The following is a 288,358-nucleotide window of genomic DNA, read 5'->3' as shown; positions in this document are numbered from 1 at the left end:
TTTCATTCTTCAGTAAATGTGAACTTAGATTTATCAAGTTCACAAAACTTTACCAGTGTTGGTAAATAGTACTAGAATTATAAATTCTTAATATTCTTCCAAATAATACCTGTGTAATACAACTTCTATCCCCCTCCACCCCCAAAATAACATGAACTATTAGTTAATAAGAGAGTAACATAAATATTTAACTGAGACACTTGTATTTCAAGGTCTGTGCATATAAAGGCTTTGGAATTAAATAATTTGGGAAGTAATAGGTGAAATTTGACTTCAAAGATTTTTTTTTCCAAATAAAAGGGAGTTAAAACTTCTTTAACAAAAATGAAAAGCAAGCTTCCTTTCAATATTTTCCAGTGAAAAGTATTCTTAGTAAACAAGGGAGACCATACATGAATCAGCTCTGTCTCAGTTGGAATTTTCTTTTAACAATAACCTATATTTAATAAGCTGGTACCCAGAGTGCGTGCCATGCTGCTTCAAAGTGATAGCAAGACCATGAGGAAGATCAAAGACAAATGGTCCTGGGATCTGAACTGCCAGACTAAGAAACAGAATTGTATCTGCATGCACACAGTTACTTTTTGTTGTGCCTGTGTAGGAAAAGGATTCGCTTTATTCTGTGTAACTGCTTAAAGATTTTAATCCAAATTCCCTTTCAGTAGTAGAGATCAAAAACTCCAGATATTGCTGGGTTATGGAAGAGACAGACAATATAACTACTAGAAGAGGAATAGAATCCTAGGGATTGTTCCAGGAAGGCTTTAGCACGAAAGATTTGAAAATACTGTGCATTCTCTAAAGCAGCCATTATGATGGATAGGTGGGGAATGACTGTGAATCCAATAATTTTACCACTGACTGTTTAATATTGATAATTTCATGTTGTCTAATAGTCCTAATGAACAGAGACTTCAAAGACATTAACAGAATACCTGTACACCTGTATAAAAATGTGTGCCAAAAAGGAGTGTAGTTAATGCATTTCTTATCACTGTTTGATCAATGTGGTTCAGCTTTGTACAGACCCAGAATAGAAAACTTCACCCTCTTTGTGGTTGTGTTGCTTTGCCCCTATCATCACTGCTATTACTGCTGCTGTTTTTGTTACTGGAATATGGTTAGGAAAAGTTGCTTGCCCTTACATGTCTTAATACTATGTGTCTTGCTCTGTGGTTTTAAAGTTAGCATAACTTTACCATAAACCATTGGGTTCACAAAATGATTGGAGTAGATACATTTAAGAATTTGAATGATACAAACTTGAAACACTTACTAGTTACACACATTTAGATAACAAACTTACCATGTTGTTACCTAATTGCTGAAAATGTTGCTGAGGAATGGAAACCATGGCTTGTGGGAAAGGTATACCAATGAGAATGAGAAATAAATGACATTCAGGTGGTTCTTTGTAAGGAAGAATCTTCATGTTTGCCCTGGGTGAAAAAGGGCTCCTTGCCTCTGTTAAGAGCAAGAGGCAAGCATACACTCAAAAAAGGCATACAATAGGCATAACATTCATCCAGCCAAAAAGTCCACTATTGGGTTAAAAAGTAACTAGTCACACCTGCCTTGATTCTGTATTTTCGGATACGGGTTTCCTGAAGTTGTGATTACAATATTCACCAGTTTTCTAATCACCGTTTCTGTGAGTGATCGTCTTCATTATGTCATTACAGGGAATACATGATAGTGCCCATAACAATTTCCTCAGATTTGCTGTCCCCTCTCTGCTGTTTTAAAATATTTAAGAAGATCTTTGACTTCACACATCAATATTATTCTAAAAAAAATTAGCCTACCTTGAATGAGAAAACACACTATGTTAATAATAACATGTTTATGCTAAAACATTCCATTAAGAGAACAAAATAAAGCAGTAATAATCAGTGCCAGAACTAGTGGGGGAATGTGTATAGAGAGAATACTAAGGACACAGAAGATAAATGTCACTGACTTTTCAACCATGCTTCAGGCAAACTCTGCTGTAAGTAGTTCGTAGTGCTCCTGAGTCGTAATAATGGTTATGAAATTTGGAGCAATTCTCTAACAGTATAATTTGGCTTAAAAATCTGAAAAATGGTCTTTATGTGAAGGGAGAGCTCTTTGCATTCTGATCTTAATAAGTACTCCCTCTGTCTTAAGAAAACCAGTGCAATGTAGCATCATGAATAATCTCCTCTCACATTTTTTGTCCTTTTGAGCCTTCTGCGAGTACATTGTTCGTTGTCTACTTGTAGTCTAACTGGATGCGTTGTGTATGAGAAAGGGCCATTTTCTTGCCCTCCCTTATTTAGGCAAGAGCCTCACAGTATGCTAAGTTTGATTGTGTGATATTGAGTTTCCCATGGGGTGTCTATCGTGGACATAGCTTTGAGATTTTCTTTATTCCCCTGCAAACTGATGATCATTCAATCTGTCAACCAATCAGTAAAGTGAGAGATTCTGGAAACCTACCTGGTATTTAAATTCTCTGATTTGGTTGCTATTGGCACATTTTTAGTATTTTACCAATGAACACTGTTTAAAGCACCTTATCCATTGCACATCAATCATGGCTGGATAACTTTATATATTTTTCAAGCAATGCACTCTCCTACTGGAGTTAGTTTCAAACAAACACTTAATAGATTGAGTACTTGGCTCTGTACTTACTACTTGAGTAAACTCCAGGAAGATCCATTACTTTTCTGAGGCTTTATTTTCTTATATCCTAATATGAAGTTAGTGAGTCGAGTTCAGAGATTATAACCTATAGATGGAGGATGTTACAGTTAAAATACTGTGGTTCATGATATCCAAATAGGCATTGGTGTGTTTACCCAGTTGGTAACTAGCCAGTGTGCCTTCCTGACATTGACTCTTGTCATGGATCAATGTTGTTGATCTTATTGACTTGGAAACTTTGCTTTAATGTACTAGTTGGGTACTTGTGGAAAGAATGAAATTGTTAGTACAAATCCATGTACCTTTATAGCCATAACTGCACAGATCCACAATACATTGTATTAAGTTACAGTAGGAGAAACAGCTATCAAACATACCATGTGGTAGTATCAACGTAACAAGCATATTATCTATTACAAAGAAAATGGCGCATGAAAACAGTGCATTCATTATGTTTACTCAATAAAGATATAAGAAAAAGATGTTGTTTATGCATTAAATTTTTGCCTTTAGAGTATGGTAACTTGCTGAATGCACCTCTCTAACAGGAAAATCGTTAAGTGGACAGTAACTCAGGTGGGCTTCCTTCAGATGGCACCTGTTTAGGAACCACCATGCTTTGCATGTTTGCTTAAACTGTAGGTAACTTAAACCCAGTCTCTTCAATGTTGATTCTTAACTCTTCTCAGAATAGGATGTAATAAACATGAGTTGATTTCTGTGTACAATTAATTGAACCAACTTCCCCATTTGCATAAAGAGGCTCTTCCTCTTTATTCTTGAATGTTCCATTCATAGTATTGTAAAAAAAAAATCGATCATATCCATTTTATGTGAGTTTTCCTAGTTTAAATCTCAAAAGATACTCTTTTCTCCAGAGATACTGCTATGTTCTCCTCATGGTCTCCATACAACAGTTTTTTTCAAGATGATTAAGACAAATGCTGTAGACTAATAGGAGCTTTATAACACAGGACATGGGTTGTAGTAGGGGCTCTACAATAATTATTATTAAAAATGTTATTTTTGCATGGGGAGTGATGGGGTAGGATTTTTTTTTTTACCCCTTTTACCATCTTGTTCTTCATTAAGATTTATTTTTAATTATCTTTATGTATAGAAGATCAACTCTATACTAAGTAAAGATTTCAACAGTTTGCACCCACACAGACATGCAAAGTATAAAGTACTGTTTGAAGACAAGTTTTACCATTAATTCTCATAGTACAACTCATTAAGGACAGTGGTCCTACATGGGGAGCAAGTCCACAGTGACTCCTGTTGTTGATGTAACAACTGACACTCTTAGTTATGATGTCAGTGATCCCCCGAGACTCTTGTCATGAGCTGCCAAGGCTATGGAAGCCTTTTGAGTCCACAAACTCTGTCAGTTTTAGAGCCATAAGCAAAGTTCTCTCCTCCCTTCAGAGAAAGGTACCTCCTTTTTTGTTGTTTTTAAAGATGTATTCATTTATTTGAAAGTCAGAGTTACACGGAGAGAAAAGAGAGAGAGAGGTCTTCCATTTGATGGTTCACTCCCCAGTTGGCTGCAACGGCTGGAGCTGTGCTAATCTGAAGCCAGGAGCCAGGAGCTTCTTCCGGGTCTCTCATGAGGATGCAGGGGCCTAAGGACTTTGGCCATCTTCTGCTTTCCCAGGCCACAGCGGAGAGCTGGATGGGAAGTGGAGCAGCCGGATCTTGAACCAGCACCCACATGGGATGCTGGTGCTTCATGCCAGGGCATTAACCTGCTGTGCCACAGCGCCTACCCAGTACCTCTTTCTTTGATGGCCCCTTCTTTTCACTTGGATCTCACTCACAGAGATTTTTGACATGGCCATTTTTTGCCACAGTGTCTTGGCTTTCCATGTCTGAGATGCTCTCAAGGACTTTTTAGTCAGATTCAAATGCATTAAGGGCTGATTCTGAGGCCAGAGTGCTGTTTAGGGCATTTGTCATTCTGAGTCTGCTATGTGGCCTGCTTCCCATGTGGGATCATTCTCTCCTTTTTAATTCTATCTATTGTTTTTAGTAGACACTTGCCCTTATTTATGTGATCCCTTTGACACTTATTCCTATCTTTATGATGTTATGTGCTTAAAATTCTCATTTAACTAGTAAGATGGCACTAGTACCACCCAGCTTAATGGCATTGGAGCAGTATCTTAATTTACTAGACTAAAATAATTCACTACACTAACATAATTTATGGCCTATCTTCCTGGACTCCCTGCAATACCAAACATTGCTCCCTTTAAAATGTTGCCAACACATTCTATGAAAGACTTCTTACAAATGGTAATATGTTAATCTGTGAGTGTGTTAGTTTGTTTACATTGGCATCTGATTTAGCACAACGGAATGTGTTGTGATAAAGTTGAGTGTAAGCCATCTGGGCTTAGGTGCCTTACTGTACTGCTCCCTGAAAGTTGCTTAACCTCTCTATGCCTCAGTTCTCTCATCTTTAAAATGGGGAAAGCAGTAGTAACTACTTAACAAGATTTTGTACTAATAAAAGAAATAGAGAATGCTTAGCAAATGCCATTTCTGAAACATGCTGAGTAACCCAAAATGTTATTTTATTGTATTTAAAAAAATGATTATTAGTAGTAATGGTGGTACTCAGGTTATTACCCTGAGAAAGCAGGGGATAAAGTATGTGAACTAGAAGAATGGAAAGAGGCAATAACAATGCTTACTGGGTTATTTCATACACTGCTCCAGAATCTGAAGATGGATCCCATAAGCATCAGATGTTTTCTCAAGGAGAGAGGCGCCTTTCTCCAAATGGAGGAAGGAACCTCCACTGTGATATGGCCTTGACTAAACAAGTTCAAAGTTGGTGAACTCAAGGGGCTTCCATAGCCTAGACAGCTCATGGCAAGAGCCTCGGGTGATTGCTGACGCCATAAATAAGAGTGCCAATCGTTAAATCAACAACGGGAGTCACTGGGTACAGGCCCCCACGTAGGATCTCTGTCCTCAATGTGTTTTACTATGAAACTTAAAAACAACACTACTAGTCAAACAATACCCTATACCTTGTGTGGTTGTGTGAGGGCAGCCTGTTGAAATCCTTGCTTAGTATATACTAAGTTGATCTTCTGTATATGAAGGTAATTGAAAATGAAACTCGATGAAGGGCGGGATAGGAGAGGGAGTGGGAGAGGGGAGGGCCGCGTGAGGGAGGGAGGTTGTGTGTATGTGTGGGGGGGCACAACAATACAAAAGTTGCACTTTGTAAATTCACATTTATTAAATAATAAAAAAATAAAAAAACATCAGATGTTTTCAATAGAAAGGGCAGCTCATTGAGAGTTAATCTGTTACTAGTAAGATGATTTAATGGAGGTTATTAGAAATAAACAGCATTAAGCAAAGCACAAGAATAACTCAGAGGCCATGTGATAATGAAGTCAACACTTTTCAAGATCTAGCCACTATGTTGCATTCAAGTAGATTTAGACTGAGCCATGCTTACCAAATGGCAAACCACAGCAAATACTCTGGGCCTGATAACTGCAGACCAAAATTGTGTGTCCGTTATTAACATTATTAACAATGTGTCAATGTGATCAAACTATGTCAGAATTGAAGTTGGAGGGAAATCACTGTATTAAACCTCCAGGCTAAAATGCTGAAGCAAGGACCAGAAAAAGGAAGTCTGTTAGACCATTGCATTCTCCCTGATGTCCATGATTTAATGCATGGAAAATGGGTTAAATGCCACCTTAGTACTTTAACCAAATACATGTACTAACTTTTGGCTGTCTGAATGCAGAGAGCAGTTATAGAAAGATGAAACCCCATGCTCAGGTACCAAATAAAATGGTGGAAAAGTGGCAGAGGTTTAAATAACAAGGAGACTGACACAAGAGTAAAATACCATAAGAAAAATGAATCTTTCTGTGACCACCTGATAGAAAGAGGCCATCTTGCCATCGTGTCTGAAAGCTTCCAAGGCAATGGAGTACTAATATCTAAAGCGTGAAGGAAATGTGTATTCTCAAATGTACCTGATTTACTGAGACTTGATCTAATGATGCTGACTTGAAAACCTTCATCAGATAAACATGAGCAACAGTTAATTGGAGATGGAGGATGGGAGGAACAGCACTGATAGGAGGATTGTGACCCACTCTCATTTTCCACAGTTTTATGTCCCCGATATTTTTTCTCCCTAATGTAAGCAGTGCTTTGGAAAACAGAGCATACAAAGTATGTTAACTACTGGCAGCTGCTCATACCCTGTATACTTCTGATTGTCCATTGTTAGTTACCACCACTGTTTACTACTAATCACAACTTTGAGATGGAAAACAATTTTTTTTCAGAAACAACCCATTTTGAGTAGTAAAGTGCATGCAGCTCTTGACTATCATTTCAGATGGTTGACTTGAAAAGTAGTGGGCTCATTTGTGAAGCAGATGTGCAAGTTGTGCCTTGAAGTAGGCATGTTCTGCTCAAGAGGAATCCACATCATAGTCAACAGCCTAGCCACAGGGCTTGCCCTTGATGGATCAGCTGGAAGATAGGTCAACAGGTGGCACATTTTAGGAAATTTCTATATTTCATTACAAAGCAATTTTCTTTGTCACACTTTTTTCTTGTAAATTATATAATAGAACACAGCTGGTGGTAAACCATATATGCTGATACAGTGTTGTATATAAATTGCTGCATAAAAACATGCCAAATGGGCAAAAAGTACAACACGAGCAAAATTATCAGATTAGATTGGCAGATGCTTATATTAAACATGTCTGTTTACATTGTGCATAAAAGGTTTTCATGGGCTTTGATTTTAGATTCAGTAGAGCATCTCTCTTTCCTTTATGAGATCTAAATTACACTAGTTATTACCGGTTTTAGAAAATGTAAGTTAAATTACAGAAATAATCATATGCTTTAGCTATTTATTTTTCTCATTACAAATCATATCACAAATGTAGTAATAATAGACTCCAACAGCCCATCCCCACTCACTCCTACCTAGAGGTAGGATGACTGTTAATTTAAACACCTGCCTTTGAAAATCTGCAAGAAAAATAAATAAAATAATAATTTATGTCCCAGTGTCACTATATGTTCTTTATCGACAAAAATTAAAACAAAAACATATTTTCAGTGAGCCCACCAAATAAGTATTTCCTATTTCAGAATAACCATTTTGTAGCCTTAAAATCAGTATGTTATAAAACTTTTAGTCACATGACATACTAAACTTATAAGCTAAGTCATTTTAAGTTGAGAACTATGCATTCATGTGTGTGTGTGGAGTCCCCTTATATCAATTTAAAGGTGTAATAATGGAAACTCTAATTAAAGCAACAACAAATCATGTATTTCTTAGGGAATGAAAATGCATTTCTTGTTTCCTGTTATGAGAAACCTCTTCTCCCCAGGTCAGAGGGAGCAGCAAAGCTGCTGATGTCCTTCTAGAATCAGGTACTTAGTAACATCTGTTCAAACACCATATCTAGCATTCTATTGATTGAGCATATTTTCAGATGCTTAGACTTCGTTTTACATTTGAATGGCTGAGTGCTCTACAGGAAAACGTAGATCCCTATTTGGTACATAAACATGTCAAGGCAAGAAAAATATGGGAAATTACCAGTGTGTTCTAAAATCATTACCTGGATTGACGATTTAATCTGTACAAACTTAAAGGAAAGTTTGCATGTAGACTTATGGGCATTCAGACTATGTGTCTTAAGAGAAAGTTGAAATAGTTTAGTGAATAGGAAATAGGAGGTTTTATTCTAAAGGTTCTGTTGTCTGCTGTAGTTCATGCTGTTCTTTAATGGACATTTTCAAATTAAAGTATACATTTTCAAAAGTAGTACACTTCATATTTACTCAGCTCAGTGGCTTTTTAGAAATGGGAACACAACTATGTGACTGCAACGATGGACATATGAAGTATGTTCAAAGGATAGGAAAGTATCTGTGCCCCTTGTCAGTCCTTACTAACACACTGGTAAGAACCAGTTCCCAGTCTTTGAATATGAATTTGTTCTAAATGTTTTTGAGCATTAAACAAATCATATTGTAAATACTATTTTGTGTTCAACTTAATTTAGTGTGTTTGATAGTCATCCAGGGAGTCATTTCCATTTGTTTTTGCAATTCAGTTGCATAAATATGGCATTTTTTGTTCTGTTGTTAATGAATAGGTTAATTCCATTTTAAGTCTTAGGAATTATACTGCTATTGACATCTGTGTACATGGCTTTTCATGTTCAAATATATACTTTTCAATTCCTTGGACACAGAATATATATAACAATTTGTATATTAAGTACATGAAGTAACAAATTTATAAATAAAATAATGAGAAATTGAAGATTAACATAATTAATTTATTAAGTTTAAAATTTATAAATATTCATTATTAATAAGTACCTCAGCTAACAAAATACAGGGGTTCCTGTTAAAATGTATTTTGTATCAACAACACTTATTATCTTCAAATGTATATTTTAGCCTTATGTTCAGTTTTAGACTTCTAATCTGCTTTTTTTTAATAACGATATTGTGAATCTTAGTGTTTGTTGCTTACTATATATCCTTTTAAATGGATATTGTTTCAATTTTTGTAAATTTCAAATTTTATAAATTTGTTCTCAATTTATAAAAGAACTTTAGATATTTGGACATTTGGTTGTTTTACAAGGGCTTTTCATTCTGCTAATGACGTTTTTGCTTTTTTTTTTTTTTTTAAGGGGTCCAATCATGATGAATATCTAGTTACTATTACGATTATAATCTTCTATGTTGTTTTCTGGAACTCTAACTTTACAGTTTCACATGTAGGTTTAAAATTTGTCTGTAGTTTATTTTGTGTCATTTAAAATCAGGAGATTGATGTTTTAATATAAGTTTCCAGATGATACAGCATCAGATACTGAAAAGACCTCCTTTTTCTCTCTCTACTACAACAGCAACTTTATAACACATCTACTGACTAGATTGGTTCAGTTCTGTTTATGGAATTGATTGTTTTTTTTACTATTCTTTGGGAAAAAGAATATTAATTATTATATTAATTATTGTGACTCTGTAATAAGGCACGGCTTGGTATCTGAGGAAGTAAGTTGTCCAATTACATCATCTGTTTTCAGACTTAGAAAAACTGAACTCTTTAGTAGGCAAGCATTTAAAATATGTCCCTAAGAGCTCTCAAGTAAAAGCCTGGGAGGCTGTAATTTGGAAGGTCTCCCCCTTTATTCCCTTGTATTTCAGTTTTTGTGATGATATGAAAGTGGGACTATTAAAAGTACTGCTAATTTTGTATACCTCTTGGGCCCAATTTAGTGATTGATTTTCTCCCCCAAGAATTCATGCTTTCTGTTATTTATTTCATTGTGTCTTTTTGTGTTTTTAATCTTCCTTCCTTCTTTCTTTCTTCCCTTTGCCCTGTTCCTTTCCTTCTTAAAATGCAGATAGAGCTCTTCTGTTGGTTCCCTGTCCCCACCCCACCCCCCAGCCTCCTAGTGTCCCAAACAGCCCTGGCTGATCATGGTCAAAGCCAGGAACTAAGAATTTAATCTGGGGTGTTAATGCGAGTGGCAGGGCCAAACACAAAGTCCAGGATCTGCTGTTCCCTAGTTTGTGTATTAGCAGCAAACTGAATCAGAAGCAGAGGAGCCAGTTATCCAACCAGGCACCATGATTGCTTAGAAGTGGTGTTCCACATGGTCATGTCACTACTAGGCTAAGTCCTTGCTGCTCTGATTGGATGCCTAATATTTTCCCACAGATGGAAAAAAGTCTAAAAATCTTGATTTCTCTGAAATGCTGGATTCTCAAGATAAAACATCCTTGGTAGCCCTGGAAGGCAGTTTTTAATCCTTGGGTCCCCGTAAATTGTAGAGAACTCTAAGCTGCTGCTTGTGTTTTGGTCCCTCATTCTGAACAGTTTAAGGATTGGCAGATAGCCTGGAAGGAAAACTACTAAATTTAAAACAGTCATTTGGCAGAGCCATTGGAGATGTTGCTCAAGATGTTCACATCCATGTTTGGCTCCCATATTAGAATCCATGGATTGGAGTCCTAGCTCCACTGCCTTGAATCTGCCTTTCAAGTGACTGACACTTTGGGAGACATCAGAAGATGGCTTAAGTGCTTGGGTACCTACTGCCCACCTGGGAGATCTAGACTGAGTAACTGGTTTATGGTTTCTGCCTGGCCCAGCCAGCCCCTGATGTTGGTGACACTTAGGTAGTGAACCAACAGATGGTAGATGGATCTCTCTCTCTCTTTATCTTTGCTCCTTTCAAATAAAAAAATCAAAAATATAAAATTGAAACTGACCGAATTATATTCATCTCATTACTTGATTCTTTTTTCTGAGAGTTTGGCTTCTGAGGTCATGGCTGCCTTGGATAGTCACCAAGAATAAACTAAGTTTTGCTAATGTAAGCTACTTTATTCTGTAACATGTACATAGACACACACACTTGTCTGTGTAATCATATGTAGAATTACATAATTCTGTGGTTGTTTTACTATTGATTTTCCCAGGTATGTATATTTTTATGTAAAATATTTCAGGTATACACCAAAGTTGAAGAAAAATCTACAGTGACTCGGTATATTCACTTCTAAAGTTTTAATAATAACTTTGATCAAGTCATATCTGCCAATCTATATTTTTTTATTAAAGGATGTCACTTTTTGGTACATTTCAACCAGAATTTAGATATCAGTATATTGGCTTCTAAATGGCAGATAGTTAACTGGAATCCATGATTTATGGATAGTTTTTAACATAGGAGCTAAAGCTAACATACAAGGAAATGAAAAGTGATTGTGAATCTTAAATTTAGATTTACTGTTTTGATAAGTTCTTATCAATGGTATAATAAAACACCTTTAATGCTATGGAAACTTAGCATCATTCTGTGCAGTTTTCCATCTCCTTCTCCCATGTGGTCCCTTCCCATAGCCTACTCAGAAAAGAGTTCTTGCAGTTTATTTTTTCCTGTGGAGATAGCATACTTTTGTGTTCTAGAATTTCATAGATATTAAAGCATATTATAATACTATTTTTTTACTTGTTCTATTAATTTTTTGGTATCATATAACCAGAAATATAAACATATGAATATATTAATCTAAAGTTTTGGGTTTATCTCTGCTTTTGTTGTCAGACATTTGGGTGGTGACTCTCTGTAGCTAGCCATTGTGATGGATATGAAGTTGCATTTTTTTTTTTACTTCATTTTGCCTTTTTCTGATAGCTAGTAATATTAAGTTTATTTTCATGCTTTATTTTCTCCTTATTATTGTCTCCTTTGATGAGAAGTCTGTTGGAATATTTTGATAATTTTCAAGGATGGGAAGTTTTCTTTCTTTTTGTCTTGTGAATGACCTTTGTAGATAAATGTCCTCTAAATTATTTGTCCTCATCTGTTACTTACTAATCCACTCTTTAAATACAGTATTTTGAGAACAGTAAGTTTTTATTTCTGTAAAGTAGCAGTCACTTTTTTTTTTAACTGTCACTCTGATGCTATTCTATGACCTCTATATAAGCCTTTCACCTACTCCTAGATGACAAAGATATTTTCTTATCACTTTGTTTAAAAAACAATTTATTTATCTACTTGACAAGGCAGAGTGAGAGGGAGAGAAATTTGATCTGCTGGTTTCCTCCCCAAATGACTCAACAATCAGGGCTGGTCAGGCTGAAACTGGGAGTTTCTTTTTTTTTTTTTTTTAACTTTTATTTAATAAATATAAATTTCCAAAAGTACAGTTTATGGATTACAATGGCTTCCCCCCCCCCATAACTTCCCTCCCACCCGCAACCCTTCTGTCTCCCGCTCCCTCTCCCATTCCATTCGCATCAAGATTCATTTTCAATTATCTTTATATACAGAAGATCAATTAAGTATAAATTAAGTAAAGATTTCATCAGTTTGCACCCACACAGAATATAAAGTGTAAAATACTGTTTCAGTACTAGTTATAGTGTTAATTCACATTGTACAACACATTAAGGGCAGAGATCCTACATGGGGAGTAAGTGCACAGTGACTCCTGTTGTTGACTTAGCAAATTGACACTCTTGTTTATGGCGTCAGTAATCTCCCTAGGCTCTAGTCATGAGTTGCCAAGGCTATGGAAGCCTTGTTGAGTTCTCGGACTCCAATCTTATTTAAACGAGGTCATAGTCAAAGTGGAAGATCCCTCCTCCCTTCATATGGGTCTTCCACTTGGGTGGCTGGAACCTGTACTTTGGCTACATTCCATTGACTTCCCAGACACATTAGCAAGGAGCTGGATTGGAAGCAGTGCAGCTGGAGCTCGAACTGGTGGTCTGATATGGGGTTCCAGCTTTGTAAGTGATGGCTTAACCCTCTGCCACAACACCTGTTCCCTTTCTTATGATTTTCTATAAAAGATTTCTGACTTTAGCTTTTGTAATTAGTTTACTGATAAGTTTTTGTGGTTTTTATGCATTTTTTTAATTTTTTTTTTTATTTTTGACAGGCAGATTGGACAGTGAGAGACAGAGACAGAGAGAAAGGTCTTCCTTTTGCCGTTGGTTCACCCTCCAATGGCCACCGCGGTAGCGCGCTGCGGCCGGTGCACCACGCTGATCCGATGGCAGGAGCCAGGTACTTATCCTGGTCTCCCATGGGGTGCAGGACCCAAGGGCTTGGGCCATCCTCCACTGCACTCCCTGGCCACAGCAGAGAGCTGGCCTGGAAGAGGGGCAACCGGGACAGGATCGGTGCCCCGACCAGGACTAGAACCCGGTGTGCCGGCGCCGCTAGGCGGAGGATTAACCCATTGAGCCGCGGCGCCGGCCTTTATGCATTTTTTTAAAAGATTTACTTATTTATTTGAAAGTCGGAGTTACCCAGAGAGAGAAGGAGAGGGGGCAGAGAAAGAGAGGTCTTCAATCCACTGGTTCACTTGTCAGTTGGCTGCAATGGCCATAGCTGCTCCGATCCAGAGCCAGGATCCTCCTCTGGGTCTCCCATACAGGTGCAGGAGCCTAAGGACTTGGGTCATCTTGTACTGTTTTCCCAGGCCATAGCAGAGAGATGGATCAGAAGTGGAGCAGCCAGGACTTGAACCGGTCCCCATTTGGGATGCTGGCGCTTCAGGTGGCAGCTTTACCCACTACACCACAGCGCCAGCACTGTTTATTTTTATGTATTCTGATACAAATTTATATTTTTTTTTCATGTGAATCTTCAGTTATTCCGGTACCATTTATTGGAAAAACATGCTTTTCACAATGAAATGATTAAGCATCATCATTTAGAAAGAAACAAAGCAGCATATTTGTGCAACAAGTTTGTGGCTTTATCTTTCCCTCAAAATATGTCTTCATTCCACACTATCCTGTTCACTTTAGCTTAGTTGTTTGAATACGGGGTAGGAGATTGTTGCCAAGTTATTACTCTACTTCACTATTGTTTTAAATGTTCCATTTCTCCGCAATAACAGAAACTTAAGAATGATGTCAAGTTCTACAATACAGTGTTTGGGCAGTCGTTATTGCAATCGCCTTGAATTTGAATTAGCTGGAGGAGCATTGCATATTAGCAGTATTGATTTTTTTTTTAAGATTTATTTATTTGAAAGTCAGAGTTATGCAGGGGGCGGGGAGAGAGGTGTCTTCCATCTGCTGGTTCACTCTTCAAATGGCTGCAATGGCTAGAGCTGCGCCTATCAGAAGTTGGGAGCCAGGAGCTTCTTCCGGGTCTCCCCCTAGGGTGCAGGGGCCCAAGGACTTGGGCCATCTTCCACTGCTTTCCCAAGCCATAGCAGAGAGCTGGATTGGAAGTGGAGTGGCTGAGATTTGAACCGGTGCCCTCTGGGGAGTGAACCAGCAGATGGAAGACCTCTCTCTCTCTCTCTGCCTCTCCTCTCTCTCTGTGTAACTGTGACTTTCAAGTAAAATAAATAAAGCTTTAAAAAATTCAGCTTAAAATTTCATTCTCAAATTTTAGAAACGGAGACAAATGCATTTGTGCTGCTTTCCATGGGTTCACTCCCCAGACACCTGCGAGGCTGACTTTGGGTAGGGCCCTAACCAAGGCAGGAGCTAGGATGTTATCCAGGTCTCTCATATGAGTAGCAGGAATTAAGTTACCGGGATGTGCATTGTCAGGAAACTGTAGTGATGAACATAGGCTCCCTGTTCGGGGACACAGTATGTTAACTTGTAAGCTAAGTATCTAATTTTTAATTCTTTTTGTTCTGAAAAAAACCTTGTTTAGTCTTTTTTGTACTGTGTCTGATGTTAAATATATTTATTTTTTGGTCGAACCATAGTCTTGCAATGTATTTTCACTAAGCATTTGTCTAAATTCACTAGATTGATTAACTCTTTAAAGTTGTTTCACTGTGTTCTCCTATCTGTACTTTCTCTTGTAAAGTTGTTAGTAATTAATATATTTTCTCCAGGGTATTTTTTTTTCTGGCTGCTTTACCAGTTTATCTTTGGTTTTTAGTAGGTTGGTTATGATAAGGTTAAGTTTTGTGCTTTTCAGATTTCAAGGTACTTCTTATACCTGTAAATATATACCTTTTATCAAAATATTTTCCTACTGTGTTTTCTTCTTCGTTGCTTAGATATTCATTACACACAATTAAGATCCTGTTATTTGGTTTCACAGGTGGTTTTAATTTTTTCAATATATTTTACTTCTGTTCTAGAAATTGGATAATTTCTTTTCAAATACTTTTTTTTTTCTCTTTTGCCCTCATTATGCTGTTAAAGACACCCAGTAATTTATAAACCTTTAGCTTTTTTAGAATTTCCATTTGGTCTTTGTTCAGGTTTTATTTTTTAAGTGTAATGTACTATTGGTTCATTGAAGACATAATATGCTTTATAGATTTTTAAAATTCTTACTGATTGGATTCAAAGGCAGAGAGCCAGAGAGATGCTCACAAAAGAGATATCCTGTGGACTGATTGACTCCCCATATGCTCTTTTCTTTTAAAATAGTTTTGAAGTCCATGCATACTTTTTCATGCCATCAATTTTCTCTAAACTTTTTTTTAATTAATTAATTTATTTGAAAGGGAGAGTTACAGAGAGGCTGAGGCAGAGAGAGAGAAAGGTCCTCCATTCACTAGTTACTCCTCAGTTGGCTGCAATGGCCAGAGCTGTGCCAATCTGGAGCCAGGAGCGTCTTCCAGGTCTCCCATGTGGGTGCAGGGACCCAAGGAGTTGGGCCATCTTCTACTGTTTTCTCAGGCCACAGCAGAGAGCTGGATCGGAAGTGGAACAGTTGGTCTTGAACCAGTGCCCGTATAGGATGCTGGCATCACAGGCAGCAGCTTTACCACTACACCATAGTACTGACCCCTCCTGTATACTCTTAATACTCAAGATTTGTCAGGCTGGAGGCATGAGCCCAAAACTCAGTTCATGTCTCCCACATGTGTTGCAGAAACCAAGTAGTTGATCCATCATATGCTGCCTCCCAGCATGTTCAGTGAGAAGCTGGGATTGTAAGCAGAGGCAGGATTCGAACCCAAGTACTCGAATGTGGCTTGCAGGAATCCTAAGCAGCATCTTTACCCAATATATGAAATGTTTGTTTCCTCCTTTGTTTTTTTGATTACAGTTAGTGATTATGATGTCTGCGTCACATGGGTCTCGGTCATTTTCTTCAGCTTGAGAGTTGGTAGTGGTTTCCTAATACTTCCTATGTCAAGTGTTTTTTGGATTCTACCTTACCTGTCTTGATATTTTGAGAATATTCCAGTCTCTTATGTTTGTCCAGAAAATGCTAATTTTTTGTTGTTGCTGTTGCTGGTTTGGCAAGCAATGAACTTGGATTGGGCATTAAGTATAAATTGTGTCCCTGGGAGGGCAATGCAAACATCATTTCAGCTAGTTTGATGGGCTATAATGAATCTCCTATATTTCACTTCTTCACAGGCCTTGCTTAGGCATCAATGAGAAAGCTACTGCACAAAATTTTGTTTTCTTCTCTGCTTCTCCATCCAAGGATTCCCTTTTCTGTGCTTGCTGCAAGCTCCTTGCTAATCTATGAATCCAGAAAGTCTGTGTTCTCAGTTGGCATTTCTGCCACTCAGTGAGTGTTTAATGTGACCTGCCCTAAGGTGTGCAGTTGAGAAAGTGGATAACTCGGTTCATGTCAGTTGTTTTTTCAAAATACCACTTTTATCCAGAATTTGTTGTTAACTGTAAGACCTTTAGCCCATTGTTATTTTTGTGTTTTTCTTCATAATTTATGGTTATGTGTAGGAGTTTGAGATGTGGTAGGAAATTGTTTGGTTGTTTTAGGATCAGAACCTCTGCCATTGGTGGTTTTAATGTTTAAATTATTTTTGTATAAAGATTGGATTGACTTATTTATGTGAAAGGCATTGTTAGAGAGAGAGAGAATGAGAGACAAAGGAGATCTTCCATTCACTAGTTCACTCCCCAAATGGCCACAACAGCTGGGGCTGGACCAGGCTGAAGCCAGGAACCTGAAACTCCACCTGGTTTTCTCACAAGGGTGCCAGGGCCTCAAACACTTGGGCAATCTTCTGCTGCTTTCTCGGGTACATGAGCAGGGCTCTGGATTGGAAGTGGAGCAGCCGGAACTTGAACCGGCACCCATATGGGATGCTGTGGTCTCGGGCAGTGCCTTAATGTGCTGCATCACAATGCCTGCCCCAATATTTAAATTCTTCAAGCATAATGTGAGCAGTATGTGTGTGTGTTTTTAAGACTTTGCCTTATTAAAATCATGATGAAACTTTCTTTTGACCTAAACCGCCCTTTGTTTAAAATACAAAGATTAATAAGCTTCTGGCTAGATTGCTACCCAGAGTCTGTATCTATAATGACATTAATAAATGTTTTCTATTTGTTTAATAATGGTTTTAACTGGATGATATGAGAAATCACTGTATGGTTCTTTTTTTAACCAACTAAGTGCCATTAAGTTAATCACGTATCCATATAGTCACCTGTAAGGCACAGATATAAGGCTCACTTATACTAACCAGCCTTCTTCGTTGAAATTTAAAATTATTAGAAACAATGGGAAGAGGTGATGAAAGGCACAAACTGATGATTTCCTCCTCTATGTGATGAAGTATTAGAAGAAGTGCAGAAGCGAAGTGTTGGAAAGCCTTGGAGAAGCCAGCATCATAATCCAAATCCTTACATGTTACTTTAATAGAGATGGCCTTGGAAGGGCGTATGTCATTTTTCATAGAAAAAAGTAATGATAAAGTCACTTTTAAAAAGGAGATAAATACCAGCTCACAGCAGGGAAATAGCTGGACTGTCCAGAGAAGAAACAGGAGCATATTCCAGTAGTGCTTTAAGTGTTGTATGAGAAGAGCAATGCTAGAAGTAAAGATTGGGCTGAAATTTAGCTAAGGCTTAAGTAGTAGGACCACTCTGAACCAGGAGCATTTCTAGATCAAGATCTGTGATTCTGGAGTACTGAATTGTCTCCAGAATTGCAAGTGATTAGAGTAAAGAAACTTAGGGAGGCAATTGTCATTGTTGGGGCCAAAGTCAGGGATTCGTGCCAAAGGTGTGAGATGGACCATGAAAGATCGACAGAATGTTCAAAATGCATCAGTGGTCACTGGAGAGCTTACTCACTGGCTACGTTGAAGCCTGGAAAAAATGGGGTATTAACATGAAGCACTTTAGTTGAAAAGGTAAACACATATTTCAATGATGCGGCAGCAATAAGACATAATCAGTAAAGAGCTGGAAGTAAAGGCTGAGTTTGAGTATAAATACCATGGTTGCAGATACATCTTTAGAGTCATCTGACTAATTATAATTAATAATAATTGCAGCTAATATCAGTATGTGGCATACCAGGCACTCTGCCAAGTGCTTTACCCAAATAACCTCATCTAACCATCAAAAATATCCATGTCCTGTTACTTCCATATTATGTATGAGGAAATCTGAATTTTAGGTGTGCTCATTTTTCAAAGATTATGCACAAAATAAGCAACAAATGTAAGATTTAATCCTAGGAAGTCCAACTTCTTTTCTGATCTGATAGAAAATAGATGTTAATAAAAAATAGTTGTGTTAGATTTCTTTTGAAGTAGGTAGGGGCTGTGGAGTAAAGAAGAAAATGAGGGAGAATATTAATGAAACTCTACTTTGAGGAAGTATGTAGAAAAGGACTTGCACATAAAAAAATCAGCAATCAGAGCAGTGGAAAGACACTTAACATGATCCACATCATGATGGCATGAACTTGCTTGAATTTTTTTTTTTATGTGAAGTGGAGGGAAATTACTCTTGGTTCAAGTTTTCCAAAAAGTCATATACACTAACAGTTTTATCTACTTGTTCACTCTGGCCCGTGCCTCTTAGGTCCATTTTTTGGTGAGGATTTAGTGGTGAGAAAGTTAGAATTAGCTATAAATATTTCCTCCAGGTACAGAATACCACAGAAAACCACACACTTATTCAATTAAGAAATATATTTACAGTCCAGAGTTTTTTTTTTTTTTTTTTTTTTTTGTACTCTTTTTCTGCCATGAATTCATAGGGAATAGCTTCCTAAAGCTCAGGCTCCTTTTTATTGGTTGTAAGTGAGATTCTCTTTGTGGAATGGACTGGTGCTACAGTTGAACCCAGGTACATTTGTTTTGACTTGCTTTTTTTTCTGATCATTTTTCTTTACACATTTGAGGAAGCTATTTTAACTCTTAAGAGTGCTTAATATGCTCAATATACACATCAGGTTTTTTTGTTTTGTTTTTAGCAAAAATCTTGCCTTGTTTACAGCAATGCCAATAGTGTGGTGGGTGACGCTGTAGAGTTAAGCCAGCTTTGACATAACATTTATGGGGCATTTCTTTTTGAACAAAACCCATTCCCTTAATGTCTACAGTGTTGCTTTTCTTACAGATTTGCATGTATGTGACCAAAGGAAAAACTGCATGTTTTCATTTTCTGGTTTTTTTAAGATTTTTAATTATTTATTTATTTATTTGAAAGGCAGCGTTAGAGAGGCAGAGGAAGAGAGAGACCGAGAGGTTTTCTGTCTGCTGGTTCATTTCCCAAATGGCTGCAACAGTCTCATGTGAGCCGATAGGAGCCAAGAGCCAGGAGCTTCTTTTGGGTCTGCCACCTATGTGCAGGAGCCTAAGGACTTGGGCCATCCTCCACTGCCTTCCCGGGCACATTAGCCAGGGGCTGGATTAGAAGTGGATCCCCTGGAACACGAACCAGTACCCAGATGGGATGCTGACACTGTAGGCTTGATGTACTATGCCGCAGTGCAGGCTCCACAATGGCATATCTTCTAAAAGGCCTGGGGAAGGTGTGGTTGCCTCTCCTCTTTACCTCTGTGTGGGTAGCTTGGGGAAATTAATGAAAGGTAGCAGTTGGGGCCAAAAGGAGTCCTGTTGTTAATGACCTTCATCAGCTTGCTCCTCCAGCCTACACAGCCCCTGCTGTGGCAGAACTGCTATTCCCCTTTTAGGTCCTTTATTCCCTTCCTACAGTGTAACTGAGGGCAGTTACTTTATATACAACTTTGTAGAAACTGGAAATAAGGGTAGCTTTCATAGTGCATTGAAATGCATTTAGCTGCATTTAAGAGTGAATTTGGAATATTGAGGATAAACATAGGTTTTGACCTCTGGCAGGTTCCTTAATCTGATTCATATGCGTGCTTTGCTCTGAGACTGTTTCTGCCTGGCCACTCACAGCTCATCCGCATCACAAAAATCCTCTTTGTCTATGTCTGGAACGCATTGCTGACTGACAGTACAGGATGGTGCTTTGTTTTCTGGTTAGCTTGTCTTTTGTTTTGCTTTCTGTAGTTGTGCCATTGTCCTCTCAGATCATGCATGTCTTTCCTTACAGAATTCTTATGCACAGCTCCAGGATTAATTTACTAAAAGATTAAAGTTTGAAGATTTTTCTCTTCTTTGTTAATGTGACAGTGAATACCTCCTCAGGAGGGATCAGACAGTAGGTTTAGGAGACAGTGAAATAGAATGGCCTTCTCTTCTATTTACCTTGGAATTTATGTGCCATAGAAGAGAGAGAGAGAGAGAGAGAGAGAGCGAGAGAGCAAGAGAGAGAGAGAGAAGCTTCAACTTGTTTAATAAATTCCATATGAGCCACAGCCATGCATGGGCCCCAAAACTACACCTAGAAAGGGGTCACCCTCAATGTGTATGTTAAAAAACTTAAAATACATGTTCTCATTGTTAACTGTTGTCTGTTATTGTTAATCTCAGTTATCAGTGGTGTTGGCAAAGATGTAAAAAAAAAAAAAAAAAAAAAAGTGGTGGCTTCTATCTTGAATGAAGTGGTTGAGAGATAATTCCTAAGGCTTAGTCTGAGCATGGCCTTGTTTGGTCTTTGCCAAACAAGTTTGCAACTGCCGGCTGTTCAGTACAGGCATGGAACTTCAGGAGCTTTTAAAAGGAAGTGTCAGATAATTAATGCCAAGTCCAGGATATTAACTAGCTGGATCTGAAGAGCAGGGACCTTTACTTCTAATAATAGTCATCAAATACAATAGGTGGCATTTTAAATATTTCATAAAATATGAATAATAAATAAAACTGTAAATAAAAGGTCAGAAGCTGGCCTAACACTAGGGAACTCTCACATGTGAGGGGACAAGCAGCAGTAGATTTATTCTAGGCACCTGCCCTGCGTGGTCTTCAGGGGTTGGTCTGACCTGAAAGGTCTTGCCCTTCTTTGGTTAATTTGGTTTCAGGAAAAATAGACTTCTTAGATGTTTGTACACAGGAGGCTCCAGGTCTTTAAACAATCTAATATTTTTCTTATTTAGTCATCTCCAGGGTCATATTTATGTTTACAAGTGAAACTAAAATGCTCAGGTCTTAAATCCCTGCTGAATTCAGGCCTTTGACTACGGGTCTGTTGATTGGGTGAAATATTGTATCATTTACATCTTTACGCTAGGGTAGACAGTCTTACCCAGTCCTCTAGTATTTATTGTTCTACTAACCAACTGAAAATAAAAATATATGAATTCAGGAAAACGGTGAATAGAATTTATGTAATGCAGTGGCCAAGAAAGCTCATGGAAAAGAAATGGAAATGGCTTTAATTTTGAAGCCGAAAAAATACATATGTACCACATTACTAGCTGATGATTAGCAGATAATCCAAATTTTCAAGTTGATCTTTGCCATTCTGTTTTACCACAATTGTCTGGTTTAGACAAAATTAGATAAGTGAAGAAAAAATTGTACTTAGCACTTTGTTCTCTTTATGTTGAAACTTCTTACTGTGGGCTCACGCCATCCTCAGGATACTCTGATTTATTATGACTATTAAAAAGTCCAAAGATTTCCTTAACAATTGATCCATTTCTTCAATGATGAGCTATATCATGAAGTTATATTTAAGTTAGAAAACAAAAGCAGAAGTGCTACTGCATTGTACAGATGATGTCAAATAGTTCGTCTAAACTGCCTTGGTGACGAAACTTCTGACAAGTTTTAATATTTCCCTCTTTTTTTTTTTTAAGGGGTCAGTGTGGTGGCATAGCAGATAAATTCTTTGCCAGCAACACCAGCAGCCCATGTGTGTGCCAATTTGTGTGCTGCTGCTCTGTTTCTGATCCCGCTCACTGCTAACACAACTGGGAAAAATAGTGGAAATGGCCCAAGTATTTGGGTTACTGACACCCATGTGGGAGACATAGATGAAGCTCCTGGCTTCAGCCTGGCTCATCCCTGGCCTTCATGGCCATTTGGGGAGTGAAGCAGCAGGTGGAAGGTTCTCCCTCTTTCTCCTTCTCCCTCTCTCTCCCTCTGTGTGTGTGTGTGTGGGTGGGTGGGTGTAACTCTGCCTTTCAAATATATAAATCTTTATAAAACATTTTAAAAGTGAGGGTTCCTCTGCTTCACTCCTCAAATGACCTTAAGGGCTAGGGCTCAGCTGGGCCGAATCCAGGAGCTTCATTCAGGTCTCTATTGGGTGGCAGGGGCCTAAAAATATAGACCATCTTCTGTTGCTTTCCCAGGGTCATTAGCAGAGATCTGGATCAGAAGTGGAGCAGCTGGAACTTGAACCAGTGCCCATATGGGATGCCAACCTTGCAAGTTGAGGCTTAACCCACTACACCACAGTGACAGTCCCGTTTCTATCTAATCTTAAATTAAGCTCACTTTCATACCAAATCTATCTCTGAGTATATTTTGCCAACTTTATATATTAAACAGTTTATGTGAAGGTAAGTAGGAATAATAAGAGTTGAATAGTATAGTTTATACAAATAAAATATAAAACAAACGGTATAAAAATCCAAGTATTATACTTTTATTTCACCTTAATCTATTATTCATTGTGAATTGTATTTTATAGCACAATATTTGAGACATCTGAAGCACAAACAACATATGGGGGACTAAATATTTTGTAGGCTTAATGATGTATTAGTATTTTGCTTTGTATGAAATTCTAATCACCAGATATGTTTATCACTGCAGATGGGATACGCAGGCCCCTGATACCTTAGGGGATTAGAGAATCCAAACATCTGTAACAGAGGGTGAAAAAAAAATCCCATTGCAATACATAAAATGTAAAAGAATGAATTAATGAGAAAAATGAATGGAAATAGAAGTTTATTATTAATACCATCTTGTATTTATAATTACCAAAGAGCTCTGTGTGGCTTAGAGATCTTGGATCCATCCTTTAAAAATGTAATGAGATATTAAAACATCATCTAGATGTAAGTTGGGAGATCTGCCCTACTGTTGGTTCCATTTGTAGTTGAATGGTTTGGAGCTTGCCGTAATTAATGCAGTCCACATTTAAGGCTATTTGTACAATTGAAACACCTGGTTTGTAATTGGCTGTTGGACTAAATTCAACCAGATATTTTCTAAACACATTTAAAACCTAGTAATTGGAAAACATTGAAAGGAGGGTTGTTTTGCTTATGCACATTTACTGGTTTAACTGAAATGGATCTGAATGTATATTGACTTTAGAACATTTATCTCCACTTGTTTGAAAATACGTTATTCTTGTTGTGAAGGTTTGTCCCCTCTTGGTAGAGTAGATTGAAAAGGAATATATATCATTATTTGGTCCTGATGACAAATGGGCTGATTTGATTTTTAAAAGTGCTTTTGGATGACCTCTGTTAGGATATTGAAAGGAATCTTACACTCTTGATACAGGCCAGTAGAAAATAGACCCTTCTCTAAACACCGTTTGCTTTGTCATAATTTCTAATATGTAGAGGGTACATCCAAAAGTTTGTTGAAAAGCAGTTAAAAGGTAGGTTTATCATGGTGAAAAAATTTCGGGAATCCATGTGTAGCTTTTCATAAAAGTTTTTATGAACATTTTGATGATCCCTCACATACATGAATTTCAAGATCTTTTATACCTATATAAACATCTTTTATTTTCATTTTTTATAACTTTTTTAAACATTATTTATTTGAAAGGTAGAGTTACAGAGAGGCAGATGCAGAAACAGAGATTCTTCCACCCACTGTTCACTCCCCAAATGGCCACAACAGCTGGACCTGAGCTGATCTGAAGCCAGGAGCCAGGAGCTTCTTCTGGGTCTCCCACACAGGTGCAGGGGCCCAAGCACTTGTGCCATATTCCACTGCTTTCCCAGGCCATATCAGAGAGTTGGATCAGAAGTAGAGCAGCTAGGTCTCGAACCGACGCCCATATTGGATGCCAGCACTACAGGTGGCCCAATTTTCTACACCTTTTTATTTTTATTTTTTTTGACAGGCAGAGTGGACAGTGAGAGAGAGAGAGACAGAGAGAAAGGTCTTCCTTTGCCATTGGTTCACCCTCCAATGGCCGCCGCGGCTGGCGCTGCGGCCGGCGCACCACGCTGATCCGATGGCAGGAGCCAGGTGTTTATCCTGGTCTCCCATGGGGTGCCGGGCCCAAGCACTTGGGCCATCCTCCACTGCACTCCCTGGCCACAGCAGAGAGCTGGCCTGGAAGAGGGGCAACCGAAATAGAATCCAGCGCCCCGACCGGGACTAGAACCTGGTGTGCCAGCGCCGCAAGGCGGAAGATTAGCCTAGTGAGCCGTGGCACCGGCCAATTTTCTACACCTTTTTAAAGTCCCCTTGCATGTATATGAAATTTCAAAAAACTTTTAAAAATTGTACTCCCAGATCTGACAGATTGTGACTATTGCATTTGTAAATAGAATTAGAATATGGGTTAATACCCTTGTGAACAGGAGTAGTCATAGCCTTCTGGTCTTCTTGATTTCTCTGGGATTTGCCACTTCACTGTTTTGTGACTTGGGAAATGTCAAGTACTCATAAACTAGGTTTCCATGTTTGTAGAATGTATATAATACAAAGCTGTAGTGAGGATTAAAATAGTTTGTGTGAGCAAAGTATATGTATTTGCATGAATGTATTTATATGCAGACATAGTTGTAACTATCAGTATTTTCATAGTTACTCCTAGATTTCTCTCTGTCCTTTTTTTTTTTTTTTCTTTACTTACTAATTTCAAATGAAGATTGACTGCTGGGGGCAGGGTAAGGGGAGGAGAATCTTCCATCCACTGACATGTTCCTAGAAATGGTTACCATGGCCACAGCCAAATCTGGCCAAAACCGGGACCCTGGAACTCGAGCTGGGTCTCCCACATGGGAGACAGGGGTCCAAACTCTTGAACCATCTTCTGATGCCCTCCCAGGTATGTTAGCAGGCAGTTGGTTCAGAAGTAGAGCAGCTGGAACTCAAACCAACTCTTCGATGCAGACTGCTGCCTCCTCTAGCAGCAGTTCAACCCACTGTACCTCAACTCCAGCCCCTCATCTGACTCTCTGTTAAAGCACAGCCTGGAACATTACACTTTGTATATCCATATTACCTCTTTTTACCAATAATTTTATTGGAGTAAACTCATGTGTTTGGATAACACTTAATGATAATTTCTGTTTGAACTGTACATTATAATTTTTGGTTAGGTAAGTTAGAGGTTACAGCAAAACATAAGTTTTTGAATGTGAAGTCTCTAAATTGGCAGGGCAACTGTATTCTAGCTATGCTTAAACACCAGCTAATGTCTGGGAAATATATACAGTTTCATATTTTAAATGAAATTGTTCTGTAATTTTAAAGTAATATAAAAGTGGGAAAAAAAGAAGTAAATGCTTCCTAAACCTTTAAATAAACTGCTTTAGTAAATACATACAAACTATACTTACTTTCAAAAACATGTAGAATTTGGGGACATATGTCCATGAAGCCTTTTTCTCCATTTTCTGGGAGAAACATTTTCTCTTGGGGGAATCCTCATTATCTGAGTGTTGATTAAATAGTGGACAGGATCAGAAAACAGTATCATTTATTGCCCGAAGACATATAGATCTCTCTTTTGATTTCTAATTGTGAATTTTGATATTACAGAAATATGAGTAGAGGAATATGGTTGCAAATAATTGTTCAAGTCAGAAAAAGAAATTTTGTGAAGTTGATGTTCAGCGCTTAAGAGGTGTTCTATTAACTTGCAAAGCCATCTTTTATCATGGGATTATATGGTAGCTAGAGCACTTATCAAACTAACAAGTTATCTTCCCAAAGAAAAATTGAAAAGATGAGATACCATACTCCTCAGTGGCATGATTTAAATATCAGAAGAAAGAGATGGCCTTGGGAAAACTTAGAAAGCCATGAAATATTTTTAGGTGAAGATCTTTTTCACATGATACAAGAATTAGCTATAAAGTGAACAAGATTTCATGGTCTCAATTTTTTCTTTTTTTATTTGACAGGTAGAGTTATAGACAGAGAGAGAGAGAGAGAGAGAGAAAGAGAGAGAGAGAAAGGTCTTCCTTCCATTGGTTCACTCCCCAAATGGCTGCTATGGCCTGTGCTCTGCCATTCCAAAGCCAGGAGCTTCTCCCTGGTCTCCTGTGCAGGTGCAGAGGCCCAAGGACTTGGGCCATCCTCCACTGGCCTGCTGGGCCACAGCAGAGAGCTGGACTGGAAGAGGAGCAACCAGGACTAGAACCCAGCACCCATATGGGATGCTGGTGCCGAAGGTAGAGGATTAACCAAGTGAGCCATGTTGCAGGCCCTCATGGTCTCAAATTTTTCAAAAATTATTTTTTGAATTGCAGGGAGGGAGAGAGGGAGAGAGAGAGAGAACTTAAATCTGTTGGTTCATTCTTCAAATATCTAGAATAGTCATGGCTGGGCCAGATCAAAGCCAGGAGCTGGATAGCAGGCACCCAAGTACCTGAGTCATCACCCACTACCTTCCAGTGTGTGCATCACAAGGAAGCCAGATTCGAGCTACAGAGAGTAATTCATACAGGTACACCAATAAGAGATGATGACTCAGGCAGTGAGACAAATGCTTTCCATGTTACCACATATCCTCAGCAGAAAAAAATGTGTAGTAGAAAAAATGATTTGTGTATTGTAAATTCCTAGATTGTGAGCATGGTTAAAATTATATTGCTAAGTAAAAACTATATTTTTGAAGTAAAATTTCTGTTCAATATATATTGCTGGAAGTAGACTTATCAGAAAGTACTCATTACTCTATTAATTTAAAATGATAAAGAATCTGTGTGGAGGTTCAGATAACAACTGTCTGGTAATTAGGGAAAACATACTTATTTATCCATCTTTTTCTTTAAAGTTTTCTTTATTCAACTTAGAGGAAGAGTAAGTGAGAGGTAACTTCTACCCAGTGGTTTACTCCCCAAATGGACTCAACAACTGAAGCTGTGCCAGGCTGATACCAGGAGCCAGGAACTTCTTGTGTGTCTCCTAGGAAGGTGGCACAAGTCCAAATACTTGCACCATCATCTGCTGCTTCCTCAGTGCATTAGCAAAGAACTGAATCAGAAGCAAAGCAGTGAGGCCTGGAATCAGCACTCTGATAAGGGGTATAGACATTCCAAGTGACAGTTTAATCAGCTGCACCAAAATGCCCACCCTGACCTACATAATTTCTTATCTATGTTTGAAACTTCAGAAAGTTATCCTATTGTCACATAATGTTTCCAGTAAATTTTTACAAGAAGTCTGGAATACCCCATATCCTTTGTTTCTCTAAGCATATATTAACTTAATTGAAAATGGCTTGTGTATCTGAATCATAGCCCTTAACATGTCATCTTAGAAATAGAATCAAAGCACAGAGAACACAAATTCATATGAAAGTGAATTTTGGTGTTTAGTATTATCTTTCTAGAAGACAATTTCCACAAGACGTTTTATTGCTGAACTTCTAATATGTCATTTTTGATGGAGTTAAATATGAATCAGAATTTTGTTTTTATTTTCTGTGTGGTGTGTACCAGTGATACTGGGACATGACAATAAGCAGTAATTTTTCTCCAAATTATTTTTTTCTATGTAGCCTCCATTTATTATTTTTGCTCTTATGCTGTATTTGAACTTTAGAAAGACCATTCTTAATGTGCTGATTATCAAGGAAACCCATCAGCTAATGGTGGGGACCAAGATAGTTTGACCAAGGTGAACTGAGGTGGGACAAGAGGTTCATATGATGAAGGTCCCAGCAGGCATTTGTTACCATCCAGAAAATACTGAGGGAACTAGATTTCTGAGGCTCTCTTGGGTCTAAGTTTTATACATGGGCTGAGAAGTTTAAGTTGATATATGTGTCAATTACTATTTAAACATCTCAATCCAGGACTTACTTAAAAAACATCATTGTAAAGAAAACATACCTGACAGATTTTTTTTTTCTGCTTAATGACAGATAATGTCATAGATGTTTTCTTGTATCAAAGCTAACACATCATTTACTCTGCTTTCTAGTGTTATGAGTGACATTTAGTTTAAAGTTTTCAGTCTTTACTAGCATTCCCAAGTGATTTAATTTTCTCATTTTGCAATGAAAGTTGCAATCATGACAGAAAAGGTTATGTCCTTCAGAGACAAATTTCTGTCGAAAGTAAGGTCTTGCCAGGATTTTTATCTGCATTGACTAAAAAATGCAGTTCCATGTCAGAAAAATGTATCCATAATCCCCAAGTTAAGCTAAAAATATAAATTGAAAGGAGAGTTCATTTACAGTACGTATTGGAGCCAATTGTTGTTGATGAGCTGTTGCATTAAAAGCAGTTAACAAGAAAAGATTCATCCTTGATTACAGGTGCACTCTTATATCAACATTCTGTTCATTTTAACTTTTACACAAAACACAAAAACAGTAAGATATATGCAGGCAGATCTCTTATTTAGCTTTGTTGTTGTTGTTTAAATCTCAGTCATGAATTACATTGCGTACTAAAATTTTAACTATCTCAGGTACCCAAAGCTTGATGCTGAATCAAATAGCACGTATATGTCAAGTACTGTTATTTAGCTGGGTTGAGAGAGCATCTTTGCAATGAACCATGAAATGTATTACAGCAAGTACTATACTAAGAACTGATCACAGGAAATTTGTGTGGTAATAAAACTGAACAATTTGGTTCCTTAAGACAGTGCTATTTTTCTAAGCAAGCTAATGTTTCATATATCTTCAAGAAAGAAATCAGAAGTCCTTGCTTTTCCAGTTTTAGCATAATTGAAAACATCATAAGATTTTGACAAATAATAATTGATCATCATTTTTCATGTAAAGGTGAGCTCATTCTAGTAAATGTATCTAAAATTTTGTATCATAAAACTATATCATCTGAATACTCTTAAATGACAAGGCAATTGTAAAGAGGCTGAAAAAAATTTCCAAGTGTGTATCTGATTATACTCAACAGAACTGGAGTCAGTGACATAAATTCCCATGTTTCATTATTGTGCAAAGGCTGAATACAATGTGTTTTTGTTCCCTAGGACATTGTGGGCAGTAATATTATTTACTCCTATGCAGAGTTTGAGATCCTAAATGCTTGCCCAGCCAGTGGGTTTGGCCACAGGAAGATTTCCAAAGCCCCTTGATACCTGAATTGCAAGATTGTATTGCAAGAGTCCTTTAAGAGAGTCATTCCCTCATAACGGTTAAGAGTGTGAACTTAAAATCTTGCTCTGTCACATAAATGCTGTTAAAATGACTTAATTCTGTGCAATAGTGTTCTGTTGTGTTAAGGTTAAAGGTTGTTTCTATATCCTACTGATAAACAATTTAAATGTGAATCTGGGATTTAGTTAGATCAACTACAAAAATTGAGCCGTTTTTCAACTTTTGACTCTATACTTTTAAACTTATACAAAAGGGTCTGCAATATGATCAGCACTAATTGTTGTGTTCTTTTAAGTTAAATTTAACCTCTCAGATTCCATCCTTTTCTCCTGAATTCTGTCTTAGGTTTGCTTGTGTTTTCTAACCTTGTTAAACTGATTTTATTAGATAATCTTAGAATAAAGACAGACATGTAGAAAAAGTTGAATCCTCATTCCTTCTACACCATGAGTCTTAGACTTGACATCCTTCGTGCTGGATATCCAGGGTCAGTCTCGGCAGAGTGCTCCTTCACATTGGCAGTTCTTGCAACAAAAAATCCAGTTCTGTGTATTTTAACTCTAAAAATATTAGTTAACTTCTTCTTCATCTCTTCTACCCATATCGTCAAACTTCAGATTTTCATTTGACGTCTGCTGTGTTTTCAGTACCATATTCAGTCCACAGTTGAATCAACAGGCCATCACCTCACCTCCTAACATGTCTTGCCCCATGAGATATTCACTTAGAAGATCTCAGTCATACTGATTGTCCTTCAGCCTCTGGAATGTGTGGACTACCTTCCACTTAGATGGACCTTGAATTCCTTCTCCTATCTTTGCCTGAGCTCAGTTGTCAGATACCATTCTACTCTTGTGTTTCTGCAAGAAACTTGTCCTGAACCCTAAAACCACATTATCTGCTCCTATTTTTCATCTTCACAGAACGTTGTTATTTTATTATTTGGTAGAACTTAGCATGTTTATAGTAATAGAAATGGTGATTTCATTTTTGATTAAATATATACCCTGAAATCTAAACCAGAAGCTCCTTGAAGGTTGTGATATATCTTTCCTGTACTGTGGTATAAGCGTTAACATTAGCATAGTAAGTAAGTAAGCATATACTTGATTTAATGAAAACTTTGCTTTCTACCAAAAGTTTCCAAATTTTCAGTGATTGACATTTTGCAAATCATTGTCTCAAAACTTTTGTGCCTTTGGTGTGGAGTTAGTTGATGATCCAGGAGGAAGAAGGGGATTTAATTTTTTCTTTATAAAGATTTGTTTATTTGAAAGTCAGAGTTAAAGAAAGGGAGGGAGAGACAGAGCTCTTCCATCCACTGGTTTCACTCCCCAGGTGGTCACAATAGCCAGGGCTGGGCCAGGAAGAAGCTAAGAATGAAGCTTCATCAGGGTCTCTTACATGTGTAGGAGGGGTCTAAACACTCCAGCCATCCTCCGCTGCTTTCCCAGGCCATTAGCAGGGAACTGGATCTAAAATTGAGCAGCCAGGACTCATATGGGATGCTGGCATTGCAGGTGGTAGTTCCCAGTATGGTGCAACACCAACCACAGGATTTAGTTTTTAACCTTCATTTGTGTTGTCATACAAACAAATTTAGTTGTATCAGTGGCACAGTTTGTGGCATGTACTAAGTGAATGTTTTCTTTTAGCACTAAATTTTCATTTTAAGAGTTTTTAACTATGTAATCCTCCAAATCTGACTTGCACCAATGATTCTCATTTACTATCCTTTTAAAAAAGAGAGCATGTCAACATTAAGAATAAATATGTTGTTTAAGTTTTGTTTGAGAAAACGTACCATGACAAAACGTATGATGGAGTCAGTGACATGTTGAAAGGAAAATGTGATTTAATTAACTCAAAAGGTCTTCATTTGAAAAATGGTAACATAAATGCATGAAAGAGGTTGCGCTTAGAGCCAAGGTTTACTTTGGTTAAAAAAAATTCTGTCTCCTTAAGACCATGTTCCTCTTGAGACCCTGCTGGTACTGCTTGCTGATCTTTGTTTATCAGATTCCTTTGTCAGACCTTCATACCCTCATCATTCTTCATTCTCTTTTCAGCCTCTGAATCCTTCATCTTCCTGAATGGATTATGTAGTTCTCTTCTCACAAAATGTGATGGAATAGATACCATTACTATTCTCCAGTTTTATTATACAGGCAGGGCCATCTTGTCTATCAGGCAAAGAGGACACAGTGCTTCAAACCTACAGAATTGAAAATATCTTAAATTTTGTTAATACATCTGTTTATACCAACATGGCAACAAATAACTTGCACAATTAAGTATACTTTTATGTAGGTTTCATGGAAAATGTTTCATACATAGACAATCATAAGGTTGTGTGTGATCACTGTGTTTTAGCCTCAGAAACAAATTGTTCAGTGTCCCAACCTTGGTAAGCTTCACAGTAATTCACATGAGTTCTATGTATTAAGAGAACAGCTGAGAATGAAATAACCATTAATCATCTGTGCTCATTTATTTGTCTTAACAATCCATGTCCCTACATATTGGTAAAGATTTCCATATACTTGCTACCATCTTCCATGATTTCTACCCTTGAAGAGTTGTTTTCTTCCTGTGGGATACTCTTAATTCCTTACTACCTCCTGATACTCTATTAAATTTTCTTGACTAATCACTAGTATAAATTGATGAAGTAGATGATTTTATACTCCAGTTTAGTACTTGAAAACACCTTTCAAATTATACCAAGAAATCATTAGTATTTAACAAGTTTTATGTAGGTGTCTTTCATAATATATTGAATGTTGTGCTTTTGTTCCCAAATAAATCAACTGACATTCAGATTAGTAGAGGGAAATGAGAAGTCTCTGTTCCCAAGCAACACGTACCTGTTGGTATTCACCTTTATGCGATCTGTTTCTGAGAGACCATCACTACTGAGATTGTTAACAAGTTCTTGAATGACATTGTTTCCTGAAATATGATCATAATACTCTAGATGGTGGGTTGATGTAATATGGAATTTAATTAATATGAAACGTTTTTTAAAATCTCCTTTTCTCTTAGGAACTTAGAAAAAATGATGTATTGAAAGGCAGAGCTGCCATGTATAACAATGACTTAATTCCACCTTCTGTTATCACCACTTGAGATGAATTTCCTTCTTTTCCCTTGTCTGTTTCTTATCTGTCTACTAGTATTCCTTTGTAGTGGCAGTCATTATAGAACCAGAGACTATATGAGGTAAAAGGAACCAGGAGAGGTCAGAAAGTGCAAATACTTGACGCAGGCTCTCTCTAAAAAATAACTGTATCTTTAAATTTTTCAAAAGTGAAATGCCTGTTTTTCCTGTTCTTTATTCATGATTCATAAACTAAATTTTCTTTTTTGACCTATTTGGCTAGCTCCTCCCTGATTTGTTCTTTTTTTTTTTTTTTTTTAAGATTTATTTATTTGAATGACAAAACATAGAGACAGAGGAGGGGGGGAGAAAGAGAGAGAGAACTTCATCTGCTGGTCCATTCTCCAGATGGCTGCAACGGCTATAGCTGCACTGATCCAAAGCCAGGAGCTTCTTCTGGGTCTCCCACGTGGGTGCAGGGGCCCAAGGACTTGGGCCATCTTGTACTGCTTTCCCAGGCCATAGCAGAGAGCTGGATCAGAAGTGGAGCAGCCAGGACTCGAACTGGCACCCATGTGGGATGCCGGCACTGCAGGTGGCGGCCTTACCCCCTATGCAACAGCACAAGCCCTCTGTTTCTTCTTATTGAAACAAATGTCAAGTATTGTCCTCTCTGTTACATTCAATCATGTTTTAAGTCTTTGCTTCAATTTCTACAATCCAAAATTATGTGGATAGACAATACCCATGTGGCTATTTTTTAGATGGATGTTAAACAACTTTCTGGTTGTGAGAACTTGGGTAAGATTTGTCAAGAATTTCTTCCTCTTTTTTTTCTTTCCTTAAATCAAGGTTTGTAGCAGTTGGTTAGTTGAACTGATAAACTCCTATAATTTATATAAATGAAAATAAGCGATAGATCATAAAAGTGCTATTTACCCCCTGGGATTATTCTGGGTGGTAATAATGACCATGGTGTAAAGAAAAACAAGTATTTTTATCATAGCTATTTATCACTGGAAAACTATTAACTTAGTTCATGAACCAGAAAATTTAATGAATTGTGAATAGGAGAAAGACTATCTTCTTAACTATGTATCCTATCAACTGGGAGATAAATTGGGTAGATATATATATATATACAAAATACTGAATTTCTTAGGTTGATTTGGCAATTACCTGCCTTTAGTAGTATCTACTTTAAATTTATTTTATTCTTTAGATCATTATGTTAGATTTTGGTTACAATCTGTATTTTTTAGAAACAAAGTCCAGTTCTTTAAGTGTATCCAATGCATGACAGTTTAAAGAATTAAGTTAGTAATACCAGTGAGGTATGTTTGGGCAAACTACATTAGCTTCTATTTGTATTAATGGTAAGCCCAGTTGTGAAAGAAAAAAATGCTAATAATATGTTGCAGTAATTGATTAAAACAACATGTAAATCACAGACATTTCTTTCCTGTGAAATTAAGTCCTCTCTTGCCTCGCTCTCCTATGGGAGTGCAGAGGGTCATGCCCTAGTGTTGCTCACATTCCTAGTTTCACGCTCATGGCAATCCTAGAAAACAGCGGTGATGAGTCATGTACTTGCTTCCCTGGCCTCCCATGCGGTCAGATTGTGTTCTGGGTTTTTGAGCTCTTGACTTTGATCTGGCAGAGTCCTAGCAATTGTGGGCATTTAGACAATGAAGAGGCAGATGGGGGAATTTCTCTTCTCTCTCATCCTCTTTCTTTCTCTCTCTCTCTCACCCACAGTTTCCAAAAAAAAAAAAAAAAAAGAATTAGTATAAATGTAAAGAAAATTAAAACAATCCAATTTGTAGGAGTATCAAAGAAAAATACAAGTAAATGTAATGCAAGAAGTCAAGGATCTGTACAATAGACGGTGAAAAATGTAAAATATAAGTGAAAGGAGTTAATGACAAAAATCAATGAAAGGACACCCTGTGCATATGGATTCACAGAAGTAATACTGTGAAAATGTTAATAAACTGAAGGTGATTTGTAGGTTCAGTGCAATCTTTGTGTTGGAAAGAGAACTTAAATGCTAAGAAAAGGCACTTATACAAAGTGAGAGACTTCAAAGTTAGTGAGTGGTGATAGCTAAACAGGTCATTTGGAAAATTATTCACAAGTTAGAAAGATTCAATTACCTGCACATGCTAAATCAGAAGCAGATGAAATTATCTAATTATCTAGTTTATGATCATTAGGGACATAAAATTGGCAAAACTTGTATTTTCCCATGTTCAAAGAGGCCAGGATTAAAGGTTTCCACATAGAGTATAGTGGGTTTACAGGTAGTTTTTACCATGTCTCCCTAGCTGGCCCAGTTAGAGATGGAGAATATCAAGTGTTGGCAGGAAATGTCTTAGGTCTAGAAGATAATTTGTTCATTATTCCAAACTGATTCAAAAAGTTAAAAACATTCAAAAAATAAAGTGTTAGGCCTCCAACTTTTGCCTGTAAGAGAAAGTAAACCAGTGTTCCTAATTTTGCCTTTTAATATATTTTTCTTTAGATTTTACTGAGTTTGAAATGTAATATATGGGAAACACAGCTAACTAAAAAAGCTTTCTGTGAAAACAACAATGATTTTGGAGTTAAGTTTGCGTCATCTTTGTCTCTGAGAATCTTGGGGCTTTATATTTTTAATTTTCATATAATAGAATAAATGTTTCTGCTAATAAAAGGTCTGTTTACTAAGAAATGTGTAAACTTAAAGCCATAGAAATCTGACTTCATGATTTTTCTTTGTCAAGTGAAGGGTCTCTTTAAAGACATGATTAATAATTAAAGCAAACTGAAAAAATTTACCATAGAAATTATTTTAAAATTTAAAAAGTATTTTCCGTGTTAAATAACTCAGTAATAATAACCTTTAGTATGTTGTTTAGTATGTTACTAAATACTTATTTATAAATACTTCAGTGCTCATTATCCTATTTACTTGTATCAACACATTTGTGTTTGTAGCGGTCAGCATTTGTTAGTTTGAAAGTAATAATGATAAAGATATTTTATGTGTTAACTTCAATTTTTTTCAAGTCCTACAATTTGTATAATGTGGCAAAAAGGAAATTTTTTGTATAGGTAAACATAGGTAACAAGTAAATATTTTTATTTCTGTTAAGAATATTAGTACAGCTGGGAGATTCTTTTTTTTTATTCCCAGAAAATTTTCTTTTTAAAAATTTATTTATTTATTTATTTGAAAGAGTTACACAGAGAGAGGAGAGGCAGAGAGAGAGAGAGAGAGAGAGGTCTTCCATCTGATGGTTCACTCCCCAATTAGCTGCAACAGCCGGAGCTGCACTGATCAGAAGCCAGGAGTCAGGAGCTCTTTTCGGGTCTCCCATGCTGGTGCAGGGGCCCAAAGGCTTGGGTCATCTTCCACTACTTTCCCAGGCCATAGCAGAGAGCTGGATCAGAAGTGCAGCAGCCAGGTCTTGAACCTGTGCCAATATGGGATGCCGGCGCTTCAGGCTAGGGTGTTAACCTGCTGCGCCACAGCACCGACCCCCAAGAAAACTTTGATTTAAAATATGCAAACTTCATGCACTTCACAAATACAAATTTAGGAAAATAGTCATTCTTCCCACCCTACCTGCCCTCCCACTTGAACAACCACCTTTTATCCTTCTCTCTCTACTATTCACATTTTTATTTTTTTATGAAGATCTTCTTTCAGTTAAATTTATATGCACTAAGTACAGAGTTCAGCAAATAGTATGAAAAAAAAAAAACAAAAAAACAAAACAAACTTCCCTCAGCAGTTGAGACAGGGCTGTTCAAAGTCATCACATCTCAGTGTCAGCTTCACTTCTATAGATTGCCTTTCAGGTACTCTATTAGTTACTGACGATTAGGGAGAACCCATGGAATTTGTCTTTGTAGGATTGGCTTATTTCTCTAAGTATAATGGTTTCCAGTTGCATCCATTTTATTACAAAAGATAGGATTTCATTTTTTCTTTGACCTCTGTGTAGTATTCTATCATGTACATATCCTATACTTTCCTTATCTGATCTTCAGTTGATGGGCAACTGGGTTGATTGTATATCTTAGCTATTATGAATTGGGCTGCAGTAAACACAGGGGTATAGATGACTCTTTGATATGTGCTTTCATTCCCTTTGGGTTAATTCCCAAGAGTGGGATGGCTGGGCCATATGACAAATCTATTTTCAGATTTCTGAAGTATTCCCATACTATCTTCCACTATGGCTGGACCAGTGTACATTCCTACCAACAGCGGAATAGGGTACCTTTTTCCCTACATCTTCACCAACGTTTGTTTGTGGATTGCTGCGTGAAAGCCATTCTTATTGGCGTGAGGTTAAACAACACTGTGGTTTTGATTTGCATTTCCCTGATGGCTAGTGATCCTGAACATTCTTTTTGCATCTATTGTCCATTTGTTGTTGTTGTTGTTGACAGGCAGAGTGGATAGTGAGAGAGAGAGAGACAGAGAGAAAGGTCTTCCTTTTTGCCACTGGTTCACCCTCCAGTGGCCACTGCGGCCGGCACATCGTGCTGATCTGAAACCAGGAGCCAGGTGCTTCTCCTGGTCTCCCATGCAGGTGCAGGGCCCAAGCACTTGGGCCATCCTCCACTGTACTCCCGGGCCACAGGAGAGAGCTGGCCTGGAAGAGGGGCAACCAGGACAGAATCTGGCTCCTAGACCAGGACTAGAACCCGGTGTGCCGGCGCTGCAGGCGGAGGATTAGCCTATTGAGCCACGGCGCCAGCCTGATCTTAGTTCCTTGTTAAAGATAGGTTGGTTGCAGATGCTTGGATTGGTTTTTGGAGTTTGTTTTCTGTTCTGTTAGTGTACATATCTGATTTTTGTGCCAGTATCAGGCTGTTTTGATAACTGCCATGTAGTATATCTTGAAATCTGGTATTGTGATGTCTCTGGCTTTTTTTTTTTTTTTTTGACAGGCAGAGTGGACAGTGAGAGAGAGAGATAGAGAGAAAGGTCTTCCTTTGCCGTTGGTTCACCCTACAACGGCCTCCGCGGGCGGCGCACTGCGGCCCGTGCACCGCGCTGATCCGATGGCAGGAGCCAGGTGCTTCTCCTGGTCTCCCATGGGGTGCAGGGCCCAAGCACTTGGGCCATCCTCCACTGCACTCCCTGGCCACAGCAGAGAGCTGGCCTGGAAGAGGGGCAACCGGAATAGAATCCGGTGCCCCGACCGGGACTAGAACCTGGTGTGCCGGCACCGCTAGGCGGAGGATTCGCCTATTGAGCCGTGGCGCCGGCCTTCTGGCTTTGTTTTTGTTGCATAAGATTGTTTTGGCTATTCAGGGTCTCCTGCATTTCCAAATGAATTTCAAAATCACTTTTTCTAGATCTGAGAACAATGTTGTTGGCATTTTGATTGGTATTTGTGAATCTGTAAATTGCTTTTTTTAGCATGGTCAATTTGATAATATTGATTCTTCTAATCTATGAACTTGGAAGATTTTTCCATTTTTGTGTCTTCTATTTCTTTCTTTAATGTTTTGTAATTTTCATTGTATAGACCTTTGATGTCCTTGGTTCAATTTATTCCAAGGTATTTAATTTTTTTGTAGCTATTGTGAATGGGGTTGATCTTAGAAGTTCTTTCTCAGCTGTGGCATTGTATGTGTATACAAAGGCTATTGATTTTTGTGTGTTGATTTTATATCCATCCTGCTACTTTACCGAACTCTTCGATGAGCCCAGTAGTCTCTTAGTGGAGTGTTTTGCATCCCCTATAAATAGCATCATGTCATCCGCAAATAGGGATAGTTTGACTTCTTCCTTCTCATTTTATATCCCTTTGATTTCTTTTTCTTGCCTAATGGCTCTTGCTAAAACTTCAAGAACTATATTGATGACAATTGTGAAGGTGGACATCTTAGGTTCCTTGAAGTGGTAAATATAAAAAATATTCTGATAGGGTTTACATCATTTCTTATTTTCACAAGTCCATTTTTTTAATAGTCTTTACCATGAGGTTGTTCTAAGTATTAGTAAAATTTGTTTATTAGTTTCCAAGTCACTGTCTGTTGCAGAGATTTTTTTTCCTATTTCTGCCATATCATTTTTTTTAAAGATTTATTTATTTATTTGAAAGTCAGAGTTAGAGGAGAGGCAGAGAGAGAGAGAGAGAGAGAGAGAGTGAGCCTTCCATCTAATGGTTCACTCCCCAATTGGCTGCAACAGCCGAAGCTTTGCCAATCCAAAGCCAGGAGCCAGGAACTTCTTTCAGGTCTCCCATGTGCATGCAGGGGCCCAAGGACTTGGGCCATCTTCTACTGCTTTTCCAGGCCATAGCAGAGAGCTGGATTGGAAGTGGAGCAGCCAGATCTCGAGCTAATGCCCATATGAGCTGCTGGCACTTCAGGCCAGGGCGTTAACCCGCTGAGCCACAGCACCAGCCCCAACCATATCATTTTAGATTAGATATTACTTCAGTTTCTTAGGGCTGCTATAACACGTACCATAAGTGGGTTGCCTTAAAATGTAGAAATTGACAGACTCACAGTTGCAGGAGCTCAGTGTCTGATGTCAAGGTATCAGCAGGGTTATTCTCTCTCTGAAGGTGCTAGAGCAGAACCTTTCATTGACACTCTGGGATTTGCTCACAGACCTTGACATTCCTTGTCTTGTTGGGATATCTAGTTACATGGCTGTTTTCCTACTGGGTTTTCATACTGACCTCATTCTGCAATTTTCTCAATTTCCAAATGGTGAGGACACTAATTACACCTTAGTGCCCTGATTCTGACTTGATTGTATCCTTAAAAGTAAGCATATTTGAGGAGACAATGGGGGTTAGGACTTGAACATACTTGTTTGGTAGATATCACGCAGTCTGTAACAAGACTGAGTCATTTTCAAATAGAACGGACTACCATAACATTAGTGTGTCAACCCTTTATGCCTTGAGAAGTTAATTTCTTTTTTCCATGAACCATAAGTTGTTTTTCTTCTGTAATTGTTTTTATTAATTTTTTCTTTACTTATTTGAAAGCTCTTCCATTAGATGTAATGCTCATTCAACAAAGTAATTATTACTGATTCAGCCTGTGTCTATTCCAACCACAACTTCTCAGTCTTCAAATTAGCAAGAATGGAATGAACATTGAGATTCTATTGAACGTATAAATAAAGAACCCCTTTACTCGAGGAGTTCATTTCTAGTACATAAGCAAGAAGGATAGTTCCACAAGACTGAGAAGAAAGAGGAGAGGTGTGTTCTTTCCACACTGATTTGCTTAAAAAAGGAATAATGGCTACAATGCAGTAGTGGTAGTAACCACATGAATACTACTACTAAAGAAAATAGCTGAGAGTTGTGCATATTTATCAAGCCTTGAGTTTCATGGCTTAAATGTTCTGGCATGTCATTGAGTTCTTATGACAATGTTGTGTGGTTAGCTTGTTTAACAGTAAAGAAATGGATATGTAGAGATTCTAAGTGAAATTCCTTATCTCATAGTTACTAAATGGCAAAGATAAAAGTAATGCCCATACCTTTAACCATTTGATTGATAGGTGTGTTAGTGGATGTTTTATTATAAAATGTCAAAATAATTTATGAGGGATTTTTCTTGCTCTCTTTTTAAGATTTATTTACTTGAAAGTCAGAGAGAGAGAGAGAGAGAGAGAGAGAGAGAGCGCTCTTCCATGTGCTGGTTCACTCCCCAAATGGCTGCAACGGCTGGGTCTAGGTTAGGAAGAATCCAGGAGCCAGGAGCTTCTTCCAGGTCTCACATGTGGGTAGTAGGAGCCCAAAGACTTGTACCATCTTCTACTCTTTTCCCAGGCCCTTATCAGGGAGCTTGGTTAGAAGTGCAACATCTGAGACACAATATGGTGCCCATATGGGATGCTGATACTGCAGGTGGCTGCTTTACCTGCTATGCCACAACTCTGGCCCCTAGAAAATTCTCTTTTTGAAACACTATTAAATGATCCATATTAGCTACAAATGAAAGGAAACATGGCTAAAAATACCTTTTGCATCTTTCCAAAGCAACAGATATGAGTATTTAATTTGAAAATATGTTTAGCTGTGAAAGAAAACTATAACAAAAGTGACATCAATTTGCTTACATGTACATATTGGTGTCCAAACCTAGTTTAAATTATTAACCAGGCCACAAACCTCAATTTATAATAAAAATGCCAGTATACCCTTAACAAGGTCAATAATAAAAGCAGTGGAATAACTTTAAGAATCATTTATGGGATATATAATAAAAATGCTATCCAAATCATAAAATTTGGTAGCTTAAGTAGTGTCATTGAAATTAGTGTAAACTATAAGGAGATGTCTATACAAGTTGCAGCGGGGTAGTACGCTAAGATTATAACTGAGGCTCTATAGCTCCATATGTGAGTGTTATATGGTGGTATTTAAGAAGTAATGGAAATATAACATATTCAAACATTTATAAGTCAGTGTATAATACCACTGACATAGCCAGCATGAAATAAGTTAACAGTAATAATTTTGATAGCTGTATTTAAGTGTACATTTTTATTTTGGGGTTCAAATTTTAATCACATTTGATCAAAAACATGGAAGGACAGACATCTTAAGTGATAAATAATAGCATTGAATTTCAGTAGCTACCTAATACAAAACAGCATAAGAACTATAGTTAGAGGTGAATTTTTCCCATTCAGGTCTTAGAAAACAGTATGAATTTAGAAAATGCTTGCAGTCTAATAAACAAGATTTCTTTTTACTGCATAATAGATTTTAAACCTGACAGTGAAAAATAGAAAATAAATTGTAAAATAAGGTAAAAATATAAGTAATGAAGTGTCTAAGTTTTGACAGATTTTGTTATAATCAGCAAAAATAATAGTATGCACAATTTCAAATAACTAGCTTGAAGTGTTGATGAAAATGAGGCAGAGGACATTAAGTCATTCAGTGTTTATTGAGTGCTTAACATTTATCTAAATTAGACTTGCAGTCTAATAGTGGAAAAAAGAGGCACAAGCCTCCAGTTTTCCAGGAAATAATGTTCTGGAGGGGGAATTAAAGAATAATAAAGAAGCCAAATGTATAAGCAATGTGATTATGTATTTTGGTGAATATCACACAGGAAGTCAATAAAGAAGGCAATAAAATAGAATAACTTGACAGTGTGGTTAGGAAAAGCTTCTCTGAGATGGCATTTCTATAGTGGCTGAAAGGAAGAGTGAGCAGTAAAACAGAAGCATATTTTGGGCAAAATGAACAAGTGAAAACTCCAAGCTTGAAAGTAGATAAATACCTTTTCGTAGAAAAAGTTAAGTTGCAAATTCACTTTTCCCCTGGATCCAGTAACACATGTTGTGTGCCCCAAGTGCAGCCATACTTCTTATCCCTTTGCCATTTTGAAATAAGGTAGAATTTGTGGTCAGTGTTGGACAAAGTGGATGTGGGGATTAAGTAGGAGTAGAGAAGAGGGAAGACAAGAAAGGAAGAAATCGAATTCTGACAAAGGCCAATTTAATTAAACAGTAAGGACTGAAAGTAAAATAAAAATGATAAATAAAATGATAAAATAAAAGTGATAGTAAATAAAAATGGTCTGTGTCATACTGACAAAGAGCTATAATGAGCCCGTGTTAAAGGATGCCTGGGATTTACATGGAACACTTTCAAGGACAATTTGAGTGTGTATTTAAAGCAGACAGAGATCTGAAACAAGAAAGGGCAACAGCAAGTTTCATGCAGCGCTATGCAGAAAAAGTACTGAAGGTAAGAGGTGGGTTAAGGAACGCTCTCAATGTTTCATTTGGAAAAAAAGGTGGAAAAAAAAAAAAGATTATCTGCCTCCTACTCACCTACTCAGGTGAAGGCAAAATCACTGACACAAGATAGGATTTAGCAGTAAGGACATCGAGGAGAGGAAATAAACTGGCCTCTCCTCTTGAGCATGCAGAATAATCACTTAAGAGGTGTGTAATGAAAATTACAGTTTCTCACTGTATAGGTAAATTATATATACAAAACATGTATATACTCTTAACATTATATACACATGATTTTGAGTTTTACTTATTATAGTAAGAGTGAATACAATGGGTAATCTCAGTGAACTTACTTGCAGTGGTGTTAAAATACTATGAGCTTTCTGGAAAAAAAAATGAATGGAGATGAATAGTTTGAGGCTACATTTTCAGCAATGGGATCTAATCTTGATAACCTGTATTGAATTATTTAGTCAGTTCTCTCATACAATTGTGTGGTTACATAGAGCCTCCAAGCAAGGAATAAAAGTGACTCCTTGGATTCAAACTGCAAGGAGGAAACACCAGAAAAATCCTCCCATATCCATAGGGTATTCTGACTCTTTTTAGAGCTTCCAAAGATCTTGAGACACATGATTACCATATACATGGGTATAACTTACACACTTCTGAGACACTTAAAATGAACTGTTCTGGTAGTACTTGTTAGAGAATTACACTTGGGTGTCTAAAACTCAGTGATTGATGAAACTAGCATTCATGTACTCCCCATGTGCTGATCACCTTGCTAGTCACCTTGTCACTGAGAAACCACTAGTGAAAAAAAGACATGGTACAGATGGAGAGATAAAAGGAAATTAGTAAAATGGTGATGGATCAAATAATGATATCTGTTAAATAATAATGAAGCAATGTCAAAGAAATGGAGATGTAGACCTGGCAGGGTATTTTATATATACTGCTTTATATAAGATGGTGAAAACATGCATCAGTTGTTAGATGGCTTTTACACAGATACAAAAGAAAAGGAAGGAGGGGCCATGCAGTGTGTCTGAAGTAGGCTTATTCAAAAGCAAAGGGACAGTTACTACATAGATCCTGATCTAAGAATGTGTTTGATGTGTTGGGGGAATGGAGGAAAGTCACCTTGTTCAGAGCAGATTAACACAACAGGAAAGTAATAGGCTCAGATAAGTAATGGAAGAGAAATTGTAGACATTATTGTAGACTAAAATCTGAACTTTGCCTTTCCTCTGGGTGAAATACTAAGTCAATGTATGGGTATATGTAAGGAATAGATGTATATTATTTAAAAGCATCTCTATACAAGTTGTACATTAAAATAGTGTGCCAATAAAAAATAACCATTTCTCATTAAACATTCTTGCTTCCATGCCTACCTGAATATAATTTCCTGACATTTTAAAATAACAAATCTTATTTGCTCTTATATCAAATTTTACTTTTCAGCAAATAAAAGGACTTTCAAATGTATTTTAATTTCCACAGCCTCACTGTTTGCACCCATGTTTGCCAATCTTATCTACTACTTTTCTACTTACTCATTTTCACCTGACTCTATTATAAGTGCATATACATCACACTCATGGTATTTTGCACAGTTAAGTACTATTCCATTTGTTGGTGTACCATAGTTATATTTGTCTACTTCAGTTATTTATATTTTTTGCAGTTATAAACAATTATTCAAGGGTGAAACCTACTACATTTAATATATGTGCTGTGATCATACTCCCATAAATAAATACATTTGAGCTTTGAGGTAGTAGTGAAAGGTTATGCATATGTGTTTCTGATAAATACTGCCATATACTTATCATAAGACTTCCATAATCTGTATTTTCAATTGCAACCAATAAAATATAAATTGAAATTATCTTTGTGGGAATCACTTTGTGCATGTTTTCATATACCTGTTGACATTGACATTTTGTTGTCGTTGTTGTTAAATGTCTTTTCTTCTCCTTGTTTTTTTTTTTTGTTTTTTTTTTTTTTTTTACAGGCAGAGTTAGACAAGTTAGACAGTGAGAGAGAGAGACAGAGAGAGAGAGAGACAGAGAGAGAGGTCTTCCTTTCCGTTGGTTCACCGCCCAAATGGCCACCACAGCCAGTCGACGTGCTGCACTCCTGGGCAGCAGCAGAGAGCTGGACTGGAAGAGGAGCAACCGGGATAGAATCTGGCACCCCAACCAGGACTAGAACCTGGGGTGCTCATGCTGTAGGTGCAGGATTAGCCTAGTGAGCCACGACACCGGCCTTCCTTGGGTCATTTTTAACACAAGGTTGTTACTGTTTTTTCAAATTAGTAATCTTATATATTAGAATAATAGATTTTTTTGAACTTAGAAACATTTTAAGGTATGTAAACTTCAAGAATTTAATACATAAAAATTAAGCAACAATGATTCTTTCTACCCTCCCCTCCTTCCTACACATATTCCCACCCTTCTTCTTCCTCCCTCTACCATTCCCATTAAATTTTTCATAAAGATCTATTTCTGGTTAACTTTATACTCATAAGATTAACCCTACAGTAAGTGAAGAGTTCAACAAATAGTATGGAAAAAAACTCCACTGTTCCTTAATAGTCTATGTAAGGGCTGTTCAAAGTCATCACATCTCAAGAGTATCAATTTCACTTGTATAGATTACCTTTTAGGTACTCCATTAGTTACCACAGATAAGGGAGAACATATGGTATTTGTCTTTTTGAACTGGCTTATTTCTCTAAGTATAATGATATCCAGTTGCATCCATTTTGTTGCAAAAGATAGGATTTCATTTTTTCTTTGACCTCTATGTGGTATTTCTTGGTGTACATATCTATAATTTCATTATCTGATCTTCAGTTGATGGACATCTAGGTTGATATTATATTCTAGGTATTGTGAATTGGGCTGTAATAAACACGGGGATATAGATTACTCTTTCATATACTGATTGCATTTCCTTTGGGTAAATTCCCAGGAATGGGATGGCTGGGTCATATGACAGATCTATTTTCAGATGTCTGAGGTATCTTCATACTGTCTTCCACAGTGGCTGGACTAGTGTACATTCCTACCAACAGTGGATTAGGGTACCTTCTCCCGCCTCCATCGTTGCCAGCATTTGTTGTAAGGACAGCCATTCTAATTGGGGAGGGGTGAAACCTTACTGTGGTTTTGATTTGCATTTCCCTGACGGCTAGTGATCCTGAGCATTTTTTCATGTGTCTGTTGTCCATTTAAATTTCTTTTTTGAAAAATGCCTGTTCAAGTCTGCTGCCCATTTCTTGACTGTTTATTTTGTTGTTGAATTTCTTAAGCTCTTTATAGATTCTGGATAGTAATCCTTTATCAGTTGTATAGTTTGCAGATATATTCTCCTGTTCTGTCTGTTGCCTCTTCAATTTGCTGAGTGTTTCTTTTGCAGTGTAGAAGCATCTCAGTTTTATGTAATCTCATTTGTCTATTTTCACTTCATTTGCCTGTGCTTCTGAGTCTTTCCCAAGAAGTCTTTGCCTTTGCCAGTGTCTTGTAGGGTTTACTCAATGTTCTTTAATAATTTGATACTGTCAGGTCACAGATTTAGGTCTTTGATCCATTTTGAGTGAATTTTTGTATACAATGTAAGGTATGGGTATTGCTTTGTACTTGTATACAGAGATCCAGTTTACCCAGCACCATTGTTTGAAGACACTATGCTTCCTCCAGGCATTGATTTGAGCTCTTTTATTGAAGATAGCTTGGATGTAGATGCATGGATTGGTTTCTAGAGGTTGTTTTCTTTTCCATTAGTGTACATGTCTGTTTTTGTGCCAGTACCATGCAGTTTAGATGATAACTGTCCTGTAGATGTCTTGAAATCTGGTATTGTGGTACCTCCTTCTTTGTTTTGTTGTTTTTGTTGTTTTTGATCGCTTTGGCTATTCAGGGTCTCCGGCATTTTTATATGAATTTTAGCATAGTTTTTTATAGATATGAGAACAATGTCATTGATATTTTGATTGGAATTGCATTGAGTCTGGAAATTGCTTTTGGTACTATAGACATTTTGTTGATATTGATTCTTCCAATCCATGAACATGGAAGATTTTTCCATTTTTAGTGCCTTCTTCTGTTTCTTTCTTTAATGTTTTGTATTCTTCATCCTGGAGATCTTTGACCACCTTTGGTTTGTCATAGTGTGCTTTGATTGTGTTGAGAAACATTCCATCCATACCCTAGAGTTGTCCTGATAAAAGGATGTTGTATTTTATCAAATGCTTTCTCAGCAACTATTGAGATGATCATATGGCTTTTTGTCTTCAGTTTGTTAATATGATGTATCGTATTTATTGATCTGTGAATGCTGAACCATCCCTGTATACCAGTGATAAATCCCACTTGGTCCAGGTGAATGATATTTGTGATCTGTTGTTGAATTTGAGTGGCTAGTATTTTGGTGAGGATTTTAACATCTATGTTCATAAGGGATATTGGTCTATATTTCTCTTGCTCTGTTGTCCATTTTTCAGGTTTAGGAATTAAGGTGATACTGGCTTCATAGAAGGAGTTATGGAGGATTCTATCCATTTTAACCATTTTGAACAGCTTATGAAAAACTGGAATTAGTTCTTTAAATATCTGGTAGAATTCAGTAGTGAAACAATCTCATCCTGGGTTTTTCTCTATTCTGAGGCTCTTTATTACTAATTCAATCCCCATCTTGGTTATTGGTCTGTTTAGGTGTTCTGTGTCTTTCTGACTCAATTTTGGTAGATTGTATGTCCAGGAATCTGCCCCTGTCTTGTAGGTTCCATGATTTGTTGGTATACAGCTTTTGTAGTAATTTCTGATAACTATTTTTATTTCTGTGTTACCTGTTGTTACATTTCCTTTTTCATATCTGAGTTTATTGATTTGGGTCTGTTTTCCTACTAATTTGCTATTTTTCTAGGTCCTTGAGATGCATCAAATGCTCATTTATTTGGTGCCTTTCAAGTTGCTTGAAGTAGGCACTAATTGCTGTGATCTTCCCTCTTAACATTGCTTTGCTGTATCCTATAAGTTTTGGTATGTTGCATTGTCACCTTCATTTCCATAAATTTTTTTATGTCTCTTTTGATTTCTGTGACCCACTGTTCATTTTTGAATGTGTTGCTCAGTCTCCCTGTGTTTGCATATGTTCTAGAGATTATTAAATTGTTGATTTCCAGCTTCATTCCACTGTGGTCAGAAGATTCATGGCATGATTTTAATTTTTTTTTAATTTGCTGAGATTTGCTTTATGGCCTAGCATGTTGTCAATCCTAGAGAAAGCTCCATGCACTGGTGAAAAGAATGTGTGTTCTGCAGTGGTAAGGTGAAAGTTCTGTGAATGTGAGTTAGGTCCATTCAGTCCGTGCTGTTGTTTCTTTGTTGATTTTCTGACTGGTTGATCTGTCCATTGCAGGAAGTGGGGTGTTGAAGTCCCCAATTGCTATCATATTGGAGTCTACATCTCCCTTTAGATCTATTAACATTTCTTTTAGATAGCCAGGTATCCTGTAATTGGGTGCATATACATTTATTAAAGTCACATTTCCCTGTTAAATTCATCTTTAATCATTATACAATGCCCTTCTTTGTCTCTTTTATCAGTTTTTGTGTTAAAGTCTATTTTGCCTAATATTAGGATGGCTACAGCTGTTCTTTTTTGGTTTCCATTAGCATGCAATACCTTTTTCCAGCCTTTCACTTTGAATCTGCAAATATATTTGTTGGTGAGATGTGTTTTTTGTAGGTAGCAAATAGATGGGTCTTGTCTTTTAATCTGTTCAGCCAGTCTTTATCTTAACTGTAGATAGAGTTCAAGCCATTTACATTCAAGGTCACTATTGATATGTAACGACTTTGCCATACAATTTTTCCATAAATATTCCTATTGTTTACTTTGGATTTCCTTTCTACTTTTACTGGGAGATTTTCTGCCTTGGCATTCCTTGGTAATGATGACTGTTTCTGTATTTCTATATGTAGCACATCCTTAAGCATATTTTGTAAAGCTTGATTAGTGTTGACAAAGTCTTTCAATTTCTGTTTGTCATGGAAGATCTTTATTTCACCTTCATTCATAAATGAGAACTTTGCAAGATACAATATTCTGGGTTGAGAGTTTTTTCTCTTCAGACTTGGAATATAACTTGCCATTCTCTCCTAGCCTGTAGGGTTTCTGATGAGAAGTCAGCGTGAGTCTACTTGGAGATCCTCTGAAAGTAATTTGGCATTTCTCTTGTGTACATTTTAGAAACTTTTCTTTATGTTTTACTGTGGAAAGTTAGATTACAATGTGTCATGGTGAAGATCATTTCTGGAAATGTCTATTAGGAGTTCTATGTGCTTCCTGTACTTCCTGAATAGGGTTGCTCTGAAGATAGAGACAAATAAATCATATAGATTTAAGGATATAATTTTGATTTTCTCAATCTGCTATGTCATTAGGAAAAAAACAACATATTGCAACACAATTTATACATTGCTTCCATTCTAAAAAAAGATGTCATTTTAAAATCATTGATTTTTAAAAGTCTAAGCCCAAGTACCTGAAGTAAATAAATTTTATACTTTCAACTTTGAGAGCATTACCTATTTTCAAAATAATGGTGTGAGTCTCATGCTGACATTTGGATTTTCTATATGCTGACTACCATTTATTTTAATCAGGTATTGGCTTCCTTTATGTCAGTCTTGGCTGTCATGAAACAGAGAAAGGAACTGCTTGAGCAGACCCTAGGGATGTTCTATAATGAAACTTAATTCAGTAAAGGATGATTAGTAATTATGCAACACATAGGTGGGACAGTGAGTGGAACATGACTATAGTATATATCAATGTGAATATTGAACAGAAACATATTTTCTTGTTCTGACCAAAGTTACCTTCTTATTAACTATCTTACAATGTGTCTTGTCTCTTACACAAAGTGGCAAGAAGGTAGAAAAAAATCTGGGTTGTATTTAGAATGTAAGGTTAACAGAATTTTCAAGTTCTATTTTTTTTTTTTTTGACAGGCAGAGTGGACAGTGAGAGAGATAGAGAGAAAGGTCTTCCTTTTTGCCGTTGGTTCACCCTACAATGGCCACCGCGGTAGGCGCGCTGCGCCGATCCGATGGCAGGAGCCAGGTGCTTCTCCTGGTCTCCCATGGGGTGCAGGGCCCAAGCACTTGGGCCATTGTCCACTGCACTCCCGGGCCACAGCAGAGAGCTGGCCTGGAAGAGGGGCAACCGGGACAAGATCAGTGCCCTGACCGGGACTAGAACCCGGTGTGCCGGCACCGCAAGGCGGAGGATTAGCCTATTGAGTCGCGGCGCCAGCCTTCAAGTTCTAATTTAAGGATCAAACAATCAGAGATTAAAAAAAAAAAGGACATAGTTTAGCAGTAAAAGAGGGAGGTATAGGTTTTGATGTTTGTTCAGAATTCAAAGTACTGGTTGCCGGTTAATTCTGAGTATTGAATGGGTGTAGCTCCTGACCTGTTTAGCAGAATACAAAAATCACCACCAAAATACATACACAGAAACTCTGTACACAGTTAGATGTCAGAGAGTAGATCAGCTTTTTCCACTCTTATCATGTATTTGAGAACTTAATTTCTTCTATTTGTCTTGTTTTTAAGTCAATTATCAGGTCACCAATTACTGTGAGGCTTTATACTACCGCAGAAGTTAGTGAGGAAGCCTGTACCTTGACAGCTCATAACAAGTGTTAAGCACACCTAACAAGATGAACCATTATCTAGTTGAGAAAGGAGGGACTCAGAAATTTTAAGTTATGCCACAAAACTCCAAAATGATCATAACTCTTGGGTATTTTTCAATATAGATAAAAGTATATACAGTGATATTTAGAGGAAACACTACTTGAAAATAGGGTGTGGGCAGCAACAATAAAATCTTGCTCTAAAAATTTCCATTCTTAATGTAAGAGATCTTGAAGAAACAAAGAAATTTTTAACTGTCCCAACTCATGTAGAATATGGTGAAATGTTTATTTTGCTTGTTTTTGTATATTGTCTATGTGGACTTTTAAGGACAAAAAGAAAAAAAAACAATGTGTGTCAATTTACTTTTTCCCCCAGCATCATTCCATTTAAAGACTGTCCTTTTTTTCTTGATTTTTCTTGGCAATCTTATTGCATATCATTTGCCCATTTATGTTAGAGTTTATTTTTGAGCTCTCTATTGTCTTCCAAAGCCCTGTGTATCTGCTTACATTCCAGTAGCACATTTTAATGACTGTAGCTTTGTAATGAGTTTTGAAATGAGTGTCCAACACCCGACTTCAACTTTTTTGGGGAAAATATATCCAAATGCAAAGACACTTAAGTTTGACCTGTACCTTATCCCATGTGGAAAAACCAAATCAAAATGGATCAGAGATCTAAATGGAAGAGCAAGAATTACAAAATTTTTAAAAGATAACATAAGGGAACAGCTTTCTGATGTTGTGTTTCACTATCATTTTGTACCTATGAAATCAGAAGCACAGGCAACAAGAGCAAATACATTAGCATCAGATAGTTTGTCCAGAAACTTGTAAAGTAGGGAGTAGGTGTATCAAATTACTCTCATTGCTGATAATCAACATGAAAATGTGAATTAAACACCACAATGGACATCACATGGCAAATATCAAGATGGCTGTTACCAAAAGGATATGGGATGAGTGTCAGTAATGATGAAGAGGAAAGGGATGGCATATACTTTCATGCACACAGGCTGTTGTCATTACATGCAAGTGTACATATTGGTTGTAAATTTTCCTTTTTTCAGGGAGTACTGCCTTTCAAAGAATAATGCATATTAATAGTTAATGTTTAAAGTGTTGATTACCCTAGAAAATATTAGCATAGATGTGCATAAAGAGCAAGAAACACTTGTGCTATAGCTTTATATTGTAGCAGAGGTTTATTTTTCAAAATACAGTGTTAATCATCTTAACGAATAAATGAGTTGCGGTAAATCTGTTCTATGGATTGCTTATGATGCACTTGAAATAAAGTTGTAACTTGGACAAATAAATATGTGTATAAAAAGGAGTTATTTTCAAGATACAGGTTTCTGAAAACATAGATTACCAATTTGCATATATGTAAAAGCAATACCCAAATCCAAAACATACATTAAAATAACTGTCTCAATGAGTTAGTAAGCTTTTTGTGAAATTATAGGTGAAAAATATCATTATGAGTGCTCCTGAAAATCAAATCTACCATATATTAACAAAAAAACTTTTCTGTTCATACTCTTTGTTCATGTAATATAAAATTATGAATATATAAGTTTATGAAAGATAATATAATTTCTTGAATTTTAATATCTACAAATTATGTGAGTTTATGAATCTTAACTTTTTACCATTTTTGGCATATTTGTTTTTGATAGACTTTAGAATGATAAAATAACACATAAAGCTGCATTATTATTTATCACAGAATGACGACATCTGTTAAACCTGCATTGGAATACTAAGCCACTAACACTGTGGAACAGAAAATCTCTTTTGTGAGGTTCCTACACCTGAGTAGGTGCTTTGTGCAGGCACTGTGAGCTCACCCTACACAGTTTGTTCACCTTGGCTCACAGAAGGGCTGAGGCTTTGGACAAGACAGTCATTGTGACCAACCCCTCTCCCTACTATTCCTCTTACTATGCCCAATTTTGGTGTCACTCTGGATTCTTGCCTCACCCATAATCATTGGCAACAGCTCCCAGACCCCAGCCAGCACATGCTTCTAGGTATTCAGTGTAAACCACAGGCATTCTGCAAAGCAATAGAGACACATTCCCAAGAAGGAGCCTTCAGAAGAAATCCCAGCAAGTGTTTTCCCAGATGTGTAAAAATAACATAGAAATGCAAGAAACATGAACAAGAAAGACAATGTGACTCTCCAAAAGCAACACAGTAATACTTGAATATTAGACTGTGAAGACAAGGAGACTAGTTAAATGCTAGAAAAGAAATTAAAAGAATGATTGTAAGATGAGTCAAAAACACAGAGGAGGTGTTACACAAGTTAAAGAAATCCACATATGGCATGGATGAGAAATTCAGGGACAAAGAGGTATTAAAGGAGAATCTGAAATATAAGAAATGCAGAGTTCAGTTTTTCAATAAAAAATACAATAGAGAGATTTAACAACTGGGTTGGTGAGGCAAAAGACCATCTGAGCCGGAAAACAAATCTTTTGAAATATCTCAGACCCCATCCCGAAAAAAGAAAAAAAAAAAACCCAAACCAGCTTCCAACATTTATGTGACACCATCAAATGGCCAAATATATGTGTCATAGGGCATTCCTAAAGGAGTGGGAAAGCAGAATGACTTAAACATATTTAATGACATAATATCAAGAAATTTCCCTAATTAGGAGAAGGATATGGACATCCAAGTACAAGAAGCACATAGAACCCACAATAGACATGAACTGAGAAAATTGTTACTAAGACAAAATTATATTCAAACTTTCAAAACTAAAACATAAAAATCCAAAAATGTGCAAGAAAGCAACGTCAGATTACCTTTAAAGGATCCCCTGATTGACAGCAATTTTCTTTTTTTTTTTCTTTTTAAGATTCATTTTGTTTACTTATTTGAGAGGCAGAATCACAGCATCTGCTAGTTCACTCCCCCAAAAGGCTGCAATGGCCAGAGTTGAGCTTATCCAAAACCAGGAAGCATGAACGTCTTCGAGGTTTCCCACGTGGGTACAGAGGCCCAAGCTCTTGGGCCTTCTTCCATTGCTTTTCCAGGCCATAGCCGAGAGCTGGATCAGAAATGGAGCAGCTAGAACTTGAACTGGGATGCTGTTGCTGCAGGCAGAGGTTTAGCCTATTACCCCACAATACCGCCCCAACAGCAGATTTTTCATCAGAGACCCTACAAGCTAGAAAAGAAGGGAGAGATATAGGCAAGTTCTTAAAAAAAGTCAACCCAGAATAGTGTACCCAGCAAAGTTAATTATAAATGAAGGTGAGATACAGCCTAACACAAAAAATTGAAAGAATTGGTTACCACCTGGCCAGCCTTACAAATGATACCTAAGGATGTACATACACAGAAGGAGATAATCAGCATCATAATACAATGTAAAGGCACAAAACTTCCTAGTAATAGTACAAAAGAAATCCAAAACAAGCATAAGGAATATTTATGGGAAAATGGCAAGACTGAGTCATTGCTTATTTATAATAACCTTGAATGTATCCTCCGCTTTGCAGCGCCAGCACACCGGGTTCTAGTCCTGGTTGGGGTGCCGGATTCTGTCCTGGTTGCCCCTCTTCCAGGCCAGCTCTCTGCTGTGGCCAGGGAGTGCAGTGGAGGATGGCCCAAGTGCTTGGGCCCTGCACCCCATGGGAGACCAGGAGAAGCACCTGGCTCCTGCCATCGGATCAGTGCATTGTGCAGGCCACAGCGCGCCAGCCGCAGCGGCCATTGTAGGGTGAACCAATGGCAAAGGAAGACCTTACTCTCTGTCTCTCTCTCTCTCTCTCACTGTCCACTCTGCCTGTCAAAAAATAAAAAATAAAAAAAAAATTTAAAAAAATAACCTTGAATGTAAGTAGACTAAATTCTCCAATTAAAATGTAAAGACAGACTGAATAGATTAAAAACAAACCTCATCTAAATGCCTGTGTGAAACATACTTTACCAATAAGAACACACACACAGATAGAAAATCAAAGGATAGAAAAAGATACTCGATGCAACAGAAATAAAAAAATGAGATGGAACAGCTATTTTAATATGACAAAAAACACTTTTTGACAAAGCTGTTAAAAGAGACAAAGAAGGTCATTATATAATGATTAAGGGATCAACTCAATAGGAAGATGTGACTATAGTAAATATGTATGCACCCCAATGTTAGAGCATCCAACTATTTCAAAACAAATGTTAATGGATCTAAAGGGAGACATGCAGTCCAATACAATAATTATGGAGAAGTCAACACCCCATTTTCATCAATGGACAAATCAACTAGACAAGAAAGTCAACAAAGAAACAACAGCTGGGCCGGCACCTTGGCTCACTTGGTTAATCCTCCGCCTGTGGTGCTGGCATGCCATATGGGTGCCTGGTTCTAGTCCCGGTTGCTCCTCTTCCAGTCCAGCTCTCTGCTGTGGCCCAGGAGGGCAGTGGAGGATGGCCCAGGTGCTTGGGCTCCTGCACCTGCATGGGAGACCAGGAGGAAGCATCTGGCTCCTGGCTTCGGATCAGCACAGTGCACTGGCCGTAGCAGCCATTTTGGGGGTGAACCTATGGAAGGTAGACCTTTCTCTCTGTCTCTCTCTCACTGTCTAACTCTGCCTGTCAAAAAAAAAAAATAATCTGCGCTGTAGACCAAATAAATCTAATTGATATCTATAACATTTAATCCCATAGTTGCAGAATACACAGTCATTTCAAAAGGGCAACAACCATTCTCTAGGATAGACAATATGCTAAGCTATAAAACAAGTCTCAACAAATACAAAAGAATTGAAATCTTAGTATTTATCTTTTCTGACCACACTGGAGTGAAATTGGAAGGCAGCAACATCAGAAACTCTAGAAAATATATAGAGATTGGTGCTTTAGCATAGCAGGTAATGCTATCGCCTACAGTTCTGCCATCCCAGGTTACAGAGTCCTGGCTGTTTCTCTTGTGATCCAACTATTTGCTAACGGCCTGGGAAAGCAATAGAAGACTGCCCAAGTGCTTAGTACCCTGAATCCATGTGGGAGACCCAGAAGAAGCTCCTGACTTTGTATCGGCTTAGCTCCAGCTGTTGCGGCCATTTGGGGAGTGAACCAGTGAATGGAAGACCTTTCTCTCTGTTTCCCTCTCTCTGTGTGTAACTCTGCCTCTCAAATAAAATCTTTAAATAAAGAAAATATAAAAACACAGAGTCTGAACAATATGCTCTTCAGGGGACAGTAGGTCATAGAAGAAATCAAAAGGGAAATAAAATTCCATGAAAAAAATGAAGATGACAGCACAAAACCTGCAGGATTCAACAAAAGCAGTGTTAAGAGCAAAGTGTATAGCAATTACTGCCTACGTCACGACATCAGAAAGGTATCAAATAAATGATCTAACAATATATTTCAATGATCTAGAAAAGCAAAATCAAATCAAACCTAAAATTAGTAGTAAGAAAGAAATGATAAAATTAGACAAGAAATAAAGAAAATTGAAATTGAAAAATAAACAACAAAGATACACCATTGATCCAGCTAGCCAAAAAATAACCAACAAATTAATGAAATCAGAGATGCAAAAGGAGATGTTAAAATTCATGCCTTTGGCCAGCGCTGTGGCTCATTTGGTTAATCCTCGGCCTGCAGTGCCGGCATCCCATATGGGCACCGGGTTCTAATCCCAGTTGTCCTCTTCCAGTCCAGGTCTCTGCTGTGGCCCGGGAAGGTAGTGGAGGATGGCCCAGGTGCTTGGGCCCCTGAACCCACATGGGAGATCAGGGGGAAGTACCTGGCTCCTGGCTTCAGATCGGCATAGCTCTGGCCGTAGCAGCCATTTGGGGGGTGAACCAACGGAAGGAAGACCTTTCTCTTTGTCTCTCTCTCACTGTCTGTAACTCTACCTGTCTAAATAAAATAAAATAAAATAAAATTGATGCTTCTGAAATAGAATTATCAGGAGAAAAGAGAACCATAGAACAATATCCCAAATGAAGATAGAAATAATACACCTTACATAAAAATCAACTTTCAGTGGATCAAGGAACTAAATCTAAGATCTGAAATGATCAAATTACTAGAGTAAAGCATGGAGGGGAGAACTTCAAGACATTGTGGGTAAGGACTTAGGAAAGACTGCAGAGCCACAGACAATTATAGCATAATAGATATATGGGATTGCATCAAGCTAAGAAGATTCTGCACAGCAAACACTCAAAAAAGTGAATAGACAACCTACAGAATAGGGGAAAATATTTGCAAACTATGTATCTGATGAAGGATTAATATCCAGGATATATAAAGAGTTCAAGAAGCTCAACACCCAGGATCAGTGCTCCGTCCTAATAGGTTAAGCCTCTGTCTGTTGGGCCAGCATCCCACATGGGAGCCAGTTTGAATTGTGGCTGTTCATTTCCAATCCAGCTCCCTGCTTACAGTCTGGGAAAGCAACAAAGGATGGCCCAAATGCTTGGGCCCCTCCTCCTATGTGGGAGGGCTGGAGAAGCTTCTGGCTCCTCATTTCAGATTGGCCAGCTCCAGCCTTTGTGGACATTTGGGGAGTGAAACATCAGGTGGAACATCTCTTAGTATCTGTCCCTTCTTCTCTTTCTGTAACTCTGCCTTTTGAATAAAATAAATAAATGTTAAAAAAAAAAAAAACTTCAACTGTAACAAAACAAATAACCCTGTTAACAAATGGGCATGGTACATGATCAAGCATTTTTCAACCAATAAAATACAAACGGACAACACATGAAAACATGCTCAGAATCACTAGCCAAAATGGATATACAAATAAAAATGATAGTGAAGTTTCATTTCACCCCACTTAGAATGGCTATCGTCCAAAAATAAAAAAAAAATAACTGCTGGGTGTCAGTGCCATGGTGTAGTACGTTAAGACTCTACCTGCAGTGCCAGAATCCCATATGGGCGACAGTTCAAATCCGGACTGTTCCACTTCTGATCAAACTCCCAGCAATGCCAGGAAAGCAGTGCAAGATGGCCCAAGTGTTTGAGCCCTGTACAAACATGGGAGGCCCCAAAAAACCTCCTTGTCACTGGCTACAATGACACAACTCTGGCCATTGTGGCCATCTGGGGAGTGAACCAACAGAAGGAAGGCCTCTCTATATTTCTTACTCTCTCTGTAACTTTACCTCTGAAATAAATAAAATAAATCTTTAAAAAAAAAACCTGCTGGCAAGGATGTGGAGAAAATGTACCCTAATATTCTACTGCTGGGAATATAAACTAACAAAATTGTTGTGGGCAACAGTATGGAGATTTCTCAAAGTCTGAAGATCTACCTTATCATCCAGCCATCCCACTCCAGGGCATATACCCAAAGGAAATGAAATCAACAAATGAAAGTTATTTGTACTGCCATGTATAAAACAGCTCAATTCATAATAGTTAAGACATGGAATCAACTCCGATGCCCATCAACTGATGACTGGGTAAAGAAAATGTGGCATATATATATGATGGAATACTATTCAGCCATAAAAAAGAATGAAATCCTGTCTTCTGCAACAACATAGGTTCAACTGGAAACCATAATGCTTAGTGAAATAAACCAGACTCCAAAAAACAAATAGAACATTTTCTTTGGTTGTAGCCAATATATACAGTACAAAATAATGTTAATGCATATCAAGTTAACCTGACATCTTGAGATTTGATAGTTATAAATAACCATTGTCTATACCCCTATGGAACAGTTTTCTTTCTGCCCTTTACTTGTAGATCTCTTTGTTTAGAGGTGCATCAAGCCTATGATTATAAAATAAATTGAAAGTACGTTATTGCCAAAAATGTAAAAAAAGAGAAAAGAAGGAAGAGGAAGTGAGGGAGGGAAGAGAAAAGTATCATTGCATTTTTGAATTGTATCTATGAAACTCATGAAACCTTTTCTCTATTAATAAATTAAAAATATAATTAAAATGGAATAGTAAACCAAACCTCCATTATCCCTGTCTATTACTTGCTATTACATAGTTTAAGTTCACATCCATAACTGTATTGGTGTTTGTTCCCTTTCAAATATCTTTTCTCTCAAATTTCAGAAAAGTGTCACACTCTGAAATATCAGATAAATACTCAGTTTCTTTTTCTGCTCAATTTATACTTCTTGATTTGCAAGATAAAGCTATTTGAGGACATAAAACTGTTGGGAATATTGCTAAACTAGTAAAAACTCTACTCAAAATATAATTTCCTAAGTGAATATGCACTTTGAGATACTATACATTAAAATAAGTTCATGAAATATAACATGATAATTGAAAAATATTTTCATTACTCATTTCAAGTAAGAGTTCAAAATCTTTATGTGTTTACCACTTTTTTTTTTATCATTACTGGTACCACATTATCTGAAACCTATTTACTTTTCTGAGCACCTCATTTTCACTGTTGAAGTTCTTTAACATTTATATCCCTTTTAATACACATATTGTGCTGTTGGTAGTTTTATAATGAGGTCTAAATATTCACTTGCAGAATACATAAATTGGTGTTGGTAGTTTCCTTGTTTACTTGAGTTTGTCCTGGAGGGTTGTTTTCATCATGCTTAAGTGGTGAAGAATGGCCAGTCTGTGTGTTACATTGGGATAGATGGAGCCCCCTCCAGAGGGTCAGCAACAACATCCAGTCTTGCAGTTGTGAAGTCTTTGGGAAAAATGGCTTTATCTTTATTAAATATATTTAGCTCTTTGTCTTTAAACAAATTCTATCTAGTAATATGGAGATGTATGATATACTTTGATTTATTAACATCATTTTAGACCAGCATAACATCTGGACACTGGTTGGCTCACATGTTAATGGGGATTATTTAAAATATACGTCATTTTGAAGTACTTGAGTGGATGATAACTTGAATTACTCAAGGGAATAATTTTGGAAGAATATTTGCTTATGTCTTGGGACATTTGTTAACTCATTTATGTGTTAATGTAAAGATAATCAGAGACAAAAAAAATTTGGATCTTTAATATAGAAAAAAACCTGCTGTTAGTATTTTTTAATTATGCTGCCTTCAGAGTAGTTTAACTTTCCTGCAACACGTGGGACAATGTTACTTCTCTGTATGATAGCCTGAAATTACCTGTCAAAAATTCAAAAATACGTAGTTGGACTCCTTGCCCACTTCAGATGTGTTCTTAAACAACCATGCCTCATCTCTTCCTTTAAGAGACAGAAAGTTGAGAGTTCCGAAGGACTGCCTCAGCTTTGTGGTTGTTACCTGCTAGGTCACTAACTCATCTGCGGTCTGGGTTCCACTATCATCATTTCATTCTCTTCATAGTACCTGTTCATTTCCTGTGCCCTACTAATTATAAAGGAAATTTTGAAATTAACCTAATTTTTTTTGGTGTTAGTTATCACTGTAATTCCTCTGGCAAACACATCAGTTCTTCAGTGTCACTTATATGTGATTCTTTTTTACTTTGGAGTTTATTTCTGTGTTTGAATTTTCTGCTAAAGATAGAATTCTGATTTTTATGTAATTTTATAGATATATCATCCTTCATACTAATATTTTACAGCTCACATTATTGGGTGATAAAGTTACTGCCTTTGCACTATTCTTAAACCTAATAATCAGTAATCTTGTCTTGTTATTTTCCAAAGAGAATATTTAATTACAAAGGGCATACATGTTATATTGCTAAAAGATGTTTTTAGAGAATTTTCGTGGAAACACTTTAACTGTGTACATAAATTTGAGGAACATATTTTATTTGCTCTATAATAACTGCTTTGTGGCAGCTTGATTAAACTTGTGTTACTTTTTCTTCCAGTGTTTTTCATCACAAAGAAAAGGTCTCGAAAAAGTTCATGGAAAATGAGTAAGAACTATGCAAAGAACTGTGAATGGTTTTCAAAAATATTTTTATACAAAATAACCTTTACATTCTTCCTTTCCATAAATATTTTGAAGTACCTTGTATTAATGCTGGAAGTATTTTCATTTGAACTTACTCAAAAGACTGTTGATATCTAGTGGGGATAGAAGCAATGCATATATATATATATATGCATATATATATATATATATATATATATCAGACTAGAAGAGAAAGCCAAATATGTGCCCATGATTTATCTATGATTTAAACTTTTTAAAAGCTACTTACAAAGGAAATTACTGTTAAAACACAAATCAACAGCATTCACAAGTGAAATGCATGTTTTTCCTCTCAGAACTACACTATTTCAGATACACCCGGGGGTTGACTTTAAATGAAAATCACAACCAAAACCAAAGAACAAGTTGTATGATGTAGAGTATTTCAGAGGTTGAAAGCACAGCCGAACTTGTTTCTTTTTGAATATGTAGTTTATTAAATATATAATAAATTTAAGATTAAGTGAAACAGGCCGGTGCCATGGCTCACTTGGCTAATCCTCCGCCTGCAGCACCAGCACCCTGGGTTCTAGTCCTGGTTGGGGTGCCGGATTCTGTCCCAGTTGCTCCTCTTCCAGACCAGCTCTCTGCTGTGGCCCGGGAGGGCAGTGGAGGATGGCTCAAGTGCTTGGGCCCTGCACCCGCATGGGAGACCAGGAGGAAGCACCTGGCTCCTGGCTTCAGATCCATGGCAGCCATTTGGGGGATGAACCAACGGAAGGAAGACCTTTCTCTCTGTCTCTCTAACTGTCTAACTCTGCCTATCAAAAAAAAAAAAAAAAAAAAAAAAAAAAAAGATTAAGTGAAACAGTTCAGAATTCAGCATCATTTCAAGTGAAGAAAGCACTAGATGGAGTTTGAGGTGCCTGAGCTCTTTTCTTGGTATGCTCCTTGAGAATTCCAGGTGGTTTCTATTCTTCAGTTTGACCACAAGAAACACAGAGATGGTGATGATAACTGTGATGAATTTGGATTTGAGTCATTACCCAAATTAGCCTGAATTTTAACTCTTATCAGTCAGATTGTTCATCCTCTCTTTGGGTATTTACTGTGCAATATTAACACAGCTTTTGCTTTTTTTTTTTTTTTCCTAGTATCTTCTGAGATCCAACCAGAATGATAGAATATTGGATTGTAGGAAAACCACCCATTTAGCCACAAAGTGAAACCCAGGATTTATGTACAGTTACTCTGACCTGGGAAGAATTTTTTTGAAATTAAAAAAAAAAAAAGACTTTTGAAGACTTACAGGACAGCTGCCAGTAAAGACATTTTTCATGAAGTATCATAAAGTTTTAAAAAAAACAAAAAAAGGATTCTAACCAGAATGTCTTCATTCTTTAATTTCTAAAATGGCTTTCAAGTGTCCTGAATGCACCAACCTAGAAGTTAAGAATGAAGGAGAAAGAGAAAGAGAAGTTAAAATCTAAAGTAGATCATATGTGAGTTAATTGTTTTGGAACATTTTGAAGCATAGATTATTAAATCTTCTTTTTCTGTTCAGTTAGTTTTTCAGCCTGATAAATATCAAAGCCAAGATGTAAAACTGACATCTAGGGAGACTGACATAGAAGCACTTAGTTTAAAAATTCAGCAAAAGAAATAGTAGTATACAGAAAATCTAAGACTCTAGCTAATCTATATGTTGTTGTATTTAAAACAAAAAAACAAGAAAAGAAAAAGACAAACTAGGATGAAATGAAGTTTGAAGTAGTGATATGAGTGGCCTTTTGAGGATTTTTAGGCATCTGCAGAAAAATATTCTTTTTTGTCTGTTGATATCAACTGTGAATTATACACTGATATCTACAGTATTGTTCACTGATTGTCAGGGATCCAACCCTCACATCCTATATTCAAATTATGTGTGATCTTTTTAATTGCCAAATAGAGTTCATAGCCAATGGGGGAGGAAAAGCCCTGCCTTATTTTCAGTGCATTTGTGAATCCAGTAACTCCTGACTGGGTTTTAGGTGAGCCATTGACCTTACACTTGATGGAGCTCTCATAAGTGCTTGACTTAGTAATAGAGAGTAGCTTACCCCCTGGTGAAATCAGGATCGATACTTACTAAATACTTCATGAACTCTATTCATTTCTAAAACAGACGCTTGTCTGCCCTTCCTGTCCTGTTCTGCATTAATTTGATATGTGATGTAGTTCTTATATTTCATATTAAGTTGCTCGAATGTTGACGAAAAAGACATGCTAACAGTGATTTGGGGCTGGCCGTTTGTGTTCATCATCATCTATGTCTCCTCCCTTTTCTAAGATTTATTGTAATACTATTCTAATAAATAATATTATACCTTCCATCTGATTTGCTTTTAAAAAATAGGCTTAAATGCATAAGCAAGGCATTAAGCCTGTGTTACACATTTTGTTCCCACTTCTTAAGAAAACGTAAGGCAATTTCCATAAACAGAAATTAATCATTTTTCTCTAAATATCTATAGATAGTCTAGAATGAAGGCAGCAAAATACAGAATATCATAATAATTACAAACGTATTTGTTAAGATTATTTTTGGGAGGTTTTGTTTCAGCTTTCTTTTTTCCTCACTACAAAAGAATTGACAAAAAATTGAGAAAATAGCATCGTGTATAATCTCATCCTTGAGATAAGTGTTTATAGTTATTTTTCTTATAAAACTTTCTGATTTTAAATTTAGTATGCATAATCTTACTGTACTTTTTAAAAGTTTATCATTTCACTGTAAAATCCATGCTACAAATACTTAAATAATTTTTACCTCTCCATGTGTGAGAAGGATCAAGTGAGTTAATTTTTCCCAGTGGAAAAATGAGTTTTCTGTGAGGTTATGACTTCAATTGGTTTAATTATCCATTTCAGAATTCTATAGGACTAGTAGAGACTTTCTGAAGTTATTTTCTTAAGGTAAATTCAAAAAATGGCATTAAGAATATTGGCAATAATGACAATTATTTCATACTGTGTACCATCTTACCATTTGAAGAGGAAGGCATCATTTTCATATAATTTTTTTTTAATTCAGAAACTTGCATGCATGATGAATAATTGTCCAAAGCTTTAGAGCTAATGAATATGCAGTAATACCCAGGGATTGAGATGGAGACAAAGAGTGTGTGTATGTATATAGGCTAACATGGATATTTGAAATGCTTGAAATGATCATAAATATAAAAGTATAGTCTCTCAAGGGAAAAAGCCCTCATTGTAGAAAAAGAGACATTATGGAATTTGAGCAAGATTAAATCCATGGGGATCTGTGGGAACAGTGGAACAGGAAGTGGCTACATCATTGTTTTGAGCAGGCAGGCAATGTTAAGTGTCAAGTGATCTGAAAACTGCATTGAAAGTTTAGTTTAATCATAGGGTAAATAGGATTGGGTAAAAATACTAGATAAAAAATTGGAGTTTGTCTGGTATATTCATTTGTTCCTCTTCTGTGTCTAGTATTGGGACTCTGCAAATGGACTGATTCCTCTTAAATATATGTCCTATGATCACATCGCTTTGGAGAATACATCTTGGGCTCACAGTTTTGTAAACCTTGTTCAGTGTTTTTCCCCTCTCTCCTCTTCAATAACTAGAATATTTTCACTTTTCTGAATAAAAAAACCTAATGTATTTCTACATAGCTCATGAGTTGATGGCATCCTCAAATAATCCTTCTTACCTCTGGGTCATGATGGAATAGCAACAGTTATTCCCAGAGTGTCTGTTATATATTGGGATCCTTCTTAAGATTTTGCCTACAGTATCTCTGCAGATTCTCAGGAAAACCATTTTTTGGTATAGGTCATCTTAAGGATGAGTGAACTGAGGCAGGAATATAGAAGTAAATTTCTGAAGATCTCATACCTGCTCAGTGGCAGACATCCCATTGATGGCTCCATAACTGCTTTTTGCTGCAATTGCTCCTTTGAGTTGCCATTAGCATTTGATGGATATTTCTTTTTTCCCAAGAAGGTATAAATGTCTTAAGGCCAACAACATTTGCATGCCTTTACGTTAATCATGATTCCTATTAGATCCTGTAGTACATAGTAGGAACTTAGTGAAGCCAGAAAAAAACCAGTAAATTCTCAGTGTGAAGAATTCTGACTTGTTGAGTAATTAAAAATACAAATTAAATGGTGACGGTAACATTTAAATCTGATTTTGATCTTTATATGAAGTAAGAGAAGTGGATTTGACAGCTGTGATCTACACAAAACCTTTATTTAAAAAATTCATTTCCAATATCTCAGATTCTCTATTTACAATCTTTGTTTTCATTTTTTTTAATTCTCAAAGAGCTATTTTCACCCAAGTTAGTATCATTGATAGGGTTTCTGTAATTCCTTTCTGAAATCATAGTCAGGGAATGTTTTTTTTTTTCTTTTTGGAGATTTCAAAAAAGAAAAATACTTAATATCAGTATGAATAACACATGTGCTCATTGCAGCATAATGTTGGTGCAATCTGTGCTTGATACAGTTATAAATAAGTCTTTGAAAGCATTTTTCTGTATTTTAAATAAAGGCTATAGAAAGCCTGCAAGAAGGATCTCGTCTTGTTAATATCACAAGCTGTTTCCCCACCTGCACTCGGAGCAGCTTTAGTCCAGCAGCTGTCTGGGTTCGTGTTGGCACATCACTGTCTGCACAGGAACCCCATGGTTTACACAGAAAATGAATCGGCCACAGTTCCAATGGGGGTCTTTAATAATCCTTCCTCTAATGCTACCATGTGTGAGCATCAGGCTTTGCAGGGGTGTGAGGTGTGGAGATTCGGGAGGATTATTTAAAGCCACTCAATTTCGAAAGGTAGAAAAGAGCATTACAAAAAGCGGACAGAGCTTTGCATTTGTCTTGCATGGAGATCCAGTGCAGTTTATGTTGATATTAGAGTTAGATGTGCAGCGTTACACAGCAGCTGAAGAGTTGAATGTAATTATGTGCTTCATTCCATTTGGCTTCCTTTAACATGGGCATATAGAAACCTAGCATATATACTTAAGTGGGTTATTTACCAAATATTTGCTGTGAACAGAATAAGCTAGTGGGAACGCATGTCTGTCTGTCCAGTAGTATCTATGGAGGTTCAATCCTGGGGAAAAATAAATTGATGTGTTTGACTTACCAATACGTAATTGGGTGGCCACTGGCCTTTCAGGAGTAAATCAGTAGTTTATTTCTTTTCAGTCTCTTTTTCCCCCAAACAAGAACTGCTAGAAGTATTATCCCTGGTAACCAATGAGTAATGTTGTTGTAGGCCATATGTATACGTGAAAAATAACTTGTTGAAACTGAAAACTCTTCTCCAGGAAATCTTAATTCTCTTGCTGTACCTGTAACAACTTTACACTTGGTTTTGTGATCATTTAGAGCGTTTTTGTAGACTAGTATATGATGGGAGGTAAGGTAAAGGTTTCATTTGCTTGGAGAAACACTGTGTACCTTTACAGATTCAAAACACTGGAGCCTCATCAGCCAATTTTTGTGCCACACTTGGATTTAAATTCCAACAATCTGTAATCATTGGGAATGTCCATTATTGTCTAGAAATTTTTATCTCCAATAGTACATACCAACGTTGTGCACTCAATAGAGTAATGCAATTCCTTTAGAGGTAAGATCTTAGGCACCTAAAAACTGAGGATGAATGATACAAGACTTGGACCACAGGATTCTCATTAACGTAGGGATAAGAGACAAACTCACCAAGTAGGAGCAGAAACAGAGGCATACAGTCAGATGAGAGGCTGGATATTTCTCAAGAGGTAAAACAAAAAGGCCTGTGAAAAGAGAACATCTTAGAGAAGGGCTTAGAAGAGAAATTTGAACGTTTCTAGGTGCATTAATGGGCAACCTGAATAATACATGCAAAATATGGTTGTACACCATATGAAGCTTGCTATTGTTGGAGCCAAATAAATAGAGCATAGAATCAGTCAGAAAATGAGTCTGCAAAAGAGATGAAAGTCATATTACAGGGATATTTTATTTTTCCTTAAAGTTCTCAGAATGAAGAATATACCGATATGAAACAAGGCAAAGGTCAACACACTTATATTTGTGTTTTTGGAAGAATCTTCTAGCAGAGGGTAGTGCAGACTCGAGACAGCCATGGGGAAAGGTGACAAGTTATGAGGATGTTGCTAGTTCACAGTCATATAATGAGAGAAATGGCAGGAAACTTGTAATAGGTGAGACATTTAGTAGGTAGATTTGTCATGGCTTATTGAAATGATGAAGTGAGGGTGTTAGGTCTCTGAATCGGTAAATCTGATTTTGGTCATTTTTCATAAGGTTTAAAGAACATCAGCCCTGTTAAGTTAAAACAGGCAATGGTAATTTTCATCTCCACTGCTCTGAATACTTGTAAGCTCTGAACATTGCCGTGGTTTTACACAATACCATGTATGCAATTCACAGCCTGGTAGGTCAGAGCAACCAATGGCTGGTTGCAGTAGAGCTTGACAGATATTTTGTGCCTGTCACTGTCTTACACAGTCTTAAGCCGCAGACTAAAGATGAGTGTAGCTGCCCTCCTTTAAGTTAAAACAGCTCACACAGTACTTTGCCCTAATATTGTCAAGAAGCACAATTCCTTTCCCAGAAAACTGCTCTAATTGGATTCAGTGGACCTTAACTGACTTGTCACAGCTACGCTCAGGGTGAAGGTGAAATCTTTGAGGAGTTTGTTCCAGAAAATAAGAGCTGAGTCTCTCTGATGAAGGCATTTTAAAAGTACATATATTTATGCCATTCTTTTCATACTACCTTCCCATGATCTTCATTATATGTGACAAATGACCAGAAAAAAGAAAAATAGCCTGTAGAGTGTGATTTACATGTAGAATCTTGTATGATGGGTTTATGCTTTTAAATATATGTTGATATATGAATATAAACTTTGGAACTTAAATTGGAATTTTAAAACTGGAATTTTAATTTTCTAACAGGTGGGATATTGCTGTAAAAGGCACACTACTTATGAGGACTCTGGCAGGTGTCCTGGGTAATCGCTTGATCAAGAAAAGGATTGTAACACCTTGGTAAGTAGTTTTGTTAAGCTTCTAAAATCTGAGTGGTGTAAAAATCATCCTTTAAAATAATTGTCTTTTTTTCTTGCTAAACAGAAATAAGTTTGGTTTACATTTATCATCCCAATTTTCTTAGTTCAAATTAAGTAGCATGATTATTAACCTTTTGATATTTTATATAATACAAACGTGCTTATACCACATACATATGAATGCAGCCATGTAGTTATTACTTAACACTGAAACACTCTAGTCAAAGGCTTGATGTGTCTAGGTTAAGAAGTGGAATGTATGACCACTTTTTGAAAAATATGCATATGCTCTTTCACACAAATATTATTTTGTCCCAGATAGTACAAACATGATATTCTAAATTGTGTAAATGATAAATTATTTAAAGCATTTTGGTTCTTCTTGCTGTTAAGGGAGAGGCTATTGTGTACTTGGCCTACTTCCTAGGGAGTCACAATGATGTTTTAATAAGTAATGCAATGCACTTTATCTCTTAATTTACATGTTAGAAGAAGTATGGCAGGTAGAAAATTGGAGATCGGACTTAAAGAGTGCCAGGTACCTAGTGTATGTGTGTGTGTGTGTGCACGTGTGTGTGAAGAATAGCTCGTTGAAAGAGAAAATAAAAATTCCGGGAGGAAACCCCATGGATGGCAAGCCAATGAGAGTGAATTGGCTCTGCTAAATGATTAAGAGGCTGAAAGAACTTCAAATTTCAAAATTCTACTCTTCACTTTTCTTGAACCTGATTTACTAACAAGCAAGTTGACATTAAATCCTCATTTCTTAGAAATTTTAGTATTAACAAAGTGTATGAAGCTTGTCGCTTGGAAATAGAAAAGACATTTATCAAGATACACCACTTGGGTTACCTTTTGATCTGAATATAACTCTAATGCTTTTAATGAGTTTGATTATATATCTGGATTTGAGGGTACTTGAATTGTGAGGAGCTACAGATAGGAATGAGAAACAACTGGTGAAGATCTTCAGGTCAATCAACTTCTGAAAGTGTCAAACATGGCTGTTAAATTGTCTATTTGTCCGTTTATAGACATCCAATAAGAGAAAGGACTGAATTGTTTTAAGATTCATAGTTAGCTCCTAAATGATTCTACTTATCCCACACCTAAAAGTAAAGACATGTTTATGAAATTTTGCAATCTTTTGTCTGAAAAGCTCTCAGTAATAAATTATGATACTAACGGGCTCTGTGAGCTCAGTGTGTGGTTTGAATAAGTGCTGCTAGACCTTCTGAGATGGACTGAACATTTTGCACTGAGAAGCAAACGTTCAAAGCTTTCTGTTGTATCCCCTATAGAATTTACTTTAGCCAAATTTCATTCTGATTCAGTAATGGGTGAGTGGAGGTATTGGAAGAAGAACTTCATTCTTTGCCTTAAACTCTAATTTTTTTTTGAATTTTTTCCTCTAATTTCTGATTAATGGCACCCTTGATTTTGATTTATATTACCCTATTATTCATTACATGGAAGAAAAAGAAGTCACTTTTTTCCATTTAATTTTAAAAATTAGGGCTAGCACTGATGGAATTTAAAATCAAATTATCCTGTCAGAGTGACAGATAAATCTCAGGAGTTTCTAATGAGATTCTCCACTGGCAGGATACTACACTTCTCCCTTGCCCAGACTCCTTTTCTTGGCGTTGACAGTGAGTGACAGTGAGCATCTGTGTTTTGAAATATGGTGCTATTCATGGCATTTTGGTTTGTATTGAGAAATTTGGGGGTGGCTTGCTTCCTTGTTTGTTCTAGGTTAAGTGGGGAACAGTGTATACACCAATGTCACATGAACAGGTCTATTACTGTGGAAAGCTATAGATAATTACCATACACTTGCAGTGGGTAATACAGAGTACGTTCACCACATTTTGCCTTTGCCTTTACACATTAGTGTTCTTCAAGGACTTTTGTGCTATAGAACAGGTATAAATAGGATAAATTCTTATTATTTTGCTGCTTGTTCTTTTTTTTCTCGTTAACTTAAATTTTAGAATCTTAACTCCTTTCATGGTATTGAAGACTACTCTCTAGTTATGTATTTGGTTAATATTTTTGTTTCGTGTAATAAAAGAAACTGCTTGCTGGTCTTTAAAATGTGTAACAATTATTAACTAGAATAATGTACCTGTGCTTCATTCCTTTACTAAAGAATATATTTAAGAAAAAGGAGCGTTGTGTTTCTTTGTACTTCCTAAGTAGCTGAATTGCTGATTGGTAATTGGAAATGTTGGTAACTGAAAATGTCTTGCAGAAACACAGGGAATACAGCAAAGGGGATGAGTTGTAATGGAACTCTGCCTGTGAGCAGTGTCCTGGAGTTGAATTCATTGCAGTGTGCAGTTGGTGATAGACTGAGCCTGCTGCCTGACTGTGACTGAAGAACTGACGAAGCATCTCCAAAGCTTGTTTGCTAACATGTGCAGGAAGGAGTTTTACTTTTACTTCTTAAGTTTTTTTGGTAGTCAGTCAGAAGCTGCAGCTGTAATACAGAACCTGGCTTCTTCATTATAGTGGTATTTTTGCATGTTGTTGCAGTCTCTAAACACAGGCTATTAAGCAATAGGTACCCCCTGAGAAGTCTGCCTTGGTTACTCAATTACTATTCCAAAATGAGAAATGGTGAAGATATTATGTAATAACTCAAGGAACAGATGATACTCAGAAGAAAATGTGGCAAGGTACCTATGTGTAGGCCCTGAAGAGCTGTACATAGTGTACATTAGCTAAGAGTCTTAATAAAAGAACAGAAGGAAGGAAAAATAACACAGAATGAAGAATGAATTACTTAAGATTAAATAGTTTCTATTACAGAAATAGGCTACATGGAGAGCTAATGGCAAGCATTTTCTGCAGACAGATGGAATGCTCTCATCTCCCAATAGTATTGATATGAAGTCTCTGTTAAGATTCATTTTTCCTGAAACATTTGCATATAAATATAAACATCATTACTAGGGGCTAATTGCCCTGTAGGAACTGAAATGTGGGAATGAGCATCTTTAGTCCTTTTTATTATTATTTTTTAAAGTATCTCTAACACGCATCATATTTGGTACTGCATGGCTGCAACAGATAATTACCACCATTAAGAATCTCAAACGCAAAATCAAAACCATTTGGAATGGCTTCCAGGGCAACCCAGCACAGTGAGTAGCCACCAAAATGAGTATATGAGGTTTATGTTCATGCATATTCATAAGGATACTTAATTTGACATTCATAGTAGGGGGCTTTTGAAAGCTTATCAAAAGAGCAGCCCCCAAACAAGACCAAACATCAAAGGTAAGATGCAGTACATCTCGTTCCCACACACATACAAATACTGCTTACAGGAGGCAATGAATAAAGCTAAAGGAATTATTTATTTTAACTACTCAGAGGAGATGGCAATTTGTACGAAGATGTAAACCACAAGCCTTTGCTTTTATCATTCATCATATTGATCAGAAAAGTCGGGAGTAAGTAAAAGTAAAATTCCTTCCTGCACATGTTAGCAAACAAGCTTTGGAGATGCTTCATGGATTGCACACCACAGTTTTGAGCACATGGGCATGTAGATTTGTAGGATTAACTTCCCTTGCCTTTGCAGAACATGAGGAAGAATGTGAAGGCATGTCCTGAGGACAGAAAAAAACACCAAGGGAGAAAATCCAGCCATGTTTGAGATGCTGCCTGTGACAGAAACATGGTCTGTTTGGTGGGTGGGTCTGTATGTTCAGCTTACAGGTGCTGCCTTGTTCAAGTGTGGTGTTGGAGGGGATCTTGCTGACACTTATACTTTTCAAAACCATTTCCATGGCATTCAGCAAATGTTTGTTCTGGTGGAACAAATCTGTTAAATTATAGATTAGAAACAGTACAAAGAAACCTTTACAAATGTTTCAGTTTCACTTTTGCACAAAGCAAACAGCATTATAGTTGAATGCAGCACTCCTTGATAGAATAAAACATCTACCTAACAAGCTGGTATGCTCGATGTTCTAATTCTCTCCCTCCACCTCCCGGTCAATGTTGAGGGTTGTGGGTGCGTGAAGTTCTGAAAATCACAGGTAGTTGGCTCTCAACCCTTCCTTTCAAAGTCTACTTCTGCAGATCCCTCTCACTTCCCTCATCTATTCCTCTCCTTACTCCTCCTCCTCCTCCTCAGATACCTTCCCCAGCCCCTTGACTGCCCATTCTTGCTAGGAACCGTCAAAATATGGGAAAAAATTGACTCTTTTGCCTTAAGAGTGGCCCCTTATTATTTAAGAGATCTTAACTTTTGTTCAGTCTCAGCCTAATTCCTTCGCATAATCATTACATTGGAGAAATGTGAAGAAAGATGTATTAGCAGTTGTAAAACAACTTGGAGGGTGGATGTCTCCCTGGAATTAACATAGGTTTCATATGACCTTATGAACATAAGTAGATGTGTAAGTCAAGGATTAAGTCATTTTAGCAGCTAGAGAACAATATTGTTTAATTTAGTGACTTTTTACTTCATAAGGACGTTTGATACTTAGGTTTCTATGCTATATTTTGATGACTAAATAAAATGTTTTCTTATAGTTCTTTGTATTAAAATTTAACAAGAAGATGGATAAGTTGAGGAGAGGATTCCTAAAAAGGCCAAATTATGTAAATTGCAACTTTATTCAAACCACCCTTTGGTAATATACCAACATGGCATTAAAAAAGGCATGTAAGTAGTCAGAAAAAGTATGGCAAGTGTGTACTATGAAAGGATATACATGGATTTCAAAGTACTTTGAATGAAAATATTTACATTTAAATTGTGTTTTCCATGAACTGTAACTTAGTCCTCCTATAATTATGTTTTAAAGTGTTTGAAAGTGCATCTTAAATGTATCAAAATTAATTATAAGTATATAATACTTACATTAAAGAATAGTATATCCAGAGAAATGTAATGAGTGAAAAAACACAGGAACAATTTCACATGTGTATTTATGTGTCTAAGGTTAAGAAAATACCCCCAACTATTTGCAAAAGAAGAATTACTCAGGAAACTGGGCTGGGAAAGTGGCTGTGTTTAGGAGGGAATGATTTAGACTTTTATTCACATAATATAGCAAAATAAAATCAAGAAGGAAATGAGCTAAAATTGTAGATGAATGAAAAGTCAATTTAGAGTAAATGTAAAGCTAAAATCTTTTTAACAATGAAATGACAATTTAGATAATTACTTTTTGTGATCTCTGGACTTCTAAGCATAAACAAACTTTAAGCATGAAAGCAATGCAAACAATCACCAGGGAAAGATCAATATATTTGAATTAAAATTTACAGACATTTATACATCAAAAAGTTATTAGCGAAATTAAATGATAAATAAAAAAATGTAGGAAGTACGTTTCCAAAAGTCATAAGTAAAAAATAAAGGATTTTGAAGCTCTAAGGTCTTTATTTTAATGGTCAACAGTGCTAAACAGACTTCAAAATATAACAACTACAAAAGAATAATAAACAAATTAAAATAGTTCAGCTTCAGTTGTAATGGAAAAAAAGATTTAAAAACAAACAGGAGACCTTCTTTTTTCTTTGTATTTCTTTTGGTTTTGTTTTCCTTTCCAACACAGCAAATACTTGAAAAGATGAAAATTCTCGCTGTATGTGGGAGAAACATAGGCAGTCTTACAGACAACTGGTGAGCTCACAAATGAGTATTGGCATTCTGAAAAGCAGATTTACTGCTGTAGAATAAGAGCTGGACATTCTTATTGAAAATATACTACTTGTTCAGAAATACAAGAATACTACCTGTATAAATGATAAAAAAGTGATTACTAAAAAGCAAAATATTGATTTGATTCTGGCATTCTAAAAATGTCCCTGTTAATAGATAATACTTTATATCATTTATGCTATGGTATCTCCAGCTATTTATACTGATTAGAACTTAGTGGTCCTCACATTTGACTGATGATCTGCTTTCTAGTTCTCATGGTCTGTACAAGTGTCAGAGAAATTCCTAGAAGAAAAGTCCACATTCTCACATTCTCCAAATAAGTCATTAATGGGAATACAAAGGGGCAGTCACATATTGGAACTCAGTATGTCCTAGCAGCATTAGCAGTAGTGCCAGTCATATTCTATTAAAGTTTTATAAAGTACCCCCACACATTTTTTGTTATGTTTTAACTTTTGTGGATCTTTTGAGAGTCAAAGGATTTTTTTTTTTTTTTGCTGTAGTGAGTTTTGTTGTGTTGCTGTTATTCCATAATTGATATGTATCCATCTTGCAGGATGTTTTATGGATTTTGTTTGAGAACTTGTTTTCTGAGATCATAGAGATACTTTACTAATTTCTAGTAAAATTTTTATAGCTTGGATTTGTATCATTTTAGAGTTTGATTTATCTGAAGTTGACTTTTCTGTATACAAAGAACTTTGAATCTACCTTCATGTTTTCTAGTATGGATGAGATAATTCTCTGTGTGATATTTATTGAGTAGCTCCTCGATTCTCAGCAGTGTATGATACTACCTGATATAAAAAGGAAATTCAAGTAATAATGGCTCACTTTCCAGGGATTCTGTTTAGGACTATTACCAATTATATTAGTGATCAGATTCTCTTAATAGTTATTATTTTTAATGTCTGATAAGACTAACCAGTCTCATTAAAATTCTTTATTTTTAAAAGAATGTTTTATGTGGTTGTGGCACTTCTGTGTTACATTTTCATTGCTCTATCCAAAATAATTGACTTAAAAAACACCTGTTTATTTGTTGAGAATTCAATAGGTCAGAATTCCAGTAAGGAATATCTCTGTTCTGATCAAACAGGCAGACTGAGTTCTTCTTTATCATGTTTGGTTCTAAGCTTATACTTGTTGGTGCTGTAATTCCTTATGGTTGTGTAACTGATATTACAACTTTTTACTTGTAATCTGGTTGGTGCCTTTAGCTCTTAATGACTGTTCCCAATCGTTACCATGTGAAGCTGTCCAGGTTTTGTTTAGCAACAGCATGTTAGGTCCACTCTTGATTCAAATCTCTGGCTGCCTCTTTTGCTAACCAGGAGAACAGTTTTGTTCTTTTAGGAGCATTCTTACAATTAGAGTATATCCATTTTGTGATTGACTTTTAAGTCAATCTTGATTACATCTTCAAGATCCCATTTGTCATAAAATATAAACAGAGGCATTCACATTCTAGTCTCAAGAACTAGAATAGGAAAACTTGGGTGACATCTTTGTTAAGACACATGTTTACAAAATATTTTTTTGGAAATAAGTATATATTCTGTAGATAATATATGGATAATACACATATTAGACAGGTATTATGAAGGTGATGAAACACAATGGGTTGATCCTCTGCCTATGGCGCCTGCATCCCATATGGGAACTGGTTCTAGTCCCGGTTGCTCCTCTTCTGGTAGAGCTATCTGCTGTAGCCCAGGAGGGCAGTAGAGGATGACCCAAGAGCTTGGACCCTGCACCCGCATGGGAGACCAGGAAGAAACACCTGGCTCCTGGCTTCGGATCAGCCCAGCTTGGACTGTTGCCATCATTTGGGGAGTGAACCAACAGAGGGAAGACTTTTCTCTCTGTCTCTCTCTCTCTCACTGTCTGTAAATCTACCTGTCAAATACATAAATAGAACCTTAAAAAGAAAATGAAAAGCAATGACTACAACTTTGCAGTCAATAATCCATAAAATTATGTATCAAATTGTGGTTCTCATATCAGTTGTACACACAAAATTTTGTTTTTCCATAAAAAGTGTATCATGTACAGTTAAAATGAATTTGGGAAATTTTCAGAGAGGATTTTTTTTTTCTGGTTGCTTTTGCTTTTTGAATTTTTATTTCAGAGTAGTTTTAAATTTATAAAACACAATATTTGAGGTAGAAATATAGAGTTCTCACATACATTGCTCCATGTCTTCTGTTATTGAACATCTCAGATTAGTATTTTTTTATTTTTTTAAAGATTTATTTATTTATTTGAAAGGCAAAGTTACAGAGAGGCAGAGGCAGGGAGTAATAGAGAGGTCTATCCACTGGTTCACACCCCAAATGGCCACAGTGGCCAGAGCTTCGCTGATCAGAAGCCAGGAGCCTGAAGCTTCTTCTGGGTCTCATACACGGGTGCTGGGGCCCAAGGACTTTGGCTGTCTTCCACTGCTTTCCCAGGCCACAGCAGAGAGCTGGATCAGAAGTGGAGCAGCCAGGACTTGAACCAGTGTCTGTATGGGATGCCAGCACTGCAGGCGGTAGCTTTACCTGCTACACCACAACACCGACCCCAAAGATCAGTATTTTTCTAACCATCTAGTGCCTACATCTAGGGACAACCTCTAGCGTCCCATATTTTTTTAAAATCCTATTCCTTTTATCTCTCTCAGCCTCTAGTAATCAATATTCTATGTCCAAATTGAGGTGTTTTTTGTTTTGTTTTGCTTTGTTTTAATTTTAGCCCCTTCGTTGGAGGGAAAATATGCAGTATGTGGCTTTCTATGTCCAGCTCATATCACTCAATGTGATGTCATCTAGTTCTATCCATTTTGGTGCAGGTGATGAGAGTTCGGTCTCTTTTATGGCTGAATAGTATTTCTTTCTTTCTTTTTTTTTTTTTTTTTGACAGACAGAGTGGACAGTGAGAGAGAGAGAGAGATAGAGACAGAGAGAAAGGTCTTCCTTTGCCGTTGGTTCACCCTCCAATGGCCGCCATGGCCAGTGCACTGCGGCCGGCGCACCGCACTGATCTGAAGGCAGGAGCCAGGTGCTTCTCCTGCTCTCCCATGGGGTGCAGGGCCCAAGGACTTGGGCCATCCTCCACTGCACTCCTGGGCCATAGCAGAGAGCTGGCCTGGAAGGAGGGCAACCAGGACAGAATCCAGCGCCCCGACCGGGACTAGAACCCGGTGTGCCGGTGCCGCAAGGCGGAGGATTAGCCTGTTGAGCCGCCTGGCTGAATAGTATTTCATTATGTATAAAAGCCACATGTTCTACATCGATTCATCCAATGATAAACATATTAGTTGATTCCCTGTTTTGGCTATCATGAACAGTGCTGCTATAAATGTGGTGAAACTGTAGCTTATATAATGTGCTCATGTCTTTTGGTAATATATACGATGGTGAGATTGCTGAATCATGTGGCAAGTGTACTTCTAGTTTTAAAAGAAATCTCCGGCCGGCACCGCGGCTCACTAGGCTAATCCTCCGCCTTGCGGCGCCAGCACACTGGGTTCTAGCCCTGGTCAGGGGACCGGATTCTGTCCCGATTGCCCCTCTTCCAGGCCAGCTCTCTGCTGTGGCCCAGGAGTGCAGTGGAGGATGGCCCAAGGGCTTGGGCCCTGCACCCGCATGGGAGACCAGCAGAAGCACCTGGCTCCTGCCTTCAGATAAGCGCGGAGCATCAGCTGCGGTGGCCATTGGAGGGTGAACCAACGGCAAAGGAAGACCTTTCTCTCTGTCTCTCTGTCTCTCACTGTCCACTCTGCCTGTCAAAAAAAAAAAAAAAAGAAAGAAAAAAAAAAAGAAATCTCCATACTCTTTTCCATAGTGGTTACACTAATTTACATTCCCCCAGCAGGGTATTAGAATCCACTTTTGTCCACATCTTCACCAACATTTGTTACTTCCTGTCTTTTTGATGATAGCCACTCTTACAGGGGTGAGGTAATACCACATGGTGCTTTTGATTTGCATTTCCCTTATGGCTGGTGATATTGAATATGTTTTCATATATTTGCTGGCCATTTTTTTTCTTATTATTAGTACGGTCTGTCCAGCTCCTTTGCCCATTTCTTAACTGAGTTGTGTTTTGCTGTTGAGTTTTTTTAATTACTTATATACTCTGGATATTAATCCTTTGTCCTGTAAGTGGCTTGCAAGTATTCCCTCCCACTCTGTCTCTCCAGTCTGTTGATTATTTCCTTTGTTGTGCAGAAGCTTCTGAATTTGATATAATCCTATTTGTCTGACTTTGTTTTGTAGTGTGTGCTTTGGAGATTTTAACCAGCAAATTATCCACTATACCATGATCTTTAACCATTTCTGCTTGTTTTCTTCCAGTGATTTCTTAGTTTCAGAGCTTACCTTTAGGTCTTTGATCCCTTTTGATTTGATGGCTATATATGGTGAGAGGTAGGAAACGAGTTCCTCTCTTCTACATATATAAGTCCATTTTTGCTAGTCCAAATATTGAAAAGACTGTCCTTTCTCCATAGCATGTTCTTGGCACTTTTGTCAAAACTCAATTGTTTGCATGTATGTGGATTAATTTATGAAATCTGTCTTCTATTCCATTGATCTGTATGTCTGTTTTTATGCTAGTACCATGATATTTTAATTACTACAGCTTTGTAGTATTCATTTAAATTGGTTGCTGGCTCCAGGTTTGTTTGGTTCTTTTCTCCCCATGGGTTCATTTTGGCTCCTTGGGCTCTTTTGTGGTTTTATGTGAATTTTAGGATATGTTTCTTAATTATGTAAAGACTGTCATTATCATTTTGACAGGGATTGCTTTGAATCTAAAGATTGCTTTATGTAGTACATACATCTTAAGAATATTAATTATTTCAGTCTATGAACAGTGAATATCTTGCTATTTTTAATTTTGATTTCTTTCATCAATATTTTACAGTTTTCATCACGAGAGATCTCTCACTTCATTGGTTAAATTTATTACTAAATATTTTCTTTATTGTAGCTATTGTGAAAAAAAACTTCATTGGTTTAAATTTCAATGAGTACATCATTAATTTAAAAAAAGCTACTAGTTTTTGTGTGTTGATTTTATATCCTGTGACTTTACTGAATTGGTTTATTCATGCTAATAGTTTTTTGATAAAAGATTTAAATTTTTCACATACATAATTATGTCATCTGCAAGAGTAGATATTTCTACTTACTGTTTGTGAGATCAATGCCCATAGTTCTTTCTCCTTCCTAACACATCAAGTACTGCACTAAGAGTGGGGAAAGAGGATCTCTGTCTCTTGTTCCACGTCTCAGGGAGGAATGCTTTCAACTTTTCCGCAGTGGATGTGATTTTGGCTATGGGTTTCTCATAGAAAGCCTTTATAATTTTGAGGTAGGCTCCTTCTACCCATAATTTGTTGATGGGTTTTTATCCTGAAGGGATGTTGAATTTTATTGAATGCTTTCTCTACATCTATTGAGATGAACATGTTTTATTTCTACTTCTCTCTATTGATGTGATTTATGATGTTCATTGATCTGTCTGTTGAAGCTTCCCTGCATCACTGGGAAAAATCCCACTTGATGGTGATATGTGATATTTTTGATGTAGTGTTGGATTTGATTTGCTAATATTCTGCTGAGAGTTTTTACATCTGTCTTCATTACAGATGCTGCTCTGTAGTTTTCTTTTTGTGTTTTGTCTGTTTGGTTTTGATACAAGAGTGATATCCCCACTCACTTTTGCTTTCTATTTTCATGGTATATCATTTTCCAACCCATTACTTTCAGTCTATGTGTATCTTTACCTGTGAAGTACGTTTCCTGTATGAGCATATATTTGGGCCTTTTTAAAAAATTCATTCAGCCAACCAATATTTATTAACCCGGTAACTTAATTCATTTACGTTAAAGGCTAATATTAATAGATAAGAAATAATGCCTGTCATATCGTTGATTGATGGCTGACTGTATCTACTCTGTTAGTAAATTTGGTGTTGTCACGTTTTTCTATGATGATTACATGTAATGTAGTTCTCCAATCAGTATTGGCTGGTCTGATAGTGATGAATTCTCTCAGTTTTTTCTTGCCTGGGGGATACTTTATGTTTCTGCCTCAGTACCTTGAAAATCTTGGAAACAGTTAACCTTGTGATATTTCCAGTTAAATTTTATAAAATCTATAGAATAGTTGTGAAAAACTGACTTTTTAAAATTATTTATTTATTTTGAGAGAGAAATAGAAAAAGATATCTTTCTTCTGCTGGTTGACTCCAAAGATGGCTACAGTGGCCAGCACTGGGCCAGTCAAAAGCCAGGAGACAGAGATCTATCCACTGGTTCACTTCCCAAATGCCTGCAGTAACTAGGCCTGGGCCAGCATGAAGCCAGGAGCCCCAAACTGAGTCAGATCTTCAATGTGTTTGAAGTATGCAATATAGTTAAACTATTTGAGCCAGCACCTGCTAGGTATGCGTTAGAATGGAGAGCAGAGCCTTCAGTGAAAGCCTTGTATTCCAACATGAGATGTTAGTATCTTACGCAGCTTTCTAACCACTCTGCCAAATGCCTACCACTCTTGGAATTCATCTTGCTTTTGCATAGGCCAGTTTGGTGAGCTATCATCTTATCAACTTATATTTTGTTTACTGTTTTCTGTGAATATAATTGCAATATCTATCACTGAATGAATCTATTTCTCTTTATATGTATATGTAATTCTACTTAATAGATGTTGACTTCTCATTCCAGAATATGCTTAACAAAACTACTGACTTTTATCTCATTCTCAATGAAATGAAAATATTTTCAGCATTTCACCATTAAGATGCTATTTGCTGTTAACTGTTTTTTGAAAGAGGGGTACTTTTAAAAAGTAAGCAGTTAATTAATTTGAAGATCAGAGAGGGTGCAAAAGATGAACAGAGCTGTCACTAGCTTATTTCCTAAATCCCCTCAATGGAGGAGTCTGAGCTAGGTAGAAGCCAGATGTCAGGAGCATGGTGCAGGAGTACCACATGGGGGTAGGGACTCAATTACTTGAGGCATCTCTGCTGCCTCCTAAGGTCTTCATTAGCAGAAACCTGGAATCAGAAGCCAGAGCTGGATATCATATCCAGTTACAGTGGTGTGGAACACAAGCATTTTAGCTGCTGGGTTAAATGCCTTTTCTGCTGTAATTTTTCTTCATCTCTGAAATCACTTATCTGACACCAGCTGAATGTTTTGATTCCTTTCAGTATTGGAACTAATTACCAATGTTATATTGGGCATCGTGAGTTAAAGGACAAGGTCCCCAACAAGACTAGCATTACTTCAGATGGCAACTGTAAATGGGGCCCCAAGCCAAACTGTCTCTGGTCAACCATCAGTTTGGAACTTTCTAGAACACCAGGATTTCCCTAATTCACTAGAACAACTCAGACTCAGAAAGGCCCTACACTTAAGATTGTCATTGTATTGTAAGGGATACAAATGAACAGTATGTGAAGACATGCATAAGGGAAGGTCTGGAAGGACATCAAGTGCAGGAGATTCTGTTCCTTTGTAGTCCTCATGGCTGTGCTTCCAGTCCATGTTAGTGGGCTCTCCAGAGCTGCACTGTGTAGGGTTTTAATTAGTATTTCATTATATATGCATGGTGGAATAAATTCTTGGCCATATGATTTAACCCATTGGCCAGCGCCCCTACTATTCCTGGAGATTGGGTGCCTGAAAGTTTCAGCTTTGTAATCATGTGGCTGATTTTTCTGGCAACCAAATTCCATCCTGAAGGTATCTAGGAACTGTGCCATGAGTTGGCTCATTAGCATAACAAAGACACTCCTGTCACTCTAGAAACTTCAAGGTATTTGAAGTTTGGAGTCTAGGTCATAAACTTTAGGGGTGTGTGTGTGTGTGTGTGTTATATAACATATGAGTTATCAATTCCTGCATTTTTAAAGTATCCAGTTCGGTAGTGTTACCTACACTCACATTGTTGCACAACTAATCTGCACAACTCACAGAAACCCTGTATCTGTTAGCAACAACTCCCTATTATCTATAACCCTGCTTCTTTAACCACTGTTCTTTTTGTCTCTATGAACTTTGCTATGCTAGGTACTTCCTAATGATAAAATATTTATCTTTTGTGATTGGCTTATTTCACTTTGCATAACATTTTCAGAGTTTAATACTGTTGCAGAATACATCCCAATTTCCTTTCAGAAATACTTTGTGTTCACTAGATCCATTTTATCTAATTGAAGAAATTTTCTTGTTGCTCTGGTTTACTAGTGTTAGACATAAAGGGGCATTGAGTATATTAGATGTGTACTCAGGACCTATATGATGATTTTAATTTTTATTCCTTGATTCGGTAATGTAATATATTAAATTTCTTTGAATTTTCTTACTTAAAACTGCTCTTGCATTCCATGGTAAATTTAACTTGTGTATGATGCTATTAGTGTATACAATACTCAGTTTGACTTCTTAGATTTCGATAATGATTTTTTGCATCTGTGTTTAGTAACATTTGCTTACAATTTTATTTCTTATTTTTTTTTTTTTTAGTTTTAGAATTAAGATCATAAAACAAATTTGGGGATCTATTCCTTAAAATATTGGTAGATTTAGTCTGAATAAACATGAGAGTAGAATTCTGGGAAGATGACAGAGTTGGAAGTGCCTGATCTATTTTATGTAGACACCAGTTGTGCTAGCAGAATCTTTCTGATTTACCCATTTTGATACTATGCAGCCAATACTGAAAGAACTCTTCAATAGCACATTGAGGTTAACTCTGGTTAGCTTCAGCTCATAATGTAGTACCCTTACTTGCACAAAGCTTACTCACAGAGTCATGATGGGCATAAGGAACCTATCCTCCAAATATTGGGGAAATGACATCTGATCACCAGTGGCTACTTTTGATCACAGAGAAATCAAATGGCATTGTCCATTGTTGTATGTTTTCTCATTGTAACACAGTCCCTTCTCGTTCTGGTTAAGTTGACCCCATTAGATTTAAAGGACCAGTACCTGAAAAACAATAGATGTATAAAAAGGTGAAATATGGTGCAAGGTTACAATAGAATTCTTTGCAGAAGAGATATATTTTCATGGTAAAATATTGTAGAAGTATTGAATTAAGACTGTTTTATTAATACATACTATCTTTTTTTCACTTTTGTGTGCATGCTAGTTAGAAAACCTTGAATTAAAAATATGCTTTGTGTTACATTTTGTTGAACAGTATCACTATATGAGATTATTAATAAATGAGTTCTAAAATGCATTTCTTTGCAGTTCTTTAAAGAATTTTTACATTGCTTGGAAGAGATTATGTGATGTTTTCTGTGTACTCCACAAAAGTTCAGTACATACATACACTTGTGTCAGCGAGTTTCTACAACTTCTTTTGTCGCCTCCTTCAACTCAGTTCAGTTTTTTTTAACAATGGTGTTTCTTTATTCTCATGCAATATTTCCATACCAAATCTAACTCAAAATAATGATTTGGCAAAGGTTCTCTAAGATCCAAAACTAGTTCTCAGAGTTTGTTCCTCTAGTTTGAACATCATCTGTACATCCCATACTTTTTTACTTGTTGAATATTATAGTTGGTGATCCATTAAGCCAGTGATTATAGAGTGGACTGACATTATGTTTGTACAAAAATTTTTAAAAAAGGAAGGAAAGAGGGAGGTGAGGGAGGGGGGAGAAGGAAGTATGATTTTCTTTTTTTTATTTTTTGACAGGCAGAGTGGACAGTGAGAGAGAGAGAGACAGAGAGAAAAATCTTCCTTTTGCCGTTGGTTCACTCTCCAATGGCCGCCGCGGTAGGCGCGCTGCGGCCAGCGCATCTCGCTGATCCGATGGCAGGAGCCAGGTGCTTCTCCTGGTCCTCCTTGGGGTGCTGGGCCCAAGGACTTGGGCCATCCTCCACTGCACTCCCGGGCCAGAGCAGAGAGCTGGCCTGGAAGAGGGGCAACCGGGACAGAATCTGGTGCCCCGACCGGGACTAGAACCCGATGTGCCGGTGCCGCAAGGCGGAGGATTAGCCTAGTGAGCCGCGGCGCCGGCTGGAAGTATGATTTTCTAAGAATTGTACCTATGAAATCTGTTGAATGAAATATGTTCTCTTTATATTAATAGAGCTTTTAAAATACAGAGAGATGAATAGTAAAGACAGAGCAAAGAGTCCAAGTGTAGGTTTGCCTAACAAAATCAGGACACTCAATTATATGTGAATTTTTGATAAACAATGAATAATTCTTATAATTTTGAATAATATAAAACTATAGAAAAACAATATATGGGACATATTGTAGGGCTGAAAATTGTTTATCTGGAAAAGGTCTGGAAGGACATCAAGCACAGAAGATTCTGTCCCTTTGTATTCCTTATGGCTGTGCTTCCAGTCCATGTTTGTGGGTTCTCCAGAGCTGCACTGTGTAGAGTTTTAATTAGTATTTCATTATATATGCATGGTGGAATAAATTCTTGGCCACATGATTTAACCCACTGGCCAGCACCCCTACTATTCCTGGAGATAGGGTGCCTGAAAGTTTCAGCTTTCTAGCACATAGTGGCCATGGCTCTATAAAAGGCCCGCCTCTTAGTTTATTTTTCCATTCTTCCAGTTTTTACTAATTCCAGGATACCCCTTCCCTCCTCATCCTTCATAGGTTCACATTCTCAGTTATCTCTTATGGCATGGCTTTAGCCTCAGCTGTTGTCTCCTCAGTACACTTTAATTTCAAGTAGCCTTCCTTTGGCACTCTGAACCTCTCCTTACCCTAGTTTTGTTTTTGTCAAAACACTAATCTTATATCACTTCTTTATTTGTCTATCATTTTCAGGGTTTTTTTCTCCTTGGGTACATTATACTCTTAATTAAGGCAAAGATCTTTGATGTGTTTTTTCTGTTTTCTTTTTGTCAGGGTTGTATTATGTACTTACAAACATGCCTGTCATTTGGTAGGTGGTCCATATAATATAAACAGTAAATAAATGGACTGTTTTGTGTTTACATATTTGCATTTTATGAGAGTGCTCTCTCTTTTGAATTTTTTCTTCTTTTTTGTGCTAAAATAAAATCTTTAATTCTATTTTTCATATACACAGATTTAAAAATGTAGTGATACTTTTCTATCTGTATATATGAAATTCATTTGTATACCTGAAACAAAATGTAAAAAATAAAATATATTTTCTACTAATATCTGGAATAGCCTTGAGTAATTGGGTAATTAATTACAGACATGCTGACATATGAAGAATGAAAGGATCTGGCAATAAACTGCTTATAGGATAGTTACGCCTATGCCATTTCACACTTCTGCTTTTCCCCATCCTTCCTCTTTTTTTCCCTGTCTTAATTTTTACAATGATCTACTTTCAGTTTGCTTTATACTCATAAGATTAACACTACACTAAAGAAATAGTTCAGCAAATAGTGAAAAGAAAAAAAAAAACATTCCTCAACAGTAGAGAAAACATCTATTAACAATCATCAGATCTCAGAATGTCAATTTCACTCCTATACATTATCTTTTAGGTACTTTGTAACTACCTATCAGGGAAAACTTATGGTATTTGTCTTTTTGGGACTGGCTTACTTCACTAACTATAATGGTTTCCAGTTACATCCATTTTGTTGGAAAAGACAGGGTTTCATTTTTTTTTTTATGGCTGAGTGGTATTCCATACAGCATACACACCACACTTTATCAGTCATCTCTTGATGGACATCTGGGTTGATTCTGTATTTTAGCTATAGTGAATTGAACTACAATAAACATGGAGGGGGCACAGATAACTCTTTCATATGCTGATTTCATTTTCCTTGGGTAACTTATCAGCAGTGGGATTGCTGGGTCATATGGTAGATCTATTTTTATCTTTATGAGGTGTCTTCATAGTGTCTTCCACAATGGCTGTACCAGTTTACATTCCCACCAGTGGCGGGTTAGGGTACTTTTTTGCCCACATCCTTGCCAGCATATTTTATTGGTTTGTTTCTGTATGAGAGCCATTCAAATGGATGAGGTGAAAACCTCATTGTGGTTTTCACTTGCATTTCTCTGATGGCTAGTGATCCTGAGCATTTTTTCATGTGTCTCTTAGGCATTTGAATTTCCTCATTTGAAAAATTCCTCTTCAAGTCTTTTGCCCATTTGTTAACTGGACTTTTTGTTTTTTTGTTATTGAGTTTCTTGAGGTCTTTATACATTCTCAATATTAGTCCTTTATCAGTTGCACAGTTTGCAAATATTTTCTCAGATTGAATTCAATTCAGAGGATACATTTGAAAAAAACTATTAATTTACTTAAAGGATAGCATACAGATTATTTTTGTTCATTTTTTTCTAAAAATCTCCACTTACCATATTTACTCAATAGAATGCACATAACAAACTTTTAGTAGCATTTATCATAGAATATGTATTGTTGAAATGCTGCCTTCAGAGTTGAATGTAAGGACTATATGCATTACTAGTCATATTTGGAGACATTTTATTTCTGCACTGAATAATTTTAATATAACACAATATTCTACTTTTATGCTGAAATGAAACAAAATTCCCCCAGTGTACTTTTTCTGATTTGTTCCCATAGGATTGTGGATATTATATGCTTACAGTCATAAGGTAAATTATATGCTTACAGATATAATAGTCCTTGCCTTCATGTGGTTGTTTTATTCTCTAAGGAATTCGGCACATTTCATATTGACTTTGCAAAAATGAAAAACAAAGTACTCATTCTTAACCTGTTCTATTCCAAGAATGTTTCCTTATTTTCAGTTATTTCCCCTCAAAGTCCTTTAGTGAATTGTAAGAGATATGAGATGAGAGAGAAAGAGAAAGAGAAAGAGAGAGAGAGAGACAGACAGACAGACATAGAAAAATGAGAGCTTATAAGATAAATTTAACTCATTTGGGTAATACCTTGAAGATCAAAAATCATCCCCCCAAAAATGTAAAAAACTCTAGTAGAATTCTAGTCTTGTGGTTCACTATTACTTAAAATAAAATGAAACTTCATGGATACTGTAAATATGTGAAAGAAAATAAGTTTTCAGAGTGTTACTAATTTCTGTTTGAAGAAATGGACACAAGGTTTTTAAAAAAGAAAAAAAAAAACAACTCAGCTCATGCCCTAGTTAATTAGGCCCTTACTTTTTCTGCATTGTGCTTACTAATGTGGACAGTTCAGACTACTGCTTAGGCCAGAGAATTTTATTAGTAAGTCTATCTACACAACTCTACTTAACCAACTATGTGCCATTGCCTGGTCTGCACAAAACTGTTTTGGGGAGTCATTGAACACATGACATTGCTTAACATCAGAATATCAGCCTGAAATACTGAGATAATCTAGTCTTATTCCCATTGTTATCAGGAGCCAAAATTGGATAGAAGAAATGATTTGCAGTAAGTGGTACATATGATAATAGTTTAGATTCCTCCTTGAAGTTACGTTAGCGTTTTACACCTGAAATCTAGTGCTTAATCCCTTGCTAATCCTAGGTACATAAACTAGCATTTTTAAGCCTTTGATTACTCAAATGTAGCACAGAGCTAATAGTAATAATTTAGTTCATACCAAAGATTGTAATATCTTTAGAGAGTAACCTCTCAGGGAATGTTGTCAGGTGAATGCTTGTAGGTTACTGTAATTCTTCATTTTCCCATTTGGAAGCATTTTGTCTTATGGACCAATTATAGTTACATTTCTATCTTCTGCATAACCATTGTTTGGTAGAAACTATCCTTTGGGGAAATTTTAAGAACTACTAGCATTGTGGCTGAGTGCTCAGACTTAAGACCACCATGCCAATGATTGAATTTCTCTTTAAATCTGTAACTGTAATATTTTCAGTTCACCATGGTTGTTTCTTCTTCTTTACAAGGAGTGTGATTATGAAGTCTGCATCATAGAATTAGATGAAATAATGCATGTAAAGCATGAACAATAGTGCCAGACCCACAGAAATTGCTTTATAAGTCTTAGTAGTTAGTTGTTGACATTCAAAAATGTATGACTTCTTCAGTTTTTATAACACCTCTATTTTTCAGTTCTACTACAATTGATACAAATTACTGGAACATTCAGTCCAAAAAGACATAAAAGATATTTATAAATTCTGCCCTCTTTTTTGTGTTTGTCTTGAAAAACACTTGACCTTTTTAATTTTGAATGTGCAAAAGTGCCCAATTTCAATTATTTTTCCTCTAACTCATTTTAATGAAATAATTCTTCCATAGGTTTTGTTAAAATTTTCCAACTGTTGTTAAAGATAGAGTATTTCCCCATTTCCACAGTGTCTATTATGCAAGGTCACCCAAAGTACGATATATTTTTCTTTCTGTTTGGGCATTTGTATTATAAAGTTAATTTATAAATATGGCATAGCAGCATTAAAAATAAGTAGTAATAGGAGCCAGAGTTGCAGTACAGCAGGTAAAGCCACTGCCTACAATGCCAGCATCCAATATGATGCCTGTTTGTATCCTGGCTGTTCCACATATGATCCAGCTCCTTGTTGATGGCATGTGCAAAGCAGCAGAAGTATTCCAAATGTTTGGGCCCCTTCCCACTGCATGGGAGACCTGGATGAAGTTGCTGGCTTTAGAATGCTCCAACCCTGGCTGTTGAGACTTTGGGGATTGAATGAGTAGATGGAAAATATTTTTTTTCTCTCTGTCTCTGTCTCTCTGTCTCTGTCTCTCTCTCTGTCTCTGTCTCTCTCTCTCTCTAACTCTTTCAAATAAATAAATAAATAAATAAATCTTTAAAAAAGGTAATAAAATAGGACAATTATAATAATGTAAGAGTGCTGTGACAAAAGCTTTGTGAATGTGATTTCTGTCTCTTTCAAAATATCTTAACATACTCTCCTCATCAGCATTACTCTTCTCTTCAGTGTGTCATGCTCCAGTGCCACCTTTGCCCTTATGTGAACATAGGTTCTCTTAGGCAGCTTCTTGAAATTTAGGACTTGATTTGGGTGCTGTCCTTTGTCCTTAATCAGCTCCTTCAACTCTACCAGAAATGTGGCAGGAGTTTCTTCTTCACTAGACACAATCTCACCAATAATACACGGGTTTTTCAGTTCAGTCCTGCTCATGAATCTATGTAAACTATCCCTTCCTTGCAGTTAGTGGCTTGCTGTTGTTTTTTGTAGGGAATCTTTTTTTTTTTAAACATTTATTTATTTATTTATTTATTTGAAACTCAGGGTTACAGTGAGAAAGGGAGAGACAGAAAGAGGAGAGAGGTCTTCCATCTGGTGGCCCCCTCCCAAAATGATGATAGAGACCAGGTGGGGACAGGCTGAACCCAGGAGCTTCCTTGGGGGTCCTGCATATGGAAGCAGGGGTCCAAGCATTTGGGCCATCTTCCACTGCTTTCCCAGGCACATTAGCAGGGAAGCCAGGCTACAAAGGGTGGTTTCACCTGTTGCACCACATGAGTTACATCTTGGTGTACGCTCAATGCTTTCTGATGCAACACATTGTCACTACTTGGAACGCATTTTCAATTCATATCTTTTACTCATAAATTTATTATCTTTTCCTTCCTAAGTATTTATCAAACTTTGCAGCTGTAACTTTTTCATTTTCAAGTGCTACTCAGTGAAACTAACTCACAGTTCTTTGTCCTAGTTCACAGTTTCTGAGATAGATGTTTTACCATTAACCTTCACATTCTCATCATAGCATTTTTTTCTATCCTTGCTGTCTTGGAACTTTGACCTTTTCAAGGATGCATTTTATGGCTTAACATAGGTGTATTTAAATTGCTGCCATAACTGCTGAGGCCATTATTAAGTAAAAACTGTACTAGTCACATTCTCTCACTCCATCAGGAGTAAATCATGACACAATCAATCATGCAACTATTCTAAAAAACAAATAAACATTTCTCTCAAACATTTACATTGTCCAAAAGAAGCTATGAGAACAGTAAATATATTCACTTTCATGAAGATGTTATGAAATCCTGTACCTAAGACCAAATCTGTTTTTGTTATTATTGAAATAAATAATGCATTTCTCCACATTGCAATCCAAATTCTGTATATTACTCTCAAAGACATACAATTTGTCTAAAATAGAAATTCTGCTCACACATTTCCTCACCAAGTGTTTGAGTTCATTTTTGCATGGCAAAGAAGAAAACAAGATTTTTGCGTTATGTCATGGTAAATGAATAAGTAGTTTTTCTATTCATTAGAGTGGACATAATAGAATAATTATGTATTCATGGTGGTCAGTTTTCTATAAATATTGGAATCCAGTAATTGCAGGAAAACTGCATGTTATTTACTCATTTGGAAGAGTTAAAGGAACATGAATATGCATGAAATACTACTATAAGTCAAAAATTTACTTTTTGTTTTGTTTTTCCACTCTTTGAGTTGCTGTAGCAATCTTGTTCACTTGTGTGTATGTATTTTTTTAATATCCACTGTCTTCATCTTCCTGAGCTAGTTGGTGTTTTAGGTATAATTTTAGTACAGTGCAATTTTGGCATAACAGTGCTCTTATTCCAAGGTAGTGTGACTCTAGAGCTTTCTTTCTTGCCTTAATCTTTCTGTTCTTGAGGATATGGAAGGAACATTTGCTTGGGGACTCAAAGAGAAATTTCTTGTCCCATCTTTCCTACTGTTAACATGATCTCTCGTTGTCACTCTCATCACTAGCCAATTGAGAATAAAAATATACAGAAGTATTGAAGAAATAAATTTGGCCTGCCTGTATTTACCCAGGGCCCAAGTGACATTTTGCTGAATAGGTTTGTAGCTACGAAAGTCACTCATCTTATCTCTATAACGAGTCCTTCACCTCATTTGACCAAGGAAAATTTAATATTCAAAATGCACAGTTCAGTAATAAGAATATTTCATGTAAAACAGGAGCCATTTGATCTCAAATTTACTCTGGTTGCTGTCTGTTCCCTTTGTTTCTGAAAGGACTGGCTTTGGTTTCATAGCGGTTGAATATTTTGAGTTAGTGGAGAAGAACCTTTTTTTTGGAACTCAAGTCTCTAGCACCTCAGTAAGTTAAATAGTGTTTCTAGAAATAAAATTCTATGGAACTAAGTGGATAAAAATAATACTATAATTAGAGATTGCTGAGGTTACAACATAATTAACAATTTGATGATTATAAGGATGGAAATACTGTTAAAAAGAATGCTGTACCTTATTCTTTCAGCTTATTTGTGTTCTTGTGTACACAGACATGAATTCTTTTTCTCAGCTCTTGATTTCCATTCATTTATTTTTTTCTATTTTAACACTGAACTCAGAGACAGCCCCTAGTATTTTCTATGAGTTCCCTAAAATGGACTGGATTGGTATAAGCCAGTGACAAAATATAGCCTCACATGGTCCCTCTGTAGTGGAAATTTTCAAGAGTGGAAGGAAGATAGGAGGATATGGTAATTATAATTCATTTAGAAATGAGCACGTAGTTGAGATAGCTGACTACAGTCAATCCTAGTACCATAAACTGCTATCAGATTACCAAATGATTGTCTTAAAATCAGAGTAAATTTGATCTTCGTGAATACAATGACGTTGAAAGTTCTGCCTTGCATTTTTTGACCAGTGTTCTTCCAATTCTGACTACGGAAGAAGTGGAAAAAATTGAGGATGCATTCCCTAAAACACACTTAGATATATCCCTATACTATATAGGTATGGAAAGGTAGTAATGCATAGAATAGGACCAGTGGTGAAAAACACAACTAAAGAGGTTGGTAATGTGGCACAGTAGGTAAAGCCAGCGCTGCAAAACCAGAATCCCAGATGGGTACCGGTTCAAGTCCAGGCTGCTCCACTTCCAATCCAGCTCCCTGCCAATGACCTAGGAGAAGCAGCGGAAGATGGCCCAAATACTTGGGCCTCTGCCACCTATGTGATATACGTGGATGAAACTCTTGGTTTCTTGATTCAACCTGGATTAACCCTGCCCATAGCAGCCACTTGGGGAGTGAACCATCAGATGGAAGATTTTTCTCTCTGTGTCTTTCCCACTCTGTCTCCATAACTCTTTCAAACAAAGAAATAAAACTTCACAAAAAAAAAAAAAAACATAACTAATTCTCACTATACTGAAGATGTAAGCAATAATGATGATAATATGTGGTTGAAGTCATGCTTGTTCTTTTACAGAAGTGTTTCATATTTATTGCCATATTATCATTCAGATGTAATCTTCTCTATAGATCATGTTTTGCTATACATTTCTAATTAATGCAAATAGTATTCATGAATCAGGTAAAATAAATTTCTTTAAGTTTGATTTATCAATATAATATTCTCAGAAACTTACCCACTTACAAGTCTTTTAAAATGTTTTATAGGCAAGCAAATGTAATTTCATGATGAAGCACATTTCCTTTATAATATATTTATTAAACTTATGGAATATTTTATAGAAAAGGGAGAATAAAATGCACTTTATAAAATGCCTAGAATAAAAGCTTGCGTACTCTTGCCATTGGAACAATTTCCATGATGTTGTTATCTTGGCAGTCACTGATCTCGTAAGACACTTGAGTTTTATCCAAGATGCTGTTGATATCATAATTGTAAGATTTTTCATGGATAGCCAACTGATTTTTCACCTATGAATATCTCACATAAAGTAAAATGCTTAAAATAAAGAGTATATGATCTAATTTATAAATACACAATGTAGAACAGATTCCTCAGGGCTTATAGAAACTCAGCATCATCATACTCTCTTCATGGATTTGGAAATTGAATGAAAAAATCTGGATTCTAATCTGATTTATGAAATTTGTCAGTCTGACCAGGAACAAATTGCTTGAATATGTATTTTCTTCCTCTTTTTAATATAATTATTTATTTTCTTTGAAAGACAGAGTTACAGAAAGGCTGAGGCAGAGAGAGAAGAGAGAGAGAGAGAGGTCTCCCATCTGCTAGTTCACTCCCCAGATGGCCACAAAGGTTGGAGCTGCGCCGATAGTAAGCCAGGAGCCAGGAGCCAGGAGCTTCCTCTGGGTTTCCCACATGGATGTAGGATCCAAAGGACTTGGGGACATCTTCCACTGCTTTCCCGGGGCCATAGCAGAGAGCTGGATCAGAAGTGGAGCAGCCGGGACTAGAACTGGTGCCCACATGGGATGGCGGTGGCTTTACCCTCTATGCCACAGCGCCGGCCCCTTGAACATGTATTTTCTTACATGTACAAAAGGAGGTACTCAGTATACTAACTTCACTTAATTGAATCATTCATTTATGTTGCTTATTTTGGTCTCTATAGCTATTGCTTAACACTTCTTTCTTCAGAGCAGAAGCAAAGCTGGCTGATTTCATTTGTTAAAATAGTATTTTGACTGATAATGCCATACTGATACCTATTTATTATGCTTTTGTCAAGGATAGTATATAGATACTTCCTGATATCACATTTCTCTTTTTCACCAATTAGTCATCAAACCTGAAGAGGTTGTGTAGTCTAAAATAAAATTCACATTTTATTTTTTTCCAAATGATCATAAACATTATTTAACTGTACAAAGTAATAGTTGAGAAAAATGTGATTAAGATGGAAAATGAGGACAGAAGCATATTATATATATATGTTAAAAAAGAATAATTCAGATGTCTTTCTGTAATGTTTAAGTGAACACAATATTTATGACAGCTTGCTTAGATAAGAGTGAGTTGTGTTTAATTCTGCAAAGAAAATGCCTCTTTCAAACTTGTGGATGTGTTGTGAAGTCATGACCATAGAATTACGTTAAAGAGAAAATTGGTAATAATAATAATATATTGCCATTTTTATCAAATAATTGTTGATTGAATGTGTACTATTGGAAGGCACTGTATTCCACACTTGTGAAGGCAGCAGTGAAAAAAGATGGCATTTGGCTTGGTGGCAAGGGTACCTGTTAGTACTTGCATCTGATATTGGAGTGCCCAGGCTTGAGTCTTGTCTCTGCGCCAGATTCTGGCTTCCTGCTAGGGAGATTCTTGCGAGGCAGTGGTAATGGCTTAAGTGATTGGATCAATGTCAACAACATCTGGGACCTCTCTGTATCTTTCCTTCATTTATGCCAGTCACAGAATGAGCTGTATCAGGTTTATGGGGCCTGATCAACTGTCTCTGCCTTCATCTCTTTTTATCGATCTCTACCTCTCAAATAAAAACAGACTTAAGAAATAAAGTAGATTATGTAGAACTTCAATATTATACAATTTGTAAAGCTATTTTAAAAATTAATATAAAGTCATGTTTCCTAAAATTATTTTTAAAAATGAGACAATGTTATTATAAGTCAAAGTTAAAAATCTGACAAGCTTAAAACTTAAAAGAAAATCTCACATTTTATGTAAGATAACTTTATTTAGTCCAAACTATACAGAAAATGATAGTGTTTCCTCATACAATCCACATTTTGTAATTTTTCTATATAAAAGTAATGTTAAATAGTTTACAAAATTTTCTGAAATGTGTAATTGATTTCTTTTTTCTTATTGAGTTTTAAAGTTTATTTTAGCATCAAAAATTGTTATTGGCAATGATGCATAAAAATTTCAAATTTCCTCAAGAATACTAAAACTGTACATATTTAAGATATAACATTCTGAAGAGTATTCCAGAAGCTGGCTTTTTGATTATTCATTTTTGTGTGACTTTTCAAACCTGAATCATCATTATCTCCCAAATACTTCATGTACAGATTCTTTAGGACTTACTCATTTCAGAATGTAACCTCTTGATCTGTACTTAAAAGTCACAGTAACAGTACTGTAGAAGAATATTAGGAAAAGCCAGTCCTTCACAAGGAAAGTGAGTAACTTGAAAACCATGGAAATGATAGGAAAATTATAAAATTCCACTAAGCCAAACCTAAGTGTATTCTCAGTACGAGTTGCCCAGAGCTAAACTCTGAAGATGGTTTTTGTCACACCAGTATTATACCATGTTAGAAAGAGAGTTGGAAATCAGAGTGAAGATGGGTGTTGGTTAAAATATCCTGGTTGTTTAAATTCTACAAAAATACAAGCATATGTTAACAATATAAACACATTGCTGCCTGTCTTCCAAAAATTGTTGAAACCTGTACAAATAACCTTATACTTTAGTTTCATTAATTTTATGGTAAATTCTCTTTTGCTTATAAGATCTTATTTGGGTTTTTCAGCCCTGTGATATATATATTAAATCACTTTATAAACCATTATTTATAATTGTTGTAAGTGCTATGAAGAAGTATAAGTTGATGTGGAATTATAGAGTAAGAGGACCCAATGTGGATCCACAGGTCAGAGACAATTTCTGTAAGTGGCACTTGAAGCTAAAACCTGAATGAGAATCTCATCTGATTAACCAAGTGGTAGTGTTGAGAGAGGTAGAGAAAATTCCAGGCATAAAAGGGCAAATACACAAAGTTGGAAGCATGAAAAACGGTATGATGAGTTGAAGAAGTGAAAGGAATTCACTGTATCGAGTTTAGCAGGTGAGGATTAAAGGATTCTGGGAAAAGGGTATAGAGAAAAGAAGAGGGAAGATCTTGCTGGCCTCGATTAGGCCATATTCAAGCTTACGGACTTCATGCTGAAGTACATGGGAGGCAACTAAGAGTTGCTATTAGCAGATTTGAATGGAAACCAGGACCTGCTGACTAGAATGTTGGACGTATGCTGCAGCGGAGAGACACAAGTTGACGCAGAGTCAGGGTTTCCCCTAGGAAGCTACTGTTCGATTAGAAAGCTGAACAGCATTGGTAATAGAAAAACAATCTTGTTTTTGTTCATTGATTGTCAGTAGCTACACTGAACTTCATCTGTCATTTTTCCCTTCATGCTTTTGATAGATAATGGTTTTAACTGACAGAAAGCTAGCAAAACTTACCAAACTATTTGAAGTTTAGGTCTTAAAAATATTATAAAATTAGGGTTTAAGTTTAGAGTCATAGTATCTTGTGTCTGATTTTATGAAAAGAGTGAAGCTTTAGGTTCTGGGTAACAAAACAAGAAGTGTTGACTCCTCTGGCTTTTCCTGGGATAATAGAGTATAAATATTGGCTCTGGTCTATTGTAGACCATGATAGGGTAAGTGCCCTGAATAGCATTAGCCAAAATTTATGTAACATTTGATTGCTAAGTATTTGGCATCTACATTGTTAGGAGGATGTTGTGTCTAGAAATGTGATAAAACTACATGTGTTAGTTGCTGTAGTTAATTAGGTTTCCTCATGCTAACTGCATTTATTTCAGTTTCCTTTCCCTCTTGTTTTAGTTGCTTATGGTGGTGATATTTTCATGATAATTTATTTCTTTGCCACCGGTCCTAAAAGAGAGGTAATTTCTTTCAACTCAGGCTACAAAGAAGGCATTTCCCGGAACTAAAACTACATTTGAAAATAAAATAATCTTTGGGGTTCATAAATGTCATTTTCCTCTTGTTTCTATTTCTATTCTCTGTGCGCAGAGCTTTCAAGAACAAGTGTGTACATGGCATTAAAGAACACACATTTTCCAGGTATTCTAACAGTTTTCAATCCAGTATCAGTGCCAAAGATAAGAGAGATGTCCAGGAGTCACTGTTTGTATGTGACCCCACTGATGTTGACACAAAGTTCTTTTTAAGAAGGTCTAATAAGCATTCAACCTTGTGGATAATTAGAGTGTCCTGGGATGGAGTATGCTGGGCCACCTGGAAACGTGCACTGGATTTAATTTTGTTTGCCTAGGGAGACTTTGCTGTCCCTATATCCTTGCCTCAATGTTGCATTTTACTCTTTTCAAAAAAGGGCTGTCAGAAAACACCATGACATTAAAGAACTGGTTTGAATTTCTGAATTGCGAAAGCAGGCAGTCCTTAGATGATTTCAGGAATGTAACAGGTCATATTTGTTACACCTTTGTGACTTACATGCGCTATTTGGGCTACAATACTCATATACATGATGATCATATTAAAAGTGATAGTGCAAATATGTGAGTCTGTTAGCTAAGAAATTTACATTTATTATGTCATCCATACTTCTCATAGATGTAACTATAGTACCCCTTTGAAGGAGGAAACTAAGTTCAGAAGCAATGTGAGACTGGATCACTTTAAAAAGTGCTAAGGGCAATTACTATGCAAGAAATAGTACAACCAACATTGTCCTCTTTAGTGTATCTGGAGGCCTGTTTGTCTCAGAAGTCGTTATGCAAGAATATTTCTTACTCTTACTCAGCTTGTACTTTCTTTAATGCAGTTTTAGAATATATTCATCAAGTGTGATTTTTGAAAACTATCTCTAAAAAAACTAACTCTATATAAAAACTTCTCAAGTCCCAAATGCCAATTAATGGATGGACATTGGAATCTTGGAAGTTCTGACAATTAGGAATGATACTATTAGGCTATTAATAAAATTTTTTCTTGTGAATATGTGTTTACTGTTATCGTGAATGTATGTATCCCTTGGATTGGAAGTTTTAGGTCATTTAGAAAGTGTTGAACATTCTAGGAATTGCCCAGTTCTTTTCTAAAGTAGCTACACTATTTTATGTTGCCACAACAGTATATGAGAAAGTTGTCTACATCCTTTCCAATGCTGATTGGTGCCTGTTTTATTTATTCCCACTAACTGATGAATAGATGAAAAAAGTATAGTATATCCATACAGAATATTCAACCATTTAAAACAGTATGCTAGAGGCTGATTTGTGGTGAAGCAGATTAAATCAACACTTGCAAGGCTGGCATCCTACGTCAGAGTCCAGGTTGAATCCCAGCTCCTCTATTTCTGATCCAGCTTCCTGGTAATGTGACTGGGGAAGCAGTGGAAGATGGTCCAAGTGCTCCCATGTGGGAAATCTCTCAGTGGAGTTGTTGTAGATTCAGGGTCACTCGGACCCAACTGTTATAGCCACTGGGGCAGTAAACCAATGGACTGAAGATTCTCTGTCTCGGTCTCTCCTTCTCTCTCTACTGTTCCACCTTATAAAAAGCAAACCTGTTTTTAAAAATATAGTACTAACACCTACTACATCATGGTTGATCCTTGAAATGTAAGCAAAGTGGAGAAACCAGACAAAAGAGATATCATGTGATTCATGATATTTAAAATTTTGAGAATCAGGTATATTCTCATAGAGAGAAAGTAGATTTGAGTTTCCAGGACTGAGAGAAGGTAGAATGAGTACAATTTTAGTGGGTATGGGACTATTCATGAGAGGATGATCATGTTCTGGAAGTAGATGGTGATAATGTTTCAAAAATTTTTAAATTTTATTAATATAAAGAGAACATATTTCATGTATTTATAGATACACTCAGAAGATAGTCATAATTTACTCACTTCTCATTGAACCCTTCTTCCGTTTTTTCTGTTTTTTCCTTTAATTTTTGCAATAATATACTTTCAGTTAACTTGAATTTCTTTAATCCAATCACACATTTGATGCACCACTAACCTTAATGATCAACAAGTAATTAAGTAGAAAGACCATTGTTTGTCAAGAATAGTGACAAGGGGCTGGCGCCGTGGCTCACTTGGTTAATCCTCTGCCTGCGGCACGGGCATCTAATGTGGGTGCAGGGTTCTAGTCCTGGTTGCTCGTCTTCCAGTCCAGCTCTCTGCTGTGGCCTGGGAAGGTGGTGGAGGATGGCCCAAGTGCTTGGGCCATTGCACCTGCATGGGATTCCGGATGGAGGCACTGGCTCCTGGCTTCTGATTGGTGTAGCTCCAGGCTATAGCCTGGAGTGAACCAACAAAAGGAAGACCTTTCTCTTTGTCTCTCTCTCTCACTGTCTAACTCTATCTGTCAAATAAATAAGTAAATAAATAAAATAAAACAAAACAATAGTGACAAGGGCTATAAACAATCAAATCATAAGATGTCAGTTTCATTCTTATAACATTGTTATTTTTATTTTCTATATAAACTACCACATATTAGAGAAAACATGATATTTATCTTTCTGGAGCTGCCATATTTTACTAATCATAGTCTCCACTTGTATCCATTTTGTTGTAAAAGATAGGATTTCATATTTTTGATGGCTGAGTAATATTCCATCATATATATCATAATTTCTAATGTATATCATATATACAGGATATATACATATATACCATAATTTCTTACACAATTTATCTAGTCATCTATTGATAGACATCTGGGTTGATTCCAATCTTAGCTATTGTGAAGTTAGCTACAATAAATATGGGAGTATAAAAAGCCATTTCATATGCTAATTTCATTTCTTTAGGGTAAATTTCCAGGTGTGAAGTGTCTTGGTCAGATAGTAGATTTACTTTTAGATTTATGAGGGATCTCCATAGTGTCTGCCATAATGGTTATACTTGTTTACTTTACTACCTGCGGTGTATATGGATATCCTTTTCTCTACATCCCAATTTGTGCTTATTATTTTTGAATTTTCAGATGATAGTCATTCTAACTGGGGTAAGGTAAAGCCTCATTGTAATTTTCATTTGCATTTCTCTGATGTCTAGTGATCCTGAGCATGTTTTCATGTATCTATTACCAATTGTATTTCATCTTTGAAAATTGCCTTTTTATGTTCTTTGTCCATTTCTTAGCTGGATTGCTTGTTTTGTTGTCTTGTTTCTTGAGTTCTTATATATCCTGGATATTATTCCTTTTTCAGATGCATAATTTTCAGATATTTTCATTTACAGTGCACAAGCTTCTTAGCTTGATGTAATCTCATTTGTCTATTTTGGCTTTTATCCTCTATGTTTCTGGGGTCTTATCCAAGAAGTCTTTTACCATGCCAATGTCTCAAAGAGTTTCCTCAGTGTTTTCCCACTTGAATTTGATAGTATCAGGTTATAGATTTATATACTTGACCTATTGTGAGCTGATTTTTCTATAAGGTGTAAAGTAGGGGTCCTGTTTCATACTTGTGCATGTGTAGATTGAATTTTCCCAAAATCATTTGTTGAAGAGACTGTTCTTTTCTCCAGGGAGAAGTTTTGGCTCCTTTGTTAAAGATTAGTTGGTTGTAGATGTGTGTGGATTCATTTCTGGGTTTTGTTGTTGTTGTTGTTGTTGTTGTTCTGTTCTGTTGATCTATATATTTGTTTTTGTGCCAACATCAGGCTGTGTTGAGTATAAACTGCCCAGTGGTATGTCTTCAAATATGTATGTCTTCAAGTATGTTACTGTTATGCCTCTAGCTTTGTTTTGTTGTTTAAGATTTCTTTAGCTATTCCAGGTCTCTTTTAGATTATTTTTTTTTCTAAATATGAAAAGGATGTCATTAGTATTTTATTGGAATTGCATTGAATCTGTAAATTGTTTTGGGTAGTATGAATGTTTTAGAAATATTAATTCTTCCATTTTTTATGATTTTATCGCTTTCCTTAATATTTTAGTTTTCATCCTTAAATTTTTTCAAGATATTACATTTTTTGTAGTTATTGTGAATGGAATTGATGTTACAAGTTCTTTCTCAGTAATGGCATTGATTGTGTATACAAAGGTTACTGATTATTGTCTGCTTATTTTATAACCTGCAAGTTTGTCCAACTCTCTTATGAGTTCCAAGTCTCTTAGTGGAGTCTTTGGGTTTCTCTTTACACAATCATGTCATCCTTTACCTGGGATAATTTGACTTCCTCCTTTCCAATTTGTATCCCTTTGATTCTTTTTCTTGCCTGATGGCTTTGGCTAAAACTTCCAGAACTATACTGAATAGTAATGTTGAAAGTGGGTATCCTTGTCTGGTTCCGGATTTTAGTGAAAATGCTTCCAACTTTTCCCCTTGCAATAACATGCTTGCTGTTTATCACATAGTGCCTTTGAATGTATTGGGATATGTTCCTTCTATACCCAACTTTTACTTACGTTTTTTAACATGAAAGGAAGTTGTATTTTATCAAATACTTTCTCTGTTTCTATTGAGATAATCATGATTTTTATTCTTCAATTTGTTAAGTGTTATATTATATTTATGATTTGTGTATGTTGGACCATCCCTGCATCCTCCAGATAAATCCATCCCAGTTGGTCTAGGTAGACTATGTTTTTCATATGTTGAATTCGATTAGCTAGTATTTTGCTAAGGAGATTTGCATCTGTGTTCTTCAGGGATATTGGTCTGTAGTTCTCTTTCTTTGTTGTATCTTTTTTCCGGTATTGGAATTGAGGTGATACTGAATTTAAGAAGAATTGGGATTAGTTCTTCTTTGAAAAAATTGTTAGAATTCAGCAATGAAGTTATCTAATCCTGGTCTTTACTTTGTTTAGAGGGTCTTTATTACTAATTCAATTTCCATTTTAGTTATCAATATGTTTTGGTTTTCTGTCTTAATGCCTCAGTTTTGGCAAGTTGTATGAGTCCAGAAATTATCCATTTCTTCTGGATTTTCCAATTTGTTGGCATATAGCTGTTTGTGATAACTCCTGGTGATTCTTTTTATTTCAGTGGCATCAGTTGTAATATATCTTTTTTATCTAGATTTATTATTAGGGCTTTCTCTCTCTCTCTCTCTCTCTCTCTCTCTCTCTCTGTGTATGTGTGTGTGTGTCTGTCTGTCTCTATCTCTTATTAGTTGGGCCAATGGTTTTTCAGTTTTGTTTACTTTTTTTCAAAAATCCGGCACTTCCCAAAAAGACAGATATCATACTTTTTCCCATATTTGTGGTAACTAATATACAGAGCACAAAAACCAAATAGTTCTTCATTACACTGATGTTTTATATATTTTATTTCAATTTTGTTTATTCTCAAATTTATTATTTCTTTCCTCCTCATAATTTTAGGTTTGGTTTGCTCTTGTTTTTCTGGGTCCTTGAGATACATTGCTAGATCATTTATTTGATCTCTTTCCAATTTTTTGATGTAGGTAATAAATGCTATAAACTTTCCTCCTAATACTGCTATTACTGTGTCCATAAGTTTTGATACGTTGTGTTGTCATCTTTATTTGTTTCAAGGAACTTTTGATTTCCTTTTTGATTTCTTCTGTGACCTACTATTCATTCAGGAGCCTGTTATTTCAGTCTCCATGTGTTTGTACATTTTCTTCAGTTTCTTATACTTCTTTTGTTAATATTAGCATTATTCCATTGTGGTCAGAAAAGATGCATGGTATGATTTCAGTTTTGTTTTCATTTGTGAGACTTGTTTTATGATCTATCCTTGAGAAAGTTGCATGTACTGATGAAAAGCATGTATATTCTGCAGCTGTTGGGTGAGTATTCTGTAGATATCAGTTTGATCCATTTAACTAATAGTACTGATTAGTTCTGTTGTTTCTTGGTTGATTTTTTTGTTTGTTTTTGTCTAGTTGATGTGCCCATTGATGAAATAGCCCATTATTGTACTGGAACACTTGAATCCCTTTAGATCCATTTACATTTGTTTTAAATCACTTATGAGCACACAGTTGTTTTTGTCCTTTTTGGTGAAAGATTCAAAATTGTTTAATTGTATTTCTCTTGCTCTATCCAAAATCAAATGAGAATATGCATGCAAGAGCTTTGTACTCTGCTTAATTGACCATAACTGCTTTGCTAACTGAAGTTTTGTAGTAAATTTTAGGTGCAGGTACTACAAATTTTTCTGATTGGCTCTTTTTCTCTATTTTTATTGTGAAATTTACTTTGTTAACCATTGTATGCATTCATTTGTCTAAATATATTCATATCACTTTGTAAGTATCAACACCATCCATCTACAGAATTCACCTTGTAATACTGAAAATCTGTACCCTCTTAGACAATATCTGTGCCTTCCTAATTGGTTTCACTTGATCATCTCTTTGCTGTTTCTGTTCAATTCTCTTTTTTATCTCTGATTTCAACTACTTTTGCCTTATACAAGTAGGATCAGATAGTATTTTTTTTTTTTCGGTCTAACTTATTTTACTTATCATAATGTCTTCAAAATTCATCCTGTTTGTAGCCATGTCAAAATTTCTTTTCTTCTTAAGCCTGGATAAAATTGGACTGTAAGTGTATAGCACAGTTTACTTATGCATACATCCTTCATTGGAAACTACAGTTGATTTCACATTTTATTACTATTAATGCTGTTGCTGTGAATAATGCTGTACATGTCTCTTCTCGACCCTTCTTCCATTTCTTTAGTATACAAATTTGAATTTCTGTGTCATATGGTCATTTTATTTTTATTTTTTGAGAAATTGGCATATTCTTCCACAGCAACTCCATCCTTTTACAATCCCACTTAAAATTCCCTGAGAGTTAAAATTTTTTTCCACATTCTTTTCAATATTTGTCTTTGTCTTGGGTGTAGTCATCATAATCAATGTCAGGTAGTATGTTACTGTTTTGACTTAGTTTTCCTTAACCATGAATTAGTGAATTTGTGACTCTTTTCATGTGGTTATTGACCATTTCTATATTTTATATGGAGACATACGTGATCAAAGCCTTTGCCTGTTTGTAAATTGGATTTTTGGTTTTTCTCCCCTGTTGAATTATTGGAGTTTTTTCTAAGTTGTGGATATTAATATCTTATTAGATTGATCGTTTAGGAATATTTTTCTACTGTGTGCTGCCTTTGTGTTGATAACATATTTGGTGAACATTTTTTTAAAAATTTTTATGAAATCCTGTTTAATACTATATTTCATATGTTGCTGCTGCTTTTGGTAGCATTTCCAAGAAATCATTGCCAAATCTGATGTTGTGAAAACTTGAGCTTATTTTTCCTCTAAGAATATTAAAGTTTTAGGTCTTCTTGTGTTGCTGGCCTCCCATATGGGCATTGGATTGATTCCTTGCTGTCCCAATTGTGATCCAGCTCCCTTTTAATGGCCTAGGAAAAGCAGCAGAAGATGGCCCAAGTATTTGGAACTCTGACACCAACATGGGAATTGGGAAGATATTTGTAGTTCGGGCTTCAGCCTGCTCCAGCGCCTGCCATTACAGCCATCTGGAAAGTAAACCAGCAGTCAGTAAATCTGACTTTCAAATTAACTAATAAACCTTTAAAAAAAGGTTTTAGGTCTCTTGCTTGCAACAAGGATCTATTTTTGAGCTAATTTTTGCTTGTATTGTTAGATCAGGATACAGTGTCTTTCTCTTGCATTTGAATATCCAGTTTTTACAGGACCATTTCTTGAAAGGTTCCTTGCCCCAATCAAGTGACTTTGACACCCTTGTCAAAAATCATGTGACCATATTTATGAGAGATTATCATTTGATTTTTTTCTGCTCCCATAGCCCATGTGTCTGTCTTACAATCGAAGCATACTGTGTTGAGTACTTCAGATTTTTATATCACTCTAGTCTTTCAGTGTTATTTCTGTCAGTGATCATAAGATACCTTTCCTCTTATTTATGTCTTTTCATGTATTTATTTCTCTATTTTTCCAGAAATGTTAGTTTTCATTGTACCACTCTTTCCTTCCTTAAATCTATCCTATTTATTTCTTTTCATTGCATTGAAATTGGAGTTGTTTTCTTTCATTCATTAGTATAAACTCTTCTTGTGTTTGTGGGTATTATCTTGAGGATTTTCTATATATAATATTATAGTATATGGGCATTTCAAAAAGTTTCTGTAAGGTAGAATTAGAGGATAATGTTATTTGGCATAAAAATTAGAAATTCATGCATAAGTGGAACCTTTCAAAAGCTGATGAAAAATAAATATAAAAACATGGAAGAATTTTTAAAAAATTGTGTACCAAATATTTTAGCTTCTTTTCCGCATGATCCTTTGGAAGTGTGTTTCAATTTATAAACAGAGATAATTGTACTTCTTGCTCTCTAATTTAGATATCTTTTTTTCTTTCAATTGCCTGATTGGCTAGGACTTTAACCTTGTTTGAATGCTGAAAATTCTTGTCTTATTCTTGGTCTAAAAAGCTTTCAGCATTTTACCATTTAATATGAATGTTTCACTGTGTGTTTCTCATAGTTGGCTTTGATTCTTTTCAGGTAGTTTTCATCTATTACTGGTATGTTGAATGCATTAATTATGAAAGTGTATTGAATTTTCTAAATTTGTTTCTGCATCTCTTGAGATAATTGCATTTTTTCCCGCTTTCTTTTTATGTGGTATATTTTGTTTATAAACTTTCATTTGTTAAAACCATAGTTGGATTCCAAGAATAAATCCCTTCTGGGTATAATGGAAATTCATTTTAACAGGGTGTTGAAATTGATTGGGAAATCATGGAGGATTTTTCCGTCTATTACCATAAAGGATATTGTTCTTTAGTTTTATATTGTGTAGATTTCTTTATATGGCTTTGATATCAGAATTATTCTGGCGTTGTGGAATGAATTAATGATCTCTCCTCCTAATTTCCTTTTATAAAGAATGATGAGACAGGTGCTGGTTACTTCAGTGTTTGAGTCCATTGATGCATCAGTCACATCCAGTGCTTTTCGTGCTTGGGAGGGTCTCATACCTCATTCAACCTCTGTATTAGCAATCTGTATATTTCAAACTTACATCTGTTAATGATCAATCCAAGTATGTTGTGTTGATAGGAATTTCTGTGAGTCATCTAAGCTGTTCACTTTGTTAGAATACAAATATTAGGTTAAACTGTTTTGTGTAATTTTAGGAGTTTGGGGATTATTTTTTATAACATCGGTTTTTCAATTTGTTGATTTTTAACCAAATTTAGATTTTTAAAATATTTTTCTTCACTATTTTGTTTATTGCTTTCTTCCATCTCCTAGCTTTGAATTAGACCCATATTGCTTGCTGTTGCTTGCATTGAATGTTAGGTTGCTGATGTGAAATATGTCTTGTATTTTTTAAGATTTATTTATTTATTATTTGAAAGGCAGAGTTACAGAGAAGCAGAGGTAGAAAGGAGAGATAGAGAGAATCTTCCAGCTGCTGGTTCACTCTCAAGATGGCTACAACGGCCAGAGCTGCACCAATCCAAAGCCAGAAGCAAGGAGATTTTTCCTGGGTCTCCCACGTGGATGCAGGGACCCAAGCACTTGGGCCATCCTCCGCTGCTTTCCCAGGCCATTATCAGGGAGCTGGAGCAGCTGGGACTTGAACCGGCTCCCACATGGGATGCCAGCACTGCAGACGGTGGCTTTACCCACTACGTACTGTGCAGGCCCCTCTTGTATTTTTAGCATAAAAATGTAAAACTATTAATTTCCTCTTAGAACTCTTAGCCCATAAATTTTGGTTAGTTGTGTTTTTATATTTGATTTGTTGCCTAGTGCTTTCTAAATTTTCATGGGCTTTTCTTTGATCCATTTGTTATGTGTTAATTGGTACAAATCTGTGAACTTTCCAGAATTCCTTCCTTTAATGATTTTTTACTTCCATCTTTGTGTGGTTGGAGAAGAGACTTTGCGTGTTTGCCTTTTTAAATTAATTTACATGTAGGGACCGGTTCTGTGGCTCACTTGGTTAACCCTCCACTTGCGGCGCCGGCATCCCATATGGGCGCCGGGTTCTAGTCCCAGTTGCACCTCTTCCAGTCCAGCTCTCTGTTGTGGCCTGGGAGGGCAGTGGAGTATGGTCCAAATCCTTGGGTCCCTGCACCCACTTGGAAGACCAGGAGGAAGCACCTGGCTCCTGGCTTTGAATCGACGCAGCGACTGTCATGGCGGCCATTTGGGGATGAACCAACAGAAGGAAGGCCTTTCTCTCTGTCTCTTTCTCTCACTTTCTATAACTCTGTCAAATAAATAAATTAATTAATTAATTTACATGTAGTTAGCAATCTAATATATGGTTTATCCTGGATAATGCCTCATGCACACATAAGAACATGTATAATGGTGCTGTTGAAAAAAATTTATATTAGTGCATTATCTTTCCCTTGTTTATCTGTGTAATTATTCTTTTAATTATTGAGATTAGGGTACTGAAGTCATCTACTGATATATAATTCTCTATTTTTTCCCTTCAGGTCTAACAAGTTTTGCCTGTTAAAGTTTGATTTTCTCTTATTAGGTGTGTAGACATTTATACAAGTTACAAATTCATGCTTTTTGAAATTTTTATTCATTTACAGTGTCTTTTTGTCTCTCATAAGTATTTTTAAATTCTTAGTTGTCTGATATTACTATAACCCTCATGTTGTCTTTAGGTAACTATTTGCATGACATATTATTCTCCATTCTTTTGCATCCTAACTGTGTGTTTGTCTTTTTTTAGAAGTTTATTATTTTTTTTAAAGAGTGATAGAGAAAGGTAGGTAGATACAGATTTTCCATTCACTGGTTACTCACCAAATGCCCAAAACAGCTGGATCTGGCTAGGCTGAAGGCAAGACCTAAGAGCTCTATCTAAGTTTCCTAGGTGGGTGATGTTGATTCAGGCATTTGTGCCATTATGTCCTGTCAGGCACATTTGTAGGAAAATGGATCAGAATAGTAGGCAGGACTTGAAGTAAATAGTCTGTTACAGGATACCAAAATCCAAAGCAGCAACTTAACCTGTTGCACCACAACGCCTGCTTCTAGTTTCTTCTTTAAAGTGGGTCTCTTATGGATAGCATATATGGGATCATGGTCTTTATCCATTTCCCTAATGTCTATCTCTTGATTGGAGAATTTGATGTATTTACAATTAAAGTAATTAGTGATAAAGAAGGACTGATTTCTGCTTTCTTTTGTATTATTTCATTTTTACAATGAAATATTTATATTATCATTTCTTTTAGTGTTTATTCTCGATCTGTTTGTTGTAATCACAGAGAATTTAACATCCTACATTTATAATGCTCTAATTAGAATTTATATCAGCATAACTTTTAGATTAAATGAAAAATCTAGTCTTCTAACTTCTCTTGTTTCCTTTTTTGTTTCTGTCATGGAGGTATAACTTCATGCATTCTGTGCACAGAACATAACATTATAATTTCTTTAGAGTATTATTTACTCATATGTAAAATAGAATATGAAGTTACACAATAATAGAATTATGATTCTTAGATTATTACTTATTTTTCTTTGAATGCATCAGTCTCTTAAATAACATAGAAAACAAAAAGTAGAATTAGATAACACTTAAAAAATCCTCACTTTTACATTTTTCATTACATTTACATTTACTGAGATAATTATTTCTTCATATGGTTTCAAGTTACTATCATCATTTCAACTTGGACATCTTCCTTTATTATTTCTTTGTATGCCAAGTCTACTGATGGAAATCCCCCTAACCTAGTTTTTCTGAGAATGTCTTAATTTCTCCTGCATTTTTAAATGGAAATTTTTAGATACAGGATTCCTTTCTGACAGATGTTTTAAAGTTTCCTCTTAGCATTTTGGATTTATCATTTGCCTCCAAAGTTCTGATGAAAAAATTGATGGTACTTTCTTGAAGATGTGTTATATGTGATAAGTTGAGTCTCCCTAGTTGCTGATAAAATTTTTCTTTGTCTTGCCTTTCAATAGTTTTTTAGTGTGTCTTGTTTTCCATATTTTTGTGTATGCTATTTCAAGTTTGTTGAAGATCTTAGTTAATGATATTCTTGTATGTATTCACTCTTGGACAGATTGTAATTATTGTGTTTGCAGCAATCATCTTTGCCACTTTTCTTCTGGGACCTGTGCAATATGAATGTTTGTCAGTTGATCCTCTCTTGAAAGTCATTTGAGCTCTGTTAGCTTTTCCTCAGTCTTTTATCTTTTTTCCCTAAGATACCATTATCCTCTACTGCAGTTCTCTGTTTCTTGTTCTACTTGGTCAATCTGCCACTCCATCACTCTACTGATTTTGGTCTTTTCAGTTCCCGATATTTTAAATTCCAGATTTCTTTTTGGTTTTTAGGTTTTCTGTGTCTTTATCAATGTTTCCATTTTGTTCGTCTACCATCTCCCAGATTTGTCAATTTCTTTCTTTAATTCTTTGAGCAATTTAAAGACTGATTTTTTAAAGTCTTTGTCTTGAAGGTCTGGCATGAGGTCCTTCCAGGGAATTTTTTTTTCCCCCTCTTAGAATTGATTTTACTTGTCTGTTTCTTTCTTTTTTTTTTTTTTTATTTTTGACAGGCAGAGTGGACAGTGAGAGAGAGAGACAGAGAGAAAGGTCTTCCTTTGCCGTTGGTTCACCCTCCAATGGCCGCCGCGGTAGCGCGCTGCGGCAGGCGCACCGCGCTGTTCCGATGGCAGGAGCCAGGTGCTTCTCCTGGTCTCCCATGGGGTGCAGAGCCCAAACACTTGGGCCATCCTCCACTGCACTCCCTGGCCACAGCAGAGAGCTGGCCTGGAAGAGGGGCAACCGGGACAGGATCGGTGCCCTGACCGGGACTAGAACCCGGTGTGCCGGCGCCGCAAGGCGGATGATTAGCCTGTTGAGCCACGGCGCCGGCCTTGTCTGTTTCCTTGTGTGCCTCATTTTTTGCTGTTGTTGCTCCTGTTGATGTTACAGTTTTTGAAAATTGGATACGTAAATTTGGTAAGGAAATAACTCTGGTAATGAGATTCTGTCCCATACCCACATTTGGATTTATTGATTGATTGATTGGGTAATATAGGCTATATCTTTGCCAATTATCAGCTGGTGGTATAAAATTAGGATCTTCTAATGTCTTCTCTGAGCTTAGGCCTTCACCTATACATTTGTGGTGACTTAATAATGTTCTGTATATATTTAGTTACTTTATAAAGTTCTAGTCTTCAGTGTATGGCACATGAAATAAGGAAATAATAAAAATGAAAATGGGGTATCTGATTATTCAATGTGCTGAAAATTATTTTAACCTTCTAGGAGGTGTGCAACAAAATGACAAATAAAAATTTTCCTCTATGTGATAAGAAGCAGGAATCCATGAACAGAGTACAGATTCCCAGTGTTTGGAGGGTCTTTTTCCCCACCTTGATTCCAGCATTCTGCCCAGGAATACTTTAAAAACTGCCTACTGAGAATGGCAGAAAGGTGTCTACTATTGTACCAAAAGCTGAAATTGACAGAAATTAGCTACAAGTGACTATCCTTGTGCTACTTAATGAGTTGAAAGCTGTAAATATAGTATACTGTTCCAACCTATTAAGAACAATTCTGCCAGTGCAGTTGTTGGGTAGGAGATCTGACAAATTTCTTGTGGATTTGAGTCTGTCATCTTCTTAGAATCTTCTCTTATTCTTTTTTTTTTTAATTAATTGATTCACTTCAAAAGCAGAGTTACAGTGAGGGAGGGAAGGGGGAAGACAGGAATGTATGGAGAGGGAGAGAGAGAATGAGAATCTTCTGTCCACAGATTCACTTCCCAAATGGTTGCAACAGACACAGACAAGGCTGGGCCAACACTGAAGCCAGGAGCCAAGAACTTCATCTGGGTCTTTCACATAGGTGCAGGGTCTCAAGTACTTGAGCCATCTGGTGCTTCTTTCCCAAGCACATAATCAGGGAGTTGTATCAGAAGTGGAGCACATATGGGATGCCAGAGTCATAGGTAGCTTAAATAGCTACACTGTAATGCCAGCCCCATCTTCTGTTGTTAAATTTCAACGATTCTAGTTATTGAATTTTAGAATCAACTAGCTTAACTATTTTAGAATACTTATTTGGTTGCATTATGATTTTAATTGTTTGAATATACAGAATAAATTGAAGAAACATTGATATGTAAACAAAATTTTATCATTCATAAATTAGCTATCTCTGCCTTAATTACATCTTTAAAAATTTGTCTCACCCGTGTTTTAATCCTCAATGAAGCAACCTTGTGTGTATTTGACAAATTTATTTCTAGGCATTTTATTTTCTGATGCTTCTGTGAGTAGAAATTGTTTTAGTTTAATTTTCTGATGATGTGCTGTTCATGTGTTTTTATCCTTATGTGCTAAGACTTTGCTAAATTCATTTATTACTTATAGAAGATGTATTGTAGATTACTTAAGATTTTCTATAGAAACAATTACTATATGTGTGTGAAGAAGCACTGTACCCTTTTCTTTATGCATTTCTGTATTTACTGATTAGATTGGCTATATATACCAGTGAAAAAAATTGCATACAACTGTAAGAGTAGGCATATCCTGGTTTCCAATTTTAACGGAAAGTGTTCAATATTTAACCACTAAATGTGTAAGCTGTGGATTTTTTCAATGCTCTGCGTGTCAGACCATTGAAAGTTAGTTATTTATCTAGTTTGTACTTTTTTTTAAAATCATGAATTTACTTGATTATTTCTAATGCTTTCTCTGCAAGTATTGAAATGATCCTACAGTTTTCTCAGTTATTGTGTTAATATGCCTAATTATACAAATGAGTTTTCAAATGTTTAATGAACCATGTCCTCTTTGGGTAAATATCAGTGATGTACCATACATACTAGAGATTTCTAGATATGCTTTGGCAATGTTTTGTTCATGAGACTTACCAGTCTATAGTATTATTTCCATTAAAAACCCCTATCACGTTGTGATACTTAACCAGCATGATTTGTTGGCAAATTTGGTTGGGGTAAGTGGTCATATTTATTGATGTAGAATTGTTCTTGAAAGCACATTATTATCCTTTTCTTGTTTGTAAGATCTTCATTGTTAATCCTACTTTTGTTTTTGACAGTTATAATGCACAATATTTTCTTTAATTTTGTTGGGTGTTTTATCACTCTCATTTAGCTTTTCATTGAAACTGCTTTTGACTTTTAGACTTGCCTGTTGCTTGATGCATTGAATTTCATTAATTTCTACCCTTAACATTGCCTATTATCTACCTGAGGCTTAAATTTTTCTAATTTAATATTCTTGAAAGATGATATTTGATTTGTTTTAGATATTGTTATTATTATTCTACTAGTACTGTCAGTTAATGCTAGGATTTCCCTAGCAATACTGTTTTAGCTGTATCCCACTTACTGTGGTATCCCCAGTCCCACGTATTTCTCATTACTCATGTGATGAGAAATTACTCATGAGTAATGAGAAATACGTGGGATTGGGGATACCACAGTATGTGGGATACAGCTAAAACAGTATTGCTAGGGAAATCCTAGCATTAACTGACAGTACGTAGAAATATGCTGTTCAATTTCCAAAATTGTGTTTTAAGAGATATTTATATCTAAGTTAATGTATTGGTAGACTATTATATGCTTTAAATTTTATTTTAGTTTTTTGGCTTTATTGTATGGCCGCAAATATGATCTGTATTAATTGTTTCCTATACATGTGGAAAGGCTGCCTTTCTAATAATGGGAAGTAAAGAGTTTTATATACATCCATTAGGTGAAGTAGGTTGACAGCATTGCTCAAGTCTTTAGTATTTCTTGTGATTTTTTGTCAAATTGCTCTTCTTATTTTTAAAAAAATTACTATAAGGTTTTCAGTTATATAATTATTTGTTTTGTAGATTATTCAGGTTTTGAACTGCTACTGAAGTATGAATTTATATTGTTAGGTGTTCCTTGAGAGCTGTTTATTTCATGTTACAAAATCTCTACCTTAGGAGTATCACTGATCACATGTTTTTGGTTGAAGTATTGAGTATATTCATACAGCACTATATAGTGTGGTACGCCCTTTGTTATGGTGAAAAGGTGAATGTTCTTTTTTTATCTAGTAAAGTTTAAAGTCTGTATTTACGTTAGTGAAGTTTCCTGTTTGTAGACTTCTTGTACCTGGTCCCTGGTTTTTGTTTTTTTTCTTAAAGAAATCTTTGACTTGTAATTGAAGTGTTTGTTTTACTGGCATATATTGTGATTTTTCTATAGTTATATTTATTTTGACAATATTACACTTTGTTTTTTGTCAATTCTCTCCCTGATTATTTGTTCCTTCTTAAATTCTTTGATTATATTTGGTAGAATTTTATTGATCCTTGCTTAATCTTTTTGGACCATATATATATATATATATATAGAGAGAGAGAGAGAGAGAGTATACTTTTATTTTGTCCTTAATATAATATTAATATTGTACCATATTTAAACACAGAAATGTTTGAACCATGTAGGAACATTTCTTTCTTTTTTTAATTTGTGCTATAATTTATGACATATCTAAGCATAAATTATTAATATGGTACTGAATTTGTTATTTCTGTCATAATATTTTAAAGAAACTGACATCTAGGGGCCAGCATTGTTGCATAACAGGTAAATCTTCCTCCTGCAATGCCGGCATCCCATATGGGTGCCGGTTCGAGTCCCAGTTACTTCATTTCTGATCCAGCTCCCTGATAATGTACCTTTGAAAGCAGGGGAGGATGGCCCACATGCTTGGACCCATGCACATATGTGGGAGACCTGGAAGAAGTTCCTGGCTACTGACTTTATGAATAGGCTTAGCTCTGGCTTTAGTGTCCAGAGCCACTCTTTTTGTTACTTCGCCTTTGAAATAAATTGATTAATCTTAATAATAAAAAAAAAAAACCTGAAGTCTTTCATTGCTGATAGTCTTCATTCTTTCCTAAAAGTTCAGTATTTCATTTAATACCATTTCTCTCTCTATCTCTCTCTTTTTTTAAAGATTTATTTATTTATTTTTAAGTCAGAGTTAAACAGAGAAGGAGAGGCAGAGAGAAGGGGAGAGAGAGGTCTTTCATCCACTGGTTCACTCCCCAGTTGGCCACAATGGCCAGAGCTGTGCCAACCCAAAGCCAGGAGACAGGCGCTCTCTTGGAATCTCCTATGTGGGTGGATGGGCCCAAGGACTTGGGCCATCCTCTCCTGCTTTCCCAGGCCACAGCAGAGAGCTGGATTGGAAGTGGAGCAGCTGGGACTCTAACTGGCACCTATGTGGGATGCCGACACTGCAGGCGGTGGCTTTACTCCCTGTGCCACAACTCTACCCCCCTCTCCCCTTTTTTAAAGCACTTTTATCAAGTTTGGAGAATTATATATAAGTTTCATTGCAGTTCAAGTCTACTTGTGTGAAATTATACTAGTTTAATTTTATTGGAATATGCCCTTTTTGATTTTGTTTTCAAGGAATATAGTTGTAAGTGTTATATGTCCTTTCCCACAAAACAACAATAAAATGTTGTGTGCGTTAACAGCACAGCTTTTTAAAAAAAATTTGCATTTTTATAAAACTTGATTTAAAAAAAATTTCAAACTGTTTACTCACCAGGGTTTAGTGACCAAGAATGCAAACACTTCTCTTGGCATCTCTAGCACCTTCAGCTTCGATCCCTGGTCTATTTTTGTTTGTTTGTTTGTTTTTACTTTTTTGTTTTATTATTTTTAAAAAGTTATGTGACAGAACAAATTTTATGTATTTCATATATACATTTTAAGCGCTTAACATTACTTCTTGGTATACTCTCCATCATTTCCTCCTATTGCTTTTCTTATTTTTCTTTTAACTTTTAGAATGACATACTCTGAATTTTCCTTACAGTCACAAGCTTAACCTCACACTAAAGAAAAAAATACATTAAGTAGCAGGAATATAGACAAGGCCTATAAGCAATAATCTCATCTCAAAATGTCAATTTTGCTCATATCCATTACATTTTTTTTTTTCTATTATGCATGTTAGTTACCACAAATCACAGAAACCATGATATTTTCCTTCAGTTGATTGGTTTATATCATTAAGAATTGTGGTCTCCAGTTGCATCCATTTTGTTCCGAAAGACAGGATTTCATTTTTTTTTTTTTTTACAACTGAATAGCGCTCCATAGTGTATATATAGCACAATTTCTTTGTCCAGTCATCAGTTGGTGGACATCTGGGTCTATCCCATATCTTAGTTATTATGAATTCTGCTTCTATAAAAATAGGGGACCAGATAACTTTTTTTTTTTTTTTGCTGGTCTGCTTTAGATCTCCAGTACTGCAGGGTTACTCACATCCTTGCCATCATTAGCTTTCCCCTTTTTCTGTTTGGGTACTTTCTCTCCCTTTTTTACAGGAGTCTTTTTAGGGTTGGGTTCTGGTTTTGTAGGAGTTGGTGTAGCGGACAACCTTGTGGATCTTCTCTGTGGTTCTTCCTTCACCTTGGTTTGGTCTCTGTTAGAATCCCCTTTAGCATTTCTCTTGGTCTTGATGCTTCCAATGGTGGGACATAAGCACTGATTGCGGGGGTGCAGAAGTGTGCTGGCTTTGGTCAGTCCTGGTCAGTATCACCTCTTCCCCACTGCTACCTTAATTTAAGCAAGCACTCAGTTTGGCTAAACTCTGACTTTAAAGTTTGTCTCTCTCCATCTTCGCTGAGTTTTTTGAAATGTGCCCTATACATGTGTGGCTATTTGACTAGACTATGGTTTCAGAAGGGATTATCTACACTACTTGGAGATACTTAGCTGTGGCTTTCTTGTATTTTATTCACATCCGAAAAACTATGGCTTCCTCAGTTCTTTGCAGTATTACTTCGTTTGTAAAATTTCAGCTTTAAGTTCCTAAAGTAAACACTTCATATTGAAAACTAGAGATATCAATCAGGGTAGAAACTTGTGTCAGTTCTTCTCCAGGATTGGCCTGCTTTTTTCCACTGGATGGTTCTTTGAATTAAGCTTTGATACACTTTCTCAGCTTATAGTTTATATTTATGGACGAATGAGTACAATAAGTGCTATTCAACTTTGCACATATTTTTAAAAGATTGTATGCTCTTTAAAATATATCTAGATGATATAAAGCTGCTAGAAAATCCCACAAAGATACATATCCACATCCACAAAGTCATATCCATGTGTACACAGGAATATATGCACTTGTGTGTACGCAACCTGCTACTGGATTTGTATGTATAGCTCTAGACTTACAGCTGTGCTTAAGTTTACATTACAAAAATAATGACTGTTTCTAAAATCTGAGGTTAAATTTAATCTGACATTTAGGCTTTATTATCTGTTAACTGCATTGTTGTCTTATCTTCATGACCATACTTAACTTCATTATTGTTATCATCATTAAACAAACACAGTTTATTCCATTTCTACACATGCTTGGTACATATGAACATACATTTTTATAAGAAATTACGTGCAGTAAATATATGGAATTTAGATGTTACTGTTCTCTCAATTTTATCTTGAAAATTAAGCTGCAAATGTTTACTATCTAAAGCTTATAGAACATAAGTAGTAGAATAAGGATGTATAGCTCAATTTTAATAGGTTGAGGCATGTTTCATAGAACAAATACATCTGAATTTATTTATTCATTCGTTAATTGATTTTATGGTTAAAACAAAATTTAGTGAAAACACATGGTGAGGGGAGGTGAGACAAGGTAGTTCTGTCCTCACAGTCTCAGGATCTAAATTAAGAAAGGGGATCATTTTAAACTGTGAGAAAAAGAACTCTCTGAGTTTCTTTCAAATACCAGATTCTATGGGTATAATGGCAGAGGCTAGATTATTCTCAGTTCATGAGTAAACTCAAAAGAAACTGCAAGATAAATATTCTACCTTGTTAGTTTTAACAAAGCCTCTTTACTTTATATACTAGTCAGACATATAATTTTCATCAACAACCACATTTTTTCTTATCAAGAACAAATACTTCTTTTACAATAGAGATGTCTATTTTTCTTTTGTTTTTTTAAGAAATCGTGATGATTTATCCAGATCTGCTTGTCTTCCTGTCTTTCCCTTTCCAGTATGTGACATTGTCATTTAGGGCATTTCAAAAAGTTTGTGAAAACATGAAATTAAAAGATAAGTTCAATGAAAGTCAACAGAATGTCTTCCCCTAGGAGGTTCACACCTCCCTTAGGATGTACCCCATGTGAAGACATTGATAGGTCTGGGCCTCTTAACTTACAAACCCTAAAGCCCAACAGATTATTATCAAGCCCCTTCTGTCAGGTACTATTTGCCTCTCAATCAGAAAACTTAATTGTAGCTTAGATAGCACCTTTCTTAGCTCCTCTAATAATGACTCTGTCCTTTGTTCTAGACCCTGTCTAGCACACTTGGGCCTCAATTCTTTGTAATCATAACCTCTACTCTTATCACCAATGGCTCTACTCCCAACCTGTGTGTACTGATGGTCCTCTTCCCCACTTAATGCTGTATAATTGTTTAAAATTTCTCTACCGACAAACCCCTCTATCTACCTACAAAAGATGAGTGACTTTTCTCCCAGTCTTGGCTGGAATCAGCTTTCTGGTCTTTTGGGTGTTCCCCAATAAACGCTTTCCCTTAAAAAAAAAAAAAAAGAGAGAGGGAGGTACCTTTCTCTGAAGGGAGGAGAGAACTTCCACTTTGACTATGACCTTGTCTAAATACGATCAGAGTCGGCAAAATCAGAAGGCTTCCATAGCCTTGGCAATGCATGACGGGAGCCTAGGGTGGTTAGTGGCGCCATAAACTAGAGTGTCAATGTGTTGGGTCAACAACAGGAGTCACTGTGCACTTGCTCCTCATGTGGGACCTCTGTCCTTAATGTGCTATACATTGTGATTTAATGCTATAACTAGTACTCAAACAGTATGTTTTACTTTGTGTTTTTGTGTGGGAGCAAACTGTTGAAATCTTTACTTAATATACACTAAACTGATCTTCTGTATATAAAGAGAATTGAAAATGAATCTTGATGTGAATGGAAGGGGAGAGGGGGCGGGAAAGGGGAGGGTTGCGGGTGGGAGGGAAGTTATGGGTGGGGGAAGCCATTGTAATCCATAAGCTGTACACTGGAAATTTATATTCATTAAATAAAAGTTAAAAAAAAAGATTTCATTTTGATGAAACAAAATTGAAATTCATGTAGAGTTTTTTTTTTAAATAAAAAATTATTTCCCACAAACTTTTAAAAACTCACCACAAGCATGGACTTCAGAATTCTTTTCATATAATAAATTTCTCCTTTAATTTTATTTTATATCAGTTATTAAACATGTTATTACAATACATATATGTATGAAGAAATTTATGTAAGTGTACAGATGATAGAAAAAACCCACCTAGCACACTCATAACCAGTACCCAAATTGACAGCAAAGCATTACTAGCACCTAGAGTCCTCACTGTTTCCTCTAGAGTCACTAGAGTCCTCAGTATTTCTTCTCTCTCCATTTCTCTTTCTTTTTAACCTATGAAATGAGAGTTTATTTACATGTTTACTTATTGTGGCATTAGTGAAAATAAATACTGTAAATAAATACTGTCAAAACCTATTTTGGTGAAAAACTACACAGGAATGAACATTAAGATAACACAATTAGGAAAATAGAGTGAGGTAATTAAGATTCAGAAATATTAGAGTGCTAGAGGCTATAATTTATGCTTAAATAATAGAAAACCTCCAAAAATATCTAAGCAATTTAGTGTCAGGATTATAGTGACCTGAGCAGTGATTTTTATCTGAATTGTAGTTTCAGAGTGACATGACAGCTGGATCAACAGTTAAGCCATTGAAGAAGTTTGAAGAAAGATAAGAGGTTTATGAATTAGTAGAAGGAGAAGGGTCTCAATGAGATGTGGATATGGGAATTCATCTATGTAAAAAAAATTGATTCAATAAATTAACACCTTAGTGTTAAACACACATAAAATGTGCAAATGCCCAATGAAATCTAGAAATAAACCAATGTGAAGGGGGAATCTGAGCAAAGCAGTTGTTCTTAAAGTAGCTTAGTAATTCAGGTCTCTTTACTTCTGCCTTGAGTTTTGAGGGGGCTCATGTTCACCTGTGATTCTATCAACCTTTCATTTGCTTTTCTCTGAGCAGTTCATGTTTACTTATAAATAATTACAACCTTTTGTTCAGGAAATCAGCACTGTGGGAAGTGCTCAGACATACAGGCTGATATTTGAGCATCAGGAAGAAAGTTATCTAAATGACCTGAAGTTTCATAAATTACCAATGAAAGTGCAATAGTTAAATGTTAGCCTGAAGATTGTTTAAATTATTTCATTTACTGTGCTGAATAAATTATGTAAAAATCACATCAGTTATATAATTATAGGACCAATAAGAATAGGACTTGTGTTTTACATGTGTGTACTTTAAACAGATTGCTGGGGTCTTCTTCATTAATCCTTACATCCATAGTGGTATAGCAAGAAAATCTTGAATATTTTACATGTATTCTTCTGATACAATGATGTATATTATTTCTGTAATGAAATGTTGTAAAGTGTACTTTATATTCTTTTTGATTAAAAGGAACTAATTTAAAATATATGAGTATTGGAGAAAATCGCAAATTGAAGCTATTGAAGGTTTTAAGCTGAAGATTTTCTCATCTTTGTTAAATTTTCTGTTTAATTTTTGCTAACACTACCTTTATATTTGCTGTCGTTAGAATTGCTTCTGCTGACTGAAAAAATATCTGTCTAGATATTTCTTCTTTCATAATGTATCTGCTTCCATTTCCGTATTTATATTAAATCTTAGGGGGGTTTCTGTGTGTGATTGAACTGAAAGTTCAAATAACTGACTCACTGTCAAAGAATAGGTTACTGATTTATTAATATTTTAACATTTTCCTTTGGCAAACATGAAAGCAATTACCATTAAGTAAAGGATTTAAGAATAAACTGCTATTGGATTCAAGAAATATAATTGTAGCTTAGGAAGAGAGCATTATTTTGAAAGGTTTTTATACAAAGTATTTATTACCTTTGCTATTAGAACTTGTTTTGTTTTTTTTTTTGAACATGTATCAAAGTTTATTCAGCTTTCTTTTTTTTAAATTTTTTTTTATTTTTTATTTATTTATTTATTTAATTTTTTGGACAGGCAGAGTGGACAGTGAGAGAGAGACAGAGAGAAAGGTCTTCCTTTGCCGTTGGTTCACCCTCCAATGGCCGCCGCGGTAGCGCGCTGCGGCAGGCGCACCGTGCTGATCCGATGGCAGGAGCCAGGTGCTTCTCCTGGTCTCCCATGGGGTGCAGGGCCCAAGCACTTGGGCCATCCTCCACTGCACTCCCTGGCCACAGCAGAGAGCTGGCCTGGAAGAGGGGCAACCGGGACAGGATCGGTGCCCCGACCGGGACTAGAACCCGGTGTGCCAGCGCCGCAAGGCGGAGGATTAGCCTAGTGAGCCGCGGCGCCAGCCATATTCAGCTTTCTTAAAGACAGATTTAATTTGGGGTCAGCAATTGACATGCTAAGTAAACATCACTTGGAATAGCTATGTTCCGCAACGGAAAACCTGGGTGTGATAACTGTACTTGGGTCCAGTTCCGAACATCAGCTTCCTGCTAATGCATACCCTAAGAGGCAGCAGTGATAAGGAAAATTAACTGGACACCAACCACCTAAATGAGAGAAGTGGGTTGACTTCTGGTTCCTATTTCAGTACTAGTCCATCTATGGCCCATGTGAGCACTTGGAAAGAAAGCTAGTAGGTGGGAATTTTCTCTTTCTGCATCTCAAATAAATGATTTGATATTGAAATATTTTTATATATTCCTGTAAAGAGTTATATCAGTATAAATGACATCCCTTGTGATGGTTTTGTAGGATGAAATAAAGTTGTATTTTTTGACGCATTAAATCAAAAAATAATACCCTTTTAAAGAGAGTCAGTGTCTATTATGAACATTATTCTTACAGTTGTTTTGATTACTTAACACACTTGTAGAAAAGAAGTGAAAATTATGCATGCGTTCCTGATGTTAACCACATAAGCTGTGCTCATAGAACCTTTCTTGGCATTGATATAATAAATCAGTTAAATGTATTGGTTCTGTTAAAGTATTTTAGTCATGTCTCAGATAATCTTATTTTTTTTTCCATGCCATACACTAAAGTATTTTCTTTCAGAAGAAAATGATCACATTAATTTTATTCTGTATACTTTGTCAGTCTCTCCTACTTCGATAGAGAGAGGTATTTTTCAAAAGACAGGAGAAGTGATTGAATGCTTGTTATCAACTATCAATAGAGAATGAGAGGAACAGCACTTAAATGCTGTTTACAAACCTTGCTTAACCTAGCCTGCTTTTATTTCCAGCCTTTCCCCCCACTGATTTTTATTTGAAAGGCAAAGAGAGATAGAGAAAGAGATGTTACACCTGCTGGTTTACTTCATAAATTCCAGCAAAGTTCTGTTCAAGGCCAGGACAAGACTAGGAGCTCAGTAGTTAATCCAGGTCTCCTACATGGGTGATAGGGAACCAGGTACAAGAACCATCATTTTATGCCTCCCAGTGTGCACATTAAGAGATTGGATAGCAAGCACAGAAGCTGAGACTTGAACTATTTACTCCATTAGGGACTGAGGGCATCTCAAGCATCATCTTAACTGTTGTGTACACACCCATCTCTACTTTCAGTTTTATCCACATGTTTGTTGGTTAATGAGTGGTGAAAGCAGACAGATTATTTGTACTCTGTATATTTCTGACTTCCCATTTGCCAAATGAAAATCTTGTACCTAAATAAGACAATTTTAATGCAAGTACCAATAAATCACATTGCCTTTTAATGACAGCCCTAATTCAAAATCTGACATGTTCCAAAATCCAAAGCTTTGAGCACTGACACCGTGCTACAAAAATTCTTTATCTGGTATCATGTTATGGGTCATAGTAAAAATGTAGGTGCATTAAAAATACTGAATCAAATTTCCTCCAGGTTATATGTACAAAATGTTTCAGCAGCATAAATAAATTTGTTGTTCAGACTTGGACCCCTACTCCAAATCTTTCATTATGCACATGTTCATATTCTAAAGTGTGAAAACAAAATCTGAAATCTGAAGCATGATAATCCCAAGGATTTCCAATAAAGGATGCTTACCCTGTGCTTCAATATCACATAGAAAACACAGAAGAGATATTGTATAAGACAGTTACTTTGTCTGATTTCATATCTAAAAGACATTATTTAAGTCCTTTGAGAAATCCTGAAGCTAGAAATGGAGTACAATGTGATGGTAGAAAGTTTCATTACTCCCAAGATACAATCCTTGTATATGTTCAGCTTGGGAATTCTTGGAAACCAGTTAAAATTAACGTCATTGTTCATTTCTTGACCATTTTTGTTTAGTTGAAATATTTTCTGCCAGAGCCTGGTTGATGTCTGTAGTAACAGCCCACCCGTGTAATTGACAACTGTTACTTGAATACATATTTGTGGAGCATCTACTCTCTACTCAGTTTGCTAGTAATGGATGGTATAAAGATGAACTGGGTACCTATATTTTGTGACTGAGTAGGAACTGTAACTCATTGTTGTTGCCAAACAGAGTGTAAGAGTATCATAATCCATATAGTTAGCCCAGGAAAATATCAAAATTCAAAAATTGAAATATAGCTTCTAGTGAACTTATATGGTTTTCATGTCATCATAAAAATGAAAAATCCTAAGGGAAACCAACATAAATTTGCAGTTCTCTATGTATTTCAAGTTGTAAAATTTCTGCCTGGAAACTGTTAGATCTAGTAAATTATTTCAGTAAAATTGCAAGATAAAAATCACCATATAAAAATAAGTTGTTTTTGGCCGGCGCCGTGGCTCAGTAGGCTAATCCTCCGGCTTGCGGCGCCGGCACACCAGGTTTTAGTCCCGGTCGGGGCACCGATCCTGTCCCGGTTGCCCCTCTTCCAGGCCAGCTCTCTGCTGTGGCCCGGGAGTGCAGTGGAGGATAGCCCAAGTTCTTGGGCCCGGCACCCGCATGGGAGACCAGGATAAGCACCTGGCTCCTGCCATCGGAACAGCGCAGTGCACCGGCCACAGCGTGCCTACCGCGGCGGCCATTGGAGGGTGAACCAACGGCAAAGGAAGACCTTTCTCTCTGTCTCTCTCCTGCTGTCCACTCTGCCTGTCAAAAATTAAAAAAAAAAAAAGTTGTTTTTGCACATTAACAGCAAACTAATAAAAAAAGAAATTAAGAAAACCTAGCTTGTAGCATAAAAATAAAATATAGAAGAATGAAGTTAATCGAGGAAGTAAATGATATGCGTGCTGAGAACTATAAGACATTGATCAAAGATATGGTAGGACATAAATAAATGAAAAAGTATCCCATATTCATGGAGTGGAAGTTAACATTGTTAAAATTCCCATATTTAACAAAAACATCTAAAATTTCAGTGCAATCTGTATCAAATTTCTTATGACATTTTTTGCATAAACAGGAGAAACTGTCTTAAAATTGAGAAGGAATACAAAAGAACTCCAAGAGTGAAAGCAACATTGAGGAAGAATAACCAAACTGGAAGAATTAGGTCTTAGTAAGATGTTAATTGAGGCACTCAGATGACAGTGTCAAGTAGATAAATATGTGTTGTAATTTTTAGAACAAAATCTAAGTTAAAGCTAGAAATTTGGAAGTTCTTAACATAAAAATGGTATTTAAAGTTACAAGACTAAACAAGCTTACCAAGATTGGAAGGCAATTAAAGAGAGAAGATGTGGTCTGGCGCCATGGCTCACTTGGTTAATCCTCCACCTGCGACACCGGCATCCCATATGGGCGCTGGGATCTAGTCCTGGTTGCTCCTCTTCCAGTCCAGCTCTCTGCTGTGGCCTGGGAAGGTGGTGGAGGATGGCCCAAGTGCTTGGGCCCCTGCACCCACATGGGAGACGAGGAGGAAACATCTGGTTCCTGGGCTTCAGATTGGCATAGTTCTGGCCGTAGCGGCAATTTGGAGGGTGAACCAACAGAAGGAAGACCGTTCTCTCTGTCTTTGTCTCTCTCACTGTCTAACTCTATCTGTCAAAAAAAAAAAAAAAAAAAGAAAAGAAAAGAAAAGTAAGAGAAATGTGATTATACTCAATGATAGAAAAAAACCACATGACTGTTTTACAGTGTATTTTTCAGTGAGGAAGAGTGAGAGCTAGATCTTTCCCCACTGCTGATTTTTTTCAAAAATAAGGTAAATTTTTTAAAATTTATTTTTTCTTTTTACTTATCTGAGAGAGCACATATTTGCTGGTTAATTTCCCAAATGTCTTCAGTGGTGGAGGGAGGAAACTGAGAATTGAATCCAGGTCTCCCATATGAGAAGTGGGAACCGAAGTACTTGAATCACCACTACTACTTCCTAAAGTCTACCTTAGCAAGTAGTGAGGAACCAGAGCCATTAATGAAATCCAGATACTCTGGATATGTGATGCAGGTGACCTCACTGGTATATTACCAAAAGCCTACTGTCCTATCTGATTTTTAAATCTTTAATAAGAAAATTAGAAAATAGATGTTGTTAAAACTTCCCTGAGACTATTTTACATATTTTTGGAGAGCATTCCTTATGAGTTAAATTTCTGACCACAATCTCTATTATCCATTGTTGCATAACAGATTACCCCTACAAATCCAGGAGCTTAGATGATAAACTTCAAAATTCTCAGAGATTGTGTTGGTCAGGTTTAACTTAGTCCTCTGCAGTAAGGTACCTCAGATGGCTTACATGAACCTGAATGCTCCACAGTGTTGTTGGCAGGATTCGGTTCTTTGAAGGTGATGGGACTGAGGTTCTGACTTTTCCTCTGTTTGTTAATGATAGACCATCTTCCTTGCGTACCAGTTGGGATCCTCCATGGGGCTTTATCAGAGCATGTCCTATAAAAGAGGAGGGAAGGGAGAGTCATGGAGGTTTGTAATGTAGGAAGTATTAGCACATCACCTTTGTAATGCATTTATTAGAAGTCAGCCCTTATTCAAGAGAGAGGTTTGAGCAAGGTTTGAATTCCATGAAACAGGACCTCTGTTGGCCATATAATAAATTGTCTACTATCCCATACTATTAAATAGTTATAGCATTAATATTATAAAATACATGTATGAACAAGTTAAAATTTCTTCCTTAATTCTTATATATGTATTTTATTATTTCATTCTTGACATAATAAATTTTGACATCATAATTATTACATCATAATCTTTTATGCTACTTTCCAATCTGTCATTAGGTATTAATTAATAAATACTTCCAAATTCTTACTGTTAGGTACCAAGAACTTCTTGTCCATAGCAACTTTTTCTTACACATATTTTTACTCGTCTGTGTATGTGTGTGTGTATGTGTGTGTAATGAACTCCAGGAAAGTCATCTGCAGTATAGACTGAAGTCATCTACTCTGAACATTTAGCAAGTATCATCTTTTCATTCTATGTTTCATTCTCTAGCTTGTACATGCATTCACAGTCAGGTGAAGATAAGTTTATATCTACTATTTCTCAAGAAGCTTTGAAAAGACCTGAAAGGAACTCATGTTCATGTAAGCAACAGGCTTTGCCAGCAAAAGTTCTGTTCATTCCCATTTGTCACTTTCCTGCTGCCTGTTTGTTTCAGGTTCCCACTGTCAGCAGCTGGCATAATCTTTTTCCATCTTTGACATCTGATTCCTGCCAGCAAACTTTGCCCCTGTGCACCAGCCAAATAAAGGTGCAAGTCTAATGATCTCTAATTACCATATCTTAAAAGACAGTTGCATCTCAGTTTGTAACAGATTGGAGGAAAATGTGAATAAAAGATTTATATTTATAAGATGTTATTTATCAAGTCTGCTATAAACGAATACCTTTTGATCTCAAGTTGGTTTCCATTTTTCATCATGATAGTTGTTGAACTAGTGAGGTTAGTAACAGTTTTCCATTTTAATAAACAAGGTAGGCAACTTTAAAATCATCACTTAATTCTAAATTAAATGTTTGACAACTGTAAGTGATAAATATTATGCAGGAAGTAAACTGAGCAAGTTTAATGCTTGGACTCTCCTTATTTTGATGGTGGAGTCAGGAGGAGTTACGTTGCCATGCATTTATTTGAAATAAATCTGTTTCAATCAGAAAAGACATTCTGTACAAAGACATATTTATATAATATATGTTATCTACACTTTTATAATATCATGTGTATACAAATTTATGTTATGAGGCCTACCTGATTAAGCTACCATTTGCTTAATCTTGGGGAGCCATTAGCAGTGTCTAGAGTACCACTGTGCCTATTCAGATAAAGCTTCCTGCTACTGGGTCTGGGAAGGCTGCAGAAGATGGTCCCAGCTTTTGGGCCCCTGACAATTCTGTGAGAGACAAGGATGGAGTTCCTGGCTCCTGTTTTTGGCCTGCTCCAGACCCATTGATGTGTCATTTGGGAAATAAATCAGCACATGGAAGACCAATGTCTGTCTCTCTGTCTCTGTCTTTCTCTTTGCCTTTCAAATAAATAAAAAAATAAAATGGCTATTTTACTTTTCTACACTTTAAAAATGTACACCTTGAACAATGCCATAGTGTATTTTGTTCCAAAACATGGGGAGTGGTGATGGTTCTTTAAAACCCTGTGATGAGAGTCTGTCATCTCTTCTTGAAGAATTAAGATCAAGAAATATGAGACAATGAGAGTACTTATAACCAGAATTGTTATACTAAAACAGAATGGTAAATAAAGAATGAATTGATACTGAGAAAAAGGAACAGTTTTTGTCCATGTATTATTCCTGCTTTTAAAAATAAGTTCCAAGCTCCCATAATATACTTAAAAACTCAGTTTGCTTTACTGGCAGATTATATCAGTTTTAAAAGGAATTTTTCCAAATGGCATCTAAATATAGATTCCTACCTCCTTGATGGCATCACTGCCCACAGGAAGGTGGTTTGGCCTGCATTTCCTGTTAGTATTTCATTAAAACACACTAGCTACTTGCTGCTGGAATATCGAACGGATGGGAATATTCTGTCCTAACTCTTCTGATACTTCCATACATACTTCCATTCCTTCCATGCTCACCAACTTCTGTTCTTACTTTCTTTTTATAAAAAAGCTAGTTAATTTATTTTTGCCCAGAAACCTTTTATTTAAGGTATATAAACTTCATGCATTTCATAAATACAACTTTAGGAACATAGTGATTCTTCCCACCCTACCACCCTCCCATCTGCACTCCCACCCTATCTCCTCCTCCCTCTCCTATTCCCATTCTTATTTTTTACTAAGAACTATTTTCAATTAATTTTAAACATATAATATTAACTCTAGTCAAGAATTCAACAAATAGTATTTAAAAAAAAATACTGTTCCTCTACAATCAGGGCAAGGGCTATTCAAAGTCTAATACACCGTGGAATACTACACAGCAGTAAATAAAAAAAGAAAAAGAGATCCTGTTTTTTGCAACAAGATAGATGAATCTGGAAAACATTATACTTAGTATTATAAGCCAGACCCAAAAGGACGAACACCGTATGTTCTCCCTGATCTGTGGTAACTTAATACAGCACCTAAAAGGCAATCTGTAGAAGTGAAATTGACATTTTAAGATGTGATAACTTTGTTCTCACATTACATTCCTTTTGGTTTTTCCTAAATCCTCATTTTTTTAAACTTCCCTTTTATTCCAGCCAATTAATGATTAAGACCAGAGATTTTGGAAATGCATAAAATGTGTATTTACCCTGGCTCCATTACTTGCAAGTAATTTTTTACATGGAGCATGTTTTTTAAAAATTTTGGGTTTCAAAGGCTTAATCCTCAAAACTATGGATAATAATGCCTTTGACATAGGACTTTGGTTTACTTTTAAATGAGATAAAGTAAGGAGTTATGGCAGAGGTAAACAATCAGTAAATAATCACAACTTTGAAGAAAATGCTAAAAGTTACAGCGAAAAGGAAGGCACTCATGGTGCATAACCAAAACAAAGAAGGAGGAGGTGGTCTTTTTTACAGAATTTTCCCATCTATAAAAAAGAGTGCACCAAATGTGTGAGTGAGCATAGGCAAAGCTGTTTTGTATGAAAATACTAAATGGATGCTGTATCTTGATAGCATTGAAATGAAAATATATAAATATCTAATTGTATATTTCAGATTAATGATTTGTGTTCATGAACACATTATGATTCAAATAAAATGTTAAAACTGAGAGAATATGACTGATTTATTTCCAAAGTCAGCTACGAATACAGTCCCAGAGATCACCTGATAAACCTGATTAGAAGTTTGTATTTATTTAAAAAAAAAAAAAACCATAGACTCGTGTCTGCTCCCTGATATTCTCTTAATTTCTAAAGATAAATGGGATTATTGATAGTTGCTAATAGTGAAGTACTTTATGAGTTCCCTGTGCCCATCTTGATGTGAATCTATTTCCTTATATTTCTTTCCTAAGTCTCTTAAGTACTCATATTTTACTCACTTTCCGCATTTTCAGTTATCTTTAACCTAATGCTGAAAGTGGGATTTTTCATTCCTTGAAGAATGTTAGAGGAAAAATAAAGTGAGACAGCTACTTTTTATTTTTTCCTGTTAGTTTTATTTGCCTGAATATCTGAGCAAAATGCACAGATTATAAAGGCAAATAATCCTATACAGAACTCTTGAGTATGAAAATGGCTGGAGCTATAATTCCATATATTTATAGATATAGATAGTTACATATAGATGTATGTGTATATATATTTCAGCTTTATGCCAAATACATACAGAGAAGAAAATGTCAGATACAATAATCATTTCTTATACAGTATTGTGAGAATCACGAGATTTAGTCAGTATGAAGTCCTTTGTCAGTGCTTGACTTAAATTAAAATACTAAATGATGAAGTTTTCCTGAGAAAGCTTACAAGGATTACAAGGATCAGGAAAGTACTTTCATAAAAGCAACGTGTACTAGATTTACAGTCGAAGGTGATATTAATTGTCAAAGATACGGCCCTTTTGAAGCAAATCCAAGAGTTCTTGAAAATTCTCATGGAATATTCTGAAAAAAACTATCTGGATTTCAAAGCTTTTGTGTTTACACCAAAATTAACTTGACTTTTAATTTTATGTTTCCACACACATTTTGAAACATCTTGATAATTTAAGGTCTTTGATTTCCAAAGCAGAGTCCTCTGGCAAACTTCTGGACTAGAGGAATGCAACAGAGAAGGAGTACAAAATTGATATGTACAGTAAAATAAAGAGAATATTTCTTTGTTATTGAGAACATGTGAAATGGAGGATGAGCATGCCTGGATTAGGAAAAGAAGTCATATTGCAGGCAAGTAGAAGGACACAAATGAACAGCAGTAGAGAAGAGCTCCTTGAGACAGATGGACTCAGCTTGAGACATTGATACCTGACATTGAATTTCAATGTACTTTTTATCTATTTTACCTTCACCTACCCTTAAATAAAACAAAAATGGAAAATCACCCTATGCAAACACATTTGTGTAATTATTGTTTTAGAGGGAATTAAGGCTGAAATAGTTGAGGAACATTCAAGAAGCTAAGTTGGGAAGATGGAAGCTAGGTTCAGGGACTGAATTTGGAACATTGGCCAGCCAGGACAGATACTTAAACTTAAGTAGTCTTCCATGTTATGAAGAGTGTCGGCATGACTTTTGTTACAGTTTTTGTTTATGAGAGTCTTTAAAAACTTGATGTGAAATGTGCAGTATGAAAAAAATATTTATGAGCCTAAAATACTTTTTACACTAAAGTAGTTAACTTTTGATTGCTTTTTTCCACTGAGAGAAGTCCTGTTGTATGTATTGCATGCTGCCGCTAAATGCTACAATTGCAGAGTTGAGGTTTATAGCGAGTGTGGTAATGTGCTGCTGAATTTTTCTTCTTAAGCCTGAGACATCCTCTTATCCAACTGCCCAGGTCTCAAAGAGGAGTTTCTCTGTCACTCATATCTGGGAAGAAAGTAGTGGCGTCTCCTAGTTCATACTGCTTCTTGGGGAAAATTGTGCATATACTGGTTGGTTAGTGGGGAGACATAAATATCCTTTAATTTTGTTTTTCTGTGGTTAAGTTTTGAGTCCTATTTCAGATCAGAAGTTTACTGTGGCATTGCTAAATCCTTCTTTAGGGCTGAATATTGGCTGAATGTCTAATTTTACTGCTTTCACTCCTGATAATGATTGATCTTAAGGACACTTTCCAGTGAGTTTTATGCCCTTGAATTTCTACCTCACAGACTCTGCATGGAAGTGTTTTGGAGAACAGGGCTCATATTGTTGTTTATCCCCCCCAAACCAGAGGACTTGGAAGCATGTATCACTTGGTCCAGAGAGTTGAAATACTATCTGCAGTCTCAGTGTTCCCACCACCATTCCATTATCATTCAATTGCCAATTTAAAGGGCATCATTGTATTAAGGAAACAGAACCATTGGCTACCTACCACCGGGGCCACTAGTTCTCTGTTCTCAAAAATGATGGCTCAGTATGTATTTTATAAATCCCCTAGTTATTTTGGGTAACCATGAAACACAAGAAGTACTATCCTTTAGTAATAGTAGTTAATCCTCAAAACAATACATTGTGTGATAAATGCAGTGTTGTGAGATCACACATACAACTAGTTGGATTGATTCTTGTACTTTTTGGGGATCTTTTCTTCTGCTAATTTGAAAGGGTAGCAGCTAAAGCACCTAGTCAGCCATGTGTTGAAGATGGTGTCAGTGATATCCCACAAGCGTGGAGCTTTGGATGACTGTGGAGGAGAGGTTACCTTCCTATTGTGGGCTCTTGTTTGAGAAACTGAATTTCTTAATCTCATTGTTAGAACAGGTTAACATTATTTATCCCAGGCTCACACTCTGAACCATTAAGTATTGAACCAAGATGAAAACTCAGATTTATTTAATGCAAAAAATGCATGATCTTACACCATACTCTTTGTCCATCATTTGCAAAATAAATAGAGTAGGCTTTTGGATTAGAATCCCCTTCCTTGACTTCTGATTGATAGGAAGAAATGCAAAACAAGTAGAAAATTTAATAGCAGAAAAGAATAGCCACTGTTTAGGTGACTTATTTGTCTCTTTAAACAGGGAAGATGTTTCAGTGGAATAGGCCATGATGTAGGAATTTAACATCCTATATTTAGAATAAAAAGTGGCAGTAGTGTTCAGATGATCAGCTCTGAGTCTCTTGGTTATTATATCTCTATATTTCAGTACATTGTGTTTTCTCTTCCTAAGTGAGATATCTGCAATGCAAATGTCATTCCTCAGTAATATGTGAGAGAAATAGCAAGATGCTTTAACATAGCTGGTTCACTAGGGGCCCATCTAGAGTGCTGTACAGGTAGGTTACTATCAGGAAATGATATCACTCACAAAGAGACTTGGGGCCAGCGCTGTGGCGCAGTGAGTTAAACCCTGGCCTGAAGCGCTGGCATCCCATGTGGGTGCCAGTTCTGGTCCCAGCTGCTCCTCTTCCCATCCAGCTCTCTGCTGTGGCCTGGTAAAGCAGAAGATGGCCCAAGTCCTTGGGCCCCTGTACCCACGTGGGAGACCCAGAGGAAGCTCCTGGCTCCTGGCTTCGGACTAGCGCAGCTCTGGCCATTGCAACCATCTGGGGAGTGAACCAGAGGATAGAAGGAAGACCTCTCTCTCTGTCTCTACCTCTCTTTGTAATTCTATCTTTCAAATAAATAAAGTAAATCCTTTAAAAAAACAAAACAAAACAAAACAAACAGACTAAGACCCTGTCCCTGTTTTCCTTTTTTTTTTTTTTAAGATTTATTTTACTTATTTGAAAGACAGCAGAGTTACAGAGAGAGAGGTAGAGCCAGAGAGACAGAGGTCTTCCATCCACTGGTTCACTCCCTAAGTGACTACAAAGGCCAGGGCTGAGCTGATCTGAAGCCAGGAGTCAGGAGCTCCGTCCAGGTCTCCCACATGGGTGCAGGAGCCTAAGGGCTCGGGCCATCTTCTACTGCTTTCCCAGGCCATAGCAGAGAGCTGGATCAGAAGTGGAGTAGCCAGGACTTGAACCGCCCTCCATACAGGATGCCGGCACTGCAGGCTGAGGCTTTAACCTGCTGCGCCACAGCACTGGCCCCACGTCCATGTTTTCAAACCCACGCAGGGCTGTCAGACACTGAATACAGCAGGATTCAACATTTTGATATTCCTGAGTTATAATTACTCATTTTCCTTTATTATTTAAAAGAAAACTGAAATAAAAGATAACAGTGTGAAATCATTACTTAAAAGAAGAAATAATATATGCATAGAGAACAGAGTAGGGTGATATCAAAACGTATTTGGGAAAAGCCCAAATTCTTGAAATTCTCAGAGGTTTTCCAAGTACAAAAAGTAAGCAATGTGTTAATACTTAACCATTATTCATGAAAATATTGTGTCTATTTTTACTCTTAAAATTGAGATAAGTATAATAGTTCCTATTTGGATTTTTTAAAAAATATACATTAGTTATGGAAATATGCTTTTATGATTTCAAACATTGGAACCATTCCAATGAAAAATTAGTCTTCCTATTAATATATGCATGTTTCCTAGCACAGCCGTTGAGTCTTTTAGGTGTCATTTGTCTCTCTTTGGTTTACTTTCATGATTTGTTGGTGAAATAAAGTACTGGTAACTGAGATTATGACATTGGACACACCTATTAACTGTTGCGGAAGGAATTTTAGCTCATTACCATTGAGTCAGTAGAAATCCAATATATCCTTACCATTTATTTAATATTGAAGGTATTCTCTTTGAATATGATATAATGAGTTTACTGGTAAAGAAAAGAAAGTATTTTCATTTTGAGGTGATATATCAAGTAGAATGTGGAATTTTGACAAAAAGGAAGATGCTATTTCTGTAGTTTAGCAAGATTGTGGAGGTGGATGTTTATTGTATAAAAATATTCCATTATAAATATTGAGCTATTAAGCTTCTCATCCTTTTTGCTGTGAAATTGAGGCAAAATTTCAGTTTGAACTTATGTCAAATTTATGACGTTACTTGTAAATTTCAGTTGTTTTATACCATACCAATAAGTGTTCCTTTAAATTATTTACTTGAATAAAAAATGTCCTTACACTATTTGGATTGCTCCAGAATAGGAGAGTATTGCTTAGCTTTTTATGCCCTAAATAATAAATAAAAAGTTTTCAGATTAATTATTACAAATCTGTGGGCCACTGTGTCTTCATGTTGTTACGGACTGCTCATTTATTTTCCTACTCACAGGGTCATTTAGTATTTCTTGAAATGGATATTTAATGTTAGCATTACTCACAAGGCTGTAAGTTCTCTGAGGTGAGAGACAATACCTCTGTAGTTCATAGTCTAGTCCTGTATTCCTAAACAGAATGCAGCACATAGCAAAAATGACTTTATTATTTCTTGTCACCCTGATACTTCACACAAGGGTTTTACCTTCTGACATTTTACATCTTCTTAGAAGCAGCATCAGATGGTTAAGTCAAGGTGTAGATAGTAAACCCAGACGTATGAGAATATTCAGTAAACTCAGTCAGCCTTGCATTTGATGAATAAAAACATGGTGCCCTGTTGAGAATGTGAGATGAAATGCCTTTTGCAATTGTAGTCTAGCCTGCCAACTGGACCCCATTCCCTTTGGCAAAGATTCAGGACTCATAGGATTCGTGATTTTGCAGTTTACCCCATGGAAGCTGGGAAGAGATTCAAGCTGAACACCAGGATTTTTTTGAGTGGTTCCTGAGAAACATAGTACGTGAATGGGCAGGGCTCTACCCTCTTGGCTTAAACCAGTGTGACTTCATCTTTTCTGATTTGTCTCTGAATTTCTGTGACTTTGTATAGAAGTGTGCATGCAATGACATTTTCTAGGCTCTGCAAATGGACAAAAAAATGGTCTTGTTCGCATTCTAAATAACTCCCATGTCTAATGTGATAAATGTGGCTTGGGTAGGATTGTATTCTTTTCTGGCATTTCTGTTCTAACACCAGTAATAACTGAACATTGGAACTGGAAACATATATTCAGAATTTATTTAGATATTACCTAAACTATACTAAAATATAAAAAGCATTCTGGAAAAAAATGTTTAAAACTGGAAGAGAAGCATGTTGAACTTTACAACTCTAGGGAAGGAAAGGGCAAAGGATAGGTTACTCCTCCTGGCCTTAACTTATTTAACACTTAATCTGAAAGGGATATAAAGGTTAACTAGTGATTATATGTCACTTATACATAATCTCATAATCTGAATATACATACTCATGCTTTGGCCTTAATATTCAGCATTTCTTGGTAGTAACCCTTAAGGATATCAAAGGATCAGCATTTGAAGTATATTGGAGATCTAAATATATTCAGTTTGTACCTCATTAGTGTGTACAGGGTGCTATGCTTTTTCCAGCACAGGCTAAACAAGAGGCAGTGCCCGGGAGCTACCACACTGATGGGAAGACACATGCTATTCCTGATTAAGATTGAGGTTTCTGTTGGGTTTAGGGATAGCATACTATTTGTTTTACATTTATTCTTTTTATGCAAGAGGAATAAATTTCATCTATTCCATATATGCAGTTTTAACATTGTAATGATACTTGCTACCCTACCATCTCTTCCTCCCTGACCTCCACTCTCTCTCCTCCTACCTTCCTCTTTTCTTATCTCTCTTATAATTTTTACAACAACATACTTTCAATTTACTTTAAAATCATAAGCTTAGCCCTCCACTGAATAAAGAATTCAGCAACTCAAAGTAGAAAACCCACTGTTCCTCAGTGGTATAGACAAGAGCTGTACACAATAATCAAATCTAAAAATGACAGTTTTGTTCATATACATTATTTTTTGTGTGTTCTATATATTATTACAAATAAGTGAAAACATATGACATTTGTCTTTTGGGGACTAGCTTATTTAACTAAGAATAATAGTCTCCAATTGCATCTATCCTCTGGCAAAAAACAGAATATCTTTGATTTTTGTGGCTAAGTAGTGTTCCATCATGCATCATGTATATATACCACATTTTTTTAATCTGGTCATCAGTTGATGGATCTCTGGTTTGATTCCATATCTTAGGTATTAAAGTTGAACTACTAAAAATGTGGGAAGTATAGATAACTCTTTCATGTGGTGATTTCTTTTCCTTTGGGTAAATTACCAGGAGTGGAATGGCTTGGTCATATGGCAGATCTATTTTCAGATTTCTGAAGAAGCTCTGTACCGTCTTTCATAATGGTGGTACTAGTTTACATTCCCACCAACAGTGTATTATGGGACCTTTTTCCTGCATTGTCTCCAACATTTATTATTTTTTGATTTTTGAATGGTATTATTTAGTATGTTTTAGTTTCCATGACAAGATTAATTAAAGCATAAATATCGAAAAGAAAACAGTAGCTTACCAAACAAAGCACATTTTCCTCTCCTTAATCTTCTGCCATTGTTACTTTACACATTTTCTCCTTTGGTAAACAAAATATCTATTCTACATTTACTTCAATAAAAAGAAGAAGAAATTGTTGCAGGAATGAATCTCCCAAGTAACACCTATGTCATGCAGCAGTTAAGAACTCTGCCAAGGAAGATTGTAAGGAGAATGGAAGCTCTGCCTCATACTATGTTTGTATTTAGACAGTACCAATGCTTGGAACCTTTCTCAGTGGGATGAAAAACACATAAACTGGAATTGACATCATTGGATGATTCTACAAGGACTTATCCTGTCTACCTTCAATGCAGACTGAATTAAATGGGACCTAAGGTCAAGAAAATATAGCACAGAAAGCCACTAAAATAGATCTAACAGGTTTAAAAATAGAGAGTCACTTTACTTGGGCTGTTGTGGGGTCAGTGTTTAAGAAGTTAAGTGATAAAAAGGAAGATATTAAAATCAAATATTGAATTTCTAAGTTAAAGGTAAGTCTTAAAGTTAACTCTGCTCCCTGCTCTACATGTGTCATTGGGAACATGTTTGATTTCCCTTGCTTGGATACCTGTACTGTACATAGGGACACCTGCCTCTTTGGGTTGCAGGAAGAGTCGATGTACTCCTTGGACTTTTATTGATTCATCAAACGTTTATGTTATAAAAGCATGCAGTAGATCCTCAGATGTGATGAAGAAACAACACAAAGTCATAACTGTAATGAAGTTTAAATTCTCTCAGATTGACACTAAATAACCAACACAGAAATAAGCATACCAAAAAAGATACAATTTAGATTCTTATGGAAAAGTTGTGGAAAAGCAGATAATGTTTGATATTTTGGTGTTCTAAATAGAAAATACAGGATCTTTGGAAAATGAAAGCTTTTGAATTACTGGGTCCTGGGGACAGAACAGAAGTGGAATTATAAAATTGGATTCTGTAGGGTCATGTTGAATTCCTATCCCAAGAGAACTGAGAGATTAGCAGCAAGTAGATGGAGATCAGTCCAAACCCAAACGAGGAAGGACAGAGCATGTGGCTAGGCCCAGGAGAAGGAGAAAGCTAGTGACTCCTTCAAACCACAAGAGAGCCTATATGGTTATGGTAGGATGACAGCAAGTACAGGACAGAGAAGTGACTGAGGCTGTAGGTGGAGCTCTGTGGGCTGTGTCCGGAATCTCTGTTGCAGTTCCAATGTGGGACAGCTAACCTTCAGTTGTTCTCCCTAGAAAGCTTGGGAGATGACAAGAGTAGGAATTGTAAACCTGAGAGAATCCAACTGTAGCAGTTCTTTCTGAAGAATAAGACCTAGAGAGGAAAGAGCCTGAAAGAAAAGTTGCTGATGGCATGGGTATCTAGTAGTGCTAACTGCAATATGAAAAGATCATGATGATTTTATGGACCTCAATTCCTGTATGGCTTACTACACAGATTCCATTGCTTTTAATTCATATTCATTTTGATAAAGTCTTCTTTAGGCAAATACCAATAGAAGTATATTTGTTATACAAAGTCTATTATACTGTGTGAATTGCTATTCCTAAATTATATCATTAGCTTAAGAATATTACAGGAGCCAGCGCTGTGGCAGTGGGTAAAGCTGCCACCTGCAGTGCTAGCATACCACATGGATGGCGAGGCGATTCAAGTCTTGGCTGCTCCACTTAACATCCAGTTCTCTGCTGTGGCCTGGCAAAACAGTGGAAGATGGCCCAAGTCTTTGGGACCCTGCACCCTCAAAGGAAGACCCAGAGGAAGCTCCTGGCTTTGGATTGGCACAACTCCAGATATTACAGCCAATTGGGGAATGAATAGAAGACCTCTCTCTCTCTCTCTCTGCCTCACCTTCTCTGACTTTGTAACTCTGACTTTCAAATAAATAAATAAATCTTAAAAAAAATAATATTACAATCATTGGGGTCAATATATCACCAAAACAATATATAGAATATTAAGGTTAAGAGAAAAAAAAATTCTACTTTTCTTTAAAGCTTCTTTGTAGCTAATTGCACCAAAAGAGGATGTGGGGAAAAATAACACACATTTGCTGCTTTTATTACTGTTACTTGAGGTTAAGAATATAAAACTCACTTAAAAATGTGATTAAGGAAAAGTGATAGCTTAAGTGTCTTCAAACACTGTGTTAGCTTGAAATAATAATTTCAATTGGTATGCTGCATCTGTATTGTCAAATCTAGTAGACTGTTTGGATAGTCTTGACTGTGGAGATAAAAAAAAAAAAAAGACTAAACCCCAAGTTGTAGAAATTGATTTTAAGAATAGATTTTAAATAAATACAGAAGTTTCCAATTTTAAACTACTTGGCATGATTATTCCCAGAGAAATGAGATTAATGGTTTTTCAACTCAAAAACTTAAAATATTGTATTCTTTTTAAAGATTTATTTATTTATTTATTTATTTATTTATTTGAAAATCAGAGTTATACAGGATGAGAGAGAGGTCTTCCATCCACTGGTTTATTCCCCAATTGGCCACAATGGCCAGAGCTGTGCTGATGTGAAGCCAGGATCCAGAAACTTCTTCCAGGGGCCCAAGGACTTGGGCCATCTTTGATTGCATTTCCCCACACCATAGCAGAGAGCTGGATAGGAAGTGGAGCAGCCAGGACTCCAACTGGTGCCCACTGGAATGCCAGCACTGTGGGTGGCGGCTTTACCCACTACACCACAGCACAGGCCACAACTCCTGCTTTCTAATGAGGCCAAGGATAGCCATGGATAATCAGTAATTGTCAAGGGTCAGCACTGTGGCACAGTGACATAAGCCCCTGCACTGGTTGCTACATTTCCCACCCAGCTCCTTGCTAAAGCACCCTCCCCCTCTCCCCCCTCCCTCTCTCTCTCCCTGTCATTTCTGAAGAGGCTTTTGGCTATTGTTTACAATTTATGACATAGTGATATACACCTCGAGCTATAACCTCAGAAGAAGTATAACCAGGTGTCTGAATAAGAAATAAATCCCTTTTGTTGGCAACAAGAAATCCCCCTTTCTACTCACACATACATGGATTTCAGAGGATGAGTGAAATTGTATTTAGGTATCGATGTCAATTGTATTTGGTGGTGATGACACCGGTGGAGGAAAGTGCTGAGAGACAGCCAAAAGTTTACATTTTGACAGAAGTTTAAATGAGTCATTTTAAATGTCATTCTACAGAATGTCACTGAAAAATGAGAAAACAACTTAATTAGTTGTGTTTTCTTTGTTTCTTTTTTGCTAAATCCAGGCAAATGAAATGTGATTCCAGAAGCAGAAATAAAGGGGAAAAAAAAAAACCTGTTTATCCCCCTGTAATCTCAAGGCTCCTGATTTGGGGTCTTTGCGGTGTTGCGATGCTTCTGGTAATGTGTCCATTCAAACATGAATACGACCAGCATCAAAGACTTAACATTCAGATTAACCACTTTTTGGCATCTCACCTCTTTTTAGTTTGAACTTGGAATCTCCTCCATGGGCAGACCACTAATGAGAAAAGCCTCGCTTATGAATTCAGTTCAGAATGGGAACAGTTTTTCCCCTCTCTCCTTTTGCATAATGTCTGCTTTGAAGTCAGGCAGTCCAAGAAAGTGATTGATCTCACCCAAGTTCATAACTTTTTCAAAGTACTGCCGATATCATTAAATTTTAATTAACCCTTTGAGCTCCTTCTATGATGTAAAGATGAGGAAACATCAAAGACTCGTGTGTTGGAGCAGCAGTGGCATCTTTTGTGCTCACATAGCTTTTCAGAAGATATCTAAGATGCAAATATTTCACTGGGGTCTTCAGCTTATTATTGTGTGTGTGTGACATTGTTAGGCTGGCAGAGGGGTAGAGATAAAATCTATTGTTAGTCTTTCAAAGCTGGTTATTTAAACATTGCTATGTTAAGGGCTTAGAAGTGGGATATCCTTCTACTTCTTCTACATAAAGCATTGTAATCAAGGGGTCTGTTGAAATGTCACCCTGTCTGTACATACTTTTGTTGTTGTCCTTCACTGGCTTTCATTCATAATTGATCTTATTTCCACCCTGTGATTTAATGCATAATATTTGGCATACAGTTGCAGGTGCAAAGTGACACAGATCTGTTTAAATCTGCCAGATGAAGAAACGGAGATGAAAAGGAGGAATATGTACAGCCAAGGGTTAGGGGACTTGAGGTTGCAAAAAAGAGCTTTTCTTGAAGCATTCACAAATATTCATTGAACATGTGTTACATGCTAGGCATCGTTGATGGGTGAAGACAATACTCCCATCAAATACCCCTGCTAGTGAAGCAGAGTTTGCGGTACCAGTCATTCTGTCCTGTGTGTCTTAGTGCTGCCAATAATCACTGCCCAAATTTAAGTTAGCTGTCTTTGCACAGTTTTTTTTTTTTTTTTCTTAAGGATTTTTGAATGCTTTGCAAATGTCTCCAAGTCTACCAATGCCTCTTTGGATCCTCACACCTTATACATAAAACATTAAATAAAGCCAAGTGTAGTACTGAGCAGTGAGACTTGGTGGTTACACACGTGTAATTTCTTCACTCATGCCTCAGTTTCTCTCTAGTCCTCCCTATCTTCTCCTTTTTTTGATAAAAATGCCCATGATACAATATACCTAAGCACATTTTAAAATATTTTTACCTTAAGAGGATTAAGCCTAATCATTTTAAGGTTGCTAATTTGAGTAAGGTTGAAAATTTGATTAGAAAGTATTTCCTTTCTTCTGATAGTCTTTTTCTCTTGCATTTCTTCTTTAATGGGAATATCCACAACCACAGTTTTCCCTCTAAAGATCCATGGGAGGGGGAAGAAGTGATAAAAGTCTTGATTGCTTCACTTCTTCTGAAGTAATGATAAGCTCATTTCCAAAGCCCAAATGCACATTTGCCCCTGTAGGGTCACTTTAATCAAGGCATTATCGCAGATGATGCGTGTCTACCAAAATGAGATTTTGTGACCTACTGAAATGAACATGATCTGGGCTTGCATTTGGGGTGTCTGACTTAGTGAGCTTCATGTTTATGAGATTTAAATTAAACCTGCATATATTATTAGGAAGAAATTCAACAATTTTACCAATAATTTTCAAAGTTGATCACATTACTCTTAAGTAAAGTTTAGCCAGTTTTTGTGAAGGTAATTTGAATAATGGGTTATTAAAGGCTGTAATGATTCTCAGATTCCTTCAAAAGAAAAATGTGTTAATCCTATAAACATAAAGTAGGATTCTAAACAATGCAGTTGTTGTTTTTTGACTCCAGAAGTAGATTAATTCCTGTGACGGATGTCTCCTCTCTAAACTGTTTTCTAACCATAGCACACAGGGCTTTCTTCGTTTCTCTATATTTGAAGATGACACTACATAAATTAATATGAGAAGTATATATGTTCCAGAATGAAGGAAAAGTAAAATTTAAGTTTGGGCTGGTAGCAGAGGAGAATTCATAAAGAGTCTTCAACTTCTTCTTCTTTTTTTTTTTTTTAAGTTTACAGTGTTGAAAAAGAGCCGACTGCTTAGTCATAATGCCATGTAATTTTTCATATTCTTTTTAACTGCTGCCTGCATTTTTTCAAATTGTTAATGAAACGGAGATTCTTGTATGTTTGTTCTTGAGTCAATGGAAAAATAGCTATTGTGGAAAGTTGGTCCAGGTAGCTTGAAAATAATCTTTCAAAAGCCATGAATAGGAATATTATGAAAAACTAAAGTCATTTGAACAGTGGACTTAGAGAAATAAAACATTTAAAGTTGTACTCCCAATAGGATTTGTTAAACGCTAAAATTTATGAAGATATGTAAGATGAAAATAACTCAGGGCTCACGTGCAAAATGAGTTTTAAATAGGTTTTATATGTGTGTGTATATATATATGCTGAACATACGGTGATCTATGATGGCAGTGGCACATGGGATTCACTAAATAATAAGCCTATTTCTATTTTTCTGTCAAAGGAAAGCCAAAGGAGAGTATAATTCCAGATATTCTGAGAAAAAACAGTATTCTGAATTGTAGATTTTAAACCCGCATTGGTTCTCTGCTTTCTGACCTGCCAAACTCTCCATTGCCATTCAGAGGCTTGACACTGGCAGTGTTAACTCAGGGACCTCCCGACTGCAGGGAGCTGTGCCGGTGGGAGAGGAGGAGTCCCAGTGACTCCCTGTTAATGGAAGATGGGGAGGTTGATTTCTTAGCTGTAGGTTGCCTTTCCTTACCTTTGCTTTGCCAAAGTAAACTAATCTGATTTTGACTATCATTATCATCATGCTCTCATTGAATGTTTACTAATTCTACTCAATATTTTATTTCATACATTGCTTATTATATTATCATTATTTTATAATAAAGAACCTGAGGTTCTGAGCAGTTACTTATCTTGCTTTAAACTAACAATAAAGTTGAGATTTCAAACCAAGTCTTGCCTCTCTCCAATTCCTTAATTCTTTAATATTGACACTGAAATTCTATTTAGTCATTATCCTTATTTCTTAAATAGATCAAACTTTTCTTCTTTCTCCCTCTTTTTCTTCCCAAGTAAAACACTCGAGCATTATCATTGCCCATTCTTTATGATATGGCAAGTGGGGTGTGCATGTAGCACACTAGGGAAGATGTTGGTTGGGTTCCCTGTATCTCATATTGGAGTGCCAGGTTTAAGACCCTGCTCAACTTCTGATTCCGGTTTACTGCCAGTAAGTATCGTAGGAGGCCGCTGGTGGTGACCCAAGGACTCGGGTCACAAGCACTCATGTGGGAATTTGGACTGAATTATAGGCTTCTGGCTTCAGCCTGTTAAAGATATTTGTCTATTCAAACAAATGCAAATAAATAAATGAAAAATATATAGCACAGGTTTTGAATAACAGGATCTTAGCACTTTTGCCTTTCACCTACCTTAACACCCTTCACCCAAACATGTTCTTCTGAGCATGTGGTTCAAATGGGCCTGCTCAGTACAGCCTCTGTATCAAAAAGCCCTGTAAAATGCTTCTTTTTTTGGACCAGAGTGAATATTTCAGAGGTGTGCATGTGACGAAAACAGAATCATCTAGGATTCTCCTTAAGATCAAGGCATTTTGTTTTTTGTTTTAAGACTTATTTATTTATTTAAAAGAGAGAGAGGGACAGAGAAAGAACACTCTTCTATCCACAGGTTCACTCCCCAGATGTCCACAAAAGCCAGGACTGGGCCAGGCTCAAGCCACAATCCAGGAACTTTTTCTAGGTCTTCCATATGGGTGTAGGGGCCCAAGCACTTGAGATATTCTCAGCTGCTTTCCCAGGCCATTAGCAAGGAGCTGGATTGGAGGTAGAGTAGCTGGGGATCGAACTGGCACCCATATGGGATGCTGGCATTGCAGGAGGCAGCTTTACCTGTTATGCCACAATGCCAGTCCCCAGATGTTTTCTTCCTAGCAAGGTAACTTAATCCAGCTTTCCTGCTTGTAGAACATCTATTTAGAGATAACTTGATGTTATCACTGTGGAACTCACAGGTAGTCTTGGGGGCTTAAAATAAATATTAAAAAAATGTGAACATCTAATCATGAAGGTAACAAGGAAGAGAATAGAGCATTGGCCAGAGCCTTCCTCAATAGTCCTCATTCTGTTCCACCAACCCATGTGCAGTAAGTGTTAAAAAGCAGTTCTACAGGGTATGGCAGCTCAGTAGAAATGAGATGTATTTAGAGATTTAGAAGGACACCGTTTTATAAATGAATGTCAAGAGAAGCCTCAGATTTTAACAAAAACAGATACATAGAATGGAGATTATTGGTGGCAGGAAAAAACTTCAGTATGAGAAATGCATGGACTGAGAGATGGCTGAGGAAAGAAAACATTGCAGGAAAGAAAATTGGAGACTATGATTCTGTAGGTTACTGCTCTCTGGAAACCACATCTGTGGCTGTAAATCATGAGTCCTGTATGAAGAATGATACTCTTTTTGATTCTTTGTTTTTTTTTTTTACATCATAAAGGGTTGTATAATTGGATTATAATATAGACATATGATTAAATATTCGGTTTAGAAGCTGCCTTTGACAGTTGTTCCTCATCTGCAAATCTATCATGTTAGACACAAGAAGGGAGAAAATATGAATTAAATTTTTAATTAAGAGTCAGTCTTGGGGATAAAATCATATGTGCTGAAATATAGACTACAGGTGTAGGCATGGGGAATTTATTTTCATATTGTTTTCTTTATATTATTTCAAGATAATTGAAAAATCAAATATGAGATGGCACTCTCACTTATTTGGCAAAATACTTCTTAAACAAAAAGGTTCTAATCACCATGAGTTCTTATTGCTGCTGTTATTCTTTTATTATGTAGTAGAAAAATTAAGACTTGTCTCTGTTTCTAATTAGAGAAACCTCAAAAACTATGAAGCAGAGCTGTACACTGAACACTGAAAAAACACAAAAGAGTGTGTAGCCTGATATTAAATAAAGTATACCACACTAACGATGAGAAAACAAACACTCAGGTATTTGTCAGTGATTTACTCGGGTCAGTTTTCTTTGGGTTTCATCATTATATAACATGGGTCATCATCTTTCCAGCTTTCAATATTTATTGAATTTCTTTGTCACCTACTTGTTGCAAAACCAATGCCAAATTTCCATTTGTATATTTAAAATTTATGGCAGTACTTCACTTTTAGATACCAATTTATGTTTCAGTTATCTTTAATTTGGTGATGAAATAGAAAAGACCTCTCAACTATGAATAGCTTAAAACCACAATGATTGATTTATGGGCTGCTTATCAAATAAGAGGGAGTCCTCTAAATGTTCCTGGAATATACATATAAACAAAAAACTACATGTAAATCTCCAAATATTCTGCATCAGAATTAGCTTATCTTGTAATCCATTTTTCTACAGATTTGGAACTCTTCTGGTATATTGCACATTGGCTCTGACTTTTTTTTTTTTCAGTTGATCAGTTTATTCCCCCCATTCCTGCTCAGAAAGCATCTGCTTAGCTGGGAGTGATGGGAGAAAATGTTGGCAAAACCTGCAAGGGTTTTCAAAGCTCCTAAGATGAGGCAGTATCTTTTCTTTTTTCTTGGTTTTACTCATAGTTCCTTGACCAAAAAAAGTGACTTACTTAACCTTATTGTTGATAGCCTTCAGAAGTAAAAAGCTTTCACTAGATTAATAAATGGCAGAATCATCATCAGAATTAACCAGCCAGACCTTGATATTACTACCTGCAGCAGGCAGAATTTTGAATTGGTCCCATATATTGCCCACACCCTGTGAATAATCCTAAAGATGATGATGTAATGTATTTTACTCTCATATATGGGTCTTAATATTATGTCATTAGCACAATTGATTTTATAAGAGGAACATCATCCAAGTGAGTCCAAACATACTGCATTAAATTTTTCAGTCTGAGTCAGGAGGTCATAGATGGAGGAAGTCAGAGATGAAAGGCACAACGGAATTTTATGGGAACAATCCACAGTTGCTGATTGAGAAATGGAAAGGACCTCATGACAGTACATGTCTGTGGTGTCAAGGAGTTATGAGAAACTGTTGAATAACAGTCAACAAGGAAATGAGCATCTTGGTCCTACAATTATAGAAATCAAAGCTCATTCCTACAACCGCAAATAATCCATTTAGCTTAACACATTTTGAAGAGGCTTATTTTTCAGAAGTGTTGGAAGAGAAGGTAACCTGGCTAGTGACTCAGTTTCAGCCCTGTATTATCCTGAACATACTCATAGAACCCAGTCATTCCAGCCCTACAGTTCTGACATCCAGAATAATAAATGTGTGTACTGTGAAGACAATAACGATACAGTGATTTGTTATACAGCATTAGAAAACTAAAGTCATATTACTCCATTGTTTCCTAACTTAAAGACTTCAAACCAGATTTTGCAAGGCTTAGTTTTCTCAAGCTTACAAATAAAATATCTACTTCTCACACAAAGTAGAAAATGGATAATTGATTGTAAACAAAGTGCTACAAACAAGTAATGGATTGACATTATAATATAAAAGATAGCAGTTTAGCCCTTTCAATGTATAAAACTTTGAGATGTAAGACTATTTTCCTGTACTGTCTCACCAAATTCAGAGAAAACGGTCATGGATAAGAGAAAGTAAATAAGCATCAACACAAGACAGAAAATGTTTTGGTTTCAACTCTGCTACTGGAAAAGCTACAAGATATTGAGTACTAAACTGAATCTCTTGAACCTCCCTTTGTTTAAACATAAATGAATTTGATAATAAGGAAGATTCCATTGTTCAAGATTTTATATATATATTTACATATATAAAATTTCCAATGTAGGCACATATAAAACATCTAATATTCTTAATAATTATAATAGTTAGTGAACACTTTGTGTGCAATGTCAAAAATATCCACAGGGCAGCTTTACCCACATTCCTTTTCTGCCTTGTGTTGGGCCAGGTCAGATTATCTCCTGATAGAAACTCAACATGGAATCCAGAAGACTGCCATTCTGGGCATATTGTCTTCAGGTTTAATCAGGATGAAAACATTCCCTACTCATCACATCCTCAGCTTTCAATTATGGGCTTTACATTAAAGTTCAGTGAGCATCACAGATAAGCTCTCCTGATTAAAATCATTAAAGAATTCTTTATCTTTAGTTCAATGGCATCTTGCCTACAGATTTATTAGACTGCTTTTTTGGTACATTGCCTATTTTGGGGAGAAAACCTTCTACCAGGATAAAGATTAAGCATGATTGCCAATTGCACATAAGGAGTCTGATGCTTTCCTATTACTAAAAGGAATCTGTGGAGTCTGCTTCTCAGGAATGGGAAGAAATTTCAGAAAATGCTGAAAGTCAGCCTTGGGAACTGAGTCAGGCCAGGTGATACATTTGTTTTACAAATGAAGGCACCAGAAATTTGGGTGTTCTGTTGCGAATTTTAACTAGGTTGTAGTTTGACCTCCACTGTCTGGATTCTTGCTGTTCTGCCACAAGATCTATAATGGTTTTCTCTAGAGATTTCTCCCATTCGTAATATCTTCATAGATAAGAAACATTACTCTGTTGATATGTGTTTATGAACTAGATAACTTAATAGGCAATCAAATATTTATTGGGGTGAAGAAGTTTGCCAGGCACTAAAAAAGAAACTGACATATCTAAGAATAAAATTCTTGTCAGGATGGAAAAAACAGTTTGGTTGAGCCAAGAAATATTTTTATGAAATTATGAATAACAATATAAAGAAATATAGCAATTCCTCAGACTGTTTACATGAAAATGAACTGGAGATTCTTCTAAACAGTTTATTTTGATAATTACATCAAGATAGGATAAAAATCAGTCAGATGATAGTGGAAAAAATAAAACCAAAGTACAAGACCTTAAAATGTACAAGTATTCAACAAGAAATGACCAAATGATTGAGTGAATGCATAAAGCAGATATCTGAAGAAATAACAGAATTAGCAGAGATGATTGGAAAAGGTAACGATGGAGCTATGAATAAGCGGTTAGCTGGATTCATGGCTAGTGTAGGAAATGGTGTGGAAATTCTATGGCAATCATAATGTTAATACGGAGGGTCCTTTAAATGTCTTTTTATTTCCAAAGTTATTGTCAAAGTGGAGAGTCAGGAAGCATGGAACATTTATTTTAAGCATTCGTACATGTAAACCTCCTTTTTCTGGGGAAAAATTCAAAGAAAATAGTGAAGGCTATGTGATGATATGTAGTCTTATTAAAATATAGTTTTCAAAGCTGCGTGAATGTAAGAATGATATGTTGTAGTCCAAATTAACAGTATCATCATTTGTTTGGGATGAATGGCAGATGCATGTAATTGCCAGGAAGGTAATTCCTGTAACACTTACATAATAGGAGTTCATTATTTGACGTAGACACTTGTGATGTGTGTGTTTGGCTTAGAGGTTAAGATGCTGTCTGAGATGACTACATCCTATGTTGGCACATCTGAATTCCCACCCTCAGTTCTTTCTGTTTTTAGTTTCATGCTATTGTGCACTATTGGAGGCAACGGGTGATAGCTCAAGCCATTGCTAACCATGTGGGAGATTAGGATTGAGTTCCTGGTTCTTGGCTTCAGCCTGGCCTAGTCCTGGCTGTTGTAAACATTTAGAGAGGGAACCAGAGGTGGAAGGTCAGTCTTTGCCTTTTAAATTAAAAAAAAAAAAAAAAAAAAAACTTAAAACTAAAATAAGTAAATCAAAATAGGCATTCCTAAAAGTGTTTTCCACCAATCTATCGTTTGACTCCAAAGTTTCTCAAACATTTTAAACTGAAGCAACAGCAACCAAGCACTTCCTTCACAAACGCATACTAATGAAGAAACTCTGAATGAGTTTTTAGTTGTACATTTACATTGTACATTTTGCCTGAATACAATGGTACATTCTGAAAAGCAATTTGTATTAGGAGTTCTAATGTATCATAAACGATGTATTGTTGGTAGACTTGTAAAATCTTCATTATATATTTTGTATGGGCATTATAACTTAATTGTAAAAACAGCACACTCATGTAAAACAAAGACCAGGTTCCAGTAACAATCATCTTGAGTTTGCCATCATCCCATCACACAGAATTATTTACTGTTAATCATTGTTTTATATATTATCCTGTTTATGTGCGCATGTATTCATTAAGTGATAGTGAATACTAAACTGAAGCTCTTGATATTTTATTCATATTCAAGCACTTTTCTTCTTCCCAAACTTACTAATACACATTGGGTATTTTTCTCGAACTGTTTTTGTCCTTCACCAAGAACAGAGACTTGGACAAGGCTATGAAGTGAGAAGACTCATTACTCTGTTATGAATTACTCTAAATCAGATTGGCTCAAAAACAAATGGCTAGTTCATGTTAAACTGCTGTTGTGAATCCCAATGACAGTTGGCTGTATTTGTAGGAAATTCAGTACTGCTTCTGTGAAAACTGTGTGTCCCAATCAATTCTAAATCTTGTTAATGGTGTTATTGGTTGCATTATTATAAGCTTCTGCTCAGTTGTTACGAAAAATTAATAGGCTTATTGTGATGGCCTTACTATTAAAATGATCTAATGCCATGATTGCTAACAGAAGACTAGCCAACACCTTATTTTGGAGTTTCCTAATGGGAAAATTGTTGAGACTTAGAAAACCATTACCTCACTTCTCTGAAAGAAATTATCCTGAAAACCCAGTTTCCTCTTCTTGTAGATAAAGTCTAGCACATGGATGTGGTATAGTCATTAAAGATAAACCCATTTTAAAATATTGCTAAAACTAAAGGTATTTTGTGTACACACTGCATTATTGAAAACATTAGATAAAAATGACAAATTAGCATTAGTATCTTTGTGATTTATAAGGTGTTCTTGTATGATTTTCAAATTTAATGAAAATAGTTTGTGAAACTATGAGCTAGATGTCAATGTTCCTCTTTTTTTAAAGATTTATTTATTTATTTGAAAGGTAGAGTTACAGAGAGAGAGCGAGAGAGAGAGATCTTCCATCTGCTGGCTCACTCCCCAAATGGGCACAATGACCTCGGCTGGGCCAGGGTGAAGCCAGGAGCTTCTTCCAGGTCTCCTATGTGGGTGGCAGGAGCCCAGAGACTTGGGCCATCTTCTCCTGCTTTCTCAGGTGCATTACCAGGGAGCTGGATCAGAATTGGAGAAGCTGGGATTCGAACTGGTACCCAAATTGGATGCAGCTCTGCAGACAAGTGGCTTAACTCACTGCAGCACAGCACTGGCCCCCAGTGTTCCTCTTGGAAGATTCAAGAATCATTATTTGATTGATTTGTGAAACATTTATTGAACATATAAATTGTTCTAGACTTCTTATTAAGTGAATTAATCCAGTAGTCTTTAACCCTGGCATGTTATAATCACCTAGAGAGCATTAAAAAAATCTGTTGCTATAACACATACAAGTTTAAACCCTCTGGGGTCAGAATTCTGGCACTTATAATTTATTCAAGTTTTCCAGGCAATTCTATTGTGTCAAAAATGTTGATAATCAATAGTTTCCAACAGAAATGCTTAATATAAAGATAAACAGCATGGTGGCGATAGTTAAATAATAAGTTTGAACTTAAGAAATTTAGTTTGATGTAATTGGAAGTACAGAGTGAATTGAACATGAAAGTGTAGGATCATACTTGGTAAAATATGCATGGTTTGCTTTACACTGCTATTAATATCAGGAAAAATAATGAATTAGGTCAATGGATAAATAACTCAGTGTAGGCAAGCTATCTTGATCTCTGCCTACTATTGGGTAGAAAGCAAAACAAAGAAGCTAAATATGAAAAGTCATGAAGGCTCTGTATCATTATTGTGTATTTCCTTACACAGGTAGCTCAGAAGCTAGTGTGTATCAAAGAGAACCAATACGCATTTTCTTTCCGTGAGTCAACCCACTCACACAACTGCTAAAAATTCATTCCTTGTCCCAAAGTTTTGACTCACCCCCTATCTCTATGCATGTTGACCTGCTGTCCGCAGGCAATGAAACCGCCCCATAGTGTCTTTGTGAAGTAACCATCATCACATACCTCTAAAAAACTAGTGATTTTCTTGTCTTCACTACTTTTTATTGGAAGATTTAATGTCTGGGATTTTGATGTATTAAATGCTTTCTTTTGGTTGTAACTGATGGTGATATGAAGGTAAGTTCACAATGACAAATAGATAGTTCTACAGAAAAGAGTGAGAAGCAAAGAGGGAAGGGAGAATGGAAAGTTTTGAAGACTGGAGAGCAATGCATGTGATAAAGTGAACCATAATCCCTTTTTTTGTTCACAATTCACAGTTCATCTCTCTTCCTTCAAACTAGATCAACCTCTATTGCAGCCCAAAAAACTGCACAAATGTAACTCTATCAGGATTTCCCTCTCTATTTCCTCTTTCTATTTCTGTAGTTATCCTGCAACATTTCTTGAATCTGTTCTCTCATTATTACTTTAAGAACTTTGCATTTGTTATCCTCTCTGCCTAGACCAGTGTTTTCCAACTGCAAGGGATTCTTTCCATGTTTAGCAACACCTGCAGAACTTTTTTTCTTATTATCACTAGGAAGATGTAGTACTCAGAGGTAGAGACTACAAATGGTGTCCAACATCTTACAATGCCTAAGATAGCTCTACATAACTAGGAATTACTTATCCCCAAATTTCAGTAGTGTTGGGATTGGTGTATCCTTGTCTATACCATAATCTTTTCTCAGCTGTTTTCTTCCTCTGCCCTCCTTATTTAATAGGGCAGAGGTCTGGCGCAGCGGTTATATCCCCACTTGGTGTGTCTGAATCCCATATTAGACTGCCTCATCTCATTTCTGGTTATTTTGCTGACCACTCAGCCTCCTGCTACATGGAGGAGCTACAGATGATGGCTCAAATATTTGGATAATTGCCATGCATGTGGCTGAGCTGCACTGGGTTCCTGACTCTTGGCTTTAGCCCTGGATGTTGCAAAAAGTTTGAGAGTGAACCAGCAGTTAGAAGATCTATCTCTGTCTATTCTGACATTCTACCTTTTAAATAAAACAAAGATAAATAATGTAAAGAAGCTTGCCTTAAACGTCATATATAGTAGGAGATATTTCCATATTGCTTTATCTGCAATTATATCCCATACTACACTGCCTCTAAACCCTTAAGATGCTTATTTTTATTTTATGCTATTTAGCAACATATTATTATTTATATAAAAGTAGACAGATGCATGAGTCAAAAAAGCTGACATTAAGTGTCCAATAAGTTCTAATATGAATAATTTCAGTAGTTTTATTTTTTTTATTTTTATTTTATTTTATTTATTTTTTTATTTTTGACAGAGTGGACAGTGAGAGAGAGAGAGAGACAGAGAGAAAGGTCTTCCTTTGCCATTGGTTCACCCTCCAATGGCCGCCACGGTAGCGCGCTGCGGCTGGCGCACCGCGCTGATCCGATGGCAGGAGCCAGGTGCTTCTCCTGGTCTCCCATGGGGTGCAGAGCCCAAACACTTGGGCCATCCTCCACTGCACTCCCTGGCCACAGCAGAGAGCTGGCCTGGAAGAGGGGCAACCGGGACAGGATCGGTGCCCCGACCAGGACTAGAACCCGGTGTGCCGGCGCCACAAGGCGGAGGATTAGCCTGTTGAGCCACGGCGCCGGCCTAATTTCAGTAGTTTTAAATGTGATGAAAACTATACTGTGCTCTTTAGGATTGAGAAAATAAAAACAAATTTTCTGGACAGTACCAAGAAAAATGATGTTTCTTGAAGAGGTTGAGGAATTTACCCATATCGTACAATTATTACTTGATGGAACTAGACATCTGGTGGTTAGAGTTCTTATTTGAAGTCTTTCTGTTGAGTTGGGTTGGAGCTGGGAACAGGATGATAAAGAACACTGCAGGATACTCTAAAAATAAAAGAAATAAATAGATGAAAAATGGAGACAGAAAGCATACATTCAAAATAAAAACATTCTTAAACAACAAACAGTTTCCTACCCTCTAGGGCATAGCATTTAGCTCATCTGTAAGAAGCACAAACTACTAGTATTGTTCAAAATGTAAAGTGCAAGGTCATTCGACACAACTACAGTAAAGCAATCATAACACTTAAACCATAAAATGCTTTGCTGTAAAACACAGCCCACATTCGACAACACCACTAAGTATCCTCCCTGGACTAATTATTTTTAAAAGTCAGACAGAAAACCATTATGATTTTAGGCACTCTTGTCAACATAGGAGTGAATAAAAGCACATTTCTGCCAACCAGAGGATGCGGTTTAAGGAGGCTGGTATTCTCTTGCTTTTTATTTTTCCTAGCTTGATAATGTTTTCATCATGCTACCAAGCAGGAGACTGCAGTCTATCAGCACATGGCAGTGCTAAGTGGAATAGCTGCTCTGTAGTGGATGGTATTTTAGATACTACGCGATGTACAGATGTGCTTTCTTATCAGAGTCCCAAAAGAAGAGGGCAGGGTTATATTTTCCCAGGCTGTCACTGAAAAAAAAAAAAAAAAAAACAAGGTGACAAGTTTTAGCAACACAAAGTGACCTCATAGATTTATTCAACTGTAGTTAAATCTAATTGGTAGTGCTTTTGAAAGAAATCTCAGTTGAGTTGTTCAAAGGGACCTGGGTAATTTTGGACCTACCTAAATGAATTAATTTAAAAGTACCTAAGTCCAAAAGAATAGAGTTTTATGGGAACAGGCACCCTTTAGTAAGAATAAATGCACTGAGAGTTGCACACACTAAAAAGAAGGGCATTAAGTGGGTCCAAGGTATGAAAGGTCCTGGTGGTTTTGAATCAAGGCTTTCCCATTTAGTAATTTTGGACTTGAGCTGTTTCAATTTATCCTTGTCTCTCTTTTCTTATCTGATGTTATGTAGATAGTAGTGATGCCAGTCTCATGAGAAGTGGATGAAGAATCAACCTATATGTTGTATTTAATATTAGAGCTGGCACTTAGTAAGCATTCATTACATGAAATGATGATTGCTATTGATGAATTCATCCTACCACCTTGTAAATATCTGAAACAATATAGTACACACCATAGGCTTGGCATCCTTGTCTATGGATTTTCTTTTATTTTTTTTTCTCTTTAAAAACATGATTATTTAAACTATCATTACTGGCCGCACATAACCTGATTAAACCAATATGTTTTGCAGAATTAACTCAGAATTCCTTCATTTATCCACAATAGAACATCATTCTTCTTTAAACTTCGCTACACATTTATGTTGAGAATAGGGATCTTTCTTTACAAATTATGATTTTTTTTCCCCACCATATACACTGATTCCTCCCCCTTTCCTATCGACATACAAAAGAGAGACCTCAAAATACACAACGGCTTTTTCTTTACCTCTGTCAGACGTAAGTTTTGAAGACTTCACAATTTATTGGTGGTCAGGTGGGAAAAGACCGTTTTCCAAAATGCAAACGTTTCTAAAAAGACCAGTGCCTCTTCTGGCAGCCCCAGCTTCAAATGATCTGCCCACTGAGAGCATCTCAGTTTGATACACTCCGTTTCATAAAAGCTGATTCAGGCTTTAGACTCCTACAGGGTCTTCATAAAGTGGATATAAAATAATAATAAAAAATAAGGCAAAAGCTGAAAGATTTAATCTAAAGAACATGTATTTGTGATCTCACCTTTCTCATTTTAGGAGCAACATGTGGATTTTCTTTTTTCTGAAATATGTCTTGTTTACTTCAATACATTTTCTTCTCAAAGACTCCAAGGAGCAATGACTGGTGCTTAGTGTGCTATTTATAATTACCAGTCTGTGTAATCAAATAAAATATTTAGAATGGAACTTTCAGACAAAAATGCAGGTATTTTGTTGTTGAGATGTGCAGGTGGTTTAGGATAATCTTCTACTCACAAATGTGTTTTGACTACTGAAGTCATAATGATGGTGCTCTTCTGAAACACTGTCTTTTCTGATTTAAAAAAAAATGATTAGAGTGGTGTTTGTTGATACCATATCTCTTGGCAGCAAGTTTAGTACAAACTTCCAAAAATGACCATAATCAGATGTAGAATGTATTTGACTGGGGAATAAGGTTTGCTAATTTGTAAATTTGCATGAATTCAGCAAGAGTGCTCCTTAAAGGGGAGGAGAGCATGGGGATGGGACATATGAATTAGTTTGCTCAGCATCATCCCAGTTGCAGGAATTTGGTCTACTAGGACATGACAAGGAAGTTAAGATTTTCATGGTGGGCATGGATGTTGTGCATCATGTGGAAAGGTATATTTTCCGTGTAGTCAAAATTTCAGAATTAGAGCTGTATATTTTTTATTTGACAGGTAAAGTTATAGACAGAGAGACAAGAGAAGACAGAGAAAGGTCTTACTTCCATTGGTTCACTCCCCAAATGGCCGCTACGGCCAGTGCTGCACTGATCTGAAGCCAGGAGCCAGGTGATTCTTCCTGGTCTCCCATGCGGGTGCAGGGACCCAAGCACTTGGGGCATCCTCCACTGCACTCCTGGGCCACAGCAGAGAGCTGGACTGGAAGAGGAGCAACTGGGACTAGAACCCGGTGCCCATACGGGATGCCAGTGCTGCAGGTGGAGGACTAACCAAGTGAGCCACGGCACCGGCCCCAGCTCCATTTTTTAATTAAATATTTATTTACTTATTTGAAAGGCAGAATTAGAGAGAGGCAGAGAGAGAGAGAGAGAGAGAGAGAGAGAAGGAGAGAAAGAGAGAGAGAGAGGCCTTTCATTCCACTGGTTCGTTCCCCAGGTGAGCTCAATGGCCGGAGCTGTGCCAGTCTGAAGCCAGGAGCTTCTTATGGTCTCCCATGCAGGTAAAGGGGCCCAAGGACTTGGGCCATCTTCCATTGCATTTTCCCAGGCCAAAACAGCAAGCTGGATCAGAAGTGGAGTAGCTGGGACTTGAACTGCTGCCCATATGGGATGCTGACACTGCAGGTGGCAGCTTTAGCCACTACACCACAGTGCTGGCCCCTAAAGTTGCATATTTTTTTAAAAGATTTATTTTATTTATTTGAATGATAGAATTACAGAGAGAGGTAGAAATAGAGAGAGAGATCTTTCATCTGCAGGTCTGCTCCCCAGATGTCCACAATGGCCAGAGCTGCGCTGATCTGAAGCCAGGAGCCAGGAGGCTCCTCGGGGTCTCCCACGTGGGTGCAGGGGCCCAAGGACTTGGGCTATCTTCTACTGCTTTCCCAGGCCATAGCAGAGAGCTGGATCAGAAGAGGAGCAGCAGGGACTAGAACCAGCGCCCATATGGGATGCTGGTGCCTGGTGCCGTAGGCAGAGCATTTAACCTGCTGCGCCACAGCACCAGCCCCTAAAGTTGCGTAATTTTAAATCAAATAATCATCTTCCCTAGTCTCACATAAAACTCTGGCTTATTGCCTCAATTTTTGTGTGCATCTGCTGGTTTTGTAGAGCCATTACCACTGTTGTTAACTACACACAAGTTTCTGATGTTCTGCAGTAAATTTTATCTGCCTTAGCTTTCATGACTTTTCCCACCTCAGTCTTAGAAATAAAAATGGATGTCTTTCCTTTTATGCTTTATTTCCTATTTCCATGTTTGAAATTGGCATGCACAAGATTATTTCCACATGGTAAGTAATCTAGAGATTCAGAAATATCATAATCCAAATATTTAGTATTTGAAACTGTAGCATTTTAAAAAAAATCCAAACTTTCCATCCATTTAATATTTTGTGCTTATTATTTGCTAGTCACTTGAATATATGTTTAATTCTAATGTCATTACTCCTGTACTCTGCCTTTTTCTTCTTCTCTTTTTTGGTTTTATTGTTTTCTCTCCCACATAGCAAATATCCTGAGCATTATAAAGTATTAATACATTGAATTCTTGTTAGATTTACTTTCATTGTCATTGACATTTATTTCTTAATGCATTTTTTTTTGACAGGCAGAGTGGACAGTGAGAGAGAGAGACAGAGAAAGTCTTCCTTTGCCGTTGGTTCACCCTCCAGTGGCCGCTGCAGCTGGCATGCTGTGGCTGGCGCACCATGCTGACCTGAAGGCAGGAGCCAGGTGCTTCTCCTGGTCTCCCATGGGGTGCAGGGCCCAAGCACTTGGGCCATCCTCCACTGCCTTCCCGGGCCATGGCAGAGAGCTGGCCTGGAAGAGGGGCAACCGGGACAGAATCTGGCGCCCCAACCGGGACTAGAACCCAGTGTGCTGGCGCTGCAGGCGGAGGATTAGCCTATAGAGCCGTGGTGCCGGCGTATTTCTTAATGTATTTTTTCAACTTAAAAATATCAGTGGAGCATGCCAATTTCTGTATTTTAAGAAAACTTAACATGCATTTTCATATTTTATTCCTATAAAATTTCTTGGTTATTTTAATGATGCTGTTAATTAAACATAAAAATTCTTGTCAGAAAGTGTTAAATATTTTCAACATTTAAACCTTTGTATCAAAAAGAAATAGGTGTGATCAGCGCTGTGGCATACCAGGTAAAGCTAACACCTGCAGTGCCAGCATCCCATATGGGCACTGGTTAAAGTCCTGGCTGCTCCACTTCTAATCGAGCTCTCTGCTATGGCCTGGGAAAGCAGTGGAAGATGGCTCAAGTCCTTGGGCCCCTGCACCCACATGGGAGATTCGGAAGAAGCTCCTGGTTTCAAATTGATGCAGCTCCAGTAGATGTGGCAAACTGGGGAGTGAACCAGTGGATGGAAGATCTTTCTCTCTCTCTCTCTCCCCCCTCCCTCTCTCCCCCCTCCCTCTCTCTGTCTCCCTCCCTCCCCTCCTCCCCCCATTCCCCACTCCCTTCCTCCTTCTCCTCCTCCTCCTCCTCCTTCTCCTTCTTCTTCTCTCTCTCTCTCTCATTCTCTGCCTTTCCCTCTCTTTCTCTTTAACTCTTTGAAAGAAATCAATCTTAAAAAAAAGAGGTATGTGCTTCTCTGTGTCCTATATTTTGGTAGAATTATAACATTTAATTCATGTGAGCAATTTTTGTTTTTATTTTTTGGGAGGAGGAATGTAATTATATGTGATAGCTTTATAGTGCTAAAAAAATCTGTAAAAGTTTGTGAAAATATTCTTTGACTTTGCATCTACATAGCTAGGAATTCACCTTGTATAAATATTTTCTAGAGTATTTGAAGTTGTTTGTACAATTATATCAACTGATGCAATATTTAATGATATTAAAAGTTGAAAACAATTTACATGTGTTTCAAATAGGAACTGTTTAAACACAATATAGTTCAGAATTCCATAACATAGAACATGTCACAATGAAAAAGGTTTAGATTTCTGTACACTGAAATGGAGACTTTCCCAGGCTATATTATTAAATGGAAAAATAGAAAGTGTAGAACTATATGTTGAGTCAATTCACATCTGCATAAATTTTAGAGGCTAAACTACCCTGCAATACTCCCAATCATTTAAAAGAGTATGTAATGATTTATTTCATAAGCATTCTTTCTAGTTCAGACATTGGTCTAAGTGCTTTTCATATAATACCTCCTCTAACTGATGTTACATTTCAGTGTGGTAGCTCATGGTCCTAGCCACGGTGTACAGATAAGGAAGCTGAGTCTCTGATGAGATGATGAGTGTACTGCAGATCATGTGTCTGTTCATCATCTAAAGAACAAAGAATAAAACTATGGAAGATTGACTGCGGAATAAATACTTCAAAGTCTTGCAAGCACTTCCTTTGAGAAGTGCCAGTCTTTGGGGATAAGACCTAAAAAATGCTATCAGGTATCTTGTTCTTTTCCTGTTGTCATGTGTTTCCTCTGTTATCTGTGAGGGTGCTTCAAAAACTTCATAGGAAATGAATATTAGGTAATAAAATACATGATTTTCAAAATCTTCGGCACCAGAATAAACTTACTTTAGTTCCATTTCTCATATCTTTGTGAATATAATATTCTTTTGTTGTTGTTGTTAAAGGAAATTTTATTTAAGGTTAATTTAAGATTTATTACAAAGTTCTTGTATGCTACACTACCCAGTGAAATTGCAAACACTGAAAAAATACGCAAACTAAGTAATCAAAACAGGTACATTACTAAAAACCACATTATAAATTTCATTTAGATTTCCTTAGTTTTTCCACTAATGAACATTTTTCTGTTCCATGAATGGTACCACATTACATTAATCTTCACATCTCTTTTTATTAATATAAAGAAAATGGATTTGATGCATTCCATAGGTACAGTTCCAAGACAACCACGCTTCCCTCATTCCCGTCCCTCCCCCTCTCTTTTTTTCACCAGTTTCAGACATAATTTTAATCCACTCTTTATTTATAGGCATAATTCACCATTAATAATAATATTCAACAAATTAAAAGAAGAATATAGATTCACATGAATATAAATAAGGGTTAAAAGTGACAATTTCACAAAATGTAATATTTTTTCTAACATTAATTGAGAAAGTTTTATCTCCGTGATAATGTAGGTATTCTAATTTTTGTTATAATTTTTTAATTTCTATAAAACCTGGCAAGTGTGTATTCATAAATTGGATAGTAGAAGAATAAGCCAAATGCCACGACAAGAAGTAAATTGTTACTTTTTCTGATGTTTCTTCTCCTTTGCTAGAAAAATACTGGTAGCAAAAGTAATATAGACTGGAACATTGTACCAAACTATAGTTAAGAGTATAACAAGCAGTTTTTCTGAGACAATCCATATCAATGATTCCCACCTTGAATCTACATTTGACTTGATTAAATGTTATAGCAACACTTTGCAAAAACACTACGATATTCAGATAGTTGAATAGGGTTGCTATCCATAGCAAACACAAGGTACTCAGTTAGTATTTCACTTTGAATAGGGTTGCTATCCACAGCAGGATTCAGGATATTGTTATTATTTTTAATTCACCATTGTCTTCGTCTCAGAGAAATGGTGATGTTGTAACATAATGGAATGGTTGGGTCTTTTCATTAAGATACATTTAATGAGTTATATAGTATTTCATAGTTCCAGGCTGATGTGAAACATTGCTGTAATGGAGACTGATCCAAGTACAAATAGGAAAAGTGGTCTTTCAAACGAAAGTTTTTATTTCCTCTGTGAGTTATTTATGTGCCATTTTGTGTTCCAGAAGAGACTTAGCTTGGAAATCTGTGTAGAGTTTCCAGAGACTACTATGTGTGTGTGCATAGGTGTGTGTGTGTGTAACTATGTACGAAACGGAGTGGTAACTGGTGGAACAGTATTTGAAATGGAAACTAGCCTGTTATTACTTTATAATTGCCTATTAATTCTAGGCTAAGATTGCAAAGCTGAGCTGCATAAAAGGCAAGATCCCACAATCTAGCTCCTAACCTTTACTACAGGTTCTAGATAACACAGGGGAGCTTTTTGATACATAAGTGAGGATGGCAGGAATTTAAGGAGTAGATGGAAGGATAATTCTTAAATAAATGTGAGAAGTAAGGTAGAAAAGAGAAAGCCCATGATAAACTGACTTCCTGCTGTAGATCCTGATGACAATGGTCAGACACAAGTTATGGGGAAATGAAGGTTAAAACGAACTTCAGGCTGATTTTTCCACTCTTGAAATATGAAACTGTCCCAGAACTGAAAATGATGGTAAAGCCTCCAGTGTTGGGCAGACCACAAAGGAAAATGTGACAGGTAGTCTTGTGTGTGAACTCAGCTTAGCCACAGTCCTCAGATACGGGATCCAACATTACTGCAGTTTTTGTTGTATGACGTTAACATTTAATTTGATAGATTTCTCGTAAAGCAGACTGCCCTAGGTACTGTAGGTGGGAATTCATGTGGTCAGTTGAAGGCCTAAACAGAACGAAAAGACACTTTCCTCAAGCTTGGGGGAATTCTGCAGCAGGCAGGCTTCAGTATCCAGCTTTGTGTACTGCAACCTAACAGCCTGTGCTTGGAAACCTAACTGTTCTTTTGACATCCCACTTACTAACCCATTCTGCAAATTCTGAATGTGCCTGTCTCTATGATTCTGCTTGTCAGTTCCTTACACTAAATCAATCTCTATCTGTCTCTGTCTCTGTCTCTCTCTCTCTCTCTCTCTCTCTCTGTCTATCTCTCTTACCTCTTACACTGAAGACCAGGGAAAGGCCCACAGAAAACATAGCAAAAATGTTGTTTTTTCCTCTTCTGCTTTGGCCTTCACCTCATCGTTCTCCTCAGGTAAACTTGTAATTGGTTCTATCCTTTGTATAAAAAAGTTGAGTTGGTCTCATCCTGTTACACAATCATTATCCAAAATCCTTTTATGTCAAAAAAAAAAAAAAAAAAAACTAAACTGGTAAAGTACTGTTGACAGATGAATAGTGCCTTACAAGTAAGTCAAGCTTCCCCCTCTTTAAACTGAACTTTGCAATTAATAGAGCATTTAAAATGACACAGTTATTGAATCTACTTTCAGTAGAGTTGGAATCATCTGCACTGCACATTCTATCACCCATTTGTGCTCATTTACAATGTCATCCAAACCGTATGAAAATAAATCACCTTGGATTCCAAATACCAAGGTCTCACATCAATGCATCTTATATTTCAATGCCTTTTGTCTAATGACATGAATACCTTAGACATGCAAATTTATAGTAGTGTATATACATTTGATGATGGTCTAAAAATAACTTGATTCTGTTCTCTTTTTTCATCTTGGTTGCCTAAAGTTAAGCAAAAAGGAATAATTAGGTGTGTTTGAGAGAAGTAGATTTCATAGTTTATTTACCTTTTTAGACAGCAATTATCTGTCTTAAATATAACAATACATTTTAAATATCTTCCCCAATTTGATAAGCAGATGCATTCTGGGTTTTTCTCCCAGTAAATATCTCCCCCCTGAATGAGTATGTTGTGACAGAGAATACTGCATTTCTCTTCTTCACTGATGCATACTGGCACACTGCAGCAGTTACCTTTTTTGATACTGAAGGAAGAGACATGCTGAGTTCTAGCCAATGGAAGATGGATATTTGTGGTAAAAACATTTCCAAAAATGACCTCTTTAAATGGATCACAAATCATTCCTATAATACAGTATCTATGTAAATATAATTTATGAATTACAGAGAATTTAGTGGATGATCCCAAGGCTTTTGAGAAGGGACAGGTGGAATCTCAGAATATAATATGACAATAAACAGCAAACTGTTAAGTCATCTAGATTTCTGATTTATTATATAACATTACTTTATATTAATGATATTAGTTGAAAATTCATGTATAATTCATACTATTTTTGATTCTAAAATTTGCTGTCCTCTGCAACATCCATCTTTGCCAAACCAAATCTTTTTTCTTCCCTTAAGGACCAATTAGCACTACCCTTTATATCTCATACCCATAAGAATTTCTTATTCCCATATATAATATATAATAATTATCTTCATCACTTTTTATATAAAATATTTAGTGTCAAACAGTACCCAAATAATTTTTGTATTTCTTTTACGGTGCCTGATGTGTATAGATAAATTTGCATGGCACAGCAGATATGTCACATTAGTCCTACTGTTCATGTCTAGCCAGAAATAGATTGAAATTTCATAACCTTTAACTTCTCAATAACTGTAGCTATTCTTTTATCTGCAAAATATTTCAGTATATTTTAAATAAAAATAAATCATAATGAGCCAATAGCTTTGAAAATTGGCAGGTTACATTTGTTGAGAAGGTAGTCGTGAGTAGCATCTCTTATGACTAGCTGTTGTGACACACTTTGTAGGTGAATCTTCAGTGAAAGGTTAAAATTTTTCACATTTTAGAAACCATTAACATTTTACAGTAACGGAATCCTGAGGTCAGCAGTCAACAGACTTAATAGCACCCAAAAGGAAGTCGGCACATGTCCCCCAAGTAAATTTCTTATCCCCTTATCACAAGCAGCAGCCTAATAGGTAGTTATGGTAGTAAATTTTAAATTCCCCTGAAGAAAAGGTTGACAAAATTGAATTATGAAGAACAGCAAAGAAGATTAAATTACCAGAAGAAGAGCAAAGTCTTGGTAGTAACTTCATAGCAACCTTCAGGCCCAGGAAGTTTTATTAAGCAGGAAGTGGGAAGGATACAATGAGATAACATTGCTGAATTTGCCAATGTGTGGGTTATCTGTGTGTAATGTTTGCAGGGTGTCAGCATTGCATGGAAGGATAAAGAGAACTGGTAAAAATTTGACATTAAGGAGTTTTAAGACCAGCATATCCACAATCCTACAGTCATGTGGCTATCACGCTTACCCCTCTCATTTCTGAGATGACCAATCCTAAATCATAAAGAAGTTGGCTAAGTAGACTCAGAACATTGCTTCAGATTTTGGAATATGAAAATATTTATAAGTTCTGCACAAACATAATCTGTGACCATTTCAGCTCCTCTGATTTTTTTTCCTAACAACCCTTTGAACGTTCCTAAGAGTAGCATGATTTGAACATGTCACTTTCCCATTTAAAAATGGATAACGCATACTGAATAAGTTCCTTCTTTGCTGCTTGTCTTACTTCAGCTCTGATAAAGAAATGAGACAGCAACTGTTTCTGCAAATTCTTCTAGGTCTTCCAGTCGTACTTGGTTTAGAAATGTCAATGTTGAACACCCACTGAACTTACTCAGCAGCCAAGTCCACGTAACTTACAGAATGTAGGATGACTATTTCAGTGTCTCAACATACTTGATGATTCTTTGGCTCAGAATCCTAAAATGATGAAGTAGTTTAGGACAAAAGTCGGGGCCAGCGCCATGGCTCACTTGGTTAATCCTCTGCCTGTGGTACCAGCATCCCATATGGGCACCGGGTTCTAGTCCCGGTTGCTCCTCTTCCAGTCTAGCTCTCTGCTGTGGCCCGGGAGTGCAGTGGAGGATGCCCCAAGTGCTTGGGTCCCTGCACCCGCATGGGAGACCAGGAACGGGCACTTGGATCCTGGCTTCAGATTGGCATAGCTCCGGCCACAGCAGCCATTTGGGGAGTGAACCAATGGAAGGAAGACATTTCTCTCTGTTTCTCTTTCTCTCACTGTCTATAACTCTACCTGTCAAATAAATGAATAAGAAAAAGACAAAAGCCACCCTTCACTCAGAGTCTTAAATTTACAGAGAAATACAGCAAGTGAACAGTTGGGTATGTGATTCTGAAATTGGGAAAGGTTCAGGAGAGGAAACATATAGATATCTTAGATTACTTAGAATCAAATGACTATGCCCAAGAAATTATTGTATGGGTAGACAGAATGAAGTTCATTGTTGGAACACCAAGAGACCTGCAATTGTGGGAGATATAGAAGTTGAAAATGATGAGCAAATGTCCTGGCAGGAGAAGGCAGTCATTACCAAAAAACAGGAAACACAGATGTTGTATTGGAAGGGGGAGTATTATGGCTGAGATATCTAATCATTTTTTTCTAATTTACTATATATGGTGTTTGCTTAAGTCCAACTAACAAATCATCTTTTGCTTTTGTGAAGAATCGTGTCAGGACTTGAAAAATGTAGTATTCAAATCACCTGTCAAATGTTTAGTAACCTCTATTTCCAACTTATACTTCAGTAGTGATTTCATTAATTTGATCAATGAACTTCCACATACCTGATGGAGCTATCAGTGGGGAGTTATTCCAGACATCAAAATCCAAGCAAAATCTAAACCCCACATACAAATGAAAAATCCTCCTTTAAAAATGTTTAAAAGTCAAAAATCCCATTAGGTCTGCCATTTCAAAGCCTCATGAGTTTGGGGTAATTGAAATATTCATGTTAATGGTGGGTGTTAAGCAAGTTTAGGAACTGAAAATAAATTACCAGTCCTTATGTTCACCCCTCTCAGTCATAGTTAGTACAAGGTTGTGAAGTGAAAGGTGGCAAGTAGAAAGATGTATTTCTCCTTAACCTCTTCACCCAGTCAATCACCTGCTGTTAATTCTTCTAGTTCAACTCTAAACCTTTTCTTCTCCTTGGAGGTAACACCTACTTGTAGACATCAAATAATCACTCGCTTTCTAGAAGTGGAAATAACTTCCTATTTGCTTATGATGCTTCTTTTTTCTGTGTATTTTTGTTCATCATAATATAACTGTTAAAATCACTGCATCAAGTACAATAGAATAGTAATTATATTTATGTTTTATTTTAGTACTTGTCATTTATCCTTCATAGTTTTCTTATGTATACTTTCATATTATTTTTAGCCTTTCAAAGAGGAAAAATTGGTTTTGTTGATAAACTCTGTGTTTCCTTTATTTTTCAGTTAACCGTGCTTTCATCTACATTAATACCTGCTTTTTACTGCTTTCTTTATTATTCCTTTCCCAGCTTCTCAAGTTGGGATTTATTTTTCTATCTTAAATTTTCTTCCTGGGTATGTATTGTGAGGTTTCAGGTTGATTTCTATAAGCTTATTTGACTACATCACAGAGTTCTTTTTCTGTATTGTTTTGTGTTATTCATTTGTGCAAATCAGTGATAATTTTTGCCAAGTTAATGAAGAGTTATTTCAATGGATGTTTTAAAGCAAATATTTATTTTCACTATTATGTCCAAGGTCATTCATTGTTAATTTCTGTTTTTATTGCACTATATTCAGATAATGTAGTTTTTATGATGTCTTTACCTTGGGATTTCTTAAAATATCCCTTTGTGGTTTAATGCATCATCTATTTGTGTGACTTTTTGAAGCATGTTTAAAACATGTGAATTTAATGAGTTTTTTTAAATTGAAGTCTGCCTTAGTAACAGTAGACCAATCCTCTATTTAAGAGTGAAATTTATTAGGCACCTATAATATGCCAAACATTGTTCAAGATAATGAAGGTGCTAAAGTGAACAGAACAGATGTATCTTGTATCCTTAGTCTAGCCAGGAAACAAAGAATAAACAAACTTGTAAACATCTTATGTAAATGCCTGATAATAAATACAGTCAGGAAAGAAGATGGAGAAAGCCAGGAAGGACATCCAGAAAGCTGTTCTTTTATAAAGATCAGGCAGAGCTTCCCTGATGAGATGACATTTGAGACAAGACTTGAAAGAAGTGAGAGGCAGCCAAACCAGTGCTTCCTAGAAGGAAGGGAAAGTGCAAAGACTTCAAGGCAAGAATATTGTCTGTGTGATCCAGGAATATCAATGAGATTGAAGTAGCTGAATAAATTTGAGTATGACAAAGCGTGGGTCAAAATGAGGTGGTGGGCAGGACACATAGTAGCTTGAGAGTCTGGGAAGAAGGACCACTTTTCCTTTGGAAGGGAAGATCTTTGGTGGGCTGAAAGCTGACAGGGAATTGTCTTTCTGGATTTAAAAGTGGCTTGAATACTGGTCAGCATAGGGCAGGGGGAGGTGAGCAAGGCTAACTCAATAAAAAAGCCAATTAGGAAGTTAGGGGAAATTTAAAGATGGCTTACACCAGAGGATAACATTTAAGGTTGTGAAAAGCAAAATAGATGAATTCAAGGTACACTCTGAAAGTAAGTCCATATTTGCAAACAGACTAGTTGTGTGGTATAAAAGAAAGAAGACTCAAAAATAATGTAAAAGCCATGGCAGTCTTGAGTTTCCAATTTACTGAACTTGGGGAAAAAAATCCGTGGTGAGGCCATGTTTCTGTGGGAGATCAAAAGTCTACTTCAAGGCATTTTAACATTGAAGGTGCCCATCACACAGAGGAAAAGGAGGTTAAGTAGTAGTTGCCCACCTCCATGCCCCATGTTCATTATCTAGACTTAGTTTTTCTTTTCTTTTTATTTTGTTTAAAGATTGATGTATTTAATAGAAAGTCAAAGTTACCCAGAGAGAGGAGAGGCAGAGAGAGAGAGAGAGAGGTCTTCCTTCTGATGGTTCACTCCCCAGTTGGCTGCAATGGCCAGAGCTGCACCAATCCGAAGCCAGGAGCCAGGAGCTTCTTCTGGGTCTCCCACATGGATACAGGGGCCAAAGGACCCAGACCATCCTCTACAGCTTTCCCAGGCCACAGTAGAGAGCTGGATCGGCAGAAGTGGAGCAGCCGGGACTAGAACTGGCACCCATATGGGATGCCGGCACTTCAGGCCAGGGCTTTAATCTGCTGTGCCACATTGCCGGCCCCTAACCGGTATAAATCTTTGTTGGAAACTTTCAAATGTATTTATTTGCTAGTAAGTTTGAGGCCTGTGGTGAATCCCTATTTCATATAATTGGTTTTTAATTATAAAAGATATTCTTATATATGAAAGTAACTTAAAAATATTTCTCATAAAAAGTAGAACTTCCCTTTCTGTCTCACCATCATCCCACTCTAACCCCCCTCACCATCTCAGAAATACTCTTCCTTAACAGTATTTACTACACATGTAGATAGGTAAATATAAGTACTTATCAATTCAACTTCTGTATAAGTAACACTGTATTGCAGTATTAGTTTGAAAGCATTCCATCAACAATTTTTGCTGTCTGTATATACACATATTTGAGGCACCCTTTTATACTTTATGTAAAGATGGAGATACTGAAAAGCACTGCTCAAAATCAACAGAATTGAGACAAAATTTAAAGAGTAAAAAGGCTGTTCAGGGTGTCTGATTGATAGTGTTGGTTAAAGACTGATTTGGAGTATTTACATGTGAAGGTGAAAATGTTTCATTACCTATAAAGTTGTAATATCAAAAAAGAATCTCATAAAATTGTTGTAATATATTAAGCAATGTACAACAAAAAGTGTGATGATTGGTATATAGCAAATTGTCCTTGAATTAATTTAACTTGTTCTCTAAAGGAAAAGAAGATACTATATGATAGCAGATGAGAAATTAATACTGAATGTTCCCAAATCTCTTGGTATATTGAAGCAAAATAATAACAGAACCTTCTAAGATTAGGAAAGGTAGACCGTAGGATGTGTTCCTAATAGGAATTCTCATTTTTGGATGTGTTTTATGTTTCCTGCCGCATACTGTTCTCACTATAATGACTGAACTTCCAAGATTAGTAGAAAGGAAGGGCTATACTAAATATTTTATTTTCCTTCTGAATCCACTGTCCAGAGAATTGCAGTCCAACCAGGCAAACATCATCAAAACCGAATCCACGTTGTTACTTCTGACTACACTGTTGTTCCAAGTTTGGGAAGGCTTCACACCCTCCCTCACCCACACCGATTTAAATCAGGCGTATTTATACACAGGAGACTCACAGACCATCTCTACATAGGGCTAGTCTTAACTAAATGGGTATAGTAGAGTCTTTCTGAAGAGTGCTGATGTTGGAGGGCTCTCAATATCCTCTTGGTAAAAGCCTCAGAAAAGTGACCACTCTGCAAATTGGACTGCTCAAGAATACAGAAGATGATCAAGGCAATGTAAATAAATCCTAAATAGTTAAACAGAGATCTTCTACAAAACACCAAGACATTTTAAAAAAAAATACCACTTATTTTATGCATTTCCAAGATATAAGTGACTGTAATTCATGAAATAAGCTTTTGTTTGCAAAAAGTACTAACATATAGAAGAGTAATATACTATACAGCAATAAGAATAAATTATTGCTACTTCACTAATGCATATAAATCTTGGAATTTTTTTTACTGAGTGATAAAAGTAACTTTAAAATATTATGTGTACTTTTGGCCGGCGCCGTGGCTCACTAGGCTAATCCTCCATCTGCGGTGCTGGCACACATGGTTCTAGTCCCAGTCGGGGCGCCAGATTCTGTCCCGGTTGCCCCTCTTCCAGGCCAACTCTCTGCTGTGGCCAGGGAGTGCAGTGGAGGATGGTCCAAGTGCTTGGGCCCTGCACCCCACGGGAGACCAGGATAGGCACCTGGCTCCTGCCATCAGGTCAGCACGGTGCGCTGGCCATAGCACGCCAGCCATGGCGGCCATTGGAGGGTGAACCAACTGCAAAGGAAGACCTTCTCTCTGTCTCTCTCTCTCCGACTCTCCACTCTGCCTGTCAAAAAATTTAAAAAATATATATTATGTGTACTTTTCTCAGGTTAAAAGCAATATTAAAGACTATACAACATTGCAGAACTCTGGATACACACATGTATGCCCAAGGGTGATTGACGTAAGATTCAGAATAATGGTTGCCTTTCATTTGGGGAGGGAGACAAGGAAACATAATGGATGACCTCATGAATGTATTTAAGTTACTGTTAAGATTCTTGTTTTCATAGTAAGTATAGATTTCTTATCGTATTAATAAACAGGGGCAGGCATTGAGCCTAATAGCTAAGAAACCAATTAAGATGCTCGCATCCCTTATCAGAGTTCCTGGATTCCATTCCTGGCCAGTATCGTCACTCCACCTTCCTGCTAACATGCAATCTGGGAGGCGGTGGTGATGGCTCAAGTAATTGGGTCCTTGCCACCCACCTGGGACACCTGGATTGTGTTCTCAACTTTGATATGGCCCAGCCCTTGCCATTGTGAGTATTTGGAGAGTGAACCAGCAGATTGAAGTGGTGCTCATGCCTTTGCTCTTTTGTCCTTTTCCTACTCCCCTATCCAGCAAATAAATCATTTTTTAAATAATATTTTTTATTTTGAGATTGAACACTCATATCCTCTCCCTGAATCCCTATTAACCTTTAAATAAACAAAGAACTAAATAGAGGAGAGCCATTTGTGTCATGAAACAGACACTGTAACTGATCTGGGTTCTAGCAAATTATCTTTCCAAAGATGCATAAAACTTTGTAGCACAGTTTGTCATTGTCTCTTTTCTTTCTCCCTTTCCATCAGTCAAAATACTAAGTACATTTCTGCTTCATCCAACTCCAGGATTCTCCAGATCTTTGACACAGTCCCAGCAGTTACACAACACAAGGAGAATCTTTTGATATTCACATTTACTGTAATACAGAGAAGTGCATTTTGATTCTGTTTCTTGGACTTAAAAGGCTTATATGGTCAAAATTGCAAACACAAGAGATGAGGGATCATTATTTTTCAGCACACACTGTGACAGGTTTATACAAGGAAACGTAAGGAGTGGCTGTTCTGAGAAGTGGGTGACACAGGGGGACTGATGAACAAAGGAAAGAATATGACACTTTACGGAAGGCCCTAGCAGGAATGGCTGATTCCACTGAAGTTGTTGTTTGGTTTTTTTTTTTTTTTTTTTGGTTGTTGTTGTTGTTATATTTAGGTGCCTATGTTTAAATGACTTGGTGATTCTTGGAAGAAAACTGAGCTCTCAGTGGGCAGAAAACAGATAACCAAGGTCATCAAAGGTTCACTGTCTGCATTTCATTGCTCTATGTATCATTCTGAACACCTCCCTTGAATGGCAGCAGGGGTTACAGTGAGTAAAATATAGGCACTTTTAAATTTCACTGGTACTTTTTTTAAAGATTTTTTTTATTTATTTGAAAGTCAGGGTTACACAGAGAGAGGAGTGGCAGAGAGAGAGTCTTCCATCGTTGGTTCACTCCCCAAAAGGCCACAATGGCTGGAGCTGTGCCGATCCGAAGCCAGGAGCCAGGAGCCTCTTCCAGGTCTCCCACACGGGTTCAGGGGCCCAAGGACTTGGGCCATCTTCCCCTGCTTTCCCAGGTCATAGCAGAGAGCTGGATTGGAAGTGGAGCAGCCGGGACTTGAACAGGAGCCCAAATGGGATGTGGGCACTGCAGGTGGCAGCCTTACCTGCTACAACAAAGTGCCAGCCCCTCTGGTACTTTTTTATTAAAAAAGCAAGTGCTTGAAACCAGGCCAAAATGAAGACTCCACCTCAAAACTGCAGGTTTCTCAAGGAAAATCCTGGAATTCCAAAGACCAGGGGAAGCTTTCCATTTTGGTGGTGCAAGTTCTCACTTCTAGGTGGCGTTAAAATGAATGAAATTCAGGGGAGCCAAGAGAATAGTGCTGTTTAGCGCTTAGAGACTGGGAGAAATAGAGAGCTGTTGACTGAAGGTTACAAAATTTCAGTGCTAAGACAAGAAAGTTAGGCAAATCGTATGTGCAGCATGATCTTGATGGTTAATAGCACTGGGCTGCATACAGATACTATTTATAAGATGTAAAATCATTTTAAAGTCACATCACATAAAGTCTGCTGGCTTACTACAAGAATTGCAATTATGCTAAACATGTTCCTTCAGAGTCATAGGTGAGGCCAAATCCCCTGATTATTTACCATACTTTTAGTTGTGCTTTAACCTGATCGGTCAAGGCCTTAAAAGTCCCTAGAACTTCAGACTCTTTATCTTTAGATCTACACAGGTTCCATGGTGGCGTGGTCCTCAACCTTTTCCCAGCCAGGCTGCATGTTTTATCTTTTCATCATTGCTATTTTAGAGCCTGCAAGCTGGGGCTCTGCCAGGCAAGGTTCCTGGCCACATTTCGACCTTCACCTTTCTCACCACTTACAGTGGAGGGGGCAGAAGGTTTTCCAGCTTCCAATTGCTACATTACAGAATTTTATTGGCGTGGGAGGCTTCCCAACAGAGTATTTCATGTGACAGATGACTGTGTCGTACCCCTTCTCCACAGCATCAATATCCACTATTCTAGGGAGGATTAACTACAGTAAGCACCCTGCAGTCACTGGTTATGAATTGTAAATGTGTGACAATTATGGCTCTTGAGGTACAAAACACATTTGTTATAGTGATTTGTGGTGCCTATTTTTACTGGGAATGAGCTGAAAACTGCCAGATTCATTAGCTCCTTGAGCTACACTGGTCATATCCTTTGTGTGTTTGTGCATCGGGCTTTCTTAATCAGAGAAATAAGCTTACATAATTTCTTTTAAATTACTCATAGTGAGGAAGGAGGTATACAACACGGGTAGGTTTATGAGAAAAAAAACTAGAAAATACAAATGCCAAGAGCAAGTTCACATTAAAAAATATTTAATGACCAATAAACTGCCTCTGTAGTGATTCCAAGGGATGCACAGCATGGTCCAGGGGAAGAAGCAGTGTGCGCCAGTAATTCCTCTTGAGAATGGTACAATTTAGAGAGTCCAATTATTTTCTGCTGTTCAGGTCCCCTTGTCTGATTGTCTGTCTCTTTTTTTCCTCCTTGTTTGGATTTCGAAACAGAAAACTGATAGCGATACATTTTTCAGGCACGATTATTTCAAGGGCTGAGTGTTAGCTCATCTTTAGCAGAAACAACAGGAGAATTTCATTGTATGACAAACTGAAAGTTATTTCCCTGGGAAAGGACTATCATATACATGAAACCAGAAAAAGCATAGCATTTGAACACATTTCTTTAGAATATTCTTCAAGTGTTAATTCATTCTTAAGACTAATAAAATATTTAAATGCTTGTGTATTATGTGTCTATCACATATAATCAATAGATATTTATGTTTAAATGATGTAATTTTGATATATAAATTCACATGAGTGTTCTATACTATCAATCTATATATTAATGAACAGCAATGTCATTGGTATTTTCTCAGTTAATATCCATTGTGGCAGGTGTGCTGCTAGGTTTAGTGGTAAAATAGAATCAACCATTTACCTCATGGAGCATGCATTCTAATTTTTGAGAATGCAATGACTCACATAGGTATATAATAAATAAATATGTAATGAAGGAGAGGTACACGGTATTTTGGAAATGTGTAACAAGGGGTTGTGGAATGATTTCCTCCCTGGCTCTAACAATAAGTTTCATCCAATGGGCTCATAAACATCTCTGTGGACTTAGGAGTCTTGTAGGAGCTTAGTTTAGAACTTCAGAGGGGCTAAAGGATAAGAATAGGCATGCACTTTCCTTGGTCCATGTTACAGAGCTCTTGGGACCATGCTACATACACACACAAACACACACACACAGAGAAACTAGTTGTCTGTGAGTTTTGTGGATGGGTTCCTCTGGCTCAGGGATAGGCTTGTTCCACCATTCTCAGTATTCCTTCTTGTAATGGTTGACTTCATTTGTCATCTGGGCAACATTTGGTGCCGAATTGTTTGGTTGCACACTAATGTAGATGTTGCTGTTAGTATATATTTTTAGGTGTGATTGAACATTCACATGTGATTAATCACTTGACTTTAAGCAAAATGAATTACATCCAGAATGTGGGTGTGCATCATTTAATCAGCTGATAGTCTTAAGATCACAAATTAGGATTTCTCCAACAATGAGGAATTCTTAGTGCTGTTACATAGAAATCTTGCCTGAATTTCCAGTCGTTTGGTTGATCCTATGAGTTAAGACTGAAACAGCAACTCTTCACTGAATTCTAGTCTACAGGCTCCCTTGCAGATGTTTGACTTGCCAAACACCACAATTGTTTGAGCCAGTTTCTTAAAATAGATCTTGCTCTTACTGTGCTTATTCTCTTGGTTCTGTTTCTCTTGAGAACCAAGACTGGCATTCTCTCATACTGCTAAAGAATAAATTGCATGTGGTTGCTTACCTTAGAGAAGAGACAGTGGAGAAATTTCATGTATAAATGATTTATTGAGTTTATTGAGTAGGTTTTTTCTAGTAGGCATCCATCAAGAAGGTAGGGAAGCAGGGCAAGGAAGGATGGAGTCCTAATAAGGGAGGAATGTTGGACAAAGTGCTAGCCTCCACCTGGTTCTATGGTGAGCTCTGGAGGATAAATTAAACCTGGGAGTTGTTCCTACCATAAGAAGAGAGAGCAGAGTTGTCATAGTCCACATCGGTCAGTCATTCAGTAAGGGTTATGGTGGCTTTGTCAACTGTCAGGTGCTGCTGACTTTGTGTGCTGCTGATAATAATACCCATCCAAGTTGTGGGTCTGCCTCAGAGTACAAATCGGAACTTTCACCAGAAGTAATTGTCACGTGAAATACTTTATTTGTAGCAAATGAGTAGATCACTGGGGAATCATTTGCACAGCTGTGCTGCCCCAAGACAGGAATGTGGGGACGTTTGATCTTAGGCAAAATGAATATGCAAAAGGGAAATATTTGTCATCACACATAGGGTTGGGTGCAAGCTCACAGAAGTGCACTTGCAAAACATGCTTAAGTATTAAGTTTCTCCTGGGGTTATTAGCATTAAAATTAGGGGACCTTAACCATTGAACTTCTGTGCAAACAGTTGGCTGTCCCCCTGACTGGTTTCAGCTAGATTCTCTGATCATTTCAAGCTAACGATGCTTTGTCTGGGGCTGAAAGACAACTTCTGGTCAAATTTTACCCTTTTGCCTGGTTAGCCAAGAAAATAGGTTCCTTAAACTTTTATTTTGTGGATTGCAATCTTATAGGTTGTTAGAAACCATTGGCAAATATACTGGTGATCATGTGCATGAAATAATAAACTAGATCTTTGTTTATATGAGAGGGGCATTGGCAGTCCTACTATATACACAGTTAATAAATTTGTTTGAGTTGACCTCAGCCATGTTGTGTACCAACAACTTTAATATTTGGTGACATATCAACCAATAAAGGATTCAACCAAGGATTTAATGGATATGGGGGCTGACACAGGAAATAAATATTCTTCCCTTTCTTGCTGCCAGAGATCAGGAAAAAAAATTGTATATCAATTACCATCAGATTAGTCAAAAAATAGTGAAATACTACCATTCTCCAGCGTTGCCCTTAATGCTGAAGGAGAAACAAAGTGCACGACCTATTTCCTGCTCTGGAGGAACTGACACGTTTGTATGGGAAAATGATGGAAGTGAATGGTTATTATATGAATGCCAGAACTTTTTCCTCATTTATGATAGGAATATAATAACACCTGTTTCATCTGATTGATAGGAGAATTAAATAAAGTGTACACTATGGCTAACAAAGAAAAAATATAAATAAATGTGCTTCTGTTTTCCTTTTAAGAGTGTGTACTCCCTGAAGGCAGGGATCTCACAATCCACATCATTTCTTTTATGAAACCTAGCGTAGTTGCTAACTCTCAATAAACATTGCTGTGGGTTCCAGTGAATTCATAAGACACTTAACAGATTTTATTTTCCTCTTGATTTAGTCTCCTTTAACATTGTGACTTTGATTTTTCAACTTAAGATTCTCAAGGGCAAAGAATCAATCCCAGTTATAAGTTATATACAGCTGGCCCTTAATGTTAGTAATAATATTTGAGTCCGTTTTATATATTTATTGTTCTTCAGGGATATATCCATTGCTTATTAGCCTTAAGGGAAAGGTTTTAAGTATGAGGGAAAATAGAAGACATATGGGGTGAAGGTATTTGCTGAGCTATTCAATCAACTACATTCCTGTAACGATGCCAGACACTGAGGTTGTATTCAGAATCCATAATCAGTATGCCTGTTCTCTTATCATCTTTGGAGTTACAAGCTCAGTACAAGCTACGTTTGTATATTATGATTGCTCAAAGTATAGCTATTTAAATGTGGTGTTCTCCTGACAAACTAAAGCTGTAGCCATGAAAAGAAGCTCCCTACATGTTCATTCATTTGTACCTTCTTCAAGGAATTTTTGTGCTGCCAGTGTGCCAGGCAACATGATGCAAGACTTCAAAATGTTTATGGAAAGTGGAATTGAAAGATAAGTTCATTATACTAACCAAAAGTTTGAAATCCATGCATGTTAGTTTGTCTTTGAAAAGTTTATGGGAAATTTGTATGATGAAAAAACTATGCATGGCATTGAATATATTTGCATAAAAATAAGATTGCCTTTTAAATTTACTTTTCTGTGAATATTTTTTAAAGATTTCTTTCATTTATTTGAAAGGCAGAGTTATAGACGCAAAGACAGAGAAAGAGAGAGACGTCTTTTTTTTTTTATTTATTTATTTGACACGTAGAGTTATAGACAGTGAGAGAGATAAAGAGAAAGGTCTTCCTTCTGTTGGTTCACTCCCCAAATGGACACCATGGCTGGCGCTGCGCCAATCCAAACCTAGGAGCCAGGTGCCTCCTCTTGGTCTCCCATGCAGGTGCAGGGGCCCAAGCACCCAGGCCATCCTCCATTGCCTTCCTGGGCCACAGCAGAGAGCTGGACTGGAAGAGGAGCAACCAGGACTAGAACCCAGTGCCCATATGGGATGCTGGCACCGCAGGCAGAGGATTAACCAAGTGAGCCATGGCGCTGGTCCAAGAGAGATGTCTTAAATCCACTGGTTCACTTCCCAAATGGCTGCAACAACCAGAGCTGGGCCAGGCTAAAGCCAGGAGCCAGGAGCTTCTTAAAATCTCCTACATGGATGCAGGAGCCCAAATACCTAATCCAAACTCCACTGCCTTTCCAGGTACATCAGCAGGGAGGTGGATTGGAAGTGGAGTAGCCAGCCAGGACTCAAACCAGTGCCCACATGGAATGCTGGCACTACAGGCTGGGGCTTTAACCAGCTGCACCACAGTGCTGGCCCCTTCTGTGAACATCCTCATATACTTTGGAATAAAAAGATGAACAAAGGCTGGCGCCGTGGCTTAACAGCCTAATCCTCCACCATGCGGCGCCGGCACACCGGGTTCTAGTCCCGGTTGGGGCGCCAGATTCTATCCCGGTTGCCCCTCTTCCAGGCCAGCTCTCTGCTATGGCCCGGGAAGGCAGTGGAGGATGGCCCAAGTCCTTGGGACCTGCACCCGCATGGGAGACCAGGAGAAGCACCTGGCTCCTGGCTTCGGATCAGCGAGAGGCGCCGGCCGCAGCGGTCATTGGAGGGTGAACCAACGGCAAAAAGGAAGACCTTTCTCTCTGTCTCTCTCTCTCTCTCACTATCCACTCTGCCTGTCAAAAAAAAAAAAAAAAAAAAAAAAAAGAACAAAAATACCCCCAAGTCATTTGGAAACTTGCAGGGGAGGAATTTATTTTAAAAATCTATGTTGTAATTAATACATATTTGGTCAACATTTGTTAGACTTGCAAGTTGGTGAATTTTTGTTTTAACATATATCCAAATAACTACCATGTACACCAAGAAAGTATGTTCTAGAGGGCTTCTTTATACTTTTTTGTGGCCAGTAACTTCTCACCAACTGTCACCTACTACTCCGACCTCTAGCACCTGGATTCAATTTATTTTCTGTGAGGTATTCTAGTAGAACCTTTTGGAAGTATTTTGAAAGTACTATACAAAGAAGAACCCAAGAAGATGCAGGATAATTTTGGAGCAAAAAGAAATTGTGAGATATAAGAGAATAATTCTTAAAGATATGACATATACATTATTTTTTGAAATATCGTATAAAATGTAGGCAATGAAAAAATGAGAGAAGGGAAACATCCATGAAGAAAATAGTGGTATGCAGAGTGAGAGTATTGTGTTGCCTAGGTAGCAAGTAGATAATTTTGATAGACAATGAGGTCAGTATTAGGGAAAATATGAGAAATAATGAAGAAAGGCATCAGACATTACACTTTTATTATGTGTTGAGAGTTATGATTTCAGGAGCAACCAGTGCTTTAGAAAGGTTTGATTTTGAGATTGGACCCATGTGAAGATGGGCAATTCAGTATAGAGTCTACCTCTCCCAGTGGGAAGGAAGGATCAGGTGAATGTAGGGATAAAATGACAGTTCAGTTGTCTCTTTCTGGTGAGTAGGTTTCTAGATCATCCCTAACTGCACAGTGGTGTTACAAGAAGCATTAAAGTTTTCAAAAAAAGCAAAAGCTCAAATGTTGGAAAGATTTAGGAACTATAGGGCTAAAGCAAAGAAACAATTTCTTTACTACTAAATCAAGGAGCTTTTTTTTTTGTTTTAAATTAAACTTTTATTTAATGAATATAAATTTCCAAAGTACAGCTTATGGGTTACAATGGCTTCCCCCTCCCAAAATTTCCCTCCCACCCACAACCCTCCCCTTTCCCGCTCCCTCTCCCCTTCCAATCACATCATGATTCATTTTCAATTCTCTTTATATACAGAAGATCAGTTTAGTATATATTAGGTAATGATTTCAACAGTTTGCCCCCATATAGTAACACAAAGTGAAAAAAAATACTGTTGGAGTACTAGTTATAGCATTAAATAAGAGTGTACAGTACATTAAAGACAGAGATCTTACATAATATATTTTTTTAAAAATTAATTAATTTTCTATGCCATTTCCAATTTAACACCAGGGTTTTTTTTTTTTTTTCATTTCCAATTATCTTTATATACAGAAGATCGATTCAGTATATAATTAGTAAAGATCTCATCAGTTTGTACCCACGCAGAAACACAAAGTGTAAAAATACTGTTTCAGTACTAGTTATAGCATCACTGCACATTAGACAACACATTAAGGACAGATCCCACATGGGATGTAAGTACACAGTGACTTTTGTTGCTGACTTAACAATTTGACACTCCTGTTCATGGCGTCAGTAATCTCCCTAGGCTCTAGTCATGAGTTGCCAGGGCTATGGAAGCCTTTAGAGTTCACTGACTTTGATCTTATTCCGATAGGGTCATAGTCAAAGTGGAAGTTCTCTCCTCCCTTCAGAGAAAGGTACAACCCAGCCATCCCACTCCTTGGAATTTACCCAAAGGAAATTAATTTGGCTAATAAAAAAGCCATCTGCACATTAATGTTTATTGCAGCTCAATTCACAATAGCTAAGACCTGGAACCAACCCAAATGCCCATCAACAGTAGACTGGATAAAGAAATTATGGGACATGTACTCCATAGAATACTATACAGCAGTAAGGAACAATGAAACCCAGTCATTTGCAACAAGATGGAGGAATCTGGAAAACATCATGCTGAGTGAATTAAGCCAGTCCCAAAGAGATAAATATCATTTGTTTTCCTTGATCGGCGACAACTGAGCACCAAAGGGATAACCTGTTGAAGTGAAATGGACACTATAAGAAACAATGAACTGATCAGCTCTTGTCCTGACTCTAGATGTACAATGTAATACTTTATCCTTTTTAGTATTTGTTGTTGTTGTTGTTGTTCTAGTACTAGCGGTTGAACTCTGTAATTAACACACAATTATTCTTAGGTGTTTAAATTTAAATCAAGGAGCTTTTATACGTGCATTGGGCATCTTGAAAAGAAATTTTGAATATTTTAAGTGTTTATTAGCACATTTTTTAAAAAAATTAGAGCATCTGAAGATATGTATATTGTTGTACAGTAAACATTTTTGAAAAGTTGTTAGGGGATAGAAACATTAAAAATGTCCTATTAGAAAGTTCATGTCTGGGGCCTGCACTTTGGCTCATTTGGTTAATCCTCCACCTGCAGTGCCAGCAACCCATACGGGTGCCAGGTTCTGGTCCTGGTTGCTCCTCTTCCAGTCCAGCTCTCTGCTGTGGCCCAGGAAGGCAATGGAGGATGGCCCAGGTGCTTGGGCTCCTGCACCCGTATGGGAGACCAGGAGGAGGCACCTGGCTCCTGGCTTCGGATCGCCATAGCTCTGGCCGTAGTGGCCATTTGGGGAGTGAACCAACAGAAGGAAGACTTTTCTCTCTGTCCCCCTCTCTCTCACTGTCTGTCTCTATCTGTCAAAAAAAAAAAAAGTTCATGTCTGTAATACAAATTCCATCACTGCGATTAACCTGCTATGTCCATACTGTTCTGAAATGTATGATGAAATAAAAATGGGTGATTATGACTTTGATTAAATTGTCTGTGAGCTCAGAAGTTTCCATCCTGGGCCCTGAGTCTCCGGAAATCTTCAAATGTATTAGCTGAAGGTCCTTGTTGATAAAAGGTACGAAACCCAGGAGCCCAAGGAGAGTATTTAGGAGTGTGTGAATGATGCTTTTCTTCAGATTTGAAATTCTGCTCTTGAAAGTAAGATGTTAAAAGATGACAGGGGCTCTAGGAAGGCGAATCTCTCCTGTATAACAAGACAGGCTCAAGATGCTAACTTAGGAACACGCTTGAGTGATAGCTCAGCAGCACTGAAATTGAAACCAACACGAGTGTTATAAGCTATGAAGATGGACTTGAAGAAAGTTTCCTGTGTTTGCACGTGTTCACAGCCAAGCACTGGGTTTCAAATTCAGAGGAAAACTGTATTTGAGTCTGGCTGGATGTATTGACTAAGCCAGTGATGAACTCTCCTCTTTAAAGACAATGAAGTGAAAGATAAAAGGCCATTCCCTCTGCATACCCCTTAGATAAAGATACAAATGAAGGGCTTAACACACACCATCTGTACTGTGCCTAGTTTGGTATAATTTTTCTTTGTTAGTTGAGCATTTCCTTTCTAGTATTCAGAGACTTCAGAAGGAAGAATATACAAGTAGTCAATTTTTTTAAAATTGTGTGGTATCATAAGTCTGATTTCTTGTGATGATACATTGCTCTTTTGCAGTAGGACAGGATAGGTATGTGGCCCATTGTTCCTTGCCTATAATTTTTAGTATGACTACGGAAATGAATGGAAAGAAAATATGCTTTTTTTAAAAAAGATTTGTTTATTCCTTTGTTTGAAAGGAAGAGTGATAGAGGAAGAGACAGGCAGAGCAAGAGAGAGAGTGAGTTTCCATCTGCTGCTTCCCTCCCCAGATGACTGCAAAAGCCAGAGCAGGGCCAGGTCAAAGGGAAGAGCAACTTACCCACCTGAGCAGCAAGGACCCATGTCCTCGGGCATTATCCAGTGCCTTACCAGGCATATCACCAGTCGGAATGGAAGCAGAGTAGCCAGACTTGAACTAGCATTCTTGATTTGGAATGCCAGCATCATCAGCAGTGGCTTAGCCCCTTCCCCCCCTGCACCACAGAGTGGGCCACCCATAAAATATTCATGACAGTATACACTTTGTTATATATTTAAGGTAGCAGTAACAACCCCAAATAACTTTTTCAATGTCTCTGCACTTGACTATGGCTATACTTCAGGAATAAAATTTAGAAAACTTTTTTTTTTGCCTGCTGCTGTTTGTTTAAAAGTGTACTGAATCATGTTACTTTCATTCATAGAATTCCAAATTCATAGAACTGCTAAGCATCTCATCCTTATACCATTGAAAATCTTTCTGCCACAAATATTCAAGATTTGTCATACTAAAAGTAAAATTTTCTCAAAATTAGAAAGACCAAAGTAATTGCATTTTATCTGAAATAGTTGTCTTTTAAATAAAGTTTTGAAAATATTCAGTTAACAATATTTATGAATATTTGTTAATCAATTTGATTAGTAATGATCAATTACACTAATTTATCATTTATATGTCTTGTAGAATAGAAAACACATTCTCACATACATGAATGTAGAGACTCTCTACAACACTCCCATGTGGATAATAGTACATGAAAACTCTTTTTACAAATAAGAAAACTGAAGTTCAGGATTGACATCACCTTAGTGAATAGATGTCCACATCCCATACACCTGGGTTTACTGTCTGCAGCTTCTTGCACATGCACACTCTGTGAGCCAGCAGTAATGGCTCAGGTAAGTGTCCTGCTACCCATGTGGATTAGCTGGAAAAAATTGCCAGTTCCTAGCCTGGGCCTTGGTCCAGTCCTGGCTGTAGAAGGCAGACCTTTATAGTCTTTTTTTTTTTTCCCAAAGTGTTGTGAATTTATTTGTAAGAATTACAGAAAGAGAAACAGAAATCTTCTACCTCCTGGATCACTCCACAGATGGCTACAATGGCCAGGGCTGGGCCAGATGGAAGCCAGGAGCCAGGAACTCCATCCACATCTCTCATGTAGATTTCTGGGGGCCAAATACCTAGACCATCTTCCACTGCTTTTTCCAGGCCATTCTTAGGGAGCTGGATCAGATGTGGAGCAACCAGAACAAAAACCGGCACCATATAACATAATGATGTCTTTACCCACTACACCACAACCCAGTCCCTTTAGTCATTTTTTTGAGCACTATCTTCACTACTCCATCACTGCCATGTTAACTCGTTAGGGACAAAACTATAATACTCTAGGGACCAGTACTGTGGTGTAGTGGGGAAAGCCGCTGCCTGCAGTGCCAGCATCCCATATGGGCACTGGTTTGAGCCCCGGCTGCTCCACTTTCCATCCAGCTCTCTGCTGTGGCCTGGGAAAACAGTAGAAGATGGCCCAAGTTCATGGGCCCCTGCACCCATGTAGGAGACTCAGAAGAAGCTCCTGGCTTTGGATCAGCTCAGCTCTGGCCATTGTGCCCATCTGGGGAATGAACCAGCAGATGAAGACCTCTCCCTCTCTCTTTCTCTTTGCCTCTGCCTCCCTGTAATTCTGCCTTTGAAATAAATAAATAAACAAACAAACAAATACTTAGTGTCCAATTTCTCTTTTTGGCTTCCATGCTTTCCTTCTTGTCATAAGAGGCTTTACTTCACAAATTTTTACATTTTGACCTATTTTTATCATTCTCAAATAATATTAATAGCACAGAAGCTTAGATCATTGAAATTAATACAAAATTCTTCCTATCAATTCAGTGCAGTGTCTCTGTTTTCTGGATAGGAAACCAAAACTGAATAAGAGATTCGATCATTCATTTCAGTCCAGCATCTCTATTTTGTGGATAAGAGAATGAATATATGGTAACATATTTTCCTATGTGGCATAGCCAAACCTGAAAAGGTAGGGCACATTTTTTCCTATTATCTTACTTCGTTTGCTTGAAAAATCTAAGCTCCAATTTCAGTATGGACAATTAAAGCATTTCCTTGGTACATTCCTGTTGTACTGGATGATTGTAAACCATTGTTTACAATGGTTATAGGTATTGTCAGAACCAGAAGAAAAAATAAATGTCAGTGAAGGTTATAAGTAAGATTCATGATGTTATGTTGATTGTAACTGGTTCCAGATGCAGGAGAGCAGTGCTTTCCTTAAATTCACCTTTGTGGGTTTGCAGGAATTTGAATAAGAACCCAGATTTCAAGATGAAAACAAGTTCTGTATTCAGTATATTGCCTTATTAAATCTGCTGAACAATGTTGTGCCCCATGAAATACATGCTTTGGAAATCAATAGCCTTTGTGTACATATACAGTTATACATACATACTTACACACATTTAGTATGAGTATGGTGTTTAGTTCCTACCTGTATACAATAGCATGGTTGAAAAGTACCTTTTCTGTTAAAACTACTGAAGCTTGATTTCTAGCACCTTGCTATCTTATCTTCATTTCCTTCAATCTCTCAGTTAATAGGATTTCTATAAACCTGCACAGCAGTGGGCTTGGTAGCTCAGCAGATTAGTCTGTGGGCTTTCATCCTTAGAACCTGGTTCAAATTCAGTTTTGACCAAGATGTCCAATAATCCTCTATGGACAGATTGCTCTCAAAAGGGCATGAAGCCTAGTTTATCTTTGAACCTGATTTGGAGCTGTTTTTTGTACCCTTTCTAAAACTTGAAGATTCATTCATACAACTGGAGAAAAAGTGTGAAATACAGGTGTTTGATTTTTTTTAAGTTGTAGACAAGTTTCTGTTCTTCAAAGAATTCAGGATATCTCAAGAAAAAGAGATTTTGTTTATTATTTTTAACCATTATAATGCTGGAAATAATCCAAGTAGAAGCATATTGTTTTTGCAGATCTTTGTAACTTCTTATCACAAAGATCTGACAGTGGTTTTCACTGCTTCTTTTTATCATATTCTAACTTTATGATTACACATGAGCAGATTAGTCTTAGAGTGATATTTTCATATTACTCTGTTAATTATAAGCCTGTGATAATGCTTTATTGTCTGTTCTGTGTTACATCCAAACTTACCTGAATTGTTAGTTTCAACATGAAACGCTTTGCTTCCTTCTAATCTACAGGGGGCAAGATTCTAGTCGTACTGCAAAGTTTGCCATCTTTATTCACCATGCTTCTTTGGTTTCTGAACATTCTGTTATAGTTCACTGGCCATGCTTCCCACCTGCTGGAATGCCTGTTGTCTTGTTCTTCATTCCTACCTATTCCTTAAAGACTGACTTCATCTCCTTTTATAAGCTGTGTTTCTGCCATGTTAGTCCATAAAATGTCTCAGATTTATATACAATGTATCAAAGATAACTAAATTAGAAATCAAATAATAAGACTACTGTGCATTTCTATTTCAGTACTTAGCTGTTCTATCTATAGCAAAAGCAGTTATGATGACGATGGCAATGATGGTATAATGAAACAATTACATTTATCTACATGGCACAGGATATAGAGCCTATAACCTATCTTGGGTGTTTGTTCCAAGAATGATTTTACTGTGAATAACAATCTGTGCATGTATGTGTGTGTGTGCCCGCCCCTGATGTCCAACTCTAAAATAAGCTTGGATATAAGACTTGCTACCCACTTGTATAGAAATTTCTCCAGAGAACCTTAGCCAGTCTGAACCCAGATAGTGATTGAGTCCTGATTTCATCCAGGTTGACCTGATTGTTTTGTCTGATTCCTAGTGGTTGACCTGTTGATTATTTTCCCTTAAATCTCTCATAGTTTCATCTGTCTAGTGAAAGGATCTCAACAGATGAGCATAAAGTTCTTTGACATTAAGAACTACAATGATTTTATATCGTTTTACTTATTTCTACTACACCAAATAATATTTAAGATAGGCTCACTCTCTTTACTGAGGGAGATATATATATATATATATATATATATATGTATTTGTCTATGTATATTCATACATATATACATATATATATAATAAATAAACATGTACACATGTATGCATAGTTGCTGAATATATTCCAAAAATCTTGTGGAAAATTTAATTAAAATTAAGTTTGAGTGTGAGATTTTGAAATCCATACATAGTTTTTTCATGATGTTGATTTTTCCTGAACTTTTAAAAGACCTCTTGTATGCTTGTACCTATATCTATCTGTTGAACAGTATGTAGATAATATGTATAGCATTATCATGAATGGTCAATGAATTAAAGTTTTTTGATAAACCAAATAATTTTATTGCATAACATATAATCATTTATTTACACTAAAAGCAGAAATAAAGTGCCACAAAGCATTGCTTCACTAAAATAATTGCTTGAAAAGGGTTTGGTTATGCCTATCTTGAAGTTGTACCTTTTATGGGAGGGAGGCAGTATATGTGCAAAAGCATTCAAAGACAGAGTGAGAGACATACAGACAAATGAGTCATCCATCTCTTGTTCATTTCCCAAAAATCTGCAACACTCAGGGATAGGGCAGGCTGAAGCCAAAGGCCAAGAACTCCATCCAGCTCCCTACATAGAAAAGAGGAATCCAAGTAATTGGATCATCATCCACTACCTCCCAAGCACATTAGTAGGAAACTGGATTGGCAGCTTGGAGGGGCCAGGACTCCAATCAGGTACTCTGTTATGGGATGTTGATAGCCTCAGCTGCACCTTCACACAGTGCATTCAATGCCTGCCTCTAAAGTTGTATCTGAAGGCGTGGTCTACCACACTGAGCAAAGTTTCTGTAAATTAAAAAAAGATATTTGAAACTAGTTAATGTCTTTGTTCTGTACAATCCCAATACAATGAACTTTCAAACTTTTTTTAAAAATAGGAAAGGATTAAGAATGATATGTAATTTTAAAAGAAGCTATTGTCTATTACTAATTAAAAGCAGATTTATTCAGAATGAATAATAACTAGAAAATGATTATAACCTTTTATTCCCAAAAATAGTGGAGGAGCAAGAATGGCTAGCAAATTTTCTCTTAGCAGTCAAGTGAGTCTGCAGATCGCTTTAAAATCCTTAGAAAAATAAGTTAAATTTTGAGGAAAAAATGTAATCCTCAAATCACTTTGGTTTCCATACGTTTATGCAATCACCCTACGTTAACAGAACTTTGATAGGGAATGACTATAATAGCTATTTCTGCTAAGAATTTTTAGTTAGGAAATTTGTTTCTCTGTATTTGCCTTTATTTACTCTACTTGAATAATAGAAGTCATTAAATATTTAGAGGTTTCTCAGCCACTTATGTTTACATTGTATAGGTACCTAATTAGAGGTGAATAACTGATTTATAGCCTAGAATTATAATTAATATAAAGATCCCCAAATCTTTACAAGTGGATCAGTCCACCTAGAAACAGTCTTTTTATTTTTATTTTAAAAGGTATTCATTTCAGAGGTGGAGAGGTAGCTAAACAGAGAAAGAGGTCCCATCTTTTTGTTCACTCCCTATAAGCTGACAGTAGCTGGTTGAATATGGGATAAATCCAATACACAATGAAGGACTCCCACATGGGTGGCAGAAATCCAGTTATTTGAATTATCACTGTCACCACCCAGTATGTATATTAGCAAAAAGCTGGAGTTAGGAGCCATATCTGGGAGTGGAATCCAGGAACCATGAAATAGGATGTAAGTGTCTTCAATACTAATAACAGAGCATTTCATTGGCCTTAAATAATAAAAAATTACTTTTGCCTATAAAAGATTACCTTTGGCCCAGCCAACTGTCTTAAACATCTGTTCTCCTCACTATGAGAAACAATGACTTGATTAGCCCTTGTCCTGCTGTTGAGGAAGAACTTACTATCTTATTCTTTTTAGTATTTTTTGTTCTACTTAATAATATTGGTTGAACTCCTTAATTAACACACAATTATTCTTAGTCATTTAAATTTAACTGAAAAATGATCCCTGTAAAGTATAAGAGTGGAATTAGAGAGGGAAGAGATGTACAGTTCGGCACATGCTCACTTGGACTTACCCCTAATGGTAGAGGTGGAAACGTGCAAAGGGATTCCAATTCAATCTCATCATGGTGGCATGTATCAATGCCATCTTACTAGTCAAAGTGATCAGTTTAAGTTCATAATTGGTCATAATGATAGGATTAAGTGTCAAAGGGATCACATAAACAAAACTAGTGTCTGCTAATACTTACTGATAGAATTAAAAAGGAGAGAACAATTCATCATGGGAAGCAGGATACACAGCAGACTCATAGAATGGCAGATTTCCTAAACAGCACTGTGGCCTCAGAATCGGCCCTTAAGGCATTCGGATCTAGCTAAAAAGCCCATGAGAGTTTCGCAGGCATGGAAAGCCAAGACACTGTGGCAAAAAACAAACAAACAAACAAACAAACAAACCCTAAATGAATGATCTCTGTGAGTGAGATCCCAGAGGAAAGAAGGGCCATCAAAGAAGTAAGTACCTTTCTCTGAAGGGAGGAGAGAACTTCCACTTTGACTATGGCCTTGTCTAAGTTAAGATCAGAGTTGGTGAACTCAAGAGGCTTCCATAGCCTTGGCAGCTCATGACAAGAGCCTCGGGTGATCACTGGTATCATAAATAAGAGTGTCAATTATTAAATCAACAATGGGAGTCACTGTGCACCTACTCCCCATGCAGGATCTCTTTCCTTAATGTGTTGTACTATGCGAATTAATGGTAAAACTACAGCTCAAACAGTACACTATGCTTTGTGTGTCTGTGTGGGTGCAGTCTGTATTTAAAGATAATTGAAAATGAATCTTGATGAAGAATGGGATGGGAGAGGGAGTGGGAAATGGGATGGTTGCCGGTGGGAGGGAAGTTATGGGGGGAAAACTGCTCTAATCCAAACGTTGTATTTCGGAAATTTATATTCATTAAAAGTTGAAAAAAAAAATCTGCTCCCTAATGATGTCCAAGTGGGTCTTCAACCTGCAGATTACAATCAGAAAGGAAGAGTCTGATAAATTACATAGGTGGTACCTGAAGTTGACACCTGCTTGGTTTCATATCATTTGCCAGAAAAGGCCACATGGCTCTTGCAAACAGCAAGGAGGCTGGGAAGTATTTTCTCATATGCCTGAAATGGAACTGAAGATTTAGAAATTGTTTGGCACTATAATGGTGATCACATCAGGGAGGAAAATGCCTTTAATTTGAAACTTGACAATGAAGAACAAGTCAAACAAAGAAAGGATAGGCATTACTATGTTTGGACAAATGCAAAATACTCTGAGAAGACAGGGGAATAGAGATAGGAGATTATGGTTTGTTCAAAAAGCCAAACATAACTACCTAATATAAGGAAAGTGCAACAAGGTAGAAAATTCAGAAACAGTATCACAAAGGCCAAGTGAATCCTCTGCAAGTTTAAATATTATTCAGTGGGCAGGCCATGAAAGCTTTTGAACACAGGACATCATCTCATTTATGTTATAAAAGAATCATATTGCCTTTTGAGCAGAGAATGGATTGGAGAATTTGTCTATGTCAGGCAAACCTAGATGAAATTCTTTCTCTTTTGTGAATTTCTTTTGTTGAGCATCTCATTTACCGATATTGAAAAATTTAAATTAAATATTTTGCTGGTGAAGGTCATAAAACGGTTATAAGAATTACTAAAAAAGAATTATTCTATTACACAGATGAAGACATACACAGACTAAAAAGTTATTTCCTTGAAAAATTTGACCTGATACTTGCCGCAAATTCCTGAAAACCTCTCCCTGTTCGTATAGATTATGCACTAGCAGGCGACGGAGATTAATGAGGAAGAATTTTATCAAGAGCCCCTTTTGTTTTTCTTGCTCTAAAATGTAGCCTTTGAAACCACTCAGTACTGAAAGAGAGCCTATGTCTGTTCTGTTTCCATTCCTTCTCTCTCTTCAAGTGCCAAACAGTTTTTGTATGTTAGAGACGGATTTTTATGAAACAGGAAAATAACGTTTTTTGCTTGACTCTTAGGTATAAATTTTGTAAATACTAGATAATAAATCATGGAGCACTGAATAATGTATGTGATGTTATAAATTTAATTTTGATGTTTTCATGACTAGCTAAACAACATAATTCATCCACAGTGTAATCACACCTTTTATAACAATTCTTACATACATAGATCAGGTTAATTATAGTCTCTGTATCTGACAGGGATTTTATGACAGCTAAAAACAGTTTTCATTTCTCTTCCTAAGTAGATGGAAATCTTTTCTTCTGTTAGGCTTGCTTTATCAGTTGTATCCTGCGTGAACCGCTGGGAAAAAACTCCCTGAAATATACAGTTCAAGTTTTTGAGGTTTGCCAATTTTCTAAAATCGGTTGCATGAGTTGTATTCCTAATCAAAGTTAACCCCATATTTCCTACCCTGTGTTATCATCTTCCTCACACTTTCAGAAGGAAGCTCAGTAAGGGCTGTGTTTCCTTTAATGACTTTTGCTTCTAAAACGTTGACAAGGAGTGCTGATCAGTTTGCAGGTTATGTATTCAGCATAGGGGCCTCTAAGACCCCTTGAGTCTGTTAGCCACCAAACTAGCAGTGGAACTTCAATTAGAGTCATCAGGATTCTCCAAAAATGATAAGAATCTTTATGTTTAGAGGAAAATTATGGGATAAATTCACGGTGAGGCCAGCGCCGTGGCTCAATAGACTAATCCTCCGCCTAGCGGCGCCGGCACACCGGGTTCTAGTCCTGGTTGGGGCACCAGATTCTGTCCTGGTTGCCCCTCTTCCAGGCCAGCTCTCTGCTGTGGCCCGGGAGTGCAGTGGAGGATGGCCTAAGTGCTTGGACCCTGCACCCCATGGGAGACCAGGAGAAGCACCTGGCTCCTGCCTTCGGAGCAGTGCGATGCGCCCGCCGTGGCGGCCATTGGAGGGTGAACCAACGGCAAAGGAAGACTTTCTCTCTGTCTCTCTCTCTCTCACTGTCCACTCTGCCTGTCAAAAATTTTTTAAAAATAAATAAATAAATAAATTCACATAAATAAATAAATAAATACCCCTGTCCTGCTAACATTTTAGTTAAAAAATAGAGACACATATCTGTATTTAAAAAAAAAAAAAAAAAAAAAAACCTAAGCTGAGATTCTATTTGTTTTGTGGCAGCAGGAACATCAAATATTTAATTAAGCAGAAAACAAAACATCTTCTGTGTGTTTCCACATAAAACATTGCACACCAAAGTTTTTGTTTATCATTGGCCCCACTTTGTGTTTTTCACACTCTGTGTGTGGGAATCTGCATCATTTTATTTTCACAACATCAAAAAATGTGATTATTTAGAGTAAATGATACTAAAGAAATTTGTGGGGTTATAAAGGGTGGCTAAAATCAAAAAGGTTACTTTTGGCTCTCCGGGATGTTCCAGGCCCTGTTCTAAGAACTGTCCACAGGTTTTCAATTTTAATCACTACAAAAACTATAGAATGAATATTATTCCTGTTTTATAGAACAGGAAACTATATCTTAAGGTTACCATTTTTTTTAAAATATTCTGAGAAGTGGAGAGACTGAGGCAGAGAATTGCATAGACAGATCTTTCCATCTGTTTTTTCACTCTCCATGTGAACACGACAGCTGGAGCTGGACCAAGTCAGGAATTCAGTCTGGCTCTCTGATGTGTGACAGGGACCCATCAAAACGAAAGTCACAGGGGCTTTTTAACAGGAAGCTGCAATATGAAGCAGAGCCGGAATGGAGCTCAGCCTTCCAGTTAGGGCTGTAACTGACAGCTTAACTGCTATGCCGGATGCTTGTCTCAGCTTGATGATACAGACGTAAACCTGGAGCAGATCTGAAGAGGAAATCTAGTCACTGTTTCATACTCAATATTTAATCTTAGTTTCACTTGTGCTCTCCTTTTCATAAACAAATACTAGAAATTTTTCCATGTTCCAAATGGACACAGACTCTATGAGGTAATCATAGACATAGTTCGATGACAATAATTATAAAATAGTCCTTTGGAATATGTTGCAAGTTTCTGAGCCAATCAATAAAATTTTTATATCTTATAGTTAAGTGTTGGAATGGATTTTTTTTAAAGTGTGTGTGTGAGTTTGTGTTGGTATAGAGAATTACAGGAGATAATTAACACCAAAGTTGACAGGTAATACAACTTACAGCAGTAAAATTTATCTAGTGGATTTTTTATTTCATTAAAAGAAGTCCTTAATGTAAATTAGAGAAGAAATTATATTATAAATATATTAAACTTGGATCAATTGTTTAAAATTTAAATTTTTTTGCAATTGTACTACAAGTATTTATAAGGATACAAAAAACTACTAATAAAGAATTGTTAATAACTGGGACCATCATTGTGGTAAATTGGGTAAAGCCACTGCCTGCAATGCTGACAACCCATATCAGTGCCAGTTCCTGTCTCCACTTCCAATCCAGATCCCTGCTGGTGGCCCAAGGGCTTGGGCCCCTGCTACCCCTTTGGGAGACCTGGAAGATGCACCTGGATCCTGGATTTGGCCTGCCTCAGCCCCAGCCATTGTGGCCATCTGGAAAGTGAACTAGCAGATGGAAGGTTTCTCTCTGTCTCTCTCTCTCTCTCTTGCTCTCTGTAACTCTAACTTTCAAGTAAATAATACATTTAAAATATTTTTAAAAATAAATTTTAATAACTTAAAAATAACAAGAAATTAAATCAAGGTGGTATGAGGGTTGAAAACAGAGAGGGAGTCCTGAGACCAGATTTGTAGTCTTAATATCACTGTGAAGTTGTTTCTTAACAAGTTGTGGAATAGTAGTGTTCTAAGAACTGCAAACAATTCGAACATTCCTTCAGTAATTTCCATCACTCCCTTCTTCTCTCAACATAGAAAAATGATGCTGGGTAAGTTATTTTTCCAGATGAAATACTGATTAACAATCTACTGTGTGTGTGTTTATGTGTATATCACATATTCTTTGTCCATTAATCTCATGATAGATATTTTGGTTGATATAAACATGGTGGAGCAGGTATCATTTTGATACAATGAGTTGACATCTATTGGGTTTATGCCCATTAGTGGGATGGACTATGGCCTTTTTGCTTCTTTTGTTTGTTTGTTTAAGTCTATACTTAGTGGAATCATCAAGCTATTCATTAAATGCAAATTTAAACTGTTGTCTAAAATTTAAAAAAGAAGAAGAAAAATATATCCCAAGCTTTAAAGCAATGATTGGAATTACTCAAAAAGAGAAACAAATGGAAATGTTATAGATTCCTCTAGTCATAGCCACTCAAAGCTGTACAGCTCCAGTTACTCAAGTAGGATTTGAGGTTCTTTGTACATTGAGATTATAACTGTGTTGTAATAGCATCTATCTTGTGTTCTTATTTCTGCCTTTTACAGTCACTGTGAAACATTTTATATTTGCATACAAAGAATCTTCTAAAACCTTCAAAGACATCCATGTCACTCAATTTCATGGCTATATTTTTTTCATTTTCTTTTAATTCTCTAAATGAAACTTATTTCCTTTTGTTGTTCCTCATGAGAAATGTTCTATCCACTGGGTATTTTTCTTTTGCTTTTTCATTTGTCAGTGTGTCTTTTCAAATCTGAAGCCTCAGGAGTAAACCATATTTCCAGGTGCAGTGTGACTACATCGGGAAGAAAAGGGGTAGACTAATTCCTGTCTTGCTCTGGAAACTATTTCTTAATTAACACAATAAACTGGGTTTATTTTTTAGCTACATCAATTTATTAACTCACACTAATTGAGTTTTTACTAAAACCTATTTTTTCAAGTGACATTATTTATCATGTATCTGATAGAAGGCCAAGTTTCAAAAATAAATACACACACACACACATGCACACATGTGTACATGTAGTCTGGCATTATGAAACTGGGAATAGAATCTCTCCTTGAATGTCATCTTCTGTACTTACTTACAACCATTATGAACTCCGTAAGTTATGCAGTTTTTCTGAGTTCCATGTTTTAAGATGAAGATAATGATTAATAGCCAGTTTATGTTAATTTAGGAAAACGTCATACTACAACACTAGTATACTCTAATAAATATTTATCCTTATGCTTTGGTCAGCTTGTTTTTGTGAGTTTTTTTTTTTTAATCACTATAAAGAGAACAGATCTCATGTATTTCATAGGTACAATTCAAAGAAGATAACCATACTTCCCTATCTCCCTCTTTCCTTCAATCTCCCTTCTTTCATTCTTTTCCTTAATTTTTGCAAAAACTTCATTCTACCCTATAATCACAGGGTTAATTGAGCACTAACCATAATATTTAACAAGTAGGAAGACCACAGTTCTATTGTCTGTTTCGGAGACTGCCTTAATTCCCTAAGAATAATGGTCTCCAGTTGCATCAGTTTTTTGCAAAAGATGACTTCAGTCTTTCCTATGAATGAATAGTATTCCATATGTATATATACCACATTTTGTTTATCCAGTTATCAGTTTCTAGAAAACTGGGTTGATTCTATATCTTAGCTATTATGAATTGAGCTGCAATAAATATGTGAGTAGAGATAATTCTTTCATATGCTGATTTCATTTCCCTTGGGTAAGTTACTAGATTTATTTCAGTTTTTGAGAAATCTCTGTACTGAGTTTCCTAATGGCTGTAATAGTTTGGATTCCCACCAACAATGTATTAGGATACCTTTTATTCTCCACATCTTTTAGAACATTTTTTTTTATTTTTGAATGATAGTCACCTTAACTGTGGTAAGGTAAAATCTCACAGAATTTTTTGTTTGCATTTTACTGATGGCTAGTGATCCTAAGCATTTTTTCATGTTTTTGGCCATTTGTATTCCATCCTTTGAAAAATCCTTGTTAATATCATTTGCCTATGTCATAACTGGACTGTTTGTTTTGCTTTTGTTGACTTTCTTGGGCTCTTTATAGATTCTGGATGTTAATCATTTATCAGTTGCATAGCTTGCTAATAGTTTCTCAGATTCTTTCTGTTACCTCTTAACTTTTTGAGTGTTTCTTTTGTTGTGCAGAAGCTTCTTAGCTTGATATAGTCCCATTTGTCTACTTTTGGTTTTTTTTTTTTTTTTTTTTTTGCCTGTGCTTCTGAGGTCCCTATCAAGAAGTGTTTGTCTATGCCAATGTCTTGAAGTCTTCCTGATGTTTTTTTCTAGTAATGTAATGGTATCAGGTCATAAATATGGATCGTTGATCTATTTTGAGTTGATGTTTATATAAGGTGTAAGGTAGGGGTCTTTTTTTCATATTTCCACATGTGTAGATCTAATTTTCCCAAAACCATTTGTTGAAGACTGTCCTTTCTCCAGGAATTGATTTAGCTTATTTTTTCAAATATTAGTTGGTTGTAGCTATGTGGATTAATTTCTGGGGTTTCAGTTCTGTTCCGTGAGTCTACATGTCTATTTTTGAGCCATCACCAGGCTGCTTTGATTATAACTGCCCTGTATATGATTTTTAGCATGTTTTCTTGAGAAGATCTGAGAAAAAAGGCCTTGGTATTTTGATTGGGATTGCATTGAATATATAAATTGCTTTTGGGAGTATGGTCATTTTGATTATATTAGTTTTTCCAATCCACAAACATGAAAAAGTTTTCCATTTTTTTGTGTCTTCTATTTCTTTCTATAATATTTTGTGATTTTTATTGTAGAGATGTTTCACATGGTTGATTAAATTATTTCTAAGGTATTTAATTGTTTTGTAGCTATTGTGAATGATCAGTTCTTACAAGTTCTTTGTCAGCCATGGTATGCATGGCATTTTTGTGTATACAAAGATTATTGTTTTTTTTGTGCGTGATGATTTTATATCCTGCAACTTTACCAAACTCTCTTATGAGTTCCAATAGTCTCTTACTGGATTTTTTTCATTTCCCTATATGTATTAGCATGTCATCTCCAAACAGGGACAATTTTACCTGCTCCTTTCCAATTTGTATCCCTTTGGCTGGTTCTGGATATTAGCGAAAATGCTTCCAGCTTTTCCCCCTTCAAAATGATGCTGGCTGTTTATCATATATTGCCTTAAATATTATGAGGAATACTCCTTTTGTATTCAATTTGCTCATGGTTTTTATCATGAAAGGATGGTATATTTTATCAAATGCTTTCCCTGCATCTATTGAGATAATCATGACTTTTATTCTTCAATTTGTTAATGTGATAGATCACATTTATTGATTTGCATATGTTGAATAATCTGCATACCATGTTGAAATTCCATTTGGTCCCAGTGGATTATATTTCCAATGTGGTGTTGGATTTGATTGGCTAGTATTTTGTTGATGATTTTTGCATCTATCTTCATCAGGGATACTGGTTTTAGTTCTCTTTCTTGTATCTTTTTTGGTTTTCTAATTTATGTGATGCTGGCCTCACTGTTGGTTAGTTGAGCCAATAGTGCATTAACTTTGTTTTTTTCAAAACACCAGCTCTTCATTTTACTGATCTTTTATAATTTTCTTGTTGTTACATCTTTTAAATTTCTTCTCTAGTGTTAATTATTTCCTTAAGGCAGAACTGTAGAGAGAGAAGAAGAGACAGTAAGAGATCTTTCATCTGCTTCTATTTTTGCTCCTCAAATGGCTGCAACACCTGAGGTTAGGCAAAGCTAAAGCCAGGAACCAGGAGTTTCATCTGTGTATCACACATGAGTGTAGGAGCCCACGTACTTGGCCCATTCTCTGCTGCTTTCCCAGACACATTAGCATGGAGCTGGATCAGAAGTGGAGCAGCCAGGACTCAAAGCAGCACCCATATGGGATGGTGGCATAGTAGGCAGTACTTTAATCTACTCTGCTGCATTAGAGATTTCTAAAGAAAATTTACTACCTTAAGGGCAGGCATTTGGAACAGAGGTTAAGGAGCCCCTAGGGACACCTGCATGCTATATTAAATACCTTGTTCAAGTCCTGCCTTTAATTCCAATTCTATCCTGCTAAAGCTAACCCTGGGATGCAGTAGATGATGGCCTAAATACGTTGGTCCATGAAACCCTTCTGGGAGACCTAGAATGAGTTCCAGGTTTTGGTCTTGTCTCACCCTGTGTTTTACAGGCTTTATGGGAATGAGCCAATATGTAGAAGATTTATTTTTCTCCATGTCTCTTGTCTCTGTGCCTTGCAAAATCAAAACAAATTTAAAATTAAAGTTTACCCATGAAACCTTTATGAGCTGTCTTATTGCTTATTTGTATTGTTTTGTGCATAATACATTTATGTGCATGTATACATGTATGCGTGTGTTTATAAATTTTAATATATGTATATGCATTATTGTAGGAAAATATTCATGTAAAGATGAGTAAAAATTTGAGCTTGTATGTGGTTGACACTCCATTGCTTGTATATGTGTGAGAATGTTTACAAATGTGCATGCTTTTGCTTTGAAAAATTAATTTCAACATTTCAAACTTAAGCTCTATTCAGTCTCTTTCTTCAGAGAAAGATTTAAGCCTTTTAGAGTTCAAAGAGCTGTCATTCCTATGCACTTTGTAACTTCCTAATTGTAGCAGTTGTTTCTAATCATTTATTACACTAAATTAAATTAAGTCAAATAATGCCATATGATTCAATTTTGTGACTCTGTAGGTATTTTCTCTTCTTCAAATCTCTGGAAGGCCATGCCATAGATTAGGAGCCATGGGGTATCTACATCACTGTGGGATTTATGTTGTCACATTTGGAATTTGGTGTCTGGCAAGTATGTTATAATCCCTTACCTGCAAAAGATAAATAAAGCAATTTAAGGATGTATATTTAATTGAATTTGTAAGGAAGTCGATAGAATTTAGTTCAGAATACATTCAGGTCTAAATAAGTTTGAACTGGATTTTGCATTGTGGTTTTTTTTTTTTTTTCATTTTCATTAAAACAGATATTAGTCAAGCTTTTGCTGTGGCATAGATCCTCTTCTGTTCAGTATTGATATGGTTCATGCCTGTGAGCCAAACAAATACTCTACTTCCTTATGAGTTTCTTTGTGATGGGAAGAGATGCAAAGTTAAGCAAATAGGTGAAACATGTGGCATGAAAGATGGCAGTCAGTGCCAGGGAGAAAAGAAGAAAGGACAGCATTTGTTTTAGTGAGCAGTAATGGTTAACTTTAATACAGTGTCCTTGCCGGTGCCGCAGCTCACTAGGCTAATCCTCCACTTTGTGGCGCCGGCACACCGAGTTCTAGTCCCAGTCGGAGCACCGGATTCTGTCCTGGTTGCCCCTCTTCCAGACCAGCTCTTTGCTATGGCCCGAGAAGGCAGTGGAGGATGGCCCAAGTGCTTGGGCCCTGCACCCCATGGGAGACCAGGAGAAGCACCTGGCTCCTGGCTTCGGATCAGCACGATGCGCTGGCCGCAGCGGCCATTGGAGGGTGAACCAACAGCAAAGGAAGACCTTTCTCTCTGTCTCTCTCACTGTCCACTCTGCCTGTCAAACTAACTAACTAACTAACTAAATAAATAAATACAGTGTTCTTGGAGGCCACATTGAGAAAGATATATGTTAATAAAAACATAAGGAATTGAGAATAGTGAGCCTTATGCCTGCTTTGAAGAGTGTTCCCAGAAGAGAGAGCAGTCCCAGATGTGGGAAGCTATATGAGGTATTTAAGATACAGAAATGAGTCAAAGATGCCTGTCCCATCTCTTTTTAAAAGTATCCAAGGGTTTCCTTTCTTATATAGAATGAAAACTAGCATTTGTGATGACCTGTAATTCTCTGCAAATTGTTGCTAACCATGAGAACAGTGTTGAATGACAGATGTCAGACAGGCACTTTTATGGCTATTAAATCACTAGAAGCACAATGACTGCAAACTGGACCAGGATGGAAACATTGGGTTGTAAGAAGAGTTCAGATTGTGCACATGTTCTGCAGTTAGCAGCAACAGAATTTGGTGATGTGTGTCACACAGTGGGAACGAGACAATCTGCATGATTCAGGTTTTTGACTTGAGAAATCAGTGAAAAAAAAATAGGTGTGGTTCCTGCAGTTCAACTCCACATGATGATAGGGGAAAAAAAGAGGAAGCCTTAAGTGGCTACATTTTAGACTCTTACATTTAGATCTTAAATTTTGCCCTTCTGAGTTGCTATAGTCAAGGAGAGCACAGGAGGTGTCTTTGAAACACTGTGATGCTCTCTTTGCAAATTCTTCACCATCTAATCCATTCTCTCTTGTCTTCTTGGAAACCTACGTGAAAATCTGCCCATTATGACATATAGAGGTCTAGGCTTTGGAGTTAGAAAAACCTGTACTTCAATCACATCTGTGCCACTCGTTGGTCAAGGTGTTTTGTTTCTTAGTTATCTATTCACTGTAAAAAAAAAAATGGGGTTGTTTTTGTTTTCAATATTCAGTAACCTATATTAAAAATTTTAGAAAAAGAATCTTCCATCCATTGGTTCACTACCCCAGTGGGCACAACAGGAGGAGATAGGAGCTTATTCTGAGACTTCCATGTGGGTGCAGGCGTCAAGTATGTGGTCCCTCTTGTGTTGCTTTCCCAGGCACATTAGCAGGGAGCTGGACTGGAAGTGGAACAGCCCACAAGAACAGATGCCAGTGTCCAGGTGGCTGATTTAACCTGCTACACTGCAATGCTGGTCCCTGTTTTTGTATTTGAAAGACAGATATCTCACATTCACCGATCAATTTCCCAGTTACCCACGGTGACCAGTGCTGCACAAGGCTGAACCCAGGAACTCAATCCCAGTCTCCCACATCAGTGGAAGTAACTTGAGCTGTCACCACTCCTTTGAAGGAAGCTGGAGTTAGGAGTCAGTGCTGGAGATCAAATCCAGGTAGTCTAATGTGGAATATGGGTAACTCTAAGCATTGTCGTAACTGCTAGGTTGAATGCTTGAACCTGCAAACAAATTAAATTAGTTCTTAGAATGTAATATGTAGTTCATAAATCAAAGTTGTTCTTACTGCTGTAATTATTGTAACTATCACAAACCTTGTCATTTTGCTGAGATGAAAGTCTCTACCTATTGCTAATCCCTCAAGCCCTTTAAAAGAATATTAAAATGACACAGTCTGCTAAGTTTATGTAACTGATAATGAATCAGTCTACTTATTTGTTATTCTGTTGAGTAGAAAACTAGTGTAAGTAATCAAAACAAAATTTCTCTAAGCCTGGTAGCTGAAAGCTAAGCCATTTGGGAATAATACTGTTCTGCATGGAGGCCTAGATGTTATCCTTGTCTCTTAAAGTCAACCCTGCTGCTCATTCAGCCCTTATTATGTACACCAATGGATGCTTTGATACATATAGCTTACCAACCAGATCCAGACAAACTATGCTATCATTAGGTAATTTCACAGCAGTAATGGCCTACATTAAAAATATCTCATCTGTCTTCATCTCCTGTTGACGAATTTACCAGGAATGGAAATATTTTATTGTCTGCCTGGGCAAGCTAGACCCAAAGCCTAGGAAAAAAAATGCCTGAAAAGTTCTTCTGACATATCTGTAGTAAATGAATATTCATATACCATTTCTTTCTAGGCTTTCAACTGTTTAATATATTCCCTTGATACTAGTTAATATAATCTGCAACCTCTTAAGATGTATTTCTGTTCAACATTTTTATTCTTATTCATTACACCAGGGTAGGTCTGATTTCTTAAATAGTAAATAAATACTAGTCTCTCCCTTTGAAAAGGATACTCTCTAAAGCAGTGCTTTTGCAAACTAAAGTCAATGAATGTTGTGTGGGGAGGAGACAGTTACTGTGTTGAGGAAATAAACTGAATTGTTGAAGCGTGAAAGGCATTTCTTTGCCTCACAACATCTCAGAAACTCTATAAAGTTTTGACTTTTCATAGGATTGTTTAGTATAAAACACTCTAAAACTGTTTAACCAAGAAATACATGCTTAATTAAGAAATGTAGAATAGTAATTTCCACTGAGGAATGCTAAAGTGTTATAATGCTTGCGTACTTCTCATAAATTATAACCTCAATGTAAAGACATAAGTCATTTAGTTTGGGGAAAGAAGGTGATAATAAAGAAAATCTTAGAATTTCAGTGTTGATGTTTGAAGATCACTTGAAGATCATTTTATCACCATGTCCTCCCAATATTTGCTTCTACTTTCTACACACTCTTTAGAGACAATGGAGAAGCTCAGTCTTTACAGATGGTCTGCCCCTCCTACACGAGGCCATTTGATCTGTAGATATGCAAAAATGGGTTATGAGGTTCATCAAAGTCTTCTGGTAAAATAAATGATTGGATATTGTTCTATGATATGCCAAAGCCTCCTGTAGGAAGACAGACACAGTGCTTCTATTTTTTTGTAAGCAGTGCTGCATATATAAGAGCTGAATATATTAGAAGCACTAAGAACTACACACCTAAATGTCATTGGCTCATATATTTCTAGTGCATACCTTAAGAGTGAAGCCCTGCTGTAAGCACTGGGAATGCAACAGTAGGTAAAATATGGCATGTATCAACAGGGAACACAGGTTCAACAACAGAATCAAACAATAAACAAGTAAGTATATAAATATGCAATATAATGGCAGGGAATAATTTCATGTAGAAAAATAAAGCAGGATGAAAAGGTGGAGCAGGACTGTGGAGGGTTGGTGGAGCCTCTCTGGGAGTAGGAATATTTCAGCCTTGGTTAAGGACAATGAAGGCAGAGGCTCTGGAGCCAGAATATGAGTTAGTCTCCAAGAAAGCAAAGAGGCAAGTCTAAGAAGAGGGACTGAGGAAGAGGCTCATGGAAGAAAACAAGGAAAACTTTTAACTAAAATTAATCTCATTGGTCTTTTTTCATTTCTAAAATTCTTTGTAAGTTCACGGAACTCAATTCTGTCCTCCTCTATTCTATGGTATATTATGTCCCTGATTTGTTAAAGCCTTGAATTTCTTATCTGGCTCTACCTGAAGCACATAAGAGAAGAAACCTCTCATAACATTTGCTGAGAATTTCTCTAATCCATACCCTTAACATATCCATTGAAAAGGGACTGAGTGCTTAAATAATTTATCCATGGTTATCACAAGTCTAGGACCTATTCCTAGGTCTTGGAATATATCTGTTTTTCTGGTTTATGTGGAAACACTAGGGAATGAATCAAGCAAATGTTTGTGTCTTCCTCTTGTTGCATCTGTAGCACTCAGTAAATTTTGGGTGAGTAACATAGTGAAGGCACATAAATCTTAACTGGAATATGAACCTGCATGCAGAGAATGATTCTACAGATCTCTGCTACCAACCATCTTAGTTACAATTAAGGGTCTAAGAAAGCATTGAGAAGTAATAAGAGGAAAGGAAAAACTGGAGATGAATGCAAATTCAAGTGTTGCTTTCCTCCAGGGATCTAAATCAAATCCTCATTGTATAATTTGATTTGGTTACTCATTGTTTCTAATTAGAAATAATCACATTTACATGATTTCCCCCTCCTTTTTAGTTTCTCACCAAAATTGCTTTGCTCAATTATGCCACTTTATGGTTTCATATAATTTGTATCTCTTGACTCAACAGTTCCCTACATCATTTGGAATATGTTTTATTTTTTTAAGAAGTGAAAGTTGGAGAGCTATTTTCAAACTGATCAGGAGACTTAAGTAGCTCCAGTAAGCACAGAAGCATGCTAAAAGCAAACTGAGGAATACTTGAAAGTTCAAAACTAGGATGATGCTTATTACTAACTATATGTGAAATTAATTAAAGATTCAATTATTTGAGGAAAAATAAATTGGCAGTTTCTACTTTTTGAGTCATTAAAAACATGTCTATTGCTCTAGGGGGTTGGAGTGCATGTGCAAAAAATAGACTATACAAGCTTTGATGTTGCAAGACTTTTTTAAACAGAAATTCAGCTTAAATGCATGCCACAGTATTAGCTTTCATCCCAAATATGCCAACCTATTTTCTCCTCTAAAAAATTTTATGTAAAAGCGTGTGTTCTCCAAGAAGTTTAAATATTGTAGGATGATTTCCCCTTTCTTTATAAAATCATGATGTTTAGAATTGTGAAGGACTGTGAAGCATACTATAAAGAAACTGAAATTGTTGAGTATGGATGGCCTATGGTTACCTCACCAGCTAACTTCAGATCTGTTAGTAACATGGAGATTCCGTAGGACAGTTCTGCTTCTGACTCACCATTAGTAGATGCCAGTGGCAAGGGAACAGAAAGAAATGGTAATGAATATATCAGAAGTCCTCCTTTTTGTTAATCCTATGTGTGTTTGTGTTGTGTGCAATAGCATCTATGTAATTTATCAGAGTACTTTAATTTCCCATCTTACTGTTTTCAGTATTCCACATTTTAATCAATAAACCAAAAATACGTTGGTGCAACAAATCCCTACTCTCTACCCATTATGTTCTAAGACATATTCCAAGTGTTGGGACTCCAGTAATGTACAAAACAAAACATTTACATTTTCAATGGAAAAAAACCCTAAATATATCTACAATGAAGTTTGCTGGATGTGTGATAAAGACATTAAACAGAAAGATGTAATAGAGAGCAATTGGGTTTGGGTAGTGATAGTTTTTAAATTGGTTAGGTTACAAAGGTGGTAACTGTGAAGAGGTTAAATTTTTTGTGGAAATATCAAAGGGCTCAACCAGAATTTGACTTCAGTCTACTTTTTGAGTTCAAAACAACCACCGGCAGAATTTGTAGGCCAATACTCCAAGAAGGAAATGTAAAAAATATAAGCTGAGACAAGGGCAACCTTTTCTTCCTAATGTCTGTATGGGTCATTATGGTTCATAGTAACTGGAAAGAAATCATGAAGACACTTCCAAGGTGAAAGGCATATAAAAAGAGGGAGTCTGAAATTCATGGCTTTGCAAGCCATGAAAATGCCTCTGGATTTGCCTTGGTGTAATTTTAAAAGCCAACAGCTTTCATTTTGCTTCTTCGTTTGTTTATATACACCATAGAATTCAATATTAATGCCCGTAGTTAAGGATCATATCAGATCTAAAATGTAAAGATAATTCATTTTGAGGAAAAATATGTAGAGAATATTTTTTCTTCAAAAAAAGTATATATAAATGACCCAATTAAATATGTATACTTGTTTTCAAATTCAGTATTTTAGATAATATTGAAAATAAGGCACAGAAAACAAAGTAAGGTACATCCTTAATGCTTTTTAACCAAGTGCAGACTAATATTTCTATGTAATGTATTTGCAGTGTTTTCAAAATATAGTACCATTTTATTGACATAAAGAACAACTATGGTCAGTACAAACTTGTAAAAACAGATAGTTAGGACGAGCAGTTATCCAAAATTATTATCTCTGTAGTATTGGCTCCAGTAATAGAATTGCCCCTTGGAGCAGTGTGAGTTATTTCTTTCCTATATCTTTTTAAAGAATTTGATTTCTCCTGAACCATTGGTAAATTAGGATCTGTGTATCAAAGGAAAGATAAGCAGCAGTGATGTAATGTTATCTTACTGTCTTTCCAAATTTTAAATTAATTCAGATAACCTGTAGATGTAGAATAGGAAACAACTACTTTTAATTAAAATTTTAAATCTATAGGTATCCAAGGTATCATTCCTATTTTCATTGAACCCCTTCTAATGCATCATTGAGCTTAAATGTCTAAGGTGATTCCTTGTAAATGAAGGTAAGGATAAAAGCAATGCTTCTTTGATAACATCAATAGGAGAGAGAAATAGAAATTAGGAGAGTGAACTTTGAAATCAAAGAGCCTGAGTCGAATCTCAGCTTCAATCCCTTGAACCTTTCCTAAATTCCCCACCCTCTTTAATTCTGTTTTCACAACTGCAGAGTGAGGAAGACAGTATTTTTCCTAAATTTCCACTGGATGGGTTAAGTGATGTGATATAAGGTGCTCAAGTAGTTAGTGGGATACAGTTACATTATGTATTCATGCTATAGAATACCAAAGTATCACTGTGTCACTCATTTTTAGCATTTGGGATAGAAAATTCTATCAAAGACATGAACATTTAGTTTTCCAAAGACATTTTTAGTTTCTGTCCAGTGATTTTCTTTATCTGCTACACACAAACCCACCCAGGTATCCGTGACTTGACAGTTGAGATGTTTAGAGGATTAGTGCATTGAATAGCAGGTTGACTTACATTACACTTCTCTTCCTGTGTAGCTTGCTTTCCTGTTCTTAAAATACAACATATCACACAAGATTGATGATGACAAAGAAGAAGAAAACTGTTCTGCTATTGTCAAGCAAATATAACCTCAAAATAAAGTTTAGACTGGGATTCCAATTTTTTTCTCCTTTCACTGTAGCAAAAGCAGATGTTTTCCTCCTGAGTTCAAAATATTAAAAACACATTAATTCCCCCAAACAGAAATGATAGGAAAAATTTTCACATTAATACTTTCTTTAATTACCAGTTCATATCTACACCTGTAGTAGCCAAATATATATTGGCTGATGAATTTTAAATTACTGTTTAGTTCTAGGATTATTCTTGTTTTCATTTTGTTCCTGGTGTTAAAAGCATCATAAAATTATTTAATTAGGATAAATGGGCACTATAGAAAAATTGAATACTAGAACAGTGGTGGGGCAAATAGCATTTGAAGCTTTTCATGGCTTCATTGAATTCTAAGGAGAAAATTATGCTCATATTATTTTTAAAACAAAGCAATTATACAGTGAGTCTAATGAAAACATCCCCCTTCCACTCTTGTTTCCCATTTGTCCTATTTCTTCAACCCATTGGGAGCCACTCATCTTTATTTTGGATCCTTCATTAACTACCGAAGCAAGTATCAATACAGAGTCGTCATTTGGCCTACTCTTTCCCATACAAGATACAAGACTGTCCATTCTTTGCTCTATCCTGCATATTGTATCAGATAGATAGATGGATATAAAAAAGGTTTTTCCATTAATGGACATTAGTTGTTTCCAGTGTTTTGTAAAACTTTTTAAATTTTTTTAAACTTTTATTTAGTAAATATAAATTTCCTAATTACAGTTTATGGATTACAATGACTTCCCCCTCCATAACTTCCCTCCCACCCGCACCCCTCCCATCTCCCGCTCACTCTCCCATTCCATTCACATCAAGATTCATTTTCAATTCTCTTTATATCAGAAGATCGATTTAATATATGTTAAGTAAAGATTTCATCAGTTTGCACCCACACAGACACACAAAGTATAAAACACTGTTTCAGTACTAGTTATAGCATTAATTCACATTGAACAACACATTAAGGACAGAGATCCTACATGAGGAGTAAGTACACAGTGACTCCTGTTGTTGATTTAACAATTTGACACTCTTGTTTATGGTGTCAGTAATCTGCCTAGGCTCTAGTCACGAGTATTTTTTTAAAAGAGTCACTAGGGCCACTGTGCTGGCACAGTGGGTTAAGCCTTTGCCTACAATGCTGGCATACCATTTGAGTGCTTGTTCATGTCCTGGCTGCTCTGCTGTCCATGCAGCTCTCTGCTAATATGCCTGGGGTCCTTGCCACCCACATGGAAATCAGAGTTTTGGGCTCTTGTGCTCTTAGCAAACATTTAGGGAATGAATCAATAGATGGAATATATCTCTCCTCTCCTTCTTTCTGTCACACTGCCTTTCAAATATATAAATAAATCTTAAGAAAAAAAACATATTGCTCACAGTTCATTTGGCACATATAAAATTAGCTATGTAGGACACATAGTAGAATTGATAAATTGAAATTTTAAAAAATATCTATATTATTGTTAACTCTTGCTATATGCACAGATTTTATTAACTCAAATATAAATTTTATTATCTGTTTCCTTACAGCCTTCCCAACAGAATTTGTCAAAGGACTTTTTGCTTTTAACTAATATGGTTCTTTTATTTTGTAATATCATTCTTAATAGTACTTCATTATAATTCTAATTCTAATTTGTATTTTCATTGCTATTACTACATTTGAGCACTTTGCCAGTTCTTTAAAAACCATTTGTACTTTCTTTCCAAATGGAGTCTTCATACATCTCACCATTTGGTATTGGCTTATTAATGATTAATTCACAGTTTTCCAGATGTGTACTTACAACTGCTGGGCATCTTACCCCTTTGATTTGCAGATTACAAAATGTATTCCACATTTAGTCATTATCTTTAATAGTAATTTATGGTTTTTTTTTTTTACCTTTTATGCTAAGACAATTGTCCTTTCCTCATTATTTGAGTAATTCCTTTATCCCATACGAATTTCTACTAAGTTTTTTTTCTTATTTTAGATTCTCTTTTATACTTTGTTAATGATCACATAATATTCTATTTTAACTATCAAAGCCTAGAATGTTTCCTCTTTACTTTTTTAATTTCTTAAAAGTTCCCCAGCTATAATTATCAATTCATTTCCACATACATACTTAAGATCACCTTGTTTACTTTCAAAAGAATTTTGACATCTTCATTGAGATCAAGTTAAATTAAGAAAGCAACATGTGGAGCATCACTATCCTTATTTGTTATCTGAGAATTCAGTTTGCCATTTTGTTTGTTCAAATCTTTTTGTAATCTTTATAGCTGTGTAAAAAAAAATAGTACTTCAGTGTGTTGGCATAGTTTTTCCATTTGTTCCTATGTGCATTGTTTTGCTATTGTAATTATATTTTTTGTGGCTACTTATTTTATCTTTGTTCTATGGCTTATTTGAATGAGACGTTGGTTACTGCATTATGTTCTGGCAAAGGATATGGTATTCCTTTGTGTGCAGCAGTTTTTCCTGTTTTTTTCTTGGGATTTTTAGGAATACCATCATATTTTATATAAGCATTGAGAGATTTACCCCTTTCTGCCTTTGTGTATCTACCTTTTAATACTGTATGATAATGTCAACTAGTACCTCTCAACAAAATGATTAAGTAGCAGTGCATGGGGAGTTTTCAAGTCCTGTTTTGACTGCTTCAAGACTTTGCTCATTAATGTTGCTTCATATTCTGGAGGTAGAGATTAATCATACTTTACTGAATATTTTTAACAATTTTTTAATATCATCATACTTGTTTAACACTGTGTAGTTGTAATCTGCTTTTTATCTCCTACAACATTAGCATGAAGACTTGTGTTGTTACACTTCAAAAATAAGTGACAGAAAAGAAAAATTACATTATTATATTTTATAATATTGAAATTGAATTTGCTTGAATTTCTGACATAAGACTTACTTGTCCATCATGTGTTTCTTTTTTTTTGTTTGTTTGTTTGTTTTAAGGGCAGGGAAAGAAGAGGAGAGGCAGAGAGAGAGAGAGAATCTCACATTTGGTTTACTTTTTTTTTTTTTATGACAGGCAGAGTTAGACAGTGAGAGAGAGAGAGACAGAGAGAAAGGTCTTCCTTCCGTTGGTTCACCCACCCACCCCCAAATGGCCACTATGGTTGGCACACTGCGCGGATCTGAAGCCAGGTCTTCCTCCTGGTCTCCCACACGAGTGCAGGGCCCAAGCACTTGGGCCATCCTCCACTGCCTTCCCGGGCCACAGCAGAGAGCTGGACTGGAAGAGGAGCAACCGGGACAGAATCCATGCCCCAGGTGTTGGTGCTACAGGCAAGCTTCACTCTTCAAACGCTTGCAACAGCAGGCTGAAGCCAAGAGCAGGATTTTTTTTTAATATTTATTTATAAGTTAGAATGAGAGAGAGAAAGAGATCTTCCATCCACTAGTTCACTTCTCAAATGGCTGCAACAGCCAGGATTGGGTCAGATGAAAGCCAGAAACCAGGAACTCTACCTGGGTCTCCAATGTGGGTGGCAGGGGCCCAAGGACTTGGGCTACCTTCCACCAAGAGGCAGGATTTAAATTCAGGTCTTCCACGTGAGTGGAAGAAACTCAAGTATTCCAGCTATCATTGCTGTGTCCCAGGGTGTGGATTAGCAGGAAGCTGGAAGCAAGAATGGAGCCAAGACTGAAACACAGGCACTCCTGAAAGAGATGCAGGCATCCCAAGTGGTTGCCTAGTTACTACACCAAATGTCCACCCTAGAGTGTTTCTTTATGTTAGTTGTTTCTGTGTTGTAAAATTTTATCTGCAAATTTCAGATTTGACAGCTGTAAGCAAGATAGATATCTAACTTTAAAAAACAGTTTCCTCCTAATGTGCTTGAGAAGTAGTAGATAATGACTCGAGTAGTTATGATCTGCCCTCCTCTTTTTTTAATGGAAAACTTTTATTTAATAAATATAAATTTCAAAAGTACAACTTTCAGATTATAGCAGTTCTTCTTCCAATAACCACCCTCTGACCCGCAAACCGTCCCACCTCCTACTCCCTCTCCCATCCCATTCTTCATTAAGATTCATTTTCAATTATCTTTTTATACAAAAGATTAATTCTATACTGAGTAAAGATTTCAACAGTTTGCACCCACACAGACATAAAAAGTATAAAAGTATTGTTTGAAGATTAATTTTACCATTAATTCTCATAGTACAACACATTAAGGACAGAGATCCTACATGGGGAACAAATGCACAGTGACTCCTGTTGCTGATTTAACAATTGACACTCTTATTTATGATGTCAGTAATAACTCAAGGCTATTGTTGTGAGCTGCCAAAGCCATGGAAGCCTCTTGAGTTCACAAACTCTGACCTTATTTAGACAAGACCATAATCAAAGTGGAAGTTGTTGCCTCTCTTCAGAGATAAGTAACTCCTTCTTTGATGGCCCCTTCTTTCCACCAGGATCTAACTCATAGAGATCTTTCATTTAGGTCATTTTTTTGACAGAGTGTCTTGGCTTCCCATGCCTGAGATACCCTCATGGGCTTTATAGACAGATCCGAATGCCTTAAGGGCTGATTCTGAGGCCAGAGTGCTGCTTAGGGCATTTGTCATTCTATTAGTCTGCTGTGTATCCTGCTTCCCCTGTTGTATCATTGCCTCCTTTTTAATTCTATCAATTATTATTAGCAGACACTGGTCTGATTTTTGGGATCCCTTTGACACTTAATCCTATCTTTATGATCAGTTATGAACTTAAACTGATCACTTTAACTAGAAAGGTGGCATTGGTACCTGGCATTTGGATTCCCATGGCAACTTTTTAGCTCTACCCTTAGGGGTAAGTCTGAGGGACCATGTGCCAAACTGTACACCTTCTCCCTCTCTTATTTCCACTATTATTTTTTACGGGGGTCAATTTTCAGTTAAATTTAAACACCTAAGAACAATTGTGTGTTAATTAAAGTATCCAGCCAATGGTATTAAGTAGAAAAAGAAAATACTAGAAAGAATAAAATAGTAAGCTATTCCTCAACAGTCAGGACAAGGGCTGATCAAGTCATTGCTTCTCATAGTGTTAGTTTAACTTCTACAGGTTTCCTTTTAGGTGCTCAATTGTTACAGATCAAGGAGAACATAAGTTATTTGTCCCTTTGGGACTAGCTTATTTCACTCAGCATAATGATTTCCAGATTCCTTCATGTTGTTGCAAATAACCAGATTTCATGTTCTTTTTTTTACCACTGTGTAGTATTCCATAGAGTACATATTCCACAATTTCTTTATCCAGTGTACTGTTGATGGGCATTTAGGTTGATTCCATGTCTTAGCTATTATGAATTGAGCTACAATAAACATGGAGGTGCAGATAGCACTTTTACTTGACTATTTAATTTCACTTGGGTAAATTCTGAGGAGTGGGATGGCTGGGTCACATGGCAGGGCTATATATTCAGGTTTTTGAAGAATCTCCAAACTGTCTTCCATAGTGGCTTTACCAGTTTGCATTCCAACCAACAGTGGATTAGTGTGCCTTTTTTTCCCCACATCCTTGCCAGCATCTGTTGTTAGTTGATATCTGTATGTCAGCCATTCTAACCTGGGTGAGGTGGAACCTCATTGTGCTTTTGATTTGCATTTCCCTGATGGCTAGTGATCCTGAACATTTTTTCATGTGTCTGTTGGCCATTTTAATTTCCTCTTTTGAAAAATGTCTATTTAGGTCGTTGGCCCATCTATGAAGTGCATTGTTTGTTTTGTTGTTGTGGAGTTTCTTGATCTCTTTGTAGATTCTTGTTATTAATCCTTTATCAGTTGCATAATTTGCAAATATTTTTTTTCCCATTCTGTTGGTTGCCTCTTCACTTTCCTGACTATTCTCAGTACAAGAACTTCTCAGTTAGATGTAATCCCAGTTTGTTAATTTTGGCTTTGATTGCCTGTGCCTCTGGGTTTTTCCCAAGAAGTCTTTTCCTGTGGCTATATCTTACAGGGTTTCTCCTATGTTCTCTTATAATTTGATGGTGTTGGGTCTTATATCTAGATTTTTAATTCCTCTTGAGTGGATTTTTGTGTAAGGTAGGAGTCTTGCTTCATACTTCTGCATATGGAAATCCAGTTTTCCCAGCACCATTTGTTGACTAGACTGCCCTTACTCCAGGAATTGGTTTTAGCTCCTTGATCAAATATAAGTTGGTTGTAGATGTGTGGATTGATTTCTGGTGTTTCTATTCTGTTCCATTGGTCTATCCATCTGTTTCTGTACCAGTACCGTGCTGTTTTGATCATAACTGCTCTGTAGTATGTCTTGAAATCTGGTATTGTAGTGCCTCTGGCTCTGTTTTTGTTGTCCAACATTGACCCTGCCCTCCTTTTAAGAGACCTTAGTGTTGTTCCTGGCTTTGGTTTTCTCATCATAGGCTGTTGGGAGCATCTTAAGAGTTTATCAGAGGATGGAAGATATCTCTCTGCCTTCCTCCCTTCTTTTCTCCCCTCTCAATTTTCCTCTGACTTTCAGGTAAATCAATAACTGAAACTTTAAAAATACCTGTTACCAAAATCATTATACTCAGATGTGCTCAACACTTTTCCTTTTCTTAATGTTGTATGTATGTTTATAAATTTGTGTGATTACTTGTTGTTTGTAATTGGCTTGGGAAAGTCCTGGGCTTCCTAGAGAGACAGATCCTTGGTAAACATCTCTTTCATCTGTAGAAATTGTTGCATTCACATTTTTTATCTTTTCGACTGAGATATATTTTGGTAACTTATATATCCTAGATAATTTGACTTTTCTTTTTTTCTAAAAGTTGAGCAGAATAGTTTCTTCTGATTCTTTACACATGCTTTCTTTCTGTGTTTACATCTTTCTAATTGTATTTTAATATATCCTATCTCCCTTTAAATTTTATCTATTTTGCATATTTTGTCTTTATATACACATAAAGAATATATAGTATAATATATTCTATAAATTAGTAATAACATAATGTTTTCTATAAACTTAGCTATTTTTCTATTTTCTGTCTTCTAAAGGACAAGTATTTTATTTTTTCATTTTTAAATTTTAGCTCCATTTTTCTTTTGTTTTTGGTTTCTTTATTTTTATTTATTTTTTAAAGATTCATTTATTTATTTGAGATGCAGAGCCAGGAGCTTCTTCCAGGTCTCCCATGGGGGTATAGGGACCCAAGGATTTGGATCATCCTCCACTGCTTTTTTAGACCATGGCAGAGAACTGGATCGGAAGTGGAGTAGCCGAGACTCGAACCGGTGCCCATATGGGATACTGGCACTGCATATGGTAGCTTTACCTGCTACACCACAGTACTAGTCCCTTGATTTCTTTATTTTAAAATATTTCTGTCAATTTGAGATAGAGTGTGAGAGAGAAAAACAAATAGGACTACAGAGAGAGAGTGTGTGCTCCCATCCCTTGGTTCATTCCACAAATGCCTGCAATAGTCAGGGCTGGGTTGAGGGCCATGCCAGGAGCAGCGAACTCAATCCCAGACCTTTCATGTTGGGTGCACTAACTCATATCTGGAACCATTATGGTCGCCTCCCAGGACCTACATTAGCAGCAAACTATAATCCAGAGTCCACTCTAGTACTCAAAAGAAATTTCTCCAATGTGGGGTACAGGTGGGATACAAGGTGTCTATGTGGATACCTTGAGTGTTAGGCAAAATGTCTGCCTCTCTATCTTTAAAAATCTGAATCTCATATATGATTCACATATCTTTGTCATTTTAAAATTTTTATTATTTAAGCAATGGATTTTTCTTATGTAATTTATTTTATAAATAGTTACACTGCCATTGTTCTCTGAAAATCCTAAAACATTACTATACTTCCTTAATGAGTATTTTAGCAGGGAGTCTTATTTACCAAGAGATTGACATTTTGTTTCTAATATTTTCATGGCTATTTTAGTTCATTGACTTGAAATCAGAGAAAACATTCTATATTTTTCATAAATTTGAGCAGTAATTGAAGATCTATTTTTAAAGATAAGATGTTTCTTTTATTTGGGGGGGTTTTGTTTCTTTAGCAAATATTAAATGGGCAATATTATATGCATTAATATTTTCTCTTTTTTATTAGGTTACTTTTCTAGACATTAGTGTGTTTTTAAATTTTTTTTCTACTGCTAGTCTGTTCTATTTCTCATATTTTCTGTAATTTAGAAATAAACGGATGCTAGACCTGGTATAAACTATGTACTTGAGTATTAAAACACATCCTTATTGCTTTATAAAATTTTCCTTTATTTGCATACTTTGTATTGATTTAAAAGTTTTATTAATGTTGTCTTTTTTTCTGGATATATTTTTGCTTATCGTTGTATTATTCAATATAATTCCCTGAAGAATTATGTTTGGCTTTGTTGATTATATACTTTATACTATTTCTTTTTCTTTTAAATCCAATATGTGTTTTGTTAATTAGTGCTTGTAATCAGTGGTGTAAACTCTGAAGGTTTTGTAATATATACGTGTGTGTGTGTGTGTCTATTTATTCATATTTCCCTGAAAATGCAGCACTTCAGAATCAAGGAAGACTCTTCTTATGTCTAGCGATAAACATCCTAATTCTCCTTGCCGCAATCTCCCCTTACTCAAATTTTCCATTTTCTTTCTCTTACTTACTGTCATTTTTTATTAGTCATAGAATTCCTATGAATTGTCAGGTCATATAGGTTAAATTTTAGTCCGTCATCATAACACATACATCGCTTTTAGTCTTAGTGCAGTTGTAAATACTAAAGCCACTAGTCATTTCTTACTTGGAGTTTCCCAGTAATCTCTTGTGTTTCTAAAGTTTGTCTTACAGCTCCCTGTGTTTTTCTAAGAAAAGGGGCTATAGAGTATAATCCTTGAGGTCTTCTATACTCTGAGTTATTCTTTTATAGAATATTTTCATGGGGAACAGTATGGTTGCATATATTAGATCTCTTTTTTCTGGTAAGTTTCACTACATTGCCATCCATTTCATTTAATCTTTTCTGTGTTGCTCAGATTTTTAAATTTAATTTTGCTGCATAAATGTTCATGCCAGTCAGAATCTTCATGACCAAAAAGATGACCAAAAAGACTTTATCTTTTTTGGTCTGCCTTTTTTTTTTTTTTTTTTTTTGACAGGCAGAGTTAGAGAGAGTGAGAGAGACAGAGAGAATGGTCTTCCTTCTGTTGGTTCACTCCCCAAATGGCCGCTACTGTCGGCGCGCTGTGCCGATCCGAAGCCAGGCTCCAGGTGCTTCCTCTTGGTCTCCCATGCAGGTGCAGGGCCCAAGCACTTGGGCCATCCTCCACTGTCTTCCCAGGCCACAGCAGAGAGCTGGACTGGAAAAGGGGCAACCGGGACAGAATCCGGCGCCCCACCCAGGACTAGAACCCAGGGTGCTAGTGCCGCAGGCAGAGGACTAGCCAAGTGTGCCGCGGCACTGGCCTTGGTCTGCCTTTTTAAAAAACAAAACAAAACAAAACAAAAAAAAAACCATTTATTTATTTGATTGGCAGAGTTACAGAGAAAAAGACAGGAAGATATTTAATCTGCTGGTGCACATCCGAAATGGCACAATGGCCAGGGCTGAACCTGACCACAGTCAGGAGCCTTTAACTCCATTTAGTTCCCCCCTGGGTCACAGGGGCCCAGCACTCAGATCATCCACTGCTGCTTTCCCAGGCACATTAGCAAGGAGCTGAATTGGAAGTGGGACTTGAGCTAGCATTCATACGGGATCTTTGCACTGCAGTTGGTGGCTTAACCAGCAGCACCAAAATGCCAGGCTTCTGTCTACTTGTTCTTCATGGTTAAGATCTAGTGTTACAGCAGAATCTATTCCATATTAACCATTCTGGCTAGCTTTTCCTGGCTTATGAAAGTTCTTTTAAATGTCTAATCAAGATACAAGTTTGTTTCTATTTCAAATGATGGTACAGTGCTGGAATTTTCAATTAGGAGTCTCTAGTAGGTCAGTATCTTAAATTAATGATGCAAGGCTCTAGATTTTTGTGGAAACATGTCTCTATTCTCTTAGTGTAATCATCAATATCATTTTGTGGATTTGTGTCCATGTCATGCAGCTTCAAAGAAAAAAAGAGAGCATAACTGAAAGTGCTTTATAATGGTGTACCTAATTCATTTCACTGATTATGTAGTCGCCATTCCATAGAGACTGACATGTATAGTTAGCTCTCTGCTCAGTAAGATGAGGACATGAGTTTGGTGATTATGTAATGTACTCTTCCAGAATAGGATCCAGAGACACCATTTGACATTTCCTGGTACAACAAATATGGTAAAAATTATAACTCATATTCTTTCCTTGGTATCCCAGGATTAAAGATAAGAAATATTTGGCATTCACTAAACATCTGACAAATGGGTACATAGATGTATGACTAAATAAATAGGGAGTTGTTTGCCTTATTGAAGGAATAACATGAAATGGTAGGAGGATAGATCAATAATGATATACAAAAATGGTAAACTGGCAGACCTACTTATTTTTTGGTGTAACACTTCTTTTTTTTTGAATTTTTTTTAACACTTCTTTTTTTTAAAAGATTTATTTTATTATTTATATGAAAGTCAGAGTTCCTCAGAGAGAGAGGTGTTCACTCCCCAACTGGCCTCAATGACCAGAGCTGTACCAATCCACAGCCAGGAGCCAAGAGCATCTTCTGGGTCTCCCACATGGGTGCAAGGGCCCAAGGACTTGGGTCATCTTGTACTGCTTTCCCAGGCTACAGCAGAGAGCTGAATCAGAGGTGAAGCAGCCGGGACTCAAAACGATGCCCATATGGGATACCAGCACTGCAGGCAGCAGCTTTACCCACTATGTCACAGTGCTGGCCCCAACACTTCTTTCTTGGTTTTGTTCTTTGTTATTGTCTACTACTGAAAAATGAGCTTAAGATACAGAAACATAAATAATGGAATATAAACTCTGTGAATTTTACTCCTATTTTAATTTCAGCATTATTCTGATTTTCTTTTGTTGCAGTTATTACTACGTGGTCATATGACATATAACATTTTTGTCAGCATCAAACTCTGTGTATACAAATGGGATGGTCTCAACCTTGTCACCCAAGTGTGTCCTGAGTAGCACCATCTAGATTCTTTGTAAGTACCCTCTGTGATTTTCACAGGACAGGGAAGTCACCCAGAGAGGCATTCTCAGAATGAATCTGTTGTTAAGCAACATATGACTAATTACATTTTTTACTCTGAATGAGACAGGTTTTTATGTGGACTATAACAATTAACAGGATATGGATTCTGAATGCAGTATTTGGTTGGATTTAGGAAAACATTTTTAAAGTATACACATGTAATTCTCCTTAAAATTGTTGATAAAATTGTTACAGTATTCAAAGCATTTATTCTGTTTTTATCTAGTTGGTAGTGAGGGAAAAAAAAACATTGTGAACTATAAGTAATTTGTTGAAGACCTCAAAAATGCTCCAGCATTACATCTTTAACCAAATATAAGGCAAATATGCTTAGAAGTTTGTGGACCTCTGTGTGTGGCTTTTGAGTATTCCCCAGTAGAACAGGTAGAAGAAGAATCTACCAAAGGCATGCAAGTCTTAACCTGTGCATATGTTAGATTACATGGCAAAGAAGGAATTGGACTGCAGCTAAAATTCAGGCTGCTCATCTTTTGGCCCACAAAGGGGAGAATATCCTGGGCTACCCAGTGAACTCAAAGTCGTCAGAGGAGTCTTTAAAAATTAAGATGAAGCTAGGAGAGTACAGATCAGAGTGATGTATGTCAGAAAGACTGTAGTGGACATGACTTTGCAAGTGCAGGAAAGGACTTGTGAATCAAGGCATTTGGATGCTTCTGGAATCCAGAAAAAGCAACCAAACAAACTGCATTAAAATCTCCAGGAAGGAACACAGGCAAACTGATATTTTGCTTTTAGTTAAGTAGAAATCTATTTTCAATTTGTGATTTTCCCAAGTGTAGAATCATAAATATGTATTGTTTTAAGCTCCTAAATTTGTGGTGGTTTGCAATTGCAGCAATAAGTAATTAAGATAGTCAGTAATGAAAATGTTATGAGGCCTTATATTTTCCTGGCTTACTCAAGGATGCTTCAAAATATTTGTGGAAAATGGAATTGGAAGTTAAGTTTGTTTTGGCGCATAGAAAAGTTAAAAGCCATGCATATGAAAGGCATTCCAAAAGTTCATGGAAAGTTTATAAGGTGAAAAAAAATGATGCATGGATTTCAGAAATTTTGCTCCAAAAATATCCATCTTTTAACCCCATTTTTTTTTCACAGTCGTTTTAATGTTTGGGCACACAATGTAGCTGACTAACATGAGGCTGATGGTCTGACAGTCTAAATACACACAAGTATAGTTGAGTTTTCTAACCAAATCTGTTTTATTTGGCTTGCTGGTCCTGATAAAATTTTATGGCATGAGTGCTGTAACTAGTAGCATATATTTAATGAGACCATTTGAAAAGAATGGTCACTTTGATGAGGTAAAACAGAAATCATGTTTTGAGAGTCTGTTTAACTCCCATCAGTTAAAATAATTAGTATTTGTATAAAATTCAACATCATATATGTTTATGTAATTTGCTCTGAAGTTTTATTTCTTTTAAATATTTGCTTTCATCATTTTCATTTGTAGAGTGACAGTGAGAAAGTCACACACACACACAAGGAGAGAGAGAGAGAGAATATTTAATGGATTGTTTTCTATCACATGGTATAGTTCCAATATGCCTACAATAGGTAGTGTTAGTTCAGGCCTCAGTGAGGGTCTCACAAGTATAGGAGAAAACAATTACTGGGCCATTTGTGCATTGCTTCCTCAGGGTACATTAGCAGGAACTTGCATTGCAAGTGGAGCAGTAAGGACTTGAACCATCACCAAGATACTGGATGCAGTTGTTCCAAACAACCGCCTAAACCAATGTACCACAGTGCCCATCCCTCCTCTGACTATTTTGAAAAAACCATCTTATCTCTGAAAGGGTATATATATATATATAAGATACATATATATATATATATATATAACAAGTTATATATAAAACTTTATATAAAACAAGTTTTATATATATAATAAAACAAGTTTTTATATATAAAACATATAAATATATATAAAAGTTTATATGTAAGTTTATATACATAAATATAAAAGTTTTATATATTTTTTAATTAAAAAAATAAAATGAAATGGCTAGTAAGAAATAAAGAAATGGATAATGAAAAACATAGTTGTGGGCTTTTTCAATAAAAGCATATAAAGAAATAATTCAGAATAAGGTTATATCTACCAAACAAAGTTAAAAATGGCCATAACTTGCTTATGTCTATAAAGAAGTGAATGATTACAACTGGGAACTTAATCATTTTGTAAATTTCTGTGTTTGCATAGAGAAGTAGGGGTTGCTGGTGAGAAATATAAATGAGCTGAAATATCACTGTGGTGTGAAGTATCTTTCTGGTAATTCTGCTAATTAAATTGTTACAGAAAAGTTGCAACACTGTGTGTGCCCCCATGGGAAAGTTTATTGCTTTTCTGAAGTATTTCAACAAGAAACCAAACTATGAGCACTTATGAAACAACATAATGCGTAAGGCCCAAAGTTAGATTAGCGAGTTATTTTGAAGAGGCATCAAATAATTGATCAGGAAGTAAAACTGTGATTATAGAATAAAATCACAATTGAATTGTAGCAAATAATTGCAAAAATAATTAAAGTCACAAATCCTCCCAGTAACAATGTGAAACAGTTCTCTTCAGTGCCCCACAGGGATGGAACTTGCTGGCTTTGATTGGGATTAAACCTGGAGGTGAAAGAGGGAAAGTGCGCTTTGGAAGGAATCACATTGAGAGTATGTCATCTACAAGAAAAAAAAATTCCTGAGAAGTGAATTTGGAAGTTAGGCAATTTCCATTTCAAAGGATGCAATTTATTATAGTCCCTTTAATGATTTTTAAAGGAGTCAATGTAAGCTTGGACTTTCATACCTAGATGAGTTTTTTGGTTCTCAGTTTTTTTTTTTGTTTGTTTGTTTTTTTTTTTTTTTTGCTGTGGTGAAATGGAGCCAACTTGTTTCACTTCTCTCACAGAGAGAATGGGGACTTAATTAATGGGGGCGGGACTTTAGTAAAAAAGTTGTGGATGTGGTTTCATAAGCAAATATTGACTCAGGGGGATAAAACAATCACTCTTTTGCTTTGGTGCTTAGCACACATATAGCACAATGAAATACACACTCTTAGATGAAACCTTCAAAGTTGAGAGAAGGATTTATGAAAATTTGCCTTCTATTCTTTGGAGAAATACTAATAAGAATGCAACCCCAAACACACACATACACACACACACAACCCACACACATACACTGCTTCTATTCTAGTTGGCTTTCCTGTTAGCTGTTCAGTCTTGCTTTTGATGTATATGTTATGATCCAAGTGTAAATATCCACCCAAGCCAGGTTTCTCAGGTTTCTTTGAAATTTAATAAATAGGATTGCTCAAGCAAAGGAAATACCATAAAGAATGACTTAAAAGAAAAAAAAAAGATATAAAATTCCACTCTTGAATTTAAAGTATCCAGTTATATACAGCAAGCCCCCAGTTTTTAAAAACACCATTGTTTTAACACCAATTGTTTTATTTCTTCTAAATTATTTACTGAGTGCCTGCCCTGATATCCTACCATCATTGTGGGAACATTTTATACTTAAAGAGATTTGTAATTATGTAGTAGTTGAAAAGTTTTAAAAGCCTATGCAGAATAGCATATTGAACAAATGTGGCCAGGTGCTGTATGATTAGAAAAATTAATACAACAAATAAATAATTTAATTGAATGATTTTAGCTCCATTTTAAGATAACCTCTTTAATTGCATCATAGGTTTTAATAATAAACCTGAAATAGTCATTTGAAATTACAACCAGATAATTTCCATCTATATTTAATGAATATTCAGCCTTTTACTATGTTCAGATACTATATCATGATATCAAACTAAAGTGGTGAATAAGAGAGAAAAACACATATGATTTTAGCTCTCAGAACTTAGACAATAGTGAGGGATACAGACAAGAAAAGAGGTAATGACAATACAGTGTAGGAAATACTAGGAAAGCAGTTGAGTGGCCACAGAACTACACAAGTGGGCCAGTAAGTCCATTTGGAGGATCAAGATTGAAGGACAGTAGACTTGCACCAGTAAAGAGGCTTCTCTGGAAACATTCCAGTGGAGGAAGTAAAACCCAGCAAACGTCCAAAGATGATGAAATAAAAGGCGAGGGGGTGAGGCGGTGATGGAGACAGTCTGCATGGCCTATTAGACAAAGAAAGTAACCCTTGATGGCTGTATAGACTAGAGTTTGAGAACAAGTGTAAAGAAAGATGAGTGAGAAAGAACATGCAGGAAGTTTCACCCCTCGTAGAAGCACACACAGTACTTTATCCGTTCGGTCTAGAAAAAAAGCACTTCCAAATGGCTGATAACCAGCCTAAAATCCCTGGTCACAGAAAGTGACTGATCATGGTACGATGTTTTTTTCTTGAGACAGAGTTTGTCTGTCCTTAGAACACTATGGGAACATCGAAGGAGTGAGACAACAAAAGCTGTGAGCACTGGCCTTTATATATCATCACATTTACTCAAAAATAATATTTCTCTATGGAGCTGCAGAGTGGATGGTCTGTTTCCAGCATGGCTGTGTGGCTCCTTACTGGTCCCTGACTGTTTATGCTAATTTCTACAGCAAAAGGTGCTCACTTCCATCCATTAGCAAGTCTTAATCCATACACTGTTTATGAATTATGTGATTGAAAGCGCAGCTGATAATTTTTTTTTTCCAGCCAGCATGTAAAACACATTGAAATTGTTGCCTAAAAAAAAATCAGATTCCCTTTTTTTTTTTTTTTCCATAAGAAACCTGAAACTTCAGCAACACTGGACTTTGACTTTGTCATGGCAGAAATTACTTGGAACTAAGTAATGGCGGTGTCCCAGGTAGAGCAGATACTCACTGCTTCCTTCCAGTCCTCAACCTTCTCTTTGGTATACTTGACTTCTGTAGACACTCTAGTTCTGAACCACAAAGTCACTATCTTTAGTTGTTGATCTTCCCATTGCCTACTTTAGGTTCTAGACTTCTCTCTTGGGTATGTTCATTCTCCCTGCTTGAAACCACATTTTACTCTTTGGCCATGATTCTACCATTCCTTTTATATTTGAACCCATAGTCCTCTTCCCTTGTACTGGAAAAACCTTATTCAGTAGATTATTACTTATCAAATTAAAATAGCATCGCTCTTCTGCTCACAGGACCCCACGAGTCCGTGTTACTTTGGAGTTAAAGTCAGAGCCCTAACCTTTGTGACTATCACCAACCACGTGTCATCACTTCATCTGTTCCAGTTCCTTGTTCTGATTATTGTTGAAACAAGCCAGGTCTGACCCAATCAGAATCTTTGCTCTGGATGCAACTTTCTTCCTTACGGATGATTTCTCTGCTTATTATTTTGATCTCATATCTTATGCCTCCCCCAGTTAACTGTTCCTCGAGCCAGTTTATCCTGTTCTTACCCTGCCTCACTAAATCTCCTGATGTAGCTCCACCTTGAGGACTGCTGCAGTCATTTTTCTCACACTCATTACTTCAAACCCATATGCTGTGGATTTATTCTGTGTATTATCTATCTTCACTCCTAAAATACATGCTCCTGAAGAGCAACAATTATTATCATTTTTGTTCATTAATCTTTCCCTACTACCTAGACCATTTCCTAAATGCATTAGTTCAGCAAATAAATGAGTGAATGATACATGATAAACATCAATGTATAAGAAGATCATCGTAACTCACCCTACTGCCTGTTGACAGGAACTTCCACATCCACTCTCAGGAAGTTTTGTTTGGGAGAATCAATGTAATTGTCATCCTCCTCATCAAATACTTCAGTGTCCCTCTTTATCACGAGCCCCTCTTCCAAGCCAGTGCTGTAGAATGCTTGAATACTTTTCATACAGCACTCTTGTTCTGCCTTTGCATATTTCAGTGGCTGTAAAACAAATGTGACATTGTCATTTGCCTCAGATTCTTGGCATTGACCTTGTTCCCTACAGCTAGTGATGAGCTAGAATTACTACTCCCTCTGCTTGGTTACATAGTTACATACTCAAACAAAAAGAGGAAAAACAAAAATGCAGTTTGGGCAGTAGTCCTTCAAACACAGCATTTTTTTTTTTTTTGTAGCCTATATTTCCCAAATGATATTGCCACAATCAGGGTAATTTAGCATATTACATTCCTGATTCTGGTGGCCAGAGGGTGATTATGTAAGAAAATAAGGTATATTGTGTTGTTTGATACTGCATTTCAGCAAAGGCAGAGCACCAGCTGACAGTAATCAGGCGAGGAAGAGCAATTAGGCAGAAATTTCCCAGAATGCGCCTAAGCTTAAGGAAGGTAGAAAGGTGAAGATCACTGTGGTTTGGTCAGCATATTGGGATTTGGAGATACAAAATGTCCAGCTTAGAAAGTGGAAAGAGTTGGTGAGCCCTTTGTCTAAAATGATTGCTTTGAAATTTAAAGGGAGATGACTTGTTAGGTAAGACAGAGGAGGATCAGCCCAAATGTCCCAGTATCAGGAACTCCAGCAGCGTGTGTGGTTTACTACATTTGAGCCCTTAGATCTAGTGCATGTATTGAAAAGAGGAGATTATTTTCACCGGATCTTACCACTTTCTATACTATTAAACAGAATTAGAGGGTTGTTACTGCATTGTACAAAGCAAAATAATTCAGGAGGCAACTCCAGGGAATGGGGATGCTGCTTGAGTAATGAAGTTCAGAAAGAAGAAAGTTACCTTATGATATGGTTTCAACTGTATAACATACAGGTTAAAAAGATGGGTGAGAATAGTATTACTTAACTTTTTATACCACATCATTGCTTAAATAAAACTCAAAGATAAACCATCTCTGTTGCCTAATAAGTTTGAAATCACAGGGAGTGATTTTCATTAGAATTGATATTTATTAAGTATGAGATATCAGGCATACTGTTCAACATTTCTGACACTTGGTTTTCCTGTCTTGACAGGAGGATACATCAAGTATCATCAAGTATTGGATGATACATCAAGTCTTGGTTTGTTGAAATGACACTTTATTGAGGTGTTTAAAAGAGCTAAGGCTTCTCCAGATATACGGTAGTTGTTCAATAATGTTGCCTTCTTCTTTCTTGGGGTTCATAAAATAGGTGGTCTGCTGCTAATAGGTTCATTTTTCTCAACTCAAGACAATACAGTTGTGGCTAGGAGTGATAGGGCATGCTATAAAGAAGTTAACTGGGGCCGGCACCATGGCTCACTTGGTTAATCCTCTGCCTGCGGCTCCAGCATCCCATATGGGTGCCGGTTCTAGTCCCGGTTGCTCCTCTTCCAGTTCAGCTCTCTGCTGTGGCCCAGGAGGGCAGTGGAAGATGGCCCAAGTGCTTGGGCCCCTGCACCTGCATGGGAGACCCGGAAGAAGCTCCTGGCTCCAGATCGGCACAGCACCAGCTGTAGGGGCTATTTGGGGGGTGAACCAATGGAAAAAGGAAGACCTTTCTCTCTGTCTCTGTCTCTCTCTCTATCACTGTCTATAATTCTACCAGTCAAATTAAAAAAATAAAATAAAAAAAGACGTTAACTAGTATGTTTTAACTTTACTTTTTAAAAATTATTTATTTGTTTGTTTATATGAGAGAGCAAGAGAGTGATTGATTTTACATCTACTGGTTCATTCCCCAGATGGTTGCCACAGCCTGGGCTGGGGCAGGCTGAAGCCAAGGGCTTCCATCCTGGTTTCCCATTCAGGTGACTAGGGCCTAAGTACCTGGGCCATCTTCTGATCTGTTCCCAGGCACTTTAGCATGAAGCTGGATTGGAATTTGAGCAGCTAGTATTTGAACCAGCACTCTAATAAAGGATTTCGGAATCTGAGCAGCAGCTCAACACACTGTACCACAACACCAGCTTATGTTTGTAATTTTTGAAAAGCCCATCTTTATAGACCATTTACCTTTTAAATTATCTTCAATTAATTTCCACTTGATTTTCATAGCTTTTTAAAATTATAAAAATATTTTTGTAATTTCAAATTTCAAAGTTTATCCAAAGATACATCTATATAGCTTCCTCTAGCATTTAATTTGATGTGAAACAATTACACTTAAGAAGTGGTACTATTAACTCTTAATTTTCCCTTACTTCATTTTTCTTCCCTAGTGTTTTGTGTTTTAAACTTCATTCTTCTCTTCCTAGACTATTATATCATCACCGATTTCTACATTTTTATAGTATTATGTTCACTTAATTCCATCAATTTTTAAACTTTTTAAACTTTAAATTTTTTCTTAGGATAGTGCTTGTAGCAGAATAAAAACCAAAAGTACTAGCTGCTATATTATCCTTACAATTTTATTTTAAAATATTTGTATGTGTTGATTATTTGTGGCTGAATAACTAATTACCCCCAAACCATAGTGGCATAAAGCCATAAACTTTTATTACCTCCCAATTTCTATTGGTAAATAATCCTGGCTTGTCACAGTTTGATGCCTGTGGCTCAAGGTCTCACACAAGATTGCAAATAAGCTCTTGCTGGGGCTGCAGTCTCATTTAAAGGTTGGCCAAGAAGTGGCTCTGAATCTCATAGATGTGATTGTTGGCAGATTTTATGCCCTTTCAACATGAGTGTCTCCATAAGGGTGCCTTACAATGTGGTCAGGGTTTTCCCTTGAGGCATGAGTTCAACAGAGGCCATACTGGAGAGAGACGCGGTCTTCTCTGTAACTTCACATTTCACTTTAGATGTGACATTCCATCACTTCTGACATGCTCTGCGATAGGGAATCAATGGATTCAGCCCACGTATAAGAGAAGTACAAACGGACGTGTCAGAAGTCAATGATCATTGTAAGTCATCTTAGACACTCATCTAATACTTCTTTATAATGTATTTAAACTGCCTTATTTCAAACCCTCCATGAATTATACAGTCACTGCTCCTTAAGAGTCCACTCTTAACTTTGTCAGCCACCCTCATCAGTGGAAGATTATACTTAAAAGTTAAGATGTTTGAGGCATCTTCCAATGGGGGAGGGACAGGTTTCTATGAATTCAAATTACATGATACTGAAACGCTGAGTCAGAATTCAAGGTCTTCAAAATTGATATCCTTTCTTCTTTTCTAGCTTCATATCTCTATTACATTTGTACTCTACATCCCCCAAATATCCCTAGGAAATAAGAATATGCTCAGGGATTGAAGCTAGCTCATAAATCTCCCCTGCATATTCCTGTGCTCACAAGTAGAACCCTTGAAATGGCTGGGTATAAAAATCCTGATACTCTTTAGAAGAAATTTTTCCAGATGATTCCTGAAATCTTAGTATGCCTGCCTTATGTATGTGGAAGCCATTTTCCCATACACCACCACTGTTTGCCAAAGCCCAACAAGGAAATTTTCAAAACAATACGTGCTTCTTTAGAAATATGCTTGACACTTTCCTAAGTTTCCTGTTTGTTTTTACTCAGAAAAAATTCTCTCATTAATGTGAGAATTGACCATTTAGCATTCCATATTACCTTGTGTTACTCCTTTTGATTACTAAGAACAAAAAAAGGAGGGGAAAGGGCAGGAGAGAGAAAGAGAAAGACTGTTCTCAGAAACTGTTCACTGAGACTGGGCTCAGCTGCCATCACCTGTGAGAAATAGCCCAAAACCAGGAAGCACATAATCTGTGCATATATCTTTTCCTGCCCCCCCATGCATGGCTGTCTATTACTTTGTCACCATCAGTAGCTTTTGTAAAACTTGCTAAGGCTTTGATTGATGCTCCATTTTTGCTCCTATGAAATCTTTGGAGAAAAAAAAAATTAAAAAGTAGTAAGTGCTGTATTTGTTTCTATAAATAATATAATGCCCAGATTATAAAATATGCCTTAAGGGTGATGTTTGAAATTATAAAGGCTCTGAAGTTAACTATTAAGATAACATATAGGCCGGCGCCATGGCTCACTTGGTTAATCCTCCGCCTGTGGTGCCAGCATCCCATATGGGCCCTGGGTTCTAGTCCCTGTTGCTCCTCTTCCAGTCCAGCTCTCTGCTGTGGCCCAGGAGGGGAATGGAGGATGGCCTGGGTGCTTGGGCCCTGTACCCACATGAGAGACCAGGAAGAAGCTCCTGGCTCCAGATTGGCACAGCGCAGGCCGTTGTGGCCATTTGGGTAGTGAACCAATGGGAGGAAGAACTTTCTCTCTGTCTCTCTCTCTCTCACTGTCTAACTCTATCTGTCAAATAAATTAATAAAATATTTAAAAAATAATAACATAATGAATTTTACTATTGCTTTAGTCTGTGATAATCTTTTGTAAGAACAAGAGTATTTATAAAGAAGCGAAATGTCTATACATGGAGAAAAGAAGCAGATTGAAAAATGACTACATATAAACTAAGTTTTAAAAGTTGTGAATAATCCCTGTATAAGAGTTTAACACAAGTAGAAGTATCACCTGACATCACATATGTGGGGTTTTTTTGTTTTGTTTTGTTTTTTTGTTTTGTTTTGTTTTGTTTTTTTTATTAAACTTTTATTTAATGAATATAAATTTCCAAAGTACAGCTTATGGGTTACAATGGCTTCCCCCTCCCAAAACTTCCCTCCCACCCACAACCCTCCCCTTTCCTGCTCCCTCTCCCCTTCCAATCACATCATGATTCATTTTCAATTCTCTTTATATACAAAAGATCAGTTTAGTATATATTAGGTAACGATTTCTTTTTTTTTTTTATTAAACTTTTATTTAATGAATATAAATTTCCAAAGTATAGCTCATGGGTTACAATGGCTTCCCCCCTCCCATAACCTCCCTCCCGCCCGCAACCCTCCCCTTTCCCACTCCCTCTCCCCTTCCATTAATGTAAAGATTCATTTTCAATTCTCTTTGCATACAGAAGATCAGTTTAGTATACATTAGGTAAAGATTTCAACATTTTGCCCATATAGCAACATAAAGTGAAAAAACTGCCATTGGATTACCAATTACAGCATTAAATAGCAATGTACAGCACATTAAAGACAGAGATCCTACATAATTTTCTTTTCAAATTAATTAATTTTCTATGCCATTTCCACCTCAACACCAGGTTGTTGTTGTTTTTTTTTTCATTTCCAATTCTCTTTATATACAGATCACTTCAGTATATAATTAGTAAAGACCTCATCAGTTTGTGCCCACACAGAAATGCAAAGTATAAAAATACTGTTTCAGTACTAGTTATAGCATCACTTGGCTTTAGACGACACATTAGGGACAGATCCCACATGGGGTGTAAGTACACAGTGACTCCTGTTGCTGATTTAACAATTTGACACTCCTGTTCATGGCGTCAGTAATCTCCCTAGGCTCTCGTCATGAGTTGCCAGGGCTATGGAAGCCCTTAGAGTTCGCTGACTTTGATCTTATTCCGATAGGGTCATAGTCAAAGTGGAAGTTCTCTCCTCCCTTCGGAGAAGGGTACCTCCTTCTTTGATGGCCCTGTTCTTTCCACTGGGATCTCACTCACAGAGATCATTCATTTAGGTCTTTTTTTTTTTTCCATGATATCTTGGCTTTCCATGCCTGCTATACTCTCATGGGCTCTTCAGCCAGATCTGAATGCCTTGAGGGCTGATTCTGAGTACTATTGGTTGAACTCAGTAATTAACACACAATTATTCTTAGGTGTTTAAATTTTAACTGAAAAGTGATCCCTGTTAAATCTAAGAGTGGAAAAAGAGAGGGAGGAGATGAACAATTTGGAACATGCTCAATCGGACTGGCCGCAAATGGTGGAGTTAGAAATGTGCCAGGGGATTCCAACACAATCCCATCAAGATGGCATGTACCAATGCCATCGCACTAGTCCAAGTGATCAATTTCAGCTCACAATTGATAGCTCTGATAGGTCTAAGAGTCAAAGAGATCACACAAACAAGACAAGTATCTGCTAATACTAACTGATAGAATCAAAAAGGGAGAGAAAGATCCAACATGGGAAGTGGGATACACAGCAGACTCATAGGATGGCAGATGTCCTAAACAACACTCTGGCCTCAGAATCAGCCCTCAAGGCATATTAGGTAACGATTTCAACAGTTTGCCCCCATATAGCAACACAAAGTGAAAAAAAAAAACTGTTAGAGTACTAGTTATAGCATTAAATAAGAGTGTACAGCACATTAAAGGCAGAGATCCTACATAATATTTTTTTAAAAATTAATTAATTTTCTATGCCATTTCCAATTTAACACCAGGGTTTTTTTTTTCATTTCCAATTATCTTTATATACAGAAGATCACTTCAGTATATAATTAGTAAAGATCTCATCAGTTTGTACCCACGCAGAAACACAAAGTGTAAAAATACTGTTTCAGTACTAGTTATAGCATCACTGCACATTAGACAACACATTAAGGACAGATCCCACATGGGATGTAAGTACACAGTGACTCCTGTTGCTGACTTAACAATTTGACACTCCTGTTCATGGCATCAGTAATCTCCCTAGGCTCTAGTCATGAGTTGCCAGGGCTATGGAAGCCTTTAGGGTTCGCTGACTTTGATCTTATTCCGATAGGGTCACAGTCAAAGTGGAAGTTCTCTCCTCCCTTCAGAGAAGGGTACCTCCTTCTTTGATGGCCCCGTTCTTTCCACTGGGATCTCACTAACAGAGATCTTTCATTTAGGTCTTCTTCTTTTTTTCTTTTCCATGGTATCTTGGCTTTCCATGCCTACAATACTCTCATGGGCTCTTCAGCCATATCTGAATGCCTTGAGGGCTGATTCTGAGGCCAGAGTGTTGTTTAGAACATCTGCCATTCTATGAGTCTGCTGTGTATCCCACTTCCCATGCTGGATCTTTCTCTCCCTTTTTGATTCTATCAGTTAGTATTAGCAGACACTTGTCTTGTTTGTGTGATCCCTTTGTTTCTTAGACCTATCAGAGCCATCGAATGTGAACTGAAATTGATCACTTGGACTAGTGAGATGGCATTGGTACATGCCACCTTGATGGGATTGTATTGGAATCCCCTGGTACATTTCTAACTCCATCATTTGGGGCAAGACTGATTGTGCATGTCCCAAATTGTGCATCTCCTCCCTCTCTTTTTCCACTCTGAAATTTAACAGGGATCACTTTTCAGTTAAAATTTAAACACCTAAGAATAATTGTGTGTTAATTACAGAGTTCAACCACTAGTACTAGAACAACAACAACAACAAATACTAAAAAGGATAAAGTATTACATTGTACATCTAGAGTCAGGACAAAAGCTGATCAGGTCATTGTTTCTTATAGTGTCCATTTCACTTCAACAGGTTTCCCCTTTGGTGTTCAGTTGTCACCGATCAAGGAAAACAAATGATATTTATCTCTTTGGGACTGGCTTAATTCACTCAGCATGATGTTTTCCAGATTCCTCCATCTTGTTGCAAATGACTGGGTTTCATTGTTCCTTACTGCTGTATAGTATTCTATGGAGTACATGTCCCATAATTTCTTTATCCAGTCTACTGTTGATGGGCATTTGGGTTGGTTCCAGGTCTTAGCTATTGTGAATTGAGCTGCAATAAACATTAATGTGCAGATGGCTTTTTTATTAGCCAAATTAATTTCCTTTGGGTAAATTCCAAGGAGTGGGATGGCTGGGTTGTATGGTAGGGTTATATTCAGGTTTCTGAGGAATCTCCAGACTGACTTCCATAGTGGCTTAACCAGTTTGCATTCCCACCAACAGTGGGTTAGTGTCCCCTTTTCCCCACATCCTCTCCAGCATCTATTGTTGGTAGATTTCTGGATGTGAGCCATTCTCACCGGGGTGAGGTGAAACATCATTGTGGTTTTGATTTGCATTTCTCTGATTGCTAGTGATCTTGAACATTTTTTCATGTGTCTGTTGGCCATTTGGATTTCCTCTTTTGAAAAATGTCTATTGAGGTCCTTGGCCCATCTCTTAAGTGGGTTGTTTGTTCTGTTGTTGTGGATTTTCTTGATTTCTTTGTAGATTCTGGTCATCAACCCTTTATCTGTAGTATAGTTTGCAAATATTTTTTCCCATTCTGTTGGTTGCCTCTTTACTTTCCTGACTGTTTCTTTTGAAGTACAGAAACTTCTAAATTTGATGCAATCCCAAATGTTAATTTTGGTTTTGACTGTCTGTGCTCCTGGGGTCTTTTCCAAAGTCTTTGCCTGTACCTATATCTTACAGGGTTTCTCCAATGCTCTCTAATAATTTGATGGTTTCGGGTCGTAGATTTAAGTCTTTAATCCACGTTGAGTGAATTTTTGTGTAAGGTGAAAGGTAGGGGTCTTGCTTCAGGCTTCTGCACGTGGAAATCCAATTTTCCCAGCACCATTTATTGAATAGGCTGTCCTTATTCCAGGGATTTGTTTTGGATCTTTGATCAAATATAAGTTGGCTGTAGATGTTTGGATTGATTTCTGGTGTTTCTATTCTGTTCCATTGGTCTATCCATCTGTTTCTGTACCAGTACCATGCTGTTTTGATAACAACTGCCCTGTAGTATGCCCTGAAATCTGGTATTGTGATGCCTCCGGCTTTGTTTTTGTTGTTCAAGATTGTTTTGGCTATTCGAGGACTTCTGTGTCTCCATATGAATTTCAGCATTATTTTTTCCAGATCTGAGAAGAATGTCTTCGGTATCTTGATTGGTATTGCATTGAATGTATAAATTGCTTTTGGGAGAATAGACATTTTGATGATACTGATTCTTCCAATCCATGAGCATGGAAGATTTCTCCATTTTTTGGTATCCTCTTCTATTTCTTTCTTTAAGGTTTTGTAGTTTTCATCGTCGAGATCTTTAACGTCCTTGGTTAAGTTTATTCCAAGGTATTTGATTGTTTTTGTAGCTATTGTGAATGGGATTGATTTTAGAAGTTCTTCCTCAGCCGTGGCATTGCCTGTGTATACAAAGGCTGTTGATTTTTGTGGATTGATTTTATATCCTGCTACTTTGCCAAACTCTTCGATGAGTTCCAGTAGTCTCTTAGTAGAGTTCTTTGGGTCCCTTGAATAAAGAATCACATCATCTGCAAAGAGGGATAGTTTGAGTTCTTCCTTCCCAATTTGTATCCCTTTAATTTCTTTTTCTTGCCTAATAGCTCTGGATGAAACTTCCAGAACTATATTGAATAGCAGTGGTGAGAGTGGGCATCCCTGTCTGGTACCAGATCTCAGCGGAAATGCTTCCAACTTTTCCCCATTCAATAGGATGTTGGCCGTGGGTTTTTCATATATTGCTTTGATTGTATTGAGGAATGTTCCTTCCATACCCAGTTTCCTTAGAGTTTTCATCATGAAAGGGTGTTGTATTTTATCAAATGCTTTCTCTGCGTCTATTGAGAGAATCATATGGTTTTTCTTCTGCAGCCTGTTAATGTAGTGTATTACGTTGATTGTTTTGCAGACGTTGAACCATCATTGCATACCAGGGATAAATCCCACTTGGTCTGGGTGGATGATCTTTCTGATGTGTTGTTGCATTCTATTGGCCAGAATTTTATTGAGTATTTTTGCATCTGTGTTCATCAGGGATGTTGGTCTGTAATTCTCTTTCAATGCTGCATCTTTTTCCGGCTTAGGAATTAAGGTGATGCTGGCTTCATAGAAAGAATTTGGGAGGATTCCCTCTTTTTCGATTGTTCTGAATAGTTTGAGAAGAATTGGAGTTAGTTCTTCTCTAAATGTCTGGTAGAACTCAGCAGTGAATCCATTTGGTCCTGGGCTTTTCTTTGTTGGGAGGGCCTTTATTACTGTTTCAATTTCTGTGTCAGTTATGGCTCTGTTTAGGTTTTCTATGTCTTCCTGGCTCAATTTAGGTAGGTTGTATGTGTCCAAGAATCTGTCCATTTCTGATAGATTTCCCTGTTTGCTGGCATACAAGTCCTTGTAGTAATTTCTGATGATTCTTTTTATTTCTGTGGTGTCTGTTGTTACATTTCCATTTTCATCTCTGATCCTATAGATTTGGGTCTTTTCTCTTCTTTTTTTAGTTAGTTGGGCCAATGGGGTGTCAATTTTGTTTATTTTTTCAAAAAACCAGCTCCTCGTTTGGCTGATTTTTTGTAATGTTTTTTTGGATTCAATCCTGTTGATTTCTTCTTTGATTTTAATTATTTCCCTTCTTCTACTGGGTTTGGGTTTGGTTTGCTGCAGATTTTCTAGATCCTTGAGATGACTTGAAAGCTCATCTATTTGGTGCCTTTCCAATTTCTTGATGTAGGCACCTGTTGATATAAATTTTCCTCTTAACACTGCTTTTGTTGTATCCCATAGGTTTTGGTATGTTGTGCTGTTATCCTCATTTACTTCCAGAAAATTTTTGATTTCTCTTTTAATTTCTTCTATGACCCATTGTTCATTCAGGAGCATGTTGTTCAATCTCCATGTGTTTGCACGTGCTCTGGGGATTCCCGAGTTGATAATTTCCTATTTCATTCCTTTGTGGTCTGAGAAGCTGCATGGTATGATTCTAATTCTTTTGAATTTGCTGAGACTTGCTTTATGGCCTAGTATGTGGTCAATCCTAGAGAAGGTTCCATGTACTGCTGAGAAGAATGTAAAGTCCTTAGATGTAGGATGAAATGTTCTGTAGATATCTGTTAGATCCATTTGGGCTATAGTGTCATTTAAATCTACTGTCTCCTTGTTGATCTTCTGTCCTGTTGATCTGTCTATCTCTGAGAGTGGAGTATTGAAGTCCCCCAGTACTATTGTATTGGGGTCTAAGTCTCCCTTTAAGTCCCTTAACAAGTCTTTAAATAAGCTGGTGCCCTGTGATTAGGTGCATATACATTGATAATTGTTATATCTTCCTGTTGAATGGATCCCTTAATCATTAAATAGTGCCCCTCTTTGTCTCTCCTGACAGTTTTTGTGGTAAAGTTTATGTTGTCCGAAATTAAGATGGCTACGTCCGCTCTTTTTTCATTTCTGTTGGCATGGTATATCTTTTTCCAGCCTTTCACTTTCAGTCTGTATGCATCATTGTTGGAAAGATGAGTTTCTTGTAAGCAGCAAAAAGATGGGTTTTGTTCCTTAACCCAATCAGCCAATCGGTGTCTTTTAACTGGACAGTTCAAGCCATTAACATTCAATGTGACTATTGTGAAGGAGTAACTTTGCCGTGCCATTTGCCAAAGATATTTTCTAATATCTGGTTTGAGATTCTTGTGGTCTTTTGCTGTGAGGTTTCCTTCCCTTACCTTCTTTCATATTGGTTACCGTGTTTCTGTGTTTCTGTATGTAACACATCTTTAAGCATCTTTTGCAGGGCTGGACGAGTGGCGACAAATTCTTTCAATTTCTGTTTGCTGTGAAAGGTCTTTATTTCACCTTCATTCACAAATGACAGCTTTGCTGGATATAATATTCTGGGCTGGCAGTTTTTCTCTCTTAGTACCTGGGCTATATCTCGCCATTCTCTCCTGGCTTGTAGGGTTTCTGATGAGAAGTCTGCTGTAAGTCTAATTGGAGATCCTCTGAGAGTAATCTGGCGTTTCTCTCTTGCACATTTTAGGATCTTTTCTTTGTGTTTCACTGTGGTGAGTTTGATTACGACGTGTCGTGGTGAGGATCTCTTTTGATCATGTTTATTAGGGGTTCTATGAGCTTCCTGTACTAGGATGTCTCTGTCCTTCTCCAAACCTGGGAAATTTTCTGCTAGTATCTCACTAAAAAGGCCTTCTAATCCTTTCTCCCTCTCCATGCCTTCAGGAACTCCTAGAACCCGAATGTTGGGTTTTTTAATAGTATCCTGTAGATTCCTGACAGTATTTTTTAGATTTCTGATTTCTTCTTTTCTTTGATTTGACTGTTTCCTTTCCTGTTCTCTGTCTTCTAATTCTGATATTCTCTCTTCTGCTTCACCCATTCTGTTTTTAAGGCTCTCTAATGTGTTTGTCATTTGATCTATTGAGTTCTTCATTTCATTGTGGTTTTTTGTCACTATCTCAGTTTCCTGTTCTACTAGTTGTTTCATTTCATTTTGATTCCTCCTTAATATTTCATTTTCACGGGAGAGATTTTCTATCTTGTCCATTAAGGATTTCTGTAGTTCAAGAATTTGTTTTTGAGAACTTCTTAATGTTCTTATCAATTTTTTGAGATCCATTTCTTGCATTTCCTCTATCTCTTCATCTTCATAATCTTGGATTGGGGTGTCTTGTTCACTTGGGGGCGTCATAGTGTCTTCCTTGCTCTTGTTACCTCGGCTTCTATGTTTGTTGTTTGGCATGTTGGAGATAATTTATGGTGGTGGGTTTGTTTTTTTTTTTTTTTTTTTTTTTTTTTTTGCTGTGGTGTTTTTTTTTCTCGTTATACTATGCCTCTAAGTGAGCTGTCTGCTTTGTTGGGTCCTTATGGGCTGTGATGGGTGTGGACAGAGAGCTATGCTTGATTCTTCAGGTTTAAGGCTGTGTGAAGAGCGACTCTCCCAGATTGCTCACTCACTTGCTCCTTGCTGGCTCGCTCTCTCTCTTTTTTTTTTTTTTTGACTCAGTTGGGAGTGGAGTTGAGGGTAGTTGAAATCTGGCCTCTGTGAGTATTCGTTTGATCTACCCCTGGGACCACACAAAGAGTTTATGCAGCCCTCAATGTGTTCTCCAGTTTCGCTAAAGTTACTGAGTTTGGCTGTGCTTTACATATGTAAAATCGCGGTGCTCTTTGTTTTGCTTGGTGAGTGAAGGGTGAGACCTCTGTCCCCCCCCCCCCCCCAATGTCTCGGGTTTCTGAGGTCTTTGTCTTACCCTCCTCCGGTTCCCGCGCTGGCGAGATTCTGTGGCTCTGGCTCGTCTCCCGCCGCTCGGCTCGTCTCGGTTGGTTTTCCACGCGGTGGGCTCCCTGTAAGTCCTCTGTTTCAGATCCACTAGATCCGGAAGCGTTTCCTCTGCAGTTTTTTTCTTGAGTCTTTTCCTGAGGCTATAGTAATTCCACTTTTATGAAACTTTATTTTCCCAAACTAAGGTGCACGTCCTCACTATCCGCCATCTTGGCTCCGCTGTTTTGTTTTTTTTTGACAGGCAGAGTGGATAGTGAGAGAGACACAGAGAGAAAGGTCTTCCTTTTTGCCGTTGGTTCACACTCCAATGGCCGCTGCGGCTGGCGCATCTCGATGATCCGAAGCCAGGAGCCAGGTGCTTCTCCTGGTCTCCCATGGGGTGCAGGGCCCAAGGACTTGGGCCATCCTCCACTGTACTCCCGGGCCATAGCAGAGAGCTGGCCTGGAAGAGGGGCAACCGGGATAGAATCCGTCGCCCCGACCGGGACTAGAACCCATTGTACCGGCGCCGCAAGGCGGAGGATTAGCCTGTTAAGCCACGGCGCCAGCCACATATGTTTTTAGTAAGTGATCGCATACCTGAGGCTTGTTGGTTTTTTAAATCTGTCATTGTTTCCAGTATCAATGAATACTTGCAGATGATGCTATTAAATGTAATTCTATTTTTTTAAAATCACTTTAAGAATATCTTTCCAAACAGAACTGGGGAAACATTTAAAAATGATCTATGCCAATCCTTCCCAGCAAATACTGTTCCCTTGACTGTCTTTAGCAGGTTGTAGGTATGAGTAAGGATGTGCATAAGAATGAATGGGAGGAAAGCTACAGGATTTCAGCAAGTGCAAATGCTATTTTAGTAAAAGGGCACATTTTTATCTCATGAACAGGCCAGAGTGGGAGTATTGTCAACAAAAGATGGTTAAATTGTAATGACATGCACAGTTATCACAGGGTGGATACATACAGTTTTATCTCTCTATCTTCAGGGAATATATGTAAACTAAGCATAAATATTTTTATGTATGGCAGATTTTTAAAGCTAATTGTTAGTAAACCACGGTCCATGAAAAACCTCTAAGGGAAAATAAACTGCTTTAGGATTAAGAATATGGTAAAATAAAATTCAGCAAGTGAATATAATGTATTCATAGGGAATTATGAAAAAATATATAAAGTAAAAAAGATAAATAAAATAGTATGTAGTCAATTTGGGTTACAAATAATTTAAATGCACAGTACAGGAGTATAAGTTGAAACAAAAAAAGTTCAGCTAAAAATTAAAAAAAAAAAATCACATAATGCTATCCCTAAGAGAGGAAAAACGAAGTTTCTTTATTGTGCCAGTTGATAAAATATAAATATATTTATATGTATGTTTAGGAATAGTGAGAGCAAGATTTCTCTTAGCTGAACAGGATTAAATTTGATTTTTAATGTATTGGGGAAAGAGTTGAAATACTCAGATAACATCATCTCTCATCTCCTAAATCACTGAAAAGAATAACCTACATTTGCTTGGGTAGTGAGTCTTTTTGCTGACAAATAGCTACTCTGAAAGGGAGGAACACAAGTATGTTCCTCATTCCATTGCTTTTTTATTAAAACTGAAAATTAGACATTAGTAAATGTCATGTATGGAAAAATGTAACCACAGAATTTATTGACTGATACACAGAGGCCCCAGTGATGCATTTTCATGATTATTGTACAGTGTACTTTATTAGATAGAGCTCAGCAGAGATACAAGGAAAATAGTCATTATTTTTTAAATTAATTGAATTTAGATAGCAAGGACTTTTTTGGTAAATTTGAATTGCATGTAATATTATAAACTTCTGAAATATCAGTAATTCACTGATATTTTAGGACTGTTACTGATTGTTTTTCTTGCATATAAAACTAAAAATCTCCCCAGACTGGAGAACTGCAGGTGACTTATGATAAACAGTGTACATAGGTAATATGGAAATATTTTTAAAATAAATATTGTCAAGCTTACAATTGAAAACAAAATAAATGGAGTTGAATACAATAGAAATAACAAACATCTAGTTGTTATGTAGGAAGCCCTTTGCAAAAGAGTTCAGGGGTGGGATATGAAATTTAATGAGTATGAATGTCAAGTCATGCATGTGCAGAAAGAGCAGCCGGCTAAGTTCACTTTAAATGGCAGTGAATTAGTTAACAGGGGTGAAGAGATAAGGATAAATAACTAGATCCAGCATTTGAATTCTCATTGCATTATGCAGAAAGCAAAAAAGCTAATAAGAAACTGACTTTTACCAAGACCAATATATTATCCCAAGGATATTTTGCTATCTTGCTTCATGGGAATTATTTCAAATCTGGGATTTATAGTGATGTTTTGCTGCTTAATATTTTTTCAGAATTATATACTAAAGTTTAAAGTTTTGTGTAGTCAAGTTAGCAATTCGAATTTTATACTTAGCAAAATAAATATATCTCAAAAAATTAGAGTTGGTTGATTTGATATGCATTTAATATATAAACTGTGATCTGGACCACAAAAAGATTATAAATACATGAAATTGGAAATAAGGTTTCTAAAAACATGAAGCTATATGTGTTCATAATAGGTCCTTCAAAATGTTTGTTTAAAAAAATAAATAAACCTGTTGACATTGTTGCCTGAAATTTTTGAAATCCATGTGTAGTTATTTATAATATGCATTTTTATGAACTTTTTCAACACCCATTGTAATCAGGGTTGTCAAAAATTTTCCACCAAAATAAAATTGCCTTTTAATTTCATTTTCAGCCATCCTTTAAAGTGCATTCATGATAGTTGAGATACATTTAATTTGAGTTATATACTGTCTGTTGTGGAATATTGTACACATATCTTAGCTAATTGAATGCAAATGTTGTCTTCTTAGAATATGCCTACAGTATTGCTAATCCGCTTGAAATGCATGACTTCCCGTATTTACAAAACTAATTTAACACACTATCAATTTTAAAGTATTTTCTTTGGTGCGGTTTTTCTTGTTTTGTATCTTTTCTGTTGAGATGCAAGCTATACAGTGGCAGAAACATTTTTCTTACTCACTGCTCTGTCTTGGTAGGGTCCTAGAATAGTGCCTGACACAGAGGAGCTGATTAATTATGATTTGTTGAATGCATGATTTATTGAGTCAGGGAGTGTGTCCTGTTTCCCTATGGAGTCACTCTGTTATATTGTCCCAGCATTGGTAAATGGCCCAGGTCTTGTCAGCGACTTCCATTCATCGTATAGCACACAGCTGTACAATGGTTGAAGGTAAGACCTGTGCTGTAATCACTGCACTGTCTGCCTATGAAGCTACGACGTAGCGTTCAAGTTTCCTTCTATTGTGGTCCTAAGGAGCCTAAACTAGTTTCCTAGGGGAACCTTAGAAACTTTCCCTAAAACATTAGATGAGATAAGGAATGCAAGAGTCAAAAGTGTTATCTGACCATACAAGACCCTCAATTTGATGTTTGCTTCCTAGGCCTCTTAAATGATCTATTCACAGTTCAAACTACTAATCAGGGAGTGGCTTCTTGCATCCATATTATGGATGTAGTGGTATAAATCACAATGATCCTTTGAAAAATATTCCCTTTCTTCCTTTACAGTCAATGTGGATTACTGACTCTGTAGCTAAGCAAACTGTAAAAAGCAGCCCTAGATCTCTATTTAAAAGTATTTACCCCTGGGTTTTGCCTCTTATTTTGTCAAAGCAACCTCCTCAGGAACAGGGGCTAGATGAAGAAACTGCTACTCGGAGCAGGGAGTGATGAAAGCCGAGTCATTGTCATCTGGTGGACCACTGTCGCCTTAACAAGAAGCAGCAGACCACTTTTTCAATTGGATGTTTGGCTTTTGCGGTTTTGTCCAGGTATCTGCTTCTTTGTTTTGGCATTAGCACTATACTTGTGTTAATGAGATATTGCAAGGAAGTCTAATCCATGAAACACAATCAAGCTGGACTGTGGTGGTCAAGGTGAAAAGTGGATGAACAGAGCGACCACTGGACTTCTGTTTCCCATCCCCTAAAATGGGCTCTCTGGGAGGAAGCAGCTTTCAGCTTTAAAGAATCCCATTTCCTTTGAAATTATGAAGCTTGCTAAAATTCTCTAAAAGAATGAGAGAAAAAGAACATAATGTCCAAACTGTAGGGTGCCTTGTCTTCTCTGGGTTTCTTGTCTTTGAAATCTGCCTTTGGGATAATATAGCATATCATCTGTAGACTTCACTATATTGTTAAAGATGCCTCATTTTTTCCATTACTCTTGATAGCCTAGAATGAGATTTGTCCTCTTAGTGCTGGAAATACTGAATGCACACTGTCAGGACAGCCATGTCTTTCAGTCACAACTAAGGAAAGGACAAATAACTGAAACCTCTTTTAAAACTAGAATTGCCCTTTAACTGTTACTGGCCTAAGATGATATTGAATTTAAATGACTCCAGTTGCTCTCCTATTGCTCAGCTATACTTGCCTTCTCAACCTCCCCCCATCCCCCATCAAAACCTCACCCTCTACATGGAATACATTTTCTTAAAATGAGTCTCAGGCCTTAAGTGGTTAAGTTGCACCTCTATGATCTCACAGAACAGTATCAGTCATCTTATGTCAAGAAAAAAATAATGTCTAATCTTTGACAGAAATGAATTACTTCATATGGGACAGCTACATTTGGTCTGATACTTGTTGTCAGCTTGCACTGGGAGACGGGGAACTAAGAAATAGATTTCATCAAATTCTGAGATGGGAGGAAATGAAATCTTAGCAAAGAAAACAAGTTATGCCTCTGAAATGAATTGTACGAGTAGGAAGATATATCAGGTGAAAAGTGAATGTTAAAATCATTTGCCAACAGATGACATAAAACATTTTGGACAGAAATTTAAGGACAGAAAGCCCTGATATTACCAGTTTATAAAATATTCATGTATTCAACAAAACTAAATGATCTCCAGGTTTGGAAATTGCTTGTAAACATTCTCTGGGTTTAGCTTTTTTTTTTTCTTACATGGTTTTTCCGTTAGCTGCCTATTTTTTATGGTGTGGATAAGGAATAGGCTTTCAGTGTATAGTTAATCCCTTTAGTGTGGTAATATCTAAAGGAACTTCTCAACACTTGCTTACCTGGATTGCTTCAGATTTAAATGAAGGGACCACATGTACTGTCCTTCATCAATAAAGAATGAAAGATCATATTTGTCGAGAAGGGAACAGGGACAGAGAGCTTAGGGATTAGGGACAGAAGATGGAACCTTTCAGCACTAAGTCACTTTGTGCCATCTGTTTGTGGTAGGTTGACTGTGACAAAAATCATTACCATCTAAAGGCTGTTCAGTTGTCTGCTAGGTGTCAGAAACATGGCAGCCTTCATCTAGTTTGTGTTAGATAGATGTCCATATCATAGGAAATGCATCCTGATTAGCAGCCACTGAATTTATCCCCTTAGGGCAAAGTGAAACTAGTTTGCCTCTGCCAAAATGTTGCTTCTGGTATTGTCTACAGAAACAATAGCCTCTAATGCTTTATCTTCGTCTTATATAGGCAAATCATTTGGGGATGAATATTCTGCTCTTTAAAATCTTTTTAAAGTAGCTCATTTCCAAAAGTCACAAGATCCTAAAAATGTAGTTAGCAAAATATAAAAAGATGGAATATATTCATATTCTTTTCATAAAATGAGGTACTGGTTTGGAGGAAAGATGTATCCCTTGCCCTCCAACATCTTAGATTTTAAATGGTAGGGAAAAAAAGGTAAATTTTAGAGACATTTTAATGATATCTGATGTGTATACACAAAAGTCCATCAATGATAAGATTTTTCATACACTGAACATGGCCACAGGAAAAGCGTGCTCATTAATATGTATACTGTGGTTGGCATCCCCAGAAGGATCTCCTTGTGTCCCCTCTCCTCTTGTTCCCACCTTCTCCCAAAGGTATCCTACAACTTTGTTCCAGTACTCTTACTTATTTTGTGTTCACCAATATAGCTTAGTTCTTGAATCATTTATGAATTTTGTCTGAGTTTAGGGCTAAATCTTATTCATTTATAACCAGCAAAAGAAAGATAGGGGATATGCACATTTGAAAATGAGATTCATAACCCTGAGACTTGGATTACCTCTGGCCAAAGTTTATTGAGGTTTATACATTCATTTTCAATCATCTTGTCTCATATTTGTGTGTAGAAGGTGGTATCACAAGGGGAGAAAATTAAATGCAAAGTCTAAGACTGCAAGGAATATGTTACACAGATGAAAGAACGGTGAAGTAGAAATAGATTTATCATTTAACTGCATTGTAATTTAGGGCAGAGTATTTAACTCTTAGGGTTTTTTGGTCATTGTTTCAAATATTAAAAAAATGATAATATGAACAACAACTTGATGAAGTCACATCTTGCTAACATCTGTGATTCAAGGAACAGAGTCTGAAAGCTCATTTCCCCTGTGTCGTGCTCACTTACCACCAACCCGACCACAAAGTTGGAGGACTGGGTTACTGTTATCATTATAAAAGTAGAAGTGGACTTTGCATGCTGCTTGATTTTTACCTTGGGAAAGAAAGATATGGTAATCAATTTCCCTTTATTCCAAGGTCACAATCAGTATGGCTGTTTCAGATTATCTCAAGTCATGTGGCAACAACAACTTTATTCATTCTTGGCAAATGTGTTTGAGAGGTAGAGAGCACAGACTTAATTGTTGACATTATACAGATAAGAAATGAAACCATTGAGCAGTCCAGTGATTTATAAAATGACAGGTAAAAGCCAGAGAAATAAAAAAATAAAGAGAAAGAAATCTTATCTCTTGTATTTTCTTTCAGGATTGTTTTGGGGTCTCTGTCTTTGCTTCCGAGCCCTTGCATGTACTTTTGATGGTGGCGGACATGGATACCGTGAAGACTATATTCTGTTGAGAGAGGAATGTGAAAAAGACAAAAGGGACTTTCTTTACAAAGCCCGCAATCACTAGAGTTCAGTTTTACCAGTATTAAGTGCTTGGGCAAACTGCTTAATGGCAGAAATGTCATTGCCAGAACTTTAAAGAGGTTAATCAATACTGAGCCTCAATCAAAATTTTGCCATTATGTTTCCAAACACTAGGGTCCTCACAGAGACTTTTACATATTCACTGAAATGCTTTTAGAGTGTAGAGGTCGGGCTCTTTAAATTGTTCAAGTGTTCCCAGCCATCATCAGGTCCCTGTAGATTATAAACAAGGAACAGAGCCACTGTCCTCCTGTTTGATACTTGTTTTCCCAGAAGAGAGCTGGAACTGCTGGCTGAAATGTCAGAATAAAACACAACTTGCCTATTTTTAGGTTCCACTCATACAATTTCCCTCCTGTTTTATCATGCGTCAAGATTTTAAACCAGCCATCTTTTGAGTGGCCCAAGTTAAACAGAGCTGAAGTCAATAAATATGAGAGACAGCTTAATCCAAATTATTTTAACAAATTAACACAATGCTTTTTTATTATAGGAACATGCAATTTTGTTGTAGTTGCTCTTTGTTTTTTGTTTGGTTGGTTGCTTGGTTTTGTTTGCACTAAGCAGTGTGTGACCAGATACATGGGCATTAAAGCCAGCACAGGCCAAATATTCCATAAGAAATTACAATGAAGAAAATGGAAAAAAAAAGATGTCAGTGCTCTAGCTGGGGACTTCATCGTTACCTCCTTCATCCTGTTATGTGCCATAGGAAATGAAAAGAAAGAAAGCATGATCATTTTAGCTTGAAAGAAGAACTGAACACTTTGAGCTATACTGAGATCTGTAAAGGGGTACACCCTGGGGAGACTATGCTCAGGAAGAAAATTAAATATCTTTGTGAGTGAAGACAATTTGTTGATAATCTAACTATAGGTTCAAGTTAAAACTAGACGCTTGGAGTGAGTAACTGTTCTATTGATTCATAAGGCAATCAGTTACTAACACCTACTAGATGTTAAGAACTAAAGATCTTTGGAATAAATAGTGGACATATAAGTGGTTGTGGATTTGGTTGCTAGTGGGAAAAATAGATAATAGTCAAAAAATGTACCGGATGGTTTTAACTATTGTGTGAGTTAAGGATGGATGGTAGAAACAGCTTTAGCTCACATAGAGTAATCACAGAAGCCCCATCTATTGACTGACATTAAACAGGGACCTAACAAAAGTAACAAAGATAGTCACGTAGGCCTGGGGGAAGATTATTTTATGTGAGAGGAATGGGATGCACAATGGCACTGAAGTGGGACTATATTTGATTTATTGCAAGAAGAATAAAGATGACCATAAGCATAGAAAGTGATGAAGAAAGCATAGAATGTGTACTCAGAAGGAAAGGGGCCCCGTGATACTATACCTTAGAGGTTGCAGCAAGTATTCTGAGGTTTATTCAAAGTGAGAAGATTGTGGGAAGGTAGTTAAGCTGTTCTTGGGTTCTCAGCCAGAGAATTCATGTTCATGTTTGTCCTTTATAAAGATCACTCTAATTGCTTGCTCTTTGTGATTAGATTGTTGGGTTGTGAGGAGGGAAAGCAGGAAAAGCATTTTGAAAATAACCGTACTAATTGAGGCATTGGTTTGTGCTAGGTGATAGCAATGAGAGTGGATGGGAAATGAAAGGGGATTCTGGATGCGTTTCCAAAGAGATCTGATGGGTTTGGTGATGAGTTGTATGTTATGTGTGATAAGGAAGAATCAAAGGTGACTCTAGGGCTCTTGGCACAGGAAATACTAGGGGAGAGGTGTTCTTTACTGAGTTAGAGATGACTGGGAGAAGTTGATTTAGGAAGCACTGGCAAGGGCAGGGTTTAAGTGAACTAAGGTTTTCAGTGCAGACCATTTAAACATGACATCTTTGTTTTGAAAGCAATTCTTTGGCTATGAAGATGAAGGGAAAATGCAGATCATAGATCCAGTTGAAATCATGTAAATTTACTATCCTTTTAGATGTCAAATCCATCTCTAATTATGAATTACATTCAAGGAGTGGGTAAAGACTAGCACTGCAGATGGGTGCACCATCATCCTATGGGGGGGTTTAAATCATGTCTCTCAGTGAATTCACCTAAGTAGCGAGCAAAAGGATAGATTGAATAATGGTACTTGTTGATCAATTCATAAATAATAGGTTATCTTTAAGATATTTTTAGGCCTTTGGTTCCTTGAAATCTGGTGAAAGTAGCTCATTTCAAATAATTTGAGATGTATTTATCATACATTCCTGGGACAGGCATGTTGTGCAATGGTTAAGGCACCCCTTTGGATGCCCACGTCCTCTTTCAGGGAACCTAGATTTGAACCCCAGCGCCACTTCTAATTCCAGCTCCCTGAAAACATGTACCTTAGGAAGCAACAGGTGATGGCTCACATGCTGTGGGTCTATGCCATCCACCCAGGAAGCCTGTATAGAGTTGCTGTCTCCTGTCCCTGTTGTTGTAGGCATTTGGGGAATGAACCAGCAGATGGAACATCTATTTCTCTGTGTTTTGCTGTCTCTCTATCATGCAAATAAAGAAAATTAAAGAAGGTATAGTGCACTCTTGGCATCTTGGAAATATTTTTCTGTGTTTCATCAAACTTCAAGGCATGAGTTATAGCATCATTATCTGGACTTTACAAGAGACCTGCTGAGAACATTTTTCATTTTGTCTAGTATACACAAATAGTACATTGTCTTCTGTCCATTGTTCTTAACCCTCCTTCAATTGTGTGAGATTCCTTCATCCATTCTCTTAAGATTGTTTATCAGATAGCACACTGCATTTACTGTGAAATACTGATTAATTTGTGGGAGTATTTTCTAGAGTTGATAAATCAATGTGCCAAAAATAGAACATTTCATTTTAAAACAAAGTGAATGTTCTCAGTCACTGTTTTACAAAACACATTCAAGATGATATTAATGCCTAGGAATTTTGGTCTAGAAATTTTACTTAACAAAGTTTAATATTGATTCAATACTTGGGATTTTCAATAAAGTTTGAACTTTGTAGCTGCTAGAAAGAAGTGAAAGCTATGTCTAATTTTTGTTATCCTTAATTGAGCCTTGAACTTCTTTTGTGTACAACATATCGTAAGTCCAGCATGCTAAGGAAAAAGCTTTTTCAGTGGCCAAAATATATGTAACTATTCAATTCTTTAGGAAAGCAAGAGTGGTCGATATCTCCACATGCAAAACTAGCCTGTGTTGCCTTTTGCACTTACTCATATAAAATACATAGCAAAATTATGTCTGTTACATATGTGTGAAGAAAGGGAGGAAAAGGGCTCAAAGATCATCCAAACCTCAGAGCGGACAGGTCGGAGAGCTGTGATTCAAAGCCAGATCCTCACATGTCAGAGCAAAGTGATTTCCTCACTATAGTCCTGGGACAATAAGTATCACATGGGAGCTTACTGGAAATATGTGTTTGATCCTATAAATCAGCAACTTTCAAGATAAAATCTAGTATTTTGTCTTTTAGTAAACCTTCTAGATCACCCTAATAAAACACTGGAATATTGATACCAGTAGATTTAATCATTGCACTAAACAAGAATAATACTAGCTATCACAGAGAAGTCTAAAAAGATGATTAGATTAAAAGGAGATGATTACATCTTTGGTCTATATTAGAATTTCAGCTTTTATTACAAATCAGAAACACCTATGGTAGTTCAAGATGAACTACCGAAGCCTGGATATATCCTATGGTGAGACCAGGTATAAAAGCTAATAAAAGCATCACAGGTGGTTTTGATGTATTAACAGAATTGAGATCAGTATGGATACTCATGCAGCACATGCATTTGCTATTGGTTCCCAATTTTTGATGTGTACTGATACTCCCAAGGGTTATTGTAACATGTAAGTTCTGGTTCCAAAGTGTGAGGCCTGATATCCCAAATTTGTATCAAGGTCCCAGTTGGTATAGATGTTGTTGGTCCAAAGTCATCCATATTGAGCAGCAAGAATTTAATTTGCTTTTGCATTTTCTCATTTTCTCAAAATTACTTAATACTTAATAACTATAAAATTAAAAGATTGGATTTATTTAGGAAGCCTCTCTAGAGGAATTCAAAGTACTCTCCGTACAATGTGTTAATATTTTATTCATTACTTTAAACTGTTACATGGTTGCTGACCAAGCTTGGTGGCCTGTGACTGGTTTAGAAACTACCTTTGGGACCTACAGTTATAAACTGAGTATATCCCAATTAACTAGGCTAAGGTAGTTGCTCTGCAAGGGTGTATCTCCCTGTTACTATGCAGGGCCACTCTTTTAATCTAGAAATACCTTCTAGATGTGACTACTTCTGGCGCTAACCCTATATGTAGGCAGGGACTGGTGAGAAAGGTGGATGGATTTTAGAGAAGCAAATTGTACACCTATTTTGACGATCATACACCAGCCTGAAATTCACAGACTGAATCATGGGGCCACAGTTTGAACTCCAGCAGCTTCTTAGATTCCTCAGATTTCACTGTGATAAACCCACCTCTCTTCTCGTCCATTAAGGCAAGTTTCTCTCATTGTGGTGGCCAGGAGCCACCAGAGGCTTGGGGATGCAAGGGTACATACGGAGATCACCTGGCCCTCTGGCATCTTGATTTCTGACTTCCAGTTTCCAAAGCAGCATTAAAAGAAATGTATGTTGTTTAGAGCTGCCAAGTTCATGGTCATTTCTTCAAAGAGCCTTAGGAAGCAGATATGACCCAGGCCTTTTCTTTCTCTCCTTGTCTCCTGGCATACTGAGGAATCAAATCAAATGCATGTTGAGGAATCAAAGTTCTTCTTGGCATGGAAGCATCTCATTTGTGTGCGAGAGGTCTCTGAACCATGTCCCTCCTGGGTTCCCTTCTTGACATTAGAAACCAGCCTTTTTCTAAAACCCCTTGATCACCAACCTCCAAAAAAGAAGGTCCTCTCACTCAACTTTTTAACATTTTATTTCAGAATAGTTTTAAATTTACAAAACTGAAATTGTGGGGTAGCTATACAGAAAGTCTTCAGTCTTGTTTGGTGTCACACATGCTTTCCCAGGTTTCTACAGAAAACTGAAATTTTTCTTAATTTTATTCTGCCATGTTAATTACTTTCCCCATAATCTATCAGCACTGCTTTGATTTGTAACTTACACCTGGTTTTCAAATCAGTTCACTTTTGTGATTCTGCATTTCCATACACATGTTCTAGTACTGGTGCATCTTCCCTTCTTGATTGTTTTCATGATTGCTTGTTCCCTTAGTTCTGTTCTAACTAAGAACAAAGAAGATAATTTGTTTAAAACAACATTATTGCATGTCTTGTTTAAAATCATAAAGTGATATTTTTTGCATTTGCTATCACATCCGTAGTCTTTACTGTGGCCTTTTAAGTTATTTCTGTCTAATTTTTGATACCAGCCAATCAGGGAAGGATTCTACTTCTACTTCAGTTTCATAAGAAACTTACCATACTGTACATTCATGGGCTTACATTTATTTGTTATTATTTTCTACTAATTACACTGTAAACCCATGAAAGTTAATGTTGTATCTGTTTTTTACGCGAATATAAGCCTGAAATCCTGAACAGTGCATAGTTTTATACTTATTTTAGAAGAGTGAAAGAATGAAAAGAAATAAGCTAATTTTTGGTTTAAAACTTTTTTATGATCTCATAAAGGATGTTGAACTCCAGAACTTTTAAAGATAGCATAATGTTCTAAGGTGCTGATAATCATGAATCTTTGATTTTTTTTTTTTTAGTGTGATATTTATTGGATAGGCACTTTAGGTCCTGCTTACTTAAGCTCTTAGTTAGTATAACATCATCTGATCCTGACAGAACCCAATGAGATGGCACTTTAATCATTTGCTTCTACAAATGAGAAATGTGCTCAGAGGTGAAGTAGCTTGTCCAAAACCTCAGAGCTGTTACAAGTCAAAGTCAAATCTGTGTCAGTGAAGTCCACATTCAAGATAACCATGCTTTTTCTCCAGAAACTGCTTCAAGGCTTTGCAAAAGATTCAGAGCTTTCTTTTTAATTATCTCTTTTACTGATACCCAAAGGTAAACCATATTCAAAACTGGACAACACCATAAGTTCTATTGTATATTAGAGTATTTCCTAGAGGAGTCAGGATCAATGGCTTCATTTTACTGGAATTGTTTTCTTCAATGAAATTGTTATTTGCAAAATACTTTGTCTTAATTACCTTTTAAGAACAGCGTTATCACAGGAAAATTACGAATTTGAATTCAGTTGAATTATTTAATTTCTATAAGTTTTTTACTGATTTTTTTATTGTAGAGTTCTTTTGATATCATCTCTATTCTACTTCATGTGTGATGGCCAATTTTATGTGCCAATTTGGCTAGGCTAGAGTTCCCAGTTGTTTGTCCACTTATCTGTTCAAATGTTGGTGTACCGCTATTGTTTCAGATCTGAATAACTCTTAAATTGATTGACTCCATATACTGAACAAGCTTCATCCCATCAGTTGGCAATTTTAAGAGAAAAATCTGAAGTCCTTTGAGGAAAAGGGCTCTTCCAGATTGCCTTTGGATTCAGGATTCTTAACAATTTTTCCCTGGTCTGTCCTATTTCAGACTTGCCAACTACAGTCGTGTGAGCCAAGTCCTTAAAATAAATCTTTCCTTGCTCTATCTATGTATCCTTGTGGTTCTGTTTCTCTGGAGAACCTTAACACACCATGCAATACCAATATGAGAGAAAAGCTTCTAACAGTTTTACTTGTCTTTTTATTTTATTTGTTAAAGCAATCACAAAGGTGCAGTGAGTTTCCAGAAGAGGAGAAATAAAAACCACCACTTGATAGGAAGAGTCAAGGTTCTTGAGGAACATGGCAGCTCCCAAGCTGGCTATATGGCCAAGGTCATTTCAGTGAAATACAACCTGACATGCTCCACATTTTCCACTTTGTGATTTTCTTTTCTTATTGTAAAACCAAATACTCAATTTTGACCACTTCCTCCTCAAGGAACATTCTACCTCCTCTGTAAAGGTTCCATTTATCAGCACTTTCTCCCTTTACTATCAGGTATGACTTCTCAGTGCTCTTTGACATTCAAATACCATCTTATATATTGCACTCTGAACCCAGACATCATAATAGTAAAAAGTATGGGTTCTAGATTTAAGTACAATTTGAATCTACCTCTGCCACATATTGGCGGGACGCTTGGAATATTATTAATCTTTCTGTTCCTCAGCTTTCTTCCCTTTAAAGTGAGGATAATAATACCTGTCTCATGGTATTGCTGTCAAAATAAATGAGAGAATATACTTAAATATTTTCATGATTTAACATAGTTTATAGATTTGTTAATTTACGTAATTTAGCAAACATTCTCTATATGTGAGGTTTGCTACTCTGTTCATTTCATTTTGAGCCATACAGTAACAAATGCCATTAATACCTCCATGTTATTAATGAGAACACTGAAAACTTGTAATTTATGTGATTCAATCCAAACATCCACTGTCTTCACAGTACAAAAGCTTACCTGACATCATGACTTTGTGTTGGCTCACTTTTTATACTCTTAGTGCTCTATTGAGTATGGCATTTATATACTGTAAATGGCTGACTTATTGAATTAATAGATAAATATTTAAGTAACATTGGGGTGCTTCAATTCAAATCTTGTTAATGGCAAATTTTGACCTATATGGATTAATGTGCACAAAAGGCTGACTTTAAGTGTTTTAGGGTCCAGTTGAATATTTAGAGCTACCTCAACAGAAATTTTCTAGATCTTAAAATCTGATAAAAACAAACAAACAAACAAAAACAAGCTAATTAGCTACTTCAGACAAAGCAACATATACCTAATAAGTTGTTAGTATTGAATCATTGACTGCAGTTTCGTTAGTAGTTTATGATATCCTAGGGTTAATACTAGGATACAAACTGACTAAACTTGGCTGCTTTTGTTATAAACTTATGCTTTTACAGAAAGCAGATATACAAATATACAATGACTATTAAATTAAATACTGTAACATATGGATGTCTGGATATTTCAGTTATGTGAATGGTGTTGGTTTTTTTTTTTTTTGGTTCTAAATCTCATTTGCCTTATTGAGCTGTATCCTGGATACTCTGAGGTATAAATAAGGTGTGAGCAGTCAAACACACTAGAGACTTCTAACTCTCAAGGGTGGTGTGACTTTGAATTTTTTGATGCATCTGAATTTCAGATTTGTTGTAAGTATATGTCACAAAGATGATTTCTCAGGATCCTAGAAGTACCATATTTTTAAACAATAGGTAAATAGCCCTATAGTCTAAGTAACATTTCCAGTTTTCTTTGCTCAACAAGTTTTCAAATACATAAATGAGCTTTTAATGCTTATAGATAATGTGAATTAGTAAAACAAAATCAGAAATATGGTTTGCCTATAAAAATAATTATATGCCAAAGGTAGTGTCACAATCTCCAAGGATTGGTTAATTGGAATGGGGTACTTGTTTTTCTGATAAAGCCATAGGTTTTTGCTAGACCTGTTTTACACAACATTCCTTGTTTTGCTCTGCAATAATATGAGTTTGAGTCCAAAGTTCTGAGAATATTATAGTCTTTATATTCTCATTTCATTCTTTGAAATATATCTGTCATTAACACAGTATATAATGTCACAATATTGAACTTCACAAGCATAAACTTTTTGCATATTGAAATGTGGGTGTAGGAAATGTACTAGTCAACTTGCATTGCTAGTTTTCAGCTCAGGAATATCAAATAATCCTTCTCTAATTCACTTAAGTTTAATAATATTACAAAATAATGATATTTTCTCCTAATACTATGACTGAATAGATCATCAGGTAAGTCCTTTCTCAATAAATAATCTAGATTGTAGCTCTGGATGGAAGTGAAAACATTTTATTACTGAATCACTGCCTTTGCCCAACATAATAGAAACCTCTGTTTGCCATCTCCATGACACAGGCCAAGACAAAATAATGTGAAATTCAAACCAGATTAATGAATACAGGATAGGATTAACCTAAGAGAAAAGGCTAAAGCTAGTAAACTAATTTTGTGTCCCATAATAAGTGAGGACAATTGAAGCAGAGGCTGTTCTACTAGTTAGAGACTGCAGGTGCCTTCAAGGAGTAATAAAGTAATAATGCTCATTGGCTTCCAGCATAGATAAACATAAACAAAGCTGAAAGAGAATATTCCTTTTTATGCCCTCAGGATTCCCCTGAAATGAAACAAGCATGAGATCACAATCTAAGACCATCAAATCCACAAAACAGCAATGTCTGTGAGTTCAAATTAATGTATCAAATTAAACTACAGATTTGTATCCTCAAGTCATTATAATACTAGATTTACAGAAAACAAAATATTTTTTTAAAAAATGGTTTACATAAAATACTTTTAAGCATAAAAAAAGGGCCCAGCACCGTGGCATGTTGGGTTAAGCTACCACTTGCAGCATTTGCATCCCATCTGGGTGTCATTTTGAGTCCTAGCTACTCTACTTACGATCCAGCTCCCTGCTAATACTCTTGGGCATGATAGCCCATGTGTTGGGTTCCCTATACCCAGGTGGGAGACCCCATATGGGGCTCCTGGCACCAGGCATCAACCATTTGGAGAGTGAACCAGTGTATGGAAGACCTTTCCCTGCCTCTGCCTCTGCTTCTGCCTCTCCCTCTATGTAACTCCACCTTTTAAATAAATAAATTGTAAAAATAAAAATAATAAACCAAATATTGGGGCTGGCATTGTGACATAACAGGTTAAGCCATCGCCTGCAATAACAGCATCCCATATGGGCATGGGATTGAGTCCTGGCTTCTCCACTTCTGATCCAGCTCCCTACTAATGCACGTGTGAAATCAGCAGAAGATGGCCCAAGTGCCTGGGCCTCTGCACCCATATGGGGAACTCAATTGAATCTCCCAGCTCCTAGCTTATGCTTGGCCCAGCCCTGGCTGATGAAGCCATTTGAGGATGGAACTGGAAGATGGAAGATCTCTGTATCTCTCCCTCTCTCTCTGTAACTCTGCCTTTTAAATAAATCTTTTTTTTTAATAAAAAAATTTTTAAAAAGAACCTGGAAATGAGACATATGGTCATCTGAAAAGTTGGATTGTGGTTATAGAGAAAAGTGAATAGGATATATCTCTCTTAAGGATAAAAAATTGAAATTGTTGAAAAAATGCAGAGTAAATCGATAAACACCAGATTAGATATAGCTGAAGTGGGATATAGAGAACTGGAAGACAGATGAGAGGGACTGCCCAAAAAGTAGCAAGAGATAAGAGGAGAGGAAAAAATGGAAGATAAAATAAAATGTCTAAGAGATATCTATGTCCCATAAATAGAGAAGAGAAAAATAACAGTCTATATGGAAACAGATGATATCTGAAAACGTTCCTGTTTTGAAAAGTGCTATGCATATTCTGCAGCATAAAGGAAATGAATTCTACAAAACCAAAAGAAATAATTTTTTTAAAAAAGATAGAACTCACTTGAATAGGAACAGTAGGAAAAATCATGCATTTTTAAACTATAACTAACAAATCCATGAAAGAGTGATGTGGGAAAATGATTAAAGACATAGATAGGTATTCTTTTTAAAAATATTTTGTGAACAGAGGTCATATTAAAGATATTTTAAGAAAAACTGATAAAACTTAACACCCTGACACAATGATTATTAAGCTTTGAACTTTGGAAAGATGAAAAACAATCCTAAGGGAACTTCTAACATGTGAGAAGGTATTCTAATAAAAAAATAGTTAAGGTTGTAAGTAAAAGTATTTTTTTTTGACAGGCAGAGTGGACAGTGAGAGAGAGAGAGACAGAGAGAAAGGTCTTCCTTTTGCTGTTGGTTCACCCTCCAATGGCCGCTGCGGCCGGCGCATCGCGCTGATTCGAAGCCAGGAGCCAGATGCTTCTCCTGGTCTCCCATGGGGGTGCAGGGCCCAAGCACTTGGGCCATCCTCCACTGCCTTCCTGGGCCATAGCAGAGAGCTGGCCTGGAAGAGGGGCAACCGGAATAAACTCCAGCGCCCCAACCGGGACTAGAACCCGGTGTGCCGGTGCCGCAAGGCAGAGGATTAGCCAAGTGAGCCTCGGCGCTGGCCGACTTAGAGAAAGAGCTCTTAAAATCATTTCTCTTTTTTTCTTTCTTTTTTTTTTTTTTTTTGACAGGCACAGTGGACAGTGAGAGAGAGAGACAGAGAGAAAGGTCTTCCTTTTGCCGTTGGTTCACCCTCCAATGGCCGCCGCAACCAGTGCGCTGCAGCCTGCGCACCGCACTGATCCGAAAGCAGGAGCCAGGTGCTTCTCCTGGTCTCCCATGCGGGTGCAGGGCCCAAAGACTTGGGCCATCCTCCACTGCACTCCCGGGCCACAGCAGAGAGCTAGACTGGAAGAGGGGCAACCGGGACAGAATCCGGCACCCCAACCAGGACTAGAACCCGATGTGCCGGCACCGCAGGTGGAGGATTAGCCTATTGAGCCGCGGCACTGTCTAGTAAAAGTATTTTTTAATATAAAAAAATTGCTTCAACAAGTGATAGTCAAAATAATTTTTTCTCTTAGTTTTTTTTTATAGAAAGCTTTTATTTAATAAATATAAATTTTGTAAGTACAACTTTTGGATTATAGCAGTTCTGTCCCCCATACCCACCCTCTCACCCCCAAACCATCCTACAGCCTACTCCCTCTCCCATCCCATTCTTCATTAAGATTCATTTTTAATATCTTTATTATAGAAGATCAACTCTATATTAAGTAAAGATTTCAGCAGTTTGAACCCATACAGACACACAAAGTATAAAATACTGTTTGAAGACTAGTTTTACTGTTAATTCTCATAGTATAACACATTAAGAAGAGAGGTCCCACATAGGGAGCAAGTGCACAGTGACTCCTGTTGTTGATTTAACAATTGACTCTCTTATTTATGATGCCAGTGATCACCCGAGGCTCTTGTCATGAGCTGCGAAGGTTATGGAATTCACTTGAGTTCACAAACTCTGACATTAAAATAAGCAATTTGTTACATTAAACTATAGAATATAGTAACTAGAGGTAACAAGCTCTCAAGTCCTTTTATTTTTAGTAGTTACGACTTGAATATTACTTATAAGTTAAGTGTACAGTGAAATTACAAGTTATTCAAAAATATAAATTGTTTATATGACTTACAAATTAATTTTAAAAATTAATTAATTATGTGGACAGTCACCAAAAGCAAGAGGATGAAATGAAAGGAAGTGTTGTTTTTTTTGTTTGTTTTTGTAATGAGCAGTCTTTATTGTACTCAGACCAGTAGTCTGTGGGGCTTAAAGACCTCTCTGACTGTGTCACTTCTGTTTCCTATGTTCTTTTCAGCCTGTTTTTGAGCCTCATGAGTTGTTTTTATCTTTTCATAATGATCTTGGACTTAACTTTCCTCTTCTGTTCCACACTGGCTGTCACTCCAGGGTATTTCCAGTTGGTCTAGTGAGCCAGATACCCCTGGTAAACTAACATTGTGTAACAGTGAAGACAGAGGAACTGTCATTGTTTTGTTTTCTTGTCATAGATGATCGTATCCTTTTATACATCTTGAGGTTGTTTGGGGCAAGCTAGCCTCATTTGGTTCGTAGAGCAGCCAGGCTTGGCAGAGTTCACCAAAATATATGGCTAAAAGCCTCAAAGTCATAGAGGATTTAGTATGGTTTGATGCTTATCCACTTATGGAGGAAGGAAAAGAACTTTGTTTCTGTAGAAGTTGTCAGAAATATTGATGACTTTACATCTCAGTATCACCTTTTAGCCCAGATGTGTCTGCTTGGCGCTGATGTCCACTGGTGGTCCAGGAAGTAGCCTCAGCCATTGAAAGCAGAACTTATCCCATTGCTATTTTTGATGGCCACCTGGGGAAGAATACATGCTCGCCCAGGATTCCTTAACACTTGAAACATGGAACGAGAAGAATTTTTTAGAAAATTTGTCTAATTAGCCTAATTAGAAATAGTCTAATTTTTTAGAATAGTTAGACACATGGAAATCACAAAGGTGGTAGAAACTGGCTAAGATGTATCAGTATATAAAATTAATGTCATACACTCAGCATGCCAGTTATAAGATGACAATAGGCATAGTGAGTGATAAAACCTAGCTCTATAAATTTTCCACTAGTACACAGATATTCACTGGTAGACCAGGGATACATTCCTAGAAACTATTCCGGGTAGGATTTGAGAATGTCATTATATATAGTAAAAGTTTTAATTTATGATAAAATAAAGGAATTCTAGTTTATAAATATATATCTAATTGAGGAGCTTCAACTACAATAAGCAAATAGTGTCAAAAATTATTGGGCAACACAGACAAATTTGATAACCTCCTTGGATATTTCAGTATACATTTTCTACCTGCCAATAAGTTAAGTAAACAAAGCTGGTAAACCAACAAAAATTTAGAAACTATTAACTCAAAACAAAGCATCAGAATAAAAGTTTTCAAATTCTGTCAACTAAGTGGTAAAAAAAAATACTACTTACAAAACTGTGATAAATACAATTTAATAGCTTGAAAGAGTTTATAGGCTTTTAGTGATCATGCTGGATAGGGAAGAAAGGTGGAAAGCTATTGAGTGAAGTAAAAAAATTTTTAAAACAAATCAATACCTAAAAAGAGGTAAAAATAACATAAATGAAAAAGAAACAAAGTTTTAACAGGAAGACTCAACAAGCCAAAATCTTGTTCTTTTATATTTGAAGAGGCTAATGAAAAATATAAATTACTGCTAAGACCAATTTAAAAAGTAATTAACTAATTTTCCATATATCAAAGATATATAGTTATAGAGAGAACAAATAGTTAAGACATTTTTAAAAAGAGAAACAATGGTATTTTAATAGATTAGAGCACTTAAAATGAATAAATCTTCAGAATACATGCCCTACTGAAACTGAATCAAGTAAAAAAATTAACAATAAAGAAATCTACATGAAGTCAAAATTATCCCATGTATAAAATCATCAGGACCACATATTAGGTAACAAGTTCTTCTAGACACTGAGAAGTGGATAATTTATCACAAACTTCAATATTCATATGAAAAACAGACAAGGAAACAAAAAGAGAAAATTTTTAAAATTATATTAATCTCACCTGAATAAAGTTTGAGGAAAAAAGGCATCCTACATAAAAGTTACCAAATTGATCTTATGTTGTAATTCCAAGACAACATAAAATAATCAAGTTTATCACAAAAATTGATGACACCGTTGGAAAATCTGTAGTTGAAAATATCATAATTGTTGATTAAATGCAGCAAAACATCTATTGTACAAATGCAGCATGAATTTTTGTAATAGCTAAAAGCAGAGGGGGGCTTTCTTGTGGCATCAAGTGTTAGCTACTAAAAACCTACTGCAAGCTAATTTCTACTGGTGGAATTTTTGAAGAGCTCCTGTTAGTATCAGGAACAAGACTGAGAGAATTATTATCATTAATGTACTTGATACTAATGATTTTTAATATTTTCTTGCAATGCCCTGTCCAACAGAATGAGATTTTTAAAAAGCAGATAAACTTTTAAAATGTTGGAAACGAGGGGTCGACGCCGTGGCGCAGTAGGTTAATCCTCCACCTGTGGCACCAGTGTTGCATATTTGTGCTGGTTCTAGTCCCAGCTGCCCCTCTTCCAGGGGCAGCTCTCTGCTATGGCCTAGGAAAGCAGTGAAGGATGGCCTCTGTACCTATGTGGGAGACCGGGAAGAAACTCTTGGCTCCTGGCTTTGGATTGGCGTAGCTCCAGCTGTTGTGGCCATCTGGGGAGTGAACCAGCGGATGGAAGACCTCTCTCTCTCTGTCTCTTCCTCTCACTGTAACTCTACCTCTCAAATAAATAAATAAATAAAGTCTTTAAAAAAATAAAATAAAATATGGGAAATGAATTAATGTATTTTATTTCTAAATTATGTGACTATTAACTTAGACAACAATATATATTAAATATAAAGTATTAGAAATAATGGAAGAGAAATGCAGAAGGTTATAATAAATCAGTACACAAACTTCCATTGCATCCTAACAAACAAAAATATAATATGGCATCTGTAATAATTTTCTGAGGATGTGGTATCCAATTTTTGAGGTTGTGGAGACCAGAACCCAGGAATCATAGTGAGAGGAGAACCATGATTTTCTGAATGCTCTAGGAATAATTGTTTCCTTGACAGTTCTGTTTTCTGATAGCTCCATGTGTTTCTTGGATCACGGGCTCTTTCTCCAATCTCTGTCTCTGGGACCATATAGCTACTTCCTTTTTTTCAACTTTTGCCTGTGTATCTCTTATCAGACATTTGTCATTATATTTAGGGCATACTGAGATAATACAGGATAATCAGTTCATGTCTAGATTCTTAATTACATCTGCAAAGACACTTGCAAACAATTTACATTCCATTTCCAGTAATGTAAATGTGACTATGCATTGGCAGACCATCACTCAGCTGCTTCAGTGTTACTTACTGAAAAATTATTTCAAAAATTTAATAGGAATTAATTAAGAAAAAGAGAAGTAATACAAATCTTCTCTCACATTTTTTTTTCCTCAAATATTCTAGCTACCAAGTTGAGAATTTAGGCCAATTACTTGGACAAGCTGTACTAGATATGAGAAAAAGAGAACTTAAAAGTCTAGTAGTTTTTTGGTAGCTATCACAATTGAGACCACTAAAACAAGATCATGCTGTGGTTGATATGGATTTTCTAGCCTCTTTCAAACCAAGGTGCCCATGTGACATAGGGCAGAATTTCAAGTGATCTATAATAAGGTTGTCCCCCTTCTGTGAAGTATAAAGTGGGCGAAAGGTAATAAAGAAATGACTAAGGGAGGATGAATGGCTATAAGTGTTTAATTGGACACGAGGAATAACTTTCATGTTCTGTAGCACAGTAGGGAAAGTATGGTGAAAAACAACTTATTAGTTGTGTATTTCAAAATAGCCATTGAATAGGATTTTGAATATTGCCAACACAAAGAAATGATAAATGTTTTAGGTGAATTATAAGCCATTTACCAGTCTATACAGTTTGCCTCATTCTTTGTGCTCGTATTAGTCATGTGATTCTAGAATTGTAGCATGCTGTCATGTGACATTGATACAAACTCAAGATTAAAATACAGTGAGAAAATAGCAGGATTTTTCTGGACTAATCATGTAATTGGTTTTTCCATAGTTCTTGAAAGTAAGAACATTAACTTCTGTCTAGCTTCATCAAACACTAGTTGGGTATTCTGTTATATGAAGCCTAAATAAACTCTACCTGAAACTTTAGGCAATAACTATTTTGATTCTCTTCATTCCTCCATGCCTTTTTTTCTCCCCTTCATTTTATTTGAAAAGCAGAAAGAGAGACAGAGACAGAGATCTTTCGTCCAGTGACCACAACAGCCAGCACAAGGGTAGGCCAACACCAAGAACCAAGTACTCCAAAGGGGTCTTCCACATGAGTGGTGGGGACCTAAGTTCTTGAGCCATGATGCTCTTGAGCCAGGGTGCTCATTATCTGAAAGTTGGATCAGAAGCAAAGTACACAGGTCTGGAACCAAGCACTCTGATGTGGGTTGGAGATGTCCCATGCAGTGGCTTAACTACTGCATTAAATACCTGCCTTACTTTTTAATAAAAATATGCAATAAAAGCGGCATGATCGGTGTTTTATAAACACCTGCTTTTGCAAGTTCAGATGTTTGAGAAACATCTTTCATTCAAGGTTACTTTTAGTGGCTCCCACTGTAGATCAACAAGAATTAAGGAACTGCTTGGTCATACACAGCCTTTATTTGTATTTGTTTACTCTCCTTTGAATAATTAAATAATATTGATTGTCCCTTTGTTGTAGAAAGAAATGTAAATAAATCCTGGAGGCATTGGAGTTTCATTTTTGTTTTTTTTTTTCCTTTTGTATATTCTGTAAGAAATACAGTACAACTGTTTGGTCCATACATGCTTTTTTGATAGATGAGACAATGCTCAGAGCTGTCACATTATCATATCTACCTGACAGATTTTCCTGGCAAATAACAATGTTGACAGAAACAATTGACACTCAACATCTAAAATATAAACCTCTCTTCAGATTATTGACTTACGACTCTGAGAAGAACAGCCTCCAATAGCCTTGACAATCACAACTTGCTCTCTTTAAAAAATATATGTTTAGATGCCAGAATATGCTTCTAAAGAGATTTTGGGAGGTTTATCTGCTGTTGATGCTTAGGCTGGACACCGAAGATTGTGTAACTCATAGCTCACTTTCCTGTTCCTTCTTGTATGTTCATATTTTGCAATGAAAATCATTCCAAAATATTTTGCCCTATAAGAGGCTACATTGTTAGGGTGATCTGGTCTACCTCACTGTGTTACTGAGACATGCCATAGTATCATCCAAAGCATTATAGTGAGTTAAACAACACTGTTATTCCCAAGGAATAAAGTGGAATACTTGCACAGAGACATACCTCAGCAGTGATCAAAGCAGTCCAAGTGCCAAGGGATGCAAGGATAATGCTTTCTGCTTAATATTTGTTTGTGTAACATTCAGCTTAGTAGGACATTCAAAACATACATCACTGGGCTTGCTTCTTAGCTTTTTGCAGGGAATGTCTTTCTAGAGAACTCAAGAAGATAATGTCTAAAAGAAATTTCTTTTATCATAAAAATGAACATGAAATTCAATACACCATCTGAGTGTCCCATTAACATATTGTCTGATGTATGTATTTATTAATAACTTTGAAATTTCAAATGTATTTGAGTATATTCAGTCATTTCTCAGAGCTCATGTCCTTTAAATGCTTGAGTTCAGTTTTGGTTAAATACCATTTGAGTAGACCTTGTGAATAGCTGGATGAAGAAAATCTATACATCTATCTATTTAAAAGGAGAGGGGGCTAGCTCTGTGGCGTAGCAGGTAAAGCTGCAGCCTGAAGTGCCAGCATCCCATATGGGCACTGCTTCAAGTCCTAGCTGCTCCACTTCTGATCCAGCTCTCTGCTATGGCCTGGTAAAGCAGTAGAGGATGGCTCAAGTCCTTGGGCCCCTGTACCCACATCGGAGACCTGAAGAAGCTCCTAGCTCCTGGCTTTGGATTGGTCCAGCTCCTGGCTTTGGATTGGCCCAGCTCTGGCCACTGTGGCCAACTGAGGAGTGAAGTAGTAGATGAAAGATTCTCTCTCTCTCCATTTCTCTCTCTCTCTCTCTCTCTCTCTCTCTCTGCCTCTGCCTCTCTGTAACTCTGCCTTTAAAATAAATAAATTGATCTTTAAAGAAAAAGGAGAAATTACTTATCCTGTTTATTTCTCAGATTCTGCTCTTCAGAAAATAACCTACCATTGAGAACCACTGTTTAAATTTTCTCTTTATAACAAAGCTCATCTTCTGTGTTGAAAGCACACACACACACACACATACACACACAACTCAGTAAGAGCAATAAGTTTGTCACATACAGGTACAGAGTCCAAAAACAGACTTGAGAATTCAAATTACAGTTCTGTGTTTAGTAGCTGTATCCTCAGATGTGGCATTCAGAAAAAGTTATTTGACATTCCTAAGCTTTGAGTTCTTGTTAAGTTATGTGAGATGTTGATGCCACTGTTACCCAACTGTATCCACTGGAATCCTTCAGGTTAGAGAGGCAGATTAAGGCGTATATACTCAGAAATCAGGTAATTTCTCTGGAGCCATCCTTCTACTCTCTGTCTTCCTAGAAAGCTCTGTGTGTCTGCATAGTTCAGTAGAGTTCTGGTTGCTTTTGCAATAGTGTTCTTTCAGCTCCATGTATTTTGGGAAAAGTGGAAGTCTTGGTTCAGTATTTTATCCAAGTTTTGTCCACTAGTCCTTTTATTTAGTTACAAGCTTGTTTTCTAAGCAATTTCTATTGCAAGGTAAATAAATGAAATTCCCTCCAGGAGGAGCACTTAGGAAGGAGAGAGTCCTTTGGAAGAATTCTGAAGAATTATTAGGAAGGAAGGTACAGAAAAACCAGTAGATAGTCACAGTTATCATTTAGCCTAGCTTTTGTGCAGCTCTGGTGTATTAACTACATATCAATCAGCACTGTGCCTCTATGTTATTTAGAAATGGTAAGTGTAGTTAAATTAACAATATTTTTTGTTTATTGTCTCTGAAGTAATTTTGAGTCTTGTAGCCTTATTGAATGGTCCCAACCCAAAAGTCACTTTGAGTCATGCTAGGTGAGGTTTTACTTCTGAGTGTTTGCGCTTGGGTGAGCTGTGCTGCCAGCCCATGGTCATGCAGATCAGCAGTCCTACAAGCTAGTTTTGCATCCAGACTTCCAACGTCATGAGATCGTGCTTGGCTGGCCAGGCGCCCTAGGGATGGGGTTACCTTTACCTTGTCTCAGAGATGTGTCAAGCATCCTGGTGGGCATGGTGAGAAATGGATCAATGGGATGAAGTCTGCATGTTCTGTCATAGATAAGGTGTAAGATTCATCTTCTCATTTTAGCACTTGTTTCCCCTTACATATTCTGTAAATTACATGGAATGCGGGATACTCCCCTTTTGGCTGAGGAGCTGGGGAGGTGGCAAGCAAAGATCTATGTTTGTTCAGCCCTCTTACGTGGCACTTGGCAGTACTGAAGTACAGGACAGTTAGTTATAAGTGAGAAAATATGAAATAGAATTTTAGAAGCAGGAAATTAGCATGAATGAGAGTAAGGTTAAAGATCAAAAGTCCACAGTATTTATAAAATCTTTTTAATCACTATCCAGAAGGAATCCCATTAAAAGTAAAGCTAGGCAATCTGGCTAAGGAGCTGACTCCCTAACTTCACCTGATAAAATCAAAGATGATAAGAAACATAGAAGAAGTCACTTCCCACCTTTGCAGTCTGACTTAAGTCAGAAACTTAATTAAAAGTAATCCAAATCAGGAAGTAGTCACATCCACACAGCTCTCGCTATATAGGAGTATGCATTGGTGTGGCTTGCCAACACTGATGATTATCTCAAATAAGTGCTAATATTTCCCTTTAAAAGCATGATAAACAGGATGGAATGCCTCCTCAGGCAAGGTGGAAGGAGTAGGAGGTCCCCAGTGTGACACATGAAAGAAATAGGGTAACTAATAATAATATGTTATTGGCATTCCGCTGACTGCAGAACCCAGGAGGCATGATAGAGGAAACCCCATTCTAAGCCCAGTTACAGCTGTGTTAAACACTGGAAGTTAGTGTAGCAAACTACCCTGAAAACACAGATCTGAAAAATGTTTTTAGCATTGTCTAAGTGGAAATGGCAGCAAAACTTCTTATATCCTAATGCTGCTATCCGCTGCCAAAAGTGAAGCTTGGATAACTTCACCATGTTTGTCTTTTCCTTCTCTTCCAGCCAGTACCCCCATTATCTCTATTACTGGACTTCTTTTGTTTTGAGAGTTTTTTTATTTATTTAAGATTTGAGAAGTAGAGTTACAGACAGAAGGAGAGAGAGAGAGAAAGGTCTTCCATCCACTTGTTCACTTCCCAAATGGCCACAACAACTAGAACTGAGCTGACCCAAAGCCAAGAGCCAGGAGCCTCCTCCTGGTCCCCAACAAAGGTGCAGGGGCCCAGACACTTGGGCCATCCTCCACTATTTCCCAAACCATAAGCAGAAAGCTGGATTGGAATAGGAGCTGCTGGGACATAAACCGGTGCTTGCATGGGATGCTGACACCGCAAGCTAAGGCTTAGGCTGCTATACAACAGCTCAAGCCTCTTGATACAGTGTTAACTGATCACTCATCTATGGTTCAGTCCATGTGTATACTTTCTTTTTTTTTAAGATTTTTATTATTTATTTAAAAGTTAGAGTTACACAGAGAGAGGGAGGGGTCTTCCATCTGATGGTTCACTCCCCAGATGGCCGCAACAGCTGCAGCTGTGCCTATCTGAAGCCAGGAGCCAGGAGCTTCTTCCCGGTGTCCCACATGGGTGCAGGGGCCCAAGGCCTTGTGCCATCTTCTACTGCTTTCCCAGGCCATAACAGAGAGCTGAATTGGAAGAGGAGCAGCAGGGTCTCACTCCAACTGGCACCCATATGGAATGCTGGCGCTTCAGGCCAGGGCATTAACCCACTGTGCCACAGCGCCAGCCCCATATGTGCATACTTTCTATATGTGGTTTTTTTTTTATAATTTTTTTTGACAGGCAGAGTGGATAGTGAGAGAGAGAGAGAGACAGAGAGAAAGGTCTTCCTTTTTGCCATTGGTTCACCCTCCAATGGCCGCTGAGGCCGGCACATCATGCTGATCCAAAGCCAGGAGCCAGGTGTTTCTCCTGGTCTCCCCTGGGGGTGCAGGGCCCAAGGACTTGGGCCATCCTCCACTGCCTTCCCGGGCCATAGCAGAGAGCTGGCCTGGAAGAGGGGCAACCGGGATAGAATCCGGCACCCCGACCGGGACTAGAACCCGGTGTGCCAGCGCCGCAAGGCAGAGGATTAGCCTGTTAAGCCATGGCGCCGGCCTCTATATGTTTTTTACACCCAAATTTGCAGTGCCTGCCCTTGATTCTTTCATGTATTCCACACTCTTGATGGTGGTGCTGCAAGCTGAGGCTTAGCCTGCTACACAACAGCTCAAGCCCCTTGATCCAGTGTTAACTGACCATCTCTTTCATGGTTCAGCCTGTGTGCATACTTTCTTCCCAACTTTTCAGTGCCTGCCCTTAATTCTTTCATGTATTCCACACTCTTCCATGTAGGTGACTCCTGAACTGCTTGAATCTAAAATAAACCTCTTACACACACACACACACACAGACATTCCCTCTTCCTGTCTAGTAATTTCATTTGCCTTATAATAGGCTTTATCTTTTATTAAGATGATAGTAGAGAGAGATTACAAAGGGTCACAAGGAAACTTGGAGAAGTGCTAGTTATTTTATTCAGTGTGGTTGTATACTTACAAATTGTAGTCTTTGAATAGGGACAGTTTGCTGAGTATCATATCCTAATAAAATCTTGCTAAAAAGGTTTCATACTGAAAGGCAATATGCAAAAAAGGTGTTGGTATTTAGTTAGCATTTTCTTTGAATATTTTTCTAGTCTTTTATATTTTTATTGAATTATAACACATGGGCAGAATAGTGGCAACTAGTATGTAAGCAAATTACGACACAATGAATGCCCTTTTAGTCCACTATGCAAGTCAAAAGATAAGTTGCCAATACCCAGCAAATTGTGGTTTACCCTCAGATTTTTTAAAAGAGTTATTTATTTGAAAGAGTTACAGAGAGACAGAGGCAGAGAGAGAGAAAGGTCTTCCACTTGCTGGTTCACTCCCCAGATGGCCGCAAAGCCGGAGCTGTGCTGATCTGAAGCCAGGAGCCAGGAGCTTCTTCGGGTCTCCCAACTGGGTACAGGGGCCCAAGGATTTGGGTCATCTTCCACTGCTTTCCCAGTCTATAGCAGAGAGCTGGATCAGAGGTGGAGCATCTGGGACTTGAACCGGTGCCCATATGGGATGCCAGCACTACAGACTGGGGCTTTCACCCGCTGAGCCACAGTGCCAGCCCCTACCCTCAGTTTAATCCTTGCCATCTCCTTCCCTCACTATAGAGGGTAACTTTACTTTCAGCACTTTAATTCAGTTTTAACTGTTTTTGAACTTCGTATAAATGGAATCACACACATGTTTTCTCTTGTTAGATTTATTAGCTTAGTGTTGTTTTGTGATTCATTCATATTATTGCATGTAACTATATTTCAGATATTTTGCTTGCTATACTTTGAAATGCAAAGACATAATGTGTGAATAGACTATATATTCATTGTAGCATTAATAAGATGTTTGGTTTTTCTCCAGCTTCTGTTTACTGCAAATAAAGGTGAACATCTCAGTATAAATGTCTGTGGTATGCTGGTACATATCTTTTGAACACATTTGCATGTACTTAGATTGGGCATATATGTGTCTACTTTAGAAGATAGTACCAAACTGTTTTCAAAGGTGGCTCTATCAGCATAAAGTGCCACCACTCCATGAGTTCCAAGAGTTTTCCTTAGTCTCAAATGCTAAGACGTGTTAGGTTTCTTAGTTGCAGTCACTCTGGTAATTGTACAGTGACTTTTTTTTTGTCATTTTAGATTGCAGTTCCCTGATTGCTAATAAGAGCCGGCATATTTAATATTTTTATTAATCATTTGAGTATCTTTTTTTGTGAAACAATACTACCCTGGTCTCACTCTTTTATCTTTTGAGCTGTCTGTCACTTTTGTAGTAATACTCAGTAGAATATATATAATATGGATAAATCTCACCCTCTGTTTTGCCTTTCGTTCTACTACTGTATGTGCCCATACATTACTTTTTAATTTAATATAATTTTTTAAGATTTATTTATTTATTTGAAAGTCATAGTTACACAGAGAGAAGGAGAGGTAGAGAGAGAGAGAGCTCTTCCATCTGCTGGTTCACTCCACAATTGGCCACAGTAGCTGGAGCTGCACCGATCTGATGCCAGGAGCCAGGATCTTCCTCCAGGTCTCCCATGCAGGTGCAGGGGCCCAAGGCTTAGGTCATCTTCTACTGCTTCCCCAGGCCACAGCAGAGAGCTGTATTGGAAGTAGAGCAGCCTGGACTGGAACCAGTGCCCATATGGGATGCCAGCACTGCAGGCCGCAGCTTCACCCACTGTGCCACAGCACAGGTCTCGTTAATGTAGTTTCATTAGCAAGCCTTTATAGTTGGTGAATACAATTTAGCAACTCTGGATATTTCCCTACTATTCAAAATGTCAAAATTCCTCCTCTGTTACTATCAAGTGGAAGCTTATTGTCATACTTTTCATGTTTGTATAGGTCTATAATTCCCTTGGAATTTACTTTTGTATATTTATTCTTGTGCATGATTATGGTAGGAGTCAAATTTCATTTTATTTTTCTGTATGAAGATATAATTGAATTAACAACATTTGTTCAGGTAATTTTATTTTCTTCATTACTCAGTGGAGCTACTTTCACAATAAACCAATTATTCCTAGAGATGTTAAACTATATGAGCTTGCTGGTAGTGTTCAATTGACTTGTATGACAGTAAGCAGATATCAATCAAACTGCTTTAGTTATAGTAGCTTTGTCATGATAACCAATACAGTAGCTCTCCATTTCCAGTTATCTCCCTTACCCCTCTGTTAACTATTATTGGCTCTTGAGATTTATCTATAAATTTTAGAACTAGTTTCAAAACTCTGTCTCTCTCCCCCCCCCCCACTCTCCCCCTCTCTCCCTGCCTCCCTCCCTCTTCTACACACAAAACTTTATTAGGATCACACTGTATTTCCAAAGCAAACTGGTACTATTGAGATTTGTTTCAATACTGAATCTTTTCTCTTTTACTCTTGATGGTGATATTTCTCTTCTTTTATTTAATCTTAATTTAGGCTTACTGAAATATTGTAGAATTTTCTCTACCTCACACATCAAGTGTTAGAAATTTTCTTAGGCCGGCACCGCGGCTCAATAGGCTAATCCTCCACCTGCGGCGCTGGCACACCGGGTTCTAGTCCCGGTCAGGGCGCCGGATTCTGTCCCGGTTGCCCCTCTTCCAGGCCAGCTCTCTGCTATGGCCCGGGAAGGGCCATGCACCCCATGGGAGACCAGGAGAAGCGCGCCGGGGCCGCGGTGGCCATTGGAGGGTGAACCAGTGGTAAAGGAAGACCTTTCTCTCTGTCTCTCTCTCTCACTGTCCACTCTGCCTGTCAAAAAAAAAAAAAAAAAAAAAGTAATTTTCTTAGGTTATTGACATATGTGATGCAATTTGACATGAAAATTTCTTTTTCTACTCCATATTTCTGGTATAGAGAAATAAAACTGATGTGCATTTGTTTCTATGCATTGGGCTTACAATCAATAACATTAACAAGTTCCTTATTAATTCTTTTTAAAATTATTTATTTTCATTTTACTTGAATAGCAGAGAAACAAAGAAACAAACTCCCCAAATTCCTGAAATAGCCAGAGCTGGCCTGGGGCCAATGCCAAGAGCAGGGAAAGTCAATCCAGTTCTTCCACATGGATAGCAAGGACCAAAGTACTTGAGCCTTCACAAAATTGGGAGTTACTGAAATTGCCTTCTCATTTCCATTAGCAATGGAGCATTGGAGAGTTTTCCTTTGAAAACCTCCATATAATTCTTTGATTATAGTACATTTATCAAACCATTCATATTCATTTTAAAATGACTAATTCATTTTTTAAAAATTTTATTTGAAAAAATTTATTTTTTGTTGTCAAATAACTTGCACTTGTAAAATAGATATCATCCATTTTAAAATAACAGTAATTTCTACTTAGGTAAGAATTTCCCAAACAATAAATAAGACTAAAAAGCTAATGAGAATTTCAATTATAAACTAGAATAGTGAATGCATAGTTGTAGTAGAACTCAGAACTAATTCCTTCTCAGTCACTCCACATGGGTTTATCCTCTTTGTCCTCCACTGTGTCCCTTCAGCTCTTTAGGTAGTGTATTTTAATGTGCTATGTTAATTAATACATTAATATGATCACCTAATCCCTGTGGGCCCTCAGGTAACATTTTAATAATATATTAGAGGAGTGTAATTTATTTAAGGGAATCTTGGACTATTTTGCTGTCCTTTTGACATTGACCTTGTCTTAAGTTACACCCCAGAGCAGAATAGTGTCATAAAGTGAAACTGTCAGAAAATTTCAGTAACTTCCAAATTTATAATAATTTTCCAGATGCTGTCCCAAGAATTCCATTCTTTTCCTAATATAATATGTCCTTCAATTCCAGGAAACATCAAAATACATCATGGAAAAATGTTTCCTGGTACAGGTTAAATATCCCTAATCCACAAATTGGACATCCCAAATGCCTTAAAATCCATTGTTGTTTGAGTGCCAATGTGATGTTACTAGTGGAAAATTCCACTTTTGGTCTTGTGACAGGTGGCAATCTTAATGCAGGGGGACTGAAATACTGTATAAAAATGCCTTCAGGGTGTGTGTAATATGTATATGAAGCATAAATGAATTGTATGTTTAGATTTGGATCCCATCCTTACCTACTTGCAAATAAATCAGAATCTGAACTAATCCAAAATCTGAAAGAGTTGAGCACCTAAACTTTTTAGAATGAATGCTCAGGGTGCTGGCACTGTGGCACAGCGGGCTTACAAATAAATAAATAAATCTTAAAAAAAAAAAAGAAGGGATGCTCAGCCTGTTTTTATTTTATTTATTTATTTATTTATTTATTTATTTTTTGACAGGCAGAGTGGACAGTGAGAGAGAGAGACAGAGAGAAAGGTCTTCCTTTTGCTGTTGGTTCACCCTCCAATGGCCGCCGCAGCTGGCGCGCTGTAGCCGGCGTACCGCGCTGATCCGATGGCAGGAGCCAGGTGCTTCTCCTGTTCTCCCATGGGGTGCAGGGCCCAAGCACTTGAGCCATCCTCCACTGCACTCCCTGGCCACAGCAGAGAGCTGGCCTGGAAGAAGGGCAGCCAGGACAGAACCGGCGCCCCGACCGGGACTAGAACCCGGTGTGCTGGCGCCGCAAGGCGGAGGATTAGCCTAGTGAGCCACGGCGCCGGCCTCAGCCTATTTTTAGAATCACCATTTTATTCTGTTGGTTCTGGATGTTCCTTTATAGTTCTAAATAGGTAATGACAGGATAGGAATAGAGAGACATTATCTTTGCTATGTTTAACCTTATTTATATAGAGTATTAAATTTCAGTTCAAGATTCTAAAGCAACTTATGCAATGAATGCATTAAACTTAATTTACTAGTAAGAAAAGATCATGAGAAAAATATTTTGCAGATGTGTGACCATTGTGAACCATTGTGCTTTCAAGAGCTTGCTAAAAGCAAATAGGGTTAGAAGTGAAATTTAAGTCTTCTGTACCTTCCAAGTTCACTGCCACATTTATTTATTAGTACCTTTCGTGTTTGACCTTCATACAATTAATTTAGCCTATTGAAAATGCATATAAATTTTTTCCAGTTTACTGTATGGTAGTATAATTCAAAATTTGATGAAGATGACCAGAATTTAATAATCTAATTTCTGAGATAATGCAAAAGAGAAAAGATACATATACTGTAATTACATGAATTTGCATATATATCTATTATGTATATTCAGAATTGTGACATACTTATAGATACTATAATTACATTCATGTGTGGAGACAAGAATAATTCAAGAGTTCATGATAGATTAGGGAATTTATGAGTTTAATCACCAAAAAGTACTTTGAAAGACATTGCAACTGAACTGTATCTATGTTTCTTTCACTTAATATAATATTTTGAATTTGACATTATATATGCAAACTACCTCTTGGAAATATTACAATTCTCTGCACTGTAAAGATGCTTCAAGTAATTTCCAGAAGACCACGAAATTCTGTTAAAAGATGAAGACATTAAAAGCACATCAAGTAGATTAGAAATGCCATTGTGAAACTTACTTAAAATTACTACTGGTGGCAGTTTACTAATGTATGGTGTAGAATTGTAGATTACTGTGAGAAGGCAAACTTCAATACATTACTAAAAATTGCAGCAGCAAAATATATGTAAATATGAATTACAAAAAGAGTAGGGAGAGTACACTCATCAAATATATTTCCACATCAGCTTGATTTGCAGTCACATGGAACGGGAGAACAGAAACTTTGAGTTTGTAAGACTGAGAAGTAAATTTATTAGAATGTGTGAAAAATGCCATTTTTCTGCCCAGTTGTATTTAGCATGTGATTTGGTTCATGTATTCCTCTCACAAGTCTTATGAGCATTAAGTATTCTGAGTGTAGAGACTTAAATAAAACTCATCAGCAGATTGTCCAGAGTAAGAAAATACTGTTCCTATTAATTTCCAGGCTTTTTCTTTCCATGGACAGCAATTAGAAGAACTAAGCAACTCTTTCACATAGTAAATGTTTTCAAAAAGACTAATAATGGCACCCAAGTGAGAGTGTGGGTTCTTTGTTTGCTGCCTCTTCCTTGTTTAGGGACAGCATCCATTTCTCTTCCAGGGACAGGGAACTTCAAGGGTCACATGAGCAGTTTTCCCAAATGTGATGCCCAAGCCACCTCTTCAGAGAATTTGATTTCCTTGGTTTGGGTACAACTTTATCTCTCTTCCCTCCCCCCCCCCCCCCAACCTCTGGGTCTGTCTGTCTCTGTCAGTGTCTTTCTCTCTCTTAATTAAACTCATTAGAATGGGAGTATGTAAGTCATCAGTTAAGAATCACTAGCCTGGAGGCTGCTTTGTGCTTTGATGGTTCCTTTTGTTTCAGGGTTCCAACACTTGCCTGGTAGGAGTGTATTTCCCGTTCTGAACTTAAAAGAAATTTAGATTGTTCTCTGGTGAAATATTTTTATTTGGATTTATTCATATCTTTTCAATAACCACCTTATAGAGTCCTAGAAGCACGGTCTTTAGTGGTTTTGAGCCTTGGCAGCTTTTGATAGAGATCAAATAGTTAATTTGCTACCTGGACCCAGCAATGAGCTTGGCAATTTTTCTTTAAGAATATGCTTTTCCTTTATTCTAATGAGGGTTAGCTCTCTGAGTCATTAAGACCCCTGTGTGAATCATTGAACTGTTAATACCTGTTTATTGTCCTTTAGCTTGGGAGAGTTTCCCTTTGAAAATGGAAATGATGTCTCTTTTGAGGATATTTTTTACATTTGAATATTATAAATACTCAGTAATCCTGACTATTCTCACAAGTAAAAATATTTATAATAATCAATTTCATCTCAACTGCAGGAAAAACTTCCCTTTTTAATTTTTTTAATTTTTATTTGCTTATTTGAGAGGTAGAGTTATAGACAGTGAGAGGGAGAGACAGAGAGAAAGGTCTTCCTTCCATTGGTTCACTCCCCAGATGGCTACAATGGCCAGAGCTGAGCCTATCTGAAGCCAGGATGTAAGGTCCCGGGTTTCAGCACCAATGTAAGGCCACCACAAAACACATCAGACACCAGAGTGAGGAAAAGGGTTTATTGAAAACCTGGTGAACTGGAAGGAAGGGGCGAAGAAGGAAAAAGAGAGAGAAGGAGAGTGTGAGAAAGAGAGAGACAGAGAGGAGAGGAGCTAGAGAGGAGAAAAGAGAGTGAGCAGGAGAGAGGAGCGAGAAAAGCCAAGAGAGGGGAGCAAGCCAAGAGAGAAAGCGAGCAGGAGAGAAGAAAGAGCCATGTGTTTAGGAACAGGTCCTTTTAAAACTTTGCCGGAGGGTGGGCAGGGAAGTAGGAGCAACGAATCCCATTAGGATGGGGGTGGAGCTTGACAACTATGGTTGGGCTATGTGGCCAGCAATGGCGGCGAGGGCTAGAGCCTAGGATGGTGTTAAGGTGTAGATTGCGCCATAGATAAAACTGTGCCATTTTCCTAACACAGGAGCCAGGTGCTTCTTCCTGGTCTCCCATGCAGGTACAGAGGCTCAAATACTTGGGCCACCTTCTACTGCTTTCCCAGGCCATAGCAGAGCTGGATTGGAAGAGGAGCAGCTGGGACTAGAACCAGTGCCCATATGGGGTACCAGCTCCATAGGCGTAGGATTAACCTACTGCACCACAGAGCCAGCCCCCAGAACTTTTCTGGTTTTTAACTTTATGTTCCCTCATTATATTTTATGTGTTTATGATTATATTTCTCATTATTAAAAAAATGATTTTTCAGGCCCAGTGCCATAGTGTAGTAGGTTAAGCATCTGCCAACAGTGCCAGCATCCGGTATGCTGATTTAAGTCCCAGCTGCTCCACTTCTGATCTAGCTCACTGCTGATAGCCTGGGAAGACACTGAAAGATGGCATATGTACATGGGCCCCTGCTACCCTGTGGGAGACTAAGAAGAAGCTCCTGGCTTCTAGCTTCGGATTGGCCTATCTCTGGCCATTGTGGACATTTGGGGAGTGAACCAGTGGCTGGAATACATCTCTATGTCTCTCCCTCTCTCTCTTTGTAACTCTGCCGCTCAAGTAGATAACTAAGTCTTTAAAATATGATTTTCCTCAGAATTTAAATCACATGATAGCTTAAATACTTTTAACATTTTTCTAACCAATTCTTTGTCATTGATTCTCAACTTTTTTCTTTCTTTTCTTATACATGTGCCTTGGCTATGTATACCTACTAACACACACACACACACACACAAAACTTGGATATCATAGATGAAAGTATATTGACAATACTAAGTTATTTATTCAATTATAGAATGCATCTTGTGTTTTCCAAATTCTTTTATTACCGTCCTGTACTCATAAACTTTCTGTCACATCTCTTATCTGTTCTTTCCCTCTCTAAGTTCCTTTTGTGACCATGTATCCCCCTCTCCCAACCCCAGGTTCCATCTTTCAGATCTGTTTCTGATGTTGACCTCAATCTTCCCTATGGCAAAGCATCCTTGTTTTTTGATGTAGTAAGTTGGTTCCAATTTTTGATGATAGTCATTTATTTTCTGACAATGGTGAACAGAGTAAGATCTTAGCATGGTGGGACTGACATGGTACAAAGATTCATGTGGCTAGCAAGGTGAGTGACATACTGAGATTAGAAGCCACTTGTACTATAACAGGAGGAACAAACCATGTATCTCAAGTGACGATATTTGCTGCTATCACAGGAGGCTCTAAATAAGATGTGGATAAAAGGAAATTTTAAAACTTTCTCTTTTGCATACAATATATGTTGTACATCTATCCCACACTCCATGTTTCAGTATAGTGGTTGAAACAGCAGCTCTTGATTGTTCAAGATAATTGTTTATGAATAATAGAAATAGCCAATCATCTTTAATTTCCTAAAGACAAATAAAAAGAAAAACAATTAATTTTGACATTTCACACAAACAAGTACATCATGAACCTCCAATTTGTTTTATAGTTGAAAACTTAAGAATTGGGTGATAAAGCCCCAACCATGGCTTCCAGAGCCCTGCAGTCTGTGCAGCAGCACGCTGTTATAATGTCTGCTCGACCCTACCATATTTTTTTTTGACAGGCAGAGTTAGACAGTGAGAGAGAGAGTCAGAGAGAAAGCTTCCTTCCATTGGTTCATCCCCCAAATGGCTGCTACGGCCAGTGCGCTGCACCAATCTGAAGCCAGGAGCTAGGTGCTTCTTCCTGGTCTCCCATGCAGGTGCAGGGCCTAAGGACCTGGGCCATCCTCCACTGCACTCCCAGGCCACAGCAGAGAGCTGGGCTGGAAGAGGAGCAACCGGGACAGAATCTGGTGCCTCAACCAGGACTAGAACCTGGGGTGCTGGCACTGCAGGTGGAGGATTAGCCTAGTGAGCCGTGGCGCAAGCCACCTACCATATTTTTTATTCAGCCCCCATCCTCGGAGTTTTATGTGACATCATACTGTTTAGGTCCTACATCATAACTCTCTGATTTGCACATGCAATTTGTGTTCATATCATTGTTTTCTCAGTACTTGACACAGCGGGTGACCCGTAGTAAATTCTCCATTAACTTAACATAGTGCCTGACCCATAATAAGTTCTCCATTAATATTAGTTAAATTACTTTGATGACCAGGAAGCAGTCACAATTCAGTACATGTGAAATGTCAACATATTAAATGAATATGTGTCTGTCTTGGATCTAGGAGACACAGGAAACACCCCAGCAGGATGAGTAAATGAAGGTGGAAATGCAGCAGAATTGTCAGAGTAAAGATTCGTTATTCTGCTCTTACATTCTTTTAACAGACTGCACTGTGGGTAGGAACTGAATTGTAAACCTGGCCTTGGGCCAAATTCCCCTGAGATCTAGGAATTGCTGACAGCTACAGATACTTGTTGCCTTTTTAGACTGAGCCATAAAGGACTGAAAATAGACACAGGAAATACCCGTTCTGGAGTGCTTTAACCTAACTGTCTATTAACTGTGTTTTAGTTTATTTCTTTCCATTGATCATAGGCACATAAAGTGCAAATTTCATTTCAATCAATATTCACCCTTTTTATTGCAATTGAAGAGTAAAGTAAAGCTACTATTTGAATGAGTACATATTTTGGGCCTTAAATTGAAAAATTGGCTCTTGCTAGAGTGATGCTAGACTGAAGTACCTCTATTTCAGTCTAGAAGGATAACAGTTTGCCTTATATAAATGGTCATTTGTTTAGTTTTCACATGTGAAGTTGTGTGTTTGCATTACTTTCAATTTTACATTAAAGTAAGTTAATTATACTGGAACAATGCGAAATTTTTATTTAAAGCCAACTTAAGCCTTGGATAATCATCAAGGGGCTTAATTGAAAATCAATGGGTCTCTCTCAGAACCTGTGTAGTATAAGAAGCATTTGTCTCCACAGTGTCTGGTGCTTACAGCATGCTGTTATTGGCCCTTCCATAGTCGTTAGCATTTGGTACAGAGCTCCATTTGAAAGGTTTGGAGAATTCTCAGTCATATGATAACATTTTAAACATTAACAGTGAGTTTGGGCTTCTAAGTGTTGATTTCAAATTCTGGTTCTGACTTTATCAAGGTATACCAGGACAGGTAGAATTATCAAGCTCTCTTTCAGGCTTAATTCTTCATCTATAACATGTAACAAATAACCCTATAAATAGTATATGTCATACATTTCCTGTTTCATATTTATATGAGTTGTACATTAATGTGGTTTTGGTAGTGCTAGGTAACATAGGCAAATAGATTCCTACTGTTACCTTCTATTCCATCTCCCTAAAAATAACCATTTTTAGTTCTTTTGGCTCATTAGTGTTTACTGCCATTCCTTCAGTTAAATTATCTTGTCACTGTCCAGTGTAGAGCATGGTCTGTTGTCTTTTCTCTATACAGTGTGCATAGTTTGCTATATATCTACCCCTGATTCCTAGTTCTCATCACCATCAGGGTTAGCTCAAATGCTTTTTCTTTCTTGCACAAGATTTTGCTTAATGATAATATTGATTGTTTTGTTGGTTTATTTGAAGAGTTAGCTAGAAATACTATCACAAAGCACTTCAACTTGGGTGTCTCGAATAGTAGAAATTTGTTTTCTCAGTTATGAAAGCTGCAAGTCCAAAATAAAGGTATCAGAAGGCTTGGTTTGTTCCCAGGCCTCTCCTTTGGCTTGTAGATGCCTGTCTTCCCACTCTGGCTTCACATGGTCTTCTCTCTGCTCTTGAGTAGGCGCAGTTTTTCTCTTCACGTAAGAATACTGGTTGCTTTGGATGGTGCCATCTCTGATCACCTCATTTTAACTCAACAGCCTTTTTAGAGACCCTGTCTTCTGAGGCTGTCACATTTTGAGGTGTAACTAAATCTTAGAATTTCAACATGGGAGTCAGCCCGTAACAACTTTCTAGGAAATCCTAAACTTGCAACGTGTGGTAGAGATCTCTTCCCCAGATGTTTACAGCATGTCAGCTGCTATCCATTTCATTTTTCCATGAGAGTTTCTCACAGAGCACCCAGCTCTAAGGAATCTGTTCTTAGCTGTTATATGGGGACCCCTGCTGTGATCATCTTGGGAATAACATTCACTCCTCTCCTTTGTTGAATGACTGATTTCCCACATTTCATGATTATTTCTTAGTTTTAGGGAATCGCAGTCTTAAATGATTTCCCAAAATAGCTTTGTAAGAATTAAAAATGTTGAGACCACAAAAAGGCTGAAGATACTCTTCATACCTTGATATGTAGAGAAAAGTTTGGCTGGCTGTAAAATTTTGGTTCAGAATCAGTTTTCTCCAGAATTGTGAAGATACTCTCCTTCATTGCATTATAGCTTTCAGATACTATTTGAAAACTGTGAAAATAAATGAGTTTTTTATTTTGGGTATTTTACATACCTCCTTTTCTCCCTCCCTCTGCCTGCCCCTCCCCTTCCCTGCCTCCCTAGCTCCAATCTATGAAAGTTTTGTTTTTAATTTTGTTTTAGGTCAGTTCTTTGAAAATTCGTGAGCATGGTCCTCTGAGAAGCATACCAACAATTTAATTATCTTCACCGATGACGAGATACATTGATGATGAGTTAATCTCTTTCAGAAAGTTAGGGATCCTCCTCATCAGTTTTTGTCTTTATTTTAATGCTCATCAGAGTCTCTAGAGAAATTTCTAGGGGATGGTGCTGTGGCTTGACAGGTAAAAGACACTGCCTACCATGCCTGCATCCCATATGGGCGCCGGTTCAAATTCTGACGGCTCCACTTCCAATCCAGCTCTCTGCTGTGGCCTGGGAAAGCAATAGAAGATGGCCCAAGTGCTTGCACCCCTGCACCCATATAGGAGACCTGGAAGAAGCTCCTGGCCTCGCATCAGCGCAGCTCTTGCATTGCAGCCATCTGGGGAGTGAACCAGTGGAGGGAAGACTTTTCTCTCTGTCTCTTCATCTCTGTAACTCTGCCTTTCAAATAAATAAATAAATCTTTTAAAAAAGTTTCTAAAAGTGTTTGGCTTTTTATGTGAAGGCCTAGTTGCTAAATTCCTATATTGAATCAATAGATATATAGGTTAGCACATGTTCACTCGGACTTACCTCCAATGGTGGAACTAGAAATGTGCCAGGGGATTTCAAATCAGTTTTACCAAGAAGGCAGGTACCAATGCCAGTGCACTTGGTAAAGTGATAAGTATAAATACACAACCTATCAAAAAGATAGGGTATGTGTCGAAGAGATTTCACAAGTAAGACCAGTGTAAGCAAATAATGAAGGATATAATTAAAAGGGAGAGAATGATCCTGCGGGGGAAGCAGGACACACAGCAGACTCATAGAATGGCAAATGCCCAAAACAGCACTCTTGCCTCAAAATCAACCCTTGGGACATTCGGATCTGGCTAAAAGGTCCATGAGAGTCTCACAGGCATGGAAAGCCATGACACGGTGGCAAAAAACAATCTAAATGAAAGATCCTGGTGAACAAGACCCCAGCAGAAGCAACAGGCCATCAAGGAGAGAGGCGCCTTTCTCTGAAGGGAGGAAGGAACCTCTACTGTGATAGGGCCTTGACTAAACAAATTCAGAGTCAGTGAACTCAAGGGACTTCCATAGCCTAGACAGCTCATAGCAAGAGTCTCGGGTGATTGCTGACGTCACAAATAAGAGTGCCAATTGTTAAATCAACAGTGGGAGTCACTGGATACATGCTCCCCACGTAGGATCTCTGTCCTTAATGTGTTTTACTATGAAACTTTAAAACACTACTAATCGAACAATACCCTATGCATTGTGTGGTTGTGTGAATGCAGCCTGTTGAAATCCTTGCTTAGTATATATTAAGTTGATCTTCAGTATATGAAGGTAATTGAAAATGAAACTCGATAAAGGGTGGGATGGGAGAGGCAGAGGGGAGGGCCATGGGAGGGAGGGAGGGAGGTTGTGGGGGAAGCCACAACAATACAAAAGTTGCACTTTGTAAATTCACATTTATGAAATAAAAAAAATAAATATAAAAAAATTCATTATAGTATGTTTTTTTTTGACAGGCAGAGTTAGACAGTGAGAGAGAGACAGAGACAGAGACAGAGACAGAGAGACAGAGAAAGGTCTTCCTTCCGTTGGTTCACTCCCCAAATGGCTGCTACAGCCGGCACGCTGCAGTGATCCAAGCCAGGAGCCAGGTGCTTCCTCCTGGTCTCCCATGCGGGTGCAGGGCCCAAGGACTTGGGCCATCCTCCACTGCCTTCCCTGGGCCACAGCAGAGAGCTGGACTGGAAGAGGAGCAACTGGGACAGAATCTGGCGCCCCAACCGGGACTAGAACCTGGGGTGCTGGCACTGCAGGCAGAGGACTAGCCAAGTGAGTGTGGCGCCAGCCAATATTAGTTTTATTTCAAGGTTGGTGATGCAGAACATATTTTCATGAGGTTTATGTCCGTTTGTGTATCTTCTTTGGAGAAATGTCTGTTTCATTTCTTTGCCCATACTTTACTTGGTTTGTTTTCTTTTGGTTGAGTTGCAGAACTATTTTCCACACTCTTGATACTAAGTCCCCACCAGGTATAATTTGAGAATATATTTTCCCATTCCATTGGTTGTTTTTGTCTCTCTCATGTTAGTAAAATGGCACCGTCTTACTTGTGGCGTCATCTATGCCCCAGACACCATCTGAGGCCCTGGCCCCTATCACCATGTTGCACGGTAAGCTTTGGCCCTAAACCTCATGGTCCAACCACCGATGTCAGCTTTACCCCCACCCTAATGGGATTCGCTACTCCTACTTCGCTACCTGCCCCCTGATTAAGAGATATTAGGACCCGCTTCCTGGATATGTGTTCTCTTTTTCCTTCTTCGCCCACAATAAAGCCTTTCCCTTACTCTACCAATGTTTGGCGTGTTTTGTGGCAGCCTATACCTCTTCCTAGTGTAATTTGATGCACAACCATTTTTAATTTTGATGTCAAAATTTATCTTTTTTTTTTCTCTATTTTTTCTGTGCTTTTGAGGTCATGTCCAAGAAATTGTCAAATCTATGGCAGAAAGATTTCTCAAAGGTTGTGTAATGTTTGAAGTTTAAGCTTTTATGTTTAAGTGGACTTTGTAAATGCTGTGAGATAAGGATGCCACTCAATATGTTAGGTGTGAATTTGGTTGTCTCTGCTGTTTATTTAAAAAGATTGTCCTTTCCTCCATTAAATGATCTTGGTACCCCTGTCAAAAATCATTAAACTATATAGGTAAGGGTTTATTTCTGGGATACTTTGTTCCATTAGTTGATGTCTCTTTCTTTAGATCAATACCATACTGTTTTGATTCCCATATCTTTGAAGCCAGGCAATGTGAGAACTCTATATTTGCTTATCTTTTTTATAACTATTTTGGCTATTCTTGGTTTCTTGAGATTTCACAGGAGTTTTAGGGTTGATTTTATTGGACTTTTGTTAAGAATTGTATTTTATTTTTAGAGTAATTTGAATAATATTGATATATTAATAATACTGAGTCTCCAAATCCATGAACACTTGTGTCTTTCATATGTTCATTTTAGGTATACTTCAGCTTTCAACATGTAATTCTTTTTTCCTGCTTCGTTAAATTCACTCTTTAGTATTTCATACTTTCTGGTGCTATTTTTTTAAAGATCTTATTTATTTATTTATTTATTTGAGAGAGAGAGTTACAGACAGTGAGAGGGAGAGACAGAGAGAGAGGTCTACCTTCCGTTGGTTCACTCCCCAAATGGCCACAACTGCCGGAGCTTTGCTGATCTGAAGCCAGGAGCCAGGAGCTGCTTTCGGGTCTCCCACATGGGTGCAGGAGCCCAAGAACTTGGGCCATCTTTGACTGCTTTCCCAGGCCACAGCAGAGAGCTGGATCAGAAGAGGAGCAGCCAGGACTAGAACCAGCGCCCATATGGGTTACTGGCGCTGCAGGCAAAGGATTAACCTACTGAGCCATGGCGCCGACCACCTGGTGCTATTTTTAAATGGAAATTTTTCTTAATTTCCTTCTCAGATTATTTGCATCTACTGTTTAGAATGTTTATTATTAGTAGTTAGAAATGTATGCAGGGACTGGCACCTCAGCACGCTAGGTTAATATTCTGCCTGCGGCACCACCATCCCATATGGGCACCAGTTCTAGTCCCAGTTGCTCCTCTTCCAGTCCAGCTCTCTGCTGTGGCCTGGGAAAGCAGTGGAGGATGGCCCAAGTCCTTGGGCACCTGAACCCACATTGGAATATTTCTTGAAATTTTTCTATATTTTTGAAATATTTTAAAAGATTTTATTTACTTGAGAGGTAGAGTTAGAGAAAGAGAGGGAAAGACAGAGAGAAAAGTTTTTTTCATCCTTTGGTTACTCCCCAAATGGCCACAAAGGCTGGAGCTGAACGATCCAAAGCCAGGAGGCAAGAGCTCCTTTGGGTCTCCCACTCGGGTACAGGAGCCCAAACACTTGGGCTACCTTCCATTGCTTTCTCAGGCCATAGCAGAGTGTTGGATTGAAAGAGGAGCAGCTGGGACATGAACCTGTGCCCAAATGTGCTGTTGGTGCCACAGGTGAGGGTTTAGTCTACTATGCCAAAGCACAGGCCCCAGAAAGATTTTTTTTTCAAAAAGACAAAAATTGGATGGAGATGCACTGAGTGTATATTGATTTTTGTCTTTTATGTACAGAAGTTGTATTCCTGAAAATGTGATAAATGTATTAGCTTTTGTGGAATCTTAATCATTTTTAACATATGAGATTATACTGGATGTGAACAGATATGATTTTACTTTTTCATTTAGAGAGTGGATGTCTCTGTTATTTATATCTCATTTCTCTGGTTCTCATTTCCAGTACTATGGTGAAAAGAAGTGATAAAAGCACTCATTGTTTGTTTATTCTGTATCTTAGAGGAGAAGCCTTTACTGTTTGCACAGTGTTAAATTTCATGTGATCTTTATTTATTTCAAGTATTTTCCCTCTGTTTTTTGTTGACTATTTAGCTCCTTAAAGGTTTTGAATTTTGTCTAATACTTTTTTGCATCAATTCAGATAGTGTGTTTTATTATTCACCATTTAGTTAATGTAGTATATTACATTTATTGATTTGTGTGTGTTGAACCATTCTTGCATTCCAGGAATAAGTTCCATTTGCTCATGATGTTTAACCATTCTACAAGAAGCTGAATTCAGTTGGCTAGTCTTTACTCGATAAGGTATGCATGAATCTTTACTAGAGATATCACTGCAAGCATTTTACAAATTATTTTTGTGACACCTTATTTTGTAGGTTTTGTTTCAGGGTAATGCTATGCTAACTAAATAAACTGGGAAGTGTTTTCTTCTCTTTGTTTAGAAGCGTATGAAAGACTTGTTACTAACTCTTATTCACTTGCTTTGAAGAATTTACCAATGAATGTGTCTCATTCCATGAGTTTCCTCCTTACGATGCTTTTTATGTTCATTCAACATCTATTCGACATCTGTTCAGATTTTCTGTAACTTCTTAATCAGTCTTGGTGAGTTCTGTGTTTCCAGGAAGGTGTCTCTCTAAGCTCTCCAATTCATTGGTATGCATTTGTTCAAAGTGCTTGTCATTCTTCATTATTTCTGCCTTATGCTTAGTAGTGTTCTCCTTTTTGTTTCTGAGTTTACTTTTTTCTTCTTCTTCTTTTTTTTTTTTTTTTTTTTTTGACAGGCAGAGTGGATAGTGAGAGACAGAGAGAAAGGTCTTCCTTTTTGCCGTTGGTTCACCCTCCAATGACCGCTGCGGCCGGCGCATCTCGCTGATCCGAAGCCAGGAGCCAGGTGCTTCTCCTGGTCTCCCATGCGGGTGCAGGGCCCAAGCACTTGGGCCATCCTCCACTGCCTTCCCGGGCCATAGCAGAGAGCTGGCCTGGAAGAGGGGCAACCAGGATAGAATCTGGCGCCCCAACCGGGACTAGAACCCGGTGTGCCGGCGCCGCAAGGCGGAGGATTAGCCTGTTAAGCCACGGTACCGGCCTTTTTTTTTTTTTTTTTGTAGTGAATCTGGCTTACAATTATTTAGCTTGGTTCATTTCTTCCATGAGTCAATATTTAGTTTTACTGGTTTTCTATTTTGGCTTTCTCTAGCTTTTGTTTATCTGTTTTCTAATCTTGGTTATTTCTTCCCTGCATCAGGTTGAGTTTAGTTTACTCTATGATTTTCTAAAGTAGAAATGTAGGTTTACAGCTTAAGTTTTATATTCTTTGTTAAGGTAAACATTTCCAACTATAACCTTAGTTCTGCACACTGCTTTTACTGCTTCCCTAAGTTTCTTAAGCCATTTGTTGCTTTGCATTTCTCTGAAGACATTTTCCTCCTTTGATTTCTTCTTCTTTGGCCTGTTGATTTTTAGAGAGTATGTCATTAAATCCAGTTATTTTGATTCATAGCTCTTCCTCTGATGCTTATTTCTGGTTTCACACCCTGATGTTTGGAAAAAACACAGTATGATTTCAGTGCTTTTACATTTTTAGGACTCTTTGTATGGCCAGGCATATGATCTACCTTGAGGAATGTACTTCAGAAACCTGTGTTGATCTATTATTGGTTGGAATGTTCTGTGTATACTTGCGAGTCTGACATGTCTATAATGCTATTCCAGTCCTTTCTTATTGATCTTTTTTGCCAATTATTGAAAGAGAGTTTGGAAACTTTCTGTTATCTTAAAGCTTCCTATTTCTCTTTCATTTCTGTCAATTTATACTTTATGTACTTAGATGCTTAGGTCCATATGTATGGGTGAGTTTTATAAATTCTTGGCAAATTGATTGTGTTATCATTGTATAATGTCCTTCGTCTCCTTTAACAGTTTTGGCTTAAGTGTGTTTTGTCTGATATTTAAAATAGCCACCACCATTATCCTTAAGTTACTATTTCCATGGAATATCATTTCCAACCCTTTTCACTTTCAATATATGCATTCCCTTCAGTCTAAAATGAATCTCTGAGCTCAGTGACTAATTCACAGCTTGGAATAGTCACATCCCCATATCAGCATGCCTAGCCTGCGTCTTCCTCCACTTTGGATCTATGTACCTGCTTATGTATGTCCTGGGAGGCAGCAGATGATCATTCGACTTCTAGTTTCTGGAATGTTGAGTCTATGTGGGAGACCCAGGTTGTGTACTATGCTCCTGGCTGTGGCACTCTCATTCTCTATGTCTGCCTTACACCTTAACTTGTCTATCTGCCATTCAAATAAAATTAAAATAAGTTATAAGTAACATATATTTAAATGCTTACAATACGTTTATCTGTTCTGCAAATATACTGCTTTTGAATGGTGAGTGCCATGGACACACCGTATGGTATCTCCTCCCCTCAAAATCCACCAACCTCTAAGATGGGACTTTTGAGATTCAGGGATTTTAGGAGGTAATTAGGTCATGAGGGTGAAGAGCTCATAGTGGAGTTACTGCCTTAACAGAAGAGACATATTCCCTTTCTTATTCCCTATACACACACTGAGGAAAGACCCTGTGTCCCCATGGGCAGTACATGGAGGCAGCCCTCAACAGGAACATTTGGCCCCTTTGTCATGGATTTACCAGCCTCTGATGATGTGAAAAAATGAATTTCTGTTGTTTTAAGCCACTATATGCTTTTTTCATATGGGAGCCCAAGCAGTCTGAGGCAGAAATTGATACCACACAGTTGAATGCTTCTACAGCAAATGCCTGAAAGTGTGGAGACAGCTTTGAAACCCTGTCATGGGTAGAGACCAGAAATGCTTTGAGGTGCATGCTGTAAGAGCTGATGTTGCTATGACGGAATTTTTAAAGGTGGTCTGGTGACAGTTCAGGGAATGTAGAGAGCTGGCGAGAGATCTGTCTTCTCAGAGAACATGGAAACAAATCATGAACAGATTGTTGACAGGAATATGAATGGTAAAGACTGTTCTGATGAGATCTCTGATAGTAATGAGGAACATGCTATTGCAAACTGTAGGAAAGGCCATCCTTGTTAGAAAGTGCCAACGAACGTGTCTGACCTATGTCACTGCTTGAGCTTAAAAAAAAAAAAAAAGAGGGAGACATGAAAGTGGAAGAATAAGAAGACATTAAGTAGATGATTGTAAGATTTGAGCACTCATCATTTTTCAGGATGAAAGATAATGAAATTAAGAGCCTATATTAAAAGTGACTCTTGGCCAATGATAATTGTGTGGCAAAAACAGTATTTTGAAAGAATTAAAAATTTAGATCCCCTCCACAAATAGAAAATACATCTTAGTATTTTTAAAAATGCCTTTGCAAATGTAAGAGTTTTTTTAAGCTAAGTTTCTATTATGGTAAAGGTAGATTGCACAAACTAAATTAGAGGAAAGGAACACAATACTTATAATGCTGCAGCTTTAAAAATAAGACTTTTTGTCCTGTAATCATAGTGTAGCTCAGAGCAGGAGAATACTTTTGGAGTAATTCATAAAAAATTAGCTTCAGTTTGTTTCTTGTATAATAACTATTCTTATTTATTAGCACAATGGTAATTATCTAGTTATGTTAAAATCCATTAAATATATTGAATATTAAAAATTCTAAAAGTAATAATAATTAGGATTCAGAGAATGTTAAAATAAGTTCACTCACATTGGTACTACAGTAAGTTGCTTGATTAGATAGTATGCTACTTATTACATTAATTATACTGCGTATTGATGTAATGCCAAAATGTCTGCTCATTTATCTGTTGGAATACCTACACAACAATTATTCTATACAATGCCTAAAACCGGTATCTTTCCTCAGTTGTACAATGCCTTTTGACAGTGTGATAACACAGCTCTGTGAGTTTTGGCAATCTGCCAGGAAGCATTGCTATTTGCAAAAGGGAAAAATCTTGTCTTTCTGTGTGTCTATGTATATCTTTATGCTCGAAAGCAGAGTCATTTACATTTTCTTATGCCAAGTGATACTCTGGCAGGCTGGTTTTTTGTGAGGTTTGAGACTGTAAAAAACTGCTTTGCAATATGAAGGTACAAAATTGCAAAGCGCTGTGTCTTTCGAGGTATTTTGTGATGCAAGTTTGTGTTGAAAATTATATCTCCACTAGTTGGGGTGGTGAACATCTGACACATGGACAGTAATGCCCACTCTGTTATAAACTTGTATATGTGCATTTCCTGTAATTCTTTAGTTTTGTCAAGTTTCAATTACTGTGTGAATATTTTAAAATGTTTAAAAAAGAGTTTATTATGACCAGACCCTTTTCTGTTTACGGCAGGAAAGTTGGAGACTTTTCTCTCCCAAATCGATTATCTGCATACAAGTGTGAATCACAACATACACAGTAATAGCAACACTCAGTCTCCATGTATTTTTCAAACATGGGCTGTAAAGAGAGAAAGGGTTGAAGAAAAGCAGTAGGAGAATAAAGGAAGAGAGAGAGAAGGGGAGGAAGAAAGAGGTAACAGTATAGAATAAGCCATGGAAATAGCACTTGTTGGACACTTCCTTTGGTTGGGAATCCCATTCCATTATAACTAGTGCTATACAGGGAAGCTGTTCTGATGAAGCACAATTTTTAAAAAAAATAATGTCTTTTCATTATGAAAATTTTCAAAGATTTACTTATTTATTTGAAAGGTAGAGTTATATAGAGAGAAGAGAAGCAGAGAAAGAGAGAGAGATGTCTTCCATCCGCTGGTTTACTCCCCAGTTAGCTGCAATGGCCAGAGTTGTGCTGATCTGAAGCCAGGAACCAGGAGCTTCTTCTGGGTCTCCCACATGGGTACAGGGGCCCAAGGACTTAGGCCATCTTCTACTGCTTTCCCAGGCCATAGCAGAGAGCTGGATTGTAAGTGGAGCAGCCAGGACTCAAACCGGTGCCCATATGGGATACTGACACCACAGGCAGCAGCTTTAACCACTATACCACAGTGCTGGCCGCACTATGAAAATTTTAAAGCATGAATAAAGTAGTTATGGCATAAGTAAACCTCATAAATGTATCATCTGAAATTAGCAGCTAAAATCTTGCTTTGTTTACTTCCATGTCTTTTGTCTTAAGCTGAAACAGAACAAATCCCTATTCATAACACATTACTCCAAAACACTTCAGTATGCCTCTGGAAAATATGAAAACATTTTTATGTCTATTGGTGCCTTTTTGGTTTGTATATCAAACTATACTTTCCATTCATTTTTAAAACAGTGTCTAAATAGCATATTACCTTGAGATTATTTTCACGTTAAATTTTCCTGCCCATCTGTTTTTGCTAGTTCATCTTTCTCTTTCTTCCTGGCCACTCTTTTTTATTCTTTTGTGTTTTTTTTTTTAAGCAAACACTATATCCTCTGTGTGTGTGTGTGTTTGTATGTACAGCTACAATTTTTAAATTTATTTAAAATATTTATTTATTTATTTGTAAGACAGACTTAGAGAGAGAAGGAAAGACAGAGAGAGCAATCTTCTACCTGCTGGTTTACTTCCCAGATGGCTGCATTGTCCAGAGATGAGCCAGGAAAAGGCCAGGAGCCTAGAACTCCATCTTGGTCTCCCACATGGGTGGCAGGGGCACAACTACTAGGGCCATCTTCTGCTGCCTTCCCTGGTGCATTAGTAGGGAGCTCGCTTAGCGGTAGAACAGCCAGGACTCGGATTGGTGCTCATATGGGATGCCAGTGTTGTAGGTGGTGGGTTAGCCCACTGTACAACACTGACAGCCCATTATTTTTATTCTTTTTCACATGTTACTCTCCCTCAATCCTCATCATGGACACTCTTATTTTAATCACGCAGTAAGTGCGGTTTTCATCCTCCAACATATATCTATTTTACGCCAGGGATTTGTGATACAATAATAATTTCTAAAAATATTACAAAAACAATGAGGAATCATCTTTTTCAAACACTATTTCTAATAACTAAGCTTCCACAGAAAGCTTTATACTGTATATTTTACTCATACACTTAAATTGTTTTATGTGTATGCTAATATTTACATAATGCTAACTCCCACCACGTAATTCTCTTGCAAATTTCAGATCCAAAACATTCATTTACTTCACTGAGAGTTGAGCTAAAACATTACATAGAAGTGTTACATTAAGCTTTTCTACATCTTTCATTTAATCCTGTTCATCACAACTGATAGTTCTATGTGCCCCAACTCATCAAATGCCACCATTATAAGAATGGATGCCCACTACAAAGATCAGAACTCAAATGTTACTCTTACCTACTGTGTTGTCTTTTTAAACCAATGTATAGCAGTCTTGCCTGCAGAGTACCTGTCAAGTCCATGGTCTTCCCTTGGGCAGGACTGAAGCTACCTCTGTGCGATACATCTTCTCTTATCACTGGGTTCTTACAGGAAACTTATATTTAATAGCCCAGCTGCTGCTGCACTCACCCTTTTCCCTCACCCTGCCAGAGTCTCCTTGTTAAAACCCCAACATGCCCATGCCCACCCCATTGTGAAGTCTTCATTGGCCCTCTGTGGATTTTCAAGAAAAGTTTATATCCAGATTCCCTTCTCTGCTTTCTCTCTCGATATTTCCCCGAACTGCCTTGACTGTCTTCAAAACCTGAGGCTTTCCGAAGTTGGAACGTGTTGCTCCCTCCCTGGAGTACTGCTCTCCTCCTTCCTTGGTATAAGCATTTTATTTCAGTATTCAGCTCTGCTGCTAGCCCTTTTTGGAATTTTGCTATTCTCCCAGTGAGCATGTGTGCCTAGCCTCTTGTGCTCCCTGGGAACTTGGTAAATTATACCACCTGTCACACTGTTCTTCATTTATGGATTTGTCTTGATATTCTTGTATAATCTGTAGCAAGTTCCTTGGGGCAGGGACTTTGACTTATTCTTATTCATCCCCTATATGTGGTAGAATATAGGAACATCGCTGGTTTTCAGGGAATTAACAAATGTGTGATCAAAATCATAGTAAATTCTTTGCACATTCAAGCTGTTACTTCGTCTCTTTATGAGACCAATGTTGGCAGCTATGAATAAATAAAAAATCCTGGTCTGGGTTGTGGTGCAGTGGGTTAAGCAAGTGCACAAAACTCTTATATTCCATAGCAGAACAGAACTCATGTCCTGGCTGCTGTGCCTCCTCTCGAGCTCCCAGTTAATGCTCCTGGGAAGGCAGCACAAGATGACCCAAGTAATTGGGGCCCTGCCCTACGTGTGGGAGACCAGGATGGCTAGTTTCTGGCTTCAGCTTGAGACAGAAATTGCTGTTGTGGTCATTTAGGGGAGAGAATCAGCAGATGGAAAACCCTCTCTCTCCCTCTTTATCTTTCACTTTCCTTTTCCAATAAATAAATAAAACTTAAAAGAATAAAAATCATTTCCAGCCTAAAAATTCAGCACTTGGAATTGATTTCCTGCAACATGTAAAGTTTTAACTACTTTTTTCCCAATTACAAAATCAGTTTATCGTAAAAAAAAAAAAGTACAAACTTTACATCTATACAAAAAATACAATCAGACAAAATAACTGCTGAAATACAGACAGATATAATCTTTATATTAAATTCCTCACCCTTTCCAATGTCTTTATATATTCTTAAAATATGGTATTCATCCATTTTTCATTTATTTAGAAGTTACAGCAACAGAGAGAGTTAATGGGGCCTTCTACCTGTTGGTTCACTCCCCAAATGTTCTCAAGAAGCAATGTTGGGCCAGGTCAAAATCTGGAGCTAGGGACTCCCTCAGGTTCTTCCACAAGGGTGGCAAGAACCAAAGTACTTGAGCCTTTATCACTTGCTGCTTTGCAGGGTACTCATTAGCAGGAAGATAGAATTGAAAACAAAGCCAAGACTCAAACCCAGCCACTATGATATGGGTGTCCAGAGTGGTGCCTTAACTGCTGTACCAAATGCTCACCATAAAATGAGATGTTTGGGGCCAGTGCTCTGGCATAGCGGGTAAAGCCACCGCCTGCCGTGCTGGCATCCCATATGGGTGCCAGCTCAAATCCCGGGTGCTCCACTTCCCATCCAGCCCTCTGCTATGGCCTGGGAAAGCAGTAAAAGTTCTCCCTGCACTTTGTGGGAGACCCAGAGGAAGCTCCTGACTCCTGGCTTTGGATCGGTGCAGCTCTGGCCATTGTGGCCAATTGGGGAGTGAACCAGCAGAATGAAGACCTCTCTCTCTCTCTCTCTCTCTCTCTCTCTGCCTCTCCTTCTCTCTCCATGTAACTTTCAAATAAATAAATAAATCTTTTTAAAAAATTAGATGTGTAATGGGGATACAGTATTCAATTTTAAAAGCGTATAATAATTCCATTAGCCTAACATTGTTAGATATATCCCTTAAATTCTACAGACAATGATAATAGAATTAGTAGGTTCAATAAATACAATTATAATACTATTCAATACTATTATTTTCCTTTCAGTGAGGAAGTATTTTTCTTCCACTCTATGATACTCTTAAGTTTCATACCTAACTCTAAGTTGATACTCTTATATTCTGAAGCCTATTTGCAAACCCTAGAAACAAAATTTGTTTTTAGTGGGAAGCAGAAAAATTTATTAAAGAAAAACATAATAGTAAAGGTGCTGTAAAGAATTAATCTAAGTTGCCTGTTATGATTTGATTGCCACTCCCAAAGGATGTGTACATCTTTATTCTCAGAATGGGCTCTTGTTTGGAATTGGAGTCTTTGTAGATGTACTTACACATTTCAAGATAACACTATCATAATTTTAGGTGGACCCTAAGCCCAATGCCTGGTGTTTCTTCCATAAGATAGGCAGATAGAAAGTCGAGATACACAGAGCAAAGAAGGCTATGAGGACACAGAAGTAGCACCTGGGGTATTGTTGCCACTGGTCAAGGTACGCCAACTGGTAGTTGAAGCTGAAAGAGGAAGGATTCCCCAGTGGGGCCTTCAGCAGGGGAGCAGCCCTGCCAATATGCTGAATTCTGACTGTGGCGCTCCAAACTGTGAGAGAATACATTTCTGTTGTAAGGCAACAAAGTTGTGATCATTTGTTTCAGGAAAGTGAAAACTAAGCACAACCCAAAGAACTAAAGAAATGGATGAGCCACACATATTTTCCATGGAGGTATGATACCTGACTCCTAAAAACAGCAAATAAGAATAGAAATGGCAAATACTGCTTTGAAAAGTTTTTTAGATATCTGATAAGAAATCAAGAATATTTTAGTAAAATTGACATACCTTTAAAGAACAAATGAAGTTACCTATTTTGACATGGTATTGTGACATTCCTCTTCCCCCCACCACCAGTTCAAAGAAGTAGTAAGTCTCAATGGAGTTGTGGGGGAGATGGAATATTCTTTACCTATGTAGTCATTTTTGTTGTTCAGATAAAAGTGTCACAAAAGAAACTCAGATGTGATTATTCAAATGGTAAACACCAGCAAGGGAAATGTGCCAGGCTGGGAAAGAAGCTATTGAGGTAAATTTTTTGTGCTACTGAACAGATGGAAAGATGCTTAGAATGCATTGTGTGCTGGCCAGCACCACGGCTCACTTGGCTAATCCTCTGCCTGCGGCGCCGGCACCCCGGGTTCTAGTCCTGATTGGGGCACCGGATTCTGTCCCAGTTGCTCCTCTTCCAGTCCAGCTCTCTTCTGTGGCCCTGGAAGGCATGGAGGATGGCCCAAGTCCTTGGGCCCTGCTCCTCATGGGAGACTAGGAAGAAGCACCTGGCTCCTGGCTTTGGATCGGTGCAATGTGCCAGGCGTAGCGGCCATTTGGGGAGTGAACCAACAGAAGGAAGACCTTTCTCTCTGTGTCTCTCTCTCTAACTCTGCCTGTCAAAAAAAAAATATACACTGTGTGCCAAAGATGAGACTTAAAAATGAAATATACCTTTAAGCATAACTTTAAATAAATAGTTTGTGTTCTTGCTGAAGGACTCCAGAAGAATATTACTGTAACAAATTGCTATATTTAATTCTTAGGTAGAATCCAGGTGTAGGTCAGACATGAAATTTTTCTATTAATATAACTACAGACAAGGGAAAAAGAGACACTCATGGACTGGAGACACATCTGTATGCATCTTCTGTACGTAATGTCATGATCATTATTTCCTGGTGACCAGGCAAGGTCATGTGTGATAAAAAGCATTCAGGTTCTTGAAAAGAGTTAGTGACAATAGTGCAATACCTACACTGACTGACAGTTCTGTAACAGATATGTCCCCATGAACTATTTATGATTGTCTTCAGCTGTAATATTACCAGCATTTCAGGAGAGTTCAGTTGGGTGCAGCTCATGAACCTCAACTGGAACCAGCATTCTGCTGCTCAGGAAAACTGAAGGACTCCAAACTGGAGCAGGCAACCTAGCAACCTATCTCCAATTCTGTGGTGCAATTTTCTCTGGAGCATTAATGTCATAGACATTACAGGTAGTTACTGATTGAAAATGGAAGTTAGAGTGATTTGACTATCACCTTCTCTTTCTATTTTTTTTGTTGTTGTTGTTAATTTAAACTGAGATGTTTCTGTTAAATAGTATGGGAACCAATCTGCAACTGTGGCTGCAGTGCCTTTATTAGATTAATGACTGTGAACAGGTTGTAGAAGGGTGTTCTTTTGAGTAATACCAGGCATTAGGCATACCAGTAGGAAGCTTTACAAGGTATCCTTGTCTTTGTCTTACAACAAAGTGTCTTTTCGATAATTGTTGCTGGAACTGCTAGACACTTAAACATGTTAAGAACTTTAAACTCCTAGTGTCTTGACTCTCTCTGAGTTAGAACACACTGCTAACTTGGGTTTCTTTTGTGGAATGTGGTGATCAGGTTAAAACTGCCATCACTCAGGAGGGGAGTGGCGTAGCCTCCACAGCTGCTCATAAAAGTTACCCTCCAAGGAGATGGTCATGTTTTGGTTTTCAATATGAGATGAGCTCCATGATTAAATCAAAGATGGGGAAACAGAAAACAGTGGTGTAATGGAGGCCTAAGTTGTGTTTTGGCTGATATACTTTTTTGTTTTTTTTGCCACTTGCCAACTTATAAAATGATCATGTAAGTTCATTTCTGAATTAGCAGTTCTAGATTCTTGTGAGCACAGCAGGAGATGTGACCCCAGAAGGTCACATTAAATATTACTATCTGAAATTCCGTGGTGTCTGACACTTTTTGAAAGGGCATACTCTTTTCCACTGATTTATGATCCCATCACTTATTGTCATACATGTCCATGTTGTCATTGGACTATTACAGTCATTGACCATTTGATTTTCACTGGTTGTCTCTCTGACTGTAACCCAAATCTCAGGCCCTGTTGTAATTTCTCAATTTGTGTGTCTGTCATTGTCCGAAAGCCGTGCTTTCTCAGGCTGCATTTCCATGTTCAATTCCATGTCTAGTATTCTCTCTGTAGATGCTTGAGTAGCTTGTGCATCTCAAAAATTGTGTCACTTAGAATTGGAAGGGATAAACAGTACAGAAAGCAGCATGCCTGTTGAAGTGATGATGCTGACTGGAAGATGACTGGATTAAGGAGGAATGTTTTTTTGTTGTTTCTTCCTGATACGTGCCCTGGCCTGGCCTTCTTTGTTGGCTGTTTGCCAGTCTCTTTAGGCCCTTTCTTACTCTTCTAACAGGCCATGTTATTTGTATCTTGGGTCATTTGAACTCAGTGCTTTTTCTACCAGAAAGAGTGCTTTGTCTGTATATCCTCTGTACAATTTCTCCTCATGGTCCACTTCTATCTTAACAGACTCATAAAGCATCACACATATGCTCCACCCTCCCTTCTGCATATGCGATTTCATGAAATTACTTTATGAATTTGTTGATGTGATTATTTGGTATTGTATCTTAGCAGAAAGTAATTTCCATAAGAACAATCATTTTCTCTGCAGGAACCCTCATTAAAGATAGAATGAATATATGAGAGAATGAAAGAATGAATGACGTACACTGTAGCATGGCAGCAGTCTAATGATGGAAAAGGAAGACAGAGAGGACATAGAAAGGCAAATTACAGTTCCATAGAGTGAAAGACTTAGGAAATTCATAGACTCTATAATGAGATGACTGACATTTAGGTGCAAGTAGCTTTTGTCATTCCATGTGCTAGTCCTTAACTGCTTATTGATATTTGATAATATGTGGACCGTGTAAATCCATGAAAGATTCCCTTCTTTGAGAAAGTCATGCAATGGCAAAAAAACACCTGTTGAACACAGCAGCCTGCCGAGTGCCATCATTGATTTACATCCTATCACATTTGTAGTACCTTATTCTGCAGACTTTTAGCTCCCTAAGGATAAATCCTTGAGTAACAGTAATTTTAAACA

Source organism: Lepus europaeus, chromosome 4 (genome assembly GCF_033115175.1).
Source record: "Lepus europaeus isolate LE1 chromosome 4, mLepTim1.pri, whole genome shotgun sequence".
NCBI classification, from domain to species: domain Eukaryota; kingdom Metazoa; phylum Chordata; class Mammalia; order Lagomorpha; family Leporidae; genus Lepus; species Lepus europaeus.
The sequence above is the reverse complement of the archived record's forward strand: the minus strand, read 5'-3'. Positions refer to the sequence as shown.